Below are 288,358 nucleotides of genomic sequence, written 5' to 3'. Positions count from 1 at the left end.
TTCAGGAAACTAAGACAGTGGCCACGAGGTAGGATAAAAGGGGACAGGTAGAGAGATTTCAAGAGGGAAAATGAGCAGGGCATGAATGAGTAATTGGATATGAGCTGGAGGGAGAAAGACAAGTCCCGGATGAAGCCCAGATTTCCGGTTTGAAAGATAATTAGGATTACAAATGAGAGAACTCTGAAAGAGGGGCATGATGCAAATCGCGTCAGAGGCCCGGTTTTGGCCTCACTATGGAAGCCGTTCGTGTAAGGATGGAAATGTGCCCGTAGCACACAGCAGAGGCTCAGTAAAGGGCACAAACCGGGAACCTCGTGTGTCTCAGGCACCAGTTAGTGCTGGAGGCACAGAGATGAAAATATCACGGTCCCTGACCCTAAAGAGTCAGCTCTGTAAGCGGCTGATTTTAATAGAACTGTGACAAGTGCTAAACCAGAGATGTGTACTGGACATTTTCCAAAGAAGGGCCCTGAGCTGAGCCCCGGCTATCAGGGATGGCTTCCTGGAGGAGGAAGTGGCTGAACGCTTGATGCAAAATATTTCCTTTGAGAAAAACACTGTCTTCCAGGTGGAACCACTTACTTTGCAAATTATCAACTGGGAGGGACAACAGTTTAACTCTGGCATCAGGAGCATGCTAGTCTGGAGTAGATAACCAGTTCATCTAAAGGGAAGAATGTGCAAAAACTCCAAGGGGAGAATGGGATGGAAACCTGACATCTGGGAATGGGGTTATCTAATTTGAGTTACCTAATTTGGGAAAGCTGACTAAGCAACTAGAATCACTCAGGAGCCTTTAAAAATATAGGTGACTGAGCCTTGCCAGAGGCCAAAATCACAGACTCTCTGGGCATGAGTTATTAAAAAAAACAAACCAAACAAACAGAAAACAGCTCTGCTGGTAATCTTTATGTTAAGTTGGATAAGATCCTACAGTATCTGGCTAGTTTGGCCCTGATTTTTGCCACAAATAATCTAAATCTCCATTCTCACAATGCTGGTCAATGGTCATGAAGAAAACGGCGCGTGTGACCAATTCAGTCCAGCCCATCCTTATTCTTGAAAAAATAACTTCAAGAGCAAGCATCACTGACTAAGGGCTTTTACTATTGTTCAGTTGCTAAGTCGTGTCTGACTCTTTTGCAACCCCATGGACTGTAGCCCGCCAGGCTCCTCCGTCCGTGGGATTTCTCAGGCAAGAGTACTGGAGCAGGTTTCCTCCTCCAGGGGATCTTATAGGACCAAGGATTGAACCTGTGTCTCCAGCATTTGGCCAGCGAATTCTTTACCACTGAGCTTCTAGGAAAGCCTAATGAGGGTTAGTTGTCCTTATTTATAGCCAAATAACCTCACGGAACCCAATAAAAGAAATAGACAAGTTAAATGCATGAGTTTTATAAAACGGCAATAATAGCTATCATTTTTTGACTTGTTATTATGTTCCAGTTTTGCATATGCATAAGAATTTCTCATCTTTCTGACAACTCAGGGAGGTAATTGTGAACTTGGCCCACTGTTACTGGTTCAAGGTTGTGCATCTCCCAGGGGCTGAACCTTCAGATTCCAAATCTCATTCTTTCCGTTACAATCAAATAAATGACCAAATAAATGAGAGGTCTGTAATGAGGACAAGAGTAACCAGTCAGAAAAATGCCGAGGGAACCGGCAAGAAAAAGGGATATGGCAATTAAGAGGGTAATCAATCGGGTGGAGGAGATAATGAAAACTAAACAAATGCAGAGCGAATGAATGGAATTTAGGACAAGCATCTATTAGCAAGAGACTGAAAAGTCTGGGGGAACCTTTTGTGAAAAATAATGAAATAGACTCAGCATCTCCTAACCCATGTTTTATGTTGTGCAAGGCTGGTGTTTATAAGTTATTTCTGAACACTCCTTACCCTACCTCACTTCCCATGTTTCTTGACCTGGGGAAAATAGGCCTAAAGAAACCGTTTCTGTTGTCTCCAGCTGCCCCAGTTGTCCCAGTCCAGTCTTTGTCTCCCTTGCAGTCTTTCAGCCTCTGGGTGTAGCTTCAGCTCAGGCGGGAATTGTCTTAGAGGCTGAGGGCTGACAGCTGAATCCAAGTTCCAGAGACACAGACCTTGACCTTAATAACACAGTGACCTACAAAACACATCAATTAATACACACAGGAAGAGATGGAAGAAAGAGAAGCACAGAAGAGGGCAAAGGATCATCAAAAGTGGAATAAAGGGACTAAGAGACGAGAAAGCTGACCAAAGAAACCTAGATTAATGACAATGCAGCCAAGAGATGGTTTTAACACAGGCTGTGAAGGGTCATAGTAACAAGAGTTCACAGCTACTATTTTTTTTTTTCCAACAAAAGGGTAACAGACTCATAATAGACCAAAGGAAGGAAAAGGAGGGAGAATTTAAGTCCTCAATTATCCTAAACTCCCTTTAAAAAAACAAAACTATGATGAAAAACACATAAAATTTACCATCTTAGTCAATTTTAAGTGTAGAGTCAGTAGTGTTAAATATATTTATGTTATTGTGAAACAGAGCTCCAGAAAATTCTCATTTTCCAAATCTGGAATTCTATACACATTAAACAACTCCTTTTTCTCCCCTCTCCTGGCAACCACCATTCAACTTTCTGTTCCTATGAATTTGACTACTTTTAGAAATATCTCACATAAAAGGAATTATACAACATTTGCCTATTTGTTCGTTTACTTAGTTTAGCATAATGTCCTCAAGTTTCATCCATATTATAGCATGTGGTGGGATATCCTTCGGGCTTCCCTGGTAGCTCAGATGGTAGAGAATCTGCCTGCAATGCAGATCTGCCTGGGTTTGATTTCTGGGTCAGGAAGGCTCCCTGGAGAAGGAAATGGCAACTCACTCCAGTATTCTTGTTTGGAGAATCCCAGACAGAGGAGCCTGGCGGGTGACAGTCCATGGGGTTGCAAAGAGTCGGACACCACTAAGCGACTAAAACACAGGATATCCTAGATTTTTAAGAAATGTTTATTAATCATTTATTTTGGCTTTTTTGCTACTCAGGCTTTCTCTACTGCGAGTGCGGGGTACTCTCTAGCTGTAGGGTGAAGGCTTCTCAGTGCACAGACTTCTTTTGTTGCAGAACATGGACTTCCCGGGTAGCTCAGACGGTAAAGCATCTGCCTACAATGCGGGAGACCCATGTTCAATCCCTGGGTCGGGAAGATCTCCTGGAGAAGGAAATGGCAACCCACTCCAGTATTCTTGCCTGGAAAATCCCATGGATGGAGGAACCTGGTAGGCTACAGTCCGTGGGATCACAATGAGTCAGACACGACTGGGCAACTTCACTTTCACTTAGAACATGGACTCTAGAGTGTGTGGGCTTCAGCAGCTGTGGTGCATGGGCTTAGCTGTCCCACAGCACATTGGATCTTTCTGGACCAGAGATCGAACCTGTCTCCTGCATTGGATCATTCACCATTGAGCCACCAGGGAAGCCCAGAGTATCCTAAGATTTTTAAGGCTGAATAATATTTCTTTGTATGTGTACACGACATCTTGTTTATTCATTTATCCAACAATAGGTATTTGGGTTGCTTCTACCTCTTGGCTATCGTAAGTAGTGTTGCAATGAACAGAAGTGTGCAAAAATCTCTTCCAGATCCTGTTCTCAACACTTTTGGATCTGTATTCAGAATTAGAATTGCTGAATGCTGTGGTACCTCTGTTTTTCATTTTTTGAAGACCCTCTACACTGCTTTCCATAGGTGTTGCACCACTTTATAATCCCGTGAATAGTACACAAGCGTTCTCATTTCTCCACACACTCACTAACACATTATTGTCTCCCTTTCCATCTCTCTTTTTTAGTTGATAGTAGCCATCCTAGGCTTCCCAGGTGGCTCAGTGGTAAAGAATTCACCTGCAGTGCAGGAGACTCAGATTCAGTTAGCCAGCCTAATGAATGTGAGGTTATATTTTATTGTGATTTTGATTTTCACTTCTCTGATACTAACATTAACCATCTTTTCATATACTTGTTTGTCATTTACACATCACCTTTGGAAAAATTGTCTACTCAAGTCCTTTGCCTATTTTTAAATCAGATTATGTGATTTTCTGTTGTTGACTTGTGGAATCCTTTATACATTCTGGATGTTAACTCCTTATCCAATATATGATTTGCAAATGTTTTCTTCCAATTCATAAGTTGCTGTTACCCTCCACTGACTGCATTATTTGACACACCAAAAATTTTGAGTTTGATATAGTCCCATTTTTTTCAACCTTAGTTTTTTTAGTTTTGTTTTGTTTTGGGGTTCAGTTCAGTTCAGTTCAGTCACTCAGTCGTGTCTGACTCTTTGCCACTCCATGAATCGCAGCACGCCAGGCCTCCCTGTCCATCACCATCTCTTGGAGTTCACTCAAACTCACGTCCATCGAGTCCGTGATGCCGTCCAGCCATCTCATCCTCTGTTGTCCCCTTCTCCTCCTGCCCCAAATCCCTCCCAGCATCAGAGTCTTTTCCAATGAGTCAACTCTTTGCATGAGGTGGCCCAAGTACTGGAGTTTCAGCTTTAGCATCATTCCTTCCTAAGAAATCCCAGGGCTGATCTCCTTTAGAATGAACTGGTTGGGTCTCCTTGCAGTCCAAGGGACTCTCAAGAGTCTTCTCCAACACCACAGTTCAAAAGCAGCAATTCTTCGGCGTTCAGCCTTCTTCACAGTCCAACTCTCACATCCATACATGACCACAGGAAAAACCATAGCCTTGACTAGACGGACCTTTTGGGGTATACTGCTGCATATACAGAACTTCCTCAACCAGGGATTGAAACCATGCCCTCTGCAGTGGAAATGCGGAGTTGTTACCACTGGGCCTCCAGAGGAGTCCTCCAATCTTACATTTAAAGCTAGTTTCTTAGCCCATGCACCCCTAGGCGCACCCATCTTTATGCCATGACTCTCAAACATGCCTCAGAATTGCCCGGAGAGCCTGTAACACCAAAGCTTGCTGAGTTCCAAACAGGGTTTTCAATAGAATAAGTCTGGATCTTGAGGATTGCCAAGTCTAGCAATTTCTCAGGAACTACTGATGCTGATGGTCTGAGGACCACACCTTGAGGACTGTTTCTCTAGTCAAACTCAATCCCTTCACGTTTTTTTAAGAATTACTGTCATGCCATCACAACTTTCCTCATGCAGTTCTTCTTTCCCCAGAATATCCTTTAGGGACTTCCCTGGCGGTTCAGTGGTTAAGACTTTGCCTTCCAATGCAGAGCATTAGATTTGATCCCCGGTTGGGGAGCTAAGACAGGAAGAGAAGGGGACAACAGAGGATGAGATGGTTGGATGGTATCACCAACTCGATGGACATGAGTTTGAGCAAGCTCTGGGAGTTGGTGATGGACAGGGAGGCCCTGCGTGCTGCATTCCATGGGGTCGCAAAGAGTTGGACATGACTAAGCAACTGAACTGAACTGAACTGGGGAGCTAAAATCCTACATGCCTCTGGGCCAAAAATAGACAAAAAAAAAAAACCCTGAAACATAAAACAGAAGCAATATTGTAACAAATTCAGTAAAGACTTTAAAAACTGGTCCACATCCTCTGTATCAACCTAGAGGGGTGGGATGGGGAGGGAGGTTTAAAAGGAAGGGGAATATGTATACCTATGGCTGATTCATGTTGAGGTTTGACAGAAAACAGCAAAATTCTGTAAAGCAATTATCCTTCAATAAAAAATAAATTAATCTTAAAAATGATCCACATCAAAAAATATTCTTAAAAAAAAGAATATCTACACACCTCTTCTGTGAACTTTCACTGAACCTTCAAGTTGGAAGGAAATTTCTCTCCTTCTGAGTTTCTAAGTCATTTTATATTTATTTTGTTCCTTACCATCTTTTACACTTATTTGTGTACCATTCACATGCTTTACTAGCAGAACAAACTTTCTGATGTCAATACTCATGTTTAATTTATCTTTGTATGGCCAAAGGGTGCCCAGCACAGTACTTCAGCAGTACTGGGCATGCAATGGATAGTTGTTAAACGGATTAAAAAAAAAAACAAAACAAAAACAAGGAAATGCCCAGGAAATAGAAAGACAGCAACATTAAGGAAATAACAAAATTAAATTAAAAATATAGGAAAAGAGAGGGGAAATATGTAATGGAGTAAAGTGTAGGGAGGGGGAGTGGGGGAATTCTTTCCAAGAGGGAATTTTGTTTTGCCAACTAAATGGAAAATAAAAATAAACCAGGTCTTTCCAGCTGTTCTGTTTCTCTCTCTCTCTCTCTCTCTCTCTTTTTTTGCAGCTGTGCTAAACTTCTTTTCATTTTTTAGGCTACAATTGCTAATTACTATGCCAGTAGGGCCCCTGTGATTCAAAACCAAAACAGAAAAGAAAAAGATTAATGACTTTAATTCCCAAACACTTAGGAGAATTAGAGTGTTCAGGCAACGTTCTGGAGTATTGACTAGAAATCTATACAGTATGTGCTTTCATCTCATGAAAGATCAAGTCACCTTTCCCCAAGGAGAATTAGGTGCCAGTACAGTGGAAGAAACAAGTGTTGAGGGAACCTTATAAAAATCTCAAATTAGTTTGCTCTGAATGAAATTTTCAGTGTTTATAAAATGACCCTATTTTATAACTCTTCTTTACATTTATGGTCCCATTTCTATGGCAGGTTCAACTGCACCTATTTCCAATTTTTGCTTCTTAGTATGTTTTTTAGAAGAGTCTTCATTTTTTTTTTTTTTTTTTTGGCCATGCCACACAGCTTGTGGCATCTTAGTTTTCCAGCCAAGGATTGAACCTGGGGCCACACCAGGGAACGTGCTGAGCCCTAACCACTGGCCTGCCAGGGAAGTCCCAGAATAGCCTTCATTTAAAACTCTGTGTGCTGTGCTCAGTCACGTCCAACTGTTTGCAACCCCATGAACTGTAGCCCACCAGGCTCTCCTGTCCACGGAATTTTCCAGACAAGAATACTGGAGTGGGTTGCCATTTCTTCCTCCAGGGGATCTTCCTGACCCAGTAATTGAACCCACATCTCTTGGGTCTCTTGTATTGGCAGGGGGATTCTTTACCAACTGTGCCACCTGGGAAGTCCCATTTAAAACTAGCAGTGTGCAATAGGATGCTTTCTCTGCCAGGCTGTGCCCTGTGGATAGGCAGAAGACCCTTGAGCCTGGGGATGCAGTCTATCACAAACACCATGAGTCAAGGAAAGAAGCAAACCACAGAGGGCTCAAGGATTTCTGCTGGAGATGTGCACTGAGCACCCTTTGGAAATTTCTGTGATCATTTTGTCCCCATGGCAGTGGCTTACTGTGGGTCAGGGCTACTCCCCTGGGATTGTTCGGTTCAGCTGGTTTCCATTTCTGCTTTTATTTGCTTGCTGTTTGGACACTTAGGCAGATCCTATTGTGTTATCCAGTCATTTTGGTCCCCAGGTGCACTACCAGAGCATTCTAACCACTAGACATGTGTTACGCTTTAATAGTACATAGGAAATTGAGAGAATCTTGAGGGCTGACCTGAAAAATTTATTAGGTTCTCACTAATGCTTCATCTTTTAAAATCATTTCTCCATGGTGTGGTTGCACCTGGAAGAACTGGAAATCAACCACTCAATTATGAGCCTAAGATTGTATGAAATTAAACATGTCTGGAAATTAATAATTTTTTTTATTATTTCTTCTGTGAATATCTCAGGAGTCAAATCATCTCCTGCTACTAGGGGAATATTCAAGAGAAGAATTTGGAAGCTCTTCTAAAAGACTTTATGTAAGACCTTAAAACACGTTATTGCATTTATATGCAAATTTCTCTTTAAAATTTTATCTGCATATGCTGAGGGAGAAGATAAGGATGCCTAGGTGTGTGTATACGGCAAACTGGGGGCCTGTTTTCCTTCTGGTTGGTGCTTTGGGGAAATTAAGGTGTGGGTATAAGGTTGAATGAAGTTTGATTCAAATGCTAAAAATCTTGGAGGAAATTGAATATAATATATGAACCTGTTCTATCATCAAACAAATGAATTATTTTGATATTCAACCAGGAGAGAACTAAAAGTGACCCTAAGGTGGATATTAGTCACCCCCTTTTTCTGCAAGGACTTCCAATACATAGTGACCATATTCAACCATGAATTAGACAGAGATGCTGAAATGCATTCTAACGAGGACACGCCAGCGGTAAGGAACACACCTGCCAATGCAGGTGGACATTAGAAAGGTGGATTTGATCCCTGGGTCGGGAAGATTCCCTGGAGGAGGGCATGGCAACCTACTCCAGGATTCTTGCCTGGAAAATCCCATGGCCCGAGGCGCCTGGCTGGCTGCAGTCTGTAGGGTCACACAAAGTTGGACATAACTGAAGTGACTTAGCACACACACGCTGAAATGCATTCTAATGCAGACAGTGTAGAAATAAAATTGAGAAAGAAAGATGATTTTGAGCACCCTCAATTTTTTCTTTTCCTTTAAAAAGTTACTGTATTTTACCATTTTGGAAGATGAAAGCCAGAACTGCACATATAGAAGACATCTTCCCAGTACCAACCCTTATTCTTGGGAAGTGTATCTTCCATCACATCAAACCTGTGATGCTTGTGGGAGCAGCCATGCTCTTAAGGAACCTGGCCCCCTGCCTGTAGTTTATTGAATGAAAAGTAACACCAACGATTCCCTTCCCTGGGATATTTGAAACTAATTCCAGGGATGATCGTCAGTATCCAAAACCAGGGCATGCTGGCTGAACAACAGCCCTGTTTGAGACTAGGGAAGATGGGGAGTCCCTCTTCAGAGGCAGAAGTTGTTGAGCGTTACTTGGGGAGCCATGTTTTCTGCATGTAGACACAGCTAATTGTGGGGAATAGGAATGAGGCCAACAGAGGACCTAGGGATTGAAAGAGAGTCCTGAAGATGTTGAAACTTTTGGTCCCAGTTGTTCCAAGGGGCCAGCTGGATTCTTGTTCTTCTACAGCTCCATTGCTCAATCTTTCCTTGGGATCTGGGAGCAAATAAATTTCAGTTGTGGCCTAAGTTACCTCAAGTTCAGTTTTTTTCCCCTTGTAAAAAAGGGTCCCTACTGATTTAACATTAAAAATTACATTCTTACTTACACATTGCCTCTCAACCTTGTCAACAAGTATGCATAATTTTTATACAGTTGTAACTAGCGGAGCTTTATATAATTTTTATCTTGCTTTCTCTTACTTAGGGCTTCCCTGATATCAGCTCATTTGGTAACGAATCTGTCTGCAATGCAGGAGACCCTGGTTCGATTCCTGGGTGGGAAAGATCTGCTGGAGAAGGGATAGGCTACCCACTTCAGTGTTGTTGGGCTTTCTTTATGGCTCAGCTAATAAAGAATACACCTACAATGTGGAAGACCTGGGTTCGACTGCTGGGTTGGGAAGACCCCGTAGAGAAGAGAAAGGCTACTCACTCCAGTATTTAATAGTTATGAATTTTTGATATGTTTAAAAATTAATATTATTATATTTAGTACATTAATAGATTAAATACATTAATATCATTAAATATTTAAATATCTTAAAATCATTAAATATCTTAATATATTAACAGTAACTAGTCAGTAAAAATATAAAGGTATCCTGCTACATGGTATTCAGAGTAATCATTTTAGAAAAATTCTTTTTGGGGGTACAGTTGATTTACAATGCTGTGTTAGTTTCAGGTGTGCAACAAAGTGAATCAGTTATGAATATGCATATATCCACTCTTTTTTATTAGTAGATTCTTTTCCCTGATGGCTCAGATGGTAAAGCATCTGTCTACGACGTGGGAGACCCGGGTTTGATCCCTGGGTTGGGAAGATCCCTTGGAGAAGGAAACGGCAATCCACTCCAGTACTGTTGTTTGGAAAATCCCATGGACAGAGGATCCTAGTAGGCTACAGTCCATGGGGTCGCAAAGAGTTGGACGCGACTGAGTGACTTCACATTTCCCATGTAGGTCATTACAGAGTATTGAGTAGAGTGCACTGTGCTATATAGTAGGTCTTTATTAGTTATCTATTTTATACAGAGCGATCATTAAAAAAAATTTTTTTTAAATTGGCAGTGCTGGGTCTTCACTGCGGCATGTGGACTGTTTTTCTCTAGTTGCGGCACGTGGCCTTCTCTCATTGCAGAGTACCAGGTCTAGAGCGCATCGGTTCAGTAGTCATGGCTCGCTGTCTTAGTTGCCCTGTGGCATGTGGGATCTCCATTCCCTGACCAGGGATGGAACCCACATCCCCTGCATTGGAAGGCAGATTCTTAAGCACTGGACCACCAGAGCAGTCCCCAGAATAATTATTTTCATACTTAAGAAATATTACATCTGTGACAATTAAAAGCTTTCCTTTCTTGAGTGTTCCTTCTGTTTCAGGTACTGTATATATTACACATATTCCTCATAGCAACAGGGAGGAATTATTGTTTCTAGTGTAGTGACATGAGAAGCGGCTCAGAGAGGCAATGCTACATGCCCCAAATCACATAGAAAGTAGTAGACCAAGTCTTGGTCTGTCCCACTGCAAAACCATTATTTCTTTCTATGCAACATGGCGTTTTACTGTCATGGTGATTAGTCTGCTGAGGCTGACATAACAAAATACCATAGACTGTAGTGCTTAAACAACAGATACAGGTTGGATCCCTGGGTCGGGAAGATCCCCTGGAGAAGGTAATGGCAACCCATTCCAGGATTCTTGCCTGGGAAATCCCATGGACAGAGAAGCCTGGCGGGCCGCAGTCCATGGGGTTGCAACAGATTCGGACATGACTCAGCAACTAAACAACAGCAATTGTTTTCTCATGGCTCTCAAGATCAAGGTGTCAGGAGATTGGATTCCTCTGAGACCTCTGGCTTGTGTGTGGCTACATTCTCACCGGTCCTCATACGGCCTTTGCTCTCTGGACACGCATCCTTGGTGTCTCTGGGTGTCTGTGCTGTGCTGTGTCACTCAGTCGTGTCCGACTCTTTGCAACCCTGTGGACTGTAAACCTCCAAGGCCCCTCTGTCTTTGGGATTCTCCAGGCAAGAATATTGGAGTGGGTTGCTATTCTCTTCTCCAGAGGATCTTCCTGATCCAGGGCTTGAACCCAGGTCTCCTGCATTGCAGGTGGATTCTTTACTGTCTGAGCCACCAGGGAAGCCCAAGAAGTGGATAGCCTATCTCTTCTCCAAGGGATCTTCCCAACTCAGGAATTGAACTGGGTTCTCCTGCATGACAAATGGATTCTTTACCAGCTGTGTGTTTAATCTCCTCTTACAATAGTACCACTCAGCACCTACCCTAACTGCCTCATTTTAACTCAGTGACCTCTTCAAAATCAATATTTCCAAATACAGTCTCTTTCCCAGGTACCTGGGGTTATGGTTTCCACACATGAATTTCAAAGGGACACAATTCAGTCTATAATGTGATCTACTACAGCAATTCCACCCTTGGCTGACAGTTACCCTCCTGGATTTTGGATGCTTCGGATTGGGCTTGATATTTGGCTTTTAACACTTTGCTTCTGCTGACTTCAAAATTGCTGTTTTCATCTGCAAATGCACAGAGCATGTAAACTAAAGATATGCACATTGTGTCGCAGTGTAGGACTCCATTCCATGTCATTCTGTTGGGTCCAGTGAGCCTCCTTTTATTAACACACTGAAATATTTATTGAACAGTCTGTGTGTGTTAAACATGAACATCTAGTGTAAAAATGAAGAAACACGATATTCTTGGAAATATCAAGGTGAATCAGCTGTGGATCCTGCCTGATGCTTTTCATCTAGTGAGAATGTGGCCACACACAAGCCAGAGGTCTCAGAGGAATCCAGTCTCTTGACACCTTGATCTTGAGAACCATGAGAAACCTTTCATCACTAGAAGAAAACTTTTCATCTACTGAAGAAACTATAACCCAATAGTTATAATAAGAGGAATAAAAGTTAAAGCAAAGTGAATTTTAAGAGTTGTTGTTTAGTTGCTAAATTGTGTCTGACTCTTGCGACCCCATGGACTGTACTCTGCCAGGCTACTCTGTCCATAGGATTTCCCAGGCAAGGATACTAGAGTGGGTTGCCATTTCCTTCTCCGGGGGATCTTTCCAGACCAGAGATCAAACCCACGTTTCGTACATTGTAGATGGATTCTTCACCACTGAGCCACCTGGGAATATTTCTCTGTACTTTAAGAGATATACAGAGAGGGCTTCCCTGGTGACTCAGTGGTAAAGAATCCACCTGCTACTGCAGGAGACACAGGTTCAATCCCTGATCTGGGAAGATCCCCTATACGGTCTCACAACTAAGCTCAAGCCTCAATTATTGAGGTGAAAGTCACTCAGTCATGTCTGACTCTTTGCAACCCCATGGACTATACAGTCCATGGCATTCTCCAGGCTGGAATACTGGAGTGGGTAGCCTTTCCCTTCTCCAGGGGATCTTCCCAATCCAGGTCTCCCACAACACAGGCAGATTCTTTACCAGCAGAGCCACAAGGGAAGCTCAGCAATACTGGAGTGGGTAGCCTATCCCTTCTTCAGCAGATCTGCCTGACCCAGGAATTGAACTGGGGTCTCCTGCATTGCAGGCAGATTCTCTACCAACTGAGCTATGACTATTGACCCTGTGCTCTACAGCCCGGGATCTGTAACTCCTGAGCCCAAATGATGCAACTACCGAAACTCATTCACCCTAGAATCTGCACTCTACAAGAGAAGCCACTGCAATGAGAAGCCTGCTCACCCCAAGGAAGAGGGGCCTCTGCTCACCACAACTAGAGAAAAGCGCACACAGCAACGGAGACTCAGTGCAGCCAAAAATAAAACAAAATAAATTATTTTTTTTTAAAAGAGAGAGAGATGATCAGATAAACATTGTAGAGATTCTGAGGAACAGAAGATAATTTGCAGCTGGGGAGACTGGGGAAGACTTTCAGGAGGGGATTAGCTGGGACCTGAGCCATGAGTAGTGTTTAAACCTGTGAAGAATAAGGTCATTTCAGGAGCGCAGATCAGCATCCATGCTGTGTGGGTCACACAGTCCTGGAAGGCCCAGCGTCCTCCGAAAGGAAGCACTAAATGAGGGCCCAGACGTCTCCAAACAGCAGGAGGGGAAAAGAGGTCAGCACCATGATTTATCAACCTGAAACGTATTATTAAGCCAGAAGATGAAGTTTATTTTCCTTTCAGATAAAATTACCCTGCTCACTTCCCATCCATTCCTCCATCCACTGCAATCGGACTTCTAAAGTCAACAAAACCTCCTCCTTACCAAAGTCAGGGGTCCCCATTCAGTTTGCATCCCACTTACCTTTCTGAAGAATTATACTTTTCTCCTTCTTGAAACTTTCTCTGGCCCCTCATCTCCCTTCCTTCCCCATCCACTCCTGAGTCTGCACTTCCTGGCTCTCTACCCACGACATGAGCTCTCTACTCACTACTTTTCTGACCGTTCACTTTGTTGTTTCAATGGCTGCCTATTTGCTGATGTCTTCCAAATCTATATTTTCAGGCAGATTGCTCTTCCAAGTATTTTAAGTCTCCACCTGGATGCGTCATGAGTTTCTCAAACTCAGGAACCAGATGCACTTTCCTTTTTTAACCTGTGCTCACTGCCTCCATGATTTCTACAGTCTGTGGCTTTAAATTCTCTTCATAAGCCTAATGACTTCAAAGTGTGTATCTCTAGCCAGACTGGCTGCCCTGGATTCCAGACTCCTGCTTGCCTTTTCGGTACCTGCATTCAACTCTTTAATAGTTGCCTCTGGGACTTCTCTGGCGTTCAGTGGTTAAGGCTACATGCTTTCACTATAGGGGTCATGAGTTCGATTCCTGGTTGGGAAACTAAGATCCCACATGCCACATAGTGCAGTCAAAAAAAAAAAAAGAGAGAGAGAGAGAGAGAGAGAGAAGATGTTATATGCGGGAGAAGGGTGGTCCCTTAATCCAATATGACTGGTGTTCTTATGAGAAGATAGACACGTGAAAACACAGAGACACAGGGAGATAGCCATGTGAAGATGGAGGCAGAGATTGTAGTGATGTGTCTATAAGCCAAGTAATGCCAGGATTGCTGGGCACCACCAGAAGCAGGAAGAGGCAAAATAAAAAGACGTGTCCTTAGAGCCTTTGGAGAGAGACCATGGCTCTGACAACATTCTGATTTTGGACTTCTAACCTCCAGAACTATCAGATGAAAATTTTAGGCTGTTTGAAGCCACCTAGTCCATGGTACTGTTATAGCAGCCCTAGGAAACAAAAACCGTTAAGAAAAAAATACATCCTTGGGGCTTCCCTGGTAACTCAGTGGTAAAGAATCTACCTGCCAATGTAGGAGACACGAGGTAGATCCCTGGTCTGGGAGTATTCCATGTGCAACTAAGCCCATGCACAACAATTGCTTAGCCTGTGCTCTAGAACCCGGGAGCTGCAATTACAGAGCCCTGAGTATTCATCCAGTCCCATCACTTCATGGGAAATAGATGGGGAAACAGTAGAAACAGTGTCAGACTTTATTTTTCTGGGCTCCAAAATCACTGCAGATGGTGACTGCAGCCATGAAATTAAAAGACGCTTACTCCTTGGAAGAAAAGTTATGACCAACCTAGATAGTATATTCAAAAGCAGAGATATTACTTTGCCGACTAAGGTCCATCTAGTCAAGGCTATGGTTTTTCCAGTAGTCATGTATGGATGTGAGAGTTGGACTGTGAAGAAGGCTGAGCGCCGAACAATTGATGCTCTTGAACTGTGGTGTTGGAGGAGACTCTTGGGAGTCCCTTGGACTGCAAGGAGATCCAACCAGTCCATTCTGAAGATCAGCCCTGGGATTTCTTTGGAAGGAATGATGCTAAAGCTGAAACTCCAGTACTTTGGCCTCGTCATGCGAAGAGTTGACTCATTGGAAAAGCCTCTGATGCTGGGAGGGATTGGGGGCAGGAGGAGAAGGGGACGACCGAGGATGAGATGGCTGGACGGCATCACGGACTTGACGGACGTGAGTCTGAGTGAACTCCGGGAGTTGGTGATGGACAGGGAGGCCTGGCGTGCTGCGATTCATGGGGTCGCAAAGAGTCGGACACGACTGAGCGACTGAACTGAACTGAACTGAACTAAGTATTCTTCTCAGTAAAAAAATATTAACATCTGCCATCATCTCAAATCTATAAGTAACCATCAATACTTACTGATTTGAAGTAAATTACTGAAGAGTAAATTGTGATCGTGCAAAATGATGGGCATTTAGAGAGATTTATTGCAGCACTGTTACAATAGCAAAAGACTGGCAATAACCTGTATGTCCATTAACAGGGGAATTAGTCAAATAACTGATCATTCTGTATCTGTGCTGTGCTTAGTCGCTCAGTCATGTCCAACTCTTTGCGACCCCACGAACTATAACCTGCCAGGCTCCTCTGTCCGTGGAATTCTCCAGGCAAGCATACTGGAGTAGGTTGCCATTTCCTTCTCCAGGGAATCTTCCCAACCCAGAGATCAAACCCAGGTCTCCTGCATTGCAGGAGGATTCTTTACTGTCTGAGCCACCAGGGAAGTCCAAATATCTACTCAGCTATTAAAAATTATAACTTTGGTCCATGTTTGAGAAAAGCAAGGACAGATTCATGCGTATAGTTTGCTGTCATTCATGAAAAAAAAGAAAAACTTTACACATACACATGAACTCAAATACACACAATGTGATAAAAAAATTTCTGAAAAGAAATAGAAGAAAATTACAATATTTGCTTCCAGGGAGAAGCAACTGGTGATCTTCAATTAAATAATGAGCAAATAACTAATAAATAAATGAAATTTCAGAGTGTGTGAAGGTATGTATGTTTAAATTCATCCAAGTATGCCATGAGGTTTAGCGGCATTTCACTGGATTTTTCTACTCTCGTGGACTAAGGAAAATATTCTGTGATGAAAAATCAGAGGGAAGCCAAAAAGTAAATGATAGAAAAAAGATAACCATTACAAAGTGGTCTTCAGCATAAACTTTGTAAACATTTACTAATCCAAACAGACCACTTCTTACTATGTGAACATTTTAGCTGAAGTACAAAATGCATAAAGAAAAACTCACTCATCATCTAAGTAAACACACCCTGTAAACAGCACCTAGATCAAGACATGGAATGTTCCAGCACTCCCCAAACTGAGATAAGGTATCTCAGTCCTTTCCCCCTCCGCAAAGACAACCACTCTTCTGACCTCTGTAAGGGGAATACTGTTCTCCCCGGTTGTGAACTTGCCATCCATGGAACCACGCAGCCTGTCTCCACCCACACTTGACACCCCTCATGCTGTGAGACCATCACCATCTTATATCCACTGCTCCCCACGCCCACCGTACGCCCAGGCCAATTTATTCATCTATCCTGGTAAAGGCCGCATGGGCTACTTCCACCCTGGGGCTCTTACAAATGATCTTGATGTGAACATCATTGTACACATATACCGCTGCACAGACAGACACATTTCCATTGGGTATTGAATTCGTTTTTATCGCTGCTGGAACATATTACCACAAAGTGCTCAGCATTGAGCAACACACATTTATTATCATTCAGCTCTGGAGGTCACAAGTCTGGTATGGACCTCACCAGGCTCAAATCAAGATGTCAGCAGGACTTCTTCTTTTATGGAGGTGGGGATCCATTATCTTGCTCATTCGGGCTGTAGGCCGAGCTCAGTTTCTTACTGCTGGAGGACTGAGGTCCCCATTTTCTTGCTGGCTTTCAGCTGAGTCATTCCCAGCATCTAGACGCCTCTGCCTGCCTTGCCTCGTGACTCTCCATCTTCCAAAACCACAGCGGTGGCTTCTGACCCTTCTCCTGTTCCGTGTCTCTGTCAGGCAGCTCTCTCCAATCACAATGGGAAAGGTTTCTGGCTTTTAAGGATTGACATGATTAGATTGGTTCCACCCATTTAATAATACAGGTTAATCTTCCCATTGGCTTCCCTGGGGGCTCAGATGGTAAAGAATCCTCCTGCAATGCAGGAGACCTGGGTTCAATCCCTGGGTTGGGAAGATCCCTTAGAGAAGGGAATGGCTACCCACTCCAGTATTCCTACCTGGAGAATTCCGTAGATGGAGGAGCCTGGTGGGCTACAGTCAACAGGGTCCCAAAGAGTTGGACACAACTGAGGGATTAACGCGTTCACATTTTGATTTTTCAGTCTTCCCATCTCAAGGTCTGCAACCTTAATCATATCTGCAATTTACCTTTTACTGTGTAAGGTAATATTGTCTTGGGTTCCCAAGATTAGGAGACATCTCTGGGGAAAGAGAATGGTATATATATATATATATATATATATATATATATATATTTTTTTTTTTTTTTTTTTGCTTACGTTCCATGTGCTGTGCACTACAACATTATACATAGTAGTTTGTATTTTTTTTTCTTTTTTCTTTATAAACTGAGGCTAGAGGTCAAATGACATATCCTGAGGCTTGTTTGTTTGTCTAGTTTTAAATACTTATGTATTTATCAGCTTGCACCTGAGCTTAGTTGCAGCACGTGGGAGCTTCTAGCTGGGCAGGCTCACACTTGGTTGTGGCATGTGGGATCTAGTTTCCTGACCAAGGATTGAACCTGTGCCCCCTGAATTGGAAGCATAGAGTCTTAGCCACTGGACCACCAGGGAAATCCCTGCTTGACTTCTTTTGTGAAATGCCTGTTCAAGCCTTTTGCCCATTTAAAGAACTGAATTGCAAGCAGATCGCTTTTTGAACTGTGAAAACATTCATTAGAGTGGGATTTTCCATCTGAATGGTGTTAAAATGCTCAGAAAGTAAAATAGATCATTTGAATGCATTTAGAATTTCATCCAGTAAAAGTACCTTATGCCGTTCAAAAGAACATTTTGCTTTTTTCCCTTAAGTAAAGTTTAACCTATTAGTATAATGAAATCAGCAACAGAAACTCACATCTGCACATGCATTAGGACTCACAAAGTGGTTTCGGATACATTTCCTCATTCTGCTTCATAAGAAGGAACAAATGAAATGTTGCTTGCTAGTCTTGTTTTCATACTATATATTACTTCCCCCAAATGCAAAAATCAAGGCAAAATGCATGTATTAAAAATAATTGTCGTTGGGGTAATCAGTTGCATAATTTGTGAATTTGAGAATTTTCCTTCTTTGCTCACAATTATCTCTAATTTGGTGATACATCTGATATATGCTTGCAGAATGTCTAACAAACCCTCCAGCTCTCAATGCAGAAAGCTATTGCTTTCTGAGAGCTGCTGTTTAAGTCAGGAAGAGGGCATAAATCCACCGCAGCCTGGTGATTGGAAATGTGTCTGTTGCAGAGACTGGGAGCGAACCTCCATTGTTGCGAGCTGCTGAAAGACACAAATCAGGCAGACATTTTTTCAAGAAGCAGATCACAAATAACCTTTCTACATTACAGATGCCTTTTTTTTTTCCATTCCAGACTAGACACTAATTAAATTAGCTCTCTAACCCTGATGCTCTTATAAAGAATTGTGCTTCTGTTTTGATGTCACATCTTTCTCAGACTGTGAGTGTCTGGGGGCAGGGCGTTCAGGGGCAGCAATATCTGTGCGCATGTGTAAAATGAGAGAAACGGTTGAAGAAAAGCACTGAGCAGGCATTAAAATTCTCAGGCTAAAATGTACCCTGGTTTTTTTTTTCCGCTTCTTGACATTTTAAATACCACTGTGCTATAAAATATATAATCTCTTTCCCCATCAAGTTTGCAGCCTACAAGATAAGACAGGCCAATGTAAGAATGAAATGAAACATAGAAATTTAATGACTTTTTTCTTTATACGGCCATCTCAGAATCAGAATCATATCTCATAAGAGGTGAAGTTCTCTCCTCGTCTCAGTAAAAGCCACCAAGGATAGGAGGTTTTTCTTGCAAATGTGTGACCTATAGCAGATGTGTTCAGTTGTATTCCGTCTTCTTAAACCACCGCTGACCTCCACGCAGATTGTCACCTTAAGTTACTTCTTTATTTTTCATGTTTGTATTGCTATCAGATTACTGCACTGGACTTGGTGGAACCACTCGGCATTCACTCCGTTTCCTGTAACGACACTGCTCAGGGTCCACCTCTCCCCCATACGGTTCATGTGCTTCCTGGACCCTGAGCCCTCCTGAATCTAGGAAGAAGAAGAGGCTCACGTCCAAACTCATCTACAGAATCTCATTCTCTGCTAGGGAGAGACACACGCCCCAATTTTGCAAAGAGGTTTGCAGGGACTCTTGGGGATAAAGCTGCCCCATTCTCCTAAGAAAGATTCCAGAAGAGACCTGGTCCCTTCCCCTCTACTTAAACTAGGAAGCCTGTGGGACTGACTATGGATGGATGAACCTGGTGCTGCAGAGCACGGGTGAGAGACTGGAGGACAGTGAGCCCTCGGACATCATCAGAGACTGAAATAAAACCAACCCAGAGGCTATCGGAGGCTGTTCTGACTTTCCACTCACAGCGCATCTCCTTTAAGACTGAAGGCATAGTTTGAATTGGCTTTTCTGTTATTTACAGATGAAAGCATCTTTACTGAGATATTGTTTTAAATACAATACAGTCATAGAAAATCTGAGGGTTAGTAAGATTGGAAGATCAGGTGATGGCCATGAACATATAATTTGTTACTCACAATTCCCAAGAGAAAGGGGCATGCCGCCCCCGGAGGGTCCACGTGGGGAAGCACCAGGATTGGTCAGGACCAGAGAGGGAGGGGTGAACAGGGGCCTTTATCATGGTGTCTGTGGGAGGAACAGGTGAGGCATGGTCAGCCCCTCAAACAGCACACGAGCTTACGTAGGTCAGTGTGGTTAGCGTGAATAGTTTCAGGGAGCCCTGGAGCACAGCAGCTGTCTGTAGGTGTTGGTTACTTGGGTCTGAGGTGGTCATGGCGGGAGATTGTGACCTGGAGTGTGAGGGCCTGATAAGGAGGTGTTGGGGTGTGAATTCTGGATTGGTTGGTTTGCATTTAAAAAGCACACTTACAAGTAAGCTGTTGACTGTCTCCAGGAACTGCTTCACCCTGAAGGGGCAGTCCCTCCAGGATCAGCAAGGCCCCAGATGTCAAAACATCAGAACACGGAAATTAAAACCAAGGTTAGTATATATTATACACTAAAAATAAAGTCACTTAAGAGATTATGCTTTTACTGTTGCTTTTGCAAAAGAACAGAGAAACAACTAAAGCTGATTTTTTCATGATGCAACCACAGATTTTCTGACCTAAAAGCATAATTTTTTTCTTAGAAAAAAATTGGGTCTTAGTTGTGAAACATAAGAGCTTTAGTTGCGGCATGCACATTCTTACTTGCAGCATGTGGGAGCTAGTTCCTGACCGAGGACCAAACCCATGACCCCTGCATTGAGAGTGCAAAGTCTTAACCACTGGACCACAAGGAAAGTCCCATGATTGTGCATAATCTTTATGGAATGAAGCATTCTGAATTGCCCAGCTTCTATGAAGTCATTACCTTGGCTGTAGTCACTTTGAGAGTCCCTTGGACTGCAAGGAGATCCAACAAGTCCATCCTAAAGGAGATCAGTCCTGGGTGTTCATTGGAAGGACTAATGTTGAAGCTGAAACTCCAATACTTTGGCCACCTGATGCAAAGAGCTGACTCATTGGAAAAGACCCTGATGCTGGGAGAGATTGAGGGCAGGAAGAGAAGGGGATGACAGAGGATGAGATGGTTGGATGGCATCACTGACTCGATGGACGTGGGTTTGGGTGGACTCCGGGAGTTGGTGATGGACAGGGAGGCCTGGCGTGCTGTGGTTCATGGAGTCGCAAAGAGTTGGACATGACTAAGCGACTGAACTGAACTGAAGTCACTTTTATTTTTAAATCTCTGATATCTTTATTTTATTTAAAACCCTCAGATCCTTTACTCTTTCTCCTTTAGTCATTCAACAATGTTTTTTGAACACCTAGTATGTGCTAGGTACTTTCTTGGGTACTGAAGACACAGCAAGGACCACAAAAAGCTCCTTCTGTTTTAGAGCTTATATTCTGGAGGTGGTGTTGGTAGACTATTAAAAAAAGTAATCGGACAATTATATAAGACAATTTCATATAGTGATGAGTACTAAGAAAAACTAAATAGGTTGGGGAGATAATAGGTACATAGATGAGGCCTGGGGGAGAACTAGTTTTGATTGATAACCAATGAATATAATCCATTGCCTGCTCCTCCTCCCACATCTACTCCTCTCTGGGGTTATCTTATTTCATGCCTAGAGCTTCAAGGGCTTCTGAATGAAGTTGAAAGTAGCTTTTGCCCCTTTTCTTCCATATAACTGCCGTAGATGTTGAGGGTTTTTTGTTCTAAGGCTGTAGTTAGAATAAAGGCAACTCATCAAAATTATAAATGTTCTTTCTCTTCCTGTTCTTTTTTGTACTTCAGTCTAGCCATTACTACCTGTGCGTCTTCTCTGGACAGAACACTTTATTAGGTGCTGGGTCTTCCATTCCACCCTACTCTACACATTTGGCATTTCCTAGTAAGGCTTGGAGTATCACGGTCCTTCCCCACAGGTAACCATCTAGTTGCAAATAATTTGTGCTATTGCACCTAGATTTGTGAGCCTCTTGGCTGGACTCTTCTGTTTACTTGCTTGGTTTTGGCTATGTACTGGCCTATCTTAGTCTGCTCTGGCTTTATAATACACTCCCCATAGCCTCAAAGTGTTAGTCGCTCAGTTGTGGCTGACTCTTCGCAACCCCATGCACCATAACCTGCCAGGCTTCTCTGTCCGTGGGATTATCCCAGGCAAGAATACTGGAGTGGGTGCCATTTCTTTCTCCAGGGACTGTCTAGACCCAGGGATTGAAACCAAGTCTCCTGCACTGCAAGTGGATTCTTTACCATCTGTACCACCAGGGAAGCCCATAGACCCGGGAGCTTATAAACAACAGAAGTTTACAGCTCACAGCTCTAAAACCTGGGAAGTCCAAGATCAAGGCATCAGTAGATTCAGTGTCTGGTGAGAGCCTGCTTCCTGGATCACAGATGGCCATCTTCTTGCTGTGTGCTCACCTGGCAGGCGGGCAAATGTGGTCTCTGGGGCCTCTCTCGTAAGAGCAATAATCCCATTCATGAGGGCAGAATAAAGTACTGCTCTAAAGCCTCATCTCTCAATACAGTCACAGTGGGGATCTGGCTTCAGCACGGTGGGGATCAGTGAACAGGGGGATGGCCATGGGCAAAGATGGCAGGAGGAACACAGCCAACCACCATGCCAAGGAGAGAGCCTTGGGAGAAGCAGGCTCTGCCAGCTCTTGATTTTGGACTTCCAGCCTCCAGACCTGTGAGAAAATCAAGTTCTGTTATTTAAGCCATCTGCTTTGTTAAGGCTAGCTCAGCTGGTAAAGAATCTGCCTGCAATGCGGGAGACTTGGGTTCAATCCCTGGGTTGGGAAGATCCCCCGGAGGACATGGCAACCCCCTCCAGGATTCTTATCTGGGAAATTCCATGGACAGAGGAGCTTGGCGGGCTACAGTCCGTGGGGTTGAAAGAGTCAGACACAACTGAGTGACTAACCACAACACAGTACAGTGAACTAATACAGCGAAAATGAACAGAGGCCCCTGCAACACATTTCCTGCCTACAGGACTTTTCTCTTCTATTCAGTCCATCCTGTCTCACTCATTTCAGACTTCACATCTTTGCCATTCCTCTTCTCTGCCCTAAAATGTGAACATTTTTCCCCAGCATCCATTTATCTACTACTGACAGTTGCACCTCACTTTTTCTTTAAACAATTACCCTTCTTGGGATTTCCCTGGGAATTGGGTGGTTAAGACTGTGTGCTTCCAATGCAGGGGGCATGAATTTGGACCCTGGTCAGGAAACTAAAATTCCGTATGCTGAATGACATGGCAAAAAAAAAACAACCCAAAAAACGAAAACCAAAACAACCACCCTTCTCAAACTCTCAATCCATGCAGTTTGGGGCGGATGCCCCACCCAGTCCAGAGACGGGGACATACAGATCTGCAGAAGCAGAGTCACGGGGAGGCAGGTAGGTTGAGGGATTCTCTGCAGCCCTAAGAGAGGAGATGTTTTCCACCTGGGCTGTGAAGTGACTAGGCTGAGAATTCATTCTGCCAGAGGTCACCACGTGCCTTATGATTGAATCGGCTTAGCAGCAGCAGCAGCAGCAGCTTTATGACAATGCAGTGAGCTCAGGGAAGCAGGGCTGCGACCACATCCTAATGACATCATCTGATCTTGATCCAGACTTCCTTCAGCTTATTTCTTGCCTCTTTAATTACATGAACCAACCAGGAAAGCTCACCCTGCCCATTTTTTTTTTTTTAAAGCAGGGTTGAATTGAGTTTTTTTAACTTGTAGCTAAGAGAGTCAAGACTTACAGACTAAACTGGACTAATTCTTGGACTGCCCCCGGCAGTCCACTGGTTAAGACTCCACGCTTCCACTGCAAGGGGTGCAGGTTCCATCCATCCGAAGATCCCACGTTTTGCGTGGTGCAGCCAAAAAAAAAAAGACTCAGGAAAATAGTGAGGTGATTAGTGGTGTATGTGCATGCTAAGTCGCTTCAGTTGTATCCAACTCTTTGCAACCCTATGGACCACAGCCTCATCCCTCCCCATCCAGCCATACTGTATCACAACAGACCCTTTAAAACCCCCCAAGTGCTTTCTCCTGCTCTCTCGTTGGTTATTCTCTTTGGATTCTCCCAGGCACCCCGAAAAAGGAAGTGACTTGCTAAAGGTTACATAGTAGGATTTGGGGGGTGTTGGTGACTGTGGCTGCCCACTGTGCTCTTTTAGCAATTAGAATTAAATTTGCCCACAATGACAAAAGCCCCAAATAACTGTCAGTTCAGTGAGTTCAGTCGCTCCGTCGTGTCCGACTCTTTGCGACTCCATGAATCGCAGCACACCAGGCTTCCCTGTCCATCAGCAACTCCCAGAGTTCACTCAAACTCACGTCCATCGAGTCAGTGATGCCATCCAGCCATCTCATCCTCTGTCGTCCCCTTCTCCTACTGCCCCCAATCCCTCCCAGCATCAGAGTCTTTTCCAATGAGTCAATTCTTCCCATGAGGTGGCCAAAGTACTGGAGTTTCAGCTTCTAGCATCATTCCTTCCAAAGAAATCCCACGGTTGATCTCCTTCAGAATGGACTGGTTGGATCTCCTTGCAGTCCAAGGGACTCTCAAGAGTCTCCTCCAACACGACAGTTCAAAAGCATCAATTCTTCAATGCTCAGCTTTCTTCACAGTCCAACTCTCACATCCATACATGACCACTGGAAAAACCACAGCCTTGACTAGATGGACCTTTGTTGGCAAAGTAATGTCTCTGCTTTTCAATATGCTATCTAGGTTGGTCATAACTTTTCTTCCAAGGAGTAAGCGTCTTTTAATTTCATGACTGCAATCACCATCTGCAGTGATTCTGGAGCCCAAAAAAATAAAGTCTGACACTGTTTCCACTGCTTCCCCATCTATTTTCCATGAAGTGATGAGACCAGATGCCATGATCTTTGTTTTCTGAATGTTGAGCTTTAAGCCAACTTTTTCACTCTCCACTTTCACTTTCATCAAGAGGCTTTTTAGTTCCTCTTCACTTTCTGCCATAAGGGTTGTGTCATCTGCATATCTGAGGTTATTGATATTTCTCCCAGCAATCTTGATTCCAGCTTCTGCTTCTTCCAGCCCAGCATTTCTCATGATGTACTCTGTGTATCAGTTAAATAAGCAGGGTGACAATATACAGTCTTGACGTACTCCTTTTCCTATTTGGAACCAGTCTGTTGTTATATATCCAGTTCTAACTGTTGCTTCCTGACCTGCATATAGGTTTCTCAAGAGTCAGGTCAGGTGGTCTGATATTCCCATCTCTGTCAGGATTTTCCACAGTTTATTGTGATCCACACAGTCAAAGGCTTTGGCATAGTCAAGAAAGCAGAAATAGATGTTTTTCTGGAACTCTCTTGCTTTTTCCATGATCCAGTGGATGTTGGCAATTTGATCTCTGGTTCCTCTGCCTTTTCTAAAACCAGCTTGAACATCTGGAAGTTCACGGTTTATGTATTGCTGAAGCCTGGCTTGGAGAATTTTGAGCGTTACTTTACTAGCATGTGAGATGAATGCAATTGTGTCGTAATTTGAACATTCTTTGGCATTGCCTTTCTTTGGGATTGGAATGAAAACTGACCTTTTCCAGTCCTGTGGCCACTGCTGAGTTTTCCAAATTTGCTAGCAAATTGAGTGCAACACTTTCACAGCATCATCTTACAGTATTTGAAACAGCTCAACTGGAATTCCATCACCTCCACTAGCTTTGTTCATAGTGATGCTTTCTAAGGCCCACTTGACTTCACATTCCAGGATGTCTGGCTCTAGGTGAGTGATCACACCATTGTGATTTTCTGGGTCGTGAAGATCTTTTTTGTATAGTTCTTCCGTGTATTCTTGCCACCTCTTCTTAATATCTTCTGCTTCTGTTAGGTCCATACAATTTCTGTCCTTTATTGAGCCCATTTTTGCATGAAATGTTCCCTTGGTATCTCTAATTTTCTTTAAGAGATCTCTACTCTTTCCCATTCTGTTGTTTTCCTCTATTTCTTTGCATTGATCACTGAGGAAGGCTTTCTTATCTCTTCTTGCTATTCTTTGGAACTCTTCATTCAGATGCTTATATCTTTCCTTTTCTCCTTTGCTTTTCACTTCTCTTCTTTTCACAGCTATTTGTAAGGCCTCCCCAGACAGCCATTTTGCTTTTTTGCATTTCTTTTCCATGGGGATGGTCTTGATCCCTGTCTCCTGTATAATGTCATGAACCTCATTCCATAGTTCATCAGGCACTCTATCTATCAGATCTAGTCCCTTAAATCTATTTCTCACTTCCACTGTATAATCATAAGGGATTTGATTTAGGTCATACATGAATGGTCTAGCGGTTTTCCCTACTTTCTTCAATTTAAGTGGTCAAACAAGAGATGGCAAGAGTGAAGGTTGACATTCTTGGAATCAGCGAACTAAAATGGACTGGAATGGGTGAATTTAACTCAGATGACCATTATATCTACTACTACAGGCAGGAATCCCTCAGAAAAATGGAGTAGCCATCATGGTCAACAAAAGGGTCCAAAATGCAGTATTTGGATGCGATCTCAAAAACGACAGAATGATCTCTGTTCGTTTCCAAGGCAAACCATTCAATATCACAGTAATCCAAGTCTATGCCCCAGCCAGTAACGCTGAAGAAACTGAAGTTGAACGGTTCTATGAAGACCTACAAGACCTTTTAGAACTAACACCCAAAAAAGACTTCCTTTTCATTATAGGGGACTGGAATGCAAAAGTAGGAAGTCAAGAAACACCTGGAGTAACAGGCAAATTTGGCCTTGGAATGCGGAATGAAGCAGAGCAAATGCTAATAGCATTTTGCCAAGAGAACACACTAGTCATAGCAAACACCCTCTTCCAACAACACAAGAGAAGACTCTACACATGACCAGATGGTCAACACCGAAATCAGATTGATTATTTCTTTGCAGCCAAAGATGGAGAAGCTCTATACAGTCAACAAAAACAAGACCAGGAGCTGACTGTGGCTCAGATCATGAACTCCTTATTGCCAAATTCAGACTTAAATTGAAGAAAGTAGGGAAAACCACTAGACCATTCAGGTATGACCTAAATCAAATAACTGTGGCATAAATGAAACAGGAGTTTCCTTCTCTTTTGCGTGCAAGAGTGAAGGCTGGCTGTCTGGAGTAGAGGCACTGCTAGGAGAGCCAGACCTCTGCTTCTCACCGCTTGTAGCTCTGCCACCAGTGACTTCCTCCGAAACCTGCTTCATGATGCCAGATGGCTGCTGAAGCACCTGCAGGCAGGGAGGAGGAGAGGAGGTTGTTTTTCCCTTTAAGAATCCCTGGCAGAAGCTGCACCTGTCATTTCTGCTTTCGTCCCATTGGACAGAATTTAGTCACACTAAGCTGCAAGAGAGACTGGGAAATGTAGTCTACATACTGGATGGCTGTAGTCCCAGCTAGTAGGGGGCAGAGCTGCTTACCAAGGAAGGGGAAATGGACACTGAGGGGTAATTCCAGCCTCGGTCAGGTCCTCTAAGTCTTTTCTGTCACTGGTTGTTCAGCCCAGTCCCACCCCTAGGTTGTTGTTTATTGCTTCATATTTGGGTTCCATTTCCCCAGATAGTTGGTGAGCTCTCCATGGGCTAAAGTTGTATTCAATTCTTTGCATCTCTGGCTCCTAGGATTGAGCTTTTTATAGTATATTGTGATGATCATCGGAGAAGGCAATGGCACCCCACTCCAGTACTCTTGCCTGGAAAATTCCATGGACGGAGGAGCCTGGTAGGCTGAAGTGCATGGGGTCGCGAAGAGTCAGACACGACTGAGCAAATTCACTTTCACTTTTCACTCTCATGCATTGGAGGAGGAAATGGCAACCCACTCCAGTGTTCTTGCCTGGAGAACCCCAGGGACGGGGGAGCCTGGTGGGCTGCCGTCTATGGGGTCGCACAGAGTCGGATACGACTGAAGCGACTTCGCAGCAGCAGCAGCATGATGATCATTCATAGATATATTGTAAGGAAAGAAAGATTTGTTAACAGGAAACAAAAAGCTAGGTGTTATACAGCTTAATTATTCCTCAAAGACATCATCCAGCAAGAAGTCAAGTCTACAGTCTTGCCCAGGCGTTGAAATCAGACAGTTCAGTTTTAGAATCCTGGCTTTACTTCCTTTGAGCTGAAGTTCATGGAAAAGCGAGTAAAGGTCTCCGAGTCTTATTTTGCTTATTTATTAAAATAGGAATTGTGACACCTTCCCTTCAGTGTTGCGAGAATTCCAAGATGATTTATGTAAAATACCCAGCACATTATGGGTTTCATTCACTCCTCTCTTTAATCTTCAGTAAGTGATAATGGCTTGGGGGTTGGTTACAGCTGGAGGCTATCCAGCTTTGTATATGTCTAAGTCAGCAGCTCAAGATTACTCCCCGCCAGGAGAAAAGTGCCTTTTCTTTCTCTGACTTCTGCATTTAAGACTCAATCTTTGTCCTTGAAGAGGATAACAAAGGAAGATTCAAAATATAATTACAATGTTAATATAAGAAGTATCTAGGTTTGCACACATGACTGAATAAATAGCATCTTTTGGAAGATTTTCTCTGCAGTGACTTGCAAATAGCAACTGTAACTTAATTATTCAGAGAAGTTCCAGGCACAGCTCCTTTGCCTTTGTACTTCCCTCTTCTGGAACACTGACAAATCAATCCTTGGGTGACTTTCAGCAAGTTATTTAGAAGGTTATTCCAACTTGGATATAGGATACTTGGTCCCAAAATATCATATTTGCTAAAGGATCAACTCCTGATCAGAAAATGCCTATAGTCTCCTTCTTTTAAATATTTCTCTAAATGAGGCAATAGGTCAATTTTTTGCTTATATGAAGGTCCAGGTTTCTTTTTTCCTCTCATATTAAGTTCAGTTTCTGAGGTTTGCAACTGTAAGAGTTTGATACATAAGAATTATAAATGATATTTCCCCCCTTTTCACCTACATCTCTCCTGTATTTTAGGGCAGGACCATAGCCGTTAAGGGCTTCCCTGGTGGCTCAGATGGTAAAGAATCTGCCTGGAATGTGGAGATGGATCCTTGGGTGGGGAAGATCCCCTGGAGAACGGAATGGCTACCCACTCCAGTATTCTTGCCTGGAGAATCCCATGGACAGAGGAGCCTGGTGGGCTACAGTCCATGGGGTCACAAATAATAGGACATGACTGAACGACTAACACATAGCCATCAAGCGTAAGCCTGTCCTCACACACTTACCTCAGTTCAGAAGGGACCCAGACATTTCTTATATTTAGAAGGAAAAAGCAAGTAACTACTGATGGGAAGGATGTTCCAATCTAGACTCAGCAGAGCAAAATACTTCATCCAAATAAATGTTACAGCTTCTTCCTATAATACTCTGTTTCATTCTTTTTAGCAAGGCACTTCTCTTCTTTCCTTTAAACACCTGTGTGTGTTAGCTGCTCAGTTGTGTCCGACTCTTTGCGACCCCATGGGCTGTAGCCCGCCAGGTCCCTCTGTCCGAGGAATTCTTCAGGCAAGAATACTGGAGTGGGTTGCCATTCCCTTCTCCAGGGGATCTTTCCTACCCAGGGATTGAGCCCAGGTCTTCTGCATTGCAGGCAGATTCTTTACTGTCTAAGCCACCAGGGAAGCCCGTCTTAAACATCTTAAGCGTCTGTTAACTTAGCATGAAGCACTCACTTTTAAAGCTCCTTCCCGAGCTTGCATCCTAAGCTTCCTGCCTGACATCCACCGGTGAATACTGTCCCTGTTTTAGATACACAGACATCAACACCTGCGACCAGAGTGAGCAGGCTCCTTCACACCCTTCCTCCTCTGTTGTCATGCTGTGACCCTGCTCCAGTTCAGGCCCCCCTTCCTGCCTGCCTATCCTCCTCAGCAAAGCAAAGGAGTCCTGTTTAGGAGGAAGACTCTAGGGTGACTGCACATATCTACTCCTTTTTAAGACATTAATCTGCCCCAGCACTCCTTGTTGTTTTTTTTGCATTTTTAATAGGAGGAAATGTATTTGGCATGAATGGAACAGTAGCCATTGTCTTGGCTCTGTATTCTTCTGAGGTTTTAAGTTTTAGTATATTTCATCTTCAGTGGTTTCAAGCAGCATGCATCCCTTGCTTTTGTAATTGCTTAAGCCTATACTATCGTATAATGTAGTTTTTTTTTTTTTTAATGTTTCCTTCCTTTATTTAAAAAAAAACAAACAACATTTTGGAGTGTGGTGTACAGACATACCTTCCATGGCTTTGGGTAGGACACAGGCTCCAGATAGAAAGACGGGAGTTGTGAAGGGACATGCCTCGGGGTCTAAGGGGGCTGAGCCCTTCAGCACTTCTGGGCAGGGGTCGGGCACCACGGTGGGCAGGTGGGCCAGCTGGCATATGGCCACCATGGCTGGTCTGCAGCATCACGCCTCCCAGGCAGTCAGGTCTGCCGTCTGTGTCCACTGCTACAGGGGCTGGGAGGGGTCATCCAGGGAGACTGGACAGGCTCATGACTATAGTGTGGTTGTCAATTACAAAGCCTAAGATGTGATTCAAGCTGGTCAGTGTCCTCATGAGCTGGAAGATTATGGAAAAGCTTATTTTGCCTATCTATTAAAGTGGGAACTGTGATACCTCCCTTTCAGTGTTGTGAGAATTCCAAAGATGATTTATGTTAAATGCCCAGCACATGATGGGTTTCATTCACTCTGCTCTTTAATCTTCAGCAAGTGATACCAGCTTGAGGGTTCGCTACAGCTGGATGCTATCCAGCTTTGTGAGTGTCTAAGTCAGCAGCCCAGGGTTACTCCAGGCCAGGAGAAAAGTGTCTGGGTCAAAATGCCAACATGATTAGGTTAGATCATTACGAGGGACTGAGATGGATGCAGGAGGAATGACTCTCTTCTCTTTTGGGATTGCAGTCTGGAGGGATCACAAATGGAACACCTCCAGTGGCCATCTTTCCCACTGTGCAGAAAGAGCCTGCCTGAGAGTGAAATAATGGAGAAGGAAGCCAGCTCAGAGAGGCAGGAGAGAGCTCAGAGACCAGCAGGAGGTTCACCCAAGCCTGGACTTTAAGCAAAGTTTCTGATTCTTATGACAGGAAAACTCTAAAATATACGGCTTAAAATCATCTTTCCCCTCCTTGTTAAGCACATCTCTTCCATATTTGGGGCCAAGGCTTTATCCATCAAACACAGGCTGGTACAACGTTGGGGCACTGAAATAATGAACAAATATTCACAAGCAGTCTTGTGTATCTCTTCACTTCAACCAACCCCTGAGCCAGACTGCTGCTGCTGCTAAGTTGCTTCAGTCGTGTCCGACTCTGTGCGACCCCATAGACGGCAGCCCACCAGGCTCCCCTGTCCCTGGGATTCTCCAGGCAAGAACATTGGAGTGGGTTGCCATTTCCTTCTCCAATGCATGAAAGTGAAAAGTGAAAGTGAATTCGCTCAGTTGTATCTGACTCTTAGCGACCCCATGGACTGCAGCCTACCAGGCTCCTCCATCCATGGGATATTCCAGGCAAGAGTACTGGAGTGGGGTGCCATTGCCTTCTCCATGAGCCAGACTAGGACCATGTATTTGTTTCAAGTCAAATTTGAAAGCTTTAAAGCTTTTCTTATGCATGTATCTTGCCATCTCAGTTTTGACTGGGAGCTCTTGAATCACAACATGAATGTTTCTATCTTTTCGGTGTCCCTGGACACTGCCAAGTATATTGCAGATACAAAATCCCTTACCCAAAGTCTTGGGGGTCATTTGTGTTTCAGAATTCAGAATATTTTCAATTTTAGAAAGGTGACACAGGGCATCAAAGTCCCCAGGGGGGTCTCAGGAAGTTTCTTGTGACTAAATGCAGTGATATATTTGCATGTGACATTAACACTGATGGGAGTAAATGAAGACTGAATGACCTCATATTATTATGGGTCAAGGTTTGCCAACAAGTGAGTCTTTAAATAATTTTGTACTTTGGAACTTCTGAGGGTTTAGAATTGGGCATCAGGGTCTGTGTCCCTATTATCTGTCCCTCATCACTCTTACTTTCGAATATTTAGGCGCCTTTGCTTCCTCGGTCTGATTTCATTTTCCAGGATTACAAGAGTATTGAGTAATAAGTGGCAGGGACCATTCTTGCTTTAGTCCTGACTCCAGCAGGAAAGAACATATTAGGAGTGTGTTGTGCTAATTTATGACAGTAGCATCTAGAGAAAAGAGGTCATTTTGCTTACGTCTATGTACCTATTAACTTGTGGCTGTAAAAATGTAAATACTAATGATTCTAATTTCTAGGGGATTATAAGAACTTTTAGGCTTCCCTGGTGGCTCAGAGGTTAAAGCATCTGCCTCTAATGTGGGAGACCCGGGTTCGATCCCTGGGTCGGGAAGATCCTCTGGAGAAGGAAATGGCAGCCCACTCCAGTGTTCTTGCCTGGAGAATCCCATGGACGGAGGAGCCTGGTGGGCTACAGTCCACGGGGTCGCAAAGAGTCAGACACAACTGAGTGACTTAACTAACTACAAGAATGTTATCTGCATAATATTAAGAAACTCTTCTTTTTTTAAAAGTTAAGCTTGTTTATTTATTTGCTTTTTCACTGAGTGGGGGCTTCATTTCTTTGTGGAGGCTTTCTCTAGTGCGATGCGCTGGGGCTCACTGGTGCAGGGGCTTCTCACTGCAGTGGCTTCCCCCGTTGCAGAGCATGGGCTCTTGGCCCACACGGGCTTCAGTAGTTGTGGCCCATGGGCGTAGTCACTCCCTGGCATGTGGAATCTTCATAGGCCAGGGATCAAAACTATGTCCCCTGCAGTGGCAGGCAGATGCTTATCCACTGTACCACCAGAGAAATCCAAGAAGCTCTTCTACTTAAACATTTTCAAAATGTTATAAAATGAATCTTTCTACCCTTTTTCTTATGTAATTTGGGTTCCTCCCCAAAACATAGAAGACATTTACAGAATTAATAAAAGATCTTTCTAAGTAAATGGATGGATCCAGACAAGGGTGTAACAAATTATTTTACAATTATAATCTTCACCACAGATTTTCTAGAGGATTGACAGTTGGAATGGAAATATAAAGCCAATAATTATCTAAAGACTGATTTAGTCTTTATGCTTTTAAGAATAGCTCAGTGGATAAAGAATCTGCCTGCAATGCAGGAGACACAGTAGATGTGGGTTCAATCCAGCAGTAATTTCAAGAAAATACAACCTGAAAAAAAAATATGTATATATAACATGAAAGCTAAAATATTTAAAAGAAATGGGAGAAAAAGTAAAAATATACCTTCAATAGAGTACTTTAGAAAGATCATTGGGAAACCTGCAAAAAAAAAAAAAAAAAATCAGAGTCAGAAAAAGCTATAGACAGAGTCCAACAAGAGTTACCAAACAAACAATGACCAAAATATACAAAACCCCACAAAACTATGGGGAAAATATCTCACCTGTAAAAGGTAAACAGGTGTATATCAAACAGAGTATATCAAAGAAACAGAGCATATCAAAACTGTTTTAGGAAAGAAAGATACATTTAGGATCAGTTTGAAGTTTATGAGAAAAGACTGAAATAAATATAGAGAAAATAAAGAAGAGAAAGCCACTCTACCAAGCCCGTAACAACAAAAAAAAGGAATTGTGTATCCGAGTGCACCACACTTGCCAATGTGTGAGAAAGCGATGCTGGGGTGTCCGGTCTCTGAGATTCAAGTCCCAACTGCTGACCCCTCCTCCTCTCCCCCAGCACTGGGACTTTCCCCAGGGTCCTCACTAGCGTGTTGCAATCCAGAAGGGAGCCAGAACCATTAACAAAAAACGTAAACTCTCCTCACCATCCTCACCCCTTGGGCCACTAAGCTGCCCTTCCCTCCAGGACGATTTGTTTGGACAGAACTAAGCTCTGTAGAATCAAGCAGATCATAACATTTTAAAAGGAAAGTGAAATTCTATTTTAAGGGAAACTTGCTGAAACAATGCAGAGACCAGCTATTTTTGGATCACAAAATACTTTCGTATCTTTAAGGAGAGACTATTCTGTTTCCTGTATAGCCCCTGAAGGGAAATACTAGCTATTAAAAATTGCTGCAATTCTATTGTTTTACTTATTTTCTACAAATAATTTTCTCAGCTCAGTCTATTATCATGATACTATGATAATTTATCTTCTGGTGGATAAAGCGTTAAGCTTTAACATGTCTAAAATATACCAATGTCTATAGTATTGTGACTTGCTTGCTATCAGAGGACTTGTTTTTCCTTGGAAGAGTCAGCTTTTAGCTTTTTAAAGAAGGAGCCCAGGGGCATTCCCTGATGGTCCAGTGGTCAGAACTTGGCACTTCCACTGCTGGGTCCTGGGTTCAAACCCTGACTAGGGAACTAAGATCCTGCAAGTCATACTGTGTGGCAAGAAAAAAAAAAAAAAAAGAAAGAAGAAGAAAGAAAGGAGCACAATTTTAAGAGAGAATGCTCTTTCCAATTTAAAAGGGTCTGAAGAAGGAGACAGAAGGTCATTTACAAGCATGTGCATTGAGAATTTATACCAAACCACCCCAGAGTAGTAACTCTACACCTCAGCCCTCACTGCGGTCCCTATGGGAAGATGGAGAGAGATGGCCTGCCTCCCTGTCCTTCTCCACCAGAATGTGTTGAATGGATTCTCTTCTGCAGAAATAGAGCTTAAAAGATGGGGACAGAGGATGAGAGTTTACCTGGAAGCTGAGCCTGACTGAGAGCAAAAGCACTGGCCAGCGTTCAGTTTGGAGGATTGTCACAGGAGCTGGGAGCCCACAGATCCCCACTGAGGGTTCTCAAGAAGGAAATCAGCCCCAGTCTCTCTCTCTATGGGTTACTGTAAGCCTTAAACAAAAAAATCAATGGGACTACTTCTAGATCTAGGCCCCAAAGAACTGAAAGCAGGGACTCAAGCAGACACTTGAACACCCATGTTCATAGCTGGGCTCTTCCTGAGGGCCAAACAGTGGAAGCAATCTAAACGTCTGTCAACAGACACGTGAATACACAAATCATGGTAGGTGTACACATGGAGTGTCATTGCGCCACCCAAAGAGAATGAAATTCTGATCTAACTGTCGTTGTGGGTGAACCTTGGAAACACGCTAAGCGAAATAGGCCAAATGCAAAAGGATGACTATGATTCCATTGCGACCCCATGGACTGCAGCCCACCAGGCTGCTAGGTTCCTCTGTTTGAGGAATTTTCCAGGCAAGAGTACTGGAGTGGGTTGCCATTTCCTTCTCCAGGGGATCTTCCCAACCCAGGGATCAAACCTGAGTCTCCTGCACTGCGGGCAGACTCTTTACTGTCTGAGCCACAAGGGAAGCCCATATGAGGTACCTAGATGAAGCAAATTCATAGCAAAAAGTAGAGAAAGGACTGTGAGGAGTGCATAATGGGGCATTACTGTTTAATGTACAAAGCTGGGACTAACCTGGTGGTCCAGTGGCTAAGGCTCCATGCTCCCAATGGAGGGGGCCTGGATTTGATCCCTGGTTGGGGAACTAGATCACATATGCCACAACTAAGAGTTCAAAGGCTGCAGCTAAAATTTTGCACGCAGCAACTAAAAACGAGATCTTGAACGCTGCAATTAAAAGACACTGCATGCCGCAACTAAGACCAGGGGCAGCCAAATACATCAATAAAAATAAATATTTAGAAAAAAAAAGAATTGAGATGGCTATGCTAGTGCTTTTGCTTTGAAAAAAACTGGTTCAGAGCTTTTGTTTAGTGTGATGAAAATGAAAAAATCTTTATTTAGTTGTGATATCTGTACAGCATTGTGAAGTACTTATTGCCTCCAAACTGTACACCTAAAGTAGCTAAAACGGCAAATTTTGTGTTATGTATATTTTGCCACAATCAAAACCAAAAATAAAATAAAAGGCAATGTAATACTCAAAACTTAAAATTGCCACAAATTTCCCTTGTCTGACTGACACAGTGATTCTCCCAATAAATGCTAGTTTCTCTTCCCTCTCTAACCCCACCCTCCCAACCCCCCACATTCCCCGCTCTTGGCTCTTAGGTAATAACTGATGCTCCAGGACACCTCCATATATTTAATTTACTCTTGCTTTGGAGAAAGTTGTTCTTAAACATCCTTGAAAGAGGTTGCAAAGTGAGACTCAATTCCAAGAGTTTCCTTTCTGACTCTGTTGTCATCAGGATCCCCCTCTCTATTTTCCCAACCACAGACCCATGAAGGCCTCATCATTAAGAAAACCAACCAACCAAACAAACAAACAAAAATCCTTGAAGCCGTATTTTCCTCCAGAAACTGCCCCAACTCAGAACTGCCTGTCCTGTTTCTACTCAACTCTGTCCTTGACCACTGCCATCTGGCCTCCCTCACCACCACACAGCTGAAATGACTGGTGTCAAGAGGTCTAGTGATTCCCCCTTTGCCCAAACCAAGGGTCAGTGCCCACCTTCCTTGGCCTCACTCTGGCATCTAGTGGTGACCACTTCCTCTTAACACACCATCTTTTCTTGGCTCCTTTGGTGTCTTCTCCTGGCTTTGACATTCTCTCTCGATCTCCTTTGCTGACTGCTTCTCTGGTATTCTAAAGTTTGAAGCTCATTTTCTATTCTATACTTTTGCCCTCAATGATCTCATCCTGCGTCACGGCTGTAAATGCCATTCATAAGCTGATGACTTCAAATTTATAACTCTAGTCTTGACCTTTCTCTTGAACACCAGACTCATAAATTCTGTGGCCGACTGAACTTCTCCAAGACCATTTGATAGGCATCTCAAATTTAAGAGATCTAAAAAAGAAATTTTTCCCCACCTTAACCGCCCCACTCACAAACAAGCTTTTTCTTCATCTTCCCCATCTTGTCCAATATAACTACCACCTACAGCTCAAACCCTACAGACCTGAACCCTGCTGAAAGCCTGCGATGGCTTCCTACTGCACTCAGAATGAATGGCACTCTAGACAAAGTCCATCAGGCTGAGATGAGCAGGCCCCGCCCACCCGTGACATCATTCGGCACACCCTCTCTTTCTCTCAGGGTACTACGCGTTGAGTCTTCTGTTCCCAGGACACTTTGAGCTCAGTCCTGCATTTGTGCCAGCTGTTTGCCTGCCTGGAAGGCCCTCTCCCCAGATACAGATTCAGCTGATTTTTTTCCTTTGGCTTCTCTGTGTGGTTTGTGGAATCCTCAGTTTCCCGACCAGGGATTGAACCCAGGCTCTCGGAAGTGAGACAATGGAGTCCTAACCACTAGGCCACCGGGGAATTCCCAGCTGATTCTTTCTTGTCATTTAAGTGTCTGCTCAGATTATATTCCCTTAGAGGAGATTTGCTTTACCTTCTCATCTAAAGTGATGCTTTCCCCACCATTATTGTTGTATCCCCCTCTTTCAGAATTCATCATTATTTGCCATTATTTTGAGTATTTTTTGTTTGGTTGTTTAGATTTTCTGTTTTCTCCAGTTAGAATGTAAGTTCCATGAGACAGAGAATGTCATCTGTCTCGTTTACTGGGTAACAAGAGCCTGCCTGGAATCTGAGGGGCTTAAAAAAATGTGGACATAAATGAATGAATAATTCTCACTTTAACAAATGCATAGCTGATAGGGACTTCCCTGGTGGTCCGGCAGTTAAGACTCTGAACTCCCAATGCAGAGGGCCCAGGTTCAATCTCTGGTCCAGGAACCAGATCTCATTTGCCACAACTAAGATCAGGCACAGTTAAAATAAATAAATAAATACAATAATTTTAAGAAGGCAGTGCATGGCTGATTGCTCTAAATGTTGGTAATCTGGCACTGTGCTGACCCCCACGTCTCTGTTGGATTCAACCACGCAGGGAAGCAGAATGTCTCAGGGTCTTGGAGGGGCAGATGTACAGTAGATAGAATATATATTAATATTTATGCCATGGCCTTTGAGTTTATGCACACTTCGCCTTGGTGAAGTGGAGCAGGCGGCATGGATGGTCTGCTGAGCCTCTGTGTCTAGAATGTTCTCCCTAATGACGCCCCAAAGCAATATTATTCTATAGCATTCTGGCTCAAAAACCCCATTTTCAGATCCTCTGTCAGCTGGGTGGTGTCAAAGGAATTTGAAATCATCTTGTCTGGTTGCATCTCACCAACCTGTTTAGGAAGCTGGGGAAGAAAACCATCTCAGGACTGGCTTGGAAAGGTCTCTTTTTCAAGGAAACTTGACTGCAAACTGATTTGTTTGATGAATTTGGGAGAGAAAAGATGAACAGTGAATACTGGAATCTGAAATATGGCCCTGGTAAAGACTGATCATGTCTGCCTGGGTCCTGCCAAAGAGTAAAGAGGAGATAAATCCCCACGGGCTAAATATGACAGGCAATTTGCAGTAGTTGGTGAGTGTGGTCCACTTGGATCATGATGATTTTCCTAGACTAAGATTCTTTGAAGATGTGCTTGTGAACTCTAATCATCTCCTTTCTTGCTGACCTAGAAATTCACAGATGACAGTCAGGAAGTTCGTGGCCTCCTGACCAGGCACTGGACTAGGAGTTTGTGTGTATGGTCTCATTTGATTCTCACAACAGTCCTATGAAACCATAACATTATTGCTATCAATCTTATTATTGATACAAAACTCACCCGAAGCTGTACAGGAAGTGAGCAGCAGCCTTTCCACAAACTGTCCATTTTCTCAAATTAGGAATCCTTATTCAGATGATCTATGGGTGGGCTTCAGAGTTCCTGCAAACTCCATGAAATTGCGTGTGAAGTTTTTCGACTCATGCAAACACTTCTGGAGAGAGTGTACAATTCTCATCAAATCTTCTGAGGGGTTATAACCACAAAAGATTAAGAAGCACTAAGAAAGGGGAGAAAAGGACTTTCTTGGTGGTCCAGCGGTTAAGATCTTGCTTTCCATTGCAGAGGATGTAGGTTCGATACCTGGTCAGGGAGGTGAGATCCCACATACCTCGTGGCCAAAAAACCAAAGCATAAAGCAGAAACAATATTGTAACAAACTCAATAAAGACTTTAAAAATGGTCCACATATAAGAAAATCTAAAACAAAAAGAGCAAAGGATTAAAATTTGGCCTAGAGCAGTTTCTATACTTTGTTTTGTCTAAAACTTACATGTGCTGTGCTTAGTCACTCAGTCGTGTCTGACTCTTTGCGACTCCATGGACTGCAGCCCTCCAGGCTCCTCTGTCCATGGGGATTCTCCAGGCAAGAATACTGAAGTGGGTTGCCATGCCCTCCTCCAGGGAATCTTCCAGACCCAGGGATCAAACCCAGGTCTACCGAATTGCAGGCGGATTCTTTACTGTCTGAACCACCAGGGAAGCCCCTAAAACTTCTCTATTCACCAAGAAAACAACCTTTATTTGCACTTTCCTTCTTTAGTGTGTATAAGGAAAAAGGAAAGCAAGTGGTATGTCGAAGATGCTTTTTAAAATTACACTCCCACCAAGAACCAATAACCACCCTAGAGTATAGGCACGAGTTCTGCCTTCTGCTCTCCTCAGAAGCCCAAGGCCCAATATTTCCTATTCTTTTGGTGTCCAAATGGGAAAGTGCGTACAGCTTTGTTTTCCTCATGATGAAAACCCAAGATACATGAGAGCTTTTCAAAGAGGAATATTTCTTGACCAGAGATCACCTGCCAAGCTCTTTGCTTTGGCTGAGACCAAAAACATGTGTGGAACAGTTCTTGACTCCAGAGATCAATACTTGAGTAAGGGAAGCAGATAGGCAAGGGCACAATTTCCTTCATGTATAAAGAATCTCTATAAATCAATGCAAAAGACTAATCTCCCAGTAAAAATGTTGCAAGGGCTCTTAAGAGACAAGCCCCAGAAAAGGAAATGCACAGGATTCTAAACCATGAAACTATGCTTTACCTGATTCATAATGTGAGATATACATGGGAAACTAAAATGAGATGGCATGGCTTACCTTCAACTGACAGAAGTATAAAATCTGGCAACCGTTGTGTTGGCAAGGGATCAGGAAAAAGACACTATCACATGTATTACTGGTGGGAATATACATGAGTAAAACATTTACGGAAGATAATTTGATGGTTTTCAACACTTAACATGGAAGGGACAAAAGAGCCAATGGAAAGAGTTTCTAAAACTTGAACAATCTGAGTTATAAAATAAATAAAATACTGTTGGAATTATAACCTAGAGTATGACATAAACATCCATGAGTTCATACTGATATAAGTAAGTCAATAAATAAATAGGAAGAAGAGACGAATTTCCACTGCAGAAAAATTCCAAGTAATTTATACAGAAATTCTGCCTTCAAGGAGGTAGGATGTAACTTTCACCTTTGGCTGCATGATCATGGCTTCCTCCCAAGAGTAAAGGGGTGGGGAGTGGTTTTAGAGAAACCTGACACATACCACTGCAGCTGAATGATCAAGGTCAACATCAATAGCAGTAAGTTATGTTGATAGTATGTACTCTTGCTAGGATGTGATAAAAAGAAAAAAAACAACACGCCATTTTAGTGCTGTGATCTTCCTCCCCCAAGACACATAACTCCAGTTTAATCATAAGAAAAACATCAGACAAATTCCAATTGGGGGACTTTCTATGAGTACCTGACCAGTACCCTGAATAGTTAGTGTAAGGACTGAAGCTGAAGCTGACGCTCCAATACTCTGGCCATCTGATGCAAAGAGGCAGCTCATTGGAAAAGACTCTGATGCTGGGAAAGATTGAAGGCCAAAGGAGAAGGGGGTGACAGAGGATGAGATGGTTGGATGGCATCACTGACTCAATGGACATGAGTTCGAGCAAGCTCTAGGAGATAGTGAAGCATAGGGAAGCCTGGTGTGCTGCAGTCCATGGGGTTGCAAAGAGCTGGACACGACGTAGTGACTGAACAACAACAACCACCTCTCTGTATATTTCTAAGGAGGAGCTAATGAGAGAAGGGACAAAAAGAGCTGACCAGGGACAAGTCATAGGATCAATGGGGAATAACGAGGCCTAGCTGGGACCAGCAACTATGAAGCTCCAGTGGCAGCCATCTGTATGCTTCTCTCTTCTCTCGAAGCAGCCTGTAGTAGGAGCAGAGAAGATAGATGGGTGAATAGATTCTGGATTTGTATACTGTGTGGAACAGATGGACTAGAGGCTCTGGAGCTGAGGGCTAGACAGCAACAAGCAAAACAGTGCTAGGAGGAGAAGGGAGCAAGACCTGGAGCAGCCAGGTAAGGGAGGAAACTGAGGCAATGAACAGCAAGAGCTCTGGATTTGGTTTAAGGGTGTGGGTGGTGGGAGAGCAGAGTGAAATGAAATTCCGCTTCTGGTCCAAGGGTGAGTTCCAAAAGTGTGAAATGTTAAGGCCTTGCCATAAAAAACCATCATATATTCACATAAGCAAGTGCTAAGTAGCTCTCAAGTAAGGGAAATGGGAAAAGCAGAGGAAAAGAGGTGGAAAAGTGTAAAGGGTGGGCGAGAAATGTTAAATAATCCTACTTGGTTAAACTGGAAGGTCTACATATAGGTTATTTTGGGACATATATTGGAAAAGGTAAGTTGGGGCCAGATTTGCCAAGTTTCTCAACTGGAGAAGCTGTGTCTGCACCCAGTGCTAATAACATCTTCTTGTTTAAGTCCAACCACCTGTCAGAGGTAGAAGTTAGGGGTGGAGATCACAGAGATAGACCAAAGGATTCAGGCTGAGGGCCAGCTCTCCTGATTTCTGCAGCAATGGCATTTAAGGAAAAATCAAGGGATGGGACTTCCCTGGTGGTCCAGTGGTTAAGAATCTGCCTTCCAATGCAAGGGATGTGGGTTTGATCTTTGGTCAGGGAACTAAGGTACAACTAAGACTTGGCACAGCCAGAAAAATAAATACATATTTAAAGAGAAAGAAAAAGGCAAGAGGAGCTGCTATAGATCAAAAGAGTCTTAAGAGGCATAACAATCAGATGAACCATTTGGCTCTTTTTTTGGCTACTGACTCAAACAAAGTAACAGAAAAGACAGTTTTGTGGAACAAGGAAAAACTACATGAACTGTGATTTTGATGATACTGAGGAATTAATGTTATTTTTTTTTAAGAGTGACAATGGTGTAGTTATGTACAGAATGTCTGTATTTTGAAAGATATTTCCTGGAGTATGAAGAGCCAAAAGGATTTGATGTAAAAAAAAAAACAAAAGCAAAACAAACCCAGGAAAAACGGACTAGATGAGGAAATGTACAGATCTTGATAACTGCTAATCTGGGGTTTGTTGCAATGTACTCTCTACTGAGTAGGTTTGACATTTTTCATAATATCTAAATTTAAAAAAATAACAGCTGACAAAAGATTGGGGTTAAGAGTAGAGTTTAAAAGGTTGATTCCATCTGCAGTACCAGGTAAATAAGAGCCCAGGGTGACATGGCTGTGGCAGCAGGTAGGTTGGGTGGGAGGGCATCTGATGGAGGTGGGTGGGCTGCCCCCATTCCTAGACAGAGTCAGGGTGGCCTCTGGCCCCAACCTGAAGCTGAGAAGGAGGAGCTGACCCCCGTAGGACCCATTCTCTCCTGTTTGTCCAAAGGCTGGGAAATCCCGAGGCTCCTCCATTTGGTGTTACACTTTGTTCTCCAGCCCTCGGAGGACAGGATGGATGCTGGAAGCAAGAGACAGAAGCCTCCATCCACTTGTGCGTTTGTGGCTTCTTTGCAGTGGAGCAGGCGTGTTGTAAACAGCAATTCCGGGTACAGCTTACCATGTTGCTTTTCCCCAAATCAAAACTTCATCTCCCCTCTGTTAACATAAGCCATCAAGGGTTGATCTGTATTTAATTTTGCCTGGGTGGTCCTGGGTTGACATCTTGCCCTTTGCCTCACCCTAGGAACTCGGGAACCCAATCTTTTGTTCCATCTGCTTCTAAGAGAGCCTGCCTCCCGCTGCTGGCCTGGCGGTTCCAGCCTGGATTCTCTGTTTTGAAACCTCGGCTAATGTTACAGAGAACAAGAGATCCTTACATTTCATGTGAATATTCTGCATGTGTCCTGGCCACATTTGTGCACAATTGGTCTGCATTCATGAGAAAGCTGCAGAGCCAGAGCCAGGCTGAAAATGTGACCCCACCCTGCCCCCGCTTCTTAAAGGCTCCCCTAGACTGGAGATGGTTGTGCTGCTTGAAACGGAATAAGTGAACCCCACTTTGGTGTGAGCAAAGAAGTTCTGAGGGCTGGTGCTCTGGGTTCACAGTGAATTTTCCCAGAGGAAGAATTGGGGCATGGGTGGGGGTCGAGATGGTAAGTGGTGGTAAGCAACCTGAGCTCACCGTGTTTTGAAAGCACCTTTGCACACTGGAATTCTTCCCAAAGGCGCTTCTCTTTCTTCAATAATGAGCAGGACTTCTGCCCAGTCCGTCCTCTCTGAAGAATGTTTCTCTGGCACCTGCAGGGTGAGGCTTTCCCAGAAGCTAAGAAATAGGCACAGGGCCACACGCTCCGGGGACCAGTCACAATGCCCAGGGCACAGGGACACTGGTGTTTGAAACTTAGCAGTCATTTGAAGCTCCCTATCATTGTCGTTCCTGTTCCTGGGAGTCTGAAGTCTGCCCCTATTGAAAATCCTAGGAAGCCAGGGTCAAAATCATAAAACACAGCTTGTATGCAGAATTTCTATGATGTGGGCATCTTGAATTCATTACGCCTATGGCTTTATGGAGTATATTTAAAATGTATATACTACAGTGAATATAAACTTTATGATTCATTTTGCCCAAGAGGAAGGAAAAGGATGAGAGGAAATTAAAGTTGTGCCCTGGCACAATGGACGGTGCGGTGGAGCCTCAGTCAAGACTGCTGATGTACTTGGATTCCTGTGGTCAAGACAGCGCCCCCTCACTGGTCAGTTCTTCTCTGAGAGTGTGCTCATTTCTCCAGAGGCTGATGATCTTATTTTCAAAGGTTCTTGGCTCATCAACAACTGAGAGTCGGCTAATATGAAACTATCTCATGGCTTGGAGCAAAATTTTTCACATTTTTCAGATCTCTGGATGAAACACTGTATCTAGAGGTCTGGGACTATCACTCACCTGAGCTGTGGGCATTTATCAGTTGTGCAGGAGCCTTCTTGGATATGGGTTCAGAAATAAACTCACTCAGAGGAGATCAGCCCTGGGATTTCTTTGGAGGGAATAATGATGAAGCTGAAACTTCAGTACTTTGGCCACCTCATGAGAAGAGTTGACTCACTGGAAAAGACTCTGATGCTGGGAGGGATTGGGGGCAGGAGGAGAAGGGGACGACCGAGGATGAGTTGGCTGGATGGCATCACGGACTTGATGGACGTGAGTCTGAGTGAAATCCAGGAGTTGGTGATGGACAGGGGGGCCTAGTGTGCTGTGATTCATGGGGTCGCAAAGAGTCAGACATGACTGAGCGACTGAACTGAACTGAGATATGATCATGAAATTCTAGCTTGAGAAAGCAGACTCAAATAGCTTTATTGAAGCAGCTTTGCTTTTCAGGTGAGGCAGAACTCTCTGAACCTACTGATAGAAGCTTTAATGAAATGCAGGACAGCCCCAGGTTTTCTTGGCATTCTGTCACTTGCCATCCCTCAAAATGTCTGCATGAAGAAAATGTGCTAACTAGATGGATAAAATAAATCAACATATGGGAACCATTATATACAAAATGTATCAACACATGTAGGATCAATATATGTCGAAGCATGATTGAAATGAAGTGAAGTGAAAGTCACTCAGTCATGTCTGACTCTTTGCGACCCCATGGACTACATATAGCCCATGGAATTCTCCAGGCTGTACTGGAGTGGATAGCCTTTCCCTTCTCCAGCAAATGTTCCCTGGGATTGAACCCAGCTGTCCCACATTGCTGGCAGATTGGCACATAATAAATGTTATATACAATTTGTTTCAAAATCTGTTTTCCAAAACAACATGATCTGACCTATTTATCTATCATGATCTATTGAGAGACACTGGATTTGAATCCTGGTCCTGCCACTTTCTAGCCATGTAATTTCAGGCAGGTTAAACAATCTTTGCTGTAGGTGTCTTCATTTGCAGCGTAAGAATACTGTCTTTAGAGTAAATGAGTGAAGGGCTTCCCTGATGGTCCAGAGGTTAAGAATCCACCTTATAGTACAGGGGACAGTGGCTCCACCCCTGGTCTGGGAAGATTCCACACGCCTTGGGGCAACTAAGCCCAAACGCCAAAACTACTGAAGCCTGTGCACCCTAGACATCATATTAAAAAGCAGAGACATTATTTGCCAACAAAGGTCCATCTAGTCAAAGCTATGGTTTTTCCAGTAGCATGTATGGATGTGAGAGTTGGAGTATAAAGAAAGCTGAGCACCAGAGAATTGATGCTTTTGAACTGTGGTGTTGGAGAAGACTCTTGAGAGTCCCTTGGACTGCAAGGAGATCCAATCAGTCCCTCCTAAAGGAGATGAATCCTGGGTGTTCATTGGAAGGACTGATGCTGAAGCTGAAACTCCAATACTTTGGCCACCTGATGCGAAAAACTGACTCATTTGAAAAGACCCTGATGAAAGATTGAAGGTGAGAGGAGAAGGGGATGACAGAGGATGAGATGGCTGGATGGCATCATTGGCTCAATGGACATGAGTTTGAGTAAGCTCCAGGAGTTGGCGATGGACAGGGAGGCCTGGCGTGCTGCAGTCCATGGGGTCACAAAGAGTCAGACACCACTGAGTGACTAAACTGAAACTGAACTGAACTGCAATCCAGAGCCTCTACTTCACACGCTGCTGCAATGAGAAGCCCGCATATCTCGACTAGAGAGTAGCCTCCACTTGCTGCAGCTACAGAAAAGCCTGTGCACAGCAATGAAGACACGGCATAGCAAGAAAAACAAAAAAAACAAACAGGAAAATTAACTGAGTGAATATCAAAACTCTTAGAACAAAGCCAGCACACAATAAGCGCTTCAGTAGAGTTAACTATTGTAACTATTGCATCTGGAAAGACATACACTAAAATGTGAACAGTAGTATTACTGAGCGGTAGAATCATGGATGGATGTCTATTTCATTTCCTGTTGGGTAATTTTAAGCTTCCTCCTGGACAGGAGTGAATTTTCTTGGCCTTTATAATCTTTGAATGACTAACCCTTGGGCCTTGCTGCTCATAGCTATTCAATAACTATTGAACTCAGCTGTTAGGATCACACTGGGTCGTAAACAACTCTCCCAAATATCTATCTTCATTGTCTCATGTTTTCATAGCTATTTAGTAAGTTTTAGATTAAAATTAGTAAAGAGAGATGAAGTAAAGCTTAGCAAATGCCGATCATTGTGAATGTGTTTCTCACAAAACTGTGTCTTTTTTCATGACTCCTCGAAGGCTTAGATAATAGGTTCTGGACTTGCCCTCTCTACTGGGGCCTCTCTATGAGCCTGCACTGTGCGGCTTGCCATAAAGATAACAAACTACTAGTTAATCATCTGCATATGCAGCCCATATACATTGGCCTCCTGGGGATGGTAACTAAATGAGAATTTATGGAAGTCAGACCTTTGGATAGGCAGTGAAATTGGCAGTCCAGAAAAGCATAAGCTGCAAGAAAGCAGGATAATAGGAAAGCATATATAGTATCATTCCATATGTATGTAAAATTACATACGTAGATCTGTATGAGCATCTATGTATAGAATGTAAGTGGAGATTATCACTACATTGTGAAACTTGGGGTGATTTTTTTCTCTCTTTATACTTTTCTATGCAGAAAAATGTGCATATACACATATGATATATGAGAAAAGAATAACCACCTACTTTCAATTAAGTGTTCATCAAAAGGACTGCTCTGTTCAACAGACTTTAAAAATTAACTCTAAAAAAAGTAACTAAAGATATGAAATATGATGTCTCCTAGGGTTGCCAGATATAGCAAATTGAAATGCAGAATATTCAGTTAAATCTGAAGTTTGATAAACAATATAAGTGTATCTCATGCAGTTTGGAGACATCACCTGTTCTCTTTTTTATAGAGAAAAGAGGCAATGCTCCTACCATTATTTATATTGCTTTTCTTTTTTGACTTTCTAAGTAGGTTTTTATTTCACATAGCCAGAAATCATACCGTGTACAGTTTTCCTTAATTTATCAAATTTGGATTGAATTCCTACTGTGGATTAGGCACTGTGTTAAGGAATATGCTAGGAACATACACCATTAACTTTGCTGCCATTAAATATAAAACCATTATTTACTGCATTTTTATGTTGTATTGTTTAGTCACTGAGTCATGTTACCTCTTTTGCGACCCCGTGGACTATAGCCCACCAGGGTCCTCTGGCCATGGGATTTCCCAGGCAAGAATATTGGAATGGGTTGCCATTTCCTTCTCCAGGGGATCTTCCTGACCCAGGGATCAAACCTGTGTCTTCCGTATTGATGGGTAGATTCTTTACCACTGAGCCACCTGGGAAGCCCAAAAGGAGCTTACCACATTTTTATTACATTATATGTTCTGTCTGCCAGTCATGTCCAACTTTTTGCAACCCCATGGACTGCAGCACACCAGGCTTCCCCGTCCCTCACCATCTCCTGGAGTTTGCCCAAGTTCATGTTCATTGGATCGGTGGTGCTGTCCACTCATCTCACCCTCTGATGCTCTTTTCTCCTTCTGCCCTCAGTCTTTCCCAGCATCAGGGTCTTTTCCAATGAGCCATCTGCTCACATCAGACGACCAACATACTGAAAGTTTAGAATCAGTCCTTCCAGTGAATATTCAGGGTTGATCTCCCTTAAGGTTGACTGGTTTGATCTTCTTGCTGTGCAAGGGACTTTCAGGAGCCTTCTCCAGCACCACAGTTTGAAGGTATCAATTCTTTGGCATTCTGCCTTCTTTACAGTCCAGTTTTGCACATTATATAAATTTAAATTTATGTAATGTATATAAATTTAATTTAATTTAACAATTTAAACGAATGCATGATCTGCATCAAGTTGGTATATTCCATTTTACTTAATCAATCTTCTATTGTGAGTTAATTTATTCATTTATTTACATATTTGTTTTTTTCTTATTGTAAATAATATTGCCTTGAATGTCTTTGTGCATCAGTTCAGTTCAGTTCAGTCACTCAGTCGTCTCTGACTCTTTGTGACCCCATGTACCACAGCACGCCAGGCCTCCCTGTCCAACACCAACTCCTGGAGCCTACCCAAACTGATGCCATCCAACCATCTTATCCTCTGTCGTCCCCTTCTCCTCCTGTCCTCAATCTTTCCCAGCATCAGGGTCTTTTCCAATGAGTCAGCTCTTCGCATCAGGTGGCCAAAGTATTGGAGCTTCAGCTTCAACATTAGTCCCTCCAATGAACACCCAGGACTAATCTCCTTTAGGATAGACTAGTTGGATCTCCTGGCAGTCCAAGGGACTCTCAAGAATTTTCTCCAACACCTCAGTTCAAAAGCATCAATTCTTCTGCACTCAGCTTTCTTCACAGTCCAACTCTCACATCCATACATGACCACTGGAAAAACCATAGCCTTGAGTAGATGGACCTTTGTTGACAAAGTAATGTCTCTGCTTTTTAATATGCTGTCTAGGTTGGTTATAACTTTTCTTCCAATGAATAAGCGTCTTTTAATTTCATGGCTGCAGTCACCATCTGCAGTGATTTTGGAGCCCAAAAATAAAGTCTGTTTCCACTGTTTCCCCATCTATTTGCCACGAAGTGATGAGACCAGATGCCATGATCTTTGTTTTCTGAATGCCAACTTTTCTTTAAGCCAACTTTTTCACTCTCCTCTTTCACTTTCATCAAGAGGCTTTGTAGTTCCTCTTCACTTTCTGCCATAAGGGTAGTGTCATCCGCATATCTGAGGTGATTGATATTTCTCCTGGCAATCTTGATTCCAGCTTGTGTTTCTTCCAGCCCAGTAGTCTGCATAGAAGTTAAATAAGCAGGGTGACAATGTACAGCCTTGACGGACTCCTTTTCCTATTTGGAACCAGTCTGTTGTTCCATGTCCAGTTCTAACTGTTGCTTCCTGACCTGCATACTGGTTTCTCAAGAGGCAGGTCAGGTGGTCTGGTATTCCCATCTCTGTCAGAATTTTTCACAGTTTATTGTGATCCACACAGTCAAAGGCTTTGGCATAGTCAAGAAAGCAGAAATAGATGTTTTTCTGGAACTCTCTTGCTTTTTCCATGACCCAGCGGATGTTGGCAATTTGATCTCTGGTGCCTCTGCCTTTTCTAAAACCAGCTTGAACATTTGGAAGTTCACGGTTCATGTATTGCTGAAGCCTGGCTTGGAGAATTTTGAGCATTACTTTACTAGCATGTGAGATGAGTGCAATTGTGTGGTAGTTTGAGCATTCTTTGGCATTGCCTTTCTTTGGGATTGGAATGAAAACTGACCTTTTCCAGTCCTGTGGCCACTGCTGAGTTTTCCAAATTTGCTGGCATATTGAGTGCAGCACTTTCACAGCATCATCTTTCAGGATTTGAAATAGCTCAACTGGAATTCCATCACCTCCACTAGCTTTGTTCATAGTGATGCTTTCTAAGGCCCACTTGACTTCACATTCCAAGATGTCTGGCTCTAGATTAGTGATCACATCATCATGATTATCTGGGTCGTGAAGATCTTTTTTGTACAGGTCTTCTGTGTATTCTCACCACCTCTTCTTAATATCTTCTGCTTCTGTTAGGTCCATACCATTTCTGTCCTTTATTGAGCCCATCTTTGCATGAAATGGACCACATGAAAAGGACCACAGCCTTGTCTAACTCAATGAAACCAAGCCATGCCTGCAGGGCAACCCAAGATGGGTGGGTCATGGTGGAGAGGTCTGACAGAATGTGGTCCACTGGAGAAGGGACTGGCAAGCCACTTCAGTATTCTTGCCTTGAGAACCCCATGAACAGTATGAAAAGGCAAAATGATAGGATACCAAAAGAGGAACTCCCCAGGTCATTAGGTGCCCAATATGCTACTGGAGATCAGTGGAGAAATAACTCCAGAAAGAACGAAGGGATGGAGCCAAAGCAAAAACAATACCCAGCTGTGGATGTGACTGGCGATAGAAGCAAGGTCCAATGCTGTAAACAGCAATATTGCATAGGAACCTGGAATGTCAGGTCCATGAATCAAGGCAAATTGGAAGTGGTCAAACAAGAGATGGCAAGGGTGAACGTCGACATTCTAGGAATCAGCAAACTAAAATGGACTGGAATGGGTGAATTTAACTCAGATGACCATTATATCTACTACTGCGGGCAGGAATCCCTCAGAAGAAATGGAGTAGCCATCATGGTCAACAAAAGAGTCTGAAATGCAGTACTTGGATGCAATCTCAAAAACGACAGAATGATCTCTGTTTGTCTCCAAGGCAAACCTTTCACTATCACAGTTATCCAAGTCTATGCCCCAACCAGTAACGCGGAAAAAACTGAAGTTGAATGATTTTATGAAGACCTACAAGACCTTTTAGAACTAACACCCAAAAGAGACTTCCTTTTCATTATAGGGGACTGGAATGCAAAAGTAGGAAGTCAAGAAACACCTGGAGTAACAGGCAAATTTGGCCTTGGAATGCAGAATGAAGCAGGGCAAAGACTAATAGAGTTTTGCCAAGAAAATTCACTGGTCATAGCAAACACCCTCTTCCAACAACACAAGAGAAGACTCTACACATGGACATCACCAGATGGTCAACACCGAAATCAGATTAATTATATTCTTTGCAGCCAAAGATGGAGAAGCTCTATAGAGTCAACAAAAACAAGACCAGGGGCTGACTGTGGCTCAGATCATGAACTCCTTATTACCAAATTCAGACTGAAATTGAAGAAAGTAGGGAAAACCGCTAGACCATTCAGGTATGACCTAAATCAAATCCCTTATGATTATACAGTGGAAGTGGGAAATAGATTTAAGGGCCTAGATCTGATAGAGTGCCTGAAGAACTATGGAATGAGGTTTGTGACATTGTACAGGAGACAGGGATCAAGACCATCCCCATGGAAAAGAAATGCAAAAAAGCAAAATGGCTGTCTGAGGAGGCCTTACCAATAGCTGTGAAAAGAAGAGAGGTGAAAAGCAAAGGAGAAAAGGAAAGATATAAGCATCTGAATGCAGAGTTACAAAGAATAGCAAGAAGAGATAAGAAAGCCTTCTTCAGCGATCAATGCAAAGAAGTAGAGGAAAACAACAGAATGGGAAAGACTAGAGATCTCTTCAAGAAGTACCCCCTAGCTAGGTGTTAGTACACAAGCTCTATTTGGCACCTCCCAGGTATAAAGCATTATAAGAAAAGTCTATAATCCCACTGTATTGCTTCCCTGCCCCCAACATTGCTCCTGTCCAGCGCTATTGATTTAGGGCTTCAGTTTCTGAACATGGAAAAGGAAAGAACTTGGTACCTTTTGCCCCTTCTCAACCTCATAGTAGCACAGATGCAATGGAACTTAGACAGAAAGTATCTCAGAGACTACAAGTTTCCTAGGGCTGCCAAACAAACTGGATGATTTAACAGAAATTTTTGTTTCATAGTTCTTGAAGTTAGAAATCTGAAATTACGATTCTGGGTATATTCTCTCTGAAACCTGCAGGGGAGCATCCTTCCTTGCTGCTCCTCTGCCTTCTGGGACAACAGCAACCCTCGGCGTCCTTTGACTTATGCATATCTCGCTCTGCTCTCTGCCCCTGTGATCACGTGCCATCTCCTCCCTTGTGTGTCTCTGGCTCACGCTTGTGCTCAGCCGCTTTAGTCGTGTCTGACTCTTTGCGACCCCATGGACTGTAACCCACCAGGCTCCTCTATCTGTGGGATTCTTTGGGCAAGAATACTGGTGTGGGTTGCTATTTCTTTCTCGAGGGATCTTCCTGACCCAAGAATTGAACCTGTTTCTCCTGGGTCTCCTGCATTGACAGGTGGGTTCTCTACCACTAGTGTTGCCCGGGAAGCCCAAATACTTGAATTGTGTTGGATTAAGGGTCTACTCTTCCTCCATAATAACCTCATCTTAACTCATTACATTTGCAAAGACCTTATTTCCAAAGAAGGTCAAATTTTGAGATACTGTGTGTTAGGACTTGACATCTTTGGGGGATTCCTCAGTGGCTCAGAGGTGAAGAATCTGCCTGCAATGCAGAAGTCAGACATGGTTTTGATCTCTGGGCCAGGAATACCCCTGAAGGGGGAAATAGCTACCTACTTCAGGATTCTTGCCTGGAAAATCCCATGGACAGAAGAGCCTGGAGGGCTGCAGCCCTTAGGGTCGCAGAGAGTTGGACACAGCTGAGCTCGCATCTTTTCGGGGATACAATTCAACCCATAACAGAGGCCATATCTTCTCACCAACTTTTACAGCTGTTTGTTTCTAAGGGAAGTTAGCATCTCTGATGTTGAGCTGGGGAGTAAACTTGCAGGAAGTTTGTATTATCTTCTACTCTTGAAACCCATCTCCCTCTAGATTAGGCGGAAGGGAATTCTTGGCTTATAGGGATGAAAGAAGACTGAACCAACCAGACTGTGAGAGGTCAGAGCTCCAGTTCCATCTCGGAAGCTACTGGAAGAAGGGGCTAGAATGCATGGGAATTTCTTTTTTTCTCCACTTCGGGTTTCATTCTTTCCATTAAAAGTATTGCTCCCATGGTAGGTAACATGGCTGCTGTCTGTTTTTAAGTTTTACCCTTCAACTTTTTAGCACTAGAAAGAACTGCCTTCAGGGCTGGATGTCAGGGTCAGACATCCTGCAGGAGAGAGCCAACTGCCCATGGGGACAGGGGTGCCTTGCTGCGGACCAGTGAACTTTGATCCGTGGGATGGAGTCTCGATAAAAATAAGGTAGTTCCTGTGGTAGCCATGTAGATATGGACAAGTGGAGAATGGGACCAAGCAGAGGTATTACAGATGTCCACTGTAAAAGATAATTCAAGACAGGAAAGTCCAATTTTTATGTAAATTATCCAGATGGGTCCCAATGCTGGTTCATATTCACCAGAGAAATGACTCCATTACCTATTTCATGTCATTCAGTAGATCAGATTTCTATCTGTGCCCCGGGGCAAGGACCCATGACATTTACAAAATCTGAATGCAAATAATAATTTCAGGTTAATTTGAAAATTGATTAGGTCACATGACTTTGCATACATGGTTTTTGTCCTTTTGCGGTCAAGGTAGAGTTTTAATAGTAATTTATGCATCCAAGATTTATTTGTAAAAATAGAGTTTCAAGTCAATTAGTAACACTCACTAGAGTTTTAAAGCAATCTCTTTTAAAGTCTATTTTAGCAAAGATATCTTTCCTTTAATTTCTTTTAAAGCTTTAAACTGTGAGAAATAAGCAGCTATGCAAATGCCAATTCACTCCTGGACTATAGAGAGCACACTGAATGTATTGCTTCCTCCTAGATTATCAATACTGGTTTTTTGGCTAAATCAATTATAAAAGGTAAAAGCAAGTTTGATGCTTTTGAACTGTGGTGTTGGAGAAGACTCTTGAGAGTCCCTTGGACTGCAAGGAGATCCAACCAGTGCATTCTGAAGGAGATCAACCCTGGGATTTCTTTGGAAGGAATGATGCTAAAGCTGAAACTCCAGTACTTTGGCCACCTTATGTGAAGAGTTGACTCATTGGAAAAGACTCTGCTGCTGGGAGGGATTGGGGGCAGGAGGAGAAGGGGACGACAGAGGATAAGATGGCTGGATGGCATCACTGACTTGATGGACATGAGTCTGAGTGAACTCCGGGAGTTGGTGATGGACAGGGAGGCCTGGAGTGCTGCAATTCATGGGGTCGCAAAGAGTTGGACACGACTGAGCGACTCAACTGAATTGAACAGAAAAGCAAGTTTAACCTGCTTCTGCTAAACACACGAGACCAGTGATTATGGCAGCATGATTGTTTCCCTGCCAAAGTCAAATTCTCAAGATCATAAGTGACAGATGTCTCCAGCAAGCACCATACTTGAATCCCAGCTGCTGAAGGGACATTTACATCTGGATCCAAGTGGGCACCCCACACCCAACTTGCGCAGAAGCAACATAACTCTCTGCCTTCTCCAGGAATCCTTCCCTCACGTGGGTTTATTGTCTTCCTTGAAGATCAAGTCCAGGGCCGAGACAACTCTTTTCCCTCCCCCTGTCTTCTGTGAGTTGCCGGAATTTGGTCCATGGTACTGCCTGTATCAGTGGTTCCCAAACTTGGTTGAGTGTTAAATGAATTTAGATTTGAAGTCCTATTTCTGGAGACTCTGAGTCAGTAGATCTAGAAGTGGCCCGAAGATCTGCTTTTAAAGTACATTTCCTGGGACTTCCCTGGGGCTCCAGTGGTTAAGAATCCACCTTGCAATGCAGGTGACGAGGGTTCGATCCCTGGTTGGGGATCTAAGATCCCACATGATGCTCTGAAACAGGAGAAGCCACAATTAGAGAGCTTGCATATGCCTCAAGCAGAGAAAACCGGCATGCTGCAGTGAAGAACCTGGGTACCGCAATGGAGATCCGGTCCAGCCGAAATAAAAGTAAATAAATAAAGTACATTTCCTAGGTGATCAGGTGGCTCCCAGGATTTAGTCCTAAATAGCTCCATTCACACTGCTACTACCCTCTTTTAGCCCCCACTGCTCTAGTCCCACATGCCCACGTAGATCCACCATCTAACCCAGTCATCCATGACAACACATGCATTTAAATGCCTACTTTTCCCAGACGCTCTTCCAATCAGCGGAAGCTCAAAGATGAATCAAACATATCTCTCCTCTCAGGACAACTCTTTAGTGCAAGAAATGATCCAGGAAATCATGTTCTGTTCATGAGATTGGTGCTCTAACCAGGAGAATAGGAAGTACCCTGAGGACCCCAAAGTGAGACTGGTTGACTCAACCTTAGATGGACTCAGAAAGCTTCCCAGAGAAAGTGAAGCTGAATTTAGGATTAAGATGAGTTTGTCAGAGAGGGAAGAAGGGAGAGGATATTCTAGACAATGTAAGCAGGAGAATAAAACAAATAGAGTGGTGTTTTAGATTTATTACCAGACTTTCTTTTGGAACCACACTTCAGAACCTCTGCCAGCCCTGTTTGAAAGCTCTGGGTGGTTCTCCACTGTCTTGGACATCAGCTCCTAACTCCACGGTCTTCTGTTCAAGGTCCTTGGTGATTCAGCCTCTCTTTATCCTCATCACCTCTCCTCCCTTCCTGTACTCTGGTCACAGTGGATGATGGGCTTTTCTTTTAAAAAGCTGTGATCTCATTTCTCCAAGACAGTTCCCACCCCTCCTCCCTCAGTTTTCCTTTGTCCTATTCTTCTGCCTTTATTGCTTTGCCCACTCTCATTTTTGATAGTTCATTTCTTCACCTTTCATTTCAAGAGACAAACGCACAATGGCCAGATTAGAGTCTAAAACGAGAACCCTGACCCAGCACCTGTAGCAACCTGCTCAGGAAACCAACACTTTGTCTCAACAGCTTGGCCAGGAAGCCACCCTGCTGTAAGTCAGACTTGTAGGAAACTCAAGTGTCATCTCTAGTGACAATTCAGGGAGCTGAACAATAACTTCGTAACAGTGGACCCCGAGTGGCCAGGACTTCACTGATGATTGATAGCATCTTTAACTTTTGTTCCACTTCCAGCTTAGGATCTACTAGAAACAGCCAAACATGTACTCCTAGCTGACCACACGGATGCCCGGCTCTAGTTAGCCACCTACAACTTCTTTGGAACAAAAGTTTCCACCAGGGCACAACTGAAGCCTTCCTCCTCTTCTGCCTGCCTTTGAGTCTCTGCCAAATGTAAGTGATGGTGGCCGATTCTTTTGGCATAGGAAGCTCTTAATAAATAGCCTTTGCTTTCTTTTGCTTTTCTTATTCACTCATTCTTTTTTTTTTTTTTTTGCCATACCATACAGCATGTGAGATCCTAGTTCCGTCACCAGGGATCAAACCTGCACCCGCTGCATTGGAAGTTCAGAGTCTTAACCACTGGACCACCAGAGAAGTGCCCACTTTTCTCATTTGATTGGCTACTTCCACAATTTGTGAAATTGTTAAACACTCACAAATACACGATTGTATCACTGGTCCCTATTTTTAGTATATTCAAAGAAATGCCTTTTTATTTCTTTCCATTCAAAAATCAGTTCCCCAACCTACACAGAAAATGACTAATCTTCAAACCAGCCTATACATAAATGGTCAGCTGCCCCAGATCACTAAAGGGATCTTCTAGTCCATTTTGTCACAGCTCTGTTCTTCCAGGAAGGAGGCAAAAATTCCATGGGCACCTTCTATAGACCCTTGGGCAGCCCTTTTTGGCCAGTCTCCTAAGGGCTTGTCCTGTTGCTTCTTTCTGCTGTCTTTAACCCTTAAATATTGGATCCCCTAAAATTTGAATCTCAGCTTTTCAAGACTTCAAGAAATCTGATTGAGCAATATAGCCTGCCAACCTGACAAAGCTCTGCAAAATGAACTATTTTATCCTAAAGCAGAGTTCTGAAAAGTTTTAGTGGTTTTTTTCACTGATGCAAAACGGCATCCAAATTTGTGAGCCTATCAACCAACATGCCTCATCTCCAGCCACTGCTCTCCCACCAGGAAGGAGCCTGTGCTCTGGGAACGTTGCACTGTCTGACCCAGGGCATGTCTCCTCCCACCCGTCTTTGTCTCCTGGTTTCTCCTGCTTGAGATGCTCCTCTGCCTGACCTGTGTGAGTGTTTGGTCACATCTCTCGTTCTTCAAGTCCCACCTACTGTGGGAAGAGCAATTGTGGGGAGCCATTCTGGGCTTCATTACTTCCCAGCCGTGGGATGCTGGCATGCTGCTTCACCTTTCTGAGTCTGTTTTATCATTTGTAAACCAGGTTTACTAAAAATTACCAAATAGGTCTGAGGATTTAAAGAGAAAAATGCTTCTTAAAACATTTCCAGCTTAATGCTCTCCTTCTTGACATGGTTGGTTACACAGGCATTTGCTTTGTGATAATTCACTGAACTGTGTATTTATGTTTTTGTGCTTTTCTATGTGTGTGTTGACGTCAATGAAAAAGAAACAACTGTCTAGTCCAGCTTAGTAGGGTCTTGATAAATATTATAAATATTAGTTGCCTTTCCTTTTTCTCCTTTTCTGCTGGAGGGCAGACAACCCAGAGCTGGGTTGGGTAGTTAATGTGGGAAAAACAGATCAAAATTTGCAAAGGTCTAAATGTGCTGTGTTGAAGAAACAAGAGAATTAAGAGGAAAGTTAACAGGAATCAATATGCAGGATGTTCAGAAGGAAGCAATGCAGTAACGAGTGAGAAATGTGCTGTTATGAGAAAGCTCAGAGGGTTCAGCTGACTGCAAACTTGATCTGAGTCAATAGTCTAACTTGGTCCCTAAGCTCTATGTCCTTCTGCAAAACAAATAAGCAAATAAAATCCAAACCAGCTAGGACAAAACAGAAATCTCAACACAATTCTGAGTTTCAGTAGACATGTAATGGGCTTTCCTGGTGGCTCAGTGATAAAGAATCTGCCTGCAATGCAGGAGAGATGAATTTGATCGCTTGGTTGGGAAGATCCCCTGGAGAAAGAAATGGCAACCGATGTCAGTATTCTTGCCTGGGAAACCCCATGGGCAGAGGAGCTTGGTGGACTACAGTCCATGGGGGTCACAGAAGAATCAGATACAACTTAGCAACTAAACAACAACAACAGATGTGTAATACTCAGATCTTGGAGGGTAAATGAACCCATTGACTCCTATACCTGTATTATGCGCTTTTGGTCAGGAACGCCTATTCTTTCTTTCTTTTTGGCCAGGCATCATGGCTTGTGGGATCTTAATTCCCTGACCAGGAATTGAACCTGAGCCCTTAGTAGTAAGAGTGTGGAATCCTAATCACTGGACCACCTGCTGCTGCTGCTAAGTCACTTCAATCGTGTCTGACTCTGTGTGACCCCATAGACGGCAGCCCACCAGGCTCCCCCGTCCCTGGGATTCTCCAGGCAAGAACACTGGAGTGGGTTGCCATTTCCTTCTCCAATGTATGAAAGTGAAAAGTGAAAGGGAAGTCGCTCAGTTGTGTCCGACTTGTAGCGGCCCCATGGACTGCAGCCTACCAGGCTCCTCCATCCATGGGATTTTCCAGGCAAGAGTACTGGAGTGGGGTGCCATTGCCTTCTCCACTGGACCACCAGGGAAGTCCATTTAAAAGCCTGTAAGATGGGCTGAGACCAATGACCAGGTACAGAGTTCCATGGCTATGATGCTAAGAACAGCCTAAACCCATGTTATGTGAAGATCTGGAGAATTTAGTCTTAAGAAAATAAATGGAGGCCAACTGGCAGGGCTTAGTAGATATAAAAGGATTCTGTCAAGAGTGATTGGATTTATTCTATGTAGTTTCCTAAGGGAAAACTGGAATCAATAGGTGAAAGTCTGGAAGAAATTTTGGATCATATTAAGGAATGAAGTTACCTGAAAATAGAATGGATTGCCTGTCTGTCAGTGGCAGAATTTAAGCAGAGGCTTTATGTTATGTATCCTGCGCAGTGGAGAGGAAATTTTGGGGGGGATGGGATGATAGAGTATATGCCTTTTAGTATAGGTTGAATTATGCGCTCCCCCCGCAAAGATATGTTGATGTCTTTTCTTTTTTTAAGATGTGTTGAAGTCTTAACTGCTGGTACCTGTAAATATGTCCTTATTTGGAAGTAAGCTCTTTGCAGATGTAATCAAATTAAGATGAGGGACTTCCTTGGTGGTCTAGTGGTTAAGAATCTGCCTGCCAATGCAGGGGATGCGGATTTGATCCCTGGTCCATGAAGATTCCACATGCTGTGAGGCAGCTAAGTCTGTGCACCATAACCGCTGAAGCCCATGCTCTCCGAAACTAGAGAAAGCTCTCATAGAGCAATGAAGGCCCAGTGCAGCCAAAATGAAATAAAATTAATAAATGAAAATTTAAAAAATTAAGATGAGGTCATTAGGGTGAACCATAATCTAATGGTTCCAATCACTTTATGGTTTATAAAGAAGAGACAGCAGCAGAGACTGAGAAGGCTGTGTGAAGACACAGATGCTTAGCGGGAAGAAGGCTAAATGACAGCTGAAGCAGAAATGGGGGTTATGCAGCTACAAGCCAAGAAAGGCCAAGATTACAGGCAACAGTCAATTCTGCCAATATCTTGGTCTCAAACTTCTAGCCTTGAGAGCTATAAGAGAACACAGTTCTGTTGTTTTGGGACTTAGCACTCCACCTTTCAATGCAGAGGGCAAGGGTTTGATCCCTGGTCAGGGAATTAAGGTCCCACATGTCATGGTGTGGTCAAAAAATAAAAATAAAATTCTGTTGTGTTAAGCCACCTAGTTTGTGTACTTGTGACAGCAGGCCTGGGTGTTTAATATACCTTTCAAAAATTCGTGGCCTCTGAATTGTTTATTGTCTCTGAATCATTACTAGCCAGATAGCAATAATATAGTTAGGCCTGCCTTTCAGGCTGTCTGGCCAGTCGGTATCTGTAGCCCTCTGCAGCCACCCATATAGTGACATTCTCATTCCCAGATGCTCTGGTCCTTGGTGGCCCCACACCCCCAGCATTGCCCATGGCTGCTGAACCCCTGGGAGACTCTATGCCAGGTTTCTTCCTCTCCTTCCAGTCCTGCTCTCAGGCCCAATAGAGCTCAGGACTCAGAGTTTGGGAGGTCTCTGAGGTCCGGGGTCAAGTTCAGGAAGCGACCAGAGTTCTGTCTTGCTTATGGTAAGAATCAATATGCTTTGGGAGCCCTAGCCCAGCCTATATGGATAAAAGGCATCCTGAATTGCTAATAACTCACCTGCAAGTGAACTTTGGGAACACGATCATTTGTGAGTTTAGGAACAGCCTGTCTTTGACTCTCAGGCCCAATTTATAGATAAGGGTATAACATTGCAGCATATTGTAACATTCAACAGCTCAGAAACATGCTGAAAGAGCTCATAAAGCAACTCATTTTTCCTCCCACTGAAACTCAGGAATGTCCTTGGAGGACTTTTGCTGAGATAGTGAATGATTTGCTTTTCAAAGAACTGTAAATCAGGACCTCCATGTGATTCTCGCACAAGAGCAGCTCATCACGCGCAGGGGTTCTCTGGGGCCTGAGTCTCCTTCCGTAGGGGAGAAGCAGACAGGGCCTGCATAGGTTAGGACCCAGACCCAGAGAGGGAGGGTGTGAAGAGGCTTCCCCTAGAAAAGCAAGTATGACTTGGTGCTCTCTCTGACCTCCTTGAAGAGACAGCAAGAGCTTGAGTTCTTGAACCTACAGTCCCCTGCATTCCTGATGCAGCGTGTGTCCTTGCAGTTCACCTCCCTGCACCCACCTTGGCCCCACAGCTCAATTTCATCACTTTTCATATTATTGTTGTTCAGTCGCTAAATTGTGTCCGACTTCGTCCCGCCCCCTTGAACTGCAGCACGCCAGGCTTCCCTGTCCTTCATTATCTCCCTGAGTTTGCTCAAATTCATGTGCATTGAGTCAGTGATGTCACTGAACCATCTCATCTTCTGTCGTTCCCTTCTCCTGCTGTCAATCTTTCCCAGCATCAGGGTCTTTTCCAATGAGTCACCTCTTTGCATTAAATGGTCAAAATATTGGGGCTTCAGCTTCAGCATCAGTCCTTCCAATGAACATTACATACTAAGGTTCCACATAAGATTGCATTTTTAAATCAATTTTTAATTGAAGCACAGTTGATTTACAATGTTGTATTAATTTATACTCTACAGCATAGTGACTTAGACATGCATATATACATTATTTTTTAAAAAAATATTCTTTCCCATTATGGTTTATCATCAGTTCAGTTCAGTCGCTCAGTCGTGTCCGACTCTTTGCGACCCCATGAATCGCAGCACGCCCGGCCTCCCTGTCTATCACCAACTCCCAGAGTTCACTCAGACTCACGTCCATTGAGTCCGTGATGCCATCCAGCCATCTCATCCTCTGTCGTCCCCTTTTTCTCCTGCTCCCAATCCCTCCCAGCATCAGGGTCTTTTCCAATGAGTCAACTCTTTGCATGAGGTGGCCAAAGTACTGGAGTTTCAGCTTTAACATCATTCCTTCCAAAGAAATCCCAGGGCTGATCTCCTTCAGAATGGACTGGGTGAATCTCCTTGCAGTCCAAGGGACTCTCAAGAGTCTTCTCCAACAGCACAGTTCAAAAGCATCAATTCTTCGGCGCTCAGCTTTCTTCACAGTCCAACTCTCACATCCATACATGACCACTGGAAAAACCATAGCCTTGACTAGACGGACCTTTGTTGGCAAGGTAATGTCTCTGCTTTTCAATATGCTATCTAGGTTGGTCATAACTTTTCTTCCAAGGAGTAAGCATCTTTTAACTTCATGGCTGCAGTCACCATCTGCAGTGATTTTGGAGCCCCCAAAAATAAAGCCTGACACTATTCCACTGTTTCCCCATCTATTTCCCATGAAGTGATGAGACCAGATGCCATGATCTTTGTTTTCTGAATGTTGAGCTTTAAGCCAACTTTTTCACTCTCCACTTTCACTTTCATCAAGAGGCTTTGTAGTTCCTCTTCACTTTCTGCCATAAGGATGGTGTCAGATAGGTCATTGAATATAGTTCTCTGTGCTATACAGTAAGACCTTGTTGTTTATACATTCTATACACAAGAGCTGACGTTTGCTAACCCTGGTCTTCCACGCCATCCCTCCCCTTACTCCTTCCCAACAGGCAATCACCAGTTTCTTGTCTGTGTCCATGATTCTGCTTTTGTTTCACAGGCAGGTTCATTAGTGTCATATTTTAGATCCCACAGGTAAGTGATACCATATGGTGTTTGCTCTCTTTCTGACATACTTCACTTAGTATGGTAATCTCTAGCCTCCTCCATATTGCTGCAAATGGCTTTATTGTTTTTTTATGGCTGAGTAGTATTCCATTCTATGTATGCATCACATCTTCTTTACCCATTCATCTGTCCAGGGATATTTAGGTTGTTGCACGTCTTGGCTATTGCGAATAGTTTTGCTATGAATGTAGGGGTGCATGTATCTTTTTAAATTGGAGTTTTCTCTGGATTTATGCCCAGGAGTGGGTTGCTGGATCCTATGGTAGCTCTGCTTGTAGTTTTCTGAGAACCTTCCATTCTGTTTTCCACAGTGGCGCACCAACTTACCTTGCCACCAACAGGGTTAGGAGGATAATAGTTCAATGCTAATTGAATGTGTGTGCCAATTTGGAGACCAGTCCTTATGGTCTGGAAGAACATTGCAATGGATTGAATGATGACCCCCCAAAAAAACCTATGCCCTTGCCTTAAGCCCTGGATCCTATGATGTGAACTTATTTGGTAAAGCATCTTAGGAGATATAATTAAGAATCTGGAGCTGAGATTATCTTGGATTGTCTGGGTGGACTCTAAATCCAAGGACAACTATCCTTACAAAAGACAGAAGAGAAGACAGATGCAGAGAGCAGAGGAGAAACCATGAAAAGACAGAGGCAGAGATAGGAGTGATGCAGCCGCAAGCTAAGGGATGCCTGACCTCCAGAAGCTGGAAGAGACAAAGAATCAATTGATTCTCTCCCCTGGAGACTTCAGAGGGAACCTGGCCCTGCTGACCCCTTGATTTTGGACCTCTGCCCTCCAGAATTGAGAGGGTAAATTTCTGTTGCATACAAGCCTCCAAGTTTGTTGCAGCAGTCACAGGAAACTAGCTAGAACCATCACGGGGCATTTGAGCATACCTAAAAGACGGGAGTGGTGAATCCTGCAGGTTACTAACCCTGAGACCTATCCATTCTTGGCGTACACCAGTGATTTTAGCCCCCTGTTAAAAGGAACACTATGATTCTACTTCTGGAAATCTATTCTAAGGAAATAACTAAGAAAACATGCAAGGATTTGATGCTAAATATATTTACCACAGTGCTGTTTGGAATAAACGAAAGCTGGAAACAATATGAATGTCTTACCATAGGGGATTAATTAAATAAATGGTGGTGCAGCCATACAAAAGAATCCTATGTGGCTATTAAAATAACATTACAGAAATGTAACTATTGATGTGGAAAGATGTTACCAATTTGTGTGTATAAAAATACATTATGATATGATCTCATTAAAAAACACAGAAGTGCATGTGTTGATATTATATATATATACCAATACACAGAAAAATCTAGAAGGAAATGTCAACAGTGGTTTTCCTTGAGGAAGCAGGTGTTTTAGGTTCTTTTCTTTATGTTGTCTGTAATTAATATGTAATTTATAATAAGAGTGAAAAGTATTTGTAATAATAGCAATACTCCTAAGAAGCAATTAAAGACATTTCATTTAGAGGAAGAAAAAAGCCTGACACTTGTTATCAGTCACATGGGTGGGAGGTTGTTATTTTGCCATGTTGGGGATTTAGGAAGATGCACATGTGAAAGGGTTAATCTACCACCAGGAGAGCCCTCACTCTTGGGAGGTCAGAACTTGATGCTGGCTGTTAAATAAGTGAAGAGGAACTACAAAGCCTCTTGATGAAAGTGAAAGTGGAGAGTGAAAAAGTTGGCTTAAAGCTCAACATTCAGAAAACAAAGATCATGGCATCTGGTCCCATCACTTCATGGGACATAGATGGGGAAACAGTGGAATAGTGTCAGGCTTTATTTTTGGGGGCTCCAAAATCCCTGCAGATGGTGACTGCAGCCATGAAATTAAAAGACGCTGACTCCTTGGAAGAAAAGTTATGACCAACCTAGATAGCATATTGAAAAGCAGAGACATTACTTTGCCAACAAAGGTCCGTCTAGTCAAGGCTATGGTTTTTCCAGTGGTCATGTATGGATGTGAGAGTTGGACTGTGAAGAAAGCTGAGCGCCGAAGAATTGATGCTTTTAAACTGTGCTGTTGGAGAAGACTCTTGAGAGTCCCTTGGACTGCAAGGAGATCCACCCAGTCCATTCTGAAGGAAATCAACCCTGGGATTTCTTTGGAAGGAATGATGCTAAAGCTGAAACTCCAGTACTTTGGCCAACTCATGCAAAGAGTTGACTCATTGGAAAAGACCCTGATGCTGGGAGGGATTGGGAGCAGGAGAAAAAGGGGACGACAGAGGATGAGATGGCTGGATGGCATCACGGACTCAATGGACGTGAGTCTGAGTGAACTCCGGGAGTTGGTGATGGACAGGGAGGCCGGGCGTGCTGCGATTCATGGGATCGCAAAGAGTCGGACACGACTGAGCGACTGAACTGAACTGAAGAGTGTCAGGAGTAAGCTAATCAGTAGAAGATGCTAAGTCAGACAAATGTAGGACTCAGAACCTTCTGCATGCTCACACTCTGTACATCTCTAAGAGACAGCTGAGGTTATAATTCCCCTCTTGCCTTATTTGAGCACTGAGCCAGGAGCATATGATAGTACCCCTGCTCTGAGAAGTGCAGCTGGGGAAATTTGGAACACTATCTGACATACACCAATTTAATTAAGTGAGGAGAAAAATCCACCCAGATAAGAAAGGCGGTAGAAAGGTTTCAGTTCCTAGACTGCTGAGAAAGGCAGATTGTTCCCTGAAAGCCATCAGCTGAACACAAGCAGTGTCCTAAGGCGGAATTAAAAGTCTGACAAATGAGGGTGAGAAGTCTGGAGTGGACTGGCCGTGGATGGCGGCTTGGGCTCTGCATTTGAGAAGGAATGTGGACATTTTGGAGAATCCTAAGAACCTTAAACAGCAGGCGATTATGTTATGTGAGGGATGAGCCAAAAGGAATGAAAGCATCGACAGGCCTCAGCCCAATGTGATCTGAGTCCAAGTGTTAGCACACAGAAAAGAAGCCCGCCAGCAGCTGCCTTCCTGGTGCTGACTGCTGGGGAGACAGCCAGCCCTTTCCTGAAAAGGGAGGAACGTGTTTGGCTCCTCATGGAAGAGCTGTAGCTCCCATACTGCTTCCCCATCAGGCTGACTTACCTGGCTTCCCCTTTCTGCCCGAGTCGACCACACACACGTACCTCACCTCACCGCACTTGGTTTTGCTGCGTTTTGTACAAATGGAAGGTCTGTGGTAGCCCCGTGTCGAGTGAGTCTATTCTAGCTATTTCTCCAATGATATTTGCTCACTTCGTGTCTCTGTGTCACATGTTGGTAATTCTTGAAATATTTCAACCTTTTCCTAATTACGTGTGGCAATCTTGGTGGCTCAGACAGTAAAGAAGCTTCCTGCAGTGCAGGGACCCAGATACAATCCCTGGGTTGGGAAGATACCCTATGAACAGAATGGCAACTCACTCCAGTCTTCTTGCCTGGAGAATCCTGTGGACAGGGGAGCCTGGCAGGCTACATACAGTCCATAGGGTCAAAAAGAGTCGGACACGACTTGACACTTTCACTTTCATGGTGATCTGTGATCAGTGATCTTTAATGTCACGACTACAACTCCCTGAAGGCTCAGATGATGTTAACATTTTTTAAGCAATAAAGTGCTTTTTAATAAAGGCACGCATGTAGTTTTTTTAGACATAATGCTATTGCACTCTTAATAGACAACAATACAGCCTAAGCATCACTTGTATATGTACCAGGAAACCAAAAAACTCACCTGACTCTCTTTAGTGCAGTATTTACTTTCTTTCGGTGGTCTGGAAGCTGACCTGAAATCTGAGGCCTGCCTGTCGTTCTGAGTTTGGTTTTTCTTTCTCTACACTTTTTTTCTTTTCCCTGCAAAATGAGCCTTTCGGAACCCAAAGGCATGAGCTATATTTGCAAGCCCATCTCAGGCTGCTGGGGACAAAGGGCAGCGGGGGCCGGGTGTTCAGCCCTGGCCTGTACCGGATGCGGGAGCCTGGGACCCACGGGGTGCGAGGGGGCATCTGCGTCGGATGACACCGCTGGGTTCTCACTTTCTGCCGCTCCACTCCCCGCAGAGGCCTGGCTGCTGTTGCTGGTCTCCTTCCTGTTGTCCTTCCCTCTGCCTGATACAAGTCATCAGCTTGAGGGCGGCTGAGGTGCCTCGCGCAGGTGGTGTTTGGCTCTTTATGGCTCTCAATTCTAGTTCTCCCCATCCTCCCTGGGGGCTGAGGCCCACTGCTGCTCAGAAACCCAGCACAGCCCCCGGCCCAGAGCACCCCTGCGCCCTTCCCACCCCCACCTCATTCAAGGCTCTTGCAGGAAGACTGCCTGGGCAGATTTTTTTATATGTTTATTTTTATTTATTTGACTGCTCCAGGTCTTCATTGCAGCCTGCGGCATCTTTAGCTGTGGACCTGCAAACTCTTAGTTGCGGTATGTGGGATCTAGTTCCCTGACCAGGGATCGAACCCTGGGCCCCCTGCCTTGCAAGTGTGCAGTCTTAGCCACTGGACCACCAGGGAGGTCCCTGGGCAGCTTGTTAACCCTGAAGTTTCCTGGCTCCTCCCCCAGAGACTGTAATGGAGTGGGGTCCAGGTTAAAGTGCATCTGTATTTATTAAAACAAAACAAAGCCCAAGTGATTTCTGACGGAGATCCACCAACAGCAGGTCATCAGCTTCACATGGGCACAGCTGGACTCTTCATTCTTCCCCTCCCCCCAGGTCTAATCGAAATCCTATTTATATTATCATTTACTTAATGTTTCTCAAGTATGTCCTCTTCTCTTCATTTCCAATGCAACTGGATGGATAGAGGCCAAATCCTTAGTCTATAGGAAGTAACAGGATGTCTGAATAATTGACTGTCCAAACAAGAATACTTTAGTGAGTGAGGGGGACACTACTGATAATTACGCTGAGAAACAGGCAAGACCAAGCTGGATGCAGGCAGGCCCTCCGTGATCTGGCCCCTGTCTGGCCTCCTCTGAAGACTCCCCTCCTGGGCCCCCAGCTTGCTCCACTGCCATGGACAACAGGCTCCCGGTACCACTCGAAATTCCTTATTGTGCCTTCCCCACTTGCTCTCTTACCTCCAGGGCCTTGATCAGGCTGCTTTCTGCCATCTTCACACGGCCAGGTCCCCTCCTTCAGGCCTTAGCTTAGTCATTAAATCCTTGTGAAATCTTCCCTGACCACTGCCCTGTTCCCCAAGCTTGGGTTAGAGCACCCACTACCCCATAGTGCATTGCTCTGCACTCTGTGGCCCTATTTTCCATAATTGTCTGTACCTGTCTATCTATCCTAGAAGGCTGGAAGCTCCTTTAAGGCAGGGACTAGATTTTGTTCTTTACTGCATGTAAGGCTTCGCTTGTCTAGTAGGGGGCTTCCCAGGTGACTCAGTGGTAAAGAACTCGCCTGCTGATGCCAGAGATGAGAGACACGGGTTCGATCCCTGAGTTGGGAAGATCTCCTAGAGGAGGAAACGGCAAACCATTCCAGTCTTCTTGCCTACAGAATCCCATGGACAGAGGAGCCTGGAGGGCTACAGTTTGTGAAGTTACAGAGTCAGACTGAGCAGGCATGCACTGGACACTGCTTGTCTAGTAGGAGGCCAAGACAATTACTCAAGAAGTTTGCCCCAGAAAACAAAGTACACAACACCACTTATTTCTCCTCCGGATTCAGTCAGCACTTACTGGGCACACAGTACTGGCTATCCTGCTGAGTGCTGGGCATGCAGATAAAGAAGCTCCCTGTTCTCATCTAGCTCCCTCTCCGGCCAGAGTCATTCCTCTCGAACACATTGGCATTTTAAAGGAGTTTCTGTGCAGCTTCTGTCTTCATCAGAATTTCTCCATCTTTAATTTCTAAATTAAAGGGAGTGTAGTAAGTCCCCTACATATGAACCCCTTACATATGAACCTCCTACATATGAACCTTCATAATGGGAGCTTTCAATGATAAAAATGTGCATCTGGTTCCAGCAAACTTGTTCTATCAACATCATGCGTGAGTGGCATTGCAGCTTGCTCTCCATCTCCTATTGCAGATGAGCCTTCAGGTCTACCATCCCCCGCCTCCTCTCCCCCCAGGCAGTAACTCTTCTTCCTGTTCACTTGATCCCAGCCCCTGTGTACCAGCTGTTGTACTTTTTGAGATACTGTACTGTCAGATTTAAAATATTTTATTTTTCATGTTTTTTTAATGTATTATTTGTGTGGAAAGTATTATAAACCCAGTTGTTGTTGCTGTTCAGTCGCCAAGTCATGTTTTGCATGACTCTTTGCAACTCCATGGATTGCAGCACGCTAGTCCTGCCTGTCGCTCACCATCTCTTGGAGTTTGTCCAACTTCATGTCCATTCAACCGATGATGTCATCCAACCATTTCATCTTCAATCACCCTCTTCTTCTGCCTTCCATCTTTCCCAGCATCGCAGTCTTTTCCAATGAGTAGGCTCTTCACATCAGGAAGCCAAAGTTACTGGAGCTTCAGCTTCAGCATCAGTCCTTCCAATGAGTATTGAGGGATAATTTCCTTTAGGATCGACTGGTTGATCTTCTTGCTGTCCAAGGAACTCTCAAGAGACTTCTCCAGCACCACAGTTTGAAAGTCCATTACAGGACAGTATTATATAGCCGATTGTGTTAGCTGGGTCCCTAGGCTAAGTTTGTTGGACTTACAAACAAATTGGACTTAGATGAATACTCTCTCGGAATGACACTTGTTTGCATGTAGGGGACTTACTGTAACAGAGTCACTTTAGACCCTTTTTAAGTGTGAATCATTTTTTTTCCATGCTGGCCAAACAAAATGGGCACAATAGAAAAGATAAGCATGGTGTTGCTGCTCCCTGAGGGCTGCCAAGACTGGGCCCTGAACCTTCTGGATGAGTTACTCACACTCTCCGTGTTTCACTTTCCACATCAGTAAAATGGGGATGAATAACTGTGCCTGGCACATAGTACGGAGAAGGCAATGGCACCCCACTCCAGTACTCTTGCCTGGAAAACCCTAGGGACCGGGAGCCTGGTAGGCTGCAGTCCATGGGGTCGCTAAGAGTCGGGCACGACTGAGCGACTTCACTTTCACTTTCCTGCGTTGGAGAAGGAAATGGCAAACCACTCCAGTGTTCTTGCCTGGAGAATCCCAGGGACAGCAGAGCCTGGTGGGCTGCTGTCTATGGGGTCGCACAGAGTCGGATATGACTAAAGTGACTTAGCAGCAGTAGCAGCAGCAGGCACATAATAAGTGCTCCTTAAATATCACTGCCAATAGATGGTGTGGTCCAAGGGCTGCATCTCTAACCAAGGACGCACACAGTAGGGTCATAAACATGTGAACGGGACAGTCAGGGTCATCAGGAAGCAGCAACTCAGCATGCTGGCCACTCCCCATCCCTGCTCAGGTGTTGTAGAGAACATCTGGAGGGTCAGGGCCAGCTGGAAACAGCTTTAGGCTTGGACATCAGCCACTCTCAAGTTCTGTTTCAACCAGAGCAATCTTGGCACTCAACCTGGGACAAGATAAATGCAAATGCAGCAGGAGCAGCTGGGCATCGTGGGGGAGAGCAAGGAACACAGGGGACCCTCTCCACGTGAGATCTTCCCGAAGATGAAAGGACTCCTGATTAAAAGTTCCTTTAGGGCTCTTGATATCACCTGCCTGTCACTGTCAGTCAAGACTAGTGACTAGTGTCAGACTAACCAACTAGTGTCAGACTGGTCAGTTAATAGTGCTTGGTGCACAGAGCAAAGATAACTTCTGGCGAATGGTACCAATCTGTGATTATTCAATAACCGACATTCAGGATCACAGCGAATGGTTCCACATCAAGGAAGCCATAGGCATCTCCCCCTTGTCAATGGAAATCCACTCCCTCCCATCCCTAGGCCATAATGAGAAAAAGCACAGTATATACACATGGTGGCTCAGATGGTAGAGAATCCGCCTGCAGTGCAGGAGACCTGGGTTTGATCCCTGGGTAGGAAAGATCCCCTGGAGAGGGGACTGGATACCTACTCCAGTTTTCTTGCCTGGAGAACCTCATGGACAGCAGAGCCTGGCGGGCTATGGCCCATGGGGTCGCAAAGAGCTGGACACGACTGAACGACTAACACACACACACATAACACAAAGCCTGGCTCACCCAGTGGGCAGGGGCCATAAACTATGGTTAGGGTAGGAAGAGCAGAAGAGAAAGAGAGAGTGAGGTCCTAGCCGACTGTTCTAGACTGCACTTGGCATCAGGGGAGTGCCCGGTGTGTGTACCCCCAGTCTGTGCTGGGGCCCCAGCCCACTTTCTGCTCTAATCAGCCTAAGAGGGTAGAGCAAGAATAATTTTGACAAGAGGAGCTCCATTTAGTGGATGAACAAAATAGAGAAAATTGCTGTTGGAGTTGGATTTCACCAAATGCCCCGATTTACTGTCAGCTGGGTTTAACGCAATTTCTTCTACTGGGGAGGAACTGGCCAGTCTGGAAGGCATGTTCACCCGGTATCACCAGAAGAGGACTGGTGATCAAACGCAGACAGCAGACCCCGAGCAGTCACAGCATGTATTACTTTTTAAATGATGAATTAATTAAGTTTTTGGTTGCTCTGGGTCTTCACTGCTGCGCCTGGGCTTTCTCTAATTGATTAAAAGCACCTACTCTTCATTGCAGTGTGTGAGCTTCTCATTGCTTCTCTGTTGCAGAGCCCGGGCTCTGCTCTTTGTCATTTGGGATCTTCCTGGCCGGACCAGGGATTGAACCTGTGTCCCTGGCATTGACAGGTGGATTCTTAACCACTGGACCACTAGGGAAGTCCCAGGTATAGTTCTGACTTTTCAGTTCTGTGATATGGGAACTTCTCTTACCCTGGCCTCCTTGCCATGAACAAATCAGTCGATTTTGAATGGAGGGGCAGCGGTCTGATTAGTTTTTCCCTCTGGAGGGTTTGAATGCCATCTCTGCCAGGCCCTGTACTGGGCATCGGGGGTACAGCTCTGAACAAGGCGAGGCCTCTCCCAGCTTTCTTGTTCCTCCCCTTCTGAGTCAGGGAAAGATGAGGATTAAATAACAGCCACACAGGTATTGCCGACCTGGCTTCTGTTTCTCCTGGAAGAAGGGAGCTGCCAGCGGAAGAGGCCAGCGCACCACTCACAGGGATTCTGTCCGCCCCTCCTGACTTGGAGGGTGTGGGACCCAGGAGTGTGTGTGTGTGTCTGGGGCTGACACACCTCACTGTTTACCTTTCAGCCCAGATGTGACTACATAGGGAAGCCTTTTCAGCCCATCCAGGTCTGGGTTGGGCTGCATGCCCATCTGGTGCCTTCTTGGTCCCCCGTGCTCGCCCCCACCCCATGCAGTCCTGAGCCCACCGTGCTCTGCCAGCTTCCTGCCCATCTGCAGGCATCCTGACATCCATGAGGCAGGAAAGAGTGCCTGGCACGGTCACCACTGTATCTCCAGATTAACACAGGCCTTCCCTATTACAGGAAAGCGAAAGAAAGTGAAGTTGCTCAGTCATGTCTTACTTTTCGCAACCCCATGGACTGTAGCCCACGAGGCTCCTCTGTCCATGGGATTCTCCAGGCAAGAATACTGGAGTGGGTTGCCACTTTCTTCTCCAGGGGATCTTCCCGACCTGGGGATCGAACTCGGGTCTTCTGCATTGTAGGCAGATTCTTTACCATTTGAGCCACCAGGGAATCCCTTACAGTCACTCATCAAATATTCCTATTACAGTCACTCATCAAATACCAGTTCCATGAGGACTTCCCTGGCAGTCCACTGATTAAGACTCTGTGCTTCCAATGCAAGGGGCCCAGGTTCAATCCCTGCTTGGGAAGTAAGATTCCACATGCTGCACAGCATGGTATATTCCATGGAAAGGAGGAGGAAGAAGAAGAGGTAAGGACTAAAGATAAGAGATGGAACTGGGACTCCATTTACTTTACACATAATCATAGAGCTACCATTGAACAGCCCTGGCTCTTTCAAGAACACAGGTTGGCTTCAAAGATCTAGGCTTTTATCTCAGTTCCCCCAGTGATCTGCCATTTCACTCTGAGCAATTTCACGTTATCTCTGGAGTTTCAATTTTTCAGCTTTTAGATGAAGATAATACTAGGGATTAAAAAATGCGTGTTGAGGGTCAAACAAGATATTTGTAAAATAGCTATAAAAATTCAGCATGTGTTATAAATTGCAAAAAATTTTTTGGTATCTGAGTATAGAGTTAAAAGAACTTGATTAAAACTTTCGTAAATCAAAGTGGTAGCTCAGGGGTAGAAGTTCCACCTGCCACATAGAAGTTCTGGCCAGATTCATTTTTTCTTACTTTTAGTGTTTTCTGCCCAGGTCACATTTATAGGCCTGGTGTTTGTGATACCCAAGGCATTAAGAGTCAGGTTGTTTTATGGGAATGGAGTGCAGGGAAGAGGAGGGACCAGGTTCACTTAACCTCTCAGCCAGTGATGTGGGAAAACACATCCTGGACAGCTCTTAAATCCCCCCCTGTGAGTACTATTAGCACCGTATTATAGGAAAAATTTCATACAAAGAAAAACAGATGACAGGATATCAACAACACGAACACAATTGGAGCTAGAAGACCTTTTCTTTGCTTTTCAACCCACTGTGCTGATTTCTGGCCCCATCACTTGACAGAGCTGCTCTCACTGAAGTCAACCCTTCCCTGTCCCTCCATATCTCTGGTTTCCAGAACACCCCTCTCTCCTGTTTCTCCTCCTGCCTCTCTGATCGCCCTTCCTCGGGTCTCTGGGTAGGCTCCACATCCTCCTTTCTCCCCTTCCACGGAAGAGTTTCCCACAGTTCTGTGTGTACACTGGTTCTCACTCTCCGCACTCTCCTTTGCAGAACTCTCCTTGCATGTAACATTTGCCACCTGTACTGGGTGGAAGAGTGTCGCCCCTGAAGTCACTCTTTCCATAAGGATGGAGCCTTATTTGGAAAGAGGGTTGTTGTTGCTTTAAGTTGTTAAGATGACATCACACAGGAGTAGTACGGGTGCTTATAAGAGGGAGGAGAGACAGACACACAGGGAGAACATTACATGACAGTGAAGGTAGAGATTGCAGTTGTGTGGCTTCAAGCCCAGGGACATTAATGGCTGACAACCCAGAAGCTGGAGGGAATCCCCCACTTCCACCCCAGAGTCTGGGAGAGAAGGAGAGAGAGAGAGCGTGACTTGCCACACCTTGATTCCAGACTTCTAGCCTCCGGATATCAGTGTGTCAGTGGGGCCAGCATCTCTCTGAAGGTTTTAGGGGCGGATCCTTCTTTGCCTCTTCCTAGCTGGCAGTCCTTGGCATTCCTTGGCCTGCAGATGCGTTACTCCCATCCAGTCTTTGTCTTTGTTGTCATGAGGTATTCTCCCTGTGTGTTTGCACACCAGTCATTGGATTAAAGACCCCTCTCATCAGCACAGTCTCATTTTAGCTCGATTGCATCAGCAAACACCCTATTTCCAGATAAAGTCACACAACTGTGTTCCAGGTGGACATGAATCCGGGCCAGGGGGACCCTATTTGACTTTCGACTGTTGTGACCCAGCACTGTGCCTTTTGATTGCTGATTCTTTCATATCTTTTTTTTTTTTCAAAAAAATTTTTATTGAAGTATAGTTGATTTACAATATTGTGTTAATTTCTGCTGTACAGCCGTGATTCAGTTATATACATTCTTTTTCATAATCTTTTCCATTATGGCTTATAACGAGATATTGAATATAGTTACCTGTGCTTCTTTTGTATCCTTTGAATGCTGGTTATTAAATGAATTACTAGCCACTCAGTAGTCACTCCATGCCTATTTGATGAGTATTGACCTTATTTAGTCACTCAGTCGTGTCCAACTCTTTGGGACCCCGTGGACTGTAGCCCACCAGGCTCCTCCGTCCATGGGATTCTGGGCTTTGAGTCTTTCCGCTTTGAATAAACAAGTTTTGATGAATCATAGTCCTTCATTGATTTAACTCAGTCAATCACGAAAGAAATTTCAATGAAGACCATTTTTATCTTTGAAAATGACAGAAAGATACATTTGAAAACAAGAAAGCAAAATTCCAATTTGACATGAGAAAAGCCAAGTAAGGGGTTCCCCGCCCCCCAGGCTAAAAGTGAACTTTGGAATATCTAAATATTAAACATTTAATATTTAAAGCATTTGTTTTTAAAAAAATTGGCCCTAAGATGTTCAGATCAGATTATTCATGATTATTATTATGCATCACATTTTAAACATTTCTATTTTCCTGTTTCTCACTCACGACACATGTTTACCATTGGTAACATTTTCTATGAAACCCCAAATACAGGGAAATTTTTTAATCTGGGTGTCCTAGTTCAAGGATTGGCACACTATGGCCTATAAACTATTTTGGGCTGAGAGCTCAGAATGGTTACTACATTTATGAGAGTTTTAATAAGAACAAAAATATGTGACAGAGAATGTGGCTTGCAAAGCTTACATTTAGAGAAAAAGTTTGCTGAGCCTTTGTCTATATTGATATTTTGATATTGTTGACCCAAAACAAATACTGCCAGGTATTTCTCCAGCAGAAGTGGGTCTGTGCAGGTTCAGCAAGAGAACTGCAATTCAGGGTCTGTAGCCATGGTAAGCCACGGACAAGTCACCGAAGGTAAGGGAAGGAGAAAACTTTTATAGAGGGGACAGGAAGTGGAGAGGGCTGGAGTAAACAAAGACCCATGGCTCTTCATTGCGTGAGTCCTTGCTAGGAAAGTAAAGGAATATTTCTTCTTCCCACTGGGCTCTGCTACTGTCACAGAATGTGAGAGTGTTCCCTTCTGGTCTCCTGATTATTTAATCAAGGTCTCCATAAAAAAAAAAAATTATTGGGCCATATATCCATATCTGGGCTTCCCTGATGGCTCAGATGGTAAAGTATCTGCCTGCAATGCTGGAGACCTAGGTTTGATTCTTGGGTCAGGAAGATCCCCTGGAGAAGGGAATGGCAACCTACTCCAGTATTCTTGCCTGGAAAATCCCATCGGCTATAGTCCATGGGGTCACAAAGAGTAGAACACGATGAGCAACTACCCATCATCATATTTATATCTATCTATTCCCTCCCTCATCCCACAGAGGATTCTAAGGAAGCAGAGGAACTCCCAAAGGTTCTGTAAATCTTTTGCAAAACAAACTCACTCAGCTGTATAGTCATAGTATCCATGATTTAAAAGTTGATAGAGAGAACACAGAATTGAATAGTCAGCTGCATTCAGTGAAAGATAATGAGAAATGATGAAAGACAGGGAGGATAAAAGCCGATATGGAAGAGCAACCTCAGCTAAGAAGGATGATTGTAATTCATATAGAACTTTGTATTTTCCAAGTGTATTTTAATCCCCTTTATCAATTTTCCAATAACTCCTTGAGGTCTGTTATGTTAACTACAGAAAAATCAATGAAAAAATAATGGTCTAAGACGCTAAGCAGTGATCTGTTCATCTAAAATCTGTTTTCTGGTGCCACATTGATGCAGATTTTAAATCTTCCAGTTTTCTCTGAGAACTGATTAATTGAGTTCTAATATCCTTCGCTGTTATGATGTCCTCCTCTGGGATCTGAAGGTGGCCTCTAAGCTCTCAGAAGCCCTCCCTTAAACAGGAGATGCAAAAGGCTGGAAGAGAGAAGTGCAGGGCTGGGAGGGAGTGAGGAACAGCAAACAGAAAAGAAGAGTTTTGCCCCAACTCTGGGCCTTCTTCATTTGCTTTGCCCACAATCCAGATAAAGCATGGCTGACTTGGGGCAGGCTATGGTGGTGGGAGAAAGTGGAGGGAGCGAAGAGTGGGAGGAAATCCACATGCTTGAAACCTGGTGAAACAGTTGAGGTTACAGCAATACAAACTCCAGAGGTATCTGAAATCCTCCCCAAGTTACGTACTCAACCCTCTCCAAAGACAACTGGGGGCCATTTACTTCTCTGGCCCTCGGGAGGGTAGGATTGATGTACACAGCTTGTCGCGCAAATAAGACAGCGTGCAGTTTTCCACTTTGATGTCTCCTCTTCCCACTCCCTTCATTGCTGAAAGGCTGGCTGGTTGCAAACAAGCCTTTATTTCCCAGGAGGAGTAAAAGAGGAAAAGATCTCAGTGTGAGAACCAGATCAATTTCTCCCCTCAAACTAATTCTCTGTTTTTTAAAATTTGTGTAGTGGATTTACAATTTTGTGTCAGTTTCAGGTGTACCGCAAAATGAATCAGGTATACATATACATATATCCACTCTTTTTAAGATTCTTTTCCCACATAAGCCACTACAGAGTATTGAGTAGAGTTCTCTGTGCTCAGCAGTAGGTTCTTATTAGTTTTGTGTTTTATATAGAGTAGTGTGTATATGTCAATCCCAATCTCCAATTGGGAGATCAAGCTAATTCTTCTAACCCTGGTAGGAGCCCCAAGCTTCTGGGAGCATCCCAGTTAGACAGAAGAGTGCTCTGTGGCTCTCTGTATTAGTTTGCTGGGGCTTCCTTGGCAAATTGTCATAAACGGGTAACTTTAGCAACAGAAATGTATGGTCTCACAGTTCTGGAGGCTGGAAGCCTGAGACGAAGCTGTTGGCAGGTCTGGCCCCTTCTGAGGCTGGGAGGGAAGGATCTGTTTCAAGCGGCGCCTCTCCTGGGCTTGGGGATAGGTGTCTTCTTCCTGCGTCTCTTCACGTTGGTTTCCTTTGCATACATCTGTCTCCAAATAATCCCATTTCATAGGGACACTAGTCTTACTGGATTAGAGTCCACCCTTAGGACCACGTTTTAACTTGATTACCTCTCTGAAGGCTCATCTTCAAATAGGGTCACATTCTGAAGTGTAGGGGAGCGGCTGTTAGTGCTTCAACATGTGAATGCTGGGGGACACGATTCTACCCGAAACATACCCTACATCCCACCATCCACTTGCTGGATTTTCTAATTCTGCTCATGTCCTCTTTGTCGCCCTACCCCTGCCATCAGCTCTCCTCCTCTCGCTCTGTCTACAAGGATCATTGCCTCCTATACACCGGGCTTTGACAGTCCTCCTCAGATTTCCTCTCCATGTCCATTTGGATCATACTGGATGATTTCCATGGAGTGTGGACAGCTTATTCCACACCCAAACCCATCACATCTTTGACACCCTCTAAAGCCAAGATCGTCACCTCTGTGTCTCTTTAGCTCTGTGATCTGCCCCCCTGGATGCAGTTTGGAGTTTGGCAACCACACGAAAGCTCGATGCCCCTCTGAAATCTTAAAAGCCGGTATCTCCCTCTCTGACACCACCCTCCCAGGTCCTTTCAGCTCCCTCACTCCACATGCCCATCAAATCTGCTGACAACCCCTCTGGTCCCTCCTTCTACCTGTCTCTCCAGCTCCCTACTAGCTGTTTCTTTTCCAGGATGCCACAGATCTATGCTATTCAATACAGTAGCCATGAGTCACGGTTATTCAAATTTCAATAAAGTTTAAAATTCAGTTTCTTAGTCATGCTAACCACATCTCAAGTGCACAATAGCACAGGTGGCTAATGGCTACTGGATTAAACGGTGCAAATTCTAGAATATTTGCATCACAGCTGAAAGATGGATGGACAGCACCATTCTAGATCTCCTGAGATGTCCTTTGAATTGTTTTTTTCAATTTCGAACAAGTTTATGCAATTTGTTGAGTAAATGAAATGAAAATCTTTAAGGTTTTTTTTACTTCCTGGTCCTTTCCTTTCTCCCAACCAGCAGCGGCACAACTATGAAATCAATCCTACCTTCTACCTGTTTTCATTTATACGCCTGCCTGAGCCACACAGCTGGAAAATCGATTCAACAGGGTATTCAGGTATCCCCTCACGCTTCTCATCTGTAACACAATGACACATAGGACTCATAACATTACTGGAAGGACGGAATGAGATAATGCCAAAGAGTGATTAGCATAATGTTTAGCACGTAGTAGCAGCTCAATGAATTTTAGGTATTATTACTGCTAAAGAAGATTTTTAAGCCTCAGCTGGACTTGCACATTGTCCACCACCCCCAACCCTCCGATTTTTCCTAATAACTGTGCCCCACCCCTTTCTAATCCTAAAGAAGAGTCGCTTTAAAATTTGTATTTCTTTGCTTACTTTTGGCTCTGGGGGTCTTCATCGCTGCGCAGGCTATTTCTAGCTGCGGTGAGCAGGGGCTACTCTCTAGCTGTGGTGCCCGGGCTCTCCCTGCGGTGGCTTTTCTTGTTTTAGAGCATAGGATTTACTGAGTGTGGGCTTCAGTAGCTGTGGCCCATGGGCTCAGTAGTTGAGCCCAGGGCTCAACTAAATTAAATTCCCAGGCTCTAGAGCACAAGCTCCACGGTTGTGGCACGCAGGCTTAGTTGTTCCCCAGCTTATGGAAGCCCCCAAACCAGGGATCGCAGCCACGTCTCCTGCATTGGCAGGCGGGCTCTTTACCACTGGGCGACCAGGGAAGCCCTGAAGAGAGTGATTTTTAAAGCTATTTCTCTCCCCCCGCCAACCCCCTCGGTGAAAGAAGTTTTATTATATCTTCTTCTAGCTCAGTGGGAGAAACTTCTCTTTGTAGTAATTCCGCATAGAACAAGATCGAACTGCTGTACACTGGTGATTTTTAGTCTCTAAAACTGGTGATAGCAACCCTCTTTTAAGACAAGAAAAAACAAGATAAAATTTTTAGAAACGCCTCTGGATAGGATGCTGTGTTAGTTTCCTGTGGCCGTTGTAACAAACCACTATACACTTGGTAGCTTAAGAAAACAGAAGTTTATTGTCTTATAGTTCTGGAGAGCAGAAGTCTGAACTCGAGGTGTTCCTTTCGAGGTACTCCCTCTAAAGGTTCTTCTTGCTTTTGGCGGATCCCAGAACGTTGGTTGTGGCGATGTAACCACAGTTTCTGCCTCCTTCACATGCCCCTGACCCCCCGTGTGTCTTATTCCCCTCTCTTATCCCCTGCTAGCTGTTTCTTTTCTAGCAGGCCACAGATATATGCTGTTCAACACAGTAGCCATGAGCCACGTATAGTTACTTAAATTTAAATGAAGTTTAAAATTCAGTTTCTTAGTTGTGCTAACCACATCTCAAGTGCACGATAGCAGAGATGGCTAATGACTACTGGGCAGAACAGTGAGAATTCTAGAACATTTCTATTACAGCAGAGAGGACACTTTTCTTTGGATTTAAGGACAACTCTCTTTTGTACTTGTAGTATTTTTATTTAGGAGACCGAGTGATGAGAGATTGGTCAGAAGCACTGATGAAAATTTTATTACTTACATTTTCGAGGAGAGGGGGCCATATGGAAAGAACGAGATTTGGTCAGGAGGTAGAAGGAGGGGAAGCCGGAGAGGAGATCCTAGGTCTCAGGTTTTTTTGCTGTTGTTTTTAAAACTTTAAAAAAGATTTTTATTCTATTTTTAATTGGAGGAGAAATGCTTTACAATATTGTGCCATACATCAACATGATCAGCCATAGGTATACATATGAACCTCCTTCCTCCCTCCATCCCCCTCCTACCCTTTTAGGTTGTCACAAAGCACTGGGTTGAGCTTTGGATTACACAGAAAACTCCCACTGGCGATCTATTTAACATGTGGTAATGAGGGTCAAGTGAGCCTTAGAAAGCATCACTATGAACAAAGCTAGTGGAGGTGGTGGAAATTCAGTTGAGCTATTTCAAATCCTGAAAGATGATGCTGTGAAAGTGCTGCACTCAATATGCCAGCAAATTTGGAAAACTCAGCAGTGGCCACAGGACTGGAAAAGGTCAGTTTTCATTCCAATCCCAAAGAAAACCAATGCCAAAGAATGCTCAAACTACCACACAATTGCACTCATCTCACATGCTAGTAAAGTAATGCTCAAAATTCTCCAAGCCAGGCTTCAGCAATACGTGAACTGTGAACTTCCTGATGTACAAGCTGGTTTTAGAAAAGGCAGAGAAACCAGAGATCAAATTGTCAACATCCGCTATTGGAAAAAGCAAGAGAGTTCCAGAAAAACATCTATTTCTGCTTTATTGATTATGCCAAAGCCTTTGACTGTGTGGGTCACAATAAACTGTGGAAAATTCTGAAAGAGATGGGAATACCAGACCACCTGACCTGACTCTTGAGAAACCTATATGCAAGTCAGGAAGCAACAGTTAGAACTGGACATGGAACAACAGACTGGTTCCAAGTAGGAAAAGGAGTCCTTCAAGGCTGTATGTTGTCACCCTGCTTATTTAACTTCTATGCAGAGTACATCATGAGAAACGCTAGGCTGGAAGAAGCACAAGCTGGAATCAAGATTGCCAGGAGAAATATCAATAACCACAGATATGCAGATGACATCACCCTTATGGCAGAAAGTGAAGAGGAGCTAAAGAGCCTCTTGAGGAAAGTGAAAGAGGAGAGTGAAAAAGTTGGCCTAAAGCTCAACATTCAGAAAACGAAGATCATGGCATCCGGTCCCATCACTTGATGGGAAATAGATGGGGAAACAGTGGAAACAGTGTCAGACTTTATTTTTGGGGGCTCCAAAATCGCTGCAGATGGTGACTGTAGCCGTGAAATTAAAAGACGCTTACTCCTTGGAAGAAAAGTTATGACCAACCTAGACAGCATATTCAAAAGCAGAGACATTACTTTGCCGACTAAGGTCCATCTAGTCAAGGCTATGGTTTTTCCAGCAGTCATATATGGATGTGAGAGTTGGACTGTGAAGAAGGCTGAGTGCTGAACAATTGATGCTTTTGAACTGTGGTGTTGGAGAAAACTCTTGAGAGTCTCTTGGACTGCAAGGAGATCCAACCAGTCCATTCTGAAGGAGATCAGCCCTGGGATTTCTTTGGAAGGAATGATGCTGAAGCTGAAACTCCAGTACTTTGGCCACCTCATGCGAAGAGTTGACTCATTGGAAAAGACTCTGATGCTGGGAGGGATTGGGGGCAGGAGGAGAAGGGAACGACAGAGGATTAGATGGCTGGATGGCATCACTGACTTGATGGACATGAGTCTGAGTGAACTCCGGGAGTTGGTGATGGACAGGGAGGCCGGGCGTGCTGCGACTCGTGGGGTTGCAGAGTTGGACACGACCGAGTGACTGAATTGAACTGAATGAAAGTGAAAGAGGAGGGTGAAAAAGTTGGCTTAAAGCTCAACATTCAGAAAACTAGGATCATGGCATCTGGTCCCATCACTTCATGGCAAATAGATGGGGAAACAGTGGAAACAGTGGCTGACTTTATTTTTGGGGGCTCCAAAATCACTGCAGATGGCGACTGCAGCCATGAAATTAAAACACGCTTACTCCTTGGAAGGAAAGTTATGACCAACCTAGACGGCATATTAAAAAGCAGAGACATTACTTTGTCAACAAAGGTCTGTCTAGTCAAGGCTACGTTTTTTCCAGTAGTCATATATGGATGCGAGAATTGGACTATAGAGAAAGCTGAGTGCTGAAGAATTGATGCTTTGGAACTGTGGTGTTGGAGAATACTCTTGAGAGTCCCTTGGACTGCAAGGAGATCCAACCAGTCCATCCTAAAGGAGATCAGTCCTGAATATTCATTGGAGGGACTGATGTTGAAGCTGAAACTCCAATACTTTGGCCACCTGATGCGAAGAGCTGACTCATTTGAAAAGACCCTGATGCTGGGAAAGATTGAAGGCAGGAGGAGAAGGGGACGACAGAGAATGAGATGGTTGGATGGCATCACCAACTTAATGGACATGGGTTTGGGTAGACTCCGGCAGTTGGTGATGGACAGGGAGGCCTGGCGTGCTGCAGTTCATGGGGTCGCAAAGAGTCGGACATGACTGAGCAACTGAACTGAACTGAATGTATATGTTTCAGTGTTACTCTCTCAAATCTCCCCATCCTTCTCCTTCCCTAATTGTGTCCAAAAGTTTATCCTTTATGTCTGCATCTCCTTTGCTGCCTTGCAAATATGATCATCAGTGAGGTCCCAGTTTCTGTGGCAAAGGCCAAGCAAGGCAGGGTGAATGTTATGACTGGCTAGTTTAGGGGCTTCCTTGGTGGTCCAGTGGCTAAACCCCATGCTCTCAACTCAGGGGGCCTGGGTTCGATCCCTGGTCGGGAAACTAGATCCCTCACGCCACATCTAAGAGTTTGCATGCCGCAACAAAAGATTCCACATGCCGCAGTGAAGATAGAAGGTCCCACATGCAGGTAAATAAATAAACAATAAAAAGATGGTCTAGTTTGAAGAATTCCTATAGGCTTTGAGTTATAGAGATGGTCTCCAGCTGCTTGGTACCTGGCACTGGGATGATGCAGAGCAGTGGAAATATGGGTTGGTGTGTGAAAGTCAAATAACGAGGTGGTTGGGGCTATAGACCAGGATTGGTTGGTTTGCCTGTGAAAGGTCTGTCCTGAGCAGGTAATCATCATCTTTAGAAATTAGCTTTGTCTAGGAGGGAGGGCATTCTCTCCCAGAGGCCTCCAAATACCAGACCTCCTAGAGGCCTCCAAATACCAGACCATCAAGAAAGCAGAAAATAAGAAAATATAGTTAATGTCATTTGCCTTGTGATGAATAGATGCCAAATAGACAGATACAACTGGCTAATCCGGATGTCATTTGAAATCCTTAATCCATCTGCAAAGACCCTTTCTCAGAATAAGGTCACATTCGCAGGTCTAGGTAGACATATCTTTTTTGGGGAGGAGGGGTGCTATTCAAACCCCTAACAGCACCCTACTAAGTGAAGTTTCCAACTCTCCTGGGCCACCTGGCTGTCTTGTTCTGACTGTGCTGTCCTAAAACTGCCCTTCTTCCCCCAGCTGCTCTCCTCTAGCTCATCCTCTGAGCAGCATCAAAGCAATCTTTCAGAAACAGAAAACCAATCATATCACTTAAAAAGAATACCTGCTTAAAAAGAATATGTCTAGGGAACTGCTTGGTGGACCAGTGGATAAGACTGCGCTCTCACTGCCGAGGGTTCAATCCCTGGTCAGGAAACTAAGATCCCACAAGCTGTGTGATGTGGCAAAAGAAAAAAAAAAAAGCATGCTTCTACAAAATGGGACTGCATTAGCCTGTCATCCTGAGTGTTGCAGGAAATATGTTCTAAAGGAAACATTTGCAAACTTTCAGAGCAAACTACAGAGCACTGGCTCCAATTTGCAGATTAAAGCAGTTTAAATGCATTCATCTGGGTGATGGCTGTGCATAACCTCCCACTCAGATCTCTGCATTAATGAAATAATATCCCAAGCTCCAGGTTCTACCCAGCTCTTTCCTCTAATTGGATGCAAATTAAATAGTTATATTTAGTAAAGTGAACTTGGAAACTCCACAATTACTCAGAGGAAACCGACTTCAAAGTGTTCAGTATAGCCAATTGCTTCCCTTAGACCTTAGCATGAGATGATTTTCTTGTTTTCCACACTTATTCATAAATTGAGAACAAAGAACATGAGCTAGCGCAGGATAAAGAAATGGATAGCCCAGGCCCCCAAACCATTCATGTGAAATCACACAAACCTGCTTTGCTTTAGCAAATGCAAAAACTCAAGTTAAAAGGAGCATATTTTTAAAGATGACTATATCTCAATGCTCCTTATAAAATGTTAATCCTCAAGGATGCATTGGGAGTCACTTGCTGAACCACTTATATTTCCACAGTCATCACACAGACCCAAGTTCCAGTGATTCATGAGCTTTCCTTACAGGAAAGCAAATAATACTTTTAAAAAATGCAATATTATTTCTGAAGCTCAGACAATAAAGGTTTAAGACGTGAATCGAAAAGTTTCAACGTTATCACCAAGTTGAACCTTTCTCATTAGGCCTGTTCAAGGCAGCCCAACCAGACACCACAGCACATACCACTGAGGGTGGGGTGTAGGGAGGGGTAGAGTTGAACTCCTCATAGGGTACCATTGCAGCTTGACTTTCACTCTGATTTATTAAGTTTCTTGAGATGGCAAGTGATAGAAATTTAACTCACATTGGTGTGATGTAAAGAGTGTTTTTATTGGCTCAGTAACTGAACAGCTTTAGTCATGATGGACTTCCCTGGTGGCTCAGAGGGTAAAACGTCTGCCTACAATGTGGGAGACCCGGCTTCGATCCCTGGGTTGGGAAGATCCCCTGGAGAAGGAAATGGCAGCACAATCAAGTACTCTTGCCTGGAGAATCCCATGGATGGAGGAGCCTGGTGGGCTACAGTCCATGGGTTTGCAAAGAGGCAGATACGACTGAGCAACTTCACTTTCACTTTCTTTTAGTCATGCTTGAATCCAGGATGCCACCAAGAAATGCATTCCATCTCTTTCACTCTCTTTTCTTTTCTGTTGGCTTCATTCTCAAGATGTCAGTCTCTAGGTGGTACCCTGGCAGCTCCAGTCTTACTTCCTACCAACCCGGTAAGCTCAGTGGAAAAACTAATACTTTATTTTTTTCCTTCAGAGACCCCACTTCCCAAAGTCTTAGAATTGGCCATCAAAAGCCTAATTTAAGTCACATTTCCAATCCTAGTAACTAGCAGACTTGGGTCACTAGCTCATACTTGGACCTGTAGATAGGGTTTGTCCCTCCAGAATTAACCAAGAGTAGAGATACATGGTTTCTTAAAGGAAAAGAAGGTATTGTTTTTAGAAATAGGGGATTGGATACTGGGCAGGCAAAAGCAAAATCTCTCCACCATGTACTAGGAGGTGAGTTGACAATAAATAGAAGGAAGTAATGAGAACATAATTCCATCTCTGTGCTTTTACTCTCTGGTAGTGCAAGGAGAAGAAATTAATTTTAATGTAAATATATATACATTATATGATACCTATTCATATATATGTACACATTCACATATGTACATTTATACTCACTCATATATGCATGCACATATATTTATATATACATATTCATATATATACACATATATGTGTGTGTTGCCCTTTATATGAGAAGACACAGATTCTGAACTTTATCAGTCTTCACGTGCTGATCCACAGGAGGTTCTAAACAGACCAACTAATGACCTTCAGGCTAATCTGTCATGAATCTGTACCATCACCACTGAGCTTCAGGGACTGACTTCCATCTCATGCACCTTAGCGCTAGTCAGACAGTCAGCACGCAGTGAAGGTCTTCACTTCTGAAGGACCAAGACCTTTCTTCTCCACCTCACTGTATGAGGTCTGGCCTTCACTGGAATTGCCCTCCCTACAATCTGATGTCTCTGACAGGCTGGCAAAGTAAACTGCTATTTCTAGGTTTGTTTTTTCAGCCCTAGAAAGGAGAAGCCATCAGACACTGACTTACTGAGCACAACTTATCTGTATTTTGAAAGCTTAGAAATGTGAGCTTTGGGCTATCAGTTCAGTTCAGTTCAGTTCAGTCGCTCAGTTGTGTCTGACTCTTTGCAACCCCATGAATTGTAGCACGCCAGGCCTCCCTGTCCATCACCAACTCCCAGAGTTCACTCAGACTCACGTCCATCGAGTCAGTGATGCCATCCAGCCATCTCATCCTCTGTCGTCCCCTTCTCCTCCTGCCCCCAACCTCTCCCAGCATCAGAGTCTTTTCCAATGAGTCAACTCTTCGCATGAGGTGGCCAAAGTACTGGAGATTCAGCTTTAGCATCATTCCTTCCAAAGAAATCCCAGGGCTGATCTCCTTCAGAATGGACTGGGTGGATCTTCTTGCAGTCCAAGGGACTCTCAAGAGTCTTCTCCAACACCACAGTTCAAAAGCATCAATTCTTCGGCTCTCAGCCTTCTTCACAGTCCAACTCTCACATCCATACATGACCACTGGAAAAACCATAGCCTTGACTAGCCTTGGCCTAAAACACCCAGCATTGCACTGCACACTTGCACACATATCCTCACCGCAACATGTTGCCCACAGCAAGATCTCCATATGCACTATCTGCAAAGATCTGTTTGTAGGACTGAGTCATTAGCACAATCCTCTCCTCATCCTTTTAGGCTTATGGAGAAATCTTAAATTGGATATTTGAATGGAAAGATACCTTCAAATCCATCTAGTTGATTGAACCCTTTCCTATCATTTCTTGAAGATGGTCAATTCAGTTCAGTTCAGCTGCTCAGTCATGTCCAACTCTGCGACCCCATGGACTGCAGTAAAGTCAATGAGTTATTTATTTATTTTTGTCTGTGCTGGGTCTTTGATGCAGTGCACAGGGTCTTTGTTGCTGTGTGTGAACTTTCTCTGGTTACAGCGAGTGGGGCCTACTCTCTAGCTGTAGTGGGTTCTTTTCAGGTGAGCAAAGGCTCTAGGGTGTGTGGGCTTCTGTAGTTGCAGCTCATAGTTGGGCTCAGCACTTTGATGCACAGGCTTAATTGCCCTGTGACATGTGGGATCTTAGTTCCTTGATCAGGGATGGACTCGTGCCCCCTGCACTGGCAGGTGAATTCCTAACCACTGGACCACCAGGGAAGTCCTGATCAGTTGTGTTTAAGCATTTTCCCTATAAAGAAAGTCTCTTCTTAGAGATTCTCTGCCCCTCTTATTGTGGAAGAGTCTGTATCATGAGAAAGTCATCTCCCATGTTGATCTGAGGTTGCTGTCTCCCTAACGCCTGCCTCTTCTAATGCAGCAAAGCAAGTTTTGAGGAACCCTTTATGTCTCTTTTTAGTAACAGATAAGAGTTTGCACTTCAAACGATATCTTGAGTGTCTCTATACAAGTCAAAGGCTCATCATCTTTATGTCAGATCAGGAACAAGGCACGTGTCTGGAATGTGTATACAGTTTTGGTATAAACAGTCCCCACACTCATGGATCAACCTGACAAAGTCTAGACTCAAGAGTTTGTTTCAAGAAGAAAAACAAGCCAGCTATGCTAGGAAGAATCGCCAGCCTATAAATTGTGCTGAGGTGTGTTTATATAACTAGATTCAAGTTTAAATAAAGCAATCGAACAGTAAACCAAACTACCAGTCATCATTGTACAAGCAACCTTGGCAGAGCTGGCTGAGGGGACAGGTTATATTTGCCCTGATGGTGCTCATAAGTGAACACAGATTTCCAAGCAGATGGTCAGCATGTCAGGACACTGCTTCCAGAGGGTAAGTGTCTTCATTACCATTTTCATCTGGAGACACCAAAGTTCAAAGAGATGAGGAACAGTCTCAAGTCAGACAGAGCCCTCATTTCAGGGGCCGGAGTTCCCATGAGCACTCTGACCTCATCCAGGTGGTGACTGCCAGCTGATTCACAGGTGCCTGTTGATTCAGACCAGTACGCTAAAGCTACTTCACGTTGACAAGTTCACTTGGGGATGCCCCTACTCCCTGTGAATTTTCATCAAATTTCTAGAGATGGCTGTGGGATGCTCCTGTCCCTCCCATATCCCACAGATTACCTAGAAGTCCTGATCATAGTTCAGCCATTATTAAGACAGTCAGCTAAAACAAGACCAGGAATGGACTGTGGCTCATATCGTGAACTCCTTATTGCCAAATTCAGAATTAAGTTGAAGAAAGTGGAGAAAACCACTAAACCATTCAGGTATGACCTAAATAAAATCCCTTATGATTATACAATGGAAGTGAGAAATAGATTTAAAGGAGTAGATCTGATAGACAGAGTGCCTGAAGAGCTATGGACGGAGGTTCGTGACATTGTACAGGAGACAGGGATCAAGACCATCTCCATGGAAAAGAAATGCAAAAAAGCAAAATGGCTGTCTAGGAGGCATTACAAATAGCTGTGAAAAGAAGAGAAGTGAAAAGCAAAGGAGAAAAGGAAAGGTATACCCATTTGAATGCAGAGACCCAAAGAATAGCAAGGAGAGATAAGAAAGCCTTCCTCAGCAATCAATGCAAAGAAATAGAGGAAAACAATGGAATGGGAAAGACTAGACATCACTTCAAGAAAATTAGAGATACCAAGGGAACATTTCATGTGAAGATGAGCTCTATAAAGGACAGAAATTGTAGGGACCTAACAGAAGCAGAAGATATTAAGAAGAGGTGGCAAGAATACACAGAAGAACTGTACAAAAAAGATCTTCATGACCCAGATAACCACGATGGTGTGATCACTAATCTAGAGCCAGACATCTTGGAATGTGAAGTCAAGTGGGCCTTAGGAAGCATCACTATGAACAAAGCTAGTGGAGGTGATGGAATTCCAGTTGAGCTATTTCAAATCCTGAAAGATGATGCTGTGAAAGTGCTGCACTCAATATGCCAGCAAATTTGGAAAACTCAGCAGTGGCCACAGGACTGGAAAAGGTCAGTTTTCATTCCAATCCCAAAGAAAGGCAATGCCAAAGAATGTTCACACTACCACACAATTGCACCCATCTCACACTAGTAAAGTAATGCTCAAAATTCTCCAAGCCAGGCTTCAGCAATATGTGAACTGTGAACTTCCAGATGTTCAAGCTGGTTTTAGAAAAGGCAGAGGAACTAGAAATCAAATTGCCAACATCCACTGGGTCATCAAAAAAGCAACACAGTTCCAGAAAAACATCGATTTCTGCTTTATTGACTATGCCAATGCCTTTGACTGTGTGGATCACAATAAACTGTGGAAAATTCTGAAAGAGATGGAAATACCAGACCACCTGACTGCCTCTTGAGAAACCTGTATGCAGGTCAGGAAGCAACAGTTAGAACTGGACATGGAACAACAGACTAGTTCCAAATAGGAAAAGGAGTACATCAAGGCTGTATATCGTCACCCTGTTTATTTAACTTTTATGCAGAATATATCATGAGAAACACTGGGCTGGGAGAAGCACAAGCTGGAATCAAGCTTGCCAGGAGAAATATCAATCATCTCAGATATGCAGATGACACCACCCTTATGCCAGAAAATGAAGAACTAAGGAGCCTCTTGGTGAAAGTGAAAGAGGAGAGGGAAAAAGTTGGCTTAAAGCTCAACATTCAGAAAACTAAGATCATGGCATCTGGTCCCATCACTTCATGGGAAATAGATGGGGAAACCATGGAAAAAGTGGCGGACTTTATTTTTATGGACTCCAAAATCACTGCAGATGGTGACTGCAGCCATGAAATTAAAAGATGTTTACTCCTTGGAAGGAAAGCTCTGACCAACCTAGACAGCATATTAAAAAGCAGAGATATTACTTTGTCAACAAAGGTCCATCTAGTCAAGGCTACGGTTTTTCCAGTAGTCATGTATGGATGTGAGAGTTGGACTGTAGAGAAAGCTGAGCACAGAAGAATTGATACTTTTGAACTGTGATGTTGGAGAAGATGCTTGAGAGTCCCTTGGACTGCAAGGAGATCCAACCAGTCCATCCTAAAGGGGATCAGTCCTGAATATTCATTGGAGGGACTGATGTTGAAGCTGAAACTCCAATACTTTGGCCACCTGATGCGAAGAGCTGACTCATTTGAAAAGACCCTGATGCTGGGAAAGATTGAAGGCAGGAGGATAAGGGGATGATAGAGAATGAGATGGTTGGATGGCATCACTGACTCAATGACATGAGTTTGGGTGAACTCTGGGAGATGGTGATGGACAGGGAGGCCTGGTGTGCTGCAGTTCATGGGGTTGCAAAGAGTTGGACACAACTGAACGATTGAACTGAACTGAACTGAAGGTTTCAATCAAACCAGTCAATCCTAAATATTCACTGGAGGGACTGATGCTTAGGCTGAAGCTTCAGTTCCTTAAGCCACCTGATTCAAAGAGCCAACTCATTGGAAAAGACCCTGATGCTGGGAAAGACTGAGGGCAGGAGGAGAACGGGGTGACAGAGGATGAGATGGTTGGATGGCAACATTGACTCAATGGATATGAGTTTTCGCAAGCTCCGGGAGATGGTGAAGGACCGGGAAGCCTGGCATGCTGCAGTCCACAGGGTCACAAAGAGTCAGACTTGACTAAGTGACTGAACAACAACAAAGAGAACCATGGTTTGCTCAGTAATTTTGGTTTGTGCTAAGGGTTAAGCAAAGCCAGGAAAGGCGGACAGAGGAACCAGAGTAATATATTTAAGTAAGACAGTAAAAATAAGTCCAGGAAGAAAGTGTAGGAGGAAGTGTGTGGGGGTTTATTAGCAAAATCAATGCTTTATACTACTTCACAGCCATGTAAGAAGTGAAATGTAATTTTAAGGCAACCTGCTTTGTGCTGTATGTGAATGTTTACAAATATATCAAATGTATGTCTTTAAGACCTATAATCTATTAAAATTCTTATAGATGCTGAAACTATTTGAGGTCCTCCCTGAATGTGTAATTGAAGAGGAGTGAAATGGACAGATGGTACAGGCTGGTGGCTCAAAGATGCAGGTAAATGTTATTGTCCAGCCTTCTGACATACCTCACTTGGACCACTTTAATTAGCTCCCAATGGGTCTTGCCTTTCCTGTTCTCTAATCCATTCTCTCCAGGGCCTTAAGGGAAATCTTTGCTGAGAATACTTCTGTGCCTCCATGGAGACCCTACAATAAAGACCACGCTTTAATTTTATTCATTTATTTTTAAAATATTTATTATTTTTGGGTGTGTTGGGTCTCGGTTTGGCTTCCCTGGTGACTCAGTGGTAAAGAATCTACCTGCCAATGTGAGAGACATGGGATTGATCCCTGGGTTGGGAAGATCCCCTGGAGAAGGGCATGGCAACCCACTTCAGTATTCTTACCTGGAGACTCCCCATGGACAGAGGAGCATGGCAGGCTACAGTCCTGCCAGGGGTTGCAGAGAGCTGGACATGACTTATGACTGAGCAGCAGGCCCCGGGTCTCTGTTACAGCACATAGATCCTTCTCTGTGATGCTCAGGCTCTTCACTGTGGCCTGGGGCTTCTCTCTAGTTGCGAGGCCCAGGCTTTCCAGTTGTGGTGGGGGCTTAGGTGCACCGAGGCATGTGGGATCTTAGTTCCCTGACCAGAGATTGAACGCATGGCCCCGGCATTAGAAGGTAGATTCTCAATCCCTGGACAACCAGGGAAGTCCCAAGACCACACTTTTAATATGTCATTTAGGACTTTCTGAAATTTGACCCTAACATACCTTTCTAATCCTATCACCCGCTATGTCACCAAACACCAAGTATTCCCCAGTTATCTGTTAGAACCCACCTAAGACTCTCTCGTTCATGAAATCACATGGTTATACTGTAGAGTACTGTCCTACAGAAGTTAACTTTAAACAGAATTCTGTACGGGCAGATTGTATCTTCCAAAGATGGCCACCCCTAAGCATGCATCTCATCTGTATGCTCCTCTTAGTGTGTGGCTGACATCCATCCCATTGAGATGTGTGTTTGTGTTCTTTACTCTTGAGTTTGGCTGAAAGCTTGTGACCACCTTGGTCAATAGAATATAGGGGAAGCAAAGCTGTTTGACTTCCAGGCTAGGTCTTTACACAGACACAGCTCCTGTTTGTTTCTTTCTTGTTGGATGCTTGTCTGAATCCCAGCTGCTATATTGTGAGGAAGTCCAGTCCACATGGAGAGACCACGTGGGGAGGTTCTAACCAACAGCCCCAGTTTCAGGCCCTCAGCTGGCAGCCAGCATTAATTATCACATATGCGAGTGAACAAACCCTCAGATGACTCCAGCTTTCACCCAAAAGCCTTCCAGCTGAGGCCCTAGTCCTTGCAGAGCAAGATAAGTCTGTATTCCTCCATGACGCACATGGCTGACCCACAGAAACTGTGAGAGATAATACATAATTTTTGCTTTAAGTCACAAGGGTTTGGATTAATTTATGTGACCATAACCAATACAGTGCTGCTTACTGGGTTCTACCTACACCAAGTAACAGATTTTGGTTATTGGTAATTGGTATCCAATCCAGTGTAGAAATTTCTATATAAAGATATACCAAAGGGCCTAGAATTATGGACTTTATTAAAAAAAAAGAGAATATTTGAATACTAAGCAATGGGAAGGATGTGTGTGTATGTTTAGTGTCTGAATCACAAATAAACAGAACAAATGCTGATCAGTGGAGTTCTAATTACAGCCTTCAGTTCCTCTTCACTGAGCCCTTCATTACTATCAAGCTGCTTAGTCGTATCCAACTCTTTCCAAGCTCTGGGTCTGTAGCCTCTCAGGCTCCTCTGTCCATGAGATGTACCAGGCAAGAATACTGGAGTGGGCTGCCATTCCCTTCTCCAGGGGATCTTCCCGACCCAGGGATCGAACCCATGTCTCCTGCACATCTCAGGCATTGCAGGTGGATTCTTTACAACCGAGCCACTGGGGAAGCTGTCACTGAGCTCTGGTAAGGAGCTCCAGTCCCTGTGGTGTTGCGGAGAAAGGGACGCTTGGGTTTAGCTTCCTGCCGTTTGCACCTGAGCTGCTTCTGTACTGTGTCCTTGTGACTCTTTCTGCAGGCTGTTTGTTGAGTTTTTGGTTGCTTCTTGTTTAAGGATCCCATGACTGTTTTCAGATCTGTCTCCATGTCCACAAGGATGATTGCTCAACTTGGCTTCAACTTCCAAAGCTTCATCCATTAATTTGGACAGTGATTTGCTCTGCTAGAGATCTGACTCAGTGTCTACATAGTGTCATCATACGGATGTTCCTGTGATTTGTTGTTGTTGTTTTTATATAATCCCTAGGTTGATTTGCAATGATTTCAGTCAACAAATGCAAATATGCCATGGTTGCACAATACCCCATGGACAGCCAATGTTCAGTTGTACTTTTGCTGGATTTTCTTGCTTTTTTTTTCTGTTCCTCTGTCCGAGGGTCACTGGTAACACACAGACATGCCCCCTGTGCTTGTGGCTAAGAGCACTAATCAGCGCTGTGGTAAAAGGGACAGAAAAGATGGTGGTTAAAACAGGCTTAGAGAATATTTGAAGGCCAGTGACTCTCATTGCCCAGCTGAGAGTTAGCTGGTGTTTGCTTCAGGGCCCTGATTCGTAGGCAACCAACTCTTTTTTTTTTTTCAATTACTTACGTCTTTTATTTTATTGGCTGCCCTAGATCTTTGTTGTTGCACGCTGTCTTTCTCTAGTTGTGGTTCACGAGTTTCTCATTGAGATGGCTTCTCTTGTGGCACGTGGGCTTCAGTAGCTGTGGCACATTGGGCTTAATTTCTCCGTGGTGCCAAATCTTCCCAGACTAAGGATGAATCCCCTGCACTAGCAGGTCTCAACCACTGGACCACCAGGCAAGTCTATGACCAACTCTTGATTGTATCAGTGGTGGAGGGTAATCTAAAAATAAGTCCTATTTTCTCATAAGTATTTTAATTATGTTGGAATAAGATGCATCTAATTTGGGCAGATTTAATTACTTCAGGGAAAAATAATGAAACTTAACTGTGATGACCTGACTTTGTAGGAGCCAGCGGGCTGACCAGCTTGCCTGTCCTGCAGCCTCCAGTCTTGAGGGGGCTGCGACATCATCACCAGTGGAGTAAGAAAGCACTGCAGAACCGGCTCCTGGCTAGACATGGACAGCTTATTTTCCAAGCTAATAGTTTTTCCAGGGAGAAAGCTCCGTGGTGATTTGGCTCTGACATTCTTCCCTGTTGCAGGACTGAATAGCAGCTGCGAGCCTGCTCAGGGGTCCCACAGGCCTAAGCCCAAATCTCACTCCACCCACTCGCTTGCTCTATGTGGACAAGTCACCAAAGCTTCTAAACCTCTGAGTCCTCTCTCTCTCTCATGAGGCTAATTATACCAGTCTCAAGGGATCCTTGTGAGGATTAAATGAGGTAATGCTGATAAAATGTGTAGCAGAGAGCCTGGTACATGGCACACCCTCAAGAAATACTAATCCTCGGCTATCAGAGCTGTAACAGGCAACTCTTTGCAAATTTCTCCTATTACAAGTGAGGCAGCTGAAGACCAGAAAGGTGAGAGGACTTGTTTGAGGTCACATAAGTAGTTACAAGTGGTAATCATAACCAGAGCTTACCTAAACCCCAGAGATTAAATGGATGCAAGGGAGAAGACACATATGTACCAAATAAATGAAAGTACATTGCAATTGTTTTCAGTGTGGCAAAGTATTTGTTGTGGTTGTTTAGTTGCTAAGTCGAGTCTAACTCTTTTGTGTCCTTGTGGATTATAGCCCATCAGGCTCTTCTGTCCAGGGGATTTCCCAGGCAAGAATACTGGAATAGGTTGCTATTTCCTTCTCCAGGGGACCTTCCCAACCCAGGAATCGAACCCGAGTCTCCAGTGTCTCCTGCATTGGCAGATGGATTCTTTACGACTGAGCCACTTGGGAAGCCCATAGCAGAATATATATAACATGAAATTTACCATTTTAACCTTTTGTAGGTATAGAGTCTAAAGGCTATGGTTTTTCCAGTGGTCATGTATGGATGTGAGAGTTGCTGAAGAACTGATGCTTTTGAACTGTGGTGTTGGAGAAGACTCTTGAGAGTCCCTTGGACTGCAAGGAGATCCAACCAGTCCATTCTAAAGGAGATCAGTCCTGAATATTCATTGGAAGGACTGATGTTGAAGCTGAAACTCCAATACTTTGGCCACCTCATGCGAAGAACTGACTCACTGGAAAAGACCCTGATGCTGGGAAAGATTGGGGGCAGGAGGAGAAGGGGATGACAGAGGATGAGATGGTTGGATGGCATCATCGACTCAATGGACATGGATTTGGGTGGACTCTGGAAGTTGGTGATGGACAGGGAGGCCTGGTGTGCTGTGGTTCATGGGGTCGCAAAGAGTCAGACACGACTGAGCGACTGAACTGAACTGAACTGAACTGAGGTATTGAGTTCTGTGGCATTAAGTACAATTACACTGCTTTGCAACCACCACCACCCTCCATCTCCAGAGATTTTTTCCTCTTCCCAAACTGAAATTCTGCACCCATTAAACAATCATTAATTTCCATTGAAAAAATTATATACATATTTTTAAAAATTAAGTTCTACAGGGTTTTCCTGTTGTTTGTTTGCTTCTTCACTCCAGCTGTATCAGATTCTCATTTCATAGCACATCAGCTCTACTCATACATGTAAGGTTCGTTAACATACTTTTGAGTCAGAAAAAAATATTTTGAATTGGGGAGATAAACTTCCAGGGTTCCTAGCATAGAGTTATGATTTTAAAAATCTCACAATTTCTCTGAAATTGTACCATTTGCAGAGAGGTGGATGGACCTAGAGATTGTCATACTAGATATACTAGAAGGTGAAGTAAGAAAGAGAAAAACGAATATCATCTGTTAACGCATATATATGGAGTCTAGGAAAAGTGGTATAGATGATCTTATTTGCAAAGCAGGAATAGAGACACAGAAACAGAGTACAAACGTATGGATACCAAGGGAGAAGGGGGTGGTGGGATGAATTGGGAGATTGGGATTGACATGTATATACACTATTGTGTATAAAATTGATAATTAATTAGAGCTTACTATATACAGGGAACTCTATTCAGTGCTCTGTGGTGACCTAAATGGAAAGGAAATCCAAAAGAGAGGGGATATATGTATACCTATAGCTGAATTACTTTGTTGTGCAGTAGAAACTAAAATAACCTTGTAAAGCAACTATACTCCCATAAATTTTTTGTTTTAAAAAGCCCCTCCCTCACACGTTCTCTTCCCCTTCAGCTATTAGTGGAGGATTGCATTATTTGGGGTCATCTTGACTGAATAACATGTCATTCATTTTCAGGCTGCAGATGCTTTCTGCTCCCTGTCCCTGGGTTGCACTTGCTCTGCCCTGGGGGCTAGCAGGGAGCCCTAAACTCTTGAGGGGTCCGGTCTTTATAGCCACTACCCCCTTCTCTCCAGGATGCTCCCAGCACTCTGGGCCCCCATCTGGAGTGCCCCGCCTTGTGAGGCCAAAGTAATGATCAAGGGAGACAAGGAACGTGCTCTCTCTTTCCAGAAAAGGGCTGAATCCTCCACGACACACAGAAAAAAATAAAAGTCCCCAACCAGCAATGGCAACTCACACAGAGGAAAGTAGCCAGGACTCAGTGGCTGCCCAACTGTTCAAGCTAACTCTTTACATCTCGTAACCAAACTCCTGCCACCTGCTGAGCCCCTGGGAATCCAAAGCTGCCGAGGCTGAAGGGTCTGTTTATGTGAGATGTGTGGTTCCCCTGCTCACAGGCTCCCTTCCGCCCTGGAAAAGTTTCATATCAGGCCCGACACCTTCAAAGTGGATGTTGATCCAGACCAAGAGTATCCCAGTGGCCATTTCGAACACCTCCCTGTATGTCGCTGGGGTCCGGAGTGAGAAGGTTGCTAGGAGGCTGAGAGCTGAAGGAAACAGAAGTTTAAGCTGCTTGAACTGGCAGAACTGGCGACTAGTTCCAGGCACATAAACTGACACAGTGCCAACGATCAGAGCAAACAGAATTCTCGAAACAAAAGGGACTCTCGGTCCATTTGTCCACAGCTGTGATTCGCAGAGGCTTCCAGGGCCTCGAGCCAAGGGGTCCCTGAGAATGACCCAGCCTGGTCTCCTCCTGCTTCTCCATTCCATACCATTGTACACTTTAAAGAGTCGGATGGGACTGAGCAAATAACACTTTCACTTTCATGTGAGATCCCAAACGCCGCGGGGCAACTATGCGGGAACAGGCATAAGTGACTTGCAAGGTCACAGAGGCAGGAAGCAGAGAGCTGGATGCAAGGCCAGGCTTCTCCAGCTCTGCCACTCCTTCCGGACCCACGTAACTGAGAAGTGCATTTCTAGTGTGCACTGGTTACACTGGTCATGTCGGCAAAGTTCTGAAGTCACTGAAAACTAAGATGTATAATTGCTCTAGTAGCCAACAACTGTCATACTAATAAAAAAGCCTGATTAAAAAAATTTTTGTGCTAAAATACACATATTTATTACTTTATCAATGTTAAAGTGTACAATTCAACAGTATTAATTACATGCCCAGTGTTGGGTCATCATTATCACTATCTAATTCTCATCAGTCAAACAGAAACTCTGAACCAATGAAGTTAATTGGCTTCCTTGGTAGCTCAGCTGGTAAAGAATCCGCCTGCAATGCAGGAGACCCCAGTTCAATTCCAGGGTTGGGAAGATCCCCTGGAGAAGAGAGAAGCTACCCACTCAAGTATTCCTGGGGTTTCCTGGTGGCTCAGATGGTAAAGAACCTGCCTTCAATGCAGGAAACCTGGGTTCAATCCCTGGGTTGGGAAGATCCCCTGGAGAAGGGAATGGCAACCCACTCTAGTATTCTGGCCTGGAGAAGTCCATGGACAGAGGAGCCTGGAGGGCTGTAGTCCATGCGGTTGGACATTACTGAGCAACATTCACTTCCTGTTAGTCTCCAACCCACTTTTGCCTGTTCTGTGTATTTCATACAAGTGGAATCATGCACTATCATTCTATTATATCTGGCTTATTTCACTTCGCATGTTTTTAAGATCCATCCATATAGTAGCATGTTTCAGAATTTTGTCCATTTGTTTGTATATTTTGCACTTTGTTTATTCATTTATTTGTTGCGTTGTTTCAACCTATTTGCTATGAATGTGGTGTACATGTTTGAGTCCCTGTTTTCAATTCTTTGGGCATATACCTAAACCTAGGGGTGGAATCTCTGAGTCATATGGTAATTCTATACTTAAATTTACGACGGATTCATTTTGTTATGGAAATAAGTAGATTTTAAAAAGGAGACACACTGCAAATGCATAGAGTAAATTTCATTGCTATGATTAAAAACCAAACCAAACAATTCCATTTGTAGTTTAGAATGGCAAGGGTATTCTTTACAATATATTTTTCATTTGATAACACAACGTTAAGAAGTAACTGGATTGTTATGAAAAACTATTTAAAATTCAGCATTATTAGAATGAACCTGGGTTGTATTCCAAGTGTAGAGTCTCTCTGTTCTTGAGTGATGTTTGAAAGACAGGCTGGAAGAACCCATCCGGCTTACCTAGAAGTTTTGTAGAAGATGCTGGGCCTGGGGAGGAGCTTTGAGCCTAGGAGACTGGGGCCATGCTGATGGCACAGTTCTGAGAAGGTGAAAGGAAAGGACACTTTAAGACCCTGACTCTGGTGGAGGCTGGTGGGGAGCAAAAACACTGACTTAGTTACTGCTTGGCCACCCAAAGGCTGCAAGTGAATTAAAGATGACAGTTCAGAGTAGCAGGTGATCTGGAATCCAGGAAAAGCAGCTGTTGTTGTCCAATCACTAAATCGTGTCTGATTCTGCCATCCATGGACTGCAGCATACCAGGATTCCCTGTCCTTCACTGTCTCCTGGAGTTTGCTCAAACTCATGTTCTTTGAGTTGATGATGCCATCCAACCATCTCATCCTCTGTCGCCCCTTTCTCCTGCCTTCAATCTTTCCCAGCATCAGGGTCCTTTCCAATGAGTTGGTTCTTTGCATCAGGTGGCCAAAGTATTGGAGCATCAGTCCTTCCAGTGAATATTCAGGGTTGATTTCCTTCAGGATTGACTGGTTTGATCTCCTTGCAGTCCAAGGGACTCTCGAGAGTCTTCTCCAGCACCACAGTTCAACTGGATCAATTGTTCGGTGCTCAGCCTTCTTTATAGTCCAATTAGCACATCCATACATGACTACTGGAAAAACCATAGCTTTGACTATACAGATCAGAGTTGTTAGGAAACCCTGGCTTTCATTGCTGAAGGCACCTAAGAGCAATCCTGGCCAAACTCTGAAGGCTGATGGCTCCTCAAATTCCTCTGTTGCCTCGGAAATGTCATGGCAGAGCTTTGTTCTTGGGCTCAGTTCAAAGCACTCTTCCTGCCTGCAGTGACTCAGTGTGTGGGTGGGGGGCTGAGTCTCTGGGGACACAGCTGTAACTCTGGCCATGCCGAGGCATCGCTATCAACCTGTGTAGCCCTAACCAGTGAAAACAGAAACCCCCTTAGCAGATGGGTAACAAAGTGACACCGGATTAAATTCATTCATAAAGCCCACCAGGGAGTGCGTTTCTCTCCATTCCTTTCTAAGGGAGCCATGGATGACTGATGAGGACGAGATCGTTGTAGAGTGGCTGCCGCAGGGGAGGGCATCACCAGCTTTCCTGGAGGTCCAGGCCTGGCCTTCCCATTGGTCCAAGTCTGTGGGCTTCACATTTAAAAGGTGAGACCTCAGGGAATTCCCTGGCCATCCAGTGGTTAGTACTACGCTCTTCCACTGCAGGAGGCATAGGTTTGATCTCTTGCCAGGGAACTAAGATCCCACAAGCCACCCAGTGTGACAAATTAATTAATTTAAAAAATGTGTTTAAAAATATGAGGCCTCTGAGGGAGCAGGTAGGACTCTTTCCCCAGGGGTTGGGTTCATGTGTGGGAGTTTTGTAGCCCTAGTAGGTCCTGGTGACACCGGCATGCATAGCTCCTGGCAACCTCTGTGGGGACCCCAGAACAGGCAGACCCTTTGCAGGGTTTGCTCCAGCTCCTTTTTCCCATTATTCAGACCCCAGCACAGTACTGGATTCTGTCCCTCAGGCTTGCAAATCTCAACCTACATACAGTACAGTTAACCCTGAACAATGGAACAGGGGCTCAGGGTAAGAAGGAACCTCCCGGGCAGCAATTCACCCTTCAGATACATTGTTCTGCATCTTTGGATTCAACCAGCCTCTGAGCAGGTAGTACTGTAGTATTTACTATGGAAAAAAAATCCACATGTAAGTGGACCCATACAGTTCAAACCCATGTGGTTCAATGGTCCGCAACAAAATAAGGACATTTGCTCAGGTCTCTGCTCCTGTTTCAGAATCTGCTAGAACAGAATTTTTCTTGCTTGATTTCTACTTTAGGGATGATCAATATCACCAGCTAATTCTGAGCTTTCCTTCTCAGGCAGTTTGCTGACTTCATTAGGGTTTGAACACAGTTTCTTGTTTACCTTCCTGTGTGTGTACTGGACACCTCATGGCAGTGAATGGGGGCCTTTTAGGGGGACAGCATCACATTTCTTTATCCTTAAAACCTATGTTCTCTCTAGCTGCTTTGAATCCCCTGAATTTTTAAGTATTTTGGTTGACCAATTCTACAAGCCTCCTTCTATAAGTTTAAAAAAATTATTATTCTTTGGAGAAATGTCTATTTAGTTCTTTGGCCCATTTTTTGATTGGGTCGTTTATTTTTCTGGAATTGAGCTGCATAAGTTGCTTGTATATTTTTGAGATTAGTTGTTTGTCAGTTGCTTCATTTGCTATTATTTTCTCCCATTCAGAAGGCTGTCTTTTCACCTTGCTTATATTTTTCTTTGTTGTGCAGAAGCTTTTAATTTTAATTAGATCCCATTTGTTTATTTTTGCTTTTATTTCCAGAATTCTGGGAGGTGGATCATAGAGGATCCTGCTGTGATTTATGTCTGAGTGTTTTGCCTATGTTCTCCTCTAGGAGTTTTATAGTTTCTGGTCTTAACAGACATTTCTCCAAAGAAGACATACGGATGGCTAACAAACACATGAAAAGATGCTCAACATCACTCATTATCAGAGAAATGCAAATTAAAACCACAATGAGGTACCACTTCACACCAGTCAGAATGGCTGTGATCCAAAAATCTGCAAGCAATAAATGCTGGAGAGGGTGTGGAGAAAAGGGAACCCTCCTACACTGTTGGTGGGAATGCAAACTAGTACAGCCACTATGGAGAACAGTGTGGAGATTCCTTAAAAAATTGCAAATAGAACTACCTTATGACCCAGCAATCCCACTGCTGGGCATACACAGCGAGGAAACCAGAATTGAAAGAGACACATGTACCCCAATGTTCATTGCAGCACTGTTTATAATAGCCAGGACATGGAAACAACCTAGATGTCCATCAGCAGAGGAATGGATAAGAAAGCTGTGGTACATATACACAATGGAGTATTACTCAGCCGTTAAAAACAATTCATTTGAATCAGTTCTGATGAGATGGATGAAACTGGAGCCGATTATACAGAGTGAAGTAAGCCAGAAAGAAAAACACCAATACAGTATACTAACACATATATATGGAATTTAGAAAGATGGCAATGACGACCCTGTATGCAAGACAGGAAAAAAGACACAGCTGTGTATAACGGACTTTTGGACTCAGAGGGAGAGGGAGAGGGTGGGATGATTTGGGAGAATGGCATTCTATCATGTATACTATCATGTAAGAATTGAATCGCCAGTCTATGTCTGACGCAGGATACAGCATGCTTGGGGCTGGTGCATGGGGATGACCCACAGAGATGTTATGGGGAGGGAGGTGGGAGGGGGGTTCATGTTTGGGAACACATGTAAGAATTAAAGATTTTAAAATTAAAAAAATAATAATAAAATAAAATAAAATATGTAAAAAAATTATTATTTATTTAGTTTTAAAAAATATTTTATTTATTTATTTGTCTGCGTTAGTTCTTAGCTGTGGCATGTAGGACTTTTCTTTGCGGTGCCTGGGCTTCTTTCTAGTTGAGGCGCCTGGGCTCAGTGGTTGAGGTGAGGCCTTAATTGCCTGGCTGGATACTCGATCTTAGTTCCTTGACCAGAGATCGAACCTGCCTTCCCTGCATCGGAAAGGCGGATTCTTAACCACTGGACCACCACAGGAATCCCTATTTAGTTTAGATGCTGCACGGATTGCGGGCTGATAATTCCCTGACCAGGGATTGAAACCACACCTTCAGCAATCAAAGTGCACAGTCCTAACCACTGGACCACCAGGGTATTTCTGAACCCTCTGAATTTTTAAGAATAGGGAGCCTTAAACCATTTGCCAGGTAACACATTCTGACTGCCAAATCAACTGCAACTCGCTACAGCAGAGTACTGCTTTTAAGAGCATTTTTACCCCCAGCTCTCTCTGCAGAGAAAGGGGCCAGTCCTGGGGTGGAACGCTGCAGATGGAATGTTATTTCCATGTGCTGAGTCCAGAGGTTCCAAGAGGACCTCAAACATCTCACAGAATACTTTTCTTTTTTCCCTGTTGGCTGGGGCTGCATCTGTCACGTTTGCCTTGCTGAGCTCAGGTTTGTCAGAAACCAGAACCCAGCACAGACTTGTCTTTCCCTGCACAAGGTTAGCTCCTCAGCCCTCACCACTCCCCGCTTCCTCTCTGCCAAGTCCCAACCCTCTTCTTCAAGCCAGCTCCCATCTCACTGGCTCTCTCCAGTTGAGTCCCAAATCACTCATCACTCCACAACTGTGGCCTCCCACCTCCCTTGGCTTCCCTCCTCCCTAATTATTTAGCACTTGAGTAGATTTTTCTGTTCATCTGCAGTTTGTTGTCGATGTTTCTCTTTCTGTCACTTCTGTTTATACGTATTTACAGTTAGCTCAATTATCTGTTCTAATGGCAATCTAGGTGGTATGAATAATTGAAAGATAATTCACATTTGGCTTTGGAATGCCTTTCTGTATTCACATTTGAGTTTGGGGATGTCTGATATTCTGAGAATTCACATCTCAAACTCAGTAATGAAGCCACAGTATAAAACGCCTTGGAAGGAGTGAGGGCATCCTTCAGCATCTTTTCCCCTGGCCCCTGAAACATCTTTTGGCTCCCGGCTTCGTGATGAAGTTGGAAAGCATCACTTCTCATGCAGTTGGCTAGTTCTGCCCCAGGAGAGCCTTTCCAGTCCCTTCGGGGTGTCTGTCTCAGCTGTTTGTCTGGTACATGTTGTCTCTATTAAGGGGGAAGGTAATGGGGAGGCTGGCTTGGAGGAACACTGTCAGGGCTCATGTAATTATCTGGGGAAGAAAAATTCCTTAATTGTAAGACTTTGCCAAGCGAACATTTATTCAATATGTCAGCTCATCACTGCACACACAAATGTTAACCGGTCTGATTGCTTTGAAAAATTGTCTTTGCAATCTTTATTGTAAAATACGTAAGCAACATGATGTATGATTGAACATATTAACTGGCTTTAAACTAGCAGGGTCCTTTCACATAAACAGAGATGCCCACACAGGCTTGAGTAAACAGATGACATTCACCGTGGTGAGCCCGGGCAAAGGTTTGCGGCCCTGACCACACCACGAGAAATATTTAAGTTTAGCGGATTTGTTACATAAACACTCTAACCTCAAACTCAGTCTGGGCAATTACACTGCTCTCCTCTGAGCTCTGCCTTGCCAAAACAGAGGAGGCAAAGGTTGAATCTCCTTCTAACCTTGGGACGAAATGTGATTGACAATGTATCTGAAACTTTGTAATTTTTAAGGCATTTCAGGAGGCTTAAATACAGACCTGGGGTGCTAAAGAGAAAGGAAGTCTAGCCATTGAGTGAGATTTTATAAAAACAAACTCAAAAGCATGAGTATAAACTCCCCTTGGCAGATGGTGGAAAGCCGTCCCCCATAGTCGGCCCCTCCCTCCGGGATCCTTCTAATAGCTTCTGGCACCATTTCGATGGCACCCCTCCCACTTGGATCATCCTTGTTAATCCAGGAGTCTAGTGTGAGGCCTCGCCTGGGTAGGCAATCAATCTATCCTGGATTATTAGACATGAGTCTGGGATGAAAGATCCTGAATTTGATCAGCTTCAGATATTTCTTCATTGTCCACTGAATCTTCCTAAGAGATCTGTGGTTCCCGAGATGGTTTAAAGATTAGACATGGGGGAGCTTAGAAACCTAGAGAAGCCACAACTGAGGAAGGGAGGAGAGAGGTGCCACGAAAAAAACAAAACTAACTCCTTGGCTCTAAAGGGGTATCAGGAATTGAGAGGGCTGTCAGGGTGATGCAAAACACACAGGTGGGGCCACCACAGGCCAGGAGACTGTCTAATATCCTTTCAACAAGTCCTTGCTTAGCACCTTCCAGGTGTTAAGCACCAGCTAGGCACAACGGTGATACATGAATGAAGTTTGGTCACTTACCAATGAGTTGAGTAACACCACTTACCATTACCAATGTTTTAGGAAAACCATACAGAAAAACCTGTAACTTCATGGAAGTGGCATTAATGGCTGCCATTAGTCACTAGTCCCCAGAACTACGCCACAAGCTGAGGCCATGTGCACTGTGGGAGGACCAGGTCAGGGGGAGCCTTGGCTGTCAGGGGCAGCATCTAAAGCCACGTGGGGGACTTTGACCCCAAAGAAGGGCAAAGGTAGATGCTCAGGAGCTGGCCCAGGGGGTGGGGTTGCTAACCAGGCTGTACACTGACACAGCACTCTACAGTTTCCAGAGCTTCGTGGGTCTCGTCCGAGTTACACTGGGGAGGGATCCAGTGACAGGTGCTGCTAGGCTACTCCCTGAACAAGAATCTCAGAGGCAGACCAGGAGCCTTGGAGCAGGGACGCTTAGGGACGGCCTGGAGCACAGATGCAGACGAGGTCACATCCCAGAGCGGCAGAGCGGGCCCCAGAATTTCATCCAGTCCCTGGGAGTCATCAGCTTTTTGGTGCCATGGATCCCTTAAATAGTCAGATGAAGTCTGTGTATCTCGTCTCAGAATATGTTTAAATGCCACATGATTAGAATGCAGACCACACAATAGAAATGCAGTTATTAAAATATTGAAATGGTAATCAAATTTGATTACAGCAATATATGTAATTCTTTACACGTGAAATAACAGGACAGGGGCACAATTAATCACAGTCATGTTGTTCGATAATGTGCTGCTGTGATGCGTCTAAATGCTACTGTGAATATCTGCAGAAACTATAATAGTAGAACATTAGTGATTTCTACTGAGACAGTCACCAGGACTGTGAACGCAGCTGTGGTTTGCTGCTGACATTCACAATCGAAGGAAATGCTACAGTACAGTTAGAGATTAGTGAATACAAACAAACATGTATGTTCTCCCCATCCAAGTTCACAGACTCCTGAATTTCAGCACTCTCCTTTGTTTCAAGTGTAGCTATCAGGGCTTTTTTGGGTTTCCCAGGTAGTACTAGGGGTAAATAGCCTGCTTGCTAATGCAGGAATGTAAGAGACGTGGGTTTGATGCCCTGAGGATGGTGTAGCAACCCACTCCAGTATTCTTGCCTGGAGAATCTCATGGACAGAGTAGCCTGGTGGGCTACAGCCCATAGGGTTGCAAAGAGTTGGGGACGACTGAAGCGACTTCACACGCCCACTGAGCTTTTTTGACTCTCTATCCATGGCTATGTTAGATTTCAAGCAATCAGTGAAGGTCTGATTACTGATAAACTATCCCACAGCAATGCTTGACTTTTTTGGTGAATGTGGATTATAGGTTTGTACTTACTTTTTACTCCCTTGTACATATACGTTTATACAAAAGTGAAAGTGTTAAGTCACTCAGTCATGTCCAACTCTGTGATAGTAGCCTGCCAGGCTCCTCTGTCCATGGCATTCTCCAGGCAAGAATACTGGAGTGGGTTGCCATTCCCATCTCCAGGGGATCTTCCTGACCCAGGGATCGAACCTGGGCCTCCTGCATTGCAGGCAGATTCTTTACCATCTGAGCCACAAAAGTAACATGCAAATATGTGGATGTGGCCTTTCCTAGGGACTTCCCAGATGGCTCAGATGGTAAAGAAAAGCCTGCAATGACTAAATGAACGGGCTGACTAATTACCTTGCTGCTACATTTCTGAGTGCCCAGTCACCTCTCCCCTGCTTTCTGTTAATCTCTGTAGCGTGTTCCTCTGTCAGCTTTCAGAGGATCCTTCTGGTCAGGGTCTTAACCTTTGCAGGTGTTACTTCAGGATGCTGAGCAGAGAGGGAGCAAGACCACATGTCTGTGTGCCACAGTGGGTCACCAGGGCTCTCACATTTCTGGTCCGTTAACAGTTTCTTATATTTCAGTTACAGAGGCAGAGAGAAGTCAGGGTCTGCCCTTCTTGTGAAGGTTTCTAAATGCCACTATGCCAAAGGTCATGTGATTTTTTTTATTTTCTGTCATGCCTTGGCCTCCGAAGAGTTGGTAGGTAACTAGCTCTTTTCTAAAATAACATCTTCTCCTGCCCGTGGATGCCTTGAGTCACCATGATATGATAAGCCCATTAATTAACCTGACAAAGACCTTTCTTCTCAGTGGAGACTGCTTATCACTCAGCAGGAGTGTATCCTAGTAGGGTACACAAAAGAAAACAATCCATCGGGACATGAGTTATGGCATCTCGAGGAGGTAAGCCCATATGAGGGGAGAACTGCCGCATTCCCAGCAACACCTGGAGCACACATCCTTCAGTGGGAATGAAGCTCTCCCACATCTGTGCTCAGGATGCTTTTATCCCCCCACCTTTTTTTTTTTTTTTTTAAAATGGATTGGTGACTTGCCTAGTGAAAGTGGGTAAGGAAAGAAGTCTCAGGCCTACAGTCCCTGGAATATAGGTTTGTAAGATTTTTGTTTTCTAAAACATTTTCAAAAACAGAAATGGAAACTTTAAATGGCAGAGGAAAAGAATAAGCAGAAGGGAACTGCTTAAAAATCACTTTGAAAATGGCTTCCCTGGTGGGCCAAGCGGTTGAGAAGCCACCTGCCAATTGCAGGGGACGTGGGTTCGATCCCTGGTCGGGGAAGATCCCACATGATGTGGAGCGGCTAAGCCCGTGCACCACAGCTACCGAGGCCTCAGCTCTGCAACAGGAGAAGCCACAGCAATGAGAAGCCCGAGCACCGCAATGGAGAGCAGCCACGAAGAGCAGCCCCCACTTGCCACCACTACAGAAAGCCTGTGAGCAGCATCGAAGACTCAGCATAACCAAAAATAAATAAATAAACCTCAAAAAAAGAAAAAGAAAGAAAGGGTTCACTTTGAAAGAAAGGCTGTTTACTGGGAACATTCATACAGAGAACAAGCTGACTGTGAATCCTCATCATCTTGAAACAGGTTTATATACCAGAGATACCAGTTCATTGGCTATCTGGAGAAGCAGACACTCAAATAAACAACGGGACAGAGAGGTGGGTGGGGAGGATGACAATGGGACTGTGACACTTTAGAAACACGAAGCAAAATTATCTCAGGGCAGTCTTTGCATGGGGAGGCTTTTTAGTTATTCAACAGTGTTTTGGAACAAATCAAACTGCACATAAAGATACACTATGGGCAGAGCAGCTAACAAGCAGGGTCACTGAGGGTACAGTGCAAGAACGTACAGGATCTGATGGCAAAAAGACTTTGCAGGATGTGCCTGGGGGACATGTAAGATATTTATGGTTACTATTTTACTTATATTGCTTAGAGGACAATCGCTGCTTGTTTATTCCTGAATCCTTGGTTTTGTCTTAACTTTTATATAATTTTATATTATTGTAGGAAAAAAAATGGAAACAGGAAAGGGTCAGGAACTCCCGGGAGGGGAGAAACAGGCCATAGAACATTCTTTAGCCCAATTTAAGGGTGAGACAAATGGAAAAACATTTGCCAACCACCCAACCTTAAAGAGTCACTTCTCTTGCCCTATAGGCCTTTGGGAGCTTAATGGCCATTGAGATTCACTCAACGGTGGAAGAAACTAGCATAAACCCATTAGTTTTTAGGTAAGTGATGTAAACTTCACTGACACTCAAAAGTCATTCTGGATATAAAATGCACTGTGTTCCAAAGGATATCTGACCTGCCAGCGGTCAGATTTCATAATTGACCTGATATTTCTCTGTCTGTTATTTTCCCCTTGTTATGTTTATAAAGCTCTGGTTGCATTGACAATTTTCCAGGAAATTAGTGTCAGGTAACAACCCCACCATGAATAGCTACCTCTAGAGAGCAGGGAGTTTTATCTGGCGCTGAAAATATGCTGGTTGGTTTTCTACGTACATGTTTATTTTCAGTTCAAAGACCAAATAGAAAACTCCATCGTGGAAAATGTTACCTGTTCGTTCACACTCTTTTAATCCCTCAGCCCCCATAAAATAAACGTTCTAAAGTGTAAGCAGTGGGAAATCATGTAAACTCTGCAGAAATAGAAAATAAATTAGTTTCTTTCAAGACTTGGGGGAGGTCCTTTTCCTGAATGCTAGACTCTGTTGCAAACAGAATCTGTCTTGAACGAAGAATAAATCTTTGGCCTATTTCACCATTTCCCCAGCATTGCGTAACAGCATATTTCAAATTCACGTTCTTCTCCAACTGCAGCAAAAAGGCAAGGAGTAGTTTGCATTTGTGGAGCCTGAAAGACAGAAAAAAAAAAATTTCAGTGGTTTAAGAATGGCCTTTTCCTCTGGTGTCAAACTGTTCATATGTTATAGCTCTAAAGCTGAAGAATCCAAGAAAATTTGAGAGCAGATAAGTGATTCTATTCACAAGACAAGGCTGGGATCACTTGGAGTCTTCTTACTTAGGAGCAGTGGAGAATCTGATTCTGCATCACTTAGGATCAAGCCAGCATGAACATGGCAGGTTGCAGTTCTGAATTTCCAAAAAGATTCTGCTTGGGAGCCATGGCTGAAATCCTCTGACTTCTAAATTTGGGATCTACATACAAGTTTCTAGGATCCTGATGAATGGGAACATCCCAGGATTTTAGATTAGGAAGCCTGTTGCCTTAGGTTTCAGTTTCGCTTTTATCTTAGGCTCAGAAAGCACAGTCTGAAAAATTCCTCTAGGACAAGAATGGAAATGAGTGGATCTGGAATTTCTTACTACTGTTAAAGCTTTGCTGTTTTCTCACAAAGGATGCTAAGACTCTCTGCCACTGTAAATCCTGCAGTCTTTCAGGAAAAGAAGGGATCAAACCACATTTTAAAAAGAACAAAGAAAACATCTACTTTTTTTTAAAAAAGTGTTCACCAGGAGAAATGTAAATACAAGCACTTGGCCTTTGATCTGAATTTATACATGGAGGAATTTATCTACTGCGCCAAGAGTTCAAACTCGGCTGGAATACAGCGAGCTGGCCTCCCACGGCTGAGTGCAGGGTCTGCAGCCAGAAGGATGCTTGATTAGCTTCAGAACAGAGGACCGTGATGAAGGCAGGGGACGAGGAATTCCAAATACTCCCCTAACGCCTGATTCAAGTCAGGGAAGTAAACAGAAAACAGGAGGAACGCAAGCATAACAAACATTATCAAAATGAAAATATTTTTGATGTTAGGAAGGGAAGTTTCCCTGGTGCAGACTTTGCCTCTCTGCTCAGTGCCACGCCAGCCTCACATCGATGGCTCTGGAGACCCCAGATGGGAGGCATAGTGACTCCTGGGGAGGGAAGAGGGGTGCTGTGCTGTGGGGGTGGCGGGGATAAGGGTGGGCTTGGTGGAAGACCCTTGGATTAACCACGTGACCTCTATACCAATGAGTTAGTATTTAAAGGGGCTTAGAATCTGTGGTTCCATATTTTCAGAAAACTCAAAGGGTAGGTATAGAAAGTCTGATTATGCATGACAAAAAATCAGAAATGCCAGAGCGAAGGTGCAAATGAATCAGTTGTTTGGTGTTTATTCAATGGGGGAAAAAAGAATTCTAGAAGTTTATTTAATAAGACATCTTTCGGAAAATAGAACTTGGAGTGATGTGGCCATAAGACACAGACTGCTGGCTGCCGCAGGAACATGCAGGAGGCAAGAAACAGAGTCTTTCCCAGTGCCTCTGCTGGATGGAGGGTGGCCTTGTTGGCACCTTGATTTCGGCCTGTGAGTGTGTGCTAAGTTGCTTCAGTCGTGCCTGACTCTGCGCAACCCTATGGACTGTAGCCCGCCAGTCTCCTCTGTCCATGGAATTTCCTAGGCAAGAATACTGGCGTGGGGGGCCATTTCTTTCTCCAGGGGAACTTCCTGACCCAGGGATGGAATCATCGTCTCTTACATCTCTTGCATTGGCAGGTGGGTTACTGACTTGTGTCAACCAGGAAGCTCCAGATTTCAGCCCACTAATACTGATTTCAGACTTCTAGTCTCTAGAACCACAAAAGGATATGTTTCTGGTATTTTAAACCACCAAGTATCTGCTATAGCAGTCTTGGGGATAAAAGACGCACTTGCAGGTACACACATGCATCTCATAGAGGAAACGAGTTGCTCTCTCTTCTTTATTTAACTAAGAAAATTTCAGACGGTAAAGAATCCGCCTGCAATGTGGGAGACCTGGGTTCGATCCCTGAGTTTGGGAAGATCCCCTGGAGGAGGGAATGGCAATCCACTCCAGTAGTCTTGCCTGGAGAATCCCCATGGACAGAGGAGCCTGGTGGGCTACAGTCCATGGGGTTGCAAAGAGTCGGACATGACCAAGTGCTAAGCACACACCCTTATATCAATTACTGGTAATAACACTTGGCTCTTGGCTTTTCTTTGCTAAAAACTATCTTTTATTGGTTCCCATTGTTGAATGATAGAAGTTAAAGTTAAATATGCTACCAATGTGACTTTAAAATAAAAATGAAAATTCAGCCTCAATAGTATTTGTAAAGTTGATGCTGACATATTTTGACAATTTTTAAAAGCTGAGGGTGACAAATTTAGAATCTTTTGTATCATGATTTGTTTGAGATTTGCTTTTGAATTGAGGAGAATTAACTCTGCATCTCTTATTAGTTAAGGTGTCTAACAGTCACTGGGTGCTTATTAACCAGTCTGAATGTCTGATTAAAAAATGGCTTCAGTGAAATGCAGAGAATTTCAGGTTCATAGCATTTAGTTAAAACTTTTCCTCTACTTTACAAGTTCTAACCCTTTTAAATCAAGTAGTCAATGATAACTAACGTCATAACTGAAACTTTTCTTTTCATTGACCAGGAATTTCTTATATATTATCCATAGATAGACGGAGAAGGCAATGGCACCCCACTCCAGTACTCTTGCCTGGAAAATCCCATGGATGGAGGAGCCTGGAAGGCTGCAGTCCATGGGGTCACTGAGGGTCGGACACCACTGAGCGACTTCACTTTCACTTTTCACTTTCATGCATTGGAGAAGGAAATGGCAACCCACTCCAGTGTTCTTGCCTGGAGAATCCCAGGGATGGGGGAGCCTGGTGGGCTGCCGTCTATGGGGTCGCACAGAGTCGGACACGACTGAAGTGACTTAGCAGCAGCAGCAGCCACATATAGATTTAAAGTTATTAGAAAAATCATGTCTCCAGAGTTTTCAGAAATACTATTTTCCGTGCCTTATTTAAAAAAAAAAAAAGATTATTAGACCCCCTGCTCCCCAGGAAAAGTTTCCTTTAAAAGCGAATTAATTAAGAATCTCACAGCTGTCAAGCTTCAAAACATTCCCCTTCAGTTAGAGGGGGGAGAGTTAATTATCACCATTTTTCAGAGATGTTACAGATGTCATCTTAGATTTAATTATCACAATCTTTTATTTAAGTAGCTTGGGCTTCCAGCCTGTTTTGGCGCCTGCCTGGGAGTGGAAAACAGGGGCTCACTCTACTCCAGAAAGGATGGCTTCGCGTGAGGAACTGAAGACCTTTTTCTTGAAACACAATGATGAGGAACAATTTTTGAGCTGCTTCTTGAAAAGACAGTTTCAGGATTAAAATCATAAAGTTCAGGAGCAACCCTAAGAAACCCCAAAACTCTATGGTTTACAGTCTGGGGATAAGAGACTCTGTCCACAGAAGGCTTGCAGGCAGCAGCCAATCAAGATTAATTTATGATTATTAAATATCACTGAAACTTTCTGCTCCGAAGAGAGTTTGGGGAAGAAAATGAACTGGTATTAATATTATACTCCTTTCTGCATGTATAATTCAAGAAAAACAATGAGAGCAGGCCCAGAGTCAATTTGATTCCATACTAATCATAACTTTGCACATCAGAATGAGGTAAGGGAGTGTCTGAATCCTTCAGGAAATCTGCCAGGCTTTCTTGAATTCATTTGAATCCTGCTAAGACTCAGAAATATGATAAAGATTCAAAACAAGAAATCCAAAGGAGGGGGGGAGTCAAACCCTCAAAGTCAGTCATCATCTAACAAAAGACTGACCAGTAATGTCACAGGATCAGTTTCACCGGGACAAACAACTTATTTTAATTAGTTCCATTTGGTAACATTCAAAAGAATGAATGATGCCGTTATTCTGACAATGGCAAAAGCAAGACAGGGAAAGTTTGGAAAGGAGAAGCAAGAATTCAAATTGTGGTGGTTTCTTGACACCTCTCGATTGCAGGAAGTCTCACCTTTTCCTGGAAGGTGAGATGAACACGGAAGGAGAGAAAGTGGAAGGGAAGAAAGGAGAAGCTTCTTCCATATGGGATATGTCACGACTGCAACACATTTTGCAAAGAGTAAGAAGAGCGATGCTCTGCAGCTGAGTCGACAGAAAGATCTGGAGTCTGAACACCGTGTGGGCAAAGCAACCCACTGAACATTTCCTCTCCCCAAATATGCCCAAATCTGAGTTATCATTCAAGCTTTAACATTTTTATTTTATGCATTTTAATAGCCAAAGACCTCTGACTGTTAGTCTGTGGGTTCATTGTTCTAAGGAGACCCCGAGAAGGAATGTTTGCTTTGAACAGTGGTTTTCTCTTACTGGATCGTCTGCAATTATTCAGGCAAGGTCAAGTGATGGGTTTTGAACTACTGTCCACCAAGCTGACAACAGGGCTTGGCAATTCACAGCAAAGAAAGAAGTCTTGGATAAGTGAGTGGGAAAAGCCATTCAAAGAGAGAGTTAAGCGGTAGCCCTAGTATAACTCTGACTGAAAAGAATTTTGACAAAGTCATAGCTTTTAATATTCAAATAATTATCTTTTGTTATTAAAAAAAATTCACCCGGTTATCCCCAAATCACCAGTCTGTTCAAAGAACTGGTTATCATCTTCCAGAATGGGCCAAAATTCATTTATCCCATGAAAATGGTTTGTTTTGGGGCAGAAATGATGGGGTGAGACCAAGAGTAAGAGGATCTAGGTTGAGTCTTGGCTTTGGTCAGCTGTGCGACCTGAGCAAGTGGCTGACGTTTCTGGGCCAGAGTTTCCGTAACTCTGACTTAACACTACTACCCATTGCATGGTGTTGGGGCCAGCGTGACACGTGGCCGGGGATGGTGAAGCAACTCCCACAGCTGTGGAGCAAGAGGTAGGGCTGAGAGTGGAAAGGCAATACGATTCCCCTGCCATCTGGTGAATCAGGGTCATCCCTTGGCTTCCCCCCTCAGTGACCACAGGAAGGATCTAACTTCTCGGGACAACACCTGCCTGCAAGGGTACTTAGCACAATGCCTGGCCCATTGGAGGGAATCCCCTCAGGCCAGTGTCCTGACCCCAAACCTCTGCTCAGTCCTTCCTTAAAGTTCAAAGGGACACTTGTCAAGGGAACAAGGACACCAGGGTTTTGGTGTAGGTGCAGGCAAAGCTGAGCACGTGCTGTCTGGCATTACCTGAGTCTTAACTGCAATAATTAAGGAATACTTACGTTTACATGACCTATGTGGAGAACAAATAAAAATGGACCAAGAGACTGAAACAGAACTGTCCCAGAGAGAGAAAAGAACTGCACATTCTTGTTCTGGAGAAAAACAATTAAGTGGCAGAAATGTGGTATGATGGGTTGACATGACAAGAGAGATTAGTCTGGACAGGGTCAGCACGAAGTTTAAGAGAAATGATACTGTGATTTTCCCCAAGGCCTGGCTGGGAAACCCCAGACCTTCACACACACACACATGCACTGTTGTATCAAAAGACCAAAAGAACTGTTGTCATCAAAGCTCAAGTTTATGGGTTTCTCTGTTAAATCAGCCTCCCTTCGTTCATTTTCTGCAGTTTTCTTCATCAGTAATGACAAGGATATGAAGTGTGGTTGTGGTTAAAACTAAATACAGCTCTCACTCCTCAGCAAAAAACACACATGGACAACCCTGAACACCACACACACAACCCACATCCCAAACCTCATATTAATTTGTCTTTTACCTTGCTCATCCTAGCCTAAGTCTTCAGTGTAACAGTAACAGAGACTTAACAAAAACCAAAAACAAATTCCCCATGTTGACTACTGACAGTGAAACAACGAGGCTTCTCATGTGGCTCAGTGGTAAAGAATCCATTGGCTAAGCAGGAGACAAGGGTTCAATCCCTGGGTCAGGAAGATCCCCTGGAGAAGGGAATGGCTTCCCACTCCAGTATTCTTGCTCAGAGAATTCCATGGACAGAGGAGCCTGGCAGGGCTATAGTCCATGGGATCTCAAAAGAGTCGGACACGACTAAGAGAGGACACAACAAACACAACAATAGGTGAAACAAACAAAAGTTGAGAGTCCTGTGTGACTGGCTTAGGGCATAACTCAGGGACAACTGGAAAGAAGGGTCTTCAGGTCAAACAAGCTCATCTGGAAGGCTCAGAATATGCTGGCAAGAGGGAAGGGTACTGGGCTAAGGACCAGCAACTGGAGAGAGTGGGGGAAGGAATGGGGTGTTCGGGGGGAAGGAAAGCATCTTGAGAATACGCTGAAGATGTGTTTGATATATGGGTGGGGAAGAGCAGCTCCAGGTCTCTCAACTTCTGATGGAGAGTTTTCCAGGGAGGAGAATTAGGAGGGTGTTCTTCTTGATGGGAAGCCAGGGCAGAAGTCAGCAGGTATGGTCGTAGGACAGAGGGGCAGACGTAAATGAGACCAAAGCCCCACACTCCTTCCTGCTTGGGCTGCCTAAGCCAGCTCCAAGGCAAGCCCAACCTTCCACCCTGTGTGGCTGCTGAGTCATCAAGGGCTCTCATTTCTGCTGCCCTGTCCTTTCCTGTGACTCACAGGACCCTCTGAGCTCGATCTGTCCCATCTCTGAATCTTTCCAGTGTTATAAGAGCCCAACCACCTGCTGTGTGAGAGTGCTGTGAGTTACACTGTATCCTCCAAAGGTACGCGGAAGTCCTGACATAGTACCTATGACAGTGGCTTTAACTGGAAATAGGGTCTTAGCAGATAAAATCAAGTTAAGATGAGGTCAGTAAGGTGGGTTGCCATTCAATGTGCCTGGTGTCTTTTTAGGAAGAGACAGGGAGGAGACAGAGGGATGACGAGGATGGATGGCCACCACCAGAAGCTAGGAAGAGGCCAGCAAGGATTTCGCCAGAATCTGAATGCACGGCCTTTGGATGACACCTTGACTTTGGACCTCTCACCTCCAGAACTGTGGGAGCATAAACATCTGTTGTTTGAGTCACCCAGTTCTGACACTGTCATGGCAACCCCGGACAGAAACACACCGGGAGTCCTTGACCACATGCTTCTAACTCTGGACTAAGAGATGTGCGGTAGAAGGTACAGTTGGTGGAGCTGATGATAGCAGATATTAGTTCTGATTCTAGAAAAAGAGTAATGAGTTTACAGGACTCCTTTGACAGGGCAAGAGACGTCTTAAACAAATCTATACTCAGAGATGGCGTGATTGACTTTCATTGGAATCGAATCCAGTCCAACCAAGGAGCTGCCCATCTAAAAACATATCCATACTCAGGAGTGACCCCGGTCATGACTATAGCTAGGTAGGGGTTCACAGTAACCAAGTGAGGAAATTAAATATCAGACCATTTGTGTAAGAAATATAAGAAAAATAAAACAAAAAGAGATCTGAACTAGGGAAAAAAGAAAGCAAAGAAAGAAAGGAAAAAGAAAAAGCCCAAGAGCCTACCTGAATCGGGTCCTGTGAAAATCTCGCTCACTCAGAACAAGCCTTTAACCTGCTCTGTTTCTGTATCAAGATCGATGTCGTAGAAGCAGGGCCGAGTCGGTAATCCTGGCATGGTGCTCATCTGGGGGAGAGAACGGGAGATTACATCATTAGCCATGCTGCACTGTGATCCCTCCAGACAATGCCCATCCAACGACAGAAATTAACTCTATAATTCAGTGCAGTCCCATGTAACTTCGGGTTATACATACAAGTATCGTTTTATAGCCACCATCTGCTATTTCAATCTTTGTTCAAGGAAAGGAAATCCCCCCATGGTCCCACAAGACAACATAACTCCCAAATAGTGACCTGTGAACCTTTTTTTCTAAGTCAAATCTTGATGATGAAGCCCAACAAAGATGAGCCCTTCTGGCTGAAGGGTACAGTGGCTGTGGATGGGACCAATGACAGCCTGCTGACCACCCCCAAGACACATTTTGGTAAAATCATTAACTCTTGGAGCATAGTTTGAAAACTCCTGTTCTCCAACTGGTCTACTTTACCAGCTAGAACTGTTGTTTATTGAGAACTTACTATGTGCCAGGCATTGTACAAGCACTTTACTTTTTTATTACTTTTTTTTTTCCTTTTTGGCTGCACTTAGCTGCCCAACCAGGGAGAGAATCTGTGCCTGCTGCAATACACGTGTGGAGTCCTAACCGCTGGGCTGAAGGGGAATTCCCAATGATTTACTTTTTTCCATCATTCCCCAAACCCTATGAAGTAGGCACTTTTATAATTTCCATGTTACAAGGAACATAATGGAAGGTCAGAGGTGTGAAGTCACTTGCCCAAGGCTGCAAAGGTAATAGGGGCTTCCCTGGCAGCTCAGTTGGTAAAGAATCCACCGGCCATGCAGGAGACCCAGGTTCAATCCCTGGGTCAGGAAGATCCCCTGGAGAAGGAAATGGCAGCCCACTCCAGTATTCCTGCCTGGAAAATCCCATGGACAGAGGAGCCTGGCGGGCTAGTCTATGGGGTCACAAGAGGCGGACATGACTTAGCGACTAACCCACCACCACACAAGTAATAAACAGTAAAACGAGAAATTGAATTCCATACCTGTAATCTCAAATTACTCATTTAAACACCACTACCACCACCGTATGGGCACTTCATAGTCTTATGTTACCGTTAGCAGTAGGCACTAATTTTAACCTCACTTTATGATGAGACAGAGGATGTGTGCATGCTAAGTTGTTTCAGTTGTGTCTGACTCTTTGTGACCCCATGGACTGTAACCTGCTAAGATGCTGTGTCCATGGGATTCTCCAGGCAAGAATACTGGAGTAGGTTGCCATTTCCTCCTCCAGGGGATCTTCCTGATCCAGGGATCAAACCCACGTCTCTTATGCCTCCTGCAGTGGCAGGCAGATTTTTTTTACCACTAGTGCCACCTGGGAAGCCTGAATTCAGGATACTTAGGCACAAAGGATGTGCTCAAGGACACATCAGTGGTGGAGCAGAATTAAAACCAGGCCCGTGCTCCTCACCGCTTTGCTGCACCGTGTCCAGATCTGTTTTGCAAAGTGCACTCTGTCCACCTGCACCAGAGACCCTTGGTGAGCAGGGGAAGCGGCCCAGTTCCCTCTGGTGATGCTCACACACTAAACACGCACCCAGGAGCCCGAGTGAGGCTCTTGGAGAGTGCTCCCTATCGACTTCAACATTACCCACTTCTTCCCCACCTGGCCCAAAGTTCTCAACACGAAGGGAACCCAGATAAAGCCTCTGTCTCAGATCTCAGCTCTCTCACTTTTAAGGTCCTTTCTGCAGTGGCAGGATTCCCTATCCGCCACCCACTCTTTCCTCCTACGATGCTGACAGGTTCTTGCTACTCAAACTTGGGGGGACTGTAGACCAGTAGCATCGCTATCACCCAGGAGTTTGTGGGAAATTCAGTCTCTCAGGGCCCACCCTCGGCCAGCTGAATCAGAACCTGCAATTTCGGCTCATCTCCAGGAGATTCGTGTGCACATGACCATCCGAGTAGTGCTGGCTTAGTCAGTGTGGCCTAGGATGTCTCTCCCACCACTCCCCCTAGCCCTGGGACAGGGAGCTCGAGGGGAAGGGGCTGAGCAGGAGTGGTGAGGAAAGCCCTTGATAAAAGGCTGTTAGTTCTTCCTGGCGTGAGCTGCAGGTCAGGGAGGAAACCTGCACACCTGTGGTCTCATAACCTCTGGGACTGTGTGAGTGAATGACAGGGGTCTACATGGCCAGATGTAAAACACCGTGATATAGTGGCCGGCTCCTGTCCTGCTGACTGCACAGGACTGCTCTTCAGTATATTATGGGCTAAACAGGCTTCTGAGCCACCACTGATAGCCTGTCTCCAGGAAAATGTGCTCTGGGTTTCAAGCAATGAACTACAAACAATTTCTGGCATGCAACCTGCTTGTAGGTGGGGACTTCCCGTACTTTAAAGCTTCTGGTATCCGGATGGCTACTTATCCTCCTGAGGTTTCTGTTCCTAGCAAAGGGGTAACATTTTTCTCTGGTTACTACAGTGGCTTCTTCTAGGAGAACCCAGAAAGAAACCCACGCTTAATGTTTTAGCACTGAGACATCAAACACAAAGGACGCTGGTGAGAACGGTCCATATTTTTTTCAGTTGCCTGGGCTACAAAGTCATACTAGTTACTCCACAGCAGTTTTCCTGCCTAATTGCATTCTGACATGAATATTTAAAGATGCGTTTATGATCTGTGTGGGGATGTGGATTTGGAAAAAGGAATCAACGTTTTACAGTTTGGGATGGACATGTACACATTGCTATATTTAAAATGGATAACCAACAAGGACCTGCCGTATAGCACACGGAACTCCACTCAATATTATATGGCAGCCTGGATGGGAGGTGAGTTTGGGGGAAAATGAATACATATATGGGTTTCCCAGGTGGCTCAGTGGTATAGAATCCACTTGCTGATGCAGGAGTCATAGGAGATGCAGGTTCAATCCCTGGCTTGGGAAGATCCCTTGGAGAAAGAAATGGCAACCTGCTCCAGTATTGCTGTCTGGAGAATCCCATGGACAGAAGAGCCTGGTGGGCTACAGCAGTCCATGGGGTTGCAAAGAGTCAGACACGACTGCGTGACTGAAAATGCATGCACACGTGGATACATGTATATGTGTGGCTGAGTCCTTTTGCTGTTCCTTTGAAACTATTGGAACACTGTTACTGCTACAACCAATTATAAAATTGGTTATACTCCAATTTTATAAAATAGAAAGTTGAAAACATTAAAAAAAGAAGAAGAAGAAGAAGAAATGAGCAGTCACAGTCAGCCACAGTGAATCTGCTCCACCTCTAATTTAATTCACTCTCTAGGTTGAAGGGATCCGGGTGAGGATCCCGACCCATACGTGATGGCTGCTGCTTCTAAGGCAGCAACGCTATTCACTCCAGGGCAGAATTCAGTATGAGGCAGATCAGATCTAAATCCACACGAGGTGAGAAAGCCCATGAAGAACCCCGAAGGCAATGCATCTGGGGCCAAAGTGACAACGGAATCGTCTATCATGGACAACACAATTGCACTGTCTGCTTGTTCACATGCTATTTTTACAGATGGGAAACTTCAACTCTCCACCATTCACGTTTAGCTGGTGCCAGACCAAGATCGACAAAGACAGTGTGATTTGTGTGCTTCCTGGAGCTGAACCGCCGGCTGCACTGAATCAGCGCACATGTCTTTAGGTCATTCTGATGCTGTCACAAAACTGGGAGCTTTTCAGAGTAGCCAAGATATTACATGCCAGGAAGTATAAAATGTCTTTCCTCTATTTTCAACTTATTTTACTCAAATGGGAGGAAAAATGAATTCTCAGAAGACTCCCGGGTTTCTTTCCAATGATGCAACAGTCACTTCCAAGAATCAAGAATCCAGTTTATTCAGGATGAACAATAGACAAGGAAGCGTGTGGAGCATGCAGAGCTGGGGTTACTCCCAGCCCTGGGGACAAAACCACCTCCAGCCCAGAGATTTTTAAAATAAAATTCCTGCTGAGGACTTCCCTGATGGTACAGTGGCTAAGAATCTGCCTGCCAGCTCAGGGGACATGGGTTCAATCCCCGATCCGGGAAGATCCCACCTGCTGTGGAACAGCTAAGCCCGTGCACTGCAACCCCTAAAGCCACCGTGATGAGAAGTCTGATCGCTGCAACGTCAAGTAGCCTCTGTTCGCCACAAGTAGAGAAAGCCCAGACACAGCATCCAAGATCCAGCACAGACAAAAATAATTAAAAAAAAAAAAAAAGACTACTAAAAAAAGAAAAAGTCCTGCTGAGCAAAGTCTGTTACCAAAGGATTGGAGCCCCCAGACGAGAGTCAGCACAGAAAGACAGGAAAGAATGTGGACAGCCCTTGGGAGTTGACCTCTGGCCCCATGCCTGGGGTCAGTGGTGATCTATGTTGACTTTATTTGTGTGCCCTCTAAGAAGGCCTCCTGCTTAAAATAACCAGGGGCCACTAAATTGTACTTACTTGTCACGCTGCATTAATGGATTCTTTTACAAAGGCTGAAAAACATGCGTTTTTGCCCTTCACACCCCTAATTTTAGCCACAATGAATCTTCCAAATCTTTGATTTCGAGTTAAGTTTATTTGAGAGAAATGATGAGCTGTAGGAATAGCCTTTATGAAGGTTCATTAAAACCAGTGAAGAGAAAATATTCATATACTTAAAACTTGTCATTCAGAAGTAAATGTAGAACACTCTTAGATGAGTAGAAAAATTACCCAAAAATCTGTTTCATAAAATGATAGAATCATATATACCAACCACTTAGCCAAAATGTTATCATAGTTAATTTTGTTGCGCTTGTGAAATAATTTCTTTTCTGCCTTTTCCTTAAATCTACTACTTTTTCCTACTGGATAAGCCATCCAAGTTTATTTTAATTCAAAAAAAGAAATAAGCATTTTAATTCACACCTATTTTGTTCCTTCAGTTCATGACCCGAAATGGAATCCCTTCTATATCTTTCCTCCACCAAATTGATGACTGAACACACATATCATCTCATTTCAAAAATTTAAAAACAACAAAAATGACTGCAATGATTAATTACATGATGATATAATCTAAATAAAAATATTCTTTTTGATGAAACAATAAGTCAAAAATTTAAACTATTGAGCAAAAGTATCTTCTGAATTGTAAATACAATGTCTGACAATATTAGGCCTGTAAAAAATATATTTTAAAACAGATGAGTAACATGGAGGATGATTACAGAGTTACGTAACAAGCAGAAAGAAAACTTCTCGAGGGCTAGGCTTTTTCTTTGTTACTCCCCCCAGTGTCTTTGGATGTGAGGGGCAGAACTGTATATATCTCATGGTCATGTGGATAATTAGACAAGCTACTCTACGATGATACACGAGGAAAAATGGCCAGTATAAATATTGAGTTAAAGGAAAGAAGAGAGGTATTTCAAGTCATGGTAATGAAGAGGAATTCCACCTGCTTGACTTGGTGGCGATGGATGCTCTGGGATTGCTTTCTGGGTTGGGTAAGAACCTCCTGCACAGCCCGTGATTGCCAGGATGTTCTGGGTGCTTGGCGTGTTTTCAGAGCTCATTTACCTCTCCTGGTGGCCAGTGAATGCCTGTTCCTACACGAAAGGACAGTGAGGCTTCATTCAACCCACAGTCCTTTGCTGATCACTCACCATGGGGACACCAAGGTGACCAGGACCTGGTCCCTGCTTCCAGAGGAAGAGACGATTAAAGTGGATCATTTGGGTCAAGTCACTTTCTATTTCTTGGTAAAAAAAAAAAAAAACCTCAAAAAATATCTTTTCATTCTTTGCTTTTTATATAAAAAGAATGAACATAATAAACGCTTAACGTCTGACTTTCAAAGACAGAAGTTAAGTTCAATGGCTGTAAAGATGACCCTACTGTGCCCAGGTATTGGGCCAGTATTACAGAGCTCAGATGATTCCAACATATTTCAGTGGCCTTGAATAAAAGACTGAGCAAGCACAGTTATTTCTCTCTTCTTTTGTAAAGGAAACTATAATTCTTAGGGCTAAGAAGCCTGTTCCAAACTAACTTTTCCATTAGTTTAAAAAACCTTACTTTCAACAAAATACTTTCAAAAAGAAAGTGCTTTCAATCAAGAAGTAAAAAATAATAAAAGTAAAAACCCAAGTCTTGCTCCCCTAATACTGCTTCCCAGAGGTGACCCATGTAAACAATTTCTTATGGAAACTCCCAGGTAATTTTCTATTCTTATATAAGCCATGTGATTATATTACATGTATGTATATAGTTAAATACAGGACTTGGATAATTCCACATGTACAATTCTGAAATCTGATTCTCAGGAAGATGAAAACTTAGAAGAGGTAACTAGGGTAATTTCTAAACAAAGGAATGTGGCTAGAGAGAGGAGACTCAAGGAGAGTGGTTGCCAACACACTCTAAATTTGACCCTTGAATCATGTGGGCGTTAGAGGCACGGATGTCCAGGAAGGTTGAAAATCCACGGATCATTTGTAGTTGGCCCTCAGTATCCACCGTTCCTCCCTATCCTCGGATTCAACCAATGCAGATCTTGGATTGTGTAGTACTGTCATATTTAACTGAAAAAAAGAATCTGTGTAGAAGTGGACCCGCCCTGTTCAGCCCCTGTTGTTCAAGGATCAACTGCATAATGTAAAGTCAATGGGCCCTGCCTTTCGGAAAATGAGGGATTAGGGAGAGTGCTTTAGAAGAAAGAGAAAATAAATATGAAGCAGAAGGGTCTGACCGACCGAATGTCAACAAAGGAAATGAAGAAACTGGGCAGCTTTCATGCATAAGCTAAAGAACCCAAATACTACAGCTTTTTAAGTTCAAAGACCACTCTGCACTTGAGATGTCTCCCCCTGCCCCGGCCCCCCCCCCCCCCCCCCCATACACTAAAGAATTTATTTTCCGTTTTTTGGCTTTGATTTCAAGTATGGAACCCTTAATCCGTTTTCAATTGTGGTTGCCAGGAAAGCTCCATGCTGGCTTGCTCAGTAAGACACTGTCCTTCCTGTCCCCGTGCCTGGAAGACCAGAGGTGGCAGTGGAATGTGCCACCTGCGGGCTTCTCTATTGTCCTGGGTTTATCCCCAGGCTTCCTGCATGGGCAGCTCTGGGCCACAAAGCCATACCGTGTGACATCCAGGACAAGAAAGAATGTCATCTTCATGGACTGGCTCTTTATATGTTAATTATACGTTTCTCAGGTAAGAAAAAAGGGTTCATTAGATTTCCTCCTAATTTTCCTGGCTCTATAAGCAATTTTAAAACAGGCCCCTTTCTGTCAATCCTACTAATGACAATCAGCTCTGGCACTAGACCCATTAACTGAGACCTAAGTGAGAAGACTCTTGACAGCACCTTGGACAGCAAGGAGATCAAACCAGTCCATCCTAAAGGAAACCAACCCTGAATATTCATTGTAAGGACTGTTGCTGAAGCTGAAGCTCCAATACTTTGGCCACTTGATGCGAAGAGCTGACCCATTGGAAAAGACCCTGATGCTGGGAAAGACTGAAGGTGGGAGAAGGGGGCGACAGAGGATGAGGTGGTTGGATGGCATCACTGACTCAATGGACACGAGTCTGAGTAAACTCCGGGAGAGAGCTGAGGACAGAGGAGCCCTGGTGGGCTACAGTCCGCAGGGTCACAAAGAGTCGGAAGTGACTTAGTTGACTACACAACAACAACAGCGTACCAAGCAAACAAGGGCCTTTGATGACAAATATTAAGAGAGAAACCTTCAGAAGTGTGATGAAAAACTAAAAACAGGTATGATTTTAAAATGAGTTCAGTCTTCATGAAAATTAAAAGAGGATTTCTCTCTCTGTGCAAGCCAAAGAAGACGACGTGAACAAGTTCATTCTTCCCACACTGCTCCTCTCTGCTGGAAATTCTGCAGTATATTCATTTACCAGCCCTCCGATGGGCAGGTGGCAGGCCAGGAGAACCTCCGCCAGCTTTGGCAAAACAAATCAATTTAATAACGTTTCATTGTTTGGGAACTCACTATTAAGTAATCAAATTCTGGTTTCTGAGAACCTCAGCTTCTGAAAATGAACTGTGCTGTTCTGGACATCTGTTTTATCCCAAGGTCCTACCGGCAATTAAATTATTCTGGAACTCTTGTAAGAAGGGAGAAGATAAAGGAGAAGGAAAGAGGAGGAGGGGGAAGGCGTGGGGGATCACGAAACCTTCCTTTACTTAGTTGAGCTGGTCTTTTCTTCAAGGAGCTTGGTATTGAAGACATAGCTGCCCACATAATTTCCCTTTTCTTTTCAACTCCCTTCCCCTTGACCCTGGCAAAGCTCCTCCCCAGAGATAATAAGCTGCTGCACCAGGAAAACATAGTAAGATGGGGGCAAACTGTATCCATTATTTTAAGCAAAGGAGTTGTCTTCTCTACTGTTTACCAACTGGACACTTGGCTGGCCGAGGCTTGACCAGGAAACTGAATTAGGAAACAATTCATGACCACCTTGCTGTCTAATTTGGTTTTTGTTGCTGTTCAGTCACTAAGTCGTGTCTGACCTCACGGACTGCAGCACGCCAGGCTTCACTGTCCGTCACTATCTCCTGGAGTCTCCTGGAGTTTGCTCAAACTCATGTCCATTGTGTTGGTGGTGCCATCCAACCATTTCATCCTCTGCTGCCCTCTTCTCCTTTTCCCTTCAATCTTTCCCAGCATCAAGGTTTTTTCTAATGAGTCATCTCTTCGAATCAGGTGGCCAAAGGCTTCAGCTTCAGCAACAGTCCTTCCAATGAATACTCAGGGTTGGTTTCCTTTAGGATTGACTGATTTGAGCTCCGTGCTGTCCAAGGGACTACCTAGTTTAACCATTTTAAATACTAGAGGCCTACATTGTTCTGCTACCTTTATTTTTTTTTCCCCTTTAGGTGGTTCAGACCAGATATCAGCAGACACTCTTTTACATCTTGCTACCTGTTCTCTCCCCACCTCCACATTTTATCTTGCAAATATAGAGCTATTGTTACTTTTGGTCAGATCAGGATTTATTAGGACACTGTAAATATTACTCATAGGAGAGCCACCATACATATTCTGATTACATTCTCATTCTTGTACAACCCGTTTCTCCTAAAGTTAATCAGTGTATCTTTATTAGGTTAGCTTTCTATAGACCTATCATTCATGCACTAATGCACTCTGACAGCCTTGATCATCCCTTCACATTGCCGATGTATGAGGTTAGTTTTCCTTACAGCCATTCTGCTGGAGCCCTTCCTCCTGTAGACCTACTAAACAGCTGATGGTGGGATCTCCCTTTGCCATGATCCTGGGGATTCCTTTCTATTGCTTCCATTTCCATTTGCTATGCCACATTGTGGACATGGGTTTTCCAGGTGGTGTTAGGGGTAAAGAACCCACCTGTCAATGCAGGAGATGTGAGATGTGGGTTCAATCCCTGGGTTGGGAAGATTCCCCTGGAGAAGGAAATGGCAACCCACTCCAGTATTCTTGCCTGGAGAATCCCATGGACAGAGGAGCCTGGTGGGCTACAGTCCATGGGGTCGCAAAGAGTCAGACACGACTTAACAACTAAACAACAATAGCTGTGGATATACCTCACTCACAATACTGGGTGACTCCCAGTAGCTGCCTCTCCCTGAGGGCAGGTGAGACTTGTGACTTACTTCTAACCAGAAGCACACAGCAAAGGTGAGAGGGTTCCTCTATCTCAGCAGACTCAACTTTACCCCATGCTGGCTTTTGATAAACTATCATGTTGTTGTTTAGTGGGTAAGTTATGTCCAAGTGAGACTCCACGGACTGTACCCCACTAGGCTCCTCTGTCCATTCTCTCTGCAATAATATTAGAGTGGGTTGCCATTTCCTTCTCCAGGGGATCTTCCTGACCCAGGGATTGAACCCGGGTCTCCTGCATTACAGGCTGATTCTTTATCACTGAGCCACCAGGGAAGCCCATGGTATGAGGGGGCATAAAAGGCCAGATGGTAAAAACCATAGGTAGCCACTGAGACTGAAGTGTTGCCTCCAGGTGACAGCCAGCAAGAGGCTGAGCCCTCAGCCCTATAATTGCAAGGAACTGAAATCTGCTAACCACCCTGTAAGCTTGGAAGAGAATCCCTAGCCTCACACGAGACCACAGCCCTTACTCTAGCCTGAAGCAGGCAACTTAGCTAAGTTGGGTTTGGACTCTTGGTTAGCTGTGAGATAACAAACAGCTGTTGTTTTAAAAGGGCTAAATTTGTGGTAAGTTGTTATGTAGCATAGAAAATTAAAATTAATGCATTTATCTTTCTGTTTTAAAATTTTTTCCTCATGTTTCTGTACTTTGAGCAATTTTATCTCAAAAAACAGATTGCATTATTTAGCAGTGTGGTATACAATAAACTGCACATGTTCAAGTGTAAAATTCACTGTAAGAGTACACAAAACAAGGACTTTCCAGGTGGTGTAGTGGTAAAGAATTTGCCTGCCATAGCAGGAGACTTAAAGAGACCTGGGTTCAATCCCTGAGTCAGGAAGATCCCCTGGAGGAGGGGATGGCAGCCCATTCCAGTATTCTTGCCTGAAGCATCCCATGGACAGAGGAGTCTGGTAGGCTACAGTCTATGAAGTCTCAAAGAGTCAGACACAACTGAAGCAACTTAGCATGTACACAAAACAAACTGCTGTGAACATTCATGTACAGGCCTTTATATGGATATATATTTCATTTCTCTTGAGTAAGGAATGGAATGACTTGATCATATGGTTGGTGCATATTTAGCCTTTAAAGACAGGACCTTGTTTTGTAAAGGTGTTGTACTATTACATTCCTACCAGGACTGTATGAGAATTCCAATTGTTTTCACATCCTCACTAATACTTGGCATGGTCAGTCTTTTTAATTTCAGGTATTCTAAGAGCTATGTAGTTGTATCCCATTATGATCTTAATTCGCATTTCTCTAATGACTAATGATGATAAGCATATTTTCATGTATTTATTACCCATATACAGGTCCTCATGAGATAGATGACCTGCAAATGTTTTCTCCTCCTCTGTGGCTTATTTAATTTCCAAATATTTGGGGCTTTTCCCTATGTCTTTCATTGTTGATCTCTAATTTAATTCCACAGAGGTTAAGGAAGATATTTTTGTATGATCTGAATCTTTCAACATTTACTGAGAATTAATTTGTGGCCCAGAATATGCTCTATTTGGCAAATATTCTGTTTGCATTTGAAATGGATGTGTATTCTAATGTTGTTAAGTAGTGTGTTTAATCCAGTTAGGTAGATCAAGCTGGATTAAAGTGCTGTTCAAGTCTTCCATTATCCTTATTCCATTTCTGTCTATTTGTTCTGAGAGGTGTTTTAAAATCCCTTACTATATTTTTGGCTTTGTCTATTTTTCCTTGTAGTTTTCTTTCATCTACGTTCAAGGTTATTAGATGTATAAACATGTAGGATTGTTATCTCCTGTTGATGAAATGGCCCCTTCACAAATATGAAATAACCCTCTTTATCTCTGTATTATTTGCTCTAGGTCTATTTGGACACCAATCCAGCTTTCTTTTGATTGGTATTAGCATTTTCCTGGCCTGTTTTCTTTAACCTACGAATGTCTTTAAAGTGGATTGCTTGATGGCAGCATACAGCTGGATCTTGAATTTTTAGCCAATCTGATAGTCTCTGTCTTTCAATTTGCATATTTAGACCATTTGCATTTAATGTGATTACTGATATGGCTGGGTTTAAATCTACTATCTTTTGCTATTGCTATTCTTTTCCTCTCTGTTTTATCTATTCTTTGTTCTTTTTCTTCTCTTTTTCATCTTTCTTTGGATAGAGTATTTTTAATGATTTAATTGTTGCTTTATTAACTATAACTCCTGGTGTTATTTTAGTGGTGTCCTCAGTTTTTATGATACACATTTAACTTTTTAGTCTACCTTCAAGTGATGTTATACTCCCTCACATAAAGTGTAAGAATCTAAAAAAAAAAAAAAAAGTATAGGGCCATTTCTTTCCTTTTGAACTTTGAGCTATTGCTGTAATATATTTTGTTTCCATGTATGGTATAAACCCGTCACTGTATTTCTATTATTTTTGTCCACAGTTGTTTATCTTTCAAAGAGTCTTCAAAAGTTTACCCCTGTAGGTACTATTTCATGGTGCTCTTCATTCCTTTGAGTAGATCCAGGTTTCTGTCTGGTATAATTTTCATTCTGCAGAAGGACTTCTTTTATAATTTCTTATACTTTAGGTTTGGCTAATGATAAATTATTTCAGCTTTTAATTGTCTAAAAGATTCCTTATTCCATCTTAGCTTTTGAAAGACATTTTTAAGTTGCTAGAGAACACTAAGTTTAAAATTCTCTTTCAGTACTTTAGAGATGTTGCCTCACTGTCTTCCAGTTTGCATTGTTTCTGATAAGAAATCAGCTGTCAGTTTATCTTTGTTCCTCTGTATGCATTATCTTTTATCCTTTATGATTTTCTCTTTCTCTTTATCATTGGTTTTAAGCAATTTGATTAAGATGTGCCTTGCCCTAACTTTATTCACATTTCTTGTACCTGGGATCTCCTGAAGTTTCATGACTTTGTGGGCTTACAGTTTCTATAAAATTAGAAAAAGATCTGCCCATTATGTCTTAAAATACTTGCAATCCTCTCCTCAGTCTCCTACGGATTCTAGCTCAATGACTGTTCTTTTCATTCATTTTTTTTCCAGCCATTTCCTGGTTCATTTTAGATAGTTTCTATTGTTATGACTTCAAGTTAACTAATCTTTTTTTCTTTATTTGCTTCCCTCTAGTTTCTTGAACATTAAGAAAAAAAACCTGTCATAACTGTTTTAATGTCCCCATCTTGTAATTCTATCATCTATGTCATTTAAGTGTTAATTTTGGTTGATTTGTTTCACTATAGGTTGTATTTTCCCACTTGTTTACATGCCTGCTAATTTTGAATTGAATGTCAGACATTTTTCTGTGTACTGTATTTTTTTGTATTTATAAATATTTTTATACTTTGCCCTGGGATATAGTTTAGTTACTTGGAAACAACTTGATTTTGGAGCTTTTTTCTTTTAAAAACTTTGTTGGGTAGGATCAGAACTGTGTTTAGTCTAGGATTAATTTTTCCCTTATTACTGAAGTAAGACCACCTGGCCCTGTGTGACAGCTAAGCACTGTTCCCTACAGGGATCCCTCTCCATACACGGCAGTCTAGAGACTTTTTCTAGGCTGAATGGTAGAGCAGGGCAACTGGAGGGCTCACTTTGTTTCCTGTTTCTCAGAGAACAATGTCCTTTATTGCCTGATGTCCAATGTCTTTTGCATTCCAGTCCCCTATAATGAAAAGGACATCTTTTTTTAGGTGTTAGTTCTAGGTCTTGTAGGTCTTCTATAGAAGGTCTTGTAGAACCATTCAACTTCAGCTTCTTGAGCATTACTGGTTGGGGCATAGACTTGTATTACTGTGATATTGAATGCTTTGCCTTGGAAATAAATGGAGATCATTCTGTCGTTTTTGAGAGTATACCGAAGAACTACATTTTGGACTCTTTTGTTGACTATGAGGGCTACTCCATTTCTTCTAAGGGATTCTTGCTCACAGTAGTAGATATAATGGTCATCTGAGTTAAATTCACCCACCCCAGTCCATTTTTCCTAAAAGGTCAATGTTTATTCTTGCCATCTCCTATTTGACCATTTCCAATATACCTTGATTCGTGGACTTAACATTCCAGGTTCCTATGCAGTACTGTTCTTTACGGCATTGGACTTTACTTGCATCACCAGTCACATCCACAACTGGGCGTTGTTTTTGCTTTGGCTCCATCTCTTCACTCTTTCTGGAGTTATTTCTCCACTCTTCTCGAGTAGCATATCGGGCACCTACCAACCTGAGGAGTTCATCTTTCAGTGCCATATCTTTCTGCCTTTTCAGTAGGAAGTCAAGAGACACCTGGAGTAACAGGAAAATTTGGCCTAGGAGTACAAATGAAGCAGGGAAAAGGCTAACAGAGTTTTGCCAAGAGAATGCACTGGTTATAGCAAACACCCTCTACCAACAACACAAGGGAAGGCTCTACACATGGACATCACCAGATGGTCAACACCGAAATCAGACTGATTATATTCTTTGCAGCCAAAGATGGAGAAGCTCTATACAGTCAGCAAAAACAAGACCAGGAGTGATTGTGGCTCAGATTATGAACTCCTTACTGCCAAATTCAGACTTCAAATGAAGAAAGTAGGAAAAACTAGATCTTTCAGGTATGACCTAAATCAAATCAATTATGATCATACAGTGGAAGTGACAAATAGATTCAAGGGATTAGATCTGCTAGGGTACCTGAAGAATTATGGACGGAGGGTTTTGACAATGTACAGGAGGCAGGGATCAAGACCATCTCCCCAAAAAGAAATCCTAAAAGACATAATGGCTGTCTCAGGAGGCCTTACAAATAGCTGAGAAAAGAAGAGAAGCAAAAGGCAAAAGAGAAAAGGAAAGATTATATCAGTCTGAATGCAGAGTTCCAAAGATAGCGAGGAGAGATAAGAAAGCCTTCCTAAGTGATCAATGCACAGAAATAGAAGAAAACAATAGAATGGGAAAGACTAGAGATCTCTTCAAGAAAATTAGATACACCAAGGGAATATTTCATGTGAAGATGGGCACAATAAAGGACAGAAATGGTATGGATCTAATAGAAGCAGAAGATATTATGAAGAGGTAGAAAGAATACACAGAAGAACTATACAAAAAAAGATCTTCATGAACCAGATAACCACGATGGTGTGATCACTCACCTAGAGCCAGATATTGTGGAATGTGAAGTCAAGTGGGCCTTAGGAAGCATCACTATGAACAAAGCTAGTGGAGGTGATGGAATTCCAGTTGAGCTATTTCAAATCCTGAAAGATGATGCTGTGAAAGTGCTGCACTTAATATGCCAGCAAAGTTGGAAAACTCAGCAGTGGCCACAGGACTGGAAAAGCTCAGTTTTCATTCCAATCCCAAAGAAAGGCAACGCCAAAGAATGTTCAAACTACCGCACAGTTGCATTCATCTTACACACTAGCAAAGTAATGCTCAAAATTCTCCAAGCCAGGCTTAAATAGTACGTGAACCATGAACTTCCAGATGTTCAAGCTGGATTTAGAAAAGGCAGAGGAACCAGAGATCAAATTGCCAATGTCCATTGAATCACAGAAAAGAGCTAGAGAATTTCAGAAAAACACCTATTTCTGCTTTATTGACTATGCCAAAGCCTTTGACTGTGTGGATCACGATAAACTGTAGAAAATTCCTCAAGAGATGGGAATACCAGACCACCTCACCTGCCTACTGAGAAATCTGTATGCAGGTCAAGAAGCAACAGTTAGAACTGGACATGGAACAACAGACTGCTTCCTAACTGGGAAAGGATTACGTCAAAGCTGTATATTGTCGTTCTGCTTATTTAACTTCTATGGAGGAGGAGAAGGGGACGAGAGAGGATAAGATGGTTGGATGGCACCATGGACTCGATGGACATGAGTTTGAGCAAGCTCCGGGAGTTGGTGATGAACAGGGAGCCTAGGGTGCTGTAGTCCATGGGGTCGCAAAGAGTTGGACACGACTGAGCAACTGAACTGACTATCCAATGTCTTGAGTGATTTTTTTCCCATATACTTTGTGCAGTTTCCTTGACCGTTTAAAATAGGAGGGTAAATCTGGTCCCTATTACACCATCTTCAGTAGACTGCCACTTACAAAGAATGCTATATACCACTGGATAAGATATAATCACGTAATAAATTTAAGTATGAATTTCATAGGCTGATGGAGCTTTTAAAGACTACACTACTCACTGTACCTAATTAAAGAGCAAGGTTAGTGGAAACATACATATAATCACAGAATTTGATGTTAAGTAATCCAAGAATAAAACTCTATTAATAGGAAAAAAAACCCCAGATAATTGTAGCAATGACTAGGAATAAGGTAATATACATTTTATGTTTATAAACTGAAAAATGGGGATAATGAGAATTCTTTACTTACCGCTCAGCTATCTGCTTTTCTCAATCAAAACAAAGTCAGTTTTCTTGAACTTTCTCCTTTTGGCAAGTCAGCTCCTTCCTTCATTGCTTTGCTACTGACACAAGCGGCCAGAACCATTTGAAGTTCAGTGTGCCTCCCTCTTCTGCCCTCTCAGTGACCTTGGTGAATGAAAGCTTCCCATGATGGCACACTTTCAAATAAATATGTGGCCCAGGCATCTGACAAGCGTTTGAGTAAATCTCTAACATGTTGAAGGAGAGTGATACCATCAGCCTATGAGCTATTTTCCCACAGAAAAAGCCTGAATTTTTCATATAAATACCACGAAGTATCATTGAGGATACACTTTACACTCACAAAGAGTTCTGTCCCCGAGCCCCGACCTCCCAGCTTGGTGTGGCGTCTCCCGTTGACTACAGTCTCACTTTTCAGTTTTACTTCTTCCACCTTCTCTTCCCACCTCCACAACCATTCTACTTATCCTGAAATTTGCTGTAAGCCAAAAGCCAATCTGGTGCTTATGCAAACATTTAATTTCAAGCACGTATGTCTACAAGACCTGGCACGTCTACACACAACATTTATTTCATGTGTTATTGTATTTCAGGGTGGGGGTAAAGTGACCTAAAGCACAGCTTTGAATTCCCTCCCTAAATCTGGGCTGTCTTGGGGCTCCCAGACCAGCTGCTTTCTCTTCCTGAAGCCCATGGAGATTTCCATGGGGGAAAGGAATAGGGCTACCTGCCTCAGGGAGCTTCATCTTGGCTCTTTTCATTTCATTCCTACCAGTACTGAGGGAAATTGGGAAACCAAACACAGTTCCCAGTGGGAAAGAGGTTAGGGGGTCCTGGGACAGTTTTATGTGCTTATTATTCCAACATGAAATTTCACAGACCTCTTCTTTCTTCTAAATCACAAGTTGGAAAACTATGGTCCAGACATCACGCACCAGACCAGTTATCTATTTTATAAATAAAGTTTTATTAGAACACAGCAACACTGGTTTATATATTGTCTGTGGTTGCTTTTGCACTGTAACAGCAGAGCTGAGTAGTGAGGACAGAGACTGAATGGGCCACAACACTTAAAATACTTACTACCTGACCCTTTGCAGGAAATGTTTGTTGATCTCTGTTCTAAAAGACAATGTCACAGACAAAAGGATTTACTAAGAAACAAGGAAGACAAAGAATTTGGTTGTGGATATTGAACTGTGGTGTTGGAGAGGACTCTTGAGAGTCCCTTGGTCTGCAAGGAGATCCAACCAGTCCATTCTAAAGGAGATCAGCCCTGGGATTTCTTTGGAAAGAATGATGCTAAAGCTGAAACTCCAGTACTTTGGCCACCTCATGCGAAGAGTTGACTTATTGGAAAAGACTCTGATGCTGGGAGGGATTGGGGGCAGGAGGAAAAGGGGATGACAGAGGATGAGATGGCTGGATGGCATCACTGACTAGATGGACGTGAGTTTGAGTGAACTCCGGGAGATGGTGGTGGACAGGGAGGCCTGGCGTGCTGCGATTCATGGGGTTGCAAAGAGTCAGACACATCTGAGCAACTGAAATGAATGAGTGAATGAATTCTTTAACTTTCCCTAAAGATGCCAAAAACATTTTGTGACTAGTAAAGTGCAGGTGTCAACCGAAAGGAAAAGCTGGTGCTGATGACTGAATGGATATTACTGGTTCAACAGAACACACATTTTTAAAAAAGTGAAAGATTGAGGGCACTAACCTGGCTGGCATATTCTCAGTGTTTTGGGAGACTGCTAGGAGAGAGTTATTCTCAGCTTAAAAGTCATTTAAATATAAGTGGTAGGACTTCATAGTATTTTTTAAAATTAGAATCTGCTTCAGTTTTTTAATTCACAGAGTTCTTGTTGGCAGAATCAAATTCGTTAACACCTAGTTTGTAGAGTCTAGATAAATGTTTTACTTAGAGTCTAATTTTCTGTCTCTCTTTTTTTTTCGGCTGCCCCATGGCAAAACACAGAACCAACTAGGGCCTACTAAATAGCACGTTATTATAAAATGTCAGTATTTTGTAATAATATATAAGGGAAAAGAATCTGAAAAAAAATATATAAAATATACAATCATTGAGCTACATACCTGAAACTAACATGAAATTGTAAACCAACTATACTTCAATAAAATGTCTAAAAATTGCATGGTTTCCATATACCTGGGTATGGACCTTATAACTGCAATTACTCTAGAATGAACCCACAGCTAAAAAACCCTGAGGTAGAGGTGGCTGAAGTTGGATATGAAATTATTACTCCCTGAATGCACCCCAGCCCCCTCACCACTAAACCAGCCTTCTTCATCCTCCCCACCTGAATGCCTCATCTTTCACCAAGACTGCCCTAAATTATGATTGATGTGAGGATTGCCATAAAACAATACCATGTCTTAGCCCTTTCCAAAAACTTAATGAAATCAGGCAAGCTGGCATAAGTCCACAGGAAAGGAATCAAAGCTGGATACTGTGATCAGTGCTTCAAAGAAACGGAGCTGAGTTCAAAAGAAATAAGGCTGTGGACATGTATTGATATTAGTCGTAAGGATTTTGATGATTCCCCCTGCAAATGCATCACTGTTGACAACGTGAAGTGTCGGGGGAAGTGGTAAGGTTCTGGTCTACCTAAGAAAGTCCCTAAATATTTAGCATTTATATGCTGTCAAGATTAACTGTCTTAGGTTGTGAACAAAGGATCTTTAAGCTAAAAAATGTGTGCAACCCATATCAACCTTAATTTCTATTTAACTTTTGAAAAAAAAAAATTAGACCCGAGTATTCAGAATACTGAGTCTCCTGGGATCAGTAGATGGAAATGTTAAAAGTCTGAAAAGAACAGAAAAGAACTGAAGGTCAGAGAGTGGGCTGGGAAGCATATGGATGTTGAAACCAGACGCTCAGTTAAAGAACCTGACCTGCAGCAGCAACTTGGAGCCACGAGGAAATGCCTCAAGATTTGAGAGATCTGGTAGCATTAATAACCATGTCCAAGAAGAAACAGTGAAAACTGATACTGGAAAATCCTGAGGTGTCTCCATCTCCATCACTGATAAGATCTTGGCTCAAGTTCCTCTTAAAGGGACACCAGACAAAAGGCATCAGGGACCAAAAGAATCCCAGTGAGGCATTTCTACTTTCATGCAGTCAGGGAGGCGTGACTCTGTTGCTGCAAGAGGACTGGCAAGAAATCTTTTGATTTAATCAAAACACAGCTATCAGATCTGAACTTTAGCTATTATTTTGGTTTATTTGCCCCAAAGCTGCCTCTCTTGCCATTGGAGTTAATCGTAATTGTGTTCTGAGTTTATTAGCATTACTCATCTCTTTTATGCCGTCATGCCTGAGAAATATACTTGTTATTCAAATGCTCCTTTCAAGTTCTCCTGGGTCCCACTTAGAGTCTCATGGAGTTACAGACGTGCAGTCAAGAATAAGTGCCCACTGTTTACATGCACTAGAAGTTCACATGCAATACACAAGTGATGGGAGAATTCATTTGGCTGGTGTCTGCACAATACTGGCAGAAAGAAAAGGTATCAGCGGTGATGCCAAGCTGGCAAGCAGCCACCATGTTCCAGTTCCTGGAGAGAAGTTAGAGAGGCTTCACTGTACCAGTCCATGGAGATATGTGTGTGTATTTATGTGTGCGTGTGTGTGTGTGTGTGTGCTTAGTCGCTCAGTTGTGTCCAACTCTTTGTGATCCATGGATTGTAGCCCACCAGGCACCTCTGTCCATGGGGATTCTCCAGGCAAGAATACTGGAATGGGTTGCCATACCCTCCTCCAGGGGATCTTCCCAACCCAGGAATTGAACACAGGTCTCCTGCATTGCAGGCTGATTCTTTACCGTCTGCGCCACCAGGAAAGCCCATATATATGTTTTCCACCTTAAACTTAAATATTAACATGCAATCTTACTTCCGGTGTCCTCAGGCAATAAGCTGGTATCTATTATTTAGAAACGTAACAAAAATTATGACTTAAAGAACTGCTTCAATAATTATTGATATTTTTAAATGGTCAATATAATTTGATTTTATCATAAGGAAATTAATATGCTTTTAATTCTAAATATGGACTACCAAAACCGACATATCCTGCTTTAATGAGCTGAATAGGAATGAGATGAGTAACTAAGGAAATTCTGGAAGACTAAAATGAGAAACCTTAGAGAACAGGGTTGGGGGTGAGGGGTGGGGCTGAGGATGGCAGACTCAAGAACCACAGAAAGGATGCACTTTGGGGAGGGGCCAGCAATAGACTAAGGACCAACCCACTTTTTCTGAGGTTATTTTCAAGCCAAAGCATTATAAAAAAAGAAGAAAGGAAAAAAAAACAAAACAAAACCCGATGCTACCTAATCATTATGGGTATGGAGACCTCTTTCCAAAGTAGACAATTAGTTCCCATGGGGCAGAATCTGATATTCAACATGAAAATGCATGAGACGGAGCAACTATGAATTGAGTGTTCTGCTTTTAAACAACTTTGTATTTCATTCATCCTAACCTTTATCTATAACTAAACAAACAGTGGTTCTGGCCTGTGAGAGACACTCGATTTATTCACTTTACAGACCCTACTCTGAGTAGATCAGCATTCTTGTGCTGGCTTCTCAGTAACCATGAGGTCTGTCCCAGGTGACACAGGTGGGTCTGCCCCTGAGTTGCCCACAGAATGGGCATGACAGTTACCCCTGGCCAGGACACACTGATGCGTCAGGACGGGGATATGGGGCAAATAGGGCCATCATGTCCTGGAGACAGCTGTTCCCTGAACAACATGGGTCTGAACTGCGGCAGGTCCAGGGATGTTTTTCAATCTGTGGTTGGCCAAAGCTGTGGATGTGAAACCAGGGATACAGAGGGCCCATTACAATTATACACGAATTTGCCACTGCGTTAAGGCTGGTGGCCCTAAGCCTGGTGTTGTTCAAGGATCAAAGGTCAAACTGTACTGATAGACAGCTGGTGAAAGAAACAAGGTTCTTTTTCCTCTGGGATAGTGGGTTTTGCTTGAAGTAAGTGATACAGAGGGCATCCCTTCCAGGAAGGTGGAGCTGAGAAATGGAGAGCAGAAGCCAGAAGGCAGAGGTGGCTAAAGCCAGACAACCGTGGAACTTTGTTATCTGGGTCAGTGCTTCCTTTTGCATGACTCTAGTTCAGTTTCTCTGTCTGTTGTTCAGTTGCTCAGTCGTGTCCGACTCTTTTCGACCCCATGGGCTGCAGGACGCCAGGCCTCCCTGTCCATCACCAACTCCTGGAGCTTGCTCAAACTCAGGTCCATTGAGTCAGTGATGCCATCCAACCATGTCATCTTCTGTCGCCCCCTTCGCCTCCTGCCCTCAATCTTTCCCAGCATCCAGGGTTCTTCTCTAATGATTCAGCTCTTTGCATCAGGTAGGCAAAGAACAGGAGCCTTAGCTTCAGTAACAGTCCTTCCAATGAATATTCGAAGGACTGATGCTGAAGCTGAATCTCTAGTACTCTATTTCTCTTACTTGCAACAAAAGCGAGTTTTGACAAGCACAGTGTGTATTAGAGCTCACTGGCTAGGAGACCTTGCCCAGGCTCTCAGTCTGGAGAAGGGGCTGTACTGGTGGGGGCAGAGGGAGTTGGGGGAGAGCAGTGAGAATCTGTTTGGGAGGTGGAACCATGGTGGTTGAGTCTGGTGGACTGGCTCTTCTTACAGAAAAGAGGGGAGGCATGTCTGTGTCCATTCACTTGCCTGAAAAGCTCTTCCTTTGCTTGCCCCCTGCCCCCAAAGCTCTTCTTTAGCTTGCCTCCCTCCCCCGCCACTGCTGTGAGATGGGAGTGGCATTGCAGACATTCTAAATTAAATCACAACCATGGTACAAAAGTATAAAGAAATGTGTAGGCGGTCATTTAAGAATGTTTTTCAAGATCAGCAAACATCTGCTACCTTGAAATGTTACAAGGTATGATTTTGTTTAATATTTTAAGGTTTTTGTTTGGAACAACAGTCATTATTAAAAAATCCCAAACCAACCAAATTTTGCTCTCTAGTAAGTTAAAAGCAATTTAACACTTCTAGGAAATGTATCAGGAATTAAAGAAATGGCATAAAGAGGAAAGATTTTAATTAATGACATGCGAAGTGAATTTCTTTGGAAGCAAACTCTGTAAGTGAAATCAGAGTTTTAAGAGACAACTCCTCAAATGGACCATTTTTGCCAAATATTAACCTTACTTTCACTTCAGTTTTTTAAGACTTTAGTATATTTTTAAGACCAACAATTTGATTATGTATTTTGAGAAACTCTCAATCTGTGAGTTCATCCAGGAGTGGTCTGGTCCCAGTGGAAAGATTCATGACAAAGAAACACTGAATATCTTTTCAAATTCTAAGTAGCATGCGCTGAAAAGGAGCACTCCCAGAAATACTCATAACTCCCTGTAGTAACTATAATATTACACTGTACTTTATTTAAATTATTGCCCTCTTGAAAAAAAAAATGTAGCACAAAATCATTGGTTTTGAAGGTATATTTTCAAACACTTCGGTAACTTCCAACTTGAGTCCAGATAATGTGATGTGACAGTTGATGCTACTTCTCCCTTCCCATTCTTGACATTTGGCTGTTTAATTATTCTATTCACTTAACTGTCTAAATATATTTGCATAAGTTTACAACAGTATCAGATGGAAGGCTTCATGAATTTGTCAATATTATTTTTGGCTAAGTTAATGGAAAGGAAGCATGTTAAGCTAAAAGCTCAAAAATTCTGAACAGGGAAATAGCAAACTGCCCTTACATCTACATAAGATATATTTGTTGGTAAAGTATAAAAGAAAAGATGGGCATTTGACTTGATTACTCATCTTACAAAATATTCAGCCTTTTCCTTATGCTACACTGCATACCATCAATTAATCATGTTTGAAAGCTGAAAGGACAAAGACTGTTTAGATGATAAATGAGGCAGTAAATGAAGCTGAGATAGTAATAAAGATTCGAGAGGGAAATATTGTTTCTTTTTTAATATTTATTTTGAGACTATACAAATGACCTGCAACTTATTTTAAAATCGACATTCTACCATCAAGTTCGACTCTACATATTTCATGATATCTCTTGAGACAAGTTAGAATAATGCAAAATTGACTACTGATAATCACACAAAAGAGCACCAAGCACATGTGCACACATTCAATCCAGCCATAAAAGGACCCCAGTGGGCATTAGCGCAGGTTACCTCTTTAGGCACTGAAGTTTACCTCTGAGACCAAAGCTAACTTACATTTGTTGAGCTAAATGGACGTCTTATAGAACTGCTTTCTAGTACTTGCCTATCCAAGTTTAAGGCCACCCAGGAATGAAATCCCAAACTAAGTAAATATGCAGCAACCTCATTTGACAGTTTCCAAATTCTACTTTATCCTTTATCAGAGCTTCAAGCAAAAAATTAACATGTTTTGAGCTTGACTTCATTTCCCACATCCAAGGGGTCACCCCAGCTACTCTTGCCCTAACACACTCCTAATATATTGTGATTTTCCTGACTCTAGAGAATAAAGCAAAGACTCTGACATATTTATGTTTTTACTCCTAGTGATGAACAAAGTGGGTAAGATAAAACTTTGCTGAATGGACACACGAGTAAAGAGATGGGAAATCTCCTAATAATTTATTGCCCTCTGATAATCCACATTGATTGACCATGAATGGTTGGCTTAGAGGCTGCTTGGAAATCTCTTCTGTGTGGAGGCCTCGATGTGATCAGCTCGACTTTTTAGGATCCAAGGATTCATTGTGAAGTAAGTTGCATTAAGCAAACTTACAAAATCTGTTTTATAATCTAAATCTCATTTTACTCATTTTGGGTTAAGGTATGACTTCGCCATTTTTGAGAAGGCAGTGCAGAATGATGGAAAGAGCCACAGACTTGAAACGGAAGTGGTGCTAATGATTCCAGACCCTCTAATTTACTGTACAGATGTTTGCAACGTGGGAGACCCGGGTTCAATCCCTGGGTGGGGAAGATCCCCAGAGAATTGAATGGCAACCCACTCCAGTCTTCTTGCCTGCAAAATGCCATGGACAGAGGAGCCTGGGGGGCTATAGTCCCTGAAGTCACAAAGACACAACTGAGCGACTAACACTTTCACTACTTTTTCAGACACAATACCCAACTGCACAGTAGACAACTCCACCTGACAAATGCTTGTAACAAATGCCTCAGACTATGTACAAAATGGAATGTACTGTCATGCAGAGGAGAGCTAACATAGCAGATCTGAGAATGCTACCTTTAGAATTGTTTGCAAGGCTGGTGACCAGGAGCCTGGCTTTGGGAAGGGTTTATATGATACACCTGCTTTGTTCTAGGAGGTCTGTGAGTTCCAGGCAGAGGGTGCCTATGTAACTCTGGACTTATGTGCTTATCCCCCTGGCTGATTTTGCTTTGTATCTTTTTGCTATAATATATCATAACTGTGAATAGGACTATATAGGCTGAGTCCCTCTAGTGAACCTTGAACCCGGGGGTGGTTTGGGTTCCCCCATCACAATTACTTCCCTCCTAAATTGGTTTTTCCTCCTTTATTGCTTATCTAAGTAAATGACAATCTGACCCACCAGGGCAACAAGTCTGACCTTGGACCCATTTTCAAATTGTCTCCTCCCCTCTCCTGCTTGGCTTCACTGGTGGCTCAGTGGTAAAGAATTTACCTACCAATGCAGGAGACACGCGTTCAATCCCTGGGTCAGGAAGATCTTCTGGAGAAGGAAATGGCAATCCTCTCCAGTATTCTTGCTTGGAGAATTCCACAGACAGCAGAGCCTGGTGGGCTACAGTCCGTGGGGTCACAAAGAGTGGGACACGACTTCACAACCAAAGAACAAAAACTCTCTTGTTTATTGAGTCCAGCTCATTCTGTGCCCATAATCTCTCTAGTACCCACGTCCTCCTCAACCTCCACTGCCTCTGCCATAGTCTAGGCTGGGTGCTTCTTCCATTCCTAAATTTCTGGCTGTCCAACACGACATGCAGGATCTTAGTTTCATGACCAGGAATTGAACCCTCACCTGCTGCAATGGAAGCTCGAAGCCTTAACTACTGGACCCCTAGGGATGTTCTTCTTGCCTTCCTAGCTAGCACCTAGGCTGGGTGTTTATGCCTCTAGTCTCCCTCCTCTCCATCCTGCTACGTGATTGATGGCTCTGAACTGTGAACACAATGATGACATTGCTCTGCTTAAATCCACAGGTCCTGGAGAAACAGTTCTGATTCCTAAGCTTGACCTTCAAGGCCTCGCTTGTCCTGGGTCTGAACTTCCTGCCCAATGTCACTGCTCACGCGCCTTCCAAATCTCGTTAGCCCGCATGCCTCTCTCTCACCGTGATGAGAGATGTGTTGCTGTTTTCCTATCCCATGTCACATGGCTAACCTCTTCTCATCCTTCACAACCCCAGGCTCAGCCTGAGCGCCCCAGTCCTGCCAAGTCCCAGTGCCATCTGCTCCCACGGGCTCTGGAGCACCGTTGCATCCCTCTGTCTCTCAGAACGGTAGAGCCCTAGGCTCTTTGAGGTGTTAATATAGTTAACTGCTGCCCCTCACTAGCCTGTGAACTCCTTGAGGGCAAGGCATTTGTTGCTGTTTTATTTGTTTTTTCTCATGGCCCAGTGCTCAGTGCTCTTCAATAAATATTGAATGAGTGAATCAGAAATAAGGCATTTGTGTGGTCGTACAGCGATGTGTTCATTAAGCCTGAATTGCCTGATGAGTCATCACTGTTAGCTTGAGTATCTGAAGTGCATCTAAAGGAAGAAGATTAGTCACTGCCAAGGACAGAACTCTCTCCCCTGGGCTCTCCTGGTTATGACAAAATCATCTCCAGAGCTCCTGTTCTCAAACCCATGTGGTCTCTACCTTCTGTCCACACCCCACCCTGGAGCAATGCATTTGATTCTTTACTATATAAATACTGACTAAAGTGTTTCCAAGAGAATTTTGCCAAATTGCTTCCCACAAACTCAATGCTGTTTATCTTAGAGATGTCTGCTCAATGACCTTCATCTGCCTTGCCCCTCACTTAAATCCTAACGTCCTTCTTCAAGTCTCTCCTGTTCCCTTCCTACAGTACAGGAAGGATCTGAGTCTGGAACCAAGCAAAACCAAATTTCATTGGAAACACTGACATACCCCTGAAGGAAACTGATGACTCTCTGGTGCATTACGTGGCATATGGAAGAAAAGCCCTTCCATATCATCTTGTCGTGGATCTATTAATACACACATGCCCACAGGACAGAGAACAGAGCTAACTTCCAGGCTGAGAGTCTGAAATGTAAGGTCAGGTACACTTGAGAAACTACTCTGAGAAATTCTAATCTATGCGCTTTGATTATTAAGAACATTTAATATCTTGATTAGTGTTCAGGAATAAAAATTATTTACCAAAATAGTAAGAGAAGGGCCTTAACACTTTGGGAATTACCTGATAACTTTTATAACATTTGCATCATTTAATAGTTGTCATTTTTCATAAAAGAGAAAGACATGTTCAAACTATACAAAAATCTTAATGACCCAGATAACCATGATAGTGTGATCATTCCCCTAGAGCCAGACATCCTGGAATGCGAAGTCAAATGGACCTTAGGAAGCATCACTACAAACAAAGCTAGTGGAAGTGATGAAATTTCAGCTAAGTTATTTCAAATCTTAAATGAGGATGCTGTGAAAGTGTTGCACTCAATATGCCAGCCAATTTGGAAAACTCAGCAATGGTCACAGGACTTGAAAAGGTAAGTATTCATTCCAATCCCAAAGAACGGCAATGCTAAAGTAACGTTCAAACTACTGCACAATTGCACTCATCTCACACGCTAGCAAAGTAATGCTCAAAATTCTCTGAGGCTTCAATAGTACATGAACTGAGACCTTCCAGATGTTCAAGCCTAATTTAGAAAAGGCAGAGGAACTAGAGATCAAATTGCCAACATCCACTGGATCACAAAAAAGCAAGAGAGTTCCAGAAAAACATCAACTTCTGCTTTACTGATTACACCTAAGCCTTTGACTGTGTAGGTCATAACAAACTGTGGAAAATTCTTAAAGAGATGGGAATATCAGACCACCTTATCTGCCTCCTGAGAAGTCTACATGCAGGTCAAGAAGCAACAGTTAGAACTCGACATGGAACAATGGACTGGGAAAGGAGTATGTCACGGCTGTATATTGTCACCTTGCTTATTTAACTTCTATGCAGAGTACATCATGCGAAATGCGGACTGGATGAAGCACAAGCTGGAATCAAGATTGCCGGGAGAAATATCAATAACCTCAGCTATGCAGATGACACCACCTATACAGCAGAAAGCAAAGAGGAACTAAAGAGCCTCTTGATGAAAGTGAAAGAGGAGAGTGAAAAAGTTGGCTTAAAACTCAACATTCAAAAAACAAAGATCATGGCGAATAGATGGGCAAACAATGGAAACAGTGAGAGACTTTATTGGGGGGGGCCTCCAAATCACTGCAGATGGTGACTGCAGCTATGAAATTAAAAGACGCTTGCTCTTTGGAAGAAAAGCTATGACCAACCTAGACAGCATATTATAAAGCAGAGACATTACTTTGCCAACAAAGATCTATCTAGTCAAAGCTATGGTTTTTCCAGTAGTCATGTATGGATGTGAGGGCTGGACCATACTCAGCCTCAAAGAATTGATGCTTTTGAACTGTGGTGTTGGAGAAGACTCTTGAGAGTCCCTTGGACTGCAAATAGATCAAACCAGTCAATCGTCAAGGAAATCAGTCCTGAATACTCATTGGAAGGACTGATGCTGAAGCTGAAACTCCAATACTTTGGCCACCTGATGTGAAGAACTGATTCACTGGAAAAGACCCTGAAGCTAGGAAAGAGTGAAGGCAGGAGAAGAAGCGGGCGACAGAGGATGAGATGGTTGGATGGCATCACTGACTCGATGGACATGAGTTTTAGCAAGCTGTGGGAGTTGGTGATGGACAGGGAAGCCTGGCGTGCTGCAGTCCATGTGGTTGCAAAGAGTTGGACATGATTGAGCTACTGAACTGAACAACTCACTTGGCCAGGCCACACCTAGCCATGCAGGTGGAGACAGGGGAAGGGAAGGGATCAGGACTGTATTACAAGCATGGGTTTGGGGGTGTTCAAGAGCCATGGCTCTCCCTTCTGAGAGTGGGGGTGGGCAAATTACATGTACCCCACAATCCATAGCACACATAATGGTACAGCTCTACCTCAAGGGTTAAATGGGCTTCTGTAAGCTAATTACCACCTATCTCACTGAAGAATGTGCAAACGTAAATGGAGTTCATGATTTTCACTGGCTGTCAGCTGGTTGGCCATCCTTAAAAGTGAGCAAATAGCACATTTCTGCAAAGAGTAACAGCAAGCTTTCCATAGGATCAGAAAATCAGCCTCTACCACGAGGACAAAGGCTAAATACAGATGTGACAGACCCTGAAAATCAGACTGCACCCCCTCTATCTGTTCCTTATAGACCCCAGCAAGGTCCTGGCCCTTCCAGAGTGCTGAGCTGCACTAGATACAACTTTCTTGTCTCTTTGTGAAGCTATTCATATTTCATTAAAATGTCAGTGTGGTAAATAAGCTCCAGCTAGTACTGGGTACGGAAACGAGAGAAGAAGAAATCGAAACCACTAATCTATAAACTGTGGGTTGTTCCTGAATGGCAAGGAAAACAAGGATTCAGTATACTGCTTTTCTCAAAGGTAAGACTATTCTGTGCAGTTTTCATTGAGAAATATATGGTAGGTATACATTTTATTGTGTACGTGTGTGTGCGCATGTGTGTGTGCATGTGTATGTGTTTTGGAAAGTCTAGATATTTCTGGCCTTGGAGCATTCGGGGTGGTATCTTTGTTTATATTTTGCTCCCTAATCTTCTGTACATCTGTTTCAGATGGTGGAGGTTTTCAGCAAACAACTTAAGGAGGCTTACTTTTTAAGAAAGTTTTCCAAAATCACTGCAGATGGTGACTGCAGCCATGAAATTAGAAGACACTTACTCCTTGGAAGAAAAGTTATGACCAACCTAGATAGCATATTCAAAAGCAGAGACATTTCTTTGCCGACTAAAGTCCGTCTAGTCAAGGCTATGGTTTTCCCAGTGGTCATGTATGGATGTGAGAGTTGGACTGTGAAGAAGGCTGAGCACTGAAGAATTGATGCTTTTGAACTGTGGTGTTGGAGAAGACTCTTGAGAGTCTCTTGGACTGCAAGGAGATCCACCCAGTCCATTCTGAAGGAGATCAGCCCTGGGATTTCTTTAGAAGGAATGATACTAAAGCTGAAACTCCAGTACTTTGATCACCTCATGCGAAGAGTTGACTCATTGGAAAAGACTCTGATGCTGGGAGGGATGGGGACAGGAGGAGAAGGGGACAACAGAGGATGAGATGGCTGGATGGCATCACGGACTTGATGGACGTTGAGTCTGAGTGAACTCCGGGAGATGGTGATGGACAGGGAGGCCTGGCATTCTGCGATTCATGGGGTCGCAGAGAGTCGGACACGACTGAGCGACTGAACTGAACTGAACTGAACTGAACTGAAGGATTAGATGGACAGAAATCAAAATTGTGGAATATATATACCAAATGAATGTTAAGATCCAGTTAGAAAGTAGGTGCGTGGTCTAGGCACCCTACGATCATGACAGCTAGGCTGTGATTTGTTATAGAGCTTCCTGACAGCCAAAGCGAAAAGGGGAAGACATTCAGGTCAAGGATGCGCCTCAGAAGGTATTTTATTCTCCAGGAAAAGCAGCACAGAAGACAAAGTCAGTAACTCCAAGACATTACTGTTACTTAAGATTGGAAGAAGTTCATTCAATAACTAGAAGCTCCTGTGTGCCAAGTGCTGGGCATTTGATAGAAAGTCAGGCAGCTGACGGGTCAGGGTTGTAATCTCCAGTGATGGCAGGAGTTGCATTTATTATATTATGCTGGCCAACAGGTTCCTATGCCTAGCAGAGTAGTCATTTGGCTCATAGGCTTGATAATAATTTTGTGAAATTAAGGAACCAAATCAAGTCTCTCACCTAAAGAGATGACCAACCTATCTCAAAGGAAGAGAGAGAACCCAGTAGAAAAGAATCCTGAACCTCTTTCAAGCACACTAACTGGTGACAGAAACACCAAGATTCACACCAAAAAGAAAAAAAAAAAAGTGGATAACATTATTCTGGTTTAGAAAGATATCCAAAATAAGAGTTTCAACCAGGAAAGCTATAGAAAAATCTCATCACATCACAATGAAAAGTTTACCTTTTGAGCAACACAGCTTTCTACTCAAACAGCCAAGAAAAAATTTAGAAAGTTTATCCTAAGTTACTGCAATTTTAAAGCTATAATGGGATTAACAGCTATCAAGCAAATAATGTTTTGGATACCATCAGCTCATGTAATGGGATTAGTTTTGGAATAAATCACTTGAAGCCACCATTTCTAATTGGATAGTTACCAGAATCAAGGCTCACATCCAGTAATGGGTAGGATTAAAAATAAGACCATATAATCAGCAGAAAGATTATATAATATCTCTAATGAGGCAATGTCGGGGTTGAATCCTGGTTCTACTATTTACCGGCTCCATGATCAGGGCAATTCCTTTAATCTCTCTGCCCTTGGTTTCCCTTTGTATAAACAAGGGCATTGATGTTACCTACCCAGAAGGAGGCTGTGAGCATTAAATTAATTAATATATACGAACTGCTCAGAAGGGCTCTGATGCTACAACCATTAAACTGATGGCTAATTAAACTAAATCGAGTAAAACTGATTACAGTTTTAATTTTTATCATTATAATTTAATAAACATCTCTTTGTTTCTACTTGCTTGTTCTATGCACTTTTACATTGCTGACATGCTCTATGCATTTCACTTATTTTTCCCACTAAACAAATGAGTTATTCCTCCAAGTCATTAAACATTATAAACATATAGCTACTGTATACAGAGACAGTATATATAGAGAGATTGTATATAGAGACAATCATTCCAGTCCTGAAAGTATCCAGACATTAGTATCTTTAACCCTCCTTTCAATGAATCCTTTTCGCATCACATATTACCTCTAGGGAAAAAGAATAGACTATTTGCAGGGGGGGGTGGGGGGTGCTAGAAAGATGTCAGTCTATATACTCAATAGAGAAGATACTGAAGAAATAAGATCACAATAGGAGATCTGTGAAAACATAGTGAACTACTGTGGACAGAGTTCTGGCTTGTTTGTGCTTAATAATACATAGAGAGCAGTGTCTGCATGTTGATAACACAGGAAGGAGAACAGGATGTCAGAGTAAGATGCAGAGTAGCCGCTGCACTTGAGATGAACTGGACATTCCATCCTTGTTCTCCGCTTGAACGTGCGAGCACACGGAAGTGCTAAAGAGGGGTTTATGGGCATTGTTTTTGAAGTACCGCAGAAGAGTCCCCATCATGGTTTCCATATTCCATTAACCATTTAACTTCAAGTTAACCATTAACGTCCTGTCCAAAGACAGGAAGAATCACTCTGCAGTTCTAATCCATACACTTAATATCCTTCTTCTTCCGTTCTTTTTCCAGGGCTGTGGTTGCAGCAATCTTTTGTTTTTCCCCTCTGTAATGTGTTCTATTCCAAAGAAAGATAGCAGGTTCCAATTTATGCCCTAAATGAAATCTGAAAACACTTCAAAGAAGTCAAATAGATCTGCTTTTGGAATTTGATTGTTAGGTGGTGTCTCTCTGCTCTCTCCCCGCCCAAACTTTCCCATCTTCAAAAGGGAGCACATTCCATTCTTTGTGACAAACTTATCAAAATTAAAATAACAAACTCCAGCTGTCAAAACAGCTTTTAAAAAAAAGAAAGCTAGTTGTGGTTATTGTAAATAATAAAAGAAATTATAGCTACCTATGCAATGATTTTTACCCACACAAAAAATATTTCTTTAAATAAATTGTCTTTAGATGGCATAAAGGACTACAAATGAGCCGTTTACTAAATTCATTATTTTATGAACTATAGAGGGAATGTGAACCATATCATGGATCTGGGAGCTGGACAGACCACATTCGACGTAGAGAACCAAACTTTTGCAGGAGAGTCTTTGTTATAGTTAAATTATTTTCAGGCCCAAACAAAAGACTGTCTCTTAATGTGAGCAAATACTCAGGATTTACACATCAGGGAGAACTTTTCACATATCACTGTGATTTTATAGTGTGGATGACAAGTTAACTCTTTGCCACTGGGAAGCAACCTGAACCTCACCGTAAAATAGAGCAAAGATAACAGAAGCTCAGGTTGCTGGTCCCCAGGGACTTATAATAACTGTGACAGAGAAGCGAACACGCTGACAATAGATGATGTTAATGTGCTGGAAACATTTGTGCAAGTCCGACAAATAATGCATGGCGACTCAAAATAAGAAGAGATCACTTCCTTTATTTTTAGGACAATTCTCTTTAATTGGTTAATGTAGCTTGAAATAACTTTAAAAGCTTTGAGCTGCAGCAAATCACAGTCCATTCAGAAACTAAATTATTGAGGCTTAATGACTAAATGGACATAGAGTATTTCACTATAGGTGACCACATACAGTACAGAAACAACACATTTGTCCCCTGATATAGCATGGAGCAGCCCAACTCAACACTTCCAGCTTTCCTGGTTACCTAGTACAAGCTGCATCCTGAAACAGGGCTTACCAGCCTGGGCGAGGGAAACTGCTGGAAGTTTTACTTATCTGCCTCAGTGGCAGTAAGAATGACCCAGAAATACACACTGCCTGAGCTACTGAAAGAAAATGTCAAGATGTTGAAGATCTAAATTATTGTTGAGCAAGGATCTCATAAGCCTTAATACTCATGGACCACTAGAACTCCCTGAGGCCATTCATCACTAACTCAGCTCACAGGGCTGATACAAACAGTAAATGATGTGTTAGTCTATATGAAGCATTAGAAAGAGTGTCTGACATGTACTAAGAACAACTACTATAGTATCAAGTGATACAGCCTGGTGGCATATTTGATCTGTAAGTGCACATCTAAATACGTTCCAAGAAAAATGAATTTAGACCTGGTTTTATAGCCTTGCTGGTCAGTAACTGGTTGGGTCAGAACACTGACCCCTGAAGGTTGGAGTTACACGCAGATAAGAAAGGTGGGCATTTGAGCCCTGTCCTCTCAGTGTCTTATAAGACGTGCTTTTCCAGACTGGGACTTGAGTGGGATCCTAATTCTGTGAGGTTACCCTGGAAGAGGTCTCCATAAGCAACCCTGTGTCTTCTGCGCGGCTGGCCGGCCCCTATTGCACTGGGTTCCACATTGTATGTTTGTAACAGTATGGTCTGCACTGAACTCCCAACTGTGGACAGATCAGGGGAACCGAAGCCCAGGTCCCTACCCTAGGGAGGTCTGGATTAATAGGAGACACCAGGCAAGGCGGCTTGGTAAAGGGATAGGACCCCCAGAGGACGTAAGCGCAATAGATCTTAGCTGGGTGGAGCTGGCAGTATGAACACAGTGTTTGGAGGTGAGTAGGGGCCACCACTCTGTCCTGGGGGGCAAGTTTTGAAAGTTGAGTAACTAAGTCTTATGAGGAGAAATGCAGGTAAATCTGGGAACTGTATGATGGATTTTGGAAGGTGCAAGGAAGCATGGAAGGTAACTTTTCAAGTCTTCCACTCCTCAGAGCTGATTCTTGAGGTGGGGCTGAGTCTCAAACAAGAGACTGATGTCCACAAAGGATTCAGCAACTTGTACTCCTGGCCCTAGGTTTTCTCTGCAGCAGACTGTGGTACCTTTATTACCAATGGCCTGGGACACATACGTAATGGAGACACCATTGGAAATCCTACATAGGGGTGGCAATGTGACGATGAACATTCATTCTGAGCCTTCCAGGGTCTGCATAAATACCTCCGTTTGATCACATAATCCAACACAAATTATTTATCTAATACCTACTTTATACTTATTGCCTGATTTAAGAAGATCTGCTTATACTCAATGGTATAAAATGTTCTGAATTTTCAATGATATCCAGAAACAGCAGGCTACACTACCAAACTTTGTCAAACTGCCTCAGAGGGTGACCTGGCTCTTTAATCGGAAAGCTACTTTGCCAATGCAGGAGACACAAGAGATGCAGATTTGACTCCTGGGTCAAGAAGATCCCCCGGAGCAGCAAATGGCAACCCACTCCAGTATTCTTGCCTGGAAAACCCCACGGACAGAGGAGCCTGGTGAACTGCAGTCGGGCACAATAGGCAACTGAGCACACATTTTGGTCTATGTTGATTTTATTTCCCTTGCTTAAACTGCTTAGCTGCTTTGGACTATATGCTTCTTGGTAAAGACTAGGATAACAAAGTAAATGAAAGCAACAAGGGGACACAGAGTAAAGAGAAGTACCATGAGTACTAGATACTTTTATGGATGTCTTTCTGACTTGTGTATATGTTGATTGGCAATTTTATGCTCTGAATCCAAACTACTCAATGAGGAAGAAAACAAGTAAGGTATAGATGGAAGCGGAAGAGGAACGGATCAGTATCTCATCAATTCCTAAGAAAACAAAAGATCTATATATTGATGATGGGGTGGATACCTCAGCATGACAAGCACCTTTTTTTCTAGGTTTGTAGAAAGAAAGACAGAGCCTACGTGTAGGGTTAATAGCAATGGGCTAAAAATTTAACCCAATTTTAAAAGGTTAACTCAATAATAGAAATATCTGGTAATGCTATTACTCAGCATGTTTCCCCAGCTCAGGCTGATTTCATTTGAAGTCATTTTATATTTATGCTAAAAATAAATTAGCATCAAACTCAGGGAGACAAGATCCCTGAAACTAATGGACTGGACCTTAGATAACCTTATGTGATTGAGGGGCAAATATCATTCTCCTGAGTCACGAAGCTTCCTCTGGCTCATCAATCTGAAAAACAGTTTCTGGAAATCGAGAATGCTGCTGGTCACCTTCCTTTGCTGGAAACATGTTGTAGTGAAAAGGCAGGGACGTGCTCTCTCCTGACGGGACAGACACACGTGTGCCTGTCCTCTGGACACCCGGAAGGGGACAGCTTGCTGCAGCCGCCCTGGGATAAGAGGAAGTGAGTGACGTCTGGGCCAGAGGAAGGGCATGTTTGGGAGAGAGCAGGAAATTGTGATGTCAGGATGAGGAAGAGCAGTGGGAGAGACCCAAGCTGGGTGGGAGAGAGGAAACAGACCAGGTCCCCAGGAATGGGGCGAAAGGACACAGCCATACAAAGAAAGTGAAGCCAGGTGGGGAGGGGAGGCTTCAGGCAATGTGTGAGGCGGGTCTGGATCACTTCAAGCTAATCAGAGAGATTTTAGGTGTCAGGTTCACTGGGGTCAACGAGCCCTGGAATTAGGAAGGACACGTGCAGAGGCAACCTTCTGAGTGATCTTGGGTGATGGGAGCTCTGTAGAACACGACTGCTTACCCACATCATTGAAAGGCAGCTTGGGGAGGAAGTGTGTGTACTGGGCCACGAGTCTCTGGAAAAAGCGGGGAGCAGTGCATTGGGCTGAAACCTACAAGGTCTGAATTGAATTCATGCGTAAGTGAATGGACCAGGTTTATAACCATGCATCCCCGAAGAAGAAAACGTTTCCCCGGTGAGCTGCAAAATAACTTCACTGACCTGAATCCGGTCCAGCGGAAACGAGACATCCAGCACATACTTTTTACAGGAGAGGGAGTAGAACGGAAAACAAAGTGAGCTTAACTGAAATGTGAGAAAGAAAGCGGCAGTGACTTGGCTGGGTGGGGCCCAGGCTCACTCTTTCACGGGCCCCCTTTCCTTCCAGACCAGTAGCCCTCCACCCAGCATTTGCTGTGGATGACATCACTGGTTTCGCAAACATGCTCCAGGAATTTCCTGCTTTCCAGAGACAGGCCGACCGAGGCTGTCAGTGGGGCACCTGGGCAGAGATGAGGGTCGGGTCACAGAGCGGACACAAAGGCCACACCAGGGCCCTTTACTCGTTCCATAATCTGCTGTGTGTTTTACTGCTGAGTTTTCAGTCCCCTTTCCTTGGACAGATGTGCACTGTCCACGCTGTCAGGGTTACGATCCAGACTGCTAATGGCATGGACACACATGCCCTACCCAGGATCACATCTTCTGCTTCAAAGAGAGCACAGGGACCAAAAGTGAAGGGTATAGGAAGGGAGAGGGAAGCTGCTCGGGGAGCTGCCCTGAAAGGACCCGGAACTCTGGCCCACTGCATCCTACAGCCCACCCCAGCCCTCCAGCCAAGGTGCTTTTCTCCCCTCATCAGTCTGTGAGGCCAAGGCACTAGCAGCCTCTCTACAGTTTCAAGTGGCCACTCTGTGCTCCAGAAATGCTCTAACTCAGGGTTCCCCAGACCTCAGGCCGTGGACTGGAACTGGTCCATGGCCTGTTAGGAACCAGGCTGCAAGGCAGGAGGTGAGAGGCGGGCTTCACCTGGATCTACAGCCACTCCCCATCTCCCACGTGACTGCCTAAGCTCCGCCCTCTGTCAGGTCAACAGCAGCCTTAAGATTCTCAGAGCTCAGAGGAGCTCGAAGCCTACTGTCAACTGTGCATGCAAAGGACTTAGGCTGCATACTCCTTATGAGAATCTAATACCTGATGATCTGATTCCATATTATGGTGAATTGTACAATTATTTCATTATATATCACAATGTAATAATAATAGAAATAAAGCCTACAATAAATGTAACATGCTTGAATCATCCTGAAACCACCACCCCGCCATCCGTCAAAAAATTGTCTTCCGTGAAACCAGTCCCTGGTGCCAAAAAGGTTGGGGACCGCTGCTCTAACTGGCACCAAACACCATATGAACGCTGCAGGAATTCTTAATCCCTTCTGCAGGATGGCTTAAGCCCAAGATTCTAGTCCAGATTCTTGTCTTCAATAGCCAACATGTCCTAATTTTATGTCCTAAGTTTGTCAATAAAGAGGACTTCATGTTTAAGAAGATTTCCTAGTTCTTCAGGAGCCAACCTCATTGCCTCACATGATATCAAAAGAAAACCGTCCAATACACCAAAAACTAACTTCAAACGGGCATGTGCTAGGAATTCACACTTGGTTGGATACCTCTCCAAACCAACTGTTCTGACAACATGTCCTTGTGTGAGGAAGCCTCGTAAGATGAAAGGAAGTGGTCAGCCTCTCTCCAACCCATGGCAGGAGTGAGGAAACAAATTAACAAGGACAAAATGATCCTGCGTTCCCTTAGCTGAATTTGGGGCCAGCAAACATCAGTCAACAAACAACACTCAGGAGTGGATTTCTTATAGGAACATTCTGGCTCTTTGGGCCTCTCTTTGGTGTCCGAAAGAGTCCAGGTGTTAAAACACTACGAGGCAGCCAGGAAGGAAAAGATGACTCTACCCACCTAAGTCCAGGGGCCATACATGTGTTCTGACTCCCGTGCAACTAACTGGCCCTCACAAAACATTTTCCCAAATCCTTTCAGTTTATCATTTCTCTATTTATTGTATTTTCATGTTATGAAAGTGACATATGCTTGATGCAGTAATCCGCAGTAAGCAGAAATGTAAAGAAAAGCAGCTGCTCATAATGTCAGCCCCATGTTGACATTTTGGTGTCTTTCTAATCTCTTCTATATGGAATGTAATTTACATCCCAATAATATAATTTCGTAAACTTTGCTTACATATTAATGTTTTTATGCCATGACATTTATGTCAAATGATTAAACAACTCTGAAAAATTATTATAAAAACTTAAAAACCATATCAAAGCAATGGGACCACCAGACAAAGACCACCTACTAAACTTTGAGGGGACGGGGTGGGAAGGGTGTGCATGAGATTGTTTTAGAGAAGTTTTATAAGCTACCAAGGTTTATTGAACACTATAAACCATAAGCTTTGAAAGAATTTTTGGAAACACAAGAGGCTAATCTGTACAATAGAGTGTTGGAAAATCTGCTCTTCTCTCTCCACACCAAAGATCTGTATTGCTAAATTATTTCTTATAAGGAGATGTGCTAACTGGTGACTGTGTTAGTCTAGGATATTATACGTTTTTGTAGCTTTCAGTAATACGATGGAGGAACTTTCCTGGTGGTCCACTGATTAAGAATCTGCCTTCCAATGCAGAGGACACGAGGTTGATCCCTGGTCAGAGAACTAAGATTCTCCATGCCGTGGGGCAACTAAGTCACAACTAGAGAGCCTGAACATCACAATGAGAAGCTCCTGCATGCCATGACTAAGACTCAGCACAGCCAGATAAATAAAATTACTTTTAAAATATGATGGAAAGAATATATAAGGATAATGTCATTAAAGAGAGGCAAGGATACACATGGAGCTTAGCAGGAATGAAGATATTTCAGGAAGGGAAAATTATTTACAGAGAGATGGAAAACCTGGCCAGAGCATGCAAGGATGGGGCAGAAAGTCTTAGATGACCTTAGCTGAGGAACTCTTGAACCACTAGGTGCTCCTATAAAGTGAAATGTACTAATGAAGTGGCTACCCATACTGGAGATCATTAATTGGTGATCAACTCCAACTAAAGCAGTAACTAAATAAAATACGATGAAATCATTCAGTGGCAGAAAACTCTGGCTTATAAACCAGGGTGAAGAGTGAAAGTAAATACTTAAAAACTAAATCTGGGGGGAAAAAACTGAACTCTCTAGCACTTCACCCTGTGATGTCCCAGAGTCAGCAACATTAAAGATACTTATTGTTTGAGGAGGGATGTGCTTGTGTGGGGATTCTCCACTTTTAGACCTACTAGGTAGCCAGGGGGACATGCCTTCCTCGAGGACACACCGAAAGGATTTCTCCTTTGTTATAAAGCCCACAGCATTCTGCACCTGTGTGATTTTACTTACTAGTGTCCAGCATAAGGACGCATGAAGAGGACTGGAGCATGTTCATCTTCATGCGATTTACAACACCTTGCACCTCACAAGTAAGAATGAATGAATGCACAATGTAGAAAAACTGAGGATCTTTCCGACTGGGGTTTTTCCTGGAAAGCAGAGTTGGACGCCTGTTTCAAAGGCACTCACATAAGCACGTGTGGAGTGATCATGGGTCAGGGTGATTAATTACACTAGAATTTTCCCACCTGCAGGAGCCAGTCCCCCCAGTGTCCTCATCCCCCTTTCCCCCCAGTCATCTCAGCAGGAAATTACTACACTATGTCTCCCACACGGATGGTGACTATTAGAAGCATTCTTGCAGACTGTGGCAGGGCCCAGGACCGGGTCAAGTAAAAGTAAATACCTGCCCTTATTAGGCGATCCTGGCCTCCTGCGGTGCGTTTGCCCTGGACACAGCAGCTTCTGGCTCGGTCACAGAAAGCAGACCCCAGGCCACCGCCTCCATGCGATGCTTCCTGACCTTCAGGAACTTCTTTCCTCATGCACCACTTCCTTCCTCACTCCTCGTGATTGTTTTGGAGGATTTTACCCCAGGGGCCCATGCTCACTGCTCTGCCCCGGGTGGAGGCACAGGGACCTCCTCAGGGAACCCAGCCAGCCTGAGGTCACTCTCAAGGACTGGTCACACCTTCATCTTCTAACTGGTCAGGCGTCAAGCAGGAGCAGGGGAAGAGGGATGGACTTGTGGTCATCCACCCACACAAGCTGACGGAACCTGACTTTCCAGAAATGACCTTACAAGGCTGTGGCTGTGGGGGTATGAGTTGAGGTGCAAAGAGATTCATAGCATCTATTTGCTTAGTGACTCCAAAGATTTAAAATTACGATCCATATTTAATGACTATTAAATACTCAGAAACGAGTGAGGATGTCATCTTCTGAGTCACAATTTTTACAACAAACCATTTCCTTTGTTAATTTCACGTCTATCTACTAGGGGCAGTAAGCTGCCTGAGGTGGAGAAAAATGCTTTATTTTGGGGCTTCCCATAACAGGGACCACAGAGTCATGTGCAAATTTCCTGAATGAATGAACGAAACGGTTGGGAGAACTACTATGGGATCCCAGATCTGTGCAGCAAAAGACAGGAAAGGTCATGGACTTGGCTAATTCTCTCCTTGGTGGTACCCACTGTTCCATGCTCTTTGGGACCCTCATGGCCCCGGCTCCCTGGTCTAAGCCTGGACCACCCAGGGGTGCTCTTCTCCTAAGCACAGGCCTTCACCAACTGAAGGTGAAGTGGCTTCTATCACTGAGGCCATTTTGAGGAATACAAAGCAAGCTCTCCTGGTAGTTACGTTAAGTGAAGCACGATTAAAGAAAGTGAAGTCACTCAGCCGTGTCCGACTCTTTGTGACCCCATGGACTATAGCCCACCACGCTCCTCTGTCTGTGGGATTTTCCAGGCAAGAATACTGGATTGAGTTGCCGCTGCCTTCTCCAAATCTTCCTGACCCAGGGATTGAACCCAGGTCTCCGGCATTGTAGGCAGACGCTTTACCATCTGAGCCACCAGGGAAGTTGTAGTATGACTAAATTACACTCAATAACATTCACCCTTAAAAACCATGGCACTCTATGAGTTTTGACACATGTACACGCGTCGTGGAACCACAATTAAAATACAGAACATTTCTATCACCCGCTAAAAAGTCCTTGGTGTCCTTCGGCAGTCTGTCCTCTCCCCTTCTCTCCCCCCGGACCACTGATCTGATTACTTTTTACCATCAGCTGAGCCTTTTCCAGGATACCATTCAGAACCTGTTTTCCTTAACCCCTTCTCTCTCTTCCAGTACTGGTGTTACCCCTCCTTCAATGAGAGACTCCATCACCAGCTCCTGTGTACCCCGTGGCCTCCCTGTGCCACCTACCAGGGGTCTTCCCAGACTCCCGGGGGCTCCTGCTATCCAGTCAGCTCCGTGAACTTGGATGTTTTCCGAGTACCATCCCCTCCCTCTTCTCATTTCTCTCGTGCTGGTCTTTGCTTCTCCCCAGTATCCGCCCTCATGTATATTTGTACAGTTCTCAGGGCTTTCTTCCTGCCTGTTCCTTTCTCCTGGTTGCTGTGTCTGTGTTTCCAATGGATTCACAGATCATGTTACATAGACCCTATGAGCCCCTCCAGCTCTCTGTCTCCGGGCCAGATGCATTTCTGGCCCTGTCAACCTGACTTCTTGACCGTTCCTTCCACACCCAACAGCATCACCATCTGTGGTCAGGCTGGAAGTGACCCGACTCCCAAGCCCACGTGCAGGTGGCCACCTTCACAATATGTCTGGAATTCACTGCTCCTCTTCTGTGGCTTCTGAGCTAACCTGGAGCACCTCTTTACTCGGCCCATGTCTCCCTCGGTCTGCTTCTCTTCCCTCTCAGCACTCTCCCACTGTTACCAGAGCTATTTCTCTAAGATACAAATCAGACATTTTCCTTCTTATAAGAATAAAAACCAGGGGAATTTCCTGGCAGTCCAGTGGCTAGGAATTGGCGCGTTCATGGCTGGGGCCCCAAGGGTTCAATTCCTGGTTGGGGAAATAAGATCCTGAAAACCAAACAGCATAGCCAATTAAATAAATACATAAATATGACAAAGAAAGAAAGAAAAAGAATAAAGACCAGGTGCAAAACCCACCTTACTGCAGCTCTCCAGTGTGCATGAGATAAAATCCAAGGTCTTTCAGATGGTAGTTCATATCCTTAACAGTTTAAAATGATCTTGCTACTCTAATCCCATTTCTCAACATCTCAACCCCTGTCCAACTCCAGGCATACTGGATTAACCCACGAAGGCTACCATGTATCTCTGTGCCTTTGACTCAAAATTCTCTGTTTCCACAGCTGTTGGAGGTTGATTCTCTTTTTCTCCCTTACACACCCTGACTACAACCAGTAAGAAACAGCTGTTGTCTCTCCTATGCCCTGGGGGCATTAAGATGCTAACACCAGGTCTGAAGCTCCAATACTTAAGCCACCAGATGTGAAGGGCCGATTCACTGGAAAAGACCCTGATGCTGGGAAAGACTGAAGGCAGGAGGAGAAGGGGGCGGCAGAGGATGAAATGGTTGGATGGTATCACGGACTCAACGGATATGAGTTTGAGCAAACTCTAGGAGACAGTGACGGACAGGGAAGCCTGGCGTGCCGCAGTCCATGGGGTCACAAAGAGTCAGACATGACTGAGCAACTTAACAACATCATCATCATCACACTTTCTACACACCTCTGTGCTGTTCAACCCTATGCGTCTCACATTTACTCCGTGTAGCATCTCTGTGCCTCACAGGCATTAAGAATTCAAGAAACACTTATTGAAAACACTTAGCCCAATATCAGATGAAACACGCAAATATGAAGGCAAGCAACTCTGTCCTCGTTACGCATATTTTACCCATCCATTGCTTAAACAACAGAGCCACCTGGCTTATTTTAAAATATTGTTATGTTTCCTGCTTGGACTTGGATCAGCTTGTAACAACAACAATGACGACAACAGAGACAATTGAGAATTTTTCTGCTCAATCTAATCCAAGAGCATCCCACAATGAGAAAACAAACTTCAGTCACTGACGGTTACCAAGGGAAGCCACCACATCACTGAGTAGCTCTAATGAGGCATTTTATGTATTAAGGCCATCATCGTGGGTTTTAAGTACTTTGATAAGCTTTCACTTCTGCACTATCTCCCTTCTGTCCAAAGAGAAGCTTTGAAATAACAATAACCATCCCATAGCAACAATGTCTCCTCAGAATAAGGTCAAAACCAAGAACTCATGTGATTCATTCATTTTCTAAGGCAGCCCTGACAAAGAGGTGGAGGGTGAGAGACTGATCTCCCATTCCTGGGGCAGGAGGCTGGTCCTGTCTCTTCAACTTGGTGGTGGCCTCCATTTATCCCACTGCAGTGAAGTCTTATTATTCTGAGCACAATGACATGAAGAACCAGCAGTCCTATACTAAGCCACCCCCCGCCCCCATCTCAACAGCAGACTGGATTCTCCCAAGTTATTCTCTTCTGTGTTCTATAAGGGGAGAATCAATTTTATGACTCAAGGAGCTCTGAACACATGATCTAAAGAAAATAAAAATCCAAACCACAGTGGCAGGTGCGTTCTTTCATTGTGGAAGACAGTACTTAGGAAAATAGCAAATCCTATTAATTACTTTCCAATATCTGGTCTGTAAGGCATTCACACAGCCTGAGGATTTTAGGAGTTATAACAACACAGACTGGGGAAGGTTCTGGGAGGATGTTACACACTCACCGTTCCAACCAATGGGTAAATGAATCCAGCGCCTATGCTGGCCCGGACGTCACTAATGGGCAGAATGAAACCCTTGGGTACGCCTTTCTTGTCAGGTTGGTGAGACAGGGAGAGGTGGGTCTTTGCCATGCAGATGGGCAAATTTCCAAATCCCTATAAGAAAGGCAAGAAAAAGTGTTCTTTGAGCAAAAATATTCTTTGTACTTGTTTGACCTGCACCCCCTAGAACCCCCACGGCTCAGATCCACACACACAGTACTGCTTGTTATTGCTCGTTCACTGAGCAAGAAGATGGAAGCGAAACTCAGCTACACCTGATCATCACCTGGCAGGCTGAGGGTGTCCATTACTTATTTTGGATAATTCTTGTTACAGAAAGACACTATTATGTGTGTGTCTGAAGGGAGGGTGGCTCCTTGCTGGCAAGGCAGCAGCAGCTGTAGAAACCACTTTCCAAGAATATTAATATCCGGGACTCAGAAAGGTAATCTGGAGAAAGGCTCCGTAATGAGGCTTTTAGTCCCACTGTTCACTCATTCTTGGCGGCTGTCAGCAAGCAAAGGGCCGCTTTGTGTTGCTTTATGAATCACGGCTATTTGATCTGCGATTACATTATATGAACTGAGATGAGGTCACTATTTAAGCCTCTTATTTTTAAGGACCAAAGGCGATGCCTGACCCAGAGTTTTCAAAGGTGAAAGGGCAGGAAGTCACATGTGGGGTCTCACAAAAAGGACAGTGTCCTTGCAGCCTGGTCCCGATTAAGGGTACACAGTGTCTCCTCAGAGACTTGGCTGATTAATTGCAACCACACACTTGATGCGTAACTTTTAAGGAACATTCTCTGGGTGGACAGACAGATAAAAGGAATGAAATCTCCAGAGGTAACCCACACAGAATTTCTTATGATTCAATCTAGGACTATTTGGAAAACTTTATCAAAGTATCAACTGAGGGGTGGGGTGGGGCTGTTCTCTATTCTCTTAATAGATGTTGATCAGAAATCTGCTGGGGTTAATCAAGATTGCTCTGCAGAAACAGTGCCCAGAATTTGGCATTTCAGAGATCAATCAAACATTGAAACAATTTTTGTGAACTGATAAGGGTTTGCCAATTTAAGTTTGCCAGTTAAGAATATATTTAAAAAAAACCCCAGCATGCTATGTGCTATCACCCTATTACTTTCTAAGTTTTTAAGCCTGAGAAAAAAGTCAGGAAGGATCTAATATTAGAATTAACAATAGTCCTTAAATAGCATTATTAAAAACTCATGGGGGAAAAAAAAAACCCTCATGACAATGACCTTATTTTACTGAAAATTTCACTGCAGAACAATGTCAGTGTGTACAGCAAATTTTAGGAATCATTTATTAAAAAAAAAAAGTCAAGAGCATTCTTAAGCTCTTGGAAAATTCTAAGAAGAAATGAATTGCTGACTATCTTACCAAATCTGAGAGAATACTCTGGTTAGAGTTGGTAGCATAGGACAAAAAATTAAATATGCATTAAAAATAGAATTTAGGAGCTGGGGGGATGAAAAAATAGATCAGTGATACTCCTCATGAAGCTCTTTTGCCAGCAAACTCTTGAAGTGCTCTGAGTTCTACTGATCATAGTAAACAGGATGGGACGTTTGAGGTGCATGGCCCCTTTGGTCAGGGTGGCTGAACACACTCTGCAGAGCCTGTCTGACATGACCATTATGGGGCTAGACTCACCCTGCTGCATCTTGGTCACCTCCACAGCAGAAGGGAAGAGAGCCTTCACCCATGGTGACAATCTCAGCACCAAGCCAAGGAAGCACTTGTATAAAAAAGGACACCAAGCACCCCCCATCTTTATGCACAGCGGTCTTATTTGACTAACCTGGCACTGTGCTAACATTTTTAAGACAGTAAGAGGAAGCACTACAGATCATTTAACTCTGACTCCACAGCTGCACACCCAAGAACAGTTTTAGTGTTTCTGGCTGATAAGCAGGGGCTAAGGATCACACACTACAGATAAATGTGGCTACAACCTGTATTAGACACATTTATAACCACAAAAGTCAATGATGTGTATGTCAGAGGGTATATCCTCTCAACATAATTACAGTCAATATCCTATCCAAGGATATTAACTTAATTTTTGTAGACCACACAGTAGATTAAGCCAAATTCAGCTGGTGGAACTTATGCCAGCTCTCAATTCAGGGTGAATAATTTCAAAAGCTTAACCTGGATTTTTTTCCCTAAGAGTACAACTTTTACCTGTTCTGTATAACGATCTATTTTGGACTGTGCTTCAGGAGAGAGTTCAATATCTTTGGCTCCATAGACAGACTGGGCAATGGTTCTTATCTTTTCCACAATTGGAAGCTGAAGAAACACAAATGACAACAACAATGTTAAGTTTCATCTGCTTAAAAAATTAATAGAAAGCCTAGTGAAATTTTCTTTAATTGCTTAAAATTCACTACCAGATTCCCTTCTCATCAGCTGTAGTATTTGAAGCATCCTCTTTCTCTTCTTTCATCCTTAATGTACTGAAATCAGAGATTAACTCACAAATAACAAGCCTTAGGTATTCAGCCAGTCCAGAGGCTACTTATCTGCTTAAACCACTTTTATCCATTACATCTTTATAAAAAATGTACCTTTACTATGTTTTTTGATGGTTTTTATGTCAGAATGAGTCTCCTGACTAAACAGTGCTGATGTTTAAGTAGGTCTCAACTTGGGTTATATGGTAGTTAAATGTAATAATACTAAGGAATAAATATGTTTTTTATGAGTAAGAATGGGTTGAGATTTTAATATAAATGCTGGAGTGATTAAACATTTTATTGGAAAACTAGAGGTTGAACCTAGTGTCACTTTAGCAAATGATGAGACATCAGGAGAAGGAGGGAAATCCGAGAAGACTAGGTATGGGCAAATAAGTGTGTGGGGAGGAAATGGAAAGATTTTCCATAATGTTGGATATAGGTTGCTGGTAAAATACTAGAAGTGTTCTTAAGAAACAAGAGGGCTTCCCCAGCGGCTCAGTGGTAAAGAATCTGCCCGTCAGTTCAGGAGACACAGGTTCAATTCCTGGCTGAACAATTCCACACGCCTCGGAGCAGCTAAGCCTGCGCGCCACCACTACTGAGCCTGTGCTCTAGATCCCGCGAGCCGCGACCACTGAGCCCATGTGTCCTAGAGCCTGTGCTATACAAGAGAAGGCCCGGCAATGAGAAGCCCATGCTCTGCGGCCAGAGAAAAGTCTGCATGGCAACGAAGACCCAGCATGGCCAAAAATAGACTTAAAAAGGAAACCAGGATAAATCATTAGGAAAGGAATGTTTCATAGATGAAGTGATTCCTAATTCAAGCAAAGCATCTGACGAAACTGCTCCTAATTTTACTGTGGGTAGGAAATGCACAGGCACAATGGATGTAGTTGGTGGATTACTGTTTGGTAAAGTGCTGCTGGGCCAAGTGCTGACTGAATGGACACAGCCAAGGGGCAGAAGCCTCTTGTGGGCCACCCTCCAGGACTTGGCTGTACAGAGGCAAATGGTACATCTGCATGAATCACTGTTGATATACACAGGAGGGAGAGTTACCTAACAGGAGAAAATAAAAGCTTGTTCTACTTTCTCAGTAGGACAGAATCCCAAACTGCTTTAAAATGTGCTTTTCATAACCACAGTTTTTATTACTGTAGAGGTGCTCTGTGGTCTGGAGCTGAAATATCGAATGTTTCTATGAATAAAGAAATTAAGGTGCAGGTCATTATGATCTTTCAGTGAAGGACATAAAAGAGGAAATGAATCAAAGGAGAGAAACTTCCTTCATGGATGAGAAGCTGCAACACTGAATTGAGTCGGGTCTCTCAAACAATCTATTAGCTCAATCCAATTCCAATAAAAATCCCCAAAGCACTTGCGTTACTTGGCCAACTGATTTTAAAATTGCTAATGAAGAGTAATGGCATAAATAGGTAAGATAACTTCATAAATAAATAAAACCGAAAGAACGAAGGTACGGGAGCTGCCATACCAGGTATTGATCACACTACAAAACTATGCTAATGGATTCCATGTGGTATTGGCACAGGACAAGAGGGTTAATCAAGCTGAGATAAGAAAGAACACAGGAGGACACCTCAGCAGGTGTGGGACAGCATATAGTAGACATGGAACAAAACAGGGCAAGGGCTGACCCTGCAACTGATGTCTGGCTGGAGAGAAATACAATGAAATCCTTACCTCACATCAGGCCCCCAGGTGAGTCCAATATGGGACAAAGGCAAAGCCTTCTAAATGAAAACTTTACATACTAAGGGAAAAAACTGGGGAACTTTATGATCCTAAAGGAGGGAAGGATTTCTTCAATAAGGTAATCACAGAATATACCTTAAAGTAAATGACTTATAGATTTGACATCAAAATTTAAATTTCTTGTATTAAGAAAGACATCAGGAATAAGAACAAAGCATAAAGAACAGTGTAGGAGGAGATAACATGCAAATACTTAAAAGACTGGTTATTAGAATGCATAAAACTTCTGCAAATTCAGGAAAAGACAGACATACATAATGTTGGTTGACAGAGTAACCAATAGCAATATGAAAAATCCCAATCTCATTAGTATTCAAGGAAAAGCAAATTAAAATGATGAAAAACCAATTCATACCCATGAGATGAATGAAACTGAAAGTCTGTGACTATCAAGTGAAGTGTAGGGGAGGCTGTGGGGAAGATGATCCTTCCAGAGTTCTTGGTTGGGATGTTAATGGTCTCGCCTACCATGAAAGCTTCATTACTGGCCTCTTCACTCTTAATATTACCCTCTACAGTAAGTCTAACCTTCCTAGTAAGTCAAAGCTTCTGCTAAAATTCCCTGAGGGCTCACTCTAAGATCTCTCTCAAAGACCAACATCTCCAGGAAACCTACACTGACCTTCCTCAATCACATGTGGGTGCTCTCTTCTTTGCCATGTGATGGCCGTGTAACACACTGACCTAGGTGTCATACAGGACCAGAAATTCAGCAGGGCCTGGCAGCAAATAGCCACTAGCAACGTCCACACTCTTTTGGGGTACACTGACGGACCTCAAATGGTAACAGTGCCAGGATCAAGCTCACCCAATCTACTGGATGGCAAAGGGCCTTTTGTAAACCATGTCATAAGAGAAATGAGAAAAGAAATATTCACCTCTAGATGGGACAAATCTAGAAAGAAATGACAATTATTTGCCAGGAAGGCAGAAGGCAAGGAAAGGACAGAAATGATTAAGGGAAATGGGAAAAGCTATAATAACCAGAGCTGCCTTCCTCAGTCTGAGTTCAGGGTAAGCCTGGGATGGCTCCAGGCTTGTTGCAAAAGAATGACCACAAGAGTGTCAAGTTGAGATTGGGTTAGAGAAAACTCGGTAATTTTTAAAAGATTTCACATTTATTAGCTGAAGAATTGAGAATAGCCTATAAACTCTTTGAGGTCAAGGACCACCTCCTGTTCACCTAAACGTGGGATTGAGCCCCTGGGGTAGGGTCTCAATATACAGTTGAATAAATGAGTAAATATTTTCTGAACTTCCTGTTGATGAAGCAAGGATTCCAGGTGGTGCAACAGTTATAAAAGATTATGTGTGTGTGTGTGTGTGTGTGTGTGTGTGTGTGTGTGTGTTTAGTAGCTCAGTCATGTCTCACTCTGTGATGCCATGGACTGTAGCCTGCCAGGCTCCTCTGTCCATGCGATTCTCCAGGCAAGAATACTGGAGTGCGTTGCCATTTCCTCCTCCAGGGGATCTTCCCGACTCAGAGATGAAACCCGTGTCTCTGTTAACACAACTTTTGCATTTAACAAACTAAAAACTGCACCAATAAGGCAGCTCCATTGCATATAATCTATTTATGTTGTTTCAGCAGGCAAGGAACTTCCTGCTGTTTCTCTGCTTGACTTGGGGGGCGGCGGGGAGTGTAATCTTTAAAGATAAAAGAAAGTCAAGTTTAGTCCAGTGATCTTGATCTGAACTTGATATTCACTTGTATGGCTCTGTTTTCAGTGATAGCTTTTATAAAATAAATAAAATCGTAAAATAAATAATACATGGATATGTATTCATCATCCCTAGCATTCCTCCAACTCCCTAAATACCTACACATTTATCTGTTCATTACCTCTTCCCCCTTCATATCCCTGATGTCTAAGATAGTGACCTGCAATCACAGCCACTCCACAAACATCTGCCAAATGAATAGCCAGCTACGCCAAGTACTTTCAAGATATCATGGTGCACAAAGAACTTCAGGGGTTTTGTGTACAAAGAATGCCTGTTGGGGTGGGGACAATGACCCAGTAAAATATGACAGATTGGAGTGAGTGATAAGGCTCTGCATATATGTTACTAGGAAAGTCAGAAGATCATAGACTGCAGGGGAAGGCATGGAGATCAGCATAAGGCTGGCAGGAACTTCAGTGGTGCTTAAAGGATGTGAAAGATTTTAATAAGCAATAAAAGGAAAGATCATTTCACACAAGCTGAAAGGCACACCTCAAGGTGGGAATGGTGGCAAACACAAGGCTTCTTCTGGAAAGAGTGACCATTCTATTATGCACAATTTCTCAATATCTTCATAAGCTACTTCACAAAGTCTGGCGTCTATACCATGATCTTGGATCATTTTGAAACTAAGACTATGTTAAATCTCTATCTTCACCAAGAATAGAACTCTGAACATATTCTACATTAATTTCCTCCCAAACCTCTAAAATGTATAAAAATAGCTGAAATACTCTAGAACAGAGTATTCTGATGGAAATTTCTATAAGGATGGCAATGGTCTACAACCACGCTTTCCAGGCCGGAAGCCACCTGCCTCATGTAACTATTAAGTAGCTGAAATGAGGAAATATGCTCTTAATTTCAGTTAATTCAAATTTCAATAGCTTCCTGTGACCAGTGGCTATGGCTTGGGCAGCAGAGCTTTAGAAAGAAACCCTGACTAGGGGTCATGATGTCTATAGTTTTTCGTTCAGAGTCTGCCCACCTGGAACCCTGGCTGAGTGACATAGGGAAGGAAGGCTGGAGGCTTCACCCTTCACCACATTCATAGTGTTGGTGGGGTGATTCAGGCTCATAGAAGCTGAGCTACTCAAAGATAGATGACATTATCTTTCTTGAAAAGACCTCTGGAATCACTACCTTGTTTAAAACCTGCTTTTTAGTGGTATGAACTCCAGAAAAGCAGTGGCTTAAATTTTAATTCTTTTCTTTTTTTATTTTTGGTGAGAAGAAAATGGACAAAAAGTGAAATGGAACAAAAATTAAAAATGAAGCTGGTGGCCACTGTGGAGAACAGAATGGAGATTCCTTAAAAAACTAACAAGAGAACTACCATCTGAGCCAGAAACCCACTCCTGGTTGTATATCCTGCAAAAACGCTAATTTGAAAAGATAAGTGCACCCCAGTGATCACTGTCGCACTACTGACAACAGGCAGGACAGGGAAATCACCTAAAGGCCCATCCAAAGACGAATGGATAAAGACGTCACAGACCCACAGTGGAATCTCACTCAGCCACAGAATGACTGAAATAATGCCATTTGCAGCGATACGGATGGACCTAGAGCCTATTGTACTAAGTGCGGTAATTCAGACAGGAAGACAAAAACCATACATCACAGATGTGGAATCTAAAAAACTGATGCAAATGAACTCATGTACAAAACAGAAAAGAGGCAGAGACAAGACAAATTTACAGGCACGAGAAGGGAAGGAGGGAGGGAATAAATTAAGAGTTTGGGATAAACACACATACACACACACACACACACACACACACACACACACCTATTTATAAAATGGATAAATAGCAAGGTTCTACTGTATAGCACAAGGAACTATATTCAACATCATAAGTGTGTGTGTATTCAGTTGCTCAGTCGTACCCGACTCTTTGTGACCCCAGAGAAATGATTCTTAATCCTAATTAAAGTATTGTTTTCTCTAATCCTCTCAGCTAATCCTTCCTCTGGTTTCAGAAAGTTCCTTCACATGCATGTACTTAATCATGCTAAGTCGCTCAGTCGTGTCGAATCTTTACAACCCCATGGACTGTAGCCCACCAGGCTCCTCTGTCCATGGGATTTCCCAGGCAAGACTACTGGAGTGGATTGCCATGCCCTTCTCCAGGGGATCTTCCCGACCCAGGGATCGAACCTGCATCTTTTGCCTTGGCAGGAGGACTCTTTACCATTGTACCACCTGGGAAACCCTCAGCATCGTATAAAAACCTATGATAGGAAAAATTCTGAAAAGAATATATATATATATACACACACATGTGTATATATTTGAATCACTCCACTGTATACCAGAAACTAACCTAACACTGTAAATCAACTATACTTCAATTAAAAAAAAAACACACATGAATCTGCTAGACTTGGGGAAAATAAAGTGTAGCTTGCTACATGGCCTTTCCTGTACTTCAATAGAAGTAAATAACATGAACCCACCTTACACCAGGAGCTTCATTACAACACTCCCCCTAGTGTCATGGGAGCAGCTCTGCGTTGTGACTGAGAACAACAGAGCTTTTTATCTTCAACACAAAGCATGTCCTTGGCTGGAAACCAGCACATCTGAGCTACCCAAGGTGTACGTGCTGACTGCCATGAGCCAGCTCCCCAAGTGGCTAGCCTTGCTGGCTTGTTGGTCCTGAGCAACAGGTCAGTCCAGAAGAATCCCAGAGGAAACTCACTCTCCTAAGAAAATCAGGATGCAAGGCCGAGATAGCTGGGGTCTGAGAAATGAAGAGAGGCTCATCGCCAGAAAGCCCACATTTGTCCATAGGAAATCATGATGATAGGGAATTCACATTCACATCACAAGAGTGACTTTGAATACTCTTTCTTATTTGTCTGTTTTGCTTTCAGTTTTGATTTATCTCAGGTCACAGGAATTCTGACTGTCCAATTTCCTGTAGATGCACATCTTGAGGACGATATTTCATAAAACTAAATATGCAAAGGAGTCAACAGTGTCTAACAGTGCAAACTCAAGTGATATTAATACAGCGTCTTGTTTTAAAATATGCTAACTGAACACTGATTTGAATTTTGTTTCATCTAGTGGAAAACTTTATATTTTTACCACTAGTTGAGGATTTTTTTCCTCACTATGGTTCTCTTTTATTAGTCCTTAATTTACTTTTATTTAAACAATTAAAAAATTTAAAAATAAAGTGCTTATTTCATTATTTTGGTTTTGTTTTGCTTTTCAATTTTTAATGTCCAACTCTGTGACTCCATGGACCATAGTTCACCAAGCTCCCTCGTCCATAGGATTCTCCTGGCAAGAATACTTGAGTGGGTTGCCATTCCCTTCTCCAGGGGATCTTCCCAATCCAGGGATCGAACCCACGTCTCCTGCATGGCAAAGAACCTCTAGGTAAAGCACCGCTAGCACCATCTGGGAAGGCCCATACGCTTATTTACACTGCTGTGCTGGTTTCAAGTGTACAGCGAAGTGATTCAGTTATACATATACATATTTCCATTATTTCTAGGTTATTGAGTAGTCTCCTGGGCTTATATAGTCTTATGTAGAACATAACAGTAACACCAAAGGAAAACAGAGGAACATATGATTTTAATGATCTCAGCCACAGGAGGAGGAAGGGCTGGTAGTGGCCTGAGCACTTGCTTGGCCCAATGATATTCATGTATTTTTATGACACACTTGATATTCCTCCTTGCACAAAGTTACTCACAAACCTCAGTGTGTTGAGAGACTCATACGAACGGACATGAGGTGAAGCTTCAGCTCCATTTTCATGGGAAGGAGTTATACTTCCCTAATTCATCTACTGGAGCTGTGATGCCAAAGAAAAATCTTCTAGTCTAAGATTAAAAGTTTCACTCAAGGGGGGAGTGAACTACTTTCATGAAAAGAAAAAGAAATCGTTTTCTGAAACCTCTCAGATTCTAGGTGATTGGAAGCCTTTGCAGTTTTGAGTGATTTCCTCCTCAAATCTTGAAGTGGTCTTTAATACACTTGTGATGACATTTAAATAATGTTGCTAGCTTTTCAGGCTGAGAAAATGGATTCTGTACCTACTGGGCTTCCCAGGTGGTGCACAGGTAAAGAAGCGCTTGCCAATGTAGGAGACACAAGAGAAATGGGTTCGCTACCTGGGTCGGGAAGACCCCTTGGAGTAGGAAATGGCAATCCACTTCAGTATTCTTGCCTGGGAAATCCCATAGACAGAGGAGCCCGGCGGGCTATAGCCCATGGGCCCACAGAGTTGGACACGACTCAGCAAATGATCACACACCTCTGTTGAGTGGTCTCAAGCCATCTGAATTTAGGTCAGAAAATCCAGGGGATGGATGGAGTGCGGCAGAAAGTGACTGGCTAACTGGAGGTGGGACACTGATGTTTCATTTTACGCCCCTGTCTTTCTTGCTTGGCCCATAGTTCTAGATGATATAACGCAAATCTAGAAGCTGCCACCACAGTGACATTCCATTTCTCGGGTTACAAGAAAGCACTTAGGTGAAATTAGGGGAATCCTTGTGACATGCACAAGTGAAACGGGGATAGACCACTCTTTCTCATCAGGTGCTATTTCTAGCCTCAAGGGGATTAAGCTGGCAGATGCCTAGCAGAATCACAAAGCCCGTATCTAACAACAGATTCAGATCTGAAGAGACATGTCAAACAAAGCTGGGTGTGGCAGCCGGTAGGCCAAGGAGGTGAGTGAGGCCAAGGGAGACTGGACAGGGAACCTAGAGGCCAGAGCTGGGCAAGAATCTAGCTCTGATAGAGATCTGAGGTGTGTTTGCAAAAGGGTGTGGCATGGAGGCGATGTGGGAATTTGGAGCTGAATCATGAAGAAGAGGTAAGCGGAGAAGAGGCTGACGAGGGAGGGGCTAGAAGCAGTTCAGGCTGGAGAACCAGAGCTTCACCATAAATAAGAAAGCAGAACATGAGAGCACAGGGAGAGATATGGACTCTGAAGGAGATGCTCATGGGACTGGAAATACAAGGGTCAGCTTCCTGTAAACTGTGCCAAATATTCAGTTGCACATAAGGGATATAAAGGAGAGAGCTGAAAAAAGGTCTGGTGGAAAGCGGCAGACCAAGGGCAGGTCTGAGGACACAGGGGAGACAGCCAAGGGAGGCCAAGGGCTTGACAAGGAGATAAGAGTACAGGGACAAACAAGGACATAAAAAGAAAGGTCATCCCGTCTCCTTAAAACTTGTTGAGCAATTACTGTGAAATACAAAAGGCACAGAGGGATGTACATAACGATCATTCTAAATTTTAAAATTTTATGAATTAAAACTCTCTATATAGTATGAATGTATACATTTTTATATATTCTGAATACACAGAATGGTACATTTAAAAATGATAAAAACAGGGAACTTCACATTAGGAATATTTTTTTTTTACCATATTAAAAAAAAACACCACTACCATACGCACATACATTCTATACACATATATACAAGTACTTATACACATGTATTTTTATTCATTTCCTTAAAATTTGAGGTTCTGGCTGCAAATGCCCAGTGTCCAACGATACCTGTCAAATACCTACCCCCAAACTGATCTGAATCTTTAAGAAATAGAAAATACATAATTCCTCAATTACCAACCAATTCCTCTACCCCCAAATGCATGCCAGCAGGGAAGAAAACACTCATAAACACACAGGCAGTGAAAGTGCAGCAGGGCGGAAATCCCTGGTGCTGGCATGGCCCTAGACAGTCTTCCTGGTCTGTTTTGATCTCCCCTGATTCCAGCCCCGCTGTGATCAAGAGCATGGCTTCACACAAGGAACAGGAAAGACCTTTAAACAAAAACAAACACCATCCTCTCTTGGTGTCAAGGCTGCACCTCACAGTGTTTGTGAGGTTAGAGGAAGGAGGCGAAGGGATGTGGAGACAGTTTTCAACCCTCACTCCTGATGTAACAAACAAGATTCAGACAGACTTTCGGTGCCATGCATCCTTTGCAAAAGCGACTGAGATTTTTTTAAATCACTAACAGTTCCCAATTCTAATGGAGAAAGATGGCTAAATGTCTGGCTTTAATTAGGGGAGGCCTTTTGTCCTGGTGCCCTGGAAGCTTCTAACTGCTGGGTTTAAACCACTTGGAAAGGACACCATCCCTGGAGTTTGACAAAGTTACCTGAGTTACAAGACAAGTCCTGAAAGTCAATTCAGGAAATGCCCTCTGAAGTGAAACAGACAGAAGGAAGAGCTAACTTAGATCCCCAGCCTCCCATGTCCCAGCACTTTACTCTGGGACATTTCATTTTGTTCTCACAGCAACTGGGTGAAGTTGATGTCAATATTAGACACTATTTTATAGATAAGGAAGCTGAGACTTGAACTGCCCACGTTTACATCCACGGTAAGGCATTGCCAAGATTTAAACTCAGTCCTAATGTACTCAAAGTCTTACCCCTTTAACTATAATGTTATGTGTTTCATCAAGTGTCCATTTTGTCATGGGGCAAGTCCTTCACCTTCTCTAAGATCTCGTTTGCCCATTTAAAAAGTAGAATTGAGCTCACACATCCCACAGAAATGGATTAGATATACCTGAAATAATGCATGGCAGAGAAATTTGTTAGCTTATAAAGTGTTAAATAGAGATTCCTTTTTTCATCTGCTATAGCATTTCCCTGGGTGCTTACAGATATAGAGACATTATACTGTAAACTGTAAAGATAAACTATCAAAAGCAATAATAGAAAAGAAAAAGTCCAAGAGAAGATGGGTTTTGGTGGGGATTTCTAACAGCTTCTTAAAAGGACAGGATACTGTGATCATCCTTAAGGGGTGAAAAGAAATGATACAGTATATTAAATATATTAATTCTTGCATGATAAACTTCCTTTGAGCAATTAGGCCACTGCCCCTTATTCTATAATTTTGAATTAATCAACAGCTTCCTCTGTAACGTGAACAACTGTTGCCTGCTCTTGAATTAGAAGCTACTCCGGTGAAAGACATGCAGAATTGTTCTGTAAAGAACGGTGGTTGCATCTCTCAAGTTTCGACAGGCTGGCACAGACTCCAGTCCGAAGAGCAGCTTGATTCTTGCTTTAACTAATGGACAGGTCATCAGAAAGCCACAGACTCAGGGAGCTGTCTGGCTTCACGGTGTCTCTGAGGCCGGGTGTTTCTTTTTCTTTCGAGCTGTTCCTCTTTTCACTTGGGGTTTTGAGATGATTTCTACTCTCCCCACAAAAGCAGTCATGCCTTCTTTCTGACTCGTCAATCAGCTCAGCTGTCTTTCTTCCGTAACACAAGACAGGGGCGGGACTGGAGCAGGAAATGAGATGCCATCAATCCTGCACCCAGTACATTCTGGGTGGAATAGAGTCTGGGGTGATACACAGAAGCTCCGTTTGTACAAAGAAGCAAAGGCAGCCGGGTGTTTCTTTTATCAGGCTGTTTTATCCAAAAGTATTTTATCACTTCCTTTTTTCCTGTAGGGCAGTCTTATACCTCCCTATGGAGCTATCAAGCATCAAAAGGGTTAGTTATGGGGGGGTGGGGGGGGGGGAGAAGAAAGGAATTAAAAGGGTTTCAAAAAAACTATTACTTAAATAAAACTTAAAAAAGAAAAGCATTACTTAGTCCATAAAGGTTCACCAACACTGATTATGCAAGAAATCTGGTGGAAGGCGGGTAGGGAAAGCTTAAATTCTGTTACTACCTGCAATGGTGACCTCAGATTTCTACACTGTTACAAGATTGTAAATGGTCTTCTATGATCTAAAATGGACTCGCCAGCATGAGGGACAGAACTATTAGGGAGAGAGTCTCTTTTCATAAACTGTCATGAAGCAATAAAAGGCTGAACTGCACAAGAAGCAATTATGCAGCTCAAATCTAATTTCTGTGTTATAAAGTATGTGGGCAAAGGAGGCAAGAGTCCTATCAAATATTGAGGCAACATTGTTATCAAATTAATCCTCTTTTCACAGAAAAGCAGACATTTTAACCGCATCATCTTCACAATGAATGGGAATTTAGAACAAAAATTGTTAATACTGGTGGGAAGGAAAAGGGTTCATCTTAGGGTTAGTGCATGTCGAAGACAGCGTAACTCACAAAATACTGCTTCTATTTATTGACCTTTTTTTCACCTTGGATGGTTTTCCTGAAAGAGCCAGTTTGTGAAATCATTAAAATCTGCCATTGCCACTCAGTGTGGTTCTCGATCAGAGTTGGGAGATTGGTTTGTTTCCTTATATGTAAAATGAGGGGAAAGCAGGGAAGTAAGGACTAAAGAAGTTAACAAGTACAAAGTGCCCATAGGCCTGGCACACGACAAGCCTCCCTCAGACGTTGAATTATCATCATACTCTCGATGATTTAACTCTAGACTCAAGACCAATAGAATTTGTGAGGAATGAAGGGATGGGAGAAGCCACTAGTTAAGGCTGAGGACTCCAGCAATCAAGGACTATCTAAGAGGACAAGTCCAGCAGCCAGAGCTGGAGCCAGCAGATTCAGAATGGAGATGTTGGGTAGGAACAAAGATGAATGGAGAAGACTGAGATCCTGGGGAGTTCAGGTATGCTGACTGATGCTCATTATGAAGCTGTTTTTAAATAATTACTAGACAATCCAGCAACTCCTTTTCAGCATATATACCCAAAAGAACTGGAAGCACAGTTTGACATGCATGTTCGCAGCAGCAAGCAGCATTATTTACAACAGCCAAGAGGCGGAAGAAACCCAACTGGCCACTGACAGACACAAGGGCATAAACACACAATGGGCTGTTGTTCAGCCGTAAGGAAGGAAGTTCTGACATACACAATAACATAGATAAACCATGAGGACATTATGCTAAGTAAGGGCTATAGACTGAATGTTTCTGTCCTCCCAAAACTGGTATGTTGAAGCCTAATTCTCAGTGGGATGGTGTATTAAGATGTGAGGCCTTTGGGAGTGATTGGGTTGATGTTACTAGAAGGTTAGGCCCTGGAGTGATTAGGGCATATGGGTGCACCCCTCATGCAAGGGATTAGTGCTCTTATAAAAGACAAGATCCCTCCCCACTTTCACCACATGAGGATACAGTGAGGAGACTGCCATCTAAGAAACAACAAGAAGACCCTTGCCAGATATCTAGTCCGCTTATGCCTTGATCTCAGACATCCCAGCTTCCAAAAGTTATCAGTGATAAATCTCTGCTGTTTACATGTCCACCCAATACTATGATATTCCTCATAGCAGCCTGAAAGGACTGAGGCAGTGAATAAGCCAGTCAAAAAAGGGACATATTCTATGGCTTCACTGGCATGAGACAGCCAGGAATAAAGGGGAAGGAAAAACGAAATGTTAGTGTTTGAAGGGTACAGAGTTTTGCAAGATGAAAAGACCTATGGAGAGAGATGGTGGCTATACAACGTGAAGCTACTTAACACTAGTGAACTGTTCACCTAAAAATGGAAAAGGTGGCCAGTTTTATGTTATATATGTGTTTTACCACAATTCAAAAATTAAAAAATATATATATATTAGACATATTTCATAGCTCAAGAAAACCACGATGCAAAGGGGCTTTAACAGTAACAGACAAGGAAAATACTGCCCATGACTTCCCAAGCATTATGAGACTGGAATTTCATGGGGTTGCAAAGAGTTGGACACAACTGAGCGACTGAACTAAACCGAACTGATGAAAGCCGAAGAATTGATGCTTTTGAACTGCAGTGCTGGAGAAGACTCTCGAGAGTCCCTTGAACTGCAAGGAGATCAAACCAGTCCATCCTAAAGGAAATCAATCCTGACTATTCACTGGAAGGACTAATGCCGAAGCTGAAGCTCCAATACTTTGGGTACCTGATGCAAAGAGCCGACTCATTGGAAAAGATCCTGATGCTGGGAAAGACTGAAGGCAGGAGGAGAAGGGGGGGACAGAGGATGAGATGGTTGGATGGCATCACCGACTCAATGGACATGAGTTTGAGCAAGCTCCAGGAGATGGTGAAGGACAGGGAAGCCTGGCGTGCTGCAGTCCACGGGGTTGAAAAGAGTTGGACATGACTGAGCGACTGAACAACAATGAAGCTGCTCATAAGTCTTGTTCCTGTGCCAACCCTGTTGAACCCTATACTCCAAAGCCCCTCTGCATTAGCGGCCAAAGAGTTGGGGTCCCAAGGAGCTGGACCTTACAGATGGTTCAGCCTCTTCAACCTTTTGTTAATCCTTATCTGCAGAGCTGTCATGACAACCTGTGTGAAGCTCTTAGCACTGGCCTGGCATATCATTATCATTGCGCTGGATCTTACCTGCACATCATACAGGAACTGGAAACGACTTTCTTTGCTTGCAGCTTCTCTCACAGCCCAAGCCAGGTCCACTGACCCTTTCCCACCAATCGACCAGTGATAGCAGGGGACTGCATTAAAGGCGCCAGCCCGCTTCGCAAGCTCACACACCAAGTCAATCTCTGCGCGGGTGTCGGTCCTGGTGATGAAAATGTTTGTGGTTTTGCATCTGTATTCATTTAGCGATGTTTTCAAAGAAAGACTAACTGCTTATAAGAAAGACTAACTGCTTATACAGAACTTTGCTCCCGAACACTGAATATATTCTAAACATCAAAAGTGGTTACATTGTGCTTAAATATATCAGATCTTAAGCAAAGCATGGGGGGAAAAATCTTCTCCAACTATTGTCTCAAATATTTCAAGTTGTTAAAGGTTTTATTGAGAAAATTCCATAGCATATCCCTTTGATCATCCACTGTCTTTCAGTAAGAAATGCTGGTCAGAATTAATAACAATAATAATAATAAAAGCAAAAGAAATGGTAACTTACTTTACAGATTTCATTTCCCTGTTAATATTTGAGAACACATCTGCTAAAGTAAAACCAATCCAAAGAAAACCAAACAAACAAATAGAATGAGTAGAGTATTTCTCTATACTTTAGATGAAGCACAGAAAAGCCCAAACATCCTCAAAACACAAATGCACTTCACAGGGTGGCCCAGTGATACGCCCACATTTAAAGTAGGACACTTGACTTACTTGAAGACATTCAGAGCCACGACAACAGGGACCCCGAAGAGCTGAGCAATCTGAATTTGCTTCTCCAGGTTACAGCAGCCGTCTGCCACCAGCTGGAGGTTCTGTAAGAAAACCAGACCCCTGCATAGTATCACCTCCCGTTAAACCTGCCAAATGACAACAGCAGGCCCACTCTGGCAAGTTTTGTTCCATCTATGCTCACTTTAGCTTTCCTGGTGGCTAAGTCGGTAAAGAAATCTGCCTGCAGTGCAGGAGACCTGGGTTTGATCCCTGGGTTGGGAAGATCCCCTGGAGGAGGGCATGGCAACCCACTCCAGTATTCCTGCCTGTAGAATCCTCATGGACAGAGGAGCCTGGTGGGCAGCAGACCACGGGGTCGCAAAGAGTCAGATATGACTGAGCAACTAAGCATAGCACATGCTTACTTTATTGTCCTGGAAGCTATGCAAGAAAGCCTAAGTCTTTTTTTCCCTAAGAAAAGATGGCTGCAGAAGGAGGAGGCTCATTTTCCAAATAAAGTCTAAAATTATTCTAGATCCAATGGCATATTTGGGTCTCCAGCCAGGCAGCTATTTCTGCTGCTGACTGGCAGCCAACACATCAGCAACATGCCCACGCTCTGTGGGCTGGTGGACAAGAAGGCATAAGGTCCCCGGAGGGTGACAGCCTTGTCCAGCTACTCTCTGCTCAAATTCATGGTGCCACCTGTAGGAGCTAAGAAGTACTGCTGCCGGTCAATCAAAATCTGCAAGTCATCAAAAGAATACATGGGTATAAGCTTCATATAGGCTTCCTTGATGGCTCAGATGGTAAAGAATCCGCCTGCAATGCGGGAGACCTGCGTTCAGTCCCTGGGTTGAGAAGATCCCCTCGAGGAGGGTATGGAGACCCACTCCAGTGTTTTTGCCGGGAGAATCCCCGGGGACAGAGGAGCCTGGTGGGTTACAGACCACAGGGTTGCAAAGAGTCGGGCACGACTTAGCGACTAAATCCACAAGCTTCATATACCTTTATGTGCTGGAGACCATGAAGCCTGCTCTGATGACTGCCCAGACAGAAAGCCTACACCCCTCTTTTCTTAAGATTGGAGAGTTAACTGAATGGATTTTTATCCCTTCCTCCACCCACTAGATTATTAAAGAAGCACTTTTCTAAGAGGCCACTGGCAGAGAACCAGTTTCCTGACGGAGACTCAGCTGCTAGCCAATGGTTAACTGGATTTGAATAATTCTTCACTCTTACCTCTTCCGTATATTCCTTTTTAAGAGGGACCCCAGCAGTTACCTGAGATAAGAAAAGATAAAAATTAAGAATAGTCCTGTCACACTGTTAACTCTGATTAAAGATCTGAAAGAAAAACAAATCATGGCCCCTTTCTGGGAAGGTTCACTTGAAAAGCACATTTTGTGCTTTAAACCAATCATTGGTGGCCCTGGAGGAACATAAAGTCTTCTGGGTGCTTTTAAAAAAATCACTGAAGCCTGAGCTCCACCCTGACCAATTAAACCAGGATTTCTGGGAGTGGGACCCATGGTCAGCAACAGTTAAAAAACTCCTCAGGCAATTCTAATTTCATACTGTTGCCCATTATCCTAGCAAAAAAGGGAACCCACAATATGATTTATACAGAGTGCATCATCATTCTAAATAAATTATAAACCATTTTAAAACAATTGCCATTAGTTTTTCCCTTTTGAGCCTAATTTCTCACAGAAACCAATGGGGTTGGCAGCTTAAAGATAAGGAAACTGAAGTTGAGAGAAGGCAGGTGTCTTGCCCACGGTTACACAACAAATGAGAGGCAGAACAGGAGCATGAATTGTTATAACTGGCTTCTGAAACCCCAATTTAGGGACTTTTCACAGTTCCACATTTTTTTTTCTTTTTTTGGGGGGGTCTATACCCTGCAACTGGTTTCAGTGAGAAACCCTAGCCATTTTAACTCACCAAGGATGTAGTGATCTACTCTCCTCTCTGCAAAGAGGTCTTGAGGATATCAGAAATTCTTTGAAAAGTTACCTCTAACACAGAAATTTTTTTTTTAATTGTGAAGGAACATGATTATTCCAGGTATTTCTATGAGGGTGTTTTTGAATGACACAGTGTAGGTAGGACACATCCAAGCAGTTGAAGGCCTGCTAGAACAAAAAGAAGCTGTGCAAAATTCTCCAGCAGACTGGGACTGGAATATTGGCTTTTCTGAGTCTCCAGCAGTTGCCCACTCTGCAGATTTTTGGACTTGTCAGCCTCCATATTTGGGTGTTAATAACTCCTTACAATAACTCTTTTTAATATAAATACACATCTTATTGGTTGTGGAGAACCCTCCTTTTGACACCATGTTTAAAAAACTAATTATGAAAGAAATATTTGGATCCAAAAGTGTTCGTTCTTTTACTGTATCAAGAATGATCAGCATTTTGGAAGATGAGATATGACTGGGGCTCAAATGGGCAAGTTCAAGGGTCATAGTGTTTTCCACTGTACAAATTATGGGAAAAAAACAAGCTGAATAAACATAAGAGGCAGCTGCGGTTATCTGTGTAACGATATCAAAAGGAAGTAGAAATGATAAAGGATCAAAAACATTAGTAACAGAGTTGATTCAAGTAGGAAGGAATGAGGTGGATAACAGAGAATACAGGATTAAGAAGATTAAAGTTCATTTATTATTCAATTACTGAAAACATTTCCTTGATACAGACTATGCCAGGCATGAGGAATACACAAATTAATAAGACACAGTCCTTAATTTCAAGGAATTCAAAGTTAAAGAGGGAGATGGACCTATAGACATTCATAAAATGATATAAAGTAGAAGCACTAGAGAAGAGGAAAGCTAAACTTCATTTGGCTTCCTGATCCTCCCCTTTATCATTTTCCAACTGTATCTGCGTCTATTATTCTTGAGTCCTGTTACAATCATCACTAGCATGGAACCGTGACATTAAGTAGAAGTAGACGAGGTACCAAGGATTAAGGTGAGCAGAAAATGCAATCATTGTAAAACAGAGCACACACATTAAGATGAACTGAAATAGGATTATAAATCATGTAGTGAATTTTTATAGGACAAAGACGAGACTGGAGTGTGGAATTAAAGTCAAGAGACCTTGATTTCATGTTTGATTAGTCCCCTAAATAGATTACTAAGCAAGACCTGGAATCCTCCTGCAGCTCTGTAATTTTATCTGAACCAGACTAGACAGTGTCTAAGCCCTTTGAGTATTAAAGCCCTTTGATTTTATAATTTTTAGGTTGTAAAATAGGGAAGGGGAATTTCAAACTTATTTCTGGCTTCAATGAATGGATGAAGGATCCAAAAAAGTTTCCCCTCTATTCATATTCAGCTCTGTCTGCTGGACAAAAAGTGGAGGATCTGGATCTCAGCCATAGACTTCAGATCTGGTGATACTGCTCACATCCCCTAAACCCTCATCTGTAAAATGGTGTAAAATAACATCTGCCCCTCCTAGGACAAAGAATTGCTAAGACAATTAAATGCTCCATATTATGGTGTTTCGTCATGGCAAACATTTCTTTATGCTATGTAATTGATTATTGTGTGATGTTTGCCTACAGAGCATGCCAGTTAAGAAATCAGATTTAGCAGTTTGTGTTGTATATCAAGATTTAAGTGATAATGAAACGCCAAATCATTTTATTTCAAAAATGATGAACGAGCACAAGATTTCTCATTCTCCCTCTGGAAATACCTAAAAAAAAAAAAAAAAAAAAAAACACCTTTGCTATGGAAAAGACCAATTTCCCTTTCAGTTGTGTGTGAATTCTACATGTGAGACTTTTGATAAAGTCTTTTAAAATGTTAAAACAGAATTTGAGATTTCTAAGCAAAGCTCTCTCAGAAATAAGCCAGTGCTCTAACAGAGTTAGTTATAAAGTGAAATCATAATAAACAGAAACAGGAGGAAAATAGTGCTAGATGAAATCTGATGAGATGTAGCATCAGTGAACCAAAAAATGATCTATACAAACACTGAACTACCCACCCACAAAAGCCATCACTCTTACTCTTCTGTTCTTCATTCAGGAAACAGAACCTCTATCCTCCCATTACCATGGGGTTATAAAATGTTGACACAAGCTTCAGTTTAGCCTCTTAGAGGTTACATTATGCTCCTTTCCAAAATACTGCTTAGAAATAACTTTGTGGGTGTTACTAATTACTTGATCTTACTGAACTCTAAGTGCCCTGAAATGGTGATTTGTGAAAAAGGAGACATTTTAGAAAACCGTAGTGATGAAGCAGGTTTGAGTGTTTTGAAGACTCAATTAGGCTTCATTCTGTTTTATTAGAAAGGAAGCATGGAACTTACACTTGGTCCACCTCCATGCATCTTCAGAGCCCTCACGGTCGCCACCAGAACCACAACGTTGGGCACCAAACCAGAAGCTCTGCACTTGATGTTGAAGAATTTCTCCATGCCAATATCAGCACCAAAGCCAGCTTCAGTCACTGTGGAGAATTGAGTTGGAAACCTGCTATGATCTTCTAAAACAATGGTAAGTTTTGACAATCATTGGTGTGGTTCAAATTCAAAGGATGACAAATTCCTCTCCACGTTCAAGGCTACTATACACCATGGTATCCTGTTCATGCTACTGCTAAGTCGCTTCAGTCGTGTCCGACTCTGTGCTACCCCATAGACGGCAGCCCACCAGGCTCCCCCGTCCCTGGGATTCTCCAAGCAAGAACACTGGAGTGGGCTGCCATTTCCTTCTCCAATGTATGAAAGTGAAAAGTGAAAGTGAAGTCGCTCAGTCGTGTCCGACTCTTGGTGACCCCATGGACTGCAGCCTATCAGGCTCCTCCGTCCATGGGATTTTCCAGGCAAGAGCACTGGAGTGGGGTGCCATTGCCTTACACAAAGGTAAAAAGATGTTCCCCTGGTTTTAGAAAATGTTCTGCTTCTTTATGTTTCTTATGTTTACAATGTTCAGAATTGTAAAAATATGACTCTTGACTCGGCTTCACACCACTGCTCCTTAAGGATTCACTGCCCTGGCCAAGATTTTTCTTCCAGGGTAGAATGTCAAGGCAAAGTTTTTCTTAACCCAGATGGGATTTTCAAGTTTTTAATCAGGTTCCAAAAAGTCAATCAGTGTCAAACAACACTGCTAGCATGATTACCATAGAAAATCCTTACTCTTTATAAGACACACACAGAATCACTTATATTAATGCATTTCTATTAGGGGACAAAGTTGATATTAGTTGAGTGGCTTAAGGTTGATCATCAGGCTCGATAAGATAGCATCTTTATTTCATAACCACAGAAGACAGTCGTCTGTAACCATTCTTTCCCTGTCCCCAGACTGCTAGAAATGTTACTGAGGCAGTTATGGCTATACCAGGGAGGCCATCCCAACACTGCCTTCCAAGAGGATAACCCCTGACTCTGGGTCAGCAGCAGCATTTTCATACACAGGGCAGAGAGCTGGACCAGACACACGAGCAGCCCCTTGGGGGCTTAGAAACACAGACTCATGGGTTCTATCCCAGAACTACTGAACCAGAACCAGCATTCTGACAAGATCCTCTGGTGAGATGAATGCTCATTAAGATTTGAGAAGCACACTGCTCTAGGAAAGAAATACTATCAATGTAAATAGAAGGTAAATATTTATGGAATATGTACTACATACTCACAGTACAACCAAAGCCATAATTTATGGCAGAGATAGGAATAGACAGTAAAAGAATTTACTAAGATAAAATAAAAACTATTTAACCTGTGAACAAATGAGGATATTTGTGCCCAGCATTCATTGAATACACATATTTTCAAAAAATTAATAAAAATAAAACTCCAGTAATTTCAGATCCTTTTTTTTCCAGACGCTTTCTGACCTTTCTTTAGTCAACCAGTTATCCTAATTCTTTATGGTTTCCTTTTAGTGCCTCATATGACTATGTAATTTTTTAGAATAGGTAGAATTTTTGTAGCCTGCTCTTTTAAAGTTATCACAGTTTTCTTACTGTACTACAAACTTTCAAAATGTATGATTATAAGTGGCAGCTTATAATTTTGTTAAGTTGATGTACCAAGATTTGCAAAATTCTTCCGCCTGTTATTCGATGTTTGAGTTGTTTCCAATATAAAGAACGCTGCAAAGTATCTGTGCATATGAGTTTAACTTGTTTCAAATTATATTCTTGGAATAAATTCCCAAGGGTAAGAGTATGGTGCCAGGATATAAAATTTTTTATGATGATATGCTTTTGACATATTGAAAAATATTCCTTTGAAAGTATTCAATTTGGAATGAACATAGCTACAAGTCATTTTCTTCCCCTTTACTATACTTCCTTTGAACAAGAGACATAGCAGGACAATTTGAAGAAATAAAATACATTCCTTTTAATACAGAATTTAGGACAATTTTGGTGATTTGATCACTGTAGCTGACCCTCGGCATTCACGGGGGATTAGTTCCAGCAGCCCCTGCGAACACCATAATCTGAGGATGCTTCTATAAAGCTCTTTATATAAAATGGAGTGGTACATTGAATGTAGTCAGCCTTCCGTATCTGCAGATGCAAAGGGCTGATTGTAGTTAAAGGTCAAAACCAGAGGAGATTGTTGACAGCAAAAATCCCTATCTCAGTGGTACCCCTGTTACAGGGATTCAAGTAACCAAAGTTTTACAGGTTTTATTTTTAAATGCTAAGGTATTTTAAAAACTGGTTAATGTTATCCTATTGTCAGAAGTAGACTATTATTCACCTAACATGGTTTGATCAAATGATCTCTAAGGTCTTTCCAGTTGGGTGCACGTTTCCACATGAAGCTCCCCTATTAAGACTATAAACTCCATAAGGATAGGGACCATGTCTGTAGGAGAGATGAACACTGCAAGGCACATGTTTGCGTGCCAAGTTGCTTCAGTTGTGTCTGACTCTTTGCGACCCTATGGACTGTAGCTTGCCAGGCTCTTCTGTCCATGGGATTCTCCAGCCAAGAATACTGGAGTGGATTGCCATGCTCTCCAAGTAGGCACCTCTGATCATCTCAGGAAAAGGAAGCTGCTCTCTGCCCCTCCTAGCCTTCTGGTTTGCTGCCCCACAGACCCACACCTATTTCTGCATGTAGCATCCTAATTAGCCTGAGTGGAGGAAGGGACCATATCTTAATCATCTTTGTATCACTAGTAACCAACGTAACACCCAGTGCAAAAAAAGAAAAAAGAAGAATTAATTAACAAAGAAAAGAAGAAGCTATCAGAGAAAGAGCCAGTGGTGATTTAAAGTAAATGCTATCACTCAGTGGAAATGGTAGATAGACACATATGCAGGTATGGGGAATCGTAACAAAAAGAACTTCGGCTCGGGAAGGAAACAGAATGCCACGGTAAAGTTTCAGGACTGTGGCTTCTAAATGCAAAGGAAATATGGAGGCAAAGAATGTGAAGAAAACCCAAGCAAGGAGGAAGTGCCAGATTCTCATCTGCTGAAAACGTCTGAAATACTGTGCTTTTGTTTTCAAATATCAGACTGCTGTAAGAAAATGGAAGGTATGCTGGTGGGTAATTCTTTAAAATTAAGGACCACTTCATAAGGTGTCATCAACAAGAACTAACTCGGATGTTTCACCATGCCGTGCTGTATATCTGTGTCTTCGGCCCTTGGGGAGGGGGCACGTTATCTGGCTGTAGGTGGGGGCAAGTTCCTTTTCCTAGCCAATTCCTGGGACTTGTCAACATCAAAAACCTGTAAGTAACATTTTCTTAGTGATCTGAAGAAAACGTTAGTGATCTGAAATAAGCCATGTATTCCCTTCCTGTAAAAGTCCTCTCTATAATTTTAAAAACAGATACAGGTGAAGGAATTATTTAATGTGGACTGTAGCTCAGACTTGGTCTTCAGTCATGAAGCAAATACATTTACTTATGATTTAGCATTCCTGAAAAGCACACAGTGTAGGCTTCTGAAAGCTGCATGTTTTAAAAAGGTTTGCGAGAAATTGCCCATGTCACAAGAATTATTTGTCTTGGCAATCCCTTTTCTTTGGGGGGCACAGCGGAGAGGAGTTTACAGCTATTCAACTTACAGCATGAATGGAAACAGGAAACACTGATACTCTGATTGTGTGAGCATAGAAGCTAGTAGATAGCCATTTTATAGCCTGGTTTGATTTGAACTTTGAAACCCATAATCTTCTCAGAAAGGAACTGTCGGTGGGTCTGCTTTGGGAAAGGACTCACTATGTGGACAAACACTGTTAGTAACCTCACAGGAAACAAGAGCTCTGCACAAAAGCCAATACTGGACAACCAGGTCTCTCTGTTCTTATCTGCTAGGACACTGTGAGTCACATAGTACAAATGGAATAGAAAAAACAGCAACAAAAAAGCCACTATTGGCAGGCACGCTTGCTATCGATGAAATTATTCAGTGAGGCAGAGAGATGATGCTTGTATGTAACTTATTTTATCACGTCCCTACTTGCTCTGGACACAGAAGTTGCAGGGACAATTAGGACTCATATTTTATAGTAATCACTGATCTGCTATCTTAAGAAAAAACACACAAAAACCCTGCTACGATCATGACATCATAGGTAGGCCCTATAAGCTACGAAAAGCGAAACTTGCTCAGCTGTGTCCGATTCTTTGCGACCCCACGGACTATTCAGTCCATGGAATTCTCCAGGCCAGAATACTGGAGAGGGCACAGTTTTCTTTCTCCAGGGGATCTTCTCAATCCAGGGATCAAACCCAGGTCTCCCGCATTGCAGGCAGATTCTTTACCAGCTGAGCCACCAGGGAAGCTCTTTCTAAGCTATGGTTTCATAAAAATTCTAGGTCTATAAGGGTCCGTTAGGGATCACACACACTGACCTCCTTGGGCCTCCTATGTGCCAGGTAAGCTCTTTTCTTGAGATAACAACACAGAAGCTGCGATGGTATCTGAGGTCACTCTGATGCGCGGGGCAGAGTTTGCCTTTCTGCACTATGTGCTCTCTGCCATTCTGCACAAACACACTCAACTAAACATACACACCCCAGAACTTAGAAACAATCTTTGTTTCTTCTCATTCAATAATTAATGAACTTCTATCACCCTGCCAGGCATCTAAACATTTATCAACATGCCCTTGTCTTCACTTAGGGAGGAAACAGGTCTGTCTGCACATATTCAACATGATAAAGATGAGAAAGATTCATTCATTACCTAATGGCAAAGGAGCATCTTTCTGATCTTTCTTTTCATTTTTTTTTTCCTGTTTGAATTCCCTTCGGTACTTTTAAAATGTTTAATCATTTACGAGCATGTAGGTAAATGTGAATCAACTCTCCTCTATGTTTAATTCTGGATGACCTCATGGGTTAGTACATTCACTGAACCCATTTCTGTCAAATCACAATCTTAAGTGTGGTTCAGTGCTTCTCAACTGGGAACATTTCACAGTATCTGAAATCATTTTTGGTTACTCTAACTGGCATCGAGTAAGTGGGAGCCAGGGATGCTGCTAAACACCATAGAATTCAGAGGACAGACACTCATCCCCTTGAAAAAAACCAAAAATACAAAAAACAACCACCCAGAATTATTCATCCCAAATGCCCAGAGGTAACATTCTGCTCTAGTTCAAGCATAACAAAGGAGCCTTGTACTTTCGAGACACTCTTTCTGAGAATGTTACAAATGTGTTTCCTGTGATAAAACAAAAGCTTGTACAAGATTATGCTAACAATAACCTTATATACCATAAGACATGGAAATATGAATAAAAAATCCGCTAAGCAAAGTTTGATGTTCTGTGTCAATGATGTGTTTACTACAACACAGCAGTTCCTAGTGATGAAAAGTAGTGTCTCACTGATGACAGATGCACCAACTTCATAAGAAAGCAGGGAATACAGAACAACACAGGTGATGGCCATGATCCATCTTACTACTAAGAAGAAATATATATGGTGGGGAAAAGCTGTTCAGAGACTGGGGCTCAAGAGAGGCACAGGTGTTACTATTTACTGACATATCTGTGTGCCTGCCAATGCATTAGACATCCTCCATCTCATTCCACTTTTCATCACCTTTATCCACTGCTTATAGATTATGAAGTTATTATGAAGATTTAAATAGTTTTTTTCCAAAGTCACACAGTTAGGCAATAGAGCTTGGATGGAAAACTATGGTCCATCTGACTGCAGGCTACGCCCCACCCCATCCTGCCTTGTCCGTGTATAACTGATTCTGCAGCATTTCTCTAACTCAGCTGCTTAGCAAGTTGTGCAACAAGATGAAAATCTCAACACCTTGTACTTTAGTAATAATCTGATACCTAAGATGTAGCTCTAGATTCTTCTCCCGAAGTCCAGACTTGTTTTCTAATTGCAATGTGGTCCCTCTATGATAAAAGAAAGCAAGTCACCTGCAGTCTCCTCCCCTCCATTATGGTATTTCCTCCCTTCCTCCTCTTGCCCTCTTTCCTTCCATCCTCTTTCTCTCTCTTTATGCAGAAAGTTATTTTCTGTCTTAGAGCAGTTCATTTAGGGATAGGGAATCACGTCCTCTCTTAGTTCTCAGCCTACAGTACTGAGTCCTGGGCAGCAAGCAGCAGGCAGTGTTACTGGTGAAAAACAAAGACGCCCCAGAGAGCAAGCTGCAAGGACCAGCTCCATCTGGTCTTGGTATCTAACACCCAGTTGAAATGGGCCACAGGCAGAGAATACTCACTCTGCAGGCTGGCCTCTTGAGAACCTAATGGAAATCTGGGGTCCAGGGAGTCACCACCTCTCACTGGATGAGTCAGGTCCCAAGACTTGTCTGCCCAGCCTCATTCAGCTAGGCGTCTACCCTCCAGCACTGGCTGGGGAAATGAGTAACCACAATTCTCTAGCTTGGGTTTTCTTTTCCAAACCGTACACCTTGGTGGGAGAAAAAAAGCAGCAAACATTTTAGATCTGAAATTCTCCTTTCTGCTTTTACTCTGAGGAAGACCCTCCTTGCACTCAGATAAAGAGTTAAAATCGAGGCACCAAAAGTTGTCCCCGAGTTTCTGGCTTCTTGACATGCTCGAATGTTATCACCATCATAGCAAAATTGAATTTCCACCTTGCTGTGTCACTAAGGGCTCTTTATTCTGCGTGTGCTCAGAAGATTAGAATTTTCAGATTTCGCAGCCACTTTATAATGGTAATAATTTTTCTCTCCATGATACATGCAACTGACATGTATATCAAATATACAACACAGCGAGTCCCCATTACTCTGGGACATGAACTTGAATTTACGGACTGTTACAGGTCTCTCAGAAAACCTAGCCTTTGCAATGAGTTTAGCTCAAAACAGGTTGAGATAAGAAATACATCGGCACAGCACAGATTTTGCTAACTTAATCCTAAAAAGAATTTCTTCTAAAACAGAGGGAGAAATCAAACTGTAACTTTCATTCAGTTGGCACTTAACTTTCTCATGACAAATCAGAAAATAAACAAAACCTTTGCACAGGAAGAAGGTATATGCTGGATTAGGCTTCATTCTGAAGCACTGTGGGCTCTAATTCCTGAACAAAGCTAAAGGAAATGGAAACTGGACTCTTCAAATTGCCCTTTTCTGCCATGTGGAAGCAGGTCTATTCAGCTGCAGCTGAATAGGGAAAGTGGAGGTCAGAGTCACAGAAGCACATAAATTCTGAATTGGAGCTCAAGGTAGGCTGGCCCTCGAGGATTTTAATTACTTTTTCAATGATTAGAAGGAGACTAAGTGAACCAGGATGAATCAGTAAATGACAGAGAAAGCTCTGTATTATGACTACAGCTGGGGGAAAAAAAGGAGGAACTTGCTTAGAACTTATTAAACATAAAGGATCCAACTCATCTTAAGTCTTTGAAGTTTTACAAAAAATTAAATCACTTCTGCCTTCTTGGATTTGTCTTTGCTCTTGGGTTTTTTAAATGTCTTAGAGTCAAATTTCCATCAGCTGTACAGATTCAACTAGGCACATATTAGGAGACTTACAGGGGAAAAAAAAAAAAGCTAAAAAGGTGGTGGCGGGGAGAATCCAAGATTAATATTGTGCGTGTGTTCAGTCGCTTCAGTCGTGTGCGACTCTGCAACCCCAAGGACTGCAGCCCGCCAGGCTCCTCTGTCCATGGGAGTCTCCAGACAAGAATACTGGAGTGGGTTGCCATGTCCTCCTCCAAGGGATGGATCTTCCCTACCCAGGGATCAAACCCGCATCTCCTGCACTGCAGGCAGATTCTTTTACCCACTGAGCCACCTAGGGAGTCCAATATTAATATTAACTTGTGCTTTTTTCTTTCTTACCTTTTGGTAATGGCAGCACTTACACATGAGGAGAAGTCTGGTAGTTGTATGGAATGCATGAGAAGGTTACAGGCGATTTATCAGGGAAAAGGGAAAGAGAAGACATGGAAAGTACAGAAAGGACATAAAGTGAAGTCACTCAGTCGTGTCCGACTCTTTGCGACCCCATGGACTAGCGTACCATGCTCCTCCGTCCATGGGATTCTCCAGGCAAGAGTACTGGAGTGGACTGCCATTTCCTTCTCCAGGGGATCTTCCTGACCCAGGGATCGAACCCAGGTGTCCCACATTGTAGGCAGACACTTTACCATCTGAGCCACCAGGGAAGTCCTAGAAAGGATATAGGTCCCCATGAATAATCTACTTCAAAAATAAAAACTCTGAAAATACCAGTAATGACACTTAGATGTACTCTGTTATATGGAGCCAGAATTTCCTTCCTCCAGAGAATTAATTAAGCATAGACTCTGGTTCAATTATTTGAACTCATCATTATCATTAATCATCCTGTTTTGTAAAATGATTCTGACCAAAGTGTAATTTGATTTGGGGGGGGAAAAAAAAAGTTTAGATGAAAATTAAATTATACATGCTATATTTTTACCTCCCTTATAAAAATCCAACTGAATTAAATTTATAAATTCATTATTGAAATAGATGTCATCTTCTTGTAGGGATCAGGAGCGTTTGTACAAGGCCACTGTTTTGACCAGGGTTTTAACCCTTCTGTTTTTAGCAAACTGTGGTATCCCAAAGTTCTGGACTTCTGGATGATTGCTTGGGGCAGAGCTGTTTTCTTGCAGCTCCTGAGAAATGGACACTAGGAAACTAACTTGAAACAAATTCTAAAAGTCTGTGCCAACACCATGCTTTAATCTAAAATAATGAAAAGATGAAATAGAACATTTTGCATCAAGCAGTTTATGAAAATCAACCCAAGGAGGAAAAAAACTATAAATGTCAAAAGGTAAATATACTTTGTCTTGAGGGTTCCAAGGAAAAAAGAACACCCCCAAACCTCTACTGGCTTCTTCTGCAAGTACAAGAAACCCAGCAAGAGAAACCAAGATTCCTGAGCTTGAAAACAAATTAAATCTACCAACATTCCTATTATAACAATTTTTATTATAGAAAAAGAAACGAAGACAGAAGGAAAGCATTTCAAACTTGAAAGTTGGAAGATTCTACAATGTATTCAACTAAATAAAAGTAGGTTGGGCAGGAATTTGTGAACTGAGGGTAGAAATCCATTAGTGTTTTACATAATCAAATTATTGGGTTGCAAACAGAACTTTTTCTAAAAACAAAGAAATAGGATAGGAAATACTAGAAATGTTAGGATACACTACATAGGATAAGAGGAAGTAGTCAATTCATAAGACATTGACTCCTTTTTTGCACACGTGTGTGCATGTGTGCACATGCATTTTGTACATAAAATATACTTTACGCTCTAGCTTTCAGTCAGAAAACATCCAACAGCCCCTGGTCCAGACTCTACTTCGTACATTTCTTATTTAGGAAGGGAGACAGATTGGCTGGTTCTACAGTCCTGTCTAGGCCTACTGGTTTCTCCCAAGATCACTGTGATGATTTTCCAGGCCTGGTCCCACTCTAATCAGCACTGGAACAAACAGAACAGGCAGCTCAAAAGAATGACAACGTAGACCTCAGTGTAATCAGCCATTATCATTATATTTAGAGGCACATATGCGATGTCACTCTCACTGATACAGGGCCGTGTAGGGAGGAAAGGTCTTTTTGGATGTGTGGAGGCAGGAACAGCCTCTCTCCATGGTCCTTCTTTCAGTGTTTCCTTAGTGTGTCTGCTCTGGTCACTAGTGCTAGTTAAGCTCCCCCTGCCTGTCCAGTGAGATCTTAAAAGGACTCGATACAACCAAGCAAACGAGGGCACACTGAAAAAGCCGGCATTCCCTTCTGTGTCTAAAAAACTCAAACTGAAGCTAACTGCCCTGAAAAGGAGAGCTGAGCATATTTTTTCTTTGGCTTATTTTAAAAATGATCTTTTGTGTACAAAGTGAAAGTGACAGTATGAAATATATATGATTAGAAACATATTATTGATATATTGTTGGAATATTTGATGTGAAGGAGAAACGTATCTGGTGTTTTAACCATTTCACTGTAATTTACATTCTTGGATCTCTCTGTACTGTTGACAGAGAACATGCCCTTGAGAGGTCCAAGAAAACCCAGTTTATAAAAGAAAGGTAACAAAGTGTTAAGAGTAATACTCCTGTTCTCACCTCTTACCTCTACCCTGTCCGCACAGCAGAAGGAGCTGAAAGTAAAGACTCGTGTCATTTTTACTTTGTATAAACAAAAAGCTCATTTTGCCATCTCTCTCTCTCTCATTCTTGGTATGGTCCAAGTATGGCTTCATATCTAGAAGTGGGTCCAACTTGGGTAAAGTACCAATAATAAAAATGATTATTTGTATTACACAGGAAAATACTAATCTTTGATACACTTAAGAATGAAAGTGAGCCAGTTGGTTTGGCTGATTCAGAAGATAATTTTAAGTATGTTTGTGTAGAGAAGTGAAAGGTCTCATTTCTCTAAACCACGGCTGGCCACCAGGCAGATGTTGGAGAGAGAGAGAAAGAGACAGATGGTTACATGGATGACTCGGCATTAACTCAATTCCAAGTCTAGGAAAACCTCTTGAACGATGTCATGCTGACCTCACCTTTCCATTTAAAGGAGCCCACACAGAACCAGAAAATGTCTTAGCTCCTCTTGCAGCTAGGTATGGCTATGAGACCAAGGTTGTTTAGTGAGATGTAAACAGAAGTGCTATGTGACTTCTAGGAAGATCCTTACCAGCGATATGGTGATATGCCTTTCATTCTTCTGGTTGGCTGGGATATAGATGTGATGGCTGGGGCCTGTGCAACCATACTGGGCTACTAGGCACCCCCTAATGATTGAGTAGATGACATACCAGTCCAAACTGCCTACCCTGGATTTCTCTTAAATGGCAGAGAAATAGACATATTTGTTTTGGGTCACTTTTCTTCACTATTGCTGCTATGTGTGGGTGAACCAAGGGCTTCCCTGATGGCTCCTGACCATGCAGGAGACACAGGAAATGCAGGTTAGGTTCCTGGGTCAGGAAGATCCCTTGGAGAGGGAAATAACAAACCACTCCAGTATTCCTGCCTGACAAATCTCATGGACAGAGGATCCTGGTGGGTTCTAGTCCCTGGGATTGCAAAGAGTTGGACACAACTGAGCAACTGACGTATGCATACAAACAACAACAAAAAAATACGTGGGTGAACCTAATCCTAGCTAATTCTTTCGTGAAAATAAATTCTACTTAGCAATATGATAGCATTTTTCATTTCTATCATTTCAGTTTGCACATAATTTGAACATTATGCAGTGTTTTCTTTCTTTGCACAACAGTAACTCTGGGACTAAAGTCAAGGTTACATTTCTAATTTAGAAAAGATGTGAGATTTGTTCAGAGTTTCTTGATGAAAAAGCTACAATTTGGGAGGCTAAGAGTGGCCATAACTCTTTGATAGTTACCCCAAAGCTATACCACTTAAGGTAAGTGAGAGGGTCTAACGGAAATTTCCAGACACAGATTTAAATCAAGACAGCAGAAACTAGTATGTCAGTACAGTATAAAAGGATATATATGTAGGTTTCCTGTTCATCTGACTCTAAATTCTATCTCCTCTGTGTATGTACTAAACAAAGAAATGTTTTTTAGAAGGAAAACAAAGCACCACTGTTTTTATAGTTGCTTTAAACACTTTTAGAATTTATCACTAAATTACAGCTTGATCCTAAAAAATATAAACAATCCAGTCGACCAAAACATTCACCCAATTTTATAAGACAAACAAGAAAGAACTAAACAAGATTCGGGCCAGGTAGGGTGGAGGGCAATCAAAAGAATGTACTTCTATCACTGGTGTCTAAAATTGAGAATGTCTGTATGCATAGATACTTGAATATACGAAAATTAAAAAATCCTACCTCATTTGTTAGGATATAACTGAACACTACAGTGGGGAAGGAGTTTTTAGCGGATGAATAAGACATCCTTACGCCTCTGGACAGCAGGCTACAATGGGTCATTTCTCTCTGTTCAGTCCATAGAGAGGAAGTTTTGCCAGGGTTCAGGCTGCCTGATCACTCAGGTCAGCTATTGCCCACATCTCTGCCATTCCCATTACCAAGAGAAACGAAGAGCATGGCTGCCTCTAAATAACCATCAGTCCTGCTGGAAAGTAAGTAAAACCCCCGACCCACTATAAAGAAGGTTGAGCATCGAAGAATTGATACTTTTGAACTGTGGTGTTGGAGAAGCCCCTTGAGAGTCCCTTGGATTGCCAGGAGAACAAACCAGTCGGTCTTAAAGGAAATCAATCCTGAATATTCATTGGAAGGGCTGATGGCTGAAGCTGAAGCTCCAATAAATACTTTGGCCACCTGATGCAAAGAGCCGACTCATTAAAAAAGACTCTGATGCTGGGAAAGATTGAAGGCAGGAGAAAGGGATGATAGAGGATGAGATGGTTGGATGGCATCACCGACTCAATGTACATGCATTTGAGCAAGCTTCCGGAGTTGGTGATGGACAGGGAAGCCTGGAGTGCTGCAGTCCATGGCATGACAAAGAGTCGGACACGACTGAGCGGCTGAACAACAACAACAACAACATCCAGACTTCAGTTCAGTTCAGTCGCTCAGTCGTGTCCGACTCTTTGCGACCCCATGAATCGCAGCACGCCAGGCCTCCCTCTCCATCACCATCTCCCGGAGTTCACTCAGACTCACGTCCATCGAGTCCGTGATGCCATCCAGCCATCTCATCCTCGGTCGTCCCCTTCTCCTCCTGCCCCCAATCCCTCCCAGCATCAGAGTCTTCTCTAATGAGTCAACTCTTCTCATGAGGTGGCCAAAGTACTGGAGCTTCAGCTTTAGCATCACTCCTTCCAAAGAAACCCCAGGGCTGATCTCCTTCAGACTTAGCTCCAAATAAAGTAAAGACTTGACCATATACTAATGAGAACTGCCAATCCTCTAGCCTCAGCCTCTCCTAAATTCTAACCTGTATTTCCTCATCCACACTCTTCATTCCCAATGCATAAATAACAAACTAACATTTTGCCACAACGGCTTATTTTCCTTTTACAAAGAAGTAACACAGCACGGATAGAGTTGAAGGCTATCTTCACGCACGGGTACCCAGTTCAGCTCATTCCCGTCTTCTGAGTCAGCAGTTCTTATTAACTTGGCGCTTATCTGGGTCATGTTTTCATTCTCTTACACATGTCTAAAGGCATAAACAAAATATAGTGCTGTTTGTACATTTTTAAAAATATGCTAGACTGTATTGACAATTCTACTACCAACTTTTCCACTCACCATTGTTATTTCTGAGATCTTACCTTCTGTGAAAAATACCCAGAATTAATGCTGCTGGTTGCATGGTACTCATATCTACAGCTGCTGACGAGTTCTTTCCTGGGGAGGGAGCCCCATTAAATAAGGCTTCAACCTCTCATCCTCACTTACTTTCTTCAGGAAGGTATACTGACTTATCTGATGGGAAGGGGTGGTGGAAAAGGAACCCCATCTTTAAGTGGAATTCTTGTAACAATAATTCTACAAAATCATTCCGGAAGTTCACACGGATCAGAAACTATATGCTCTTCTCCATATTTGAGGATGTTGAAAATATACTTCCAACCTGTTTTGTCTGCCTTATCTTGGAGCTACCTGAACTATGGTGATTCCTTGAATACATACCTTCCTTTCTCCCCACTGTCTTGTTTTACTGGATTATATCTCAATTCTTCTTCCAACCAACCCCCAAATGCCATCTTCTCAGGGAGTCTTAAGGACAGGGAACCACTATTTAAGAATTGTGCATTTATTTCCACCAGTATTGAAAGTGTAACATTTCAGACTAGCATTTATTCCCTCCAATGACCTCTTCTGACTGTCATTCACTTCCCCCATGTCTTATACTTCAGCTAAACTATCCTCAGAACCCACTAATGCCTTCCTATCATATTCATTTGTTGGTTCAGTGTTCTAAGCACTCTGCTTAGATACTATTTCTCCATAACTCTGTATGTGAAATAACTTCAGATTTTAAATCAGTTTTTCCTTTATTAAAAATAAAATTACAAAAGTAACACACACTAATTGCAAAACTTTCAAAAATACTAAGATATGTATTCTACCTGCAGAATAATATGTATTCTGCCTGCAATGCAGGAGACCTGGGTTTGATTCCTGGGTCGGGAAGATCCCCGGGAAAAGGAAATGGCAGCCCACTCCAGTATTCTTGCCTGGAGAATCCCATAGAGGAGCCTGGCAGGCTACAGTCCATGGGGTCGCAAGAGTCAGACATGCCTTAGTGACTAAACCACCACCAAAATATGTAAATAATAACATGAACATCATCATGACCCCATTTCCCACATGTCAATGACAGTAATCACTTGACATACTTCATTTCTACCTTTTCACTGAATGTAAATATTTTATAATGTTTAAAATACAAGAAATAGGAATACTGTTTGGGAACTTGATTTATTTTACCGTGAACTTCTTTCTATGTTCCATGCACATCTATTTTTTTAAGTGACATTGACATTACACCAAAAATACCATACTTTTTGCTTTTTTTCTTAAAGGTTTAGGTTTTAATTTTCACATTAAATTTGGTATGTCTTTAGGCTGAATAAATCGATACAAGACTTTAATTTGAAAGTTCTAAATACAGTAGAATAAGTCTAATTAAGGACACTCTGGGGTCTCCTTTGATATCAGTTTTATTCCTCTTTATTGTTATGGCAGTATTATCTTGTTTTGATATCTAGAGTTAGGTAAATCATCCATCATTGTTCTTTAAAAGTTTTTTGTCTTTCCTCATGATTTACTCTTGTAGAATCCAGACAAACATTGCTATTTAACTATGATGCTCATCTTCCTCTGTATACCAAGTCGCTTCAATGTGTCTGACTCTTTGCTACCTTATGGACTATAGCCCATAGCGCACCAAGCTCTTCTGTCCATGGGATTTTTCTGGCAAGAATACTGGAGAGGGTTGTCATTTCCTTCTCCCCTGACCCAAGGATCAAATCCGGGTCTCCTGCATTGCAGGCAGATTCCTTATCGTCTGAGCCCCCAGGGAAGCCCTCAGATATATAAAGAGATCTTCAAACTCATGTTTTCTTAGATTCTGTATTTGTCCCTAATCCTTAGTCCAGGATGGCACATATACCTCATTTTACCTGACTGTCTTTGGAATCTCATATTCTGATCCTCTGTATGTACATAATTAAATTTGGGTTTTCCCGTGTTAATCTGTCTGATGTCACTGTAACTATTAGGCCAGCCAGAAATACCTACAAGGGTAGGGGGAAATTTTTTCTTTCCCCAACATAACTGTATACTCTGGCAATATGTAGCAATTTTATAGTAATTTACATGCTAGTTTGACAGAGAAATGATGATTTATACTGATTATTCTCTTTCAAGAACATGGTTGTATGTCTCACCAATGATTCAGACTCAAGAGTCTTATTTTGTGACTTTCAGTAAAATTTTATGATTTTCTTTCTATATTCTCATTTCTTGCTAAATTTATTTCCAGGAATTTTATAGTTTGGTGACACACATATAAATAGAAATTTTCCCCTTTTATAGTATTTCCTTATTGCTGATAGAAAGGGAACTATTACATATTTACACTGCATCCAAATAACCAACTAAAACTCTTACTACTTAAAATAAATTTCTTGAACTTTCTATTATACAATCACACTGTATATAAACGGAGGGAAATTTATCACTTTCTAATGTCAATACCTTCACATTGTTCTTGTTTACTACATTGTCTAGCACCTGCAGGATAATGATGACTAATGATGGTGATCGTATTTTTGTCATGGACTTAATACATGTGTGCACCTTTAGGACTTTACTATTTAATATGAGGCTGTTAGTTTCTGTCTTTCAAATATATTCAAATTCTTCTATCACATGAGGTCTTTATCATTCCATTGAGATACCTCTGTGTTTAAGTAAAGAGTTACTTCTTCACTCTGCTTTATTTTGAATTGGATACCCAAGCACTTTGTAACTGGACGTGGTTCTTTTAAACTTCAGGGAGTTTTTAAAATTGATATTACTTGCATGAAAACATCAATGGCTGGGACTTTCTTGGTGGTTCAATGGCTAAGCCTCTGCACTGCCAATGTAGGGGGTCCAGGTTCGTTCCCTGTGGAGGGAACTAAATCCCACATGCTGTAATTAAGAGTTTGCATGCCACAGTGAAAAGATTTCACACATCACAACTAAGATCCCAGGTGCTGCAACTAACAGCCAGCAGACAAGCAAATAAATAAATTAAAAAAAAAAATTATTGGCTAAAAGAACAATTATGGTTGAAGCTAACAGGAGGTTGAAAATTTTAGAAAGCCTTAATAATCCAATTTTCTCTCCCCTCCCCACAAAAGACATAAAAAATTGGACATAAGAATACACTATTCTTATGTGAGGGCCAGTTTTCTTCTATTTCTTACTCAAAATTCTATTCGGTTTTCTTTGCATGAGAACAGCACAATGCTGTAATAATATCAAACATTGGTATGAATGAAAGTTTACGCAAAACCTCATATAATTGCAATTTTCTAAATTTATACATGAGGTAAGGGTAACTGGACTCTTTTCAGCATCCTCCGGCGGAAAGTTCACAGCCAAGATGGGGCAAGATAGCAGCCATATAAATTTAAATGTTATTGCATAGTGGATATTTTTACTTTTAATCCTTATAAAGTCTATGCATTTAAAAATCATTTTATGTTAACATTCATAGCACTAATCCCTGCAAGACAGTGTTTTGACAGGGGTCTTATTTTAACTCCATATTTTATGATGGCAGGCAGAACTACATTAGGAGTGCATTATTTAGCATACACATAAATCCTAAGTAGGCATGGGCTAGATAACACATCGAAAATAAATTTGTATTTTGCAGCACATAAAGAAAAACTGAGGTCAGGTCAGACATTCCTAAAGTTCAAACTCCTTTTCAAACTGTTTACTCTTTTTACTTAATTACTCTTCCTACCTCAAAACACCATCACACAAAGAAATATCAGAGTTTACCAGAAAAAGCCTAGAGAAAATTCAGACTTTTGCCAGTAGATAAAGCTATTCAGTAAACTGATGTCTATTATTCATCGTTTATTTAAAAAACCATTTATTCAGTGCCGGTTATGTGCTAACAAGCACAGGGCTATGTGATGATGACGATATGGAATGAAAACTGTGCTTTACTGCTTCCTAAAGATCTGTGATAAAAGCCAAAGTTTTAGACTGGGGCTTAGACTCTGCCGCACCCCTCCCCTCCCCTCGCCTGCATTAGCTGTTTGTCTTTGGGTACCTGCTCTCTCCCTGGGATGCCCAGTTTCCTCAGCTTTAAAACGGGAGTATTAGGACAACTTACGTTGAGGGCTCGTATAAGACATTAAAGATATACATGTAACACAGAATGCCCCCAGCAAGATGCCCAGCACACAGCTGGTCTTCAACTTGTGGGCAGGGCCAGGATACAGGAGATGCTGCATTGAGCAGGACAGCCCCACAAAGATTTGTCCACTGTCCCGTCACTCCTGTGTTGGGAAAACCTGACCGTGATTATATGAACTTAGAGCCCTCCTCCCAATTTGCTTTACATAAAAACTCCAAGCTATCAATGTGTACCCCATTTTTAAGGAATGTAAACAAGAGTGCAAAAATGAGAGAAGGTTAACTTTGTTTTCTTAGGAACTTTGCAAAGGAGGTATTCACTTTTGCAGAAAACTGCATCAGGGCCAATAACCACTTGTGACATCTGACTTGCCAAAACACACCTAATCCTTCTGCACTCGTGATGGTCGCGTAAGAATTCTGTGTATATGCAAGCATCTGACCACTCTAGTGTAGTCAAAATATTTCTTTTAATTAATACATTCTGAAGGGCTTCCCTGGTGGTCCAGTGGTTCAGAATCAGCCAGTGCAGGGGACACAGATTCAATGCCTGGTCTGGGAAGAATCCACATGCCACGGGGCAACTAGGCCCAGGTGCCATAACTACTCAGTCCAAGCACCCTAGAGCCAGTGTTCCACAACAAGAGAAGCCACCGCAATGAGAAGCTCACAACTGGAGAGTAGCCCCAGCTCTCCACAACCAGAAAAAGCCTGCACACAGCAACAAAGACCCAACACAGCCAAAAAAATAAATTAATTAAAAATACATATTGAAATACATAACGTGTTACCATAAAATACTTTTATGTCACAACTATCACATTACGTTATTTTTTGAAATTATCTGTAGAAGGTTATAGTGCCTGAGTTTTCCTTCAGGATAGTCAAGTGTTTGGTATAAAAAGAGGGAAGGGATGAGTTTGAGAACACAGGGCTACATAACTTGTTCAAGTCACAGCTGATAAGAAATAGGGCTGGTATCTGAGCCAGGGCTGTCCCGGATGCATCTGCTCAGTTCTTCTGCTTCTGCGGTAGAAAACTTAGGATGCTCCTGACCTCTTTGGAGTTCTTTGACCTGGGAAATCATTTGTTAGATCATCTACTCAGAAGCTGAGGATACAGCACTGAACAAAAGGGACAAATCCCAGCACCCTAAAGGATTTATCTTCAGGGGAGAGACAGACAGCGTTCTCACAAATGCCTGCATGGCTAGCAGCAACACAGGGGGTGGGGGTACTCGTGAGGGGGGCCAGGGCTGCTATCGACGGGATGGTTGCTTTCAGTTGGAATGCATGCAGAGGGCCTCCCTGACACATAAGCCGAAGACTGAGTGAAGCAAGGGAGCAAACCATGTAGTTATGAGGGGGCTTGGAAAGTGAGAGCCCGTCCACAGGACCTGATGTGGAAGGCAGCAGGGAGAAAGAATATGTACTGATAATAACACAACCACAGGAAATAACCTGAATACCTGCTGATAACATAAGAGGTGGTATATTCACAGTTGCCAGATGAAACAGGTTACAGAAAATACACTGCCACGTTATTGTTGAAAATTCTAAAATATTTTTTCCTGTTGTTTCAGTAGTGAGCAAACGAGAGTTTCAGATGTCAAGAAGGAAATGGATTGGCGTGCGATCATTCGCCTGTGAGGGCAGAGTTCCAGGGCAGCCTGCTTTCTCCCTGGTCACTACACAGCACTGTAAACAAGTCTATCTAGAAGGATTCTTTCAACCTAAAAGAGTCATTGCATCCCCTCAGATCCTTGCTATGGACATCGGTCCTGAACACCTCTGTCTGAGAAGGGAACAAGCAGGAGTGTTTTCCATTGTCAGAACACATTCATCCCTCACTTGCAAGAATGCATTAGGGACTTCCCTGGTAGTCCAGGGGTTAAAAGCCTGCCTGCCAATGCAGGGGGCCCAGGTTTCATCCCCGGTCAGGGGAACTGGAGCCCCCATGTCACAACTACACCTGGTGCGGCCAAATAAATATTTAAAAAGAAAGCGTTAGTATTTGTGAAGGTTTATCTTAAAAGTAAGGATCCTTAGCATCTTACGGTGGTAGCAGCAGCTGTTACCACTATTCAGTTTGGGCTTCTGCAGCATTATGGCACTTGAGAACAAGCCTTGAGTTAGGTAAGGAAAAATTAAGATTCGGGGGCTTACTCAAACTATCCAAGGTCATAGTCAGCACACAGCAAAGAGCAACTCAAATCTGGGCAGCAAACTAACATGTGTGGCTGCTCCAAGGAAAATCACCTCCATTACTTGAAGTTTCAGTATGAGAGCAGAAAACGATCAATAAATCATACTGGCATCAAAATGACCCCATTAGTCTAACTTAATATTATAACTGAATTTAGCTGAAGCATTGGAAGATCAGGCTGTAAAATTTAGCGACCTGTAACTAAGATATTTTACTTCTAAATTTTAAAAAAGTTTATGCAAATACCTGGTATATACCAAAGAATATATATAACTTAGCAGCAATAACTAAAAACCTGAGTGTCAATTCCCAAAGTCCAGGATGGTGGTCACTTCTAGTGGAGAGGCAGAGACATGGGACTGGGGTGAGGGGTGCAGAACATGACTTCTAATACCTTTCCCATCCCAAACTGAAAATTCACAAAACAAACAGAAACCAGGCTCCTAAAAGACTAAGTATCGAGAATGCCCAAAAGTGGACTCCCCACTTGCATTGCTGAGCGCCCGGGGTTCAATTTCTGGTTGGGGAACTAAGACCCTGCAAGCCACACAGTGTAGTCTAAAAAGAATAAAATAAAAGACCAGGTACCACTGCTGAGTAAAGCTCACCATCAAAAATGAAGAGCTGGCAAGAGATAATGCTTGAAGCTCTTCTAGAAGAAAGCCCTAAGCTCTGTGGTGATAAGCAGTGCTGGAGAAACCATCCTTTGGCTCCTCTTCCTTGGGGACACAGAGTGCCAGGATAAATGGACTGAAAAGCAGCTCTAGAGGCGGATTGCAAAGCAAACAGCTGACCAGCACACGCATGGCCTTGAGTGCTGACTTAGGTTTGTTGAGACTTTTTGGCTATTTGTTTTGTTTTGTTTTTTTTTTTTTGAGCCAGAGCTGACAAGCACCTCTGCAAGAATTGCAGAGGAAGAGAAGTTTCACAAATTTTATGACTAATGAAAAGGGGATGATGTATACAAGCATAAGCTCTGAAATGATTAAAGGTTTATGTATAAGAACCAACATTTTATGAACCAATACAGGTGGTCTTTATAAACTCAAGCAAATGGATGGAATTCCCTTGTGGTCCAGTGCGGTTAGGGCCCCAGGCTGCCAGTGCAGGGGCACTGGTTCAACCCATAGTGGGGGGAATTAAGAACCCACATGCTCTGCAGTGTGGCCCAAACCAGAAAGGATGGAAGAGGAAAAGCTACAAGGAACATGTTGAAAAGACAAGCCACACATGGGAGAATACATTTGTAGCACAAGATGGTAAAATATTCATATTTGGAACACGTATAGGATATTATAAATGAATAAGAAGGAGGTAAATGGCCTCAAAGAAAATAAGCAATTCACAAATTGATATGCCCATAAATATGTCTATACTCATATCTATAATGAACTACCATTTCACTACCACTAGGTTGGCAAGATTTAAAACAGTCTAACAATATAAAGTGTTAGTCACTCAACTGTGTCCAACTCTTTGTGACCCTGTGGACTGTACTCTGCCAGGCTTCTCTGTTCATGGGATTTCCCAGGCAAGAACACTGGAGTGGGTAGCCATTCCCTTCTCCAGGGAATCTTCCTGACCCAGAAATCGAACCTGGGTCTCCTGAATTGCAGGCAGATTCTTTACCATCTGAGACACCAGGGAAGCCCATACAATATAAATGTTGGGAGGGCTTCCCAGGTGGTGCCTGAGGTAAAGAACCCACCTGCCAATGCAGGAGGCATAAGAGATGTGGGTTCCATCCCTGGGTGGGGAAGATCCCTGGGAGAAGGGGATGGCAACTCACTCCAGTATTCCTGCCTGTAGAACTCCATGGACAGAGGAGCCTGGCTGGCTACAGTCTGACACTATTGAGTGCACGCATGTACACACACACACATAGACACACACATAAATATTGGGAAGAACGTCTGCCAATGGACACAGGTGAGGGGAGCAGTGAGTAAATCAGAATGTGACTCAATAAAACAACCTTTAATTAACAATATATTCAGGGAAAAGATCTTTTAAAGTAGTACGAGAAGAAATAAAAAAACAACCAAATTTATTCCACTACTGTGTGCACACATTATCCTGTATCAAAATAATTATATTGGTACTCATTTTAAATGTGACCATCCGCTATAGACTGGGCATCTGCAACAAATGATGACCGGTTTAATGAGAGTGGATGGGAACCAGGTAAAGAGATGAGACTATCACCATAGGCAGAAGAGCTGGCTGATCACCTGTACAGGTTTGAGTGAGAGGAAAGTTGTATCCTCCACCACTTACTGGCTGAGTGATGGCAGACACGGTTCATAATCTTGGTAAGCTTTAGTTCTATCAGCTGTAAAACGGGGATAATCAGAACTATTTAAGGATTAAGTGAGAACGTACATGACTGCTTTAGCACAGGTCTGGAGCTTGGGAACAACTCAGAGAATGGGAGGATTTATAATGAAAATATTGCCAAGGCTTTGTTTCCTAATCCCACTCAGTTTGTCTTGGAAATGCCACAGCTACATGCTCTGATCTCTAAATCCTAATCCTGAAACGTTCACAGCCAGCTGAGCTCCAGTGCGTGATTTAACTGGGCGCTGGTCTAGACTTCCTCTTCTGCTTCAGTGTTTGCTTATGCTTATGTTCCCCGGAAGCACCTGGAATGCCCAGCCGGCGTCTGCATGTTGTTCTGCAGCTAGCAAGGAGAAGACTGACTAATTAGGTGACTTCTTGACTTTGTGGAGTGTGGACGAGGCTGTGAACTGCCAAATGCGGCTGGAAAATCAAAAGCCACTAAAGCTTCACATGGATCACAAAAGTGAGTAGACTTAAACCACATACAATGTCCATCAGGGTACGAGATGGCTCTTTTTCGAGTCATAGACTCCTTTGAAAATCTGACGAGAATTGTGGAGACTTTTTTTTTTTAAGTAAATATACGCCTATATATAATTCTGTATTTAATTATGGGAGGGGTGGCTGTGACTGGCAACTAACACCGCTGGCTATGAAGCTGTATACGTGGACGCTGCATTCCAGAGAAAAGGCAAGGTATTCATTCGAAAGTGGAATCAAAACCAAATTAAGAGAGGAAAAAACAAATCCCTACCAATAGTTTAAATATGAGATCATTTCTAAAAACCTAGAAACTCAACGCTGTTTTCCTTTACTTTCTTTTCACTTTTTAGAAATAACACGATTGGGGTTAGATGCTAAAAAAATATTTGCCTTTATAGCAATAACTGTTAAGTCAAGGGGACTCCGACAAAGAGTATTGACTAAAGGAGTAAGAGAAATAAAAATTCCCTGGTGGCTCAGACAGTAAAGAATACTCCTGCAATGCAGGCGACCCAGGGTGAGGAAGATCCCTTGGAAAAGGGAATGGCTACCCACTCCAGTATCTTTGCTTACAGAATTCCATGGACAGAGGAGCCTGGTGGGCTACAGTCTACAGGGTTGCAAAAGAGTCAGACATGACTGAGCAACTAACACTTTCACTAAACTGTCATGCAGCCTTTTGCTCTGGTCTAGTGAATTCATGCAACTAATTAAACTCCACTCTGTTTTAAGTCTTAATTGATTCCATTATCTTAGACTAATCATTTTAGAGTAGATAAAACAATCCCTTCCTTGTGAGTGTTGGGACAGAACAAAAAACTAGACTAAATGTATCTTAGCAAAACCAATCATAAGAAGAAAATTTTACTAGCAAGATACCCATTATCTCTTAAGGTTCCTTGTTAATCAATACAGTATTAAATCTCATAACCATTGTACTCACTTCTCAGACTCCGTTTATGGGCCTGTCTCTCACACCCACATTATAAATTACTGGGGGTAAGAGATGTATCTTAATGACCTTTGATTCCCACTTCCTTCCTGTATTACTTGACACAGAACGGAAGCTCAATAAATGTGTACCAAAATAAGTTCTTTCAAATGACTTAAATGTATTTTCTTTGGACCAGAAATTCTGTCAAATTGCTGCTTTTCTGTGAATTTCCTTTAAAAAAAATTCTTTGCTGGGTTTTCTATTGGATTATTCCCTTTTTCTTTTTTAAATCAGTCTGTAGTCCATGGTGGTTTATATATTCTGAACGCCAGTCATTTGCCTATTATCTTTGAAAATGTCCCCTCCCAATCTGTCAAGTGCTTTTTCAGTCTTGTGTCTTTTATCATACTAATTCATTTTTAAAAATATAACCCAAGTTATCAATCTTTCTCTTTCGAGCTTGAGCTTTTTTGTATCTTAAGAGAGACACTCTCTTAAACACAACCACACTTCTATGGACATAAATTCATTCTCAGACTTCAAATAAATCTGTACTACTAAATTTAGCTTCAGTAGAAGGATGTTAAAATGGGGATCTTTTGCATTTCAGTGATGCCCCAAAACCATGTCAACTGCTCCCATGCCAAAGAATGACGCTAAACCTAGAAGCGCATGCACAGGAATTGCTTGAAGATACATTTTGTGTCTCTTTGTCCAAAAGATACCTTTCAAAGGGGTTAACAAGGGTAGAAGCTGGGCAAGGGTTGGTTCAAAGAAAGTTATGGACATGCGGGTCTCACTCCAGGCCTGCCAGCTACTCCCTCTTTTCTGGAGCCAGTGAGTGAGGCTGTAGCAGAACCATTGCAAAGGCTCAACAGTGATACTGCCATGGCGGGCCAGAAAAATATCTATGAGCTGAAAAGAAACAGCGCACAGCAGGGTTGTGTGAGAGATGGAACTGCACTCCCACTGATGGTTGTCAGACGTCCAAGGCCTATGGTACCCAGAGACCAGGTATGGAACCAGCAGTCGAATTTTTTTAAAGGGAAATATACAGCCCAGAAGTCTTCTGCCTAGAGTGTGGAAGAGGCCAGACTGGTATCATCAACTGGCCAAGCTTCAACCCTGGAGGGGCCAGAGGCAGCCTAAGTGCAAGGTGAGGGGGTTAGAGAAGCAGTCACCCTCCACCCTCACTGTCATCTAGACACAGACCCAGTTTTTACGCTGGAGAGAAGCTTCCATTTGAATGCAAATTAGTTTTTGATCTTCATGAGACTGGACATGCAGATATTAACTGGGAGTGAGAGTAATACACTGCAAATTTCATCCAAATGCAAGGGAAGAACCAGCCCACAGAGCAAGCTCGATCAGGAAACAGGGAAAGAGTGATGATGGTCCCTGTTCCCTCTGTTTGGGACACTGACTTTGCTCCCAGAGTTCCATGGAGCCACAGCATCAATTTACCACCTTCCTGAAGGTTTAACAACACAGATCTTGAGTCCTGTGGCGTATACTGATATAAGGCACTAGTGTTACATGTGTGCTGTGTGCTAAGTCATTCAGTTGTGTCCAGCTCTGTGCGACGTTATGGACCATAGCCTGCCAGGCTCCTCTGTCCATGGGATTCTACAGATAAGAATACTGGAGTGGATTGCCATGCCCTCCTCCAGGAGATCTTCTTGACCCAGGGATTGAATCTGCATCTCTATGTCTCCTACACTGGCAGGCGAGTTCTTTACCGTCTGAGTCACCAGGGACATATAATGAACTATGATCTTACATTAAAAATAATATAAAGAGAGATATTTGCACTCATATTCACAGCAGCATTATTCAAAACAGCCAAAAGATGGAAGCAGCCTAAGTGTCCATTGACAGATGAACGGATAAACAAAATGCAATATATACATACTGTGGAGTACTGTCCAGCCTAAGTCAATTAGTAAGGGAATTCTGACAAATGATGACAACATGGGTCAACTCTGAGGACATTATGCTAAGTGAAATAAGCCAGTCAGAAAAACACTGATATGAATCATCTGGAATAGTCATGTGCAGAGACAGAAACTAGAAGGGTGGTTTCAGGAACTGGAGGCATGGAGTTGTTGTTTAATGGGTATAGAGCCTTAGTTCTGCACTATGAAGAGTCCTGGACATGAATGGTGGTGACGGTCTTCAGAACAACGTGAAAGTATTTCACTGAGTGGCACACTTAAAAATGGTTAAAATGATAAATTTTATGTTAGAAGCATCTTAAAACAGTTGAAAATAAAACCTAAATAAAGGAAAATTAACCTCCATTAGTCATGTATCAAAAATGCAGTAAATAACAGTGAAAGCGAAAGTGAAGTCGCTCAGTCATGTCTGACTCTTTGTGACCCCACGGACTGTAGTCTACTAGGCTCCTCTATTCATGGGATTTTCCAGGCAATAGTACTAGAGTGGACTGCCATTTCCTTCTCCAAAATAATAGTGAGGAGTGACTAAAAATTATCTAGTCTTACCATGTGTCAGGTACCATGCCAGAATGTATCCATCATCTCACTTAATCCTTATTTCAAACCTATGAGACAAGTCCTATTAAAATCCCTACTTTATAGATAAGGAAACTGAGGCAAACATGGGTTACCTTGCCTAAAACTACACAACTTGAAAGGAGTTGAGAAAGATTCTCCAACTCCAGGACTTGGCCTTTCAGAAGAGATCATAGAAATAATTCACATAATTATTGATATTTACGTAGTTACTTTGGTTTACAAGGGGCTTCCCAGGCGGTGTTAGTGGTAAAGAACCTGCCTGCCAATGCAGGAGATTTAAGAAAGTGGATTTGATCCTGGGTTGGGAAGATCCCCTGGAGGAGGGCATGGCAACCCACTCCAGTAATCTTGTCTGGAGAATCCTATGGACAGAGGAGCCTTGCTGGCTATAGTTCATAGGGTTGCAGAGTCGGACGTGACTTAGCAAGCACGTTAGGTTTATGAAGCACTTTCTCATTTGTTACTACTCATTAAAACCGGCAGCATAGGTATGCTCCCTTTGTCAAATGAGGACACTAAGTCCTAGAGAAGTTAAGGAAATTGCTTCAAGTCATATTAACTGTTAGGGTTCTGATTCTACAGCTTCTAACTCTGGGTCCACAGCTACCCATCCAGATCCAACACCTAGCCTGGTCCAACTTCCCATTTTCCAGATGAGAATGTCTATAAGAGAAATGCCCAAAGATGCTAATAGCTTCTCCAAGGCCACACAAAGAGCTACTGTGTTCAGGGTACATCATCAACATATACCTTTAAAGATCCTTCGCCACAGTAACATATATTCTATAAATACGTGTTTATAAAGTAAGGGCTGGTACAGAGGCAGAGAGCCCTATCAGCATAAAAGAGAGTGCTTTCTTCAAGAAGTTCTTTTATTTATGGAGTTGATGCACTGGAACCTGCACTTCACGTAAGTGTCTAAACTTTCAGAGCCTGCCCTATGCAATCTCCATGTCCATTAGCTCTCCAATTATGCTGTGATCAATCTAGCAAATCCATTTAGACAGCGCACCTAGCCACTGTCAGAGTGGATTCGGTACTGAGGCAGCAAGTACATGAGAGCTGTATGGTAAGAACTTTGAGACATGAACCATATAAATCCTCATGTGATCCTGACTGCATGTCTATAAGGAATTCTTAAAACAGTCTCAATGACCCTGATGAACTTTGTAATGGCTAAGTATAAAAGTGCAGAACTAAGCTCGTTTGTCCAGCAGAATCTTTTCTAGTAAAATAATTCACTTCTGAGTTTGATAAGAGGCTGATGATTGGTGAGAAAGAAGCAACTGCTAGACTTGATGATTACAGGCTTTCATATGGTGAATGGAAATTACATTTTGGCATGTGAAAATCTGCCAGTGGAACACCTCCAATGTCAAATTACAGTGGAATTTCATGAATCCTTGTTTGTCTTTTGTTTCCTCATGGCCTCAGTATTAGGGGTAGGATTGGGCCTGGCAGGGACTGAGCAAACTCTATGGTGGTTTCCCCCTCTTTCTGGCTGGAATATCCAACAAGAGCCAAAGAGAAGTAGGTACCACAAAGAGCTTCACAGCAGCAAAAAGTCTTACCAGCAAAAATGTTCAAGTCTGATGGTTGGGCATCTCCCATCCATTAAGCTGCAAAAGCACACGTTCCATTCGAGGAAGAGCAGACTGATTTAATTTCAAGTAATCAGTAGTGCTATTACTGCTAACAGTAGCTGACATTTAAAGAGCACTTTCTCCTATTAAACTACACACAAAGTATGCTCCAGGAGGGCAGGACTAGGTCTGTTTCTCTTACCGCATAGCCACAGCTGAGTCACACGTGTTGTATGTGGCAGGCTGTTAATAAATATTTGCTGAATGAATAAATAATCTCATTTGGTGGTCACAATAACCGTTGAAGGTTTGATACAACATTGTCATCACCATTTTACAGATGAGAAAGTTGAGGCTCAGAGGTCACTATACTGTACCCAAGGTCACATAACCAGCAAGTGTCAGAGCTTATATTCTAAACTACATGCACCTGGCATCAAAATCTATGGCTCAACCACAATGTCACACCACTAGTGCAGACCAGACGTTAGGGCTTTTTCAGGACTGAGGCCATCTCTGAAAGGTGGACATACAAGAATATATCTCATTCAGAATGGATCTCACTCTGTTCCAGCCATCATTGGTTAGATTTCTTTCATATTCTGGCAACAACTAAGTTGAAAAGCAGTGACTTACCCACAAATCCTCCTTCACCAACCAGTTTCAGGGCAATTTTATCAGCCAACACCGAAGAGTTGCCATGAGCGATGTTGGCAAAGGGGCCAGCATGCACAAATACAGGCGTCCCCTGTGGAAGCAGAAGAACAAATCTTATAAAGCCATGACCCTGCAATCCCTTGACTGGGCATATATCTGGAGAAAAACAAGATCTGAAATGATACATGCACCCCAGTGTTTACTGTGGCACTGTTTACAGCCAAGACACGGACGCAACCTAAATGCCCATCAACAAAGGAAGGCACAACACATATGGTACAATGGAATATCACTCAGCCGTTAAAAAGAATGACAGAATGTCATCTGTAGCAATGTGGATGGACCTTGAGATGATCAAACTGAGTGAAGTCAGAGAAGAAATATGCTATGAGATAACTTATATGTGGAATCGAAAAAGAAAGGATGCGAATGAACTTATGTACAAAACACAAAGAGACCCACAGAATGAATTTATGGTTGCTGGGAGGAAGGATGTGGGGGAAGGGACAGTGAAGGAGTTTGGGATGGACATGTACACGCTGCTATATTTAAAACGGATAACCAACAAGGACCTACTGTATAGCACACGGAACTCTGCTCAACATTATGCAGCCGTCTTGCTGGACGGGAGTTTAGGGGAGAATGGATAGGTGTATATGTATGGCTGAGTCCCTTTGCTGTTTACCTGAAACTATTCCAACATTGTTAATCAGCTACATCCCAATACAAACTAAAAAGTTAAAAAAAAAGCTATGAGAACCAGTTATTTCCTATGATAAATTTTGATAAGCCACTGTGTTAGCTGCCTCAGTGACCATGAAATAAACCTTATGTCATAGTATTCTGCATTATACTCTTAAAAAGAATGGAATTAAACTCTGATGGGCTAAGAAGCTTGTTTAAATGTTTTATTCCCCATTAAGAAATCAACTAATTCAAGAAAAATATAATCATAAAATCAGCACAATAAATGAAGTGTGGGAATCATGGCAGGGCAAGTACATATTATTACTGGCGATTTTTATATTTACAGAATAATCTTTTGATTTTTGAAAACTTCATCTTTCTCATTGTTTATCTTACCTATTAAAAATCTGGTAACTATTAAGACAATGAAAGAAAAATTTCACTCATAGTAAAATGTCAGAGTTACTCCAAAGACAAAAGAAAAACATAAGGGAATTCTCAAAAACTTTAGATTTTAATGATTTAAACAAAATTTGTCATGAAATGACATTACTTTTTTTTAACTTTCATTTCTATACTTTTGTCAAACAGAAGAGACCGTAGTCCTATCTACAAAAATTATGCACATTCAGTAAAATGTTCAGGTTTTATTCGGAGCCAGCCAGGGCCACTGAGGTCTGTGTGTATGAAGCTTTGGTTCCACCTGTGAAAATACAGGCTGCCCTTCCACTGACATGGGGGGAGGCAGGGAGCGATGCAGGGGGTGGGGCTATGGAAAGTTCCCATGAACCAGGATGGGCTGTGAGTGAACACGTTTCAAAGTTGAGAAAAATGAACAAAAGCAGGAAGAGAGGCAGTAAAAGAAAACTCATCGCGAAGAGTAAAAACATCTGTGAAATAATGCTGGGATCCGTGTTTATGGAAATGAAGACGTACGTTTGTCGTCTAGATCGCCATCTGACTGTCCAGCTACAGTTCTCACTTCTATGCAGAGAAACCTTTTAAGTGCTCTGAAGAAAACACTGTTTAAGATCTTAATGTCTCCATCACCTCCTAGCCTTGGGAGTTCTAGGATGTAGCCCTGTAGTAAGCGAGTGGAGCTAGTGAGGAAAATTTAAAGAGATAAGACCACAGGCTCCACCCCTGGGTAGGCAGTAGGCTTCACTCCTCTGTGCCCTAAAACTCTCACCCTGGCCACCTGTTTAAGAAGCACTGGACACCAGTCTCCAGGTCGACAGGTGACAGGGTGTGGCTGGATTAGCATCAACACACTGCTATTCCTGGGATAATGACTCTAAGGACTAGATCGGCAGCATTTAATTTTAATTAGATTAATCTACACAGCAGATTCATCACTAAAGCAGCATTAAGTATGAGAGCCCTGGTTTTTGAACTCCCAGGATGTGGTTTAAATAGATATAAAAATTCTTAGAACATCATTGTTGGACATTCAAGCACAGACTCACACACTCAACTTATATGACACAGTATACCGAGTTAACACTTTGTCTAAGAAATTCTATCACTAACCCAAAGACATAAAAATATCTATCCTGAGTTCAATATCTTATTTTATACGCAGATCACTTAGCAAAGTAATAACAGGAACTATCTTGGTTTCTATGATGACAAAGCTATGAATATTCTCCATAATGGACTTTTCAACCATTTCATAAGATTGACGCTTCAACTGTTCCTTGCTGACCAGAGACCTAAAAGCGCATTCATTAGCCACGAGAACTTTCTGCAGGGCTCAAAATAGTCTCTATCTGCTCTGTCCAATATGATAACCACCATCCACATGTGGCTATAGAGCACTTAAAACGTAGCTGATAAAAATAAATGAAACATAACTAGCTGGACTGCACAACTGAATTTTAAACTTGGACTAATTCAGACTGAAATAACCACAAGGGGCCCACAGGTACCATACTAGACAGAACTGCAGCAAGCAGGTATTTCCCGTCTACACTGCATGTGGTTAACCCAAGGCTACACAAGTTGCTGAGATGTAAGACATTCATTGAGTTTCTAAGTTTCTACTCTGGTCAATTAGTACTTCATTAGCCAAGACAGGAATAACATCAAGAACCTTTTTCTTTCCGGATGACCAACCAGTTATTCTGATGCTCCTCATCAGAGGCTCAGACTGGCTGGAAATGCTCACATGTAGAGATGCAAAAGCAGTCTATTTAATGCAACTCTGTCAACACTTTCTATGGAAACAAAATCACTTACTTCTAGGGTCTGCATCAGATTTGGTTTTATCGCGTCTTTCATCAGAACAGTCAAAGCACCTGTCACCCCCTAAAGAAAAGGGAAGAAAAAAAATACACTTATTTAGATTATCGATAAAAGATCATTCACATGAGGGTGAATTCTCAGCCGCTTCTCACCAGCCTGCCTCGTGCATGGGTAACCCCACCGGCGGCCATCGACTCTGAGCTATGGGTAAGACAGTGCTCTCACTTCACCTGAATGGATGCCAACCCTTCCAGGATGTGATGGGGAAGCAGTAGTCACTGCATTTTTTCTCAAGACCTTCCTAGATTGAAATAAGGGGCTTACCATACCTTTCAATTCACCTAAGTTTTTTTCTGGTAATTATGCACGTTATTTTTCATCACCAGAAATTACACTACTGTCCTGAGAAATAAGTGAAGAATGAAAACAAGGCTGGTTACAGAAAGAGACTGGAGAGAGAAGGGGGTGTGTCTAAAGGCACCCATGCCGGTTTCTATTCTCTCTCGCATCTCATCCCAGATGCAGAAGGTACTCAGGACACTGGAAAGGCACCTTGTTTTCTATCTCTCACTCCACATCTGCCTAGAATGAAGCTGAAGCCACTTGTGGCTGTGGTTGCTTCCTTTCAATCCTATGAAGCTTGAATTAGGCTCTCTTGCAGCTCCCTATTGCATTCCTGGAAAAGAACGGGACAAGGAAGAGATAAAACAGGGATGAAGTCTGAGAACTACTGGGGAAAGTGTGCTAAAGCAGCCCACAGAGGGAATTAAAAAAAAAAAAGTTGTTCTATTTACTTATTTGGCTGGGCTGGGTCTTACTTGTAGCATGTTGGATCTAGTTCCTTGACCAGGGACCAAACCCAGACCCCCTGCATTAAGAGCGTGATGTCTTGGCCACTGGACCACCAGGGAAGTCCTGGGAAAGCATTAAAAAAAAAAATTCCTTTCCACCTTTTCTAAAGACCCTGGGGAATGATCTTTCAACAAACTAGTCAAATTATTGGAAGGCCATATTATGAGCAAATGCATCTGAATGTAGCCTTGAAAAAATGAAGGTGGCCTGCAACAAATCCTAACGGATCAGGTGGTAGAATCTAAGGATTTGTTTATTACTTTCTCTCTTTCACCAACAATATTAAATGTTTCTCTTATATAATCAATTTCTATTTTTGTACTTTTATAATATGGAATCATTAAAATGTCTTTAAAAATCAAATTTACTTTCTACTTGATTGGACAAAATAAATGTCACAAGAACTGTAACCTACCTATTACAGGTATATGAAGAAATTAGGTACATTTCGCAAGCAAGAAACACCAAAGAGTCAACTCTGAGTTTTTTTGTTCCAGATCCAAGAGTTTCATCACAAATCAAAAAAAAGTTAAGTTTAGGGAAATATTTGTGGATTAAGCCCTTTCAAATTACTCCTGACATATTACTGATACCTAACATTAAGAGAATACAGAGGAAATATTTATACAGAAACTATAATATACTATTCTAGAAAGAAATGTCGAGATTTGATAATTTTAAAAAAGCAATATCTTTATAGCAACTTGCGTTTGGATTTTCTCTTTTAGCTTTATACTAAGCATTCCATGAGTGGCTGATATAAATATATTTATTTAACCTACTTTACAAGACTTATGAGTCAGTCAGATTCAGCTCTTCAAAAAGAAGCCAAAAGGTAATCAAGACATTTTGGCAAATGTTTAGAATTACATCCCAAGCCCTTGGAATTAATAAGATAGCTTCTCATCAGTGTTTATTTAAGATTTCATTATTGTGCATGACTAAATACATGGGAAAGTAAGCTTAAATTTAGAGCAGTGGCTGTCTATGTTGTACCAAGTGTTGTGTGCTTATAAACACATACAAGCAGATGAAACAGCTACATCACTGATGGTGGGGGGGTGGGGGGTGAACAGCAAAGGTGGCTATTAAAGGGAAGAGGAGAAAAAGATTAGTGTGCAAATTACAATCAGCACTAAGCAAGGTGGTGGTGTGCCAGGTTACTATGAATGTTTTGTAAGAAAGCATCACTCCATGCAAAAGAAAGCTACATGAGTAAGAATCGTTCGGGGGAGATCTGTTTTTAAATAAGCTGAAACCCAAGTCGAAGGTACAAAATCAAACACACCAGCATGCCCAGGGAGCAGGCTGGAGTCAAAAATGTGCCTCTTTAACTTAATCTTCCCTTTCATGAAGGTGGCGTTGCTTCTTATTCCTTGGAATGGTGATTTGCCCTCAATTTAAAGCCGGCAAAGATTACCTTTAAAAAAAAAAAAAGCCACAGGCTTCCACTCCAGGTACAGCAGAAATCAGGATTGGAAAGAATTGTCAAAAGCACATGAAATAGATTTCAGGTATTCTGATTGCAACCAGGAATAATAAGCACATTACAAATGCCCGTGAGTACCACATTAAGTTGTAGGACAATCGGGACCTTTAGTAGGAAATGGTGTGAACAGAAATTATACCCAGTGACATGAAGAAGACTCTCATTCTCCTGATTACATGTGGCTCCTGGTGGCTCCGAAAGTCATGAATTTGCCTGCAATTCGGGAGACCCAGGTTCGGTCCCTGGCTCGGGAAGGTCAGGGACCTCGAGCTGGGATGGACATACCAAGTCATCTGCTGTCACAGGCTGCCCATTTTTGTCACTGGCCACCACCATTCTTCCCAGCCGCTCCTTCATGTCCGCCAGGCTGTCGGTCAGAGCCAGCACTGCCATGATTTCACTGGCCACTGCAATGTCAAACTGCGCCTGAAACAACAAACGTCGAGGTCCTGGTCAGTGGACCGTTTCCATGAAGCGCTACATTGCAGCACTCAGGTCTTGCAGGCCTGGGGTTCAGTCTTCAAAAGTCCATTCTCAGATGCACAAATTTCCAGCAATTGCACAGTCCTGGGCTTAGTGCTCTTTCTTTATTTGCTCTGCTGAGCAGAACAGGGCTTGCCAAGCCCCTGCATTACACCAGCTTGCGGCACTATGAGATGTGCTTTTGAGGCACGTCTCAGGCTTGTAATTGTTAATGTGATGGTCTGATGGATGCAGATCTCCACCGCTGAACCGTAGTGCCACAAAGACAGGGACCATTTGGGGAGGGTTTGTGCCTGAGTCCCCAGCTTGGGGGACTGAGTGTGAAATGAAGCAGGATTCAATGTGTTGGCAAAATAAAGAAAGAGTTGGCCCACTACCCTCTCTGTCACTTCTGTGTGTCGAGGGGGCTGCATGTGTTTGCCCCATTAAGACATGAGCAGCAAACTGTGAAAGAAGATGGTCTGAAGCCAGTTTTGTAGACTTAGAGCTTGGCACAGCAGTGAGGAGGCCCCCAACTTATGTTCTCCACGCCCACTCCCCAGTCACGAGGTGATGTGGAATCCATTCTGAGTTGTCCACCTCAAATGGTGAACCGTTCAGCCACAAACGTGGAGAGTGGTTACTTTCTGAGAAATGCCCCTGGGCCTTCCTATTCCCTCCCTTGGCTCTGATTCCACCCTGGACACAATCCAACAAGAACACAAGGAATGATCGCCCTCTTCCTCCTCCTAATTCAGCCACTGGACAAAACCACTTCATTACCCTCCATCCCCAGGGGCGTGGGAGCCAGACAAGTTCAGTCTTACATAGAAAATAGCTGCGCCCTGTCAGGATCACCGCAGGAGATATTTTATTGTCCATTTCGGTCACCAACAGAAGAGGAAATGAAGGAAAGAAGGAGCTTTCTGGCTACTTCCTGGTTGAGACTTCAGTAGTCATTGATTTAGCAAAAACATATTACCTGAGAGTCAAATGGATCTATACTCAATTATTACATTCTCAATATAAGCCATTCCAAACATAAGTGGTTTTTCATTGTATGAAATTTAGGATTTTCTATACCTCCGTTCTATTAAAAACAGTGCATATGAAAAAAGACTAAAAATAATGAGACTTTCTGTACAAAAACCAAGGTTCAAAATATCCTTAAAATATGAACTGTGTAAGTAATAAGTGGAATATATAACACTCCTATAGGTTCTTCAATTTAATTGTTACAATTTCAGAATTTTGTATCTCAAGCACAATCAAAAACGAAGCAAGAATCAATATAAGAATAGTTACTCATTTTATGCCCAAATAGTGTAGCTATTAGAGGGCTACTTGTTTCTGTTTTGCAAATAAAATATTTCCAAATCACATTAAGGTATAAATGAGATATCCTTATTGCATATCACATGTTTACACAAAAGACAAAAAGCCATGTTGGCAAGGATGTGAACTGACATAGCTTTCCTGGAATGTGATGGGGAAATGCAAACCAACATTTAAATCTGTATCCTCTGATTCTGCAGTTATGGATCTGGAAATTTGTCGTAAGGATATCGTCAGGCAGGATTACACAAAAATGTGTGTATGTTGTTGTTCAGTCACTAAGACACGTCTGACTCTTTGTGACCCCATGGATTGCAGCCCAGCAGGCTTCCCGTCCCTCACCGTCTCCTGGAATTTGCTCAGATTCAAGTCCATTGACTCAGTGATGCTATCTAAACATCTCATCCTGTCGCCCCCCTTCTCCTTGAGCCAAAATCAAGGTCTTTTCCAACGAGTCAACTCTTCACATCAGGTGGCCAAAGTATTGGAGCATCAGCTTCAGAATCATTCCTTCCAGGAATACCCTTAGTACTTACTAACAATAGATCTGATCTTAATGGAAGAAGTGCAGTAAATACAATACACAAAGTAACCTACAAAACAAGGGGCTGTCAAACAACATCCTCAAGATCCTGGCCTTAATGATACTATGTTGTACAAGAGATGACACAACAGTAGTAGATATAATGGTCATCTTAATTAAATTCACCCATTCCTGTCCATTTTAGTTAACTGATTCCTAAGATGTCAAAGTTCACTCCTGCCATCTCCTCCTTGACCACTTTCAATTTACCTTGATTCATGGACCTAACATTCCAGGTTCCTATACAGTATTGTTCTTTACAACACCAGGCTTTACTTTCACCACCATACATATCCACAACTGAGTGTTGTTTCCACTTTGGCCCAGCCACTTCATTCTTTCGGGAGCTTTTCGTAATTGCCCTCTGCTCTTCTCTAGTAGCATACTGGACCCCTTTCGACCTGGGGGGCTCATCTTCCGGTGTCATATCTCTTTGCTTTTTTCGTACTGTTTATGGGGTTCTCATGGCAAGAATATTGGAGTGGTTTGCCATTCCCCTCTCCAAGGGACCACGTTTTATCAGAACTCTTCACTATGACCTATCCATCTTGGGTGGCCCTGCATGGCATGGCTCATAGTTTCATTGTTACGCAAGTCCCTTCACCACGATCCATGAAGGGGTCATGCATTTTATGTTGGGATAAAATAAATAAGCTGTAACATACACATGTATGTTATTATTTATTTTAGCCCAACACCCCAAGTTACACTAACAGTGAACTGGTTGAATCCAGTTATGGAACATCTACAAAATGTGATGTTATATAGCCATTAAAAAATGATGACCTAGATCTACTTTTACTGACATAAAAATATGTTTCAAGGTTAAAATAGCTTAAGGTTAAAAAAAATCAGTTAAAGTTCTTAAATATAATCCTTTATAATTTAAAAATATGTATGCATAAAGCAATATAGACTACAACCTTGGACAAGTTACCTAATACAATATGCCAACTTTTCTCATCTGCAAACTACACTTACAAACTAAATGTGCTCATCATGCATGTAACGGGCTTACCAATCCAAGGCACCAAGTGAGCATCAGATCACAGCCATTGTTTATCCTGCATCTCTCTAGTGCCAAGATACAGTACAAAAATAAGCACAGAAAATGTGCAACATAATGGAAAAGCCACGAATCTAAAGCTATCTTAAGGTATAAAGTTTACTACAAAAAATAATTTAGAGGCCTACTGTGCCTGGATGAAAAATCATGGAATGGATTTATATTCCCTAAGCACCGTTGCTTCACACCAGAGTCCTATTAAAATGAGGATGAGCATTGTAATTTATCTTCCCCATTTTCTGGGTTTGGATAATAGGACATTATTCTTAACGACTTCTCAGGCTATTAAGCCAAATAACTGGGTGTTTGTTCTTTGGTTTATGAAACATGAATAATACGTCTGAGACTTTCATTTTTCAGTTGTTATGCAACTTAACTCGGTAGGCTGACAATAAAACATGTTAGAAAGTATATTCAAGGGACACCCTGAATGGCTTCTAGCAGAAATACAACTAAAATCACACAGGAAAAGGGTGGTAAGATAATATTCAAGAGATTCCGCCTCCTGATCCTTTCCCAGTCTTGCTGAGGGACTGGAAACATGTGGGGGGACCCACTGGCCCCTGCAGGTGCAGGAATGAGAAGAGAAATGCAGAGAACCAGCTCCGGGGCAGGGAAAATGCAAGAGCAGAGCCGTCCGTAGAGAAAGCGCTACCTTACCTGTCGGGAACAGCCCTTCTCTGTGCTCGCCTGCCCGACGGTTATTTTCCGTAGAAATCGGTCATTGGTATCCACAACTGAAAGAGAAGAGAATAGAGGATAAACAGTAGGAACTGGCTGTCCAGTGTGTATCTGGAGCGGTTCTGGATGCTGGGGAGGTAGTAGAGAGCAAGAAACATGGTATGACTTCTTGAGCAGAGGATCCTGTGGGAGGACACAGAAAGGGCTCAAAGAAACTAGCGGTCTCCCAGCTTAAGCAAATAAAGGAGGGGAAAAGAGAGCCTGTGTTGGGGCAGGGGTCAGGGTGGCATGCCATTTTTACCAGGCAGTAAGGGAAAGCATTTCTGAAGCAGTGTCCTTTTTTTTTTTTCACAATGAAGCACGAGGCCAAAGAAGAAGACAATTAAGTCCCTCTAATGGTGAACACTACATGACCATATGACCCACCACTTCCAACAGACCTGGAAGCAAGTATTGCACACCCATGATCACAGCAGCATTTATTCACAACAGCCAAGAAGTGTCCACTGACAGATGAACGAATAAACCAATTTTATCCACTAAACCATTTGATCCAGTTTTATCCACTCATACCATGCGGTACAGATGGACAATGGAACGCCACACAGCCATAAAAAAAGTGAATATTTGATACCTCATGCTACAACATGGATGAACAGGGAAAATACATGCAAAATGAAATAAACCGGATACAGTATGATTCCACTTGTACGGGTCTCTTAGAACAGGCAAATTGTTTATAGAGACAGAACAGAATGGTGATCAACAGGGGATGAAGGGAGGTGGGGAGTTACTATTTAGGAAATGAGTTTTTGTTGAGGATGATAAAAAGATTTTGGGTATAGTTAGTGTTGTTGGTATAACTATATATTGTACACTTAATGCCACGAATACCACACTTATGAGTAATTAAAATGATAATTTTATATTTTACCACCAGAAAAAAAAAAACAAACCTCTAAAATAAATCAAGTAGAATTTAGGGGGAGAAGTCAATGATGGTGAGAGTAGGTATCAATTCTCTTTACACTTTTCACTGGCTTATCTGAATGGCACTGGTTCACACTTTGTTTTGTGAAAACCAAATGTACAATGCCAGGAATCAAAGACAGAAGGACACAGACTTTACTAATAATTCATATGGCATCAAATAGCAGGCGGCCCACACTGACAACTTAGATCCAACTTACTAAATGTTTAATACAGCGCTGACAAAAATGGTGATGGGAATCGCATATCTGGGGACTAATATCATCTGTGGGATACACAACGCGAACGTTTCCTTTCATACACAAAGCACGAGCCGACCTGCTCACCTCGTCTGCCTCCATTGTTCCCTGACTTGTTACGTGTCGGCTTTCTCCATGTACAATCCTCCTCTCTCTCACACATTCACACATACACACTCATTACCACAGACCCATAAGGACATCCAAGCAACCCTCACCAAGCACAAGGAAATCTCTCTATGACTTTAAGGCACAGAGCCCTATACTCAGAAAGGAATGCCTCTCCATATCACCACTAGCTAGCACTTATTCCCAAGACCAATGGTGCAGAATCATATAAAGAAAAAGGATTTCCTACTCTCATGCGAAGCATACACAATGTGATCTTTTTTTATTGGAAATTCAGCTGGATTTATTTAGCAAAGAGAACACAAATAACCCAAGAAAAGAAAAGAAACAGGAAAAAAAAAAACCAAGTTAACATGATCAGCTATAATCAGTGGGAATCAGAACCCCCTGTGTGTTTAGCATGGCCCTAGTAGAGCAGGACGTCTCACTGTCCATCAAGCTTTTGATGTCTGTGGAAAGACACAAGTGAAATGACAGTGATACATAAGCCAAGAAATGTGAAGATTAAGTTCTGATAGACAAGAAAGATGCGTACTAGATAGTAACGCTTTGTTGTTCAGTCACTAAGTCAAGTGTGTCCGACTCTTTTTGCAACGCCATGGACTGTAGCCAACCAGGCTCCTCTGTCCATGGGATTTCCTAGACAAGAATACCAGAGTGGGTTGCCATCTCCTTCTTCAAGAGATCTTCCCAAACCAGGGACTGAACCCATATCTCCTGCTTGGCAGGTGCGTTCTTTACTACTGAGCCATCCAGAAAGCAGAAAGTAACACTAGTAATACAGAATTCCTTGACTCTAAGTGATAGAGCTAAAGATAGAGTGAGAAACATATTTATTCATTTCAGAGATTTTTACTTAGGGTCAATTTTGTGACAGATCCTGTGCCATCTGTACAGGGATACAAAGACGAACAAGACATCATTCTCTGATGGAAGGCACTCGCTGGCCAAAGGGAGAGATGGAGAGTGCAGGTAGGTGTGGAGAAGGTGAAGAGCTCCTGCAGAGAGAAGAGATCTGTCTTTTCACTCTTTGCCCTAGATGGTCCCTTTAGGACTACACTGCTGTGTCCTGAGGCTCATTAACAACCAGCTATGGTTCAGGCACTGTGTGGTACAAGGTAGGACATCAGGGGCGGGCCCATTATTTTGGATTTAGCAGAAGAACGGTACTGATTTCCTGCAAAGCTGCAGGGCAGTGCTGGCAACCAGTAACTGGATATCAGTTTCCTGGAGATCGAGGCTTTGGGTCCTTTGCCTAATAGCCCTTGAGCCCCTGGAGGACCCAATGCTCAGAAAGGCAGGGATTCACATCCCAGGGAACAATAAAATGACCCAATGTCCACTGTCTCTTCTGCTTACACCATGTGTCTCTATCAGCTCGCAGTTCCTCCCTGTCACCAGGCATTAGGAGGCCTTCAAGCTTCTGATAGGAAGCATAGGATAAAACCACCAGGAGTCACATTTCTTACACAGGATAAAAGGAAAGAAGTGACCACTAAATGGGCAACATCCATATGGTGTGAGAGGAGGTTCTTAGCCCCACGTGGTCCCTGAATGTCTCCTTTCTAGTTATCAAATTATAAAAGCATCTAATCTCATCATAAAGGTTAAACTCTTTTAAGCTCTAAGTCCAACTATTAAATGACCTCAATCTAATGGAAGAGTCCTTTTTCTTATATTAATTCATGGGAGGAAGTGCCAAACTAGCTGTCAAATGTCATTCTGAACTCCTCGGACCCAGGTGGCAATGATGTTTTTGTGACTTTAGTGCCCTAAACAATAATGCAATTCTAACATTTATCAGGACTGATTTTTTAACGTCATTTCCATGAAAAACGGTTCGCAGCCACAGTACACGTCAGTGTTTTCATGCTTCTCAGAGACAGAACAAGAACACAGCCCTGTTTCTGATGGCTGCCTTTGCTGTAGCCACAACGCAGATGTGGAAGACTGTCCCTTGTATAAGATTTCATTTTAGCATGCCCCCATGCCCGGTTTCAAATACACTGATTTCCACCTGCATAATTTTTCATTTATAAGTACACCTCCAAATATGTTTTAGGAATAAAATGAATTCACAAATACCTTGAAGAAGTTGACTATGCCTTTTGAATACAATGGTGTTGGAATAAATAATCCTTCCAGTAGATTCCCAATAAAATGCTAAACATATTCATGCCAGGAATTAAAAATGATGATGGTGGGACTTCCTTGGCAGTCCAGTGGTTAAGGCTGTGCAGTTCCGCTGCAGGGAGTGTGGGTTCAAACCCTGGTTGGGGAACTAAGATCCCGTATGCACCACAGAACAGCCAAAAAGATAAAGAAATAAACTAAAAATGATGTTGGTCTGTTCAGTAACAGATACATGTTTAAGGAGGTTGTAGTTCATTCACAGAAGACTTCTGGAACCATTTAAAATGACCAAACAGTCACTAACAAAATAGAACATGATATAAATGATATCTTATTATGATATAAATGAAACTAGTAGGAGACAAATTTTATAGCTCTGCTGCTGCTGCTGCTAAGTTGCCTCAGTCGTGTCTGACTCTGTGCGACCCCAGAGACGGCAGCCCACCAGGCTCCCTCGTCCCTGGGATTCTCCAGGCAAGAACACTAGAGTGGGTTGCCATTCTAATTATACACAAAACATAGGTGCACAGAAAAACCATGAATAGTAGTTTTATTTGCACAGTAAGACGTTTCTGATTTTTTTAGACAGTACTAAAATCTGTATAATGTTACTACTTTGGTAATTTAAAAAAACATTTAGAAGTTTCTGAAGAGATTTTACTCTCTGTTAGGAGTTGGGAGACACAGACACACAGAAAAAGTACCTCATACAGCTATTACCATAATGACCATCTGGATGGTGCTTCAGGGTTTGGAAAGTACTCTCATGTCCCTCTAGAGCCGCCCTAGGGAAAGGGTGCTATTATGACTCATTTACAGATGAGGAAAGCCGAGTAATTCACTTGTCCAGAGTTACATGGCTCATAAATGACAGAGACAAGACGGGTTCTCTGGTCTTTGTTTTTCCATCTCGCTAAATTTGTAGTGAACAGGTTGAATGGATTCCCGGGAGTTGAGCTTCATGCAGGTGGGGTGGTCCTGAGCTGTGTCTGGGAAGGCAAGATGGGAGATGGGATGGGATAGGCCAGTGGAGGGCCGGGCAGAGGGAAGAGGCAAACAGGAAGCAAAGGTGTGTATGGGGGTGGCCACATGGCAGAGTTCCTGAAGGCCAGGCCAGGGGGTGAAGCACCAACCACCCAGGATGGAGGCTCTCAGAAAGGCGGTGATGGGACATCTCACCCTCTACTATGAAATCACCGAGTTGTGGGGCAGAGGTGGGGGCGAGGCCAGGGGTTGGAAATGGAAGTAAGAAAATGTATTAAAAGGTAACTGCAATAAATCAGGCATCTACTCATAATTAAAAAGAAAATGTGACATACAGCAAATTCCCGTTGGCTATCTGTTTTACATATGGTAATATAAGTTTCCATGTTACTCTCTCCATACATCTCACCCTCTCCTGCTATATGTCCTTGGAAACTCAAACAGGGGCTCTGTATCACCCTAGAGGGGTGGGATGGGGGAGATGGGAGGGAGGTTCAAAAAGGACAGGAGAGATGTATATCTATGTCTGATGCATGTTAAAGTTTGACAGAAAATAACAAAATTCTATAAAGCAATTATCCTTCAATTAAAGTGAAAGTGAAAAACTGAAAGTGAAGTCGCTCAGTCGTGTCCGACTCTGTGACCCCATGGACTGTAGCCCACCAGGCTCCTCTGTCCATAGGATTCTCCAGGCAAGAATACTGGAGTGGGTTGCCATTTCCTTCTCCAGGGCATCTTCCCTATCCAAGGATTGAACCCAGGTCTCCTGTGTTGCAGGCAGACGCTTTACCCTCTGAGCCACCAGGGTGGCTCAATTAAAATATAAACTTAAAAAAAAAGTGTGTAGAAATGGAGAAAGTTGGTGAGAGGGGAGCTCTGAGAAGAACAACAAAGGAAGGATCAGGAATACACACTATCTGACTCTTCTATAGGTTTTATCAAGTGCTGTGTACCACATGCCTGGAAGTATATATTATCAATTCCATTTCCATTTGCCAGAACAGGCATGTGCTTTGCTCAGGGTCACGCAGTTAAGTTAGTGGCGGGGGAGACATCCCCTTAAGGCTCCTGACTCCACATTTGGTGCCTTCCTGCCCACCCCACCCACATCCCACTCTTGCAGACAGCAGGGTGGGGTGGGGGTGGCAGTGGAGAGGGGATGTCACAGCAAAGAGGGAAACAGGGAGGCTGGGGCTGGAAGTCCCTTCATGCCGCATTTCAAGTGTTAGAGAGGATTCTCATCAGTGGCTGGAAGCATTATACTCAGAGAAAAAAATTCCTCACTGAAAACAGAAATTTCTGAGAGGCTCAGACCTGGTTGGTAAGGGAAGAGAAAGGGAGAAATTAAAATTAGGGTCCCTGGTCGAGAGGCAGTGGGAGCCACAGACAGTCCTCCCACTAACAAAAGACAAGAGCCCAGAGAAGAGACAGGAAGAAAGTACTTTTCCTGGGAAATCTGGTAGAGGCAGGGTGACTGAGATGAGCTAAGGGCATAGATATTTCTCCCAACCAGGAGGCGAGGATGAGAAAGGCTGGTAAAACAACAGTGACTGAGTTAATGGAGCAATTGTGCAATGCAAGCTGGAAAGACAGTGGAAGAAATACAATCGTGCGTTTGTGAAATCAACTGAGGGGCACCCGCTGGAGGACGTGTCACCATCCCCATCCAGCCACCAGCACCCACCTCTCTGCCACGTGATGGTGGAGGGGTCGATGTCAAGACGGGCAAATTTCCTCATTTCCTCTTCCGTCAGTGCGCTCGGATCAGTCTTATTTATTCCCAGTCTCTAGTGGTTAAGAAGAGCAAAATGCGATGGGTTTTAGAAGGAAGAGAAAGCAAGACGTAATCAAATTGTCTCTACTTTTACTTCCTCCATAACTAGGACAACCTTTTTAAAAACTAAGCTGAACTTCAAGTAAATTGCAGGTTGAAAGTGAAAGTGAAGTTGCTCAGTCATGTCCAAATCTTTGCGACCCCGTGGACTGTAGCCTACCAGGCTCCTCTGTCCATGGGATTCTCCAGGCAAGAATACTGGAGTGGGTTGCCATTTCCTTCTCCAGGGGATCTTCCCAAACCAGGGACTGAACCTGGCAGACGCTTTAACCTCTGAGCTACCATGGAAGCCAGTAAATTGCAGGTTAGGCCAACTCATAAATAAATGTCGGAATCCAAACACGCCCTAAATGGAAGACACGGATATTTGTAACTGTTATTGTTTAGTCGCTCAGTCGTGTCTTAGTCTTTGTGACCCTGTGGACTGCAGCACACCAGGCTTCCCTGTCCTTCACCATCTCCTGGAGATCGCTCAAACTCTTAAGAGGTGACAGTGCAGGTGACAATATACAAAGAACAAGTGTCGCGTTGCCCGTCGTGACCTCAGGTTACATGGTCACCTCATGCTGTGCTCAGAAGGGGCGTAAACTGTCCATCTAATTGATGCTTGGGTCCATTAATTCTTTTCTGATACAAATCCCCAAAATTTAAGTTTTATGTCTATGTTTTCAAGTCATTTCTATTTCCATTAGAAAACTTTAAATGCATTTCTTTCTACAAAGGAAACACTTTAAGAAAGTGCTTTTTGATAGTATATAAGAGTCTGCCACATGCCAGCCACCCTGGTTAAGTTAAGAAGAAATACTGGGAGCTTAGTCCTGACTGCGGAATTTAATCTCTAACCAGAAGGAAAGAACCTGAGTAGACTGGTTCCGGGCTGAAGAACATTTTGACTTCTGCTTAAGGGACACAGTCTCAGACTGCCTGTCTTTCTATTATTTATTGTGATAAGCCTTTCTTAGGGCTGCCCTGGTGGCTCAGTGCTAAGAACGTGCCTGCCAATACAGAGATGCAGGTTTGATCCCTGGGTCAGGAAGATCCCCTGGAGAAGCAAATGAAAATTCAACCAAGTATTCTTGCCTGGGAAATCCCACTGGACAGAGCAGCCTGGTGGGCTACAGTCTATGGGTTTGCAAAGAGTCTGACACAACTTAGCAATTAGACAACCACAAAGTATAAGAAAAGAATGTAGGAAACAGAAACTCTATAAATGTTGGAGTTGCTGAGGATAGTATATTGTGTATTCTCAAGAAATTGAACTTGGTTTAGTAAGAAGCTAGGGGATAAATTTTTTAAACCAATTCCACCAATTAATGGTTGTAAATTAAAGTTATTTTTTCATTTCTGAAAAAAAGCAAGGGGAAAATCCATGTGATTCGTAGAATGTTAAGTAGCAAATAGAAGCAAGTAGAAAATGGCAAAATGGATAAGAATTAAGAGCACATCCACAAATACAATCTTAGTATCTTGCTGCAATAAAAACTGAAATACAGGAATTTTCAAAGGCTTCCCTAGAAAGTTAAAACATGTTATGGAAAAGACTCTTGGCCATCCTCATTTGTTGGTTGACAAGAGTTCTCAGCAAAGTGGTCCTCTCACTTTATAGATGAAGAAGCTGACATCTACAAGCGAGAAATAATTTGTTCACCAGCTTTTTGGTGCAGGATCCAGGCCTCGGGCATCTAGCTCCATGCAATCTCTGCTACACTGTTCTGGCTTTTTAAGAGTTATATATATACATAACCTATTATATATATATATATATATAATCTATTATATATATATATATACACATATATATATATAAGGTATCTGAAAACCAAAACTCAAATCGAGTTCAAGATTTCTGGTTTCAATTTTTTATTTGTTTCCAGGGTATTTTTTTGTTAAAGAACCATTCACTGGAAACTTACTTTCAGCCGAGCAAGTTGAATTTTTGAAAATTCTCGAACACCATTCACTGAAGGAACCAGTCGATTATACAGGGCCTAAAAACACAAAACAAAAACAAAACTCACACAAGTTTAAGGGCCAACCATGAATGTGGACAATTTACAGAATATGACAAAGTCCATTACATTTATAACCAAAATGTTTGGATTAGAGACCCTATTAAAATTCTTGGCTAATGTAAACAATTTAGACTTAAGTTTTGTCATTTTACTGAATCTAAACTGGATCTGAAATAATGCACATTGTAAAGAGCTTGCATGAAAATATTTCTTGATCTACAGCCTTTTAACTATCAAATTAAAATTTATCTCTATAGCTGCCTTCAACTTCAAGAACTCACTAGGGAGTGGGTTTAATCGAAGGATCAGGACTTTTGAGAAATATGCCAAAAATTCCCACTTTTATCCACATCCTATGTCTATGTGGAACTAGCATCTATAAGCAATTAGCATCTGGTACTGTGTCCCCTGTGTGAGCTACATCTCAGACTGTACACCCTAATCCAAAGAGGAGGTCTGACATGTTTAACAGGGCATTGAGACTAGCTGCCTCTAACATGGGAATCTTAAAAAGAATCCAATTCCCTTAGTACAGACCAGAGATTATACCTATGGGCAAAATGAAGAGAATTTGGCTTAAAAAGTATAACTGGTAGAATTCTCCCATTAACTTGGCAGTGGTCAGAAACTCATTTGAGAATCTGACTGAAGTAGATTCTCTCCTTGAGAAGGACAGACACATATTTAATTCACAAAATTTTGAATAGGATTTCAGATGACTTGGAGACTCCAAAAGTTTTTCCCTGAACGCCTTAATCTGCAACTCCCAGGGTAAGATGCCCAAAATGGCCAATAAGGGGCCTGTCTCACCTTATCTGTTTGAGTGTTTTCATGCAAAATCCTTGCGTCGATAGCGGCAGCCAGCAAATTATTGGCAGCGGTAATGGCGTGGATGTCCCCAGTAAGGTGAAGGTTGAACTAGAAAATGAAATGAAAACATCTAACTTGCTTCCAACTACCATCTGCAGTATTGAAGGGCTTTCTGAATAAACAAAATAATATGCTAATTACACACCCCTACAATGGTTAGGTATGTTTTACAAAGCCTAAAGCAGAAAAACCAATGTTGGGATTTTCCACTTGACAACGAAGAACAGACTTTCTATTGGAAACCCTTCCTTTTTCAGCTTAAGAGGGAAACAATTCTGGTGGAGTTAATGATTGGTTTCCTTATTTTGGTTTTCTTTTTTCACGTACTTTTATGTACTGTTTTATAATTAGGAAAATAGTATCATATCAAATGTACTTGGTAATATGGCAGGGAATAAAACACACAGTAGAAACAAAAAAATACAAAATGAGACAGCCAAAGAAAAAGAAAAAAATGTATCACCATCATAACTTCATATTTCTGTTATTTTTCTTCTAATCTTCAGTGCACACATGATTACATGTAGAATCAGCATATTTGTAATTTATTAACTCCTTTCTTTAAAAACATATTGTAGAGATCAATATCAAAAGATATTTGAAAACAACCCACATATTTTCAAGTGTAATGTGACATTTACAAAGAGAAATTTTTGACTTAGCCATTGAAACCGTCAATAAAGTCAGAAGACTGAAAAAATACAGGGGGTGATAGAAGAGAACAAAGCTTTTAAATGAGAAATTAGTATCAAAATGAGAAATTGATATCAAAGATACTTTTAAAATCCCATGTATTTGGAAATTAAATGTCCACTATTAAATAATGGGTGTATCTAAGAAGCCATAACAAGGAAAATTAGAAACTATTTGTCACAGTAGAAAAATGAAAAGAAAATTTATCAAAATTTGTTGCATGCAGCTATTTTGGAGGCTCCGAAATCACTGCAGATGGTGATTGCAGCCATGAAATTAAAAGATGCTTACTCCTTGGAAGGAAAGTTATGACCAACCTAGATAGCATATTCAAAAGCAGAGACATTACTTTGCCAACAAAGGTCTGTCTAGTCAAGGCTATGGTTTTTCCAGTGGTCACGTATGGATGTGAGAGTTGGACTGTGAAGAAAGCTGAGCGCTGAAGAATTGATGCTTTTGAACTGTGGTGTTGGAGAAGACTCTTGAGAGTCCCTTGGACTGCAAGGAGATCCAACCAGTCCATTCTGAAGGAGATCAGCCCTGGGATTTCTTTGGAAGGAATGATGCTCAAGCTGAAACTCCAGTACTTTGGCCACCTCATGGGAAGAACTGACTCACTGGAAAAGACTCTGATGCTGGGAGGGATTGGGGGCAGGAGGAGAAGGGGATGACAGAGGATGAGATGGCTGGATGGCATAACTGACTCGATGGACTTGCATTTGAGTGAACTCCGGGAGGTGGTGATGGACAGGGAGGCCTGGCGTGCTGCGATTCATGGGGTTGCAAAGAGTTGGACACGACTGAGCGACTGAACTGAACTGAACTCTTTGCTGCTCAATGCAATTAAATATGATCTGGAGTCTTGAATGAGGTATGAAAATAAATAATGGACATCAGCATTAAATTTTGTGAAATTTGAACAAAATCTGTACTTTAGTTAATAATACTGCATCACATGTTAATTCCCTGATTATTTCTTTTTACAACACAGTATCTCTTTATGTTGATAAGAGAACCTTTGTATGATTTCAATACCTTCACAACATGAAATTTTTGCACCTGCTGTTATGTCCCTGGATATGTTCCAGTAACTCCTAGTTTACAGTCTATGGAACTTAAATAAAATTTGTATCCTACTGTTGTGTGAAAATTGTATAAATCTTAATTACACTGAACTGGTTTATAGCTTTTCAGGTCTAGTATATCTTCTACTTCTCTGTATATTCATTCTATTAATTTTTGAGAGTTTGATATTAAAACTCCAACTAAAAACCTTAATTTATCTACTTAAAAAATAACTGTACTATATTGTAGAACTATATGTAACTTTGTTCCAAGTTTGTAATATTTTCCAAGTCTCCTGTAAATGTACTATCATATTTTAATAATTTAAAAAATAAAGACGCAAAGAAAAAAGCATTGTGTAATCATCTTGTTTATGTATGGCTACTGTTCACACGGGCTGTATAGTCGTGCATATATAACAAAATTTTTTATTTAAGTTGCTTCCAGATTTTCACTTTTGTAAAGAAGCAATCATTTGAAAACATATACAAGTAGCTTTTTAAAAAAGAAATTAATTTCTGAACAAGTAATACAGGTACTCTAGCAGGCACTCTGCTCAGAGCTGAGGATGGATAGACGGAGAAGACACTGGAGGTCCTTGAATTCAAGAACAAACTACCCGTGTTTCACCGACTCAGCTATCGTAAGATAGCCCTAACTATCTTACACCTCCATTGGCATAGGCACATGACAGAGAACACCGAGGCTATTTCCATCCTCGACAGCAAAATCCTCAGCTGCTCGCCAGGCCACATTCCTTACACTGCACCCCCAACCTGGCCCCAGCTCTGACGATGCCCGGCTTGTAAATATTACTCATGCCCCTGCAGATGTGGGGCCCAGGGCTCTTCTCTGCAAAACCTCGGACTATTCGTTCTCATTCCCACCCCCGACATTTAGAGACCAGCCAAAATTTCCCTCCAGTTTCCACGGTGCTGATGTCTCCATGGGTTAAAACAAACAAACAAACAAAAAAACCAACTATTCCTTCAACAAAAGGCTTTCCAAGTGGTTTGGTGGTAAAGAAACCACCTGCCCATGTAAGAGATGAAGGAGATATGAGTTTGATCCCTGGGTTGGGAAGATCCCTGGAGGAAGAAATGGCAACCCCCTTTGGTATTTTTGCCTGGGAAACCCCATCGACAGAGGAGCCTGGTGGGCTACAGTCCATGGGGTTACAAAGAGCTGGACACAGCTCAGTGACTAAGTACAGACAGACAGATTTTTGTCCTTCAGCAAAAACAACAAATACTCCTTAGTGCTGGGCATGCTGCTTAGTGCTGAGGCCTGTGGGCTCCAACTCCCCGTGGCTAGGGGACCACAGGGAAGTAAACGCAGAGAAGGAAGAGATGTGTTGGAGGGATGGAATAGAAGCTGGATGTGTGAGCTGGGCAGGGAGGGCAGGAAAGGAAGGGAAAAACCTTCCAGACTTGGAACCAAGAGACAGGAGAGCAGGAATCCAAGGAGCTTAACAGCGTGGAGAGAGAGAGTGTGGTGTGTGGGAAGTTGAGAGGGCGGGTGGCTGGGGAACATAGCACATGGGGAGGGGCTATGCTGTGCTGGACAGACAGTGGAGTCCCTGTTGAGACAAACACAGCAGGAAAGTAACCTGCTCAGACATGGGTTTAGGAAGGCTTCTTAGGACCTGGCCCAAGAGGCTGATGCGAAGAGTGGAACTGATGGGACCTGGTCATGGGTTAGATCCAGGGGACCAGCAAGAGTTATGCAGGGTGTAAGAAAGTGATCTTGGAGAAAACAGAAATGACACCATTGCCACTTTTGGACCATTCTTCCTTGGAACTATGGTCATCCTGCCATGGGAAATTGGTTTCAGGACTCCTGCAGATACCAAAAACCAGACCCTCAAAGTCCCTTATGTCCAATAGGGTATATTTGTATACAAACATACACACATCCTCCATTATAATCTAAATCATCACGAGACTACTTATCATAAATACCCAATACCAAGTAAATGTTATGGAAATAGCTGCCAGAGTACATTAAATTCAAGTTTTGCTTTTTGGAATTTCTGGACAAATTTTTTTTTCTATTTTCAAGCTGCAACTGTTAAAAACCATGGATGTGGAACCTGGGGATATAGACGGCTGGCTGGATTTGATTTTGCAGTCTCAATCCAGAGGTGAAGAGTCCAGCCTTCCTGAATTCAGCAAAATAACAGATGGAGATATAGCCCTGCATCCTCTCACCCAGAACCCTGAAGTGGGTTTTGGGACTCAGAATTTTTTGGAATGCAGAAAGGTAGTGTGATGTACATAATCTATTTATAAAGCATTCCAAGCAAGGTCCCAGTCAGCATCCATTAATCAAAAACAGTATTTCTACAGAAAAATATATGAATATTTACAACAAGCAGCAGAGACAAAATCCACAAGAAGCTCCTAACAGTAAATGTCAGGTTTTGCTCCCAAATGAGTCATGCAAACATTTCTGGTTTTCAAAGCCTTTATGACTTTGGGTTGGAGGATAAAGTACTATGGGTCTATAAGGTTCCAGGAGGGAAAAACAGTGACATAAGACACATATCTCTTTGAAATCTTACCTCCTCCATAGGGATGACCTGGGCATATCCACCACCTGCGGCTCCTCCTAAACAACAGAGCAGGTAGCATTTGAGATGAGTTGCCAAGTACAGCTACACAGGAGCCCCAGGGAAACGGTTCCCCAAACCCAACAGGGAGGGATGTATCCCCAAGATGTAAGAAGTACAGGCAGTGAGAAACATTACTGGTAAGGCAAAGGAGAACAGAAACGGGGAATGTTCACCCTATGTCCCACTCTGTAACTGAAGGACTTCGGTCTCTCTGTTCAGAAGAGGGTAAGCATAATACCGGCTTCCCTGGTAGTTGAGCTAGTAAAGAATTCACCTGCAATGCAGGAGACCCCGGTTCAATTCCTGGGTCAGGAAGATCCCCTGGAGAAGGGATAGGCTACCCACTCCAGTATCCATGGGCTTCCCATGGTGGTGGCTCAGGCAGTAAAGAATATGCCTGCAATGTAGGAGACGAAGGTTCGATCTCTGGGCTGGGAGGATCCCCTGGAGGAGGGCATGGCAACCCACTCCAGTATTCCTGCCTGGAGAATCCCATGCACAGGAGCCTGGTGGGGTGGCTCCATGGGGTCACAAAGAGTCGGACACGACTGAGCGACAAAGCACACAGCACACACAAGCATGATGTAGCAAATGTTGTTACACCAAATATGGGATTATTTCATTAATTACTAGATGCAGCTATGCTTTATCTAAAATGCACATGTGGTATAGACGATCCTATTTGCAAAGCAGATACAGAAACACAGACATAGAGAACAAATGTATGGATACCAAGGGGGGAAAGGGGGGGTGGGATGAATTGGGGGATTGGCATTGACACATACACACTATTGATACTACGTAGAAAATAGATGTTAGTTTTCTAACTGAGAACATTCTGTACAGCTCAGGGAACTCTACTCAATGCACTGTGGCGATCTGATGGGAAAGAAGTCCAACAGGGAGGGGATATATGTAAATATATGGCTGGTTCATTTTGCTGTACAGTAGAAACTAGCACAGCATTATCAAGCAACTGCACTCCATAAGAATTTTAAAAAAATTTTTAAATAAAATGCTCATGAATTTAAGTACCAAAAAATGTTTCCTAAATAAAAAATCTACCTGATAAACAGATTTACATATTATAGACTCTATCAGTTTATTTTAGTTAATAGTATATATGATTTATCATAATGCTTATCCCTCAAACAGTAAAGTTATCACATTAAAAAGACTTCTCTTTCCTAAAACAATACCTTCTGCATCCATTATTATTTCACAGTTTACCCTATTTTTATATACTATTTGGTCCTCACAACAAATTGGTAAGCCTAGTACTCTATGCCTTTTACAACTGTGGCTCAGAGAGGTTATGACTGGCTAAAGGTCACACAGCAGTAAGGAAGATAGACATAAATAAAACCCCAGCCTTCTTGTCCAAGTGTTCACTGCACTACATAATATATGACATTCTAAGAGTACTTAAAGTTAGGAGTTATTAATATTTGTAACAGGAATATAAATATAATACTGCTAAAACCCACAAGTACTGAGAACAAGAATTGGGGCAATGAATGCTGTTACACAGTGAGCTGAAGAATGATTCATGATAAATCGATAAAAAAAGATGAATGAACATGCAGGAGCCAGATCTCAGCACAGCCACAGCCACAGAGGAATTTCATCTCATGCCCCAGCCCACAGTCAGCTTCCAGAGCTCCTGCGGCCCCACAAGGCAGCTCTGATGAGATGAGGCTTGGGGGCTGACCTAGGGGTCTCTAACTGTTTCGATGGAAAGACCTTTTACCTTGGCGGGGATGATAAAACACCAGTATAGATGGCAGCACTTTAAAGCCACTCAGCAGAGAAGGAACTGCTGCAATGGAGGGCTTCTGCTCAAGGCTGGAATCCTGAGCAAAAGCTGGATGGACCACCGTCTGGGTGAAGGAAGGGGATGGGTTTCCTGGGGAGCTCCACTCAGACCTCCCCCCTGCAGCTGTCTTGGTGGGAGGACCAAGTCCAGGAGACCTCCACCTACCAAGTGCACGGTGCTGCATTGGGGAGTGGGGCGTGCTTGTAGGGATGAAATGAACCAGTTCCACATTTGCTGGTGATGAATTTTGCTCTGAAAAGTATTTATTCTTGTTGCTGTTCAGTTGCTCGGTGTCTGACTCTGTGACCCCATGGACTGTGGCATGCCAGGCTTCCCTGTCTTTCGATGTCTCCCAGAGTTTGCTCTAACTCATGACCACTCAATCAATGATGCCATCCAACCAGCTCATCCTCTGTCCCCTCCTCCTTCTCCCCTCAATCTTTCCCAGTATCAGGGTTTTTTCCAATGTATATACTAGCTGTTAAATAAATTACCTTTAACTCCGAAAGTCGGTCCTTGAGAAGGCTGCCTGAGGCAGGCAAAGGAGTTGACATTCAGGTGTGCAGTCAATGCCTGTACAAGCCCAATTGTAACTGTACTTTTTCCTTCTCCAAGAGGGGTGGGTGTGATCCTGATTTGGGGAAAGAACAGTAACTTTAATAATGTTTTCTAGACAATCTACACAAAATCAATCTATGGTACAAGAACCAAATCGAAGGAGACCAGTAGAGACCAGGCCACACCAAAATCCCTCAGTCACTCAACTTCCTTGGACCTTTGTGGTTCACTTACATCACAAAATCCACACTTAAAAGTCAAGATACAGATACATCTGTATGAAAAGAGCCAATTAAGAAAAGTTATTTAGCAGTAGTGCCAATAACATTATTAACTTCAGGAAATGGCATAAACTTATCTATCAAAGTGATTTAATAATTAAGCTGATGTCATTTCTTGTTGATGGATAATTTGGCATTTGTTCTTCCAGGGCCATTTACTGAGGGGGTTATGTGGGCACCAAGCCTAAGTCAATGGTCCATACATGGTGAGGTGTAGCCAGACTTGTCCATTAGATGGGATTCTAATGTCCCCACTCATCTGTCTCCTTCTTGCCATCAGTGTCCGTGGCTTTTCTAGCCGTGTTTTAACACAAACCAGGCTGGAGGCTCATTACCTCCAGGGTGGCCCATTCATTTCCTGATAACTTTTACGATTGGACAAGTTCTTTGTCCTAAAACAGAGATGTTAGGATTCCTACAGACACACTTAGCCTACTCCCCTTCTAAACAACAACCCCTCAAACATTTAGAAGGAATAAGTCCACAGCCCCTAAACACACTAAGGCAGTCATCTCTGCTCTCGGGTGCTCATCGTTGAGCACACACCCTAAAAAGCCAAACATCACATGGTCACAACATCACAGTATAAGAAACAGGACAGGCGAGTATTACATTTCCAAGAAAAGACCCATGAAATTGTTCCTTACCATATATACTAATCAGTGCTACAAGTTTTTAAAAAACTTCTTTGGGCTTACAGTTTAGTCTTCTATGAGTTAGAGGGTATGAGCCAAACTGTCTAGGACAGTCAACCACAACAAAACTGATGACAGAGTTTTCTGACCCACAAAATGCAATGATGTGATCATAAAGAAGCAACGTAACTATCTCGGACTACCAAGGCTATACAATCACTCTTTCAGCACATATATCTTGAGTAGCACCAAGTCCAGGTTATTAGACCCTGGGGACACAATGACAACCATGCTGGATCCACTGCTGACCTCACAGAGCTTGTAGCCAATGGGAGATAGTGGCAGCGTAGTGTTAGTTGCTCAGTCATGTCTGACTCTTTGTGAACCCACAAACTGTAGCCCACTAGACTCTGCTGTCTGTGGGACTCTCCAGGCAGGAATACTCGAGTGAGTTGCCATTCCCTTCTCCAGAGGATTTTCCCCAGCCCAGGGATCAAACCTGGTTCTCCTGCATTGCAGGCAGATTCTTTACTGTCTGAGCTAGCAGGAAGCCCCATAGCCGGTGGGAGATATGAAGAGCTAAACTGGCAATTACAATGAATTTGAGAAATGCTGAGACAGGGGAAACGGCAATAAGACTGTATTTTGAGAGTACATGGAAGGATGATCTAATTAGATTGGGGACATCAAGGAAGACTTCCTGGAGGAAGTGATCTCTGAGACCTGACAAATGAATAAGCATTAGTCAGATAAAAGTGAGAGTCAGTTTGGGGTAATTCATATCTTAGGTCCTGTGCTTTATATTTACTGGGCTAATTTTTATCTTCATTTGATAAATGAGGACACTGAGGCAGAGCAATTTTAAGCAACCTGCTCAAGGCCACACGGATTAATAAACCAGGAAATTAAATCCAGGCAAATGGTCTGATTTCACTAGGTTATCTCTATGGATGGAAGTTGTTATTGACAATGAGTCATATAAAGCATGGGAATGGGGATGACCACTCAGTGAACAAAGCACAAAAGGGATAAAGACAGAATTGTTAAGAACACTGTCTCTAAGGGAACAGTTAGAAGAAAAGAGCAAAAGGAAATTAAGAATGATAGGGAAGCCTTGACAGGAGACACAGGTGGGACAGGGGAACCAAGGAAGTGGCCACATCCTCAAATGTGGTTCAGTGATAATCAGTCGCTCGATTTAGCGACAACATAGCTTGTGAGCCCACTGGAATGCTGCTTGGAGAAGCAGGGCTCCAGCCAAAAGCCACAGGGGTCATGATCTTCAAGAAAATGCAGGTCACACGCAGGGTGGGTTAAGTACTCCAGTGGCCTTGATGGCCTGCAAAGGAATACGGGCTTTACTTGAATACAGGCTTGACTTAAATATGTCACATGAAGGATTATATTTTCATCCCCAAGGATAACTCACATCGCTGCTGGAGAGAGCCAAAAGCAGACACGCCCAGAGATGACCTCCCAAAAGCTTCAGCTAACCATCCAACTCTTAATTAGAAACACAGGACTGCTTCGTGTTCTGCCAACTAATACAATTCAGGAAAACCGGAAAGTAGGAAGTATTTATGGGGAGCAATCAAAAGAGGGTTACAATAAAAATTTTATTTTGCCTCATTCCTACATTTGGCATCAAAATTTGGCTTAATTGTTGTCTCACGATCTTTAGCTCAGGTTCCCAATGATTCAGTTGACTTAGGAAAGAACAAGCGCCATGTTAAGCTAATTTCCTTTTCTGTAAGAACTTTATGGAGATGGAACTGTGGGTTTGCTTCATTATCTTCCTCTTCTCCTCCCAGGAGGTCACCTGCTTCCTCCCACAGGAATCATTTTGCGCTTATTCTCTAACTTTTCTGAGGGCATTATTACCACAAGTGAAGGACTATTTCTATTGCACTTCTCTCACGCGTCCAAGCACAGATGAGCAAAACACATTAGGAAAAGAAAGGACACCTTTCCTAAGACAAACTGTTATTCATTGTCAACTACCAGTAAACAATGCACTAAAGTACTCTGTGACAATGTGGTGTTGTTGTTTAGTTGCTAAGTCATGTCCGAATCTGAGATCCAATGGACCGTAGGCCACCAGGTTCCTTTGTCCATGGGATTTCCCAGGCAAGAATACTAGAGTGGGTTGCCGTTTCCTTCTCAAGGGGAATCTTCCTGACCCAGGAATCAAACTGCGTCTTCTGCTTGGCAGGCAGAGTCTTTTTACCACTGAGTTACCTGGAAAGTCCTTGTGACATTTTGGACTTACCATTTACTCAAAGGTCAAAGAGATTGCTTATGCAGAAAGAAGTCATAAAATTGATCCGTTTCTTGAGATCTAGAATCCTGTTGGACAGTATTATTGCCATTAGCCATGGGTTGAACCGTGAACTCCAAAGATCTTTGCTTAAAGAGGATTTGAATACATATCGCTCATCCCAGGCATCTGCGGGATTTGGAAGATTTTTTAAAAACCTTTTTAAACCTAATGATAAAAATGGATAACCGTGGTTCACTTGGTTGTGCTTCCCATCACACTTGACTGAGGGCAACAGTTCAAAGTCCCTGGTTGCTTCTAAATATTTTGTTCTGCTCTCCAAGCCATGAGAACAGAAGAAAAACTCACAGATCTTTAAATACTTATCCAAAGCAGAACACTGAGACTTTAGAAAAGTCAATCGAGTTATTTTTACACTGACCAAAATTGTTTGAAGCATTAAAAGATAAATAAAATCAAATCAGCTATTTAGCACTCTAGAGGAAAAAAAGAGTGATGTGAAAAGTTTTCTTTAATGTGAAATTCAGCGTATTCACAGATTTGACATGCTCAGTCCATGTGATTCAGAGAAGGACGGATGGAGACCCATATACTTTCAATGCCCTGCAGCTGCACTCTGAGTCAAGTTCTCAAACAAATTCCTTTTCATTAGTGTAACTGGGAAAATATGTAAAACTCAAGAGCCCCTAAGATTCTTTTGGCATTTTTCCCTGAACAATTCCCAATACTTCTCATTTTGTCAGGCAGAGCAAATAAAGTGATGTGTAGGTGTAAATACCATGTGAAGTGTAGCTGATGAAATACAGATGATTCTGATGGAATAAGAAATACTGAAGTTTGAAGGATAGCTTTTAAAAACGAATTAATATGTTTTGCATTTGGGTTATTAATAGTAGAAGACTTTTTTAATCCCATGGTTTTATATTTTAATCCCACTGTTGATATATTTAAATCACATTTGCACATGAATTCAAATGTATAATAACAAATATTTGTTATTTAGATCTACTGAAAAATTACTTGGGTATTTGAATTTTTCTAAAGCATTAGAAAAGACTTACAGTATTCAGGGATAAAAGCAGGACACAGACAGTATTTATGACATGATTTCAATGTGTAAAAAAGGATAGAAGCAGAGATAAAATTCTGGAAGAAAACAGAAAAAATTTGAATACTTCTGAGTATTGAGAGACTGTCTTCTCCTTTTAACTTTTCTTTATGCTAAATTTTTGGTCAATGGAACAAAGTAATTTTCAGATTAAAAAAAAATACCTTTCAGGAAAAGGAAAAAAAATTCTCCATTTAATGGATGGGTAATTTATATTTCTAAAGAAGCTGCAACCTAGTGTATAATGGCTTGATAATGTCACTTTTCCATCACTGACCTGACCAAAATTAAAGATGATTTTATTTCAAATGAAGTTTTCATTTTAGACTACAAATAAAATTACTGTCTTGCTGTTTTAAACTGATTTCTAACATGCAGCTATTAAAAGATTAGATAACAAAGGCAGTTTACATACTTAAGAAGGTATCCCTTGTTAAGTTGGTGAGGGGAGTTTATTCCTTCCTGTCCTATAGAATGTAGTGAGGTATTTATTTTCTAAAAACCATCAAACTCTGTGACAGATGCATACATATATCTCAAAGTCCTACACTCATGGCTTCTTTTCCAATGCAGGTGAAAGGAATACAATCTGGATTTTGGTTCCTTCATAGGAGTAAGGGAATTTATATCACTGTTTCAGAAAAAGAACTGTTGATCTCTTGGGATTAAATTTCTACTTGAGAATTCAGGTTTAATTTTCACTTCCATGTACAACATAGCAGCCAGTCTTCTTCAGCTCAGTGACACACAAAAAGGCCAGCAAAGCCAGCGTGGAACAACACTCTACTAGGTATGGGCCAACATGTAGCGACAATCCTAGATGGCCAGGCTGGTGGGCACCCTCCGGCATGTGGCTGGAGGCCAGGCCTTGATGGTATGACTTCAACTTAGGAATCTGATAACGATACCATCAGAGGCTTTGTTTCAGAAATGTCAGTTCTGTGTTCCCAGTGAAGGGCAGGGTCTTGTCTGGATTTGTGCTTTCATTTCCAATACCGACAAGCTCAACACAGAGCCACTCCACGTGGAAGATGGCTGCCTGATTCCTCCTTCATAAACTGAGACTGCACCCTCCTGAGTTTTCTTAATCCCTCCTCTCATAAGCATGGTGAAAAAACCAGCAAACCTGCCTACCGAGAGCACTTAAAGCCTGGGAGAAGCGATGACAAGTATGTGGATAAGATGCTCAATTTGTTTTGGAAGTTCTTCATGGCTAATAGGGCTTCCCTAGTGACTCAGTTGGTAAAGAATCTGCCGGCAATGCAGGGGGCCCGGGTTTGATCCCTAAGTTGGGAAGATCCCCTGGAGAAGGAAATGGCAACCCACTCCAGCATTCTTGCCTGGAGAATTCCATGGAAGAGGCTACAGTACATGGGATCTCAAAGAGTTGAACACGACTGTGCGACTTCCACTTTTCATGTCTAAGAGTTAACGTATTCACTGTAAACAAACTCTTATCAAGCACACTTCCAGAAAAGCAACGATGACTAGATATTTACTCCAAAATCTTGGACCCAGGAGTTCCCCCCCCACCCCGCCCCGAGTCAGCTGGCTCCTTCCACAGATCTGCTCCAGAGGGTGCCTCCAATGGGGCCAACAGCTGCTCTCAAAGAGGTTTCCTGAAGCTCAGTTATGGGGACATCAGGGTTGGGGTTCCTAGGTTGGAGGGAATCCCACTAGGATTGGGAATCTAGCCGTCGTGAGTCTGGAAGCCTGAGAGAGGTTTAAGCCACAAAATGGAGGAGCTGCAGCAAGGTTTGAATCCCTAAAAACAAACAGTCACTGAATGACTCTAGCCCTCCATCCCTTTAAGAAAGCAACAACCAAAGAAGACTGAGAAGAGGACAAGGAGCTGGGAGGGTGAAGGAGGCAGAGGAAGAAAATAAAGAAATCACTCTACCATTAAAGAGGTGATACTAAGGATGCTATCTTGCTTTATTTGTACTTTTATCTCTATTTGCAGGAATGAAAGATTGAGTTTATCTCTAGGGATTTTTTTCCTAAGAACATCATTGGATAAAAGTACAAAGATGCATGCTCATGGTTGTTAATTTCAGCACTGTTTATAATGGCCAAAAATGGGAAACAATTGAAGACCCCATCAACAGAGAACTGGTTAAATAAATTATGGGACATCTCTATGATATTTTCAGATCTTTTTTTCTGCCTCAACACCCTCGAAGAATTAGAAACGTGCTGTATTATCAGTGGCTGAGCCACAGCTATGCTTCTCAATGCTGGGAAGATTGTAAAATGGAACCCACCCTCATGCCAGGTATTACCACCACTCCCAGCCCCATCCCCCAGCACACTGAAGAACCTGAATATGAGCAGCAGCATGTCATGCAGTCATGCAAAATGATAACATAGCTCTGCGCTGACTCATGGAGATAGGTATATAACATACTGTTAATAATCTGCTTGCTTACAGAACAGTGTGTGCAGCCTGACTGCATTTATGACGGACTGCATCTGTGTCAAGATGGTCTCAAATGTCAACAGCTGTTTATACTTTCTTGTTTATAACTTTCTGTATTTTTTAAATTTTACAAGTATGCATGATTTTTATAACCAGAAAAAGAGAGCACTTACATGAATGATCAGATATGTAAAAAACAACTCAGCTATGAGTCAAGTCCAGTTATAACAGAAATGTCTCTTCCTGTTAATAAATAAGGTTTTGTGCCCCAAGCCTTGGTCTATATATCATTAGTAAGTCAATGCAATGACATTTCAAGACAACAAAGGAATTTATATGGTCTCCTGATGTTCCCTCGGGTCACATTAAATAAATATTTGAAATCCCTTGTTTTCTATCGTTCTTCAGCTAGTGAATGTATTTTTTTTTTAAAGAGGCAAAATAAAGCCAATGCTCCTTCTCAAGAAAACTATGCATTTGCCTTTTATAAAATGAGTGACATAAATGTAAACAACCCAACATTAATTCTGAAATGCAAGAAAGAGAAATGAGTTTTTATACTGCAAAATCATAAATATTAAGGTTACTAACTGAAAAGTCTGACATCTCACACAAGTATCTGTTCATTTTTAAATGTTATTTCTAGGGAGAACCCAAAAAAGCACACTATTCAGCTCAAACTATTTTTACTTTCAATTCTGTGATTTTAATTATGAAAAGCAAAATGAAAAATTCAAGGCGGAACCAGGGTGATCAAAACACAGTATGAGAAACAGAAAGCCAAGCCCTGGATTAGGAACTTGTTACACTTTACATTCGGTGGACGGGGCTCATTTGGTTTGCACTGAAAATAAAAACTTATCTCACATCAAATGAAGGAGTACCAAGTGAAATGGACAAAATAATGTCAAGTTGGAGAAGAGGATGGATTGGAGGGGTGTGGCGATATAAATAGGGTACAGAGTTTTACAATCGTGAATTCTTAGTAAAAGAGATTTAAAAAATAGCTCTTACCCAGCAACCAAGACGTATTTTCCATCTGCTTGATCCTTTAACCTTTCCAGCAAGGACAAACGTACTTTGGCTTTGCTTTTGCCATAGGTTTCAATTTCATCTGCAAACAATCCTATCTCCTTGGCAAGGATCTCCACAGCTTTTGGAGTCTGTGCTCTCGAAATCTCGATATCACTGGGAGGGGGGAACAGAAGAGGTAAGAGAGTCTGCTCAGCTTAGGTGGTCGCTGCTAGTGTAGAAAACATCCACCCACCACGCCAACAATTAAGTCAAATGCCTTGTGGTCCTCTTCGCCAAGTAGGATTATGTGCAACTGCTAACAATTAAAGTACATGAGAAAACAGTACATTCCTTTTAGACAGAAAAACAACTCCAAAACTCGTAATTCTAAACTTCTGCCCAGGTATAAGGATCCACCTCTGTCACAGGAAAGGAGACGGCATATTACAATGTGCCCAAAGGCCACCCTTAAAGATAATACCATGATTAGAGCACAAGGTCTTCTATGGGTCATCGCTGAATTCTTCGACCAGGAATACAGGGCTTATTGCATAATGCTTTCCTACTGGGCTAGCCACATGTGTCTCTTGGCAATTCAAATATGTGGAAATGTTCGTGTGTTTCATCTGTGTCCATACTTTTCCTATCGCTTCCCTAATTCAAGTCCAAAACTGCATTTCAAAATATTTCATTAATTACATAACTGTCGGTAAATGGAGCTAGTGCCCTGAAGCTCAACTTCAGACACAGGAAATTTTAGGAACTCCGGAGTATCACTGGGCAAACGATGATGCACACGTTGTCACTCATATGTGCTCAGCTTCTCAGAAAGCTCCTGAGCTCAGCTGCTTCTCTTACCAGGAGTTTGTCCAATCCACCTGTCTGTGACTTAGTCTGGGGGGCTGACGTCTGATGGTGCAGCTCTCTCCTGATTGGGCCTGGAGCCCCAGTTCTGGAGCACAGTGGTCTCTCCACTGGCAGGCTCTATTTTTTTCTGTTGCTACTGCAGACAATCTATTCTCAGTCCTCATATTATCTTGTGTTCTCCTCTATGACCCATGAAACCTAACCTTCGTGCAAGAAGTCACAATAAACCTAATTCCAACACACACCTGAGCTGGAGAGGGGGAAGGGTGTCTTGGCCCGGATGTGGGTGGAGCTCTGTGACTGCAGCAAGGTAGGTCGCTCAGACAGTAGAGAATCTGCCCACAGTACAGGAGAACCATGTTTGATCCCTGAGTGGGGAAGATCTCCTAGAGAAGGGTATGGCAACCCACTGCAGTATTTTTGCCTGGAGAATTCCATGGACAGAGGAGCCTGGTGGGCTACAGTCCATGGGGTCACCAAGAATGACTGAGCGACTACACACACATCTAACCTCTCCTCCAGATCCCCTAGCATTTTCCTTTCTGGTTCTCCCCCCTGCTTCACTGTCCATGGTCCCACTTCATTTTACCCTCCTGGCTACACCTTGTTTTCTGTCTCTCTCCTCCCACAACCTCCTAAATTGAATAGGCTACCCTTGGACTATCTCCCAGGTTTTCTCTTCACTAGTTGAAGAGTGACGGTGACATCATTCTGATTTTCTGAGTGATTTATAAACTACTCAGCCTGACTTTCTTTCCCCAGCGGCTCTAGAAGTCAGATTTGCTTAAGCAATTTAAGGGCTTTTCTCCTCCAAGTGGATTTATTTGGATTTGTACAAAGACTTTGGTGTACAATTTGGCCGAGTTCTTCTCAATTTTTTTCTAAGCTCTCTGAGAACAGAATTTATTCATTGACTTCTAAAAATGAAGGTGAGATAACAAAATAACTAATCAAAAAATATTTTATGAAACAGCACCAATATAGGGATGATTATGCCAAAGAACATTCCTTGGAGTTTATGTATTAACGAACCAGATGACTAAGATGTTTAGTCTATTTGAGGAGCAAAACATAGCTTGGAGGGTTTCACCAGCCTGGTGGGTATAATCGAATCATAGTGGTTGGCTGTGACCCAAGGAAACAGGTCAGTTCTGAAAAGCAACTGGTTATCAAGTCAAAAATGAGTCAGTTCCTGGTGGTGTTACCGCCTACATTCTGTGTATTCCAAGACGGCAGGCAGGATCACCTGTTTAATCGCTGGCCTTAAGGGTGCCTCCTGCAGGAAGGGGGTTGGGCCAATTCAGTAAAAGAGGGGCAACCACAGGGGATTCACTATGAGGCTGGAAACTGCATCTGTCATCTATCTGGCTGAGAAAGCTTATCTAACGAACTGTTCTAAAATCACATGCTGAGACTGTCCCACAGTTTGTATTTCCAAATTCATACAGAGGGAATATGTAGCTTTCACTTCATTAACTATCACTCAAGAAAATATCCATCTGGACTGTCCCAGAGCGTCCCGTCAGAGAGCAGATACCACTATGTTCTGAAGAAAGCGGAGCTCCACTCCCAGGTGGAATAGTGATTGGTTTGGTTGGTCATTTACCCCCAGCATAGAAACCTACAAGGCCCTTCAGACCAAGCTGACTGTGTGTGTTGGGCATCTCCGACACTGAAAAGCATATTCCAAAAAGTACCATATTTTGTCAAATCTAAGGTACCATCATTTTAAGAAAAAACACTATTTGAATACAAGAGACATCTTTGATAGGAAGGTGCATGCTGATCTCAGAGGTATGAAAAAAATCTACATCTTAGAATTGATAGAATACGGTAAACATGCTCACTATTATTTAATTTTGGAGGAATTAAAGGACAGAAAAAACAGTGCAGCAATTTGATCAGAGAATGCTATCTACCATCAAAGCCATAAGACCATGAGTTTTTCCCCCATCCAGTGGATAACTTTGGGTATCTAAGGTGAGCTGATGTCAGTATAAACGAATCACCCAAATACCTTGGTACAGGGGACAGAGGCTGAAGTTTCAAGCAGTGAAGTCTCCATCTGCGATGCTGCTGCTCACGGAGCCATCTCCTTCCGCTGCTGACCATGTTCTATAATAGGGGTAGGAAGGAAAGGGTGTTAGACAAGTAAAAGCTGATGGCTTGCGTATCTAAACTGTGAAAATACCAAGCATCATTCAGAGATACTGTGTCATGGAAAGGAACAAAAGTTGCAAAATAATCCAAGTGGGCCTCAGGAGTGATTTTGCTCACATGTAATTAAATGTGTTAGTTTTTCTTAAGAAAAAAAAAGAAAAAAAAGAAAATGTGAGATCCAAGTACTATTTTAAAAACTTTGTATTCATTAACTCAAAAATTCTCAAATAACTGGGTCAGACAAACCTGAATCCGCAGAGCGGCAGCAACGAGACTCACATCTTCGGCGATGGGACTAATACCGTGGACGTCAGGAGAAACGCAGGCAGCCTTCCCTGGGGAAAGAAAACAAAAAGACTTTCAGCATATCGTCATTTGTAGCCTACTGTTTTTTCCCTGTAAAATGCCAGGATGATGAATGATGTCTTCATTTTCAACCAAGGAAATGAGTGTGTCATGGCACAGCTACCGGTAGTAGGTTACCAGCTGGGTCCTGGCATAGCCTTGGGTCTCCCAATTGGGCCACAGATTTAGAGTTTGATTGGATTAAAATCTTGCCTCTACCTCTTACTGGCAATTCTGACTTTGGGCTTGTTAATTAATGTTGTTCAACCTTACAGAGTTTTGTGAGAACTGAATGTGATATGGCATGTAAAGTTCCTGGCATATTATATGTATATTTAAACAATACATATAAAATCAAAGCAATTCCATGTAGATTCAATTCAGTTCAGTCGCTCAGTCGTGTCCGACTCTTTGCGACCCCATGAATCGCAGCATGCCAGGCCTCCCTGTCTATCACCAACTCCCGGAGTTCACTCAAACTCATGTCCATAGAGTCAGTGATGCCATCCAGCCATCTCATCCTCTGTTGTCCTCTTCTCCTCCTGCCCCCACTCCCTCCCAGCACCAGGATCTTTCCCAATGAGTCATCTTCGCATGAGGTGGCCAAAGTACTGGAGTTTCAGCTTTAGTATCAGTCCTTCCAATGAACACCCAGGACTGATCTCCTTTGGGATGGACTGAGGGATCTCCTTGCAGTCCAAGGGACTCTCAAGAGTCTTCAACACAGTTCAAAAGCATCAATTCTTTGATGCTTAGCTTTCTTCACAGTCCAACTCTCACATCCATATGTGACCACAGGAAAAACCATAGCCTTGACTAGATGGACCTTTGTTGGCAAAGTAATGTCTCTGCTTTTTAATGCTATCTAGGTTGGTCAAGTATAAAAAGGAAGATATAAATGCCTACAGAATAAGCCCAGGTCAAGTGCTGTGTGACAGATCAGGCTTTGTAAAATCCTTGTCCTAAAAGTGACAGGGCCGGGCTCAGAGGTAAAGAATCTCTGTGCCCAGTGCAGGAGACACAGGTTCGATCCGTGGTCCCAGAGGATCCCACACACCGTGCATGAAGCAACTAAACCCATTTGCCACAGCGACTGAGCCTGTGCTCCAGAGCCTTGGAACAGCAACCGCTGTGGCCCATGCACCCTAGAGCCCGCGCTCTGTAACAAGGGAAGCCACCACAATGAGGCGCTCGCTTTTTGCAACTACAGAGTAGCTCCCACTCGCTGCAATTAGAGGGAAGCCTGAGTAGCAACAAAGACCCAGCACAGCCCAAATGAAATAAATAAATGAAATTATTAAAAAAAGAAAATGACAGAGCCAATTCTCCATCAAAGCTGAGAAATGAGGATTTCCTTCGATGATCCAGTGGCTAAGACTCTGTGCTCCCAATGCAGCGGGCCCAGGTTCAATCCCTGGTCAGGGAACTAGATCCCATAGGCCGTAACCAAGAGTTTACGTGCCCCAACTAAAGATCCCAAGTGCTGCAACCAAATAAAATGTTTTTTAAAAAACTGAGAAATTATATTTTAGGATATGAAGTTTGAGGATTACCTGGATTTCAAAACACAGAGAAGCAGTTTAGAAGAATTCTACTGTGGTTGGCACTTAGGAAGTTTGTGAAATGTAAACAGACATGTAAAAATGCTTTAGCCTATGCTGTTAACAGTAAACTTTTTGAAGTAAGAGACTATCTTATTCTTTTTTGGACCATTCTACTCTTAAATTTATCCATTTTCCTGCCAGTCCTTTGCAAAAAAGAGCACATAACACTTAGGAGTAAGTGTTTGTGATGTTCTATTGTCAAATGTACTAAAGGTGTTAGAAAATCATATCCCTCATGTATTGTTTAAAGAGATTAGCAACGCTTCGGTTTTATACATCATATTTAGGCAAAAGCCAAGAGTCTAGAGAATGACAAAGACCTGTTTTTTGGAACCACTAGAGAGCTGATCTAAAGGTCTTATCCAACCCCTATGGAAAAGAAATATGCTTCCCTCATTCTTACCTCTACCTTTAAATGATGGGGAAATAAGAAAAAGTTGCATTCAACTTATAAGTGGATGTTCCATGAGTATAATTAGGAATACCCACGTGAATGAAGATTACTTCACCTATAGAATTACACAGTGAACAATTTCACACTCTTAGCTATGTCTTGCATACAATAGAACACAACTAAACTCAAGTAAGAGTTTTAAAAGACAACATAAAAGACACACATATCTCAAACTTCAGAAGACTCTTGTATGTAAAATGAGAAACCAGCATTTCTCATTTTAAAGAAAGTTGTTTGAATTTCAGTAATGCTTTAGTGTATCATTTGCTTTTCCTTCTACTAGATTCCAGCCAATAAAATGAAGTGTAATTTTTAAATGAGAAAAAAATCTAAGATGGATAGCTCAGGTTGACTGAGTCAGAAGCTATTTTTTTCTTCCCTATGGTATACTTCCACCCTTTTCTGTCATAACCACTGGGCTGCTTTTTGTATCAGGAATCAGTGCAATCTTAAAATGGAATGGAAAGTTCTGAATCTGGAGAAACTGAAGCAATTAAGATGGTAACTCAGGGAATCTAGAATACATGGTTAATAAATTTCTTGACTAAGGAGACCCAAAATAGGAAATCATTGTCTCACCAGCCCTGCTGCCTATGTAGAGGCCAGGCCCCACCCGGAGGGCTGTCCACACTCCGTCTGTAAGTTGAGCAGGGCTCCCAAACCAAATGGCTTTTTTCACTTCCCACTAACACTCCCCATTAACTCACAGCTCCTTCCTCCAGGGACAAGTCATGAATCCCTTTAAAAGATGGCCTTTCACTTATCATTTTTCTTACAGTAACCAAACTTGCCACAATGAGAAAATTTAAGGCTAAGGTGTTACAGTAGTTTCCCTGGAAATTAGAAGGGCCCTTTTCAAATAGGAGCTGCTTTGAGACCACCCTGGGACTCTTAGCAACTCTGATTAGCCTGAGTCCTGGGATGTAGCCCCCTGACTCCACTCTATAGAATCATGTTTGCTTCAAATGATGCTCTCTCTGAACTACTCTGACCCATTAAGTTTCTATTTTGACACTCTTCTCTGGGCCCCAGACCAGTATCTCCTTTATCTCATTTGGTATATCAGAAACTAAGTCTGAATATTAGGTACACAATGGTTTTGCTGAGGATGAATTTTGACCTTTAGTGTGTAGAGCATTACAAAATCAGAGCCCATTTCTTTCATTTGAAATAATGTTTTAGAAAATAAAATTCTTGTACCTAGACAACTGAACCCAGCTATGGCCCTGTTTTCAATCTAAACAAGAGACTTATGCCGCAGAAGAGGGACCCAATCCAACAAGTTAGGTGTAATTGTTTTCCAAGCACTGCCTCTGGGCCAGCAGCCATCATGAAAATCTCTCTGGGGATTACGTATTCAATAAAATGCCCCTATAGAATTACCTCATCATAAATCACCCCATCCCATCTATTTTTACAAGGAGGAGAAGGGGTACCCTGTACCATTAAGATGACCAGGAAAATTTCATTATAAAGCCCTGCCTTCACCCAATTATAAGTATATTGAACATTCTTTTCCTCTTAAGTTGAAATAAAAGCAACTTTCTTTTTAATAATGCTTGAAAAAGGTCTTCACTTGCTTCAAGTGGAAAATTATATATAAAAGAGGAAAAAGCCTTTCTTCAATTTACTCAGAGATTAAATTCTCATACTCATCAAAGTTGTTAAAACAAAAACTTCTGACTACTAAGAAATGAAATGCTATTATAAATAGTGCCGACTGGAAAACGTTCATCTGTTTAATCAGCATAGTGTTTTTCATTTTTGCCTCTGCCTCGTCAGCCCTGTTTTTTTAAGTGGAGAACAAGTTTAAGGAAATGTCTTTATATCTGAAACTAACTTAAAATTGTAACCAGAGGATAATTCTGAATCCATGTTTAGTCACTCATTCAACATAGTATTTACTAAGCCTTTCCAATGTGTCAGCTAATATTCTGGGCACTCAAAAATCAATAAAACTTCTACTATTGGACCAGGGAAACTAAAAATAAACTGCAATCTGTCTACATACAGAATCCTTTTTTTTTTTTTCCCCAAAGAGAATTGTTACACCAAAATTTAATATTTTTAAAATACTTAAAAAAAAATAATGATCTTAAAAAAAGAAACACATCAGAAATAGGGCACCATTTCAACCATAAAACATACGTCAACCTTCATGTAATTATAGGGCTCACAGGATTCCAAAAGAACACTGAAGTCAACACTCCTATCTCCAACCAGGGTTGTGCCCAAATCACCCTAACATAAAAACTCTAATAAAAAACAGCAAGTAAACACTGTAGCAGGGAAGCATGCCTTAAAAAAAATAACAATAAAGTCATAACTGACTTTCCTGATCCCACTAGGGTTCTGAGCAAATTAAAACAGGGCATGGCATTGGTGGTACAGTGGTGAGCAGAGTTGCCTTCCAAAACAGTGCACGTACGCTGTGAATGGGCTAAGCATTTTTTTATTTTCAGGAAAAAAAGTTACATCCACAAACTACATATATTTCAAAGAATTGAGTAAAAAATTGAGCATGCTTTCTATTTATTAAAAAAGAAGCCATTAATTCCATTTCACATTATATTGTACCTCTAATTGCTTCATTCATGGGTATGTTTGTGAGCTGAGTACATGAGCATTCTGAAAAATTCCTGAGCATCTTCCCTTCGAAACACCCCAAACCACCTTGCACCCTTTAGCTCCAAGAGGCTTTTCATCTGATTGGTCAATTCTGGGAGGAGTTACATTTCCTAAAGAGGAAGGTGCATTATTTCTCTTTTTGAAGAAATGGTTAAACAAATTTCAGTAAACCTTTTAGCATATTCCTTTCTTTTCTATTATGTTCCAATACAATTAAGTTTAATGCTTTTTTTGTGGAAAAATGTAAAATGGTCACCCCAAGGTGACTGAATCAGAAGTTCTATTTATTTTCTCCTTGATACTATTTTCTATGTCACTCTGTGTTGTGAGGCTGCCTAAGTTTCAAGGTCTAGAACGCCTGTACTCGTAGAGACTTCTACTCCTTTTGGTTCGAGCTTTGACCCGCTTTGGGGGAAAAGAAAAAAAAAAACAACACCATCCTCTTGGACAGCTCAGTACAGCCCCGCATTCCCACCCCATGTTGAAATTTGGGAGCCACAGGCAACAAGGAAGGAAGGTTCTGTCTTCCTCTGCCATTGTCTCTTGCATACACAGGTCATGGGACTTGAGAGGGTGGTCTGGGTGTGGTCCAAAGCTTTCATAGCCTGAGTGTCTTCCTGTGAATAAGAAAAAGGTCCGCCCGCTGGATCAGCTCCTACTGGCCCTCTGGGTGGGCATCCTGGCTCTGACACAGCTTCAGCTACTCTGAGAGTGACCTGATGTGATCCAGGACGTTCCTGGATCCCTGAGCAAATACCATCAAATATCGCCACCCATCCCAAGACCTCTTCTGTTTCTAAGGGTGACTTTCCCAGCATTCTGAATTGACTCTGGGGCTCCAAGAAGTGCTTGAGGGGTCACTGCAAAGGGAAATTATGAACACAGGGGAGCTGGTCTCCACTCCCCTCCTTCTGGCAGCTGTGTTTTCATCTACTTTTATGTGTTGAAGTTCACCTAAGATTGCTTTAGGAGAAAGCATTCTGCTGTTTTAGAAAGACTGTGAGAAATACTATTCCTAGTTTCCCTCACACATGTACAAACTGGCCTGCTGTAGGTCACAACTGACTTGTCTGCTTGATGCTAGAGGACAGCAGGGGACATTTCAATGAGCGGGGAGGCAGGCAGGTGGCTGCTACTGCGACTGGCATCTTGGTTGCTCTTTGCCCAACAATATGGTTCCAATATAAGTAACTGAAAAGGCGGTCACCTTAACTGTGTTCCTATGTTGACAGTGACCATCATTTCAGGAACATACTCTTTCTGAATAAGGTTAACCTTGATCATAGCAATCTCGCCTGTTTTGATCGTGGCCTGGCACCAATCTGAAGCCATTTACCTGATAGAAAGTCATGTGAGCAGTTGAAAACAGTAGTTCCCGCTTGAATCCAAGAAAGGGGAATCTCTTCTGGCTTGGGTGAGCCCAAGACCACAATGTCAGCCTCCTGTAGCTAGAAGGAAAAAAAGAAATACCACACATGTTTTTAACTGTAGCATAAAGATGTGACGATCAGCATCAAATGCCTTCCCTGTAACAGATGACAACTGCAGTTTCAGAGGTCAGCTCCTCACTGATGTACTGATAGAATCACTTTACTAACAAACGGACTAAGTGCAAACTGACCGTGATTATCATACCCTGGAAAGGAAGCTTGAAAAATTTCTTCCAGGTAGTCACTCCAGCATATAAACTACATGCTGAGTCACTTAAGTTGTGTTTGACTCTTTGCGACCCCATGGACTATAGCCCACCAGGCTTCTCGGTCCATGGGATTCTCCAGGCATGAATATTGGAGTAGGCTGCCATTCATTTCTCTGGAGGATCTTCCCAACCCAGGGATCAAACCTGTGTCTCCCGAGTTACAAATGGATTCTTTTACCACTGAGCCACCGGGGAAGCCCCAGCATAAATACTGTGTGTATTTTTAGCACTAACACATTTTCACCACTAACTGGAATACTGAGAAAAAGGCTGAGGTCAAGGAAACTGCCCTGCTGGGAGGAGGAGATGGTACTCTGCGCAGGGTAACACACGCAGCATCCTGATTTAGGAGAGAGAGAGAGCTGGTCTAGGAAAAACAATCTCATTTTCCTCGAGGTCCTGGTTATAGTGTCTTGTCAAACTGCTTTGCTTTGTTTTCTTAAAGAAAAAGGTTGGAATGCAACCCCTTCTACAAAAGACACATCTGCCCTGTTTGTATTTTGATAACACAACGCTGGAGGAACATGTCTGGTAGGACAGTTCTGAAGAAGGGTGAAACATTAGCTCTGGCGTCAACAAAAGAATGACCACCTATCCCAGTACCAAGTAAGCACCTGATAACTTCAAACTGGATCCATATGTGGAGGGACTGAGCTGAAGAAGGAATCCCAGACCCGTGGGGAAAATAGTGACTATTACGCACGTCAGCTCATAAATACATGAGGTGAGTGTCATTATGCCCATTTAATTGACAAGTAAACTGAGACTGAGGAGTGCAAGAATCTCAGTGGTATATCCCGTCTTCCCAGTGGACCCAGCCTTGGAATATACAATACTGCTGAGGCAGAAAGAGGGAGGCTGACTGCCCTCCACTTTCCAGTACTGACAATCCTTCCATCATTGCTTTTGCCAGACTTTTTTCAGTTGCTACCCTGCAACTGAAAGCAGACTCTTCAGAATCAAACAGACAGAAACAGGAGACATAACACAAAAACACCCCCACTGCTCCTACTCTCACACATCCATCCGAAAGCCCAGGAAGTGAGCCGGCTGCAGGGGCCCTCATCCACTTTCAGCCTGGACATGCGGATTGCTGAGAGGTACAGGCAGGACCAGGCCAGTGTCACAGTGCTTCAGGGCCCAAACAGCATTACAGAATAGGCTAAGGACTCTAACGCTGGGCAAGAGGCTGCCTCAGCTAGAGTCTTAGGAATCTTGCAAACAAAAAAGCCAAGACCTAGAGCAGCTCTGAGCTCCCTTGATAAAGAAGCAGGGTGAAAACTTAAACGCACATCTTGTCAAGAGCAAACAAAGCCAATCCTTACAAATTAACATCCCAGAAACACCTGTCAATCCGACCATGCAAATCGTGCTCACGCTTAGTTGTTCAGCTCTGTCTGACTCTTTGTGACCCCACTGACTGTAGCCCGCCAGACTCCTCTGTCCATGGGATTTTTCTGGCAAGAAGACGGGAGAGGGTTGCCATTTCTTTCTCCAGGGGATCTTCCTGACCCAGGAGTCGAACCTGCATCTCCTGTCTCCTGCATTGTAGTCGGATTCTTTACCCACTGAGCCATCGGGGAAGCCCGATCACGCAAATAGGGCACAGCAATGACTGAGTACCACTAAGGACCCAAATGCTTCTCAGTTTTTAAGGTGCTGACTGTTTATCAGCATTACCTTTTATTAAGGCACAGCAATGCATCAGTATTAACCACATCCAAAAAGAGGTCCCTACTGGAAAAATCACAACAGTGTGAACACAAATTAAGAGGCTTACAGCAATATTACCAGCAAGGAGAACAAACCCATCAATCCTAAAAGAAATCAGTACTGAATATTCATTGGAAGGCCTGATGCTGAAGCTGACGCTCCAATACTTTGGCTACCTGATGCAAAGAACTGACTCAGAAAATACCCTGACGCTGGGAAAGATTGAAGGCAGGAGGAGAAGGAAACGACAGAGGATGAGATGGTTAGGTGCCATCACCAACTTGATGGACAAGAGTTCGAGCAAGCTCCGCGAGTTGGTGATGGACAGGGAAGCCTGGCGTGTTACAGTCCACGGGGTCGCCAAGAGTCAGACACGACTGAGCCACTGAACTGAACCGAGTGCGTTATGGTCACATGGGTGGGTTCTCAACAGATGGAGCTGAAAAGCGGCTAGACTTGTAGGTGCTTTTGTTTTTAGGGGAAAAATGTGTCCTTATGGAAAGAGGATTTTAAATGTCTGATAAGAAAACATATGGGATCCCTAGGTGGCACTAGGGGTAAAGAATCTGCTTGCCAATGCAGGAGATACAAGAGATGCAGGCTTGATCCCTCGATCAGGAAGGTCCTCTGGAGTGGGAAATGGCAACCTGCTCCAATATACTTGCCTGGACATTTTCATGGACAAAGAAGTCTGGCGGGCTACAGTCCACAGGGCCGCAGAGAGTTGGACACAACTGAGCGACTAAGCAGCAGCAAGAAAATATACGAGTTCCTTTACCACTGCAGACAGTCAACCACAGAAAGACTCGAGAGTAACGCAGATTGTTTAACACCTGTTGTAAGTGATCAGCAGACAAGAAACGCCATTTCCACGCTCAACGGTGGCAAACACAGAACATGTTAAACTATCTACAGAAAAGGAGTTAATATGGACAAGACTGCAATGCTCATTTTGGAAAAAGCAAGGATCACAGGTTCACTCGAGTCCCCTAAGAGAGCTTAGTTTCCTACACGTGGTATCTTCGGTACAACCTGTTCTTTTCATTACCTATAAATCTCAGAAATCTCATTCCGACCCCTTAACTGCATACCTAGACTCAACTCGAAAGCGGGCTGTGCGAATAAGCAACCGGAGGACAGTCAATCCCCAGAGAAAAGAGGAAAATCTCCTCCCAGTCATGATTGCAATGGAGATGCTAATTCTTTCTGGAAAGGAAAAGTGCTAGATGCTTAAATCAATAAATAAGCCACAGAGGCCCAGGCAAGGTTTTTTTTAATGAGCTACAATTCAAGGAGAATTATCATCTCACTGGCTGTTTCTACTTTCTTCCTCCCTAATGGGAAGGACCTCGGCCAAAGCCTGGCTTTAAACTTTACTCATAACAAAATATTGCCTTCTCTGCTGAGGCCTGAGTGGAAGCAGCTTAGAGTGTACCGCCCACTCCCCAGGCGGAAGACCAAATGTTAAAACAATCGCCAGACACAGATATGCAGGCATTTAGTGTGGAGCACGTGGGAATGCTGGAGGGTTTAGATACCGTGAAAACTATTTTTCTTGAAGTTTTTCTTTTCAGGGGGTGGAAGTAGGGGTGAAAAGTCTCAGAATATGGAGGGGGAGAGAGAGGACGGATAGGAGAGAGAGGACTTGCAATGTTATAAGGAACATCATAGTTTCATACTTAGCAAAGGAAATGCATTTTTTAAGTGGAAACTATGGGAAAGACAGCCGCACATTTCTGGCCAGAAGAGAGGAATTTATCTTCTGCTATCAGTGATTTTATAAGGGCATATATGAACCTCAGGTACGGGGTTTGTATGCATACAGAAAGCTGGGATAGGTTTTAAAAGAAGAATCGTGATTGAACTACCTGAGACCTAACAAACTTGCTTCTACATCCTTCAAATATTATGGACAGAGCTCTGTAAACAAAGTTCAAAATGAAAAACATCACTTTTGAGAAAATCAGCTGGTGCTCTCTCCAGTCAACGACATGCGTCTGAATTTACACTGACTGGAGAGAATGAAAGAGACCCAGGATTCTTCAGTGAATGGACTCATTCACCTCCACTTGGGTACTCCATTTGGGGCAGACACTGAGGTTGCTGAGGATCAGAAAATAAAGATCCCAGACTACAAGATTTGAGAGCTAGGATCTTCCCGATGAAGGGGCAGGACAAACCACTGAACTGTGGAAAAGAAACACTCTACTTCTAAGTATTTTGCCCACACAGTTGGTAAAATACTTAAAAAACCGGCTAATGTTTAACATCCAGCAGCCCCCATGCAATGGCCTGGCAGCTGTCACAGTTAAGTACAGGGTGGGGTCCCCAGGGAGGGAGGGGTCCCCAGGGAAGGAGGGGTCCCCAGGGAGGGAGCGTGGGAGGTGATCTGGCCCTTGTTCTTTCACTTTCAATGAACTGGGACACTCTGCGGTTACTGCGAGCCGCCAAGAGGCTTTATAGATCACATTATGTTCTGCACAAGAGTCTTCACAGTGCTCTGTGATGACAGTGGGTGTCTGTGAAATCTCATGGGGCCTGGAGGCCCCATGGCTGTCTCATGGCAAAGTCCTAACGAGAGTGAGGTGTCTTGCTTTTTTATGAAAACTCACTTTCTTTCAATAAAGGCCTAATTCTTGAATTTGCTGGCCTTTTCCTGACAACAGCTAAGCAGCTGTCAGACTGGGCTACCCTGCCTGCCCTCGCTGCATCCGCTGTGTTTTAGGACGATGACGCTGGAGGCTGGATTGAGAAGGGCTGGGGGAGGTGAGAGGGAAAGCATGGTACAAGCAGCAGGCAGAGGACACCTCTGTAGGAAGCTGGATGCCTGGAACGGAGAAAGGAAAGGAGGATGGGGATGCAGGGTGGGATTTGCCAGCATCAGAGATGTAGCTAAACGCTGAGGCTTGGATAAGATCTCCGAGGGAAACAGGTAGAACGGGAAGAAAAAGGTGTCTAAGGCATCCCTCAGCACTCACCTTAAATGACAAAGGAAGAGGAAGAAGTGACGTGACTCTGGACACGTCTGGTCTTCCCAACCCAGGAGTCAGGGGAGGAGGACTGGGTTGTCTCAAGCAGCCTCAGGAGAAAGGGTGTTGTCGACCAGTTCCAAATGATGCCCAATGGCTAAGCAAGCCAAAAGCAATTAGGAACCCTTCAGTGACTTTATTATAGAAGTGGGCATAGGCAACCATGCCTGGGCAAAATCTGCCCTTTGAGTCCAGTGTGTTCCCTCCCTATGGAGATTTCACTGAGCCAGTGAGCAGTGGTATGCTTGAGGGTTTCGGTCCTTTGCAACCCCAGGGACTGTAGCCTGGCAGGCTCCTCTGTCCATCTGTCCATGGGATTTCCCTGGCAAGAACACTGGAGTGGGTTGCCCTTTCCTCCTCCAGGGGATCGTCCCGACCCTCAAAGGGCCAATAAATAACCTTCCTTTTTCTCAAAAATTCATGTCTTACCTTATCATTTAACATACTTACTGCTCAACATATGAAAAGAGAGTATCAAAGACAGTCAGTTATGTCCCAAATGATAGAAAAGACAGTTAATCCCTCTTCAAGTTTACTTGATTCTCACATAAATTATGATGGATGATAAAAGGAAAATGCAACCTCAAATCCAGTAATGGACATACTTTGAAGGATTCATCCAGAAAAATTCCCTTTCTCACACCCTAGGAAGAAATAAAACTAAAAAGTAAGGCTGAGAAAGAGAGAGTGTGTGCTCACACCTGTGTGTGTGTATTTGTGATGAGAGATAATCTAATATGATAGAGACACAGAAGCATGTAGCACAAAAATGTGTAAGAGATCAAGTTATGGTTCCTAGATCCACAGGAAGTGAGCCTCGATTCAGAAGCAGAAGAGCCTTGTGATCTATGCTTATTCTGTGTTATTAATGTGAACTGACCCCCAACAGTGGGTAATTCAGCATTGCATTTCCTGCCACACTTGCGCTTTCTGATTCTGAACCTTGGGACGCACATTAACAGATTCCTGCATGCCACTTCCCTGGAGTAACTCTCTGGCCTCAGCTGCCTCCTCTGAGAAGTGAAGAAACTGCACTTGATAGAGAGGAACTGAGGTGCAGAGGGAAGAGCCAGCAGCAGGGGGGTTTCAAGACCTGGATTCAAGTCCAGGCTGTGCTTTTGTCATCGATGACCAGGGTCAAGGCACTGCACATAGCACCTTATTTTCAGGGTTTAACGCTAATAAGAAAATACATGAAAAGGCTTTGAAAAATGAAATCTGTACAGAAGCGTAAGGTGTTCTATCATTACAGACTAACTGCGTGTGTGTGTGCTAAGTCGCCTCAGTTGTGTCCGACTCTTTGCGACTCTATGGACTGTGGCCCTGGGGCTCCTCTGTCCATGCGATTCTACAGGCAAGAATACTGGAGTGGGTTGCCATGTCCTCCTCCAGGGGGTCTCCCCAACCCAAGGATCGAACCCAAGTCTCTTAAATCTCCTGCATTGGCAGGTGGGTTCTTTACCACTAGGGCCACTTGGGAAGACTCATAGACTATGCAAAGACCTATGCACTGGAGTATTCTAATTCTACACCCTTAGGAAGCATTTATGCTAGAAGAGTGAAACATGGAGTCAGGCTCTGCTGATGGTGTGGACAGGCAAGCAAGGACGATCCACAGGCAGACAGGAGGTGATGCCACCGGCCTGTTCCCTGCAGAGACACAGCCTGGAGCCCTTGTCCTTTTGTGCAACACACGCCTTGAACCATCTGAGACTTTACATGCCCCCTCCGGATCTTATGCCAAGTTTCAATAGATTCACTGATCCTTTTCTCAACACTGCTAAATATAAATGGCCTGATTTGGCGGCTTTTCAAAAGTTCTATTCACCATCTTCTCTGGTGTTAATAAGTAACCCAATGATCAGGCAGAAGCAAGAGTGAGAAGAAAGGGAGCTGACATCCAAAGGTGTTTTTCAATCCATTAATAGTGAAAACAGAGAAATTCAGGGGCCTACATTATCTAAGTCACTTCATCACACGTTGCTCAATAGCCTCAGTATTTACTTGGCACAAGATCTGTGGCGCCCTGGAGTCAGTGGTATCTCCTCCACTCACCCATTACACAGGGCTAGGGTCAGGGGAGGGACTCACATCAATAGGCTGGAGTGTGAATCCACACAACTGACCAGGGTGGCCCCTACCCTGCCATCTCGAAAGGGTAGACACATCCCTCCTGGAGAGTGAGCTTGCAAGGGTTGTGACAAGCTCAAAGCTCAGGGAAGAAATGGCTTCTTTTTCTTAGGAAGCTATCTGTGGGATTAGTAAGAGTGGGGATAAAAAAATGGTGAACTCAACCCAAGTCAAGTGTCTTGGACCTTGGTCCCTCTGATGTTCCCTAGCCCAAGCTGTTGGATACTTTGGGGTTTCAAAGATAATCAGACATTAAGAAATTTCTCTGGTGGTCCAGTGGTTAAGACTCTGTACTTCCAAAGCAGAGGGCACACGGATCTGATTGCTGGTTGGGGAATGACGTTCCCTTATGCTGTGGGGTATTTAAATAAATGTTAAACTTGGAAGGTTGTTTTCAAGATTGGGTTTTGTGACTATCTGGAATAAGAGCTGACATGAGACAAATGGCTAAAAATACTGGTTGTACTGCCACCGCTAATATTTTAAAATTATAAATATATTTGCTCAGTCTCTTTACTTCTCTGAGCCTCAGTTTCCTATCTCTGACATGGAAAGAGTGAGAGTCCAGCCTAATAGGATGACTGCAGAATCAACAAGGTCACATGAGTGAAGGACAATCCTGGTTCACTGTAACCCCGAACTCAATGATTATTCGATGTCCTACTGCCATTACCATATGTTACTGGTTTAAACAGCTGGAAGAAAAAAAGATCTGTCAACTGAGAATTCTATATCCAGCAAACCTGAACTTAAAAAAAAAAAAAAAAAAGAGGGGGACGGACTTCCCTGGTGATCCAGTGGTTACGATTCCACCACAGGGAGCAGGGGCTCCATTTCTGGTTGGGGAATTAAGATCCCACATGCCATGCAGTGTAGCCAAAAAAAGGAAAAAAAGAGGGAAAATTTAATACATTGGCATATTAAAAAAGTAGAAGGAGTTCATTTGCCATTAGACCTGCTCTACAAGAAGTGGAAAGACACTAGTTAACTCCGAGCCCTGTGAGGAAATACAGATTTCCAGAAAAGTCCGTATTCTTTTTTTTTTTTGGTTTGAAACTACAGTTGTAATTTCCTACCTGATTTAAGACAAATGTATTAAAAGTTGTATTAAAAAACAAAAGTATAGAAAAAAGAAAAAGCACTCATGTAAATGGCTAACCTAGTCCAGTTTAAAAGCTAACGTTTCCCCACCAATCCTGGGAAAGGAGTATTTTTTCAAGCTCTCCTATGTATAATACACATATATTTAGAATTTCCCAATTCACTTTTTAAAGCCTTTTGTAAGGCATGCAATGTACTGAATTTAAAGTGGAAAATGACTCTGATAATTTAACTTTTGCTCAAAAAGCTTGGCCTACTTTGATCCTTCAAGTGTGAAAGACCTATATTTTTTCCTTTACTGTTAGTGCTAGTTTTGACAATCTCTGTGCTCAGAAGGAGAAACAAGATCCTCTGAGAAAAACAAAATAAAACCGCTCTCTTCTTTCTGGGTTATTTCTTATACACACAGCTGGGACTGACCAGATTCACTGCAGCTGGAGGCTCTTATGCCATCCTCCTCCAGCTGTGTCAGAAGAGGCTTTTCAGCCAGCAGAGCGTATGGGTGTGTGTTTCTATGTGGGTGTGTGTGTGTGGGTGTGTGTGTGTGTGTGTGTGTGTAGAGGGTGGAGAGCACAGCCCTGAGGTGCCTGCCAGCCTCCCTATCCTGAAGAGAGGAACCACTCTGTCTCACAAATACTCACTACAGAACATTTCTTTCTGGCATCAGGGTGAACTCTCTGGGGGTGAGAAAGAGGACATCTCTAAATGTAGGCCAATTCTCACGAGGCAGATGGCTGTCACCTCCTACATCAGGGTGTCATTCCACTCCAGGGTCCTGAGGAGCTGAGTAAAGGGCCTACGTCTGGGTGCAGGAAGGAGGGTGATTCCTTAGCTCAAACCAAATATGTCATACCCAATGCTTTAGCTTACCAACAGCTGATACTCTACAGAGCGTGGCTAATCTGGACCAATGCCCAGACATTCCTCTCCTCCCATCATGTAAATGCAGAATGCATCTCAAAGCCCAAAAGTGATGCTCCAGAACGAAGCAGAAAATGTATTCTTAACTGTCAATGATGCACTCAGAAGGGCATAAATGATAGCTTCCAAACACAGAAGTCCACTCTGTTTTGTGCAGTTCTCTAAAAAGGCAAATCTCAATCCCTCACATTCTGGGTCCACAAAAGTTTTATATGTAATCAGTAAGCAAAGCAAGGAGATCAAACCCGTCAATCTTAAAGGAAATCCACCCTGAATATTCACTGGAATGACTGATGCTGAAACTGAAGTTCCAATACTCTGGCCACCTGATGCGAAGAGATGATTCACTGAAAAAGACCCTGATGCTAGGAAAGATGGAGGGCAAGAGGAGAAGGGGACAAGAGGGGATGAGATGGCTGGATGGCATCACTGATTCAGTGGACATGAGTTTGAGCAAACTCTAGGAGATAGTGAAGGACAGGGAAGCCTGGTGTGCTGCAGTCCATGGGGCTGTAGAGTCAGGCATGACTGAGCAACTGAACAACAACAATATTCAAAGACTATCCTGAGATTGTTAGGTTGTTGATAGAGATGAAATCCATTTCTATTTAGCTAACTTGATGTAAATATCCCTCAAAATCACAGGAAGGCATACTATTCCTAGAAAGAGTGATTGGTAAACCAGGAATTCCCAGGGGACGTGACCTGATGTGAAGAGGCTTCTGAGGGGACACAGGCATCAGGGAAGGAAGAGGTCCATAGCCGCAGAGTTGAGGACCAGAAGGCAGGCCACTCTCAGGGACACTTTCTCTTAGTTTTGTTTTTCATTTGGTTTCCTCGGCCTCCACGTATTGTTGGGAGACCTCACAGACAGACTGACTCTCTCCTTATACCCAGCCATACATTGGAAGCATGTGTGCTAGGCTTTAAATAAGAAACCCTGGGTCCTACATTTTTATTACCTCCTCACAAGGGATTGACCCACTGGCCTTTCCATCTCCACATCAAGGATCAACTGCACATCTGTATGGTGAAACTTGCCAGTGTCCTTCCTGACTCACCATCCGCCGCAGCCAAGCTATTACTGGGGATGTTAACAGGTGCCAAGTCCTGCACTAAGCAAACTGACAGGATCACTGAATTCTCACAGCAGCCCCGAGAGGCCTGGAGTATTAAAATCCCTGTTCAACACATGAAGAGACAGACTCAGAGAAGTTAAACAACAACGAAGGCTTGAATCCAGAGCTGTTTGCACCAAAGCCTGTTGTATTGCTTCCCGAGAACACAAATGTTATCCAAGCGTTCCAAAGACAGTTCCTACTGGTTGCAGCAGGTCATGACTGCTTCAAGGTCATCCCAGATTTGGAAGGCTACATGTAGTTTCAGAAGTGGTAAACAGGGCTCCAGTGTTACAGTCACCACCTTATCCCTAAAACCCTCACCCCTCTGCTTCTCGAAATGCCCTACCAGACGGCCAACAGGGCATCCTGTCCCATGTTAGGTACAAACAGGCACGAAATCATTGCTTTTCAAAGATAATATCGCGTGACCTCACAGCTATACTACTTTGCTCATTCTTTTTTCCCCTTGATATTTGTCACTGTTCATAATGAGAAGTTAAACAGGCCATCATCTTAAAATGTACTTACAATGCACTATAATCTTAAAATACATTGTTGATGGCATTAGAAAACAAATACCAATCTACTGTAAAATGTATACTTTCACTGTTTTTCAGTGAAGGCTTTCGAGGTGTGCGATAAGGGTGGACACAGCCTGCCCCATTCAGGTCTCCCAGCACTAATCTGTGTCTGGATATTCTTTGCACCGTTATCAGTTGCTATCACCATGGTCTGCCGAGGGCCCGATGACCCTCTGAAACCAGGCCCGGCAATGGTCTGTGTTTCAGAAATAAAATATAGGAATGAAGTGAAATAAAAGTCGCTCAGTTGTGTCTGACTCTTTGCTACCCCGTGGACTGTAGCCTGCCAGGCTCCTCTGTCCATGGAGTCCTCCAGGCCAGAATACTGGAGTGGGTAGCCATTCCCTTTTCCAGGGGATCCTCCCAATCTAGGGATGAAACCCAGATCTCCCTCACTGCAGGTGGATTCTTTGCTATCTGAGCCACCAGGGGAGTCCAAAATATAGGAATAGTGAAAAGTCAGAAGTGAGAGACAAGGGCAGTGCTAGCTGCTAGTGCAAAGAAAGGAAAGAAACAGCCTTTATTCCGTGGTGGGAGGGGAGCCTGCTATGTGTAAGCGGACCATGTAGAGGTGGCCAAACAAAGTTTAAGGACAATTATGGGAAAGCTCAGCAGTGGTCACAGGACTGGAAAATGTCAGTTTTCATTCCAATCCCAAAGAAAGGCAATGCCAAGAATGTTCAAACTACAATACAACTGTGCTCATTTCACATGCTAGCAAGGTAACGCTCAAAATCCTTCAAGCTAGGCTTCCGCAGTACATGAACCAAGAACTTCTAGATGTAGAAGCTGGATTTAGAAAAGTCAGAGGAAGCTTTGGCAGAGGTCAAATTGCCAACATCCACTGGATCACAGAAAAAGCAAGACAATGCCAGCAAAACCTCTATTTCTCCTTCACTGACTTCTCTGGCTTCGCTAACACCTTTGACTGTGTGGATCACAACAAATTGTGGAAAATTCTTCAAAAGATGGGAATACCAGACCACTTACCTGCCTCCTGAGAAACCTGTATGCAGGTCAAAAAGTAACAGTTAGAACCAGACATGGAACAACGGACTGGTTCCAAATTGGGAACAGAGTACATCGAGGCTGTATGCTGTCACCCTGCTTATTTAACGTCTATGCAGAGTACATCATGCGAAGTGCCGGGCTGGATGAATCACAAGCTGGAATCAAGACAGCCAGGAGAAATAACAATCTCAGATATGCAGATGACACCACCCTAACGGTAGAAAATGAAGAGGAACTAAAGAGCCTCTGGATGAGGAGAATGAAACCGCTAGCTGAGAACTCAATGTTCAAAAAACTAAGATCATGGCATCCAGTCACATCATTTCATGGCACATGGAAAGGGAAAAAGTGGAAACAATGGCAGAATTTATTTTCTTGGCTCCAGAGGCACTGCGGACAGTTAACGGCAGCCATGAAAATAAAAGACGCTTGCTCCTTAGAATAAAAGCTATGATAAACTTAGAGTATTAAAAAGCAGAGACATTACTTTGTCAACAAAGGTCTGTATAGTTAAAGTTATGGTTGTTCCAGTAGTCATATACGGCTATGACAGCTGGACCATAAAGAAGGCTGAGTGCCAAAGAATGCATGCTGTTGAACTGTGGTGCTGGAGAAGACTCTTGAGAGTCCTTGGACTGCCAGGAGACAGAACCAGTCCATCCTAAAGGAAATCAACCCTTAATATTCACTGGAAGGACTGATGCTGAAGCTGAAGCTCCAATACTTTGGCCACTTGATACGAAAAAGTGACTCACTGGAAAAGACCCTGATGCTGGGAACGATTAAGGGCAAAAGAAGAGGGTGACAGAGGATGAGACAGTTGAATGGCATCACCGACTCAGTGGATATGAGTTTGAGCAAGCTCCATGATATAGGGAAGCCTGGCTTGCTATAGTACATGGGGTCGCAAAGAGTCAGACAAGACTTATCGACTAAACAAAAACAATGAAAAGCCTGGAATCTTTCTTGCCATATTTTTGGCTATAAAGTCGAAGCAATAAAAGCAATGAAAGTTGCCAGTCTCTAAGATTCACAGTGGTACTGCTATAAGTACCAAGGAGTTAAAAAAAAAAAAAGTGTGTGCAATGTCAGCTTTTAAAGAGAACCTCCATAGATACAGGAAAATCAGAATGTTACCTAATTTCTAGATTATCAAGAGAGTAAAGCTTTGCAATCATGGTTCTCAAAGTTAGAATAAGCTTTATCCAAATAGTCAAGGTGATTTATCTCCATAATAAAAAAGTACTTTGAAAGATATCTTTGTTTTTCCAAAATACAGATACAACTAGCAAAACTATCTGTGACAGCTGTGAAAACACTGAATTGCCAATGAAGGCATTTTTCTCTTTTTCGTCACAGCTGTTCAGTTCAGGGCAAGTTTACTGTCCTCTTCCACTAAGCGTCCCAACCCGGAATTCTGGGCTTTAAAGTACAAAACACTGTCTCTGAATTTTCTTGAATAGCCTGCCACCATGTGGTGACCACTGAAAAATCACATAGTAATTGCAAGATCATGTTCCAGGACTGTTTTCGAACAAGAAAGAACAAGATACATCAGATCCACTTGCCATTCAAACATTACATACATACATACATACATACATACACTGGCCATTCAAACATTACAACTCTCAGTCCAGATGCCTTGGCCCCTAGGACAGGACTACAACTTGCTAGTCTCCATCCTCACGTTGCAAAGTGAGGAACATGTATTTTCAGATTTTGGTAATTTAATGTGCTATTTAATGCACTTTTAATGTAAATTCACTTTGCTTGACATTTGTGGAATTCATAGCCAGTTTTTGAAATTAAAAACTTTATGAAACTATTTCAGACAGTAAATTGTAAAAGAATTACAATTCTTTTATACCTGGACACAGTGCCCATTGCCCGGTTTAAGAAAAGGTATGACCAACACAAGCGAAGGTCCCCTAGTCTCTTCTCCATCTACATCCACGTTTGTCCTGTCGTGGTTTTCCTGAATTGGTTCAGTTTCTGCTCATTTCCTTATTCTTTTCCTTTATATGTATGCAGCTCTAAAACGGTATACATGGTATTGACTTTAAATCTTATGCAAATAGGGTTAAATGAAATACATCCTTCTGCAACTTGCCTTATTCCAACGAATAATTTTAAAAAATTCTTTATTGATATTTATAGCTCTACGCTTCTTCAAAATTGTCTTGTTTTTGTCCTGATCTCCCATGTACATTTTAGAATCAATTTGGCTAATGCTACACAATAATATTATGTCAGGATTTTGATTCAAATATAGAGATTAATTTGGGAGAGAATCAGTATCAATATCCTTAAGAGAGTGAGTCTTCTAATCCATGAAATGGTATCTCTGCTTTTAACTGAGTCTTCTTAACGGCATGTATAAAAATTATACAATTTCTTTCAAAAGGTCAGAAATAGCCTTTGTTAAATATATTCCTGCTGCTGCTGCTGCTGTCACTTCAGTCGTGTCCGACTCTGTGTGAGCCCACAGACGGCAGCCCACCAGGCTCCCCTGTCCCTGGGATTCTCCAGGCAAGAACACTGGAGTGGGTTGCCATTTCCTTCTCCAATGCATGAAAGTGAAAAGTCAAAGTGAAGTCGCTCAGTCGTGTCCGACTCTTCGCGACCCCATGGACTGCAGCCTACCAGGCTCCTCTGTCCATGGGATTTTCCAGGCAAGAGTACTGGAGTGGGGTGCCATTGCCTTCTCCGAAATATATTCCTAGGTACCTTATATTCTCATTGTTATCATATGTTGTATTTCTTTAAAAATTAATTTTATAACTGTGGGGGGTGGTGTTTAGAAATACAATTAGCTTTTGCCTGTCGATCTTATATCCAAGAACCCAGATGAACTCTTAGTAATTCTGTTATCTGTTTTTTTTTGCATGTGTGAAGTAATTCTGATACCTTGATAGAGTCTTCTGTACCTTTTACATAAGTTTATTATTCAGGATTGAAGACATTTTGTGTTTTCCTTTCCCATCATCATTTTCTTTTTTCATATTACTGCATTGTCTAGGAATTCCCACACAATGCCAATTAGGAGTACTGATAACAGACACCTTTGTCTTTCCTAATTAAAAAAAAATGTTTCTAGGGAATTCTCTGGTGGTTCAGTTGTTAGGACTTGGTGCTTCCACTGCTGGTTTTGATCTCTGGTCAGAGAACTAAGAACTATTAACAAGAAGAAGCTGTGCAGTGCAGTCCCCCAAAAAAGCTTTTCGTATTTCACTGTTAAATGATATTTTCACTCTGTTTTTATAGACATTTTATCTGATTAAGGAATTTCTTTAAATTCCTAGTCTAAGATGACTTTTTAGAAAAATCTCATAATGAATATTAGAATTTATCTAATAACTCTTCTGTATCTACTATGGTGAAAGTATAGATTTTAATCTGATAATGTAATGAATTACATTAATACATTTTGATTGATATTAACCTCCTTTACAATCTCATGATAACCTCAACCTGGATTTTATTTTCTATTTTTCTAGTGGTAACTTCATCTATCGTCACAGGTGAAATTGGCCTGTAATTGTCCATTAGCATCTTGTCACTATCTGCACTGGGAACTCATGAGCTACAAAATGTTCTGTCTTCTCCTATCTTGTTTGACTGTGGTAGCTTATTTATAAAACTATTGTCTTTTTGTCTGCTTGTTTGATTTTTGTCTGTGAGACTGATTCAATGTCTTCAATGTTATATATACTATTCAATTTTACGTGAATCCATTTTTACAAGTTTTCAGATTTATCACCATAAAGTTGCTCATACTCGCCTTTTAAAAAAAATAGTTATTGCTTCTGTGTTTATGTATCCTTGTTCATTCCTGACATTGCTGGTGTTCTCTTTTCCTCTCAATCATATTGGCTAGTGATGTGTCTCTATTATTAGACTTTTCCAAGAACTGATTATGGCTTTGCAATAGAAATCTCTGTTCTTTGCTTTCATCCTTTGAGATTTTTCTGCTGTTCTTTCTCTAATCTCTTATATTAAAATGCTTGGTCTGTGCATTTCCAGTCCTTCTTTTCTAATATAAGCATTTGAAGATATGTTTCCAACATGAAAGATGCTTACCTTGCCTTGAAGCTGAGGTGTTTTCCACTGGGAGCTCATTGTCATGGACCCTTTTCTCTGGAACAGACATTGTAGGGTGGCTTCCAAAGACCCATGAGCTCCTATTACCAAGATCTTCTTTCCTTCTAAGCTGACACCTACCCACCAAATGAAAATTCAGTATTATAATCAAAACATCAATGTCTTTGTCCCATACAGCTTTAATGCAAGGGGTGAAAAAGCCTTTAAAGTAGGATTTACTGGTGGGTGTTAAGAAGAGGACAGTGTCTGGGCTCTCAGGAGCGCAGGGCCCACCATTTGTCCAGGGGCTGGGAATAGGGGCGTATTCAACCCCACAGCTCTCTGGGACAAGCTGCTTTTCCGCTAAGTTCTCAACTTCATCCACATTAAACTTAGTAAATCCCCATTTCTGTGGATCTTCCAGCAGCCAGGGAACTTGAACTTGACCTGCTCCGTGTTCTGCAACTTGGTGCGGATGGACATTATGACCTGGCCAATGTGGACTCTGGCCATCGCGCCCTGGTGCTTTCCAAAGGCACCATGCATACCTGTCTGGAGCCTAGACTGGGGACAGCATGCCAGACACGAATGTCCCCTGGAAAGGGCTGTCTCCAAATGGCAACTCACTCCAGTATTCTTGCCTGGAGAATTCTATGGACAGAGGAGCCCAGCGGGCTACAGTCCACGGGCTCACGACGAGTCAGACACGACTGAGTGACTGACACTTTCACTTCAAGGTCCCTTAGGGCAATCCATGCAGGCAACAGGCTTCATACACTACCCAGGAGCCTGCTGTTTGCAGCCACTGCACACCAGGACTCCCCATCGAAAATAGCATCGTCTGCTTAATTGGCTGCAAAAAAATAGCCTTTTAAAACTTGGCCCTCTGGGCACCAGACTTACAATGACTATAAGCCGTAATTTATTCTTTCTGTGCAAATTTTATGGTGGGGTGATACAGAATCATCATCTAATTATTCATATGATGGAAAGACACTGTCTATTCGGATTATCTCAGAGATTTGAGGTTAATGACTATTGTCCTAAAGGTGTATCTTGAAATTTAGTCTTCTAACAAAGCTTTGGTATATATTTTAGAATTTTTGTTTACTCATTGCACATTTGGGCATAGGGGAAGGACACTGGTGTCTTTTTTACTCAAGCTAGTGCAAAGAAAAATTAAGTTTATTAAATTTTTATGTATTCAGTTATAAAGTCCTTAACTATAGGAAAGACTCAGTAATAATTTACTTGTTAAATGTGATAACTAAGAAATTATTCATTTCTATATCACTGACATGAAAGGAGAGAAAGATGGAAATTAAATACTGATACTGAAAGCGATACTATTCACTGATAAATCCTAATCTAGGTTTCTATACCCTAAACCATATCTAACAGTCATTTAAACTATATATCTAACAGTCTATATCTAACAGTCATTTAAGCTTTAAATATAAATTTTATCTAGGTCTACACACTGACAGATTTGAGGAGTTGAAACTTGAAATGTCTTTCACGGTGGTTATTTTGAGAGTTTCATGAGAGACACTGAGAAAATGTTTAACACGTAATGTGTTAATGTGTTATTTAATGTTTAACAAGGTTAATCATTTACCTTTACCAATTTCTCTTTAAAATTATAATAGTCTTATTAGAAAATCTTCCATAGTCGTATGTATCTGATGAGAAACAAAAAAGGCTGACACTGAATATCACTTCAGTGTTTCAATAAGAATCTTCCAGAAACAAATCTTTACTAAAACTCACGTGAATACCAAAAAACATAGAACAGCAACGTTTCTGAGGGAGCATTATACCTGACTTTTCAAGAAGTTCGATTATAGCTCTGGCCACAGGTGAAATAAAACACTCATGGGCATCTCCTCGGACCAACTTCCCCAGGTTGACATCCGTTAATCTGAATCCAAAAGCAAGGGAACAAGTGAGTTAAAACTTGGCCCAAACTCACTCATCTGTAAAGTACATGTATTAATCCCAAATAACAGCCAAGTCAATATTTGATATAATGAAAAGAAGTTTATTTTGTAAAACAGGTCAAGAAAAAATTAACTATAAAACTCTCTCTGTACTCGTTTGGGCCTCCCTCCCTCCCAGCTCTGCAGTGTGTACCTGCATGACACATTAACCAGAGTTCCTCAAAGACAAGACTGCCTGCTCAACTGAAAAGATAACTTTTTAAAATTCCGACACTAGCCATGTAACTTCTTAAAAGAACAGCGTTGTTTCTCAGCTCTGTAGGGGGTCAGGGTGACTTGGGGTTCATCTGGACTATGGGGCTTCCCCGGTGGCTCAGATGTAAAGAATCAGCCTGCAATGCAGGAGACCCAGGTTCAGTCCTTGGCTCAGGAAGATCCTCTGGAGAAGGGCATGACAACTCACTCCCGTTTTCTTGCCTGGAGAATTCCAGGGCCAGAGGAGCCTGGTAGGGGGCTACAGTCCATGGGGTCTCAAAGAATCAGACACAACTGAACAACTAACACTTTCATTTTCTTCTCATCGGGACTCTGCACCCTTAGTGAATTTTATGTAAAGCATCAGTGTGTCATTGTGATGTGTTATCCTTTCTCTCAACAATGTGTATGATTATGTGACTTCTATCCCTGTGACTATCTGACTTCTATCTATATGACTATATGACTGTCTCTGACTTCTAACAGAGGAACAGTTCTCAGAGCTTCCTGAGAATCTGTTTGCTGGGTTATAATCCTTGATTTGACTCAAATAAAATTCTCTTTTATTCCTTTTAACTTGATAGTTTACTGAATTTTTGTTGACAGATAGGATATATTAAATAATTAAATAGAAATTAAAGAGTGGGCAAGAAAAACAAATATAAAATAAAGAGAGGGCAGGAATAGAGGCCATCAGCTTTTTAGAGCGGCCCTTCAGGCAATGCTAATGTGGTCCCTACGGGTGTTCTGATCTTGCTTGGACAGCACGCCTGCAGCTTCAAGCCATGTAGGGCTTCTCTGCACAGCTCCAGGAAGCTCATTTCAGTGGACTATGGAGGAGGGTGGCCCTGGATGTGTACATCGCCATGGTCCTAAAGCCAAGCCCACTTTACCCTGAGGGTATTACATCTCCATCAGTATCAAAGTCCAGAATCAATTCTAGAAATTGGGGAGTGACCTCACAAGATTTGGATTCAAGGTCTGACCCCCACTTGACATCAGTACTCATCTCCTGTAGAAATCAAGAGAAAAAAGGAGGAACCATGTCCTTTCAATGCCTTGCGTCCTTTCTTGTCAAATCCAGGACAACATAGTCCCTAACTGTTCAGCTTAAACTGATGGTCTCAATACAGGTTAGCAACAAAATGAGGATACTTGGGAAAGGTTTCATACTCCTCTTTTAATGAAAGATTGAAAACTACACCTTGATACCTTGAGGTTCTGGAGGTTTCCTAACTAATTAGAGCTTCTTCTCTCTTTGTGGTTTGTCTGCTACAGGATCAGAGATTTTCATGACAACTTTTCTCCCTGTTTGAGTCTGCCCTAAGTCCCAACAGAAGGCCAAGATAATGGCAGAATCTGAATGTGCCAATGAGGTGGTGATCCACTCAATCCAGCCCCTACAAGAATAATGTGATACATTTGCTTACCACCCTGTAATGCTAAGTATGTTCTTTTAGGTCACAGTACATAAATCTCTTGTTTCCATGTCGGAAAATGAGGTTTTCAACTTTTAGGAAACATCAGGAACTTCCATATGCGTGGGTAGTGTTCCTTGTCCCTTGAAGCGTATATCATGACGTGACACAAACCCAAGACCAATATCAAAGCACCTGTTATTCAGTTTTTCCCTTCAAACAAAACCCTGCATTATGAATGTAAAGGCTTGCTTTGTTCTTCTCTACTGACCTGGAACTGAGGAAGAATACTCTATTGCTGGTGAAGCAGGAGTCTGGGCTTTTTCTCTAGTATGGTAGAATTATCAAGGAAAAGTTATTAGAAGAGGAGAGCTGGCTAAGGACTCTGTAAGTCAGACAGGAACTTCTCAAATGAATATGACTGGTTAATTCCAAAATGGCACACAAGCACTACAAAAGGGCAAATGTATTTTCCCAAACATGCACTTTCTTATGCAGAATTTAACAGACCCTCCAACTCCTGAAATATTTAAAATTATTCCTTTCAAGTCTTAATTACTGACATAGTTGAAAGAGCAGAGTTTTCAAAAATTCACCGTAAACAAACTAGCAATGAGTTGATTGTTTTCTTTTATATGTTCTTACCCATCCACATCTTTTTCTGGCTTCAAAGCATTGAGGATTTTGCTGCTAAATGAGGTCTCAGCGATCTGAAGGGCAAGGCCATGTACTCTGCTGTCTTCATTAATCTTCAGGATCTCATCTATAATCTAAGGGGAAAACTATAGTCAGTGGTGCAAAAATAAGACCCAACAAAAGGCATATTATATTAAACATAGATTCATAAAAATGTATGTGTTCTAGTTTCTTTTTGTCCTTGTTGAAGACCTGGTGTAAAGCAGAAAGAAATCTATATCCTCTTCTCACCACATATAAAAGCTTGGCTGAATTTTTGGTGTCTTTAAGTCTTTCTTATCACTATTCTCTACCAGAACAGGACAAAACAAAAACAAAGCCCAGCAATTAATAAAGACATGAGAGGCTACAAATGAGAGCCGTAAAAGACAATTCCCTGTCCACAGTCAGATTTGAGCCCATCTGATGCTTTCTTGCCTACCTGGGAATAAGGCCAGATACAGACCCCTCAAATTCCCATTTTTTGTCCATGAGTAATTTAGCTGAACCGCTTGTCCCCACTGATCCATCAGAGAAAACTGCTTATAAATCGAACTTAGGTAAGCTTCTTTCCTTCCCTCTGGTTCTTAAACTTTGGCCTGTGCTGTGCTGTGCCTAGTCGCTCAGCTATGTCCAACTGTTGGTGACGCCATGACTGTAGCCCGCTAGGCTCCTCTGTCCATGGAGACTCTCCAGGCAAGAATACTGGAGTGGGTTGCTATGCTCCCCTCCAGGGGATCTTCCCAACACACAGATTGAACCCAGGTCTCCCACACTGTAGACACATCTTTACCATCTGAGCCACCAGGGAAGCCCAAACTTTGACCTAGCCTCAGTCTGACTGGCAGACGGCACTCTCCTCCCTCCACTAATGAGAAGAGGCTGGCTTCAGGGTAAAACATTCTCTCATCTGCTCTCTCATCAAGCCACCCTTTCTTTCATTACACTGGCTTCTTTCAAGCCTTCTCTCCCCCTCCCTATAAAAGACAAGCCTTCTGCCTACCTCTCAAAGGTATGTAGAAGTTATGGGCAGAGTACATTTCCTTAATGTACCTTCCCCACCTTGCAGTAATTCTTTTGGATTATATCACTTCTCACTGAGTCTGGATTTATTTTCTCTCTGATGCTGGCTAGAATGTGGACTCTTGAGAGTCCCTTGGACTGCAAGGAGATCAAACCAGTCAATCCTAAGGGAAATCAATGCTGAATATTCACTGGAAGGACTGATGCTGAAGCTGAAGCTCTAATACTTGAGCCACCTGAGGCAAAGAGATGACTCACTGGAAAAGACCCTGATGCTGGGAAAGATTGAGGGCAGAAGAGGGGTGATAGAGGATGAGATGGTTAGACAGCATCATTGACTCAGTGGACATGAATTTGAGCAAGCTCAGGGAGATAGTGAAGGACAGGGAAGCCTGGCGTGCTGCAGTCCACAGGGTCACCAAAAGTCGGACACGACTGAGCAACTGAACACCACAATAGAATGTGGGTGTGATCTGTAGAGCTGACTGGGCCATCCTGGATATGAGGCAGCAAAGCAAGATCCTGGGAACCTGAGTATCTAAGGACTTTGTGATGCTACCACACTAGCCAGGAATTCCCTACTTCTGAACTTTATGCACCTACAAAAGACTCCAGTGCTATTCCCGATTATTTACATTTTTCATCACTGCCATAGCCAGTCTGAAGAAAACCTAGCCACAGAAGGGTCAGATACCAGGATGGCCCCTGGTTTAGTGTCCGAGGCCCTATTAATGCAGTGCAGCTTCTCCCAGGCTTGAGATGACACACAGGAGGGTTGGTATCCCTGCTGGTGGAAACACCTATAGCACATACAGTAGCACTGAAAGAACCTATGATGGTTTTTTATCAGCTGCCCCAAAACGCCACTTAAAAGATTCACACAAAGTTAGCCTGGAAAAGCATCTGGAAAATGATCCTGTCCTTTATTTTACTAATGAGGCAACTGTGACCCAGAAGAACCAAAGAATGGCCCAAGGTCAAACAACTCAGGTCAGGACATCGCAAACCAGAACTGGTCCTCCAGACACTGACAGTTTCCGTGAGACTATGCTGTCGCAACAGCTGAAGAAGCACAGCCAAAGTGACCATGTCACAGCTCATGCTGTCAACAGAAACATACGGTGTGTGACAGTCGCTTCAGGCGTGTCCAACCCTTTGTGACCCCATGGGTTGAGGCCCACCAGGCTCCTCTGTCCATGGGATTCTCCAGGCAAGAATACTGGAGTGGGTTGCCAATTTCTTCTTTAGGGGATCTTCCTGGCCCAGGGATCGAACTCATGTCTCTTAAGTCTCCTGTATTGGCAGGCAGGTTCTTTACCACTAGTGCCCATGAGGGGAGGCCTTACTGAGCAGAAATATATGGTAAGGAGATAAAAAACAAGGTACTGGGGACTTCCCTAATAGTCCAGTGGCTAAGACTCCGAGCTCCCAATGCAGGAGGTCTGGGTTTGATCCTTGGTCAGGGAACTAGATCCCATATGCCACAAATAAGAGTTCGTATGTCACAGCTAAATATTCCAAATGCTGCAACTATGGTCGAAGATCTGACGTGCCACATTTGAGGCCTGGTGCAGTCAAATAAATAAATGTATTTTTTAAAAAAGGTACTACTATATAGCACAGGGAACTACATTCAATAGCCTGTAATAAACCATAATGGAAAAGAATATGAAAAAGAATATACAAGCATATATGTATAACTGAATCACTTTGCTATACACCAGAAACTAACAAAACATTGTGAATCAACTCTACTTTAAAGAAAAAAGAAAGAAACATGGTAAGGGACAAATCACAGAGTATTTACACTAGTGGAAAAAGTGAATTCTTCCCTCCAAAAGTTCAGCCCTGAGAAAAGGCTTGGTCAGTTGCGCCCATAACAAACGATGCTAAGAGGTCTACTAGGACTGAGGGGGAGGAGCACAAAAGAAGAGCCACGAGCCCTGCCGTCTTACCTCATCTTCCCCGCTCTCCGCAGGAAGGCAGATGTGGGTGATGTTCAGACCAGCCTGCAAAGAGTACACAGGGCGAGTTTGTCACTGAGAGGGGATGAATGTACCATCCAAAAATTAAAATGCATTTTGAAAATCAAGAATCCTTACCTCCTCAGCCAAATTCTGGTTTACTTCTTGCATCAGGTTATCATCACCTGCCTTGGGAGAGGGGAGACAGAAGGAGACTGTATTAAAGATCAACATAAAAAGATCCTGAATAGGCACAGAACAATCCAAATGCTAATTCTGTGATTATGCATTATCTAACAACAAAGGCGATCAAAGGGAAATGCAGAACAAGAATCTTATTGCTCATAAAAGGGAGCTAATGGCTGGTCTTCATTAACACGGCAATTTTTCAGACTTTCAAGTTATGTTTCTTTTTAAAATAAGAATCCTCACAGGGCATATATAGCCACAACCAGAATCCACTTCTAAGTGAGGAATGCCAAACAGGGAGATTTAGGTGACTTGCCCTTCAGTGAAAAGCTATCAAGAAAGCTGAATTCCAGGAGGCTAGGCCCTCGGTTCACTTCTCTTTCCACTCTTCTCACCTGCCTATCTTTGCAGGAACAGACTCCAAAGAATGCAAGTGACTTGAGCATAGCTCTCTGGTCTTGAAATCACAGCGCTGATGAGGCAGCTCTTCTGATACATTAAACGCCATGCCAAGAACAATAGTGGCAGCTCCACTGTTGGGCTGTGTTCGCTTACAGGCTTGACTCAGCTCATCACTTGCCCGCACCTGGCATCACCTGGGTGTGCCAACACAGGTGGCAAATAGTGCCAACCGCAGCTGGCAACAAAGGGTCCAAAGTCAGAAGACAGATGTGGAACTTGAAGTCTTTCTGACATGCCATGGCTTTTGGCCCTTCAGACTCAAGGCAGGCTTTAGAGACCAAGTAGCAAGATCACCAAATACCGTGTCTCACCAAGCGTCTGTATTCCGTGGAAACAAAGAGGCATGTTTTTCCCCTTTCCCCTCAGATCACATCTGATAAGAATTTATACTTGGCCACAGTATATCCTGCATAATGCAAGTTATGGGAGCATCTACATCCCGACCTCTGGAATTTATCCACACCAAAAGACGCAAACAGAGCGGTACCTGACCTGTAACCCTGAAGCAGCAAAATGACCAGATAAAGGGGGAAACAACAGCATTTCCAGCTGAGGCTTCTCCTTCCTCCCCTAAGCCCCAGTGGGATGTCTGCGACAAGAAATGCAGGTGGTTGTCTGTGTACAATCTAGATAGAAAGATACCAGGACTTGCCTGGTAGTCCAGTGGTTAAGAGTCTGTCTGCCAGTGCAGGGGACGCAAGTTCAGTCCCTGGGCTGGAAGATTCCACATGCCGCAGAGCAACTAAGCCCACGGGCCACAATTACTGATTGAACACATGCATCAAGTGCCCGTGCTCCGCAACAAGAGACACCACTACAGTGAGAGGCCCACACACCCCAACTAGAGAAGGTCCACGCGTGGAAGCGAAGACCCAAAATGGCCAAAAAAAAAGACACCATAAAATAGCAAGACAGAACCGCATTCTCAGCTTACCTGAATAACAGCAAGAACTGGCTTAAAGGTAGGGGTCTTTTCTTGCAATAAACTCAGAACTTCTTTCGAATTCTGAAGGATTTCTCTACATTGGCAAAGAGAAACAACACGGTCAGATCTAGGTTTGACAAGAAAGGGTAGGTACCACACATTTTCTTAGAAGTTCTCTTCCTATCTAATTAGACAGCAAAAGGGTGCTCCTCCGGGTATGCCCAGGGCCAGGGGGTGCCCAGGAGAGCAATCATGAACTACTTAACCGGGCATAAAATGCGACAACCTCTTAATTTTCAAAATAAGCGGAGGTAAATGAGCTGGATGCGAATGGTAATTTTCTAGGGGTGACTTTTTCTCTTGCATTTTCTAAGTTTACTGTAGTAAGAAGTTTGGGTTTCTCGGTTCAATAATCCCCTTCTCTACCATAATCCTTCCACTCCAAAAGAGTCTGGGTCCAGGGGGAAAGCAAACTTGCGGGGAAGTGGGGTACTAACACAGGGGATTGTGGAGGAGGTAAGAAGTGATGGGTCAGGATACACTTTAAGCTCTTTTTACAGAGTTTACAGAAGGGATGGGAAGCAAACGTTGCAGAAACACTGGGGAGGTGCAGGGATCTGATATTCTCCTGAGGCCTCTCACAGAAGGAGCCTCTCACTCCTCTGGGCCCTTCAAGTCTGCACTGGAACCTCCTGAAAAATAGCAGGGGCCACCTTCCCCTTAGCATCCCCCAGGTGTCAGCTTCCAGGGACAGGGGCAGACCGAGATAAACGTGGTACAAGGCAGGCTCTCTTTCTGTAGCTTCCTGGGATGAGCCATTTCAGAGACCACTTTTCACCATCATCCACATGAAATGTTCCTTAATTGTACACAATCAAGAAAGTCGGCTCTTTTGGATGAATTTATTTACAGAACAGAAAAAGACCCTCAGACATAGAAAACAATCTTATGGTTACCAAAGGGGAAGAAGGGCAGGGGGAGGGATAAATCGGGAGTCTGGGATTAACAGACTTTACTATATATGAAATAAGACAAAGAACAAGGACCTACAATATAGCATAGGGAAATACATTCAATATCTTGAAATAACTAAGGAATCTGAAAAAAAAAAGTTAGATCTATACATATATCTGGGCTTCCCTCGTGGCTCAGACAGTAAAGAATCTGCCTGCAATGCGGGAGACCTGGGTTTGATCCCTGGGTGGGGAAGATCCCCTTAAGGAGGGCATGGCAACCAACTACAGTATTCTTGCCTGGAGAATCCCCATGGACAGAGGTGCCTGGCAGGCTATGGTCCGTGGAGCTGCAAAGAGTCAGACACAACTGAGCACATATATATATCTATATATACACAGACATATATATGTAGCTGAGTCACTGCCGTATAACTGAAATTAACACAACACTGTAAATCAATTACGTTTCAATTAAAATTTTTTAATTAAAAATATTTTTAAAAAAAAGTTGGCTCATTTTCCTCTCACAGTAATAAACAAGAGGCTTAGTTGAGGCGGTACCCAAGCTTCAGGGCTTAAGACCACCTTTAAGTTTTACCTCCCATCTCCACCAGAGTCTTGCACACATAACAGTTTTCAAAAATTGCAGGGTGAACTCTCAGCCAGGTCTCATCAGCAGTAAGTGGCCACAGACAAACGGACGGGGCAAAATAGCCCGACACAAAACTCCTCCGAGTTTTCAGAGAAGAAAATGACGAACGTAACTGGAGGGCACAGCTCCTATTAGGTGGAAGAGGAAAGAAGGGGCCTCGGAAAATGTTTAAAGGTTTCAAAACTTAACCAGATGAGCCTTTCCACTGTCAGCTGAGCCAAAAGAAACGGAATAGATGAGCATACAGCTGTCTATAAACCAGGCAAGTTTTTGTTTGTTTTTAATTACCTGGGATAAAGCAACTGGATTCCCAGTGAAATGATTCTATTGTTCTGTTGAACTATATATGAAAATTCACAGATCACCTTATAAATGAGCCAGAATCTTCTTTGCAGCAAGACGTGGCTGAGGACCACGTGCTATATGCAGATTCCACACTTTTCTTATGTTTATGATTATTTTGGCCACACTGCTTGGTGTGCAGGATCTTAGATGGAATCCAGGCACCCTGCACTGGAAACGCTGAGTCTTAACCACTGGGCCACTAGGGAAGTCCCTCCCCGCCTTTCTTGACTACGAATTTTGGGCGTATTGGGTCCTCATTTCTGCGTAGTGTGGGAAGGCACTGGAGTGTGGGTCCCAAGTGGTTCTTGGCAATGAGAAGGATCAGCCAGAGAGCCTGGGAAAGAGAAAGGCTTTGTGCCTCAGCCTATCAAGTTGGACTCCCTAAATCTGGGTGGGGCCTGGAATGTATGTTCTCAAAAAGGAGTGTCTGGGTGGCTCTAAAGCTCTGAGTGGAAATAGCCTCGGACCCAAGCTCAGCCTTTGGTTGACCAGAGTGGACAATTCCCTGAACCGTAACAAACCCCTTTTCTCAATGTAGGGCAGGAGCACTACAAGAACTCTATCCTTGTTCTTATAATTGTAAAATGTTCTTCTGCACCTCTAAGCTACCCTTCAACACTGAAAACATGCCTTCCAAAAGCACTTTCCCCAGAAAAGTGCAGTTCCTACCCTTCCAATAAATGAAGGGCGTATGACTACAGAAGCTCAGATCTGTCACCAACCCTTGACTAAACCCCCCCACAACTTGTTACATGTGTAATGTATCATTCTTTGGGGTTACTCATTATTCCTACAGTGCCAAACAAAGCAAAGAAGGAGTTATCAGGTTCAATAAGTCTAAAAAGTAGCATAAATGTTTCTAATCAAGATATATTTTTTTGCCCTGGTGAGAAAAGTTGTCATGTCAACTTCTAGTTGGAAGGAGATTTTTGCCTCCTATACTGTCTTCAGACTCTTACCTTGAAACCAAATTCCCTTAAAACCTCTTATTCAACTTATGATTAACCTATCTAGAATTTTTGTCCAGTTTCCTGTGCCCTGTGACTTTAATTCTGTGCTAAATAAACAATCAACCAGAGCCAGATGACTAAAACTGTTATTGGTAATCTCATTAATGTGTTAAAATTGCTATCATAAAAATAAATAAGATTGCTATCATAGATCTCATTAACTATATACTCAGGAGAGGAGCTAACAGACTCCCACTCAAGGACCAGCCAGCCAGAGGAGCATAAACCAAAGACATGCCAAATGCCAAAGCTACAATTAAGAAATGAAACATCACAGAAACGTCCCAAGATTACTAATTCCAGCCTTTCAGTTCTTCCCCTTAAAAAAAAAGAAAAACAAACAAAAGGCTAACTCAGAGACCAAGCTAGAGTGGATCTGAGGCTTGTCCTGGACTCACCTGCTTGGTAACCTACAACAAACCTTGTACTTGCCTACATCACACCCCATGTCCAGGAGATTGGCTTTGCTGCACATTTGGCCAGCGTTCCCAGTTAGGTTTGGTGACAAACCCTTAAGGTGAGCTCATTGCTTAAAACCTAATGACAGGAAGAGATGAAACCTCAACTTTCAGAGAGACAGGGTAAGCTAAACAAAAGGGTCCTTGGAGTCGCAGGCCACCTCAAGAAGTGCTTTGCGGCTGCTGCTAAGTCGCTTCAGTCGTGTCAGACTCTGTGCGACCCCATAGACCGCAACCCACTAGGCTCCCCCGTCCCTGGGATTCTCCAGGCAAGAATACTGGAGTGAGTTGCCATTTCCTTCTTCGATGCATGAAAGTGAAAAGTGAAAGTGAAGTCGTTCAGTCGTGTCCGACTCCTAGCGACCCCATGGACTGCAGCCTACCAGGCTCCTCCGTCCATGGGATTTTCCAGGCAAGAGTACTGGAGTGGAGTGCCATTGCCTTCTCGGAAGAAGTGCTTTGGAAACAGGCATATCCATTCTCTAAATAAAGGACAGAAGGAAAACAGAAGAGGATGTCTATGGATGGAGGTGAACAGCTTGCTGACTGGAATCCTGGCCCCCAGGAACGTCCGGAGCGCTTTGCTCTACACCGTCTGGGTCCCCAGCTAACAGACTTCTCCAGACAGAAATCTACTTCCCCTTTCTCCCGCCGAAGGGCGAAGAAGAGCGGTTAGGATGTGTGTGAGGGGTCGGGGGCGGGGGGTGGGGGGTGGATGGAGGGGGACCCGCGAAGATCTCCGGGTGGGGACAGCGGAAGGCCTGACCCGGGGCTCCCAGAGTTTGCCTCTGGCTCGAGAGATAACTTTGGAAACAAGTTGCGCTGGGGATGCCGCGCCCACGGTGCAGCGACGCCTGGAACCAGACCGCCCCGACTTCGGCCGCCTCCAGTGAGTCAACGGGTGCGCCGGGCCGCAGTCCTCCCAGGCGCCGGAGGCTGCGGTGATGAGCGCGGACTTCAACGGCAGTCACAGTCCACCGCGCCCAGATAGCGTCCAAAAGGCGGAGCCGCTGCGCCGATGGGCGCAGATCGCCGGGCCCTGGCTGCGCCCCCCTACTCCCCCCATCCTAGCCCCGCAACTGTCCAGCCCCCGACCCGGGAATCGACCAGCTGAAGGGAGGAGCAGAAGGTGGAGGAGGCGCCCACCCTCGCCGCACCGCCCCTTTCCTGCCCTGGCCGCGCCCCGCGCAGTTGCATCAGAGCCGGCGGCCGGAGGCGCACGTGGACCGCGGCACGCGGTGTGGGCTACGCAGCACCCGCTGTGGAGGTTCACGCCCTCCGGCTCCCCCGCCCCCAGACCTAGGCCGGCTCGGGGAATCTCCGTTCTCGCGCTTGCCCAGCCCATTCTCCGGATGCCCGCGCTACCCGCCCCCCCAGCCAAACCCCGACTAGCCGCCATCACCCCGAAAAGTTGGCACTAAATAACTACAGCCCATGCTCAGCGAACCTCCACGGAGGTTCCCGGGGGTCGGCCGAGACTCGAGCGCTGCAGCCGCCCCGCCTCCTGGATTCCTCCTAACCTCCCCCAAACCCCGCCACTGCCAGGAACCTGGGCGGCGGCTAGCGCCGGACACTCACCGGACGATCGAGTCCCGCGCTGGGGGCGCCGAGCTGCTCGGGCCCCGGCTGCTCCCGGCCTGGGTATCCGGCAACCGCTGCTGCCCGAGGAGACCCTCCCCGCTGCCACATCCGCTGCCCCCGCTGCTGCTAGGGCGACAAAGGGATGGGAGGCGGCGCGGCGGGCCGGGGTGCTGCGGGCGCGCGAGCCGGCGCAGGACGAGCGGCAGGAGCGCGCTCATGGCGAGGCGCGAGCGGTGGCGGCTGCGAGAACCGGAGGTCGCGCGGGTCCTCCCGCGACGCGGAGATGCGGCTGCAGATCTCGGAGAGGCAGCGGCTCACGTCTCTGCCGGGGGTGGCTGGGCGGGCCGGTAGCGGGCCAGAGGCTGGAAGGACCTGGCTTGCCTTCCTCGGCGAACGGGGGCCCCTAGGGGGCACTGCGCTCGATGGCTGTGACGTGGGGAAGGCGGGGGCCGGCGGGGCGCGGGGCTGCTGTTCGAGCTGCCTGGACGCCTGGCTTTCTGGCACTTTTGAGTCGCAGGCGAAATTTGATTAGGGATAAAAATCAGAGGAGGGTGGGACGTGAGGATGGGCCTCCCGCCCTGCCTGGAGACCGTACGTTCTTCCTCCGCCTAGGATGCTGATAACATCCTGCCCGCAGGTGGCAGTTTGCTTCCTAGGAGGGCAGTTGGTTTAGATGCTGATGGTATTTATCAGGCTGGAGACCAGTGAAGGGTGTGTGGGCCTTGGAGTTCACAAGGTGACTTTGCAGCCTTAGGCAGGTGACAACCTCTGAGAAGTTTAACTGCCTCAAAAATGAGACTATTTAAAATCTTATAAATCCCAGGTAAAAGAGAAATAAAGGGACAAGTTATGGACACTGGATTTCCAGCAGCTAAAATCTGTAGGAGATGCTGGAGAGACACGGCATTTAGTCCTAAAAAAAAGGTTAATGTGTTTTGTTCTGATTTTCAACCTGGAGCAAGTTGGGATCCAGAAAGATCAGTTTGGTTTGCAGGCCTTCAGTGATCTTGTCTTAATCTTATACAGCTGTCTATATTTTCTTTATTGCAAGGCTAATTGCCACATCTGACGTGTGAGGGGTATACCAATAGCTTTTTGTTTGTTTAGTCGCTAAGTAGTGTCAACTCTGCAACCCTATGGGCTGTAGCACACCAGGCTCCTCTGTCCATGGGATTTTCCACCTAGTATACTGGAGTGGGTTGCCATTTCCTTCTCCAGGGCATCTTCTGGAACCAGGGATCAAACCCACATTGACGGACAGATTGTTTATCACTGAGCTACCTGGGAAGCCCACAGCAATAGCTAACATTTCACAAACCGATGAGGTGGGTATTACCACCTTTTAACACAAGCGGAAACAAAATCATAGAAGTTGTGTCTTGTACAAGTATTACCAAATGAAACCTGGGTCCACTCGCAAGGGTGCATTAAAGACAACCTACTGACATCAGGCTGTGATGAAGGAAAAGTGCAAGGGTTTATGCAGGTGCCAAACAAGGAGAACTGGCAGCTAATGGTGCAAAAGATTCAAATTCCCCAGTAGTTTTCAGGGAAAGGTTTTTAAAGATAGGGTGAGGAAGAGGGTTTCAAAATGCATGATCAGCTCATGGACATTCTGATCGATTGGTGGTGAGGTAATTCTGAGTCAATATCATCAACCAACTGGTTCAACTGGTCCTGGGTCTATGTTCTTATGGGCAACATAAATTAACTGCTTTGATCTAGTGGGGGTTTCACTTTCCATAGAACAGCTCAAAGGGTATGTCTCAGAATATTATCTATAGCCTTTGAGGAGGAACAAAAGGTACTTGACTTTGTCTAAGGACTAAACTCTGAATAATTATTTTGGTCTTACTTGGCTGTTTTGCTTTGTTTCTGTACTTTCTCACTTCTCTGATTAAGTTTATTCTTTGGAACTTGGGAAAAGTCTGGGAGGCTAAAGTTTTTCTACAAACAAGAGGCAGGTGGAGGACATAGGGGTGGTGGGGGGTGGTCTGTTCCAGGAATGCGCCATAGCATCCTGCTCTGTTACGCAAACATACAAACATCAGAAAGGAGACCTGAATGGCCTGTTCAGCTACTGTCCTGATAATCTTGGGCAAGTCTTAAAACCCTCAGAGGCTTATGTGTCTCATTATAAATAGTGGACCAATCATTTAATGGAAATAGCAGTGAAAGAACCTGTGGTAGGTTTTTTTTTATCAGCTTCCCCAAAACACCGCTTAAAGATTCACACAAAGTTAGCCTGGGAAAGGATCTGGAAAATGATCCTGTCCTTTATTTTATTGATGAGGCACTGTGATCCAGAACAACCAAAGAATGACCCAAGGTCAAATAACCTGTCAGGACACTGCAAACCAGAACAAGTCCTCCAGACACTGACAATACCACTAGACAATGCTGTTGTTACAGCTGAAGAAACACAATCAAAGTCACCACGTCATAACTCACATTGTCCATAGAAACACAGGTTGCCCTGGTGGTTCAGATGGTAAAGCATGAAAGTGAAAGTCACTCAGTTGTGTCCAACTCTTTGCAACTCCATGCACTATACAGTCTGTGGACTTCTCCAGACTAGAATACTGGAGTGGGTAGCTGTTCCCTTCTTCAGGGGATCTTCCCCACTCAGGGACTGAACCCAGGTCTCCCACGTTGCAGGCATATTCTTTACCAGAAGGTAAAAAATCCGCCTGCCAGTGCAGGAGATGTGGGTTTGATCCTTGGGTGGGGAAGATCCCTTGGAGAAGGAAATGGCAACCCACTCCAGTATTCTTGCCTGGAGAATCCCATGGGTAGAGGAGCCTGGTGGGCTACAGTCCATGGGGTCACAGAGTTGTACACGACCGAACGACTTTAACACTTTCATTTAATGGACATTCATTGGATGCTGCTGAACGTGGGTTACTGGCCATGAAAACGAAAATCACCCAGTTCACAGGGAATTTATGGGAAATCTCTGTACCTTCCTCTTAAATTTGCTGTGAGCAGCAAATTGTCCTTGAAAGAAAAAAGCCTTTTTTTTTTTTGAAACTTATCTAATCTACCCTCAGGAGTTTCCAACAGTAACTCCACAACTGTGGTGACAGTTTGCCAGTCCATCTGATGAGTGCTGACTACTGTGATATTTACAAAGACTGTGAACTGTCTTTGTCTTTGTGAGACCACATATTGTACAATCTTGTTTATAGGAAATGTCCAGGATAGACAAATCTATAGATACATAAAATGCCAGGGTTTGCTTACGGCTGGATGGCATCACTGACTCGATGGATGTGAGTCTGAGTGAACTCCGGGATTGATGGGGTCGCAAAGAGTCGGACACGACTGAGCAACTGAACGGAACTGAACTGAACTGAGAGCAGGGGAAATGGAGGAACTGGAGGTCAGAACTGATGGAACAGGGTTGTTTTCTGAGATAATGAAAGTGAAATTCATCGCTGTTTCTGGAGGAGAATCAAGAGAAAACACCAGAGGATCTGAAGCTGGAAATGAATGTGTTTTTCCAATATATGTACTATTATTTATAACATATTTATAGAAAAACCTAAAGGAAAAAATAAAATCACCCACAATAGTATCGCCAAGTCATAACTGTTCATTTTAATCTCTTAATTTTATTTGAAATTGTTCTATAAAATTGCAACCATAGGCCTCTTCTTCACTTGCTGTATTTGTTTTCATGAAATTGGGAAAGGATAATATTCAAAATCATGACCTCTAATGATTATATATTATAACCTATTTTGTGGATAGACCATAATTTATTTTACCTTTTCCTCACGTTGTTTGTATTGTTTCCAGTTCTGATGTGAAAAATAACATTCATTTGCTTGTTCTGTAGCTGTGCGTTGAAGGCTTTCTATGTGTCAGGGGAGGGGTGGGAAGCTGAATTGGAGTCACACCTGTGGTGGCAATATTTACCCACCTTCCTTTGCAGATGCAGTTCTCAGAAAATTTATAACTGCTGAAAATGTTAAGTGGAAAAGAAACAGCACAGGAAAGTGGAGGATAAACAGCATAGCCACATCTTCATAGAAAAAGGCAACCTTCCTGATCATGTTGAATTGCAGTTTTTGAACTGCATGGTTCAGCACGGCACAGCAGGTCCCAAAGACAACTTCCCGGCACTTAATGAAATATTCTATATGGAAGGAAAATTTGAATAGAGAAGAACAAGTTAAAACCAGTACTCCTAAGCTAAGCTGATTGGGAACTGTGAGCCAAAAAACTTAACTTGTTACTGTAATCCCTATTACAGAAATGACTCAGGCCATATATTGTGCTACAAAGCCACCTTGAGGAAGGCACTTTGGAGAATGTTTTCAGTCATCACCAAAACCATATGATGATCCATACCTTTAAAGTGATACTTTCTATCTTTAAATTAGATCTCACGTTAAAGTATAATAGTAAAGTTTACCTAGAGGCCTTGTTTCTTTTTTTTGTGGTTATATCACTTTATAGCCAATAATCAAACATTTATTAATTTATCTTTTAAATACAGTAGTAAACATTTTCTTATGCAGAATAACTACATTGCCCCCAAAATTACAGCTGACCCCTGAACAATGAGGATTTGAACTGCACAGGTCCATTTGCATACCACTATTTTTCAACATGGCATTGTTTTTTTTTTTTAAAAAAAACACATGAACCCCCCCCCCCCCCCCACCTCCCTCCCCATAACATCTCTCTGGGTCATCACCGTGCACCAGCCCCAAGCATGCTGTATCCTGCGTCGGACATAGACTGGCGATTCGATTCTTACATGATAGTATACATGTTACAATGCCGTGTTTGTTTTTTTTTTTTTAAACTGTATTAAAGTTATACTTTCTAATCTTAAAAAATTTTAGGTGTTTGACACTGTACTCAGGTCTCATAATATGATTAACTGATCTTAGATATAATTTTTAAAAATCACTTTAAGGTCTAGAAGAACAAATGCCTGGGCTGATCAAGCTAGTTAATGTATTTTACTCAACCTCTTCAAATCCTCTTGTGGGTGACCATGGAGGCCTCTGTCCTCTGCTCAACTTTAACTCTCCTCCAGCCCCACCCTGAAGTCAACAGGAGGGCCTGAGTATAAGGTGCTTACCTTTCAGCTGAGAGGTACTCATAATCTGGCTTCCTAGGAGGCTCAGAGGTAGAGAATCCACCTGCCAATGCAGGAGATGCAAGCTCAATCACTGGGGCAGGAAGATCCCCTGGAGAAGGAAATGGCAATCCACTCCAGTATTGTTGCCTACATAATTCCATGGGCAGAGGAGTTTGGCAGGTTACAGTCCATGGGGTCCCAAAGAGTGGGACGTGACTGAGCATCTGAGAATGCCTGCATGCATAAAAACTGACAACGCCCATTGCCTGGGGCCTCTCTTGCCTTCTGAGATGGCCCACACCCAGAGTATGTTTCCTCCCTGAATAAACCTTCTTTCACTTTACTATGGGTTGATTTTGAATTCTTTTCTGCACAAAGCCAAGAACTCCCTTTTGGCGGCTGTCCCAGGGACTCAGACATGATTTGGGATGTGACCATCCTTTTTCTCACCCCACTCTTTCCTGTAACACTTTGCAATAAATAACATTTGCACATAGATCAAACAAAGTTTATTTCCAGAGTTAATATAACGCCTCCCTCCAGGGTCAAAGATTGGGAAAGTTGGCCAGTAAGTCTTTAAGACTAAAGACTAAATCCAGTATTCCTAGAGTGAATATTCCTATACCAGCCTCTATCCTAGAGTGAAGGAATCAACACTTAATAAGATAGACACAAGCTCAGGTGTCAGTTTTCTGTGCATAACTGGCATAAAATAAACAAGCATTTGATGGAAAGCTATAAAGCTGGAAGGTTTAGTGTTATAAGTATTAAGAAGAGGCACCTTCCCAGACCTGGAGAGTCATAAGAAGCTTCCATTAGATCAACTGGAACCTAAAGGATGATGATGTTAACCTTTTCCGACTTCAGTCAACTCAAGCTTGGACTGTGTCAACCTTTACCCAAATTTTATGCTGAGTTATCCCACCCAAACCCCTTCATAAATAGGCATGTACCCTTACCTTAAAATGTCCCCCAACTTTGCTGTTGGGGAGACACTGCTTTGGGAAACATCTCCAGTGTTCTCCTTACTTGCTGCAAGTAATAAATCCTTCTCCCCATTTTTGGCCTGGTTGTGTCTTTGGACTTGACAGCCACCAAGAGGCAAACCAATTCTGGGGTAACAATATGATTGCTCTGAGACAGTCTCTATGGATCTCCTGCATTTTGCATCTCTGTCTTATGTCAGTCTTGTTCTAGGATATATTTATAGAGTAAACAACCTTGGAAGATAGTGTCTCCCTCCAGGGCAGAAGGCAAATATGTTTGCTGCCTCCAGAGTTAAGATAATACCTCCCAACAAGGTCAAAGTTTGGACAAGTTGGCCAGTAACTCTTTAAGATAAAGGATTCCTAAATCCAGCATTTCTCAGCTGTGGAGATGTTAGATGGGTAAGCATGCATTTTGTCAGAGAGCTTTAACCAAGGAAGTCACTGGCAGACCCAGAGCAGCTATCTCAGTCCTAGAGATAGCAAGCAAAAATTTGCAAACTACCTCTTCAGGCTTCAGCACAAAGCAGTTTATTAAAGCATAGATACACTCTCAGAGGGAGATCCGGCTGTTTCTGCAAAGTGAAACCAGCCCTCCCTTACAGGCTTAAGTATGTTTATAAGGAGTTATTCTGCCAGGAGGCAGAAGGCACTTATGGGTGACTGACAGGTCATGGGTGAGTGAGAGGGAGAGGAGGTGGGTTGCCATCATGGGTGATGATTGCTGTTTGATTGACTGTCCCAAGTTCTGTAACAAGTTCATTATTGCATATGCCCCTACTCTTGATTCACTAGGAGAAACCCACCTAAGGGAGGGCAAAACCACATGTAGATTTTATTATGATGTTGGTATAATGAGTTTGTGTTTACTAGAGTTTATATGGGACTCCAGTATTCTTGCCCAGAGAATCCCATGGACAGAGGAGCCTGGGAGGTTGCAGTCCATGGGGTCACAAGAGTCAGACACGACTTAGTGACTAAAACCACCACCAAACCATATGGGACTTCCCTTGTGGCTCACCTGGTAAAGAATCCACCTGCAATGTGGGGGATCTGGGCTCGATCCAGAGTGTATATGGGGCTATCCAGGTAGTGCAATGCTAAAGAATCTGCTTGCCAACACAGGAGATGCAAGAGACGCAAGTTCGATTCCTGGATCGGGAAGATTCTCCTGGAGGAGGAAATGGCAACAAGCTCCAGTATTCTTGCCTGGAAAATCCCATGGACAGAGGAGCCTGGCAGGCTACAGTCCACGGAGTCACAAAGAGTTAGACATCATGACTGAGAACACACACACACGCAGCATGTGCAGCCCAGGGGCGTTCTCTCCTTTTACTGTGCTCCATCTTTATCAGGATAAATTGTCCACCAGCTGATCACAGTTTCCATTGTCCTGGGTGAGGGGGGAGGGTCTCCAAGGTGGGGACTAGCTGGACTGCTTCGCTCCCTTCTTTAGCCACCATCACTTCTTTGCTACTACTGTCTGGGGAGGGTCCCCAGATTGTTGGGGCTTAGCTTGATTATTCCCTTCTTGCTTTTCTTTTTTGCCTCTGTCACCTCCTTGTTAATGTCTAACTACCTAACAAAACCACCCCACCGTGCATATCTGGGCAGAGTGTAGCTTCTCTGCAGGCCCCTGTGGGCCTTGAAGAAGCAAGGGGAACCAATGCAAATGAGAAGCTCATGCTGCCTGTCCTGCTGAAAGTGGTCATGACCTCTGATGCAGAGGCAGGCTAACTTGTTAGTGTGCAAGCTGAGTAAAATCCCAGACCTTCCACAGTTCTTAATAGTGATTTTTGAGCTGAATGTTGAGGACTGGGCAGGTTCTGTCCTGAATGGTAGTGGGAAGGCCATGCATGCAAAAGGAAAGGCTGAGACAGATTTAGAGGCGTTTGTGCAAGATTTGGTTCTGTGTTTAGAAGCATTATGCTGGCTAAGACTTAGGAGGATAGAGGTGAACAAGTCTGAAAATGGGGAAGACTAGCAAGACCATCTGATAAGAAGCTAGGCCAACATCATCACCCCTTATGTTCTGGTTGATCTGCTTTGGTGGTTGAGTGCTTCAGGCTGATCTTTACCATGGAAAGAGAACTGGCAGTCCTTCCACAACTCACATACTGTCTTTGATAGTGTTACTCCTCCTGCCTAATAACAATCTGTACTTTTGTTCCCTGTTGTGTGTTTGCTCAGTCGTGTCTGACTCTTTGTGACCTTATGGACTGT

General features: G+C 42.9%; 1 protein-coding gene and 1 non-coding gene across 2 annotated transcripts; both read right to left on the bottom strand.

The window, feature by feature from the left end:
* Nucleotides 1–106,741: 106,741 nt before the first annotated feature.
* On the bottom strand, nucleotides 106,742–280,269 carry MTHFD1L (methylenetetrahydrofolate dehydrogenase (NADP+ dependent) 1 like). The gene is made up of 28 exons (XM_052645507.1): nucleotides 280,049–280,269; nucleotides 275,059–275,143; nucleotides 273,612–273,662; nucleotides 273,465–273,518; nucleotides 270,457–270,581; nucleotides 268,019–268,119; nucleotides 266,199–266,335; nucleotides 250,146–250,257; nucleotides 244,025–244,113; nucleotides 243,636–243,733; nucleotides 240,752–240,925; nucleotides 232,953–233,089; nucleotides 230,592–230,638; nucleotides 226,211–226,318; nucleotides 225,302–225,376; nucleotides 223,239–223,341; nucleotides 217,059–217,135; nucleotides 213,238–213,378; nucleotides 210,606–210,674; nucleotides 207,660–207,771; nucleotides 179,450–179,589; nucleotides 176,355–176,396; nucleotides 175,113–175,213; nucleotides 174,369–174,546; nucleotides 160,312–160,419; nucleotides 158,060–158,212; nucleotides 114,720–114,840; nucleotides 106,742–107,321 (listed from the first exon to the last, which is right to left on the bottom strand). Exons 1-27 carry the CDS (start codon nucleotides 280,267–280,269, stop codon nucleotides 114,751–114,753), a joined length of 2,928 nt encoding a protein of 975 aa, XP_052501467.1. The 3' UTR covers nucleotides 106,742–107,321; nucleotides 114,720–114,750.
* Nucleotides 266,923–267,057, bottom strand: LOC128053632 (small nucleolar RNA SNORA70). Its single transcript, XR_008199949.1, has one exon. It is a non-coding gene; the product is annotated as a small nucleolar RNA SNORA70 (small nucleolar RNA).
* Nucleotides 280,270–288,358: the final 8,089 nt, after the last annotated feature.

This window comes from Budorcas taxicolor, chromosome 9 (assembly GCF_023091745.1).
Source record: "Budorcas taxicolor isolate Tak-1 chromosome 9, Takin1.1, whole genome shotgun sequence".
NCBI lineage: Eukaryota > Metazoa > Chordata > Mammalia > Artiodactyla > Bovidae > Budorcas > Budorcas taxicolor.
Note: the sequence above shows the minus strand (reverse complement) of the source record. Positions and strands in the feature narration are given on the sequence as shown.

Bases quoted from the DNA above. Each gene is read 5' to 3' on its own strand.
- MTHFD1L (XM_052645507.1), bottom strand. From the start codon at position 280,269: ATGAGCGCGCTCCTGCCGCTCGTCCTGCGCCGGCTCGCGCGCCCGCAG. The intron at 244,114-250,145 runs GTAAATGGCTTC...TTCTTTCCCCAG, and splicing joins CTCACATGACTTTCTATCAG to GGAAGGCTGCCTGCGTTTCT. The intron at 176,397-179,449 runs GTAAGTTCCATG...TTCTTATCTCAG, and splicing joins TGCATGGAGGTGGACCAAGT to GTAACTGCTGGGGTCCCTCT.